At 34.8% G+C, this 288358-nt stretch overlaps 1 long non-coding RNA gene across 1 annotated transcript; it reads left to right on the forward strand.

Moving 5' to 3' along the window:
• Positions 1–9763: 9763 nt before the first annotated feature.
• On the forward strand, positions 9764–143036 carry LOC309610906. Its single transcript, XR_014234224.1, has 2 exons — positions 9764–12485; positions 138022–143036. It is a non-coding gene; the product is annotated as an uncharacterized lncRNA (long non-coding RNA).
• The last annotated feature ends 145322 nt before the right edge of the window (positions 143037–288358 follow it).

A 288358-nucleotide genomic window follows, 5' to 3' on the forward strand; every position in this document is an offset into this window, starting at 1 on the left:
AGCCTCTTGCTGATGCAACTTTGGGATGCCTCATAGCATTCACACTGAGGCCATGCTCTCCCCAGGATCCAGTCAATGACTGAGTATGACAGTGGTACCATGGCAGCGATACCAGAACCAGGCCATCGCTGCCCAACACAGGACTCCTATAATGGACAGGTGTTGCCCTGGAGCTCCCCCTTGGCTTGGGTGAGACATTCTTAGGACTGCACTATAGCCTGGGCCTCATCTTACCACCCTCTTTTCACAAATATCAGACCTGAATCATAAGGTGTAGGTTCAGATCTTTGGGCCATAAAAAAAAAAAAAAGAGCTGCTTGTTGTTGAGTTTTGAGAGTTTTAAAACATATTCTGGATACAAGTCCTTCATAAGATATATGTTTTGAAAATATTTTCCCCCAGTTTATGGCTTGACTTTTCATTCTCTTAACAGCAACTTTCAAAGAGCAGGTAGTTTTAATTTTAATGAAGTCCAATTTATCAATTTTTTCTTTCATGGATTGTGCTTTTTTGGTGTTGTATCTAAAAAGTCATCAGCAAACCCAAAGATACTTAGATTTTCTCCTATGTTATTTTCTAGAAGTTTTAAAGGTTTGCATTCTACATTTAGGTTTATGATCAATTTTGACCTATTTTTTTTGTGAAGGGTCTAAGATTGGTGTAGAAATTTTTTTTTTTTTGCTTGTGGATATCTAGTAGTTCCAGAACCATTTGTTGAAAAGACTATCTTTCTCCATTGAATTGCCTTTGCTCACTTGCAAAAGATTAATTGACTTTGTTTGGGTCTATGTCTGGGCTTTCTATTTTGTTCCATTGATTGGTTTGTGTATTCTTCCACTAAAACCACACTGCTTGATTACTGCAGTTTTATAGTAGTCTTGAAGTTACGTAGTATCAGTTTTCAATTTGTTGAATTTGTTTCTTTTTTTTAATCTTCCCCTTTGTTTCTGCCTTTTTGGGGGTTTTAATTGGGCATTTTGTATTATTCCACTCTCCTTTTTTATGATATCAAATATACTTCTTAAAGAATCTTTTTAGGGATTTCCATAGAGTTTGCAGTATACATTTACAACTAATCTAAGACTGCTTTCAACTAATTCTATATTGCTTCCTGGGCAGCGCACTGTGTAAATAGTGCCTTTATTAAGTTTTCCTCTGTGTCCTTACTTGAGTGTTCCATCTATTTCCTGACAGGATCCCAACTAAAGAAAACAGGTTCTTTTCTTTCTGACTCTCATTCTCATGTCGCTCTTGATTATCATGACTGTATTGTCTGGTTCACGTTTCACAGGAAATAAGAAGAGTAAACAATAATTAAACACCGATTTGGGGATGAGTTTTTATATTTTCCTGGAAAACAGGCTCTGTGAGTAGTGTGTTGTGAAGAGCACAGATTTTAGTCACAATTTTGTGTGAATATTACTCTACTAATTACTGGGCCAGTAATATTACTCTACTAATGACTGGTCTCTGGGCCAGTCACTTAACTTATTCCAAATGACAATTTCATTTAAAAAAAGGCGGGGGGGATGATATTTATCCAAGAGGTAGATCTGAGTATAGGAGAGCGCACAGGCTGGCATGTGCCGGTGTTCAATAAATAAATGATAGCATAAATATTACAATTTATTATTCAGAACTTTCTCAGGAAAGGCAAAACACAAATGAGTAAACTTAGAAATTATCAATGATCCTTCTCATTGATCATAGATATAGAGGCTTGAGCAAAGATGGGAAATTCTTTTTTTACCCTTTCACAAGTGTTTTTAGTGAAAGGTACTTAATGAGACCTGCTCGTGTTATGTATATATGTATGTATGTATTTATTTATCCAATTCACCTATATTTTTAAGTGACTTGCTTTGACGATGGAACAAAGTTTCCCACCAGAAGATTAGGACTCTACCCCTTGAAAGAGGAAAGGAAAAATCAAAAGAGGGAAAGATGATCAAATCTAAGATGGTGACTGCTACTAAAAGGACTGCTTTGCACAGGTACTTGAGATAGGGATTCTGGCATAGGTAACACGCCAAAACCACCAGAATAATTCCTCACTATACTGCTTAGGTTGGAGATGTGAGTACTATGTCTTTAGCAAACTGCAAGTCTGCTACTTTTCACTATCAAGATTAATTCTAAGGCACTAGATTTTGCTTTAGTCAATGCTGTCTTATAGGCAATATCTAAATGTGCTATGACAGTGTCATGGACCAGATGACATCATGACTGTCTTAGAATATAGCAACTTATTTTCCCCCAATAGTGCAGAAACTAATATTTATAGGTTATTGAATGATAGGAATTTCACAGGTTATATCTTTATTGAGCATTACTCTTCATAATCACTTTTGATTTATGTTTATATAAATCACTTTTTCTCACAACAAATGTAAGGTCCTATACAACAAAAATATATAATGAAAACAAATGCAATGTTAATTGCAATAGAAAATAAACACCAAAGGGCTAACACGGTTGCTAAAATTAAGCTTAGTGTCTGGCAGACAAGATAAAAGGATAAACTCAGATATCTATATAAATCTCATAATTTATACATGGTTTACACTGATTTCTTGAGTTAACTGCCTGTTTGATCTCACCTAATACTCAATCTCCTCAACTTCTCTCCTTCCCTCCCTCCCTCTCTCTCTCTCTCTCTCTCACACACACACACACACACACACACACACCCCAATTTCTTACACAGAATTTTGTACGGGTCCATTGAGTGATATGAAGGACACTATCATCCACCATTAATGTAGTGGTACATTTCATTTGTCTTTTTAATCAGAGGTCCCTTGGATAAAAGCTGAAAGAGTAACCTAACAGTAAAACTGATCCTATTATGTGGGAAGCTAATAATGTTCAAATAGGTATTTTGATGTTGGTTGCATCTGATTCAGGAAAAGAGCTTTAAGCATATAGAAAGGGCATACAACTTTACATCTTTAAAACAACAAATATTCTGCATATAGTGTCCTTTTAGGCAAGCTTTTGATAAAACAGCCCAGAGAGAATTTAAGGTTATCTACTCTGATGAAATACGGGATTGTAGTTATTTTATACGGCATATGGATTGAGAGTGGATCCATATGCTTTATGAAAAGCAGATGAGATGGATGTAACCTTAGGATGAAAACTCAGTGGCACTTGCTTGGATAAATGACTACAACTTACAGAAGGTGGCAACAGAGATATCTGTAAGAATGTGTAGTATTTAGGATCATTGAAAATTTAATTTAGCAAGCATAAATGGTCATCTTTAGCACATGAATAGGTATAAGATTGTCTCTGAATTCCATGGCATTGATGATAGAGCAAAATGGTTCTGATCTTGAAATATTTTGAATCATATACCATTAAGGAAAAACATCAGTAATGCTCTTTTTGAACGTCTTATTTTCTCCTTGTACATTAGTGTGAGTTACAACATAAAGATAAGCTAAGTTGCTATAAGAAGTATTATAATTTGATGTAAGAAAACTGAAATTTGGAGAATGTCTACCAAAGACAATAATTTTTAATTTAGAAAAATTTATATCAAGCCACTCTTCCAGATATAATTATATGCCAATTCCAACTGTCCACTGAGGATCCTTCTGGTCCATCTTAATAAAACATTATTATTAATAAATAGGAGTATTCAGCCAATTTTCTATGGCAGGTGTGGTATGCATTTAGTTAATCTAAAAGTGGCTCTAAGTAATTCCAGCATAAGTAAGAAAGGAGAGGCCCACAGCACTCTGTTGTTAAATCTAATTCTTGAAATAGTCTAGCACTGTCAGGAGATATATTACAACAGTTGCATGCATGTCTTAAGGACAAATTGGACAGGAGATAATTAAGAAGAGAAAGACAAGAACAACTAGAAGACAGGTGGATGGTCGACTGTTTTCATATAGGCAGATTGTTTAGATTTAACCACACATCTTTCCAATAGCTTTACTATTTTCATTCTTCCTAAAGTACATAGCTCAGTATAGCTCTGCCAATGGTAAACTTTGTTTTTGTTCCTTCAGAATATGGGGTTTTGTTGTTCTTCTTCTTCTTCTCATTCTTGAATGATAGTTTTGCAGGGAATGTATTTTTATTTGATCATTATTTTCTCTATGTACGGTTAATATTTCATTCTATCCTTTCACTTTAATTGTTGCTACAGAAAAATCAGCTATTTCTGTTCTATTTTTGTAGGAAATCTGTTTTTCTATTTGCTAATAAGATGACCTTATCCACTGTGTTCTTTATGACAATAGATCTAGTATTGATTTCATTTTGCAGTGTCTAAGTCTGGTCTATTTGAGTTTCACCTACAATCCTGCCCTGAGTTTCCTGAGATACCCCTGTATCTTTATTAAAAAATTGCTACTTTTGTTTATTTGAAGTAAGTTAAAAGGTATATTAGTTTTCTATTGCTACATAACAAATTGCCACAAATGTAGCAGCTTAAAACAACATCCATTTATTAGCTCACAGTTCTGTAGGTCAGAAATCCAGGTGACGTTGACTGGGTTGTCTGCTCAGGGTTCACAAGGCCAAAATCAAGGTGTTGGCAGGATGTACTTTCGTTTGGAGCAGAGTGTCCTCTTCTAAGCCCATTCAGATTGTTGGTAAAATTCGGTTCCTTGAAGGTTGCAGGACTGAGGTCCTCAATTCCCTTGCTGGTTGTCAGCTGGAGCCACTCTCAACTCCCAGAGACTGCCTGCATTTCTTGCTACATGGCTTCTCAATCTTCAAAGCTGACAATGAAGAATATCCCTTGTGTCAGATGCTTCTCTGAAGCTTCAAATCTCTGACTCCAGGAAGAGGCCAATCCCTTTTAATGGTTCACCCAATTAAGTCCAACTCACCCTGGATAATTTCCCTTTTTAAAGCCAATTGTATCATGTAACAAGCTAATCACCAGAATAAAATCCATCCTATTAATAGTCTGGAGGATTATGCAAGGCATGTATACCAGGGAGTTAGGGTCCTTGGGGGTTCACTTTAGAATTCTGCCTACCATAATAGGTGCATGTATAGCAATTATCAATCACTGAGTTCTAATTAACTAAGAGAAAAATTTCAAGAATGAAGTTTCTAGTAGGTAAAGTTTTGTTTTGGGAGACAAATCTAGGTATTGCTTTGTTTTAATATACTTACTTAGATGATTTGAACCCTCATGAATATATATTTACTGGTATGCAAATGATTCATTTGGTTTAAATTTAACATTGTATTGCTAACATGTCAAATTTAAATAATTAATGGAGGGAGATGGGAAACTGGAGAGTGCATTCTGGAATCTAATTTTTAATTACAAAAAAAGCTCTGCTTCTGCATATATGAATTTAAGATTAAGACCTCTCTCCAGGTTGCTTCTTATTGCTTCCTCTTTTACATCTTTGGCTGGAATGATCTTATTCCCGGTATGGCCCTGTGGGCTTCCCTCCATTAAAAACGATTACTAATTGAATTGTCTCTTAAGATAGTAGATTTTGCTTCCTTAACCTTGGCAGGCCTTTGCCTGTATCCACTGTTGCCTGGAAATATGATTTGTCTGCATGAAGATACTAATCTTTATCCTAATCCTATGTTTTTAACCATCTTCGGTTTATCATTTAGTGTTTGATTTCATCCAAGAAATACTGAAGGTAAGCATACTTTAATTAATGCACAAGACTCTTTCTTGGAAGACACTTCTGTTTCAGGTCACAGTATACATTCATTGAGGTGGAAACAAAGTTTTGGTATGTATTTTGTGGCATCTGATATTTTGTGAGATGAACCATGCTTCAAAAATTTGTTTTTATTAGAAGTAAACCGCTAGACGGCTTGAATTCATCATTTTCCCCACCTCAACCCACAGACGCAAAGTTTTCCTATCCTCTCCCATAGCTTGTTCAGATTTCTCAATACCAAAGTCACCTTAGAACCAACAATCAAAGCAAGCGGAGCTTATCACCTGTAGTCCTTGAATTCCTCTTAAGAGGTGATAATGAGGGTAGCATATCAGAAACCTCCCATTTGTGAGCGCAGAAACAAGTCCTACTGTCTTCACATGAAAGAAGTCTGATCCCGGTTCTAATCATAAGTACCGCAGTTCACTCGTCCCCACCCCTCCCTCTTCAGTAAGGAGGGAAAGGAGTTTGGCGGGGTTAAACTGGTTAGAAAGGAAATAAAAAAGAGCGGGGAGGTGACGGCACCGAGAAGGCCTAGCCCGCTCAGAGCCCCAGGAGCACCGGTCTGCAGCGGAAACGCGGGGCAGGCACAGGACCCGCCCGGGAGGCCCGGGGAGCGCGAGCCCGGGGTCCCAGGCGGCTGCCGCCGCGGTTGCCTGGACACCGAGTAACCGAACTGAGGGCCTCGGCCGCCGGCGCCGCGGAGCCGGCGGGGTGGGCAGGCGGAGCCGGTGAGTCTGGCGCGCCCACCCCTCCAGCCGCTTGCACGGCTCCCATGGGCAGCATACAGACCCGAGTACCCTGGGCCGCTTCCGCCTGGGTTAATATCCCATTTGGTCAATGCCTTAGTTATCAGTCCCTTCCTGGAGGCTGAGGCGAAGCTGTCACTCAGAGAGTATGAGAAAAATCCCCAGGGCCCAGGGAGGGGACGGGAGGTCTCCCTCCACCGGCCGCCCAGTTGTACTCCACGTCACGTTGTCTAAAATTGCATCCCTAGGGTCTTTTTCTTTTAAAATAATTATTTCTACCTTTTATTTTGCTTATAAGACCTCCTTGTGGGGGCCGAGTATTATTATTTTGAATTGTTATTTATATGTCTTCTTTTGATATTTCATCTTACAAGTGTCGGCCCAAATATTGCACGTCTTCTTAGGGAAGAGGCTGGGGATTCTGTATTTCTTTATTTGCTCTGCAAGACCCCAAATGAGATGGTCCACAACACCTCCCTTCTGCAGATAAGGAAAATGAGGCTCAGGCTGTTACATGACTTAACCAAGGTCAAGAATTTGCAAGCTTCAGACCGGGAAGACTAAGGGTCTCCTGACTCCCAATTCAAAGCATTTTCTATTGTTTCTTTCTTGACGTTCATTGGTTGTTCAATAAATGTGAGTTGACTTGGTAGCTTCGCAGGCCTACTTACTACTGCATGATCCGTCTGGGCATCCTGACCCAAATGTAGCATTCTTGAGATATTCTCCCCCCACCCCAATAATTTTTCTTGGTCCTACCATGTCAATAGCAAATTTACCAAAGTTAGGAGCTCAGAGACAAATGGATGGCTAATTGCCAGACACATCAAACAATCTGAAGGATTTTCAGCTGTTAGTTTATGTTGAACTATCACCTAGACATTTGTATGTGAGACTAGTGCATTTTTATCTCGAATATATAATACTTTTCATTTTACTGTTGTATTCTGAAGCCTTATTAACAATATCTGGCTAGTTTTCAGAATTATTAAAAATATGAGTTTGAAGTTAATCTGCCCCTTCTCCCTCGGTGAAGTCCCATCATGGTAGTAACTGCCATAGCTCTTATCCACGACCCTGCCTTCTCTCCTCTGCTCTTGTCCAAGATTCAGCATAATCTCAGACTTAACTAACCTGTAACTACATCCTCAGAGTTTGTTCTTCCTTCTGTATTCCCTAGAGAAGTGAATGATAATCTGCATACACTCTTTTTCCTTTTTCTTTTTAAATATGGACTTCATTCTCACACTGGCTTATTCCACCAGGCTAGAACCATGACTTCCAAGAGCTCTGGAAATCTCACAAATTGGAAATTGGTGAGCTCTGGACTAACAAATCCTCAGTCTTGTACCTAACAAGAAAAATCTAGAAATGCCCTAGTACGACTCTCCCTTACCCCAGCTGGTTCAATGTGCCTATACCTAGGGCAGTCATGTTGGGGATGGGGCTACTAGGATTGACAGCAATCTATCAAACCATGTGGATGGCGTGGGAAAACAGTATCGCAAAAGAAAGGAGCCCCCTTTCTGGGAAAAAAAGCAAACAGTATTTGTCTACCCAGACTTACCTAGGCATATGAGAATGTTGCTAAAATGCAACATTAGAGAATTGCTAAAACGCTAGACACCAGAGTCCAGACAAAACAGAAAAGGTAGGCCGTATGATCAGAAAGGAAAATCAGAGAGATTAAGCACCTGAAATACTCAAAGTAGTTGAATGTGTGTTGTAGTAATGATGTAGGGAGAAAACTGGATTGATCATAAGCATTTGTATTATGTACCTGGTGGAAAAGTAGTACATCCACAAGTAGATGGTTGCATGGATGAGCCTTAATGATCATGATGTCTGTTTTCTGCACAATAATAACACTAATAAAATATATATGGCATTTTAAAATTGGCATTGAACTGAGGTTAACCTCAGTTATAATGTTGTGGAAAAAAGACCACCCAAACGAAAAGAAACAGAGATGGCTTTTTATTTAGAGCTTGCTATAGCAAGGGAGTCAGACACCATCATTGCTTAGGGCAGAGACTCAAAGGCAGACAGGGGAGTGGGAAAGTTTTATAGTGGAAAAAATAAAGGTTTCAGGTATGCTCTGACTGGAGGCTGTTGACATGGGGAAACTGGAGGCAGGCTAACTAGAAGTGGGGCATCCTATGGGATTGGTTTTAGGGGCTTATTTGGCTTTCTCTGGTGGGGCCCAAGTTAGAAGTGCGGGCAAATATTAGGGGAGCTGGGTGTCACTGACAAAGCCCTGACTGTTCTGGGATGATTTATTACAGAGGCTGTGGTTTGGCTTCCTGTGCTGTTTGGTGATTCTATTTTTATATGTGATCTGGTCATTATCCATTTGTATATTCAGTCCCTCCATGCTCATAAAAATTTAGTTAGGTAAATTTAATTTTACTCTCCTATTAGGAAAAACTGAGATATGGAGAGATTTGGAAAGGTTAAGTATTATATTCATGAATATATAATTTGTTAATGAACCCTCATTCACTGAATTTAAATCATTACCATTTATTGAGCACTTATTATACACTGGTCAATGGACTAACCAGTTTGCATATATATATGTTATATTAATCCTCACAATAACACTGTGAAGCATTATTGTTTTCACCATTTTCCAGTGGAAAATGCTGATGCTCAAATACATTAAGTACCCTTCCCTTCTCAAGGTCATGTCTAGGAGCCCATCTGGAATTTAATCCCACATCTAACTGATTTAAAATCTATGTTCCTTGGTACTTTATTAAACTGTCTGATAATCTCCTACCTTCATCACTATATCACTCTATTTCACCTTAGTCTGTATCTATGTACATTACCATCTGAACTCCTTTCCTAGGTACTTATAGGATCTTTGTGTGAACAGAGATAATTAAAAGTCTTTTCTGTGTGAACTGAAGGGATTCAATCCACTGTTAAGGATGCTGGAAAAACTTTGGCTTTAATCACAAACCAAAGAAATGGATGAGATGCCTGGGCATGTAAAATTACATAGTGAAGGTGGAGGGGTGAAGAAATGGTTGAAAATACAGTGAAAGAATACAACCAAGAGGGTATGAGTACCTAAAAAGGATTGCTTCTCTTAATAAACTAATCAAATAGTTTGCATGGAAAATCAATTATTCAAATATCCCTTTGCTGATTGTTAGCAAGATGTTTCATGGTTAACTGGACAATTATTTTTCTTTCTTTTAAACTTGTTTTGTGGAAGTGAGACTATATTTCTATTTTTTGACTTTAGGAAAAAACTAGCCTCAGGAATTGTAATTGTTGAGCCCCAAAATTACACTTGTGACAAATTCCTTGAGAGACTTAAAAACTGAGGATTTTTGCTAGTGAAATTATGTTAGCCAGTGTTAATTATGTGTTAATCACCCTTGGTATCCCACTGCTTTATGGAGCTCAGTTTACTCAGTTTATGCTCTCAAAACAACTTTTTTACAGGCAAGGATATAGCACAGACACAACAGAAGAAGACATTCATGGGGAAAGGTCCAGAGATCTCAGGCATAGATTTCTTTATTCTCCCATCTCTGGGTCACACAGCTACTCTTGGTCTGTATAGGTCTGTAACCACTACATGTGCACATCTCAAGCACCTCCTTAGCAGGAAACCCAATCTGTTCATGATAGAGATCTCATAATGAACTCCTCATAACAGGCATATTCTAGGTATGTTGCCAGCCTTTAATTTGTAAGTCCCCTCCTGCAGGCTCTACTGAAATTAAGTACAATTATAAATCCAATTATTATTACTAAACAGTGCTGGCAGGCTGATACATCCTGTTCTGCAACAATTCACAGGCCCATGGTTTCAAAACATCTTTTATCTTTAGTTAATGCATTCCATAGCATTGGCCAAGGGTCAGTAGCTCTGTAGGTAAGCTTCAATTAATCCACACCAGCTAAGATGAACCCATTATATGCATGGCCTATGGACACAGCAACTTTTAAACTAAATGCTCAAGCCTTTTTCCATAATAGAAAGAGCAAATGAGTAAACATCCCCTCTTGCATCTACATATCACTTCATGTATAGCTCTTTCCATCTCAGATCTGTTCCATTTCTGGAAAAAATGGTCTAATTACACCTTTCCTTCTTCCCCACTCATTCACTCCTGGGTTTCTTGCTACCGAAATTCTGCTAGTGTCATTTAAGGTATATATGTTCATGTGAATTTCACTTATGACCTATTGGCATGGACATTTTTTTCTAGCTTTTATCTCATATAACTTCTTAAAGCTCTTTAGGTTGTTGGCTCCTTCTTGAAACTCCTTTCTCTTGGTTTCTATGATCCCATTCATTTCTGTTTTTCCTGCGATTTTTCTAGAAATTCTTAATGTTAATTTTCTTGGCTTTCATTGTCAACATTCCTTTATGTTGTTGTGTGATCTCATCCACTACCAGCTCCACAATGTTAATATCAAAGAAACTCTAGTTCCAGTCTCAAACTTTCTCATGGATTTTGGACAAACATACATTATAACCATTAAAAACCACCCATATATAAAATTAAAAGGCATCTCTCCTCTAAACCCTACTGGTTCTTCCTCACATAGACTCAATTTAGGATAATGGTGATAACATTCTTTCATTCCCTCATGCTAGAAACCTGGGAGTTATTCTAGACTCCACCTTCTCTGTTACTTACCACATCCAATTTCTCACCAAATCGTGCTATTTATGCCTCTTAGATACCTTTTGGTTCTTTCTTCTCCTCTCCATTTCTACTTCCTCTGCCTTAATTTAAAAAATATTTACCTTGATTACTTCAGTAATCAATCTTTAGTAATCTTCTCCATCATTTTTTGCCTTTCTTCCTATTAACCCTCCATGGCATGGCACTGGACTGTGGCTATCAGATCACTAATATCTTCCTACGAAAGATTCTAAATGGTTAAAAAGGGGTCTTGCTTATTTTTGTATCTTCAGTGCCTAATATATAAGGTATATTCAATCAATGAATATAGAGTTGAGAAAATATGTATAGAAAATGATGATCTGCTACTGACACGCTCTAGAACAATGTTGTTCAAAAGCCTTTTCAATGATAGAACTGTTCGATAATGCAGATGCCACTAGCTACCTGTGGCTATTGAGTACTTGAAGGTGGCTAGTGTAGTTAAGGAACTGAATTTTTAATTTTAAAGTTTTATATGGCTAGTGTCTATAGTATAGGACAGCACAGCTCTAGGAAATTGCTCTTTAAAAATTTTGTATTTAATTAACTCTTAAGTGGAATAAATTAAAAGCAGTTTTCTCTTTTGCTCCATTAATCATCACCACTTAAAACTAAAATTCTGGAGATGTTCTCTCACACAGTGTTCATTCAAGAAATATTTTTGAACACTTAAGATATGCCATACACTGTGGCTTCAAAGAGAAATAAAACACATAATCTCTTCATTCAAAGGTGCAGCAGGAAAACACCAACTGGTAATGGAATTTGATTTTGGAACTGTTGATATTTGGGGGTATTTTGAAGGCTTGATTTAGATAACAGTGGGGAAGAAGATTTTAAATTATTTTTTCTCTTCCTCCTCCCACATCTAGATTTTGAAGTAGCAAATGGGAGTGGACTTGTCAAAATTATACTTGTGATGATGACGGGACCCATTTTGGATCCCACTGTCTACTCCTCCTGAAGATGGTGATAAATTTTGCTGGTTTCTTTGACCTATGTAGTTTTCATTATGTCTCCTCTCTTTTCTACCCTCTATTTTATATTTGCTTGATATCTCAACTGCTTTTAGATTTATTAATTTCTTTGCATTCTATGATCTGATGTCAAAGATGACCCAATATCATCCCTCTGGCTCTAGACAATTCCATTAAACTGTGTCATTCATTACAACTGGCTGTTTGTGGTATGATAGCAAATTTTCAATCACTATGATAGCATTTATAGCCAAGATAATTTAGATTAGTTAGCAAATATTATGCCATGAGATCATGTACAAAATGATATCACTAGGGCCCAGATATGTAGTATATAATGTATTTCTTATTTATTTATTTAACATCTTTATTGGAGTATAATTGCTTTACAATGGTGTGTTAGTTTCTGCTTTATAACAAAGTGAATCAGCTCTACATATACATATATCCCCATATCTCCTCCCTCTATGTCTCCCTTCCACCCTCCCTATCTCCCCGCTCTAGGTGGTCACAAAGCACCGAGCTGATCTCCCTGTGCTATGCGGCTGCTTCCCACTAGCTATCTATTTTACATTTGGTAGTGTATATACGTCTATGCCACTCTCTCACTTCATCCCAGCTTACCCTTCCCCCTCCCCGTGTCCTCAAGTCCATTCTCCACGTCTGCGTCTTTATTCCAGTCCTGCCCCTAGGTTCTTAAGAACCATTATAATGTATTTCTTTACCCACTAATTTGAACACTTATTGCAGAAAACTGCAATAAGAAGCTCTTGGCATAATTTCTTTGTAATAAATTCCGAATGCTGCTTGTTATTTTTGATTTTCTTATTCTCCAGATGGCTACATATTTGCACTCTATTTTTCTGTTATTTCTCTGAGCACAGATTTCTTACTGGGTGCTATTATTTATTTATTTTTATTTATATCTTTGGTGTGTCTTGCAGCAAACAGAAACTGTTCCTCTTAACTGATAATTTAAGAATAGGAAATTAGTGGAAAGCTTAATTTTCCAGTGTGACTTAATATTTTTCAAGAGCTATACCACTGGATGAATCTTGATTTCTATACTGAACGTTAACAATTTAAATCATTTAGTAGTGGAAATTATATAATTCCTAGAAAATATACTAAGTATTGCTTGTATTGAGATCTTTCCTAAATCACAGTAATTAAAAAAATCCAAACATTTATATTTTAAAATCTTTCAAAAACAGAATTATTAATGAAAGCATTACTTACTTTCTTGCCCCCCCAGTGGCATAATGACAACCTCATAGTGACATCCACTTTGATTTTCTTTTTTAAAAGTATAGGAAGTATACCTTTCCATACAAAGAAATCACTCTTGTGGAATTATTGCCCAATCACAGAGTGGGAATCTGTTAAGGTGCATTACTGTTTAGAATGAAACATGTAATAGGAAACCTCAGCATATTATTAAATTTTTTCAACTAATGGCTTAAAGCTATAGTTAGAGGGAAATAAATCTTCATTGTCAAACTTCACCCTATTCTTCTTTATTTTCTTATTAGTTTTAGTCTCATATTTCCCTTCCCTTTAGATGACTTACTGGGCTCTGGTAAAGAAGGTAAGAAGAGGAACACTGAGTGAATAATGGGTGATGGGGTGTGAGTGGAGGCAGTACATTACCTGTTTTCAATTTAGTGTTTGAGGACCTCCAGGGGGATAAAATGACCTTTTGCCGAGGTCATATTCAAGGGAGAGTTAGTCTTTCCATTTTTATTAAATTTTAATTTGGTAGCTCATATGAACAAGAATTCTTTCTTATTTAGCAACATATGGTTTGTATTAATTCAGTAGCTTGCATTTGGGGGAAGATCATTTAGGGAATCTGGACGAATACAAATCAGCTATGCTCTGGAGGCTCCATGCCAAGGCACGGATATCCTTTAGCAAAAGCAGAAAAATCAGCACTAGGTAACAATTCTCAGTAGAATTTTATAAGCATCCCTTGTGGGAAAACTCAGGATTCCTCTCAGATTATCCAATCTTCAAACCTTTTGAAGAGTTTACATTAGAAGAATAAACAGCTTTTACTCAGTGTCATTAAATCTCTAAACTAATGTTAACAAACACTGAGTAGTTTCTTCATTATTCAAATATAACCTCAGAAAAGTTGATAATATTAGAGTCTTTCTTATAAAGGCAATAAATAAACCTCTGGAAAGGTCATAGTTTATGTATCTTAATACCATATTAATCAATGTAACTGAGTTGTCAACACTTAGTTCCTTAATAGATAATAGATTTGAAATTCTTTGTTGTCGAGGGGCCTAGACTGTATAAAATTAGCAGGAAGAACCCTTATTGGCTTGTACACCTAGGAGTACTGTATCGGTGTGTGTGTGTGTGTGTGTGTGTGTGTGTGTGTGTGTTTGTGTGTGCGTGCGCACGCACATGTTTGGGGAGAGGACATGAGGGGTTAATACTAATATCTGGGCTGGAGAAATATATTACTGCCATCCTGAAGTGAAACTTATAGTTCCCTTAGAAAAACTCTGCTAAAAGGTGGTTAGATTCTACTGGCAGAATGCTTTTATTGATGTAGAAAGCATAGCTCTTAGTCTACAAACTGAGCTGTGTAAAGAATATCACACTTAAAATTTTCCTCTAAATCAACTAGATTCCAGCTTGGTGGCCCCATCCCACCAGTTCAGCAGGAAATGTATTATTATTCAGTCTTAGTATCGTCTCTGTCCTGCTCCCCAAATGGAATCAAACCATTTGTGCCAAGTATCTGGGGTCTTTGGATGCACCAGAGCATCTGGAAATGTAACTATCCCACCCAGCAACCTCCTTGCATGTGTCCTCTGGTCCACTGGGAGTCCCAGGCTTTTCATGGGCCTGGTTGATTACACAGGTCTTCTGGCTAGATGTCCCCTAGGAGTGCGGAAGCTGAGTGCAACTGGAAGTCCTCATGCCTGTGATGCAGTCTCTCTGACTGCACCTAACAGTCATCCCCCCAACCCCCAGGTCTGGTCATCTCCTTGGCTGCTGCCACAGCCTTCTTGGACTCACAGACCTCCTCTATCACCAAGTCTTGGGGAATACTTCTATCTACCTTATTGATCCTACCTTCCTCTCCAGGACACCCCAAGAGCTAAAGATCAAAGTCACTCCAGGCTGCCTCTGCTTTTCTCCAGGCTAAAAACCTTACAACAAAGAACTACGAAGTCTTGGGCTTCCCTGGTGGCGCAGTGGTTGAGAATCTGCCTGCCAATGCAGGGGACACGGGTTCGAGCCCTGGTCTGGGAAGATCCCAAATGCCTCACTAGGCCCGTGAGCCACAATTACTGAGCCTGCGCGTCTGGAGCCTGTGCTCTGCAACAAGAGAGGCCACGATAGTGAGAGGCCCGCGCACTGTGATGAAGAGTGGCCCCCACTTGCCGCAACTAGAGAAAGCCATCGCACAGAAACGAAAACCCAACACAGCCATAAATAAATAAATAAATCTCATTTAAAAAAAAAAAAAAAAGAACTACGAAGTCTTGTTATGAGATTAAAATGGGAGAAGGGGGTGGGAGAGCATATGGGGAGAACAGATACAAGTTAATATTTCAATAGATTTATCTGATAGAGTAATATTTTTAACAAACATAGTGTTATTTGGGGGAAAGGTGGATGTGATTTGGTCACTTGGGAACCTAATCATCCTTTACTGTAAGAGCGGTTCCTAAGAGGGGTATTTATATCACTGGTGACAACAAGATTAATTTGTGACCATTCCTGACCATACTTATAGCTAAGTGATTATTTTAATATCTAGTAGAAAATATATATTAAAATGTAAATTGGTGTAAGTTACTTAAATTACAGCATAAGGAGTACATGAACCTAATAACAGAAAAACTGATGGTGGTATACAAATGATCAGATGTGAAATAATACAGTATGACCTTGTTTCTATGAAAAATTATGTTCCTAAATTCAAAATCAAAATTAAATTATGTTCATAATTGAGAATGTCTGTAATTCAGATATTCCAAGAAAAATGTGAAAATGCTTTACTACACAGGAAGTATTCTTAGCTTTCAACACACAGAACTTTATAAAATACAAGTGGTCTGTTTTGCATATTCTACCATGATATTGTTAAAGGAGTAATCACTTATAGTTCACTTATGTCAACTTGATTCTTTTAGTTTTGAAGACAGTGAATCATCATTTCAGCCATTTCCATTATTATTGCTCTCTTTCATTTTTAAACAATTATGGTTTTAAACTACTGATCAATATTTCAAATCACCTAATTGCTTTAATAATGCAACCCTCTATTAGAACAGCTTAGACTATGCTATGTAAAAATTCACAAACCATAGTGATTTAATGAAACAAAGGCCTCTTTTTTTTTTTTTAAGGCCTCTTTTTTAATGATGTCACAGTGATGTAGACAAGGGAGTTTTCCTGAGTGGGTGTTTTTTAAGAGATGGCCCAGGGACCCAGTTTCTATCACTGTAGCTCTAACATGCAGAACACGTGGCTTCCAAGGTTGCTGTGGAAAGGAAAAGAGGGCTGGAGGAGCAAATGGAATGTTTATAAGGTCAAGGACTACTCTAATTTAGTTTTCCTATGTGCCCAGGAAGAGAAAATTATGCAATGAACACATAGTGTTGACTCTACCACAATCCCCAAATATAATTCAGAATAGTTAAGATATAAAAGAATACTTAGTCAAAAGTGCTTCATTGTGCACTTAATATTTATTGCTGACAAAAAATGTTATTTAAGAATGAATAAAGTCCCACACTAGGCTTATCGTGGTTAGGTTTAGAAGCTATCAGAGGCCTGCTTTTTATTCAAGCAAGGCTGTTCTAGCATATTTCAATTTTGGAAAAACAAAGGCTAATCTTTTTGGGAGATAATTCTTTGTAGGTGCAGATATATCTGAAGTGATCAAAATAAATTCGATTTATGAACCAATACTTTTTCTTATAGTAGCTGTGCCTTATCATATCTCATAATTATCTATACATGTTCCAAAAGTGTTGAAAAATGAAAAGGTTACATTTTAGGTGGGAGAGAAATAATTTTATAAGCAGGTGCTTATCTTTTTACATGGAATGACTGGAAAACCTAGCACGTTAGAACCTAACTCTCACAGTGAAGCAATCTCAAGTTCAAGCTTACTTTTGTTAACAAACAGATTCTCTGGTTCCAGGGGTTGCAAATGTTCTATATCCTCTAGTTTGAATGATTAATGAAGATAAGTGATGTACAACGTGGGTACCTGAAAAAAAAGAATATCTAGGTGAAAGTGATTTTTCTTTTCATTTTCTAACTCATGAAGTATGGTTCCCTGAATTAAAAGACATCTGTTTAAAAAAATTTATGATTTCCTTTCTCAAAGAGAAATTATATTATTTATATTATATACTATTTTCTCTCCCCTACAGGATTTAGGTAATCCATTCAGAATGTAAATATGTCATCGCCTTAGGTGACATCCCTTTGCAGTTTGCATGTCTATTACTTTTTCCTACGTGATAACATGATTCTTCTATTATTTTACTGTATAATAACCTCTGCAAAAAATGTTTTTTTTTTATTAATGACTGATGGCTAAACACTTTTCCTATATTAATTTGCTCTCTCTCCCCCCAGTTTGTATGAGCATGAGCCTGTGTGTGTATAGGGATTGCCAGTTCCAGGTCCTTTGTTAATTTTTTCTGTTTGTATGTTTCATTTTTTAAACCAGTTTTTCTAACTATTTATATATTAAGCCAGAAACTACTTTGTTACCCACGTTTTAATAATCTCTTCCTGATTTGAGTGATATTTTTTATAGCAAGGTGGCTTTAAATTTTTGTGGAGCCATATCTTCTCTAGAACATTATGTGTTTTGCTGCTATGCTCAGAGGCCTTTCTCATCTTATTTTTACATAAACAGTTTCCTCTAGCTGTTGTTTTTCTTTTACCTTTAAGCTTTAAATCTATTTAATTTTGAGACTAATTCTGTAGTCTCAGAGACTTTGTAATCATTTCCCCTGATTCCAAAGTTCAACCAGGTTTACATTTTACAAATGACTGGAACGTAAAGTCAATAGCACATTAGAGGGTCCTGAGAACTCTTTTCTTACTTCTGTTTCACCCTAGGAACACTGGCCCTCTTTAGCAGGAGTACAGCATGGTGGTCGACTCCAGGGCTAAATCCGGTGCTGCACTGCCAGCTACAAGACACTGGCGAGTGCTTTCTCCTTTGCAAAATAGGGCCAGTAATGGTACCTAGCTCACAGGTTGTTGTGAAGAGTAAATGCATATGTGGTATGTTTTAAGTATAAGCTATCATTTTTGTTTTCCTTGGCTCAAGACCCCTCTATTTCATGAGTCAGTAATATCTCCAAATAAACTGAAACTTTGGGAGGGCAGTGGTTATTCTCGTACTTTTCTTGCATTCCACAAAATGTCTATCAGAAATAGGTAGAAGTGGTCTATAAATAGTTACGAAAATTCTAAAAAAGTAAAATCAAAAGGCACCTTTCTTCAGGAGCAAAAGCTATCTCATAGTAAAATGGAATAGTATTTTCTAATTAATAAAGAATTTCTTCCGTAAGAATTTTAAAAGTCAAATTTATAAGAATTTGTTATTTTACATTTGAGACAAAGTAGTTATTGAATATGAATGACAAGTACTTTATATTTTGTCAGCAAGTGTTTCTCAGTACACTCACTGTAAAATCATTTGATGTGACTCAGAGGTGAAATAATAATTTAATACATGATATTGACCTATGAAATAATTTAATGTCATAAAAACTGACTTGATTTGCTTGCCGTTCTTTATGTCTCAAGTAATTGCCAAAAGGTGAAAGCTCATTTCTCAGACAAATTCAGAATACAGTACGAGATATCTTTATGAATAGATATGTAGAAACTGGCTTTTTCAGTACTAATTTGATTTGTAGAAAAAGATGACATTTAATCTTTCTGAAGATGTGCTCAGTTTTAGTAAAACCATGAGATGTAATATTTAATGCATCTTAATCTCTTGAATGTAATACAGACATAAAGTCAATAGAACTCCATCAAAGAAAGAGAGAAGAGATTAGGAATCAGAGGAATAGAGTTTAAAGATTTATAAAAGAAACTATTATAGGTATGGATAGAAAAAAATGCCTTGTCTTTTTGCAATTTTCATTACTCTTTTGCAATAGCCTCAACATTGTCACAAAACAATCTATTGTATAACAAAAAATAAAAGGATTAAAAAAACTATGCTGTTTGAAAAAGCAACATTCAAGACAGAATTTATATAAGAAAGTACAGGGAGAAGGAGTAAGTAAATTTGTTTTGTGATGAGAAGTTACAGGAGACATTATATATATTACACTATATTACATAGAGACTTAAGGAAAGGAAGAGTAAAAAGAATGTGCAAGGGATGACAGCATGGAAGTGTAAGTAAGGCTCGTTTTTATGACTGGTGTGGCTGGAATATAAAACATGTGGTAAAGAGGCAAGGAATATTTTTATTCTCATGGACATGTAACTTCTAGGCCTTGTGTTAAAATTCCTTGGTATTACTAAAAATATACAAGATATAATCAAATTGATGAATACCTTGAGGGTACAGGATATGTACCCTAGAATATTCTTTTGTACCCTAAACAAGTAGCACTGTGATACAAACAAGATACAAGCTGAAAATTGAAATGAATCAATGAATGGATGAAATGAAATAAACTAAGAATTATTGAATATTAAAGTGAAGTGGATCTTAGAAGGTAATTCAGTCCAGTCTCTAGACATTTTCTAAGTTCTTCCTATACAATACTTAAATGATTTTGTAGCTTCTCCTTAATCACTTTTAGTGATATAATGCTTTCTACCTCACAACACAGCTTTGCTCACTGTTGGAAAAACTGGAATTATTAGAAACATCCCTGCATGATTAACAAAATATTCTTCCTCTTGGTGTAGAACCACCACCTATGAGTTTGCCTGCCATTTTTGGAATAGGGCCTCTAGGAGGGTCTGCTTGGTCTTCCCTATCTTCTCCCCAAACCCATCACCCCCCAAATTATAGTGAGGGCAGCTATGCAAATAGACAGCAATTTTACCCCAGCCATAACTGTGGCCAGGAATAGAAAGCAGGTTCAAACGAGTACAATAATAATATCCTGACTTCCTAGCAATAAGGAAGGCCAATATTTGATTGGGTCAAATATAGGCACTTGGTCCAATTAAAATCCTCCCGAGATAACTGGAATCAAATCTGAGAAAAAGTCAACACTTCATTGGTGGCTGAATCTCTACAATATAAAACTCAGGAGGTGTCAGCAGCCAAGATTTCTGAAACACAGAAAAAGTCAAGTTGTAGAAGGAAAACTAGAACAAGTATGAAAAGAATATCTGACGCTGAGGCACAGAGAATGCTGATGGCATTTGAGCCCCTGTATTCCTGCTTCTCTTACAGATGGACTGTTGATATGTTCCATTAATTAACCAGTGTCTTTTCCATAAATACTCCTTTTAATGTTGTAGTTTTTCCTTGTTTTTTTGTGTGTGTGTTTTTGTTTTCATTTCTGCTTATGCTGAATTTCTCTCATCTGCAACTAAAGAAGAACCAATGTAATTGGCAATCTGGTTTAGTCATTTTAGATCGTTAGTGTCAGTAGTGATTGGTCATCCTTCTGTTCAGTCGAGTTCCAAATCTCTGATTACTGGCCTTGGCCAGGATCCTGACTCTGATTCCCATTTGCTGCCTTGCTTGATGGTTTGCATTTATATTCTGTGCTCTTTACTGGCTATATTTAAACTGGTTTAGGGATTTAGAAGCTATATAGATAGAATATTTGACATAATTTTTGTTTGAACCGTAACTTTAAATGAGCTTAAAAATCTCAGCTTACGATAGGGTAAAAAGTTGGAAAAAAAAGTAATAACTTTTGAATATTATAACAGTTTATGAAGTACTTCCCATTGTCAGATCTTTTTAAAAAAAATCTTCTTTGTGAAAAGAATGTAGATTTTAACATTTAGATTAGAATAAAATAAACCAGCTGAATTATAGATAAAGCCAGTGAGAGTAAACAAATAAATATGGTGTTCATAATTAGTGGAAGAATATCAGTATATTTGCACTGTTTACTGCAAAGAATGCGTGAATGAATCATGGCTACTGAAATGATTTAAGGTAAAGTTGCTTAATATTTTTATGAGAATATGAAAGAACAGGAAAGTAGCACATTAACTTCATAGCCTTATCAAAGCCATTAAAATAACACGGATACAAACAAACAGCATCTTACAAAGATAAAATCTATAAATACAGACAACTTATTAGGTTTTAGAAGAGCAGATGGTACTTTCTGTCACTGACTTTAAGGCTTTAAATTTTGTAGGTGTTGGCTATGAGTCTCTAAGTTGTCTAAATGCTGACTTTTGATATTGTTTGTGGATTTGGGCAATGGGTGGCTGATTTACATGCCTAATTCCATTAAAATATTTTTCTTCAAATAAAAACACTGGATAAACTAGGAGAAGATCTTTGTAACACATATTAATAACAAAGGACTATATCTAGAACTGCTGAGATTAAAAAAAAAAAAAGCACAACCCAGCATGTATTTCCCCATGTTTATACCCTACAGATACTCTAGTATAATTCACAAAGAAAAGTATAAAGGAATCTTATAGAAGACTTAGTTACAATAGGGAAAATATTTGAAAAAAACTGAAATGGTCATCAACAGGAAACTGAACAGAATTCTATACAGCAGTGAAAAAGAATGAAATACAGCTATATGTAACAACAGATAAATCTCAGAAACGTACTAAACAAGTAAAAAAGTTGTAGAATGATTTGTAGGGTATAATATCATTCATAGAAGGATGTAAAGCTCTAAACCAGTATTATAGAGTATATTGTTTTGAGATACATATGTAATAAAAATGAACTGAAACCATGGGGATTATATATTTGATGGTTGCAATTTCTGGTGAGGGAAGAAGGGAACTGTGACCACTGAGGAATACACTGGAATTTGAATGTTACAGTTAACCACTTATTTCTTAGGCTGCATTGTAAGACGCAAAGTTTTTTTTTATATTGCTATGCAATATTTCACAATAAGAATATTTAAAACAAACAATTACAAATAAAATCGTGAGAGGAAATGGCTAGAATGAGAAGCTTTTCTGTCTAGAAAGATACGTAGCTCAGAAATTTTGTTTTTTAAACAAAATTTGAGGAATATAGTGATTTGCCAAGATGCCAGCCTAAGAGTGGTGAAACAAAAGGAATTCTACATGTCATATGCTATTCAGGTTTGGAAACAAGCAAAAATTCTAACCGAAAACTGAAACAAAGCCAATGACAAAAAGCATGACTAGGAGGGGAAGGTGACAGTCCCAAACCAAATCTGTAGGATTATACGCTGATTGCAGGTATTTCATTCTTTCATGCATTTTTTTTCATTCATGCATCCTTTCATTTTCAACAAGACCTTTTTGAACCCCTCCAATGTGCCAGGCATTGTGATAGATCTGTGCTGTCCAACGTAGTATCCACTAGCCATATATGGTGATTTAAATTGAAATTAATTAAAATGAAATACAATTAAAAATCTATTCAGCAGTTACATTAGCCACATTTCAAGTGAATAGTGATTCTAAGTGATCATGTGGCTTAGTATAATGCTTACCATTTTAGACAGCACAGATTTGGAACACTTTTATCATTGTAAAAAGTTCTATTTAATGGTACTGTTATAGATGCTAGGACGACAGCAGTGAAAAACACAGACTCTGAATTTTAATGAAAAAAGAGGAAATGAAGGAAACGATTATAAACTTGTAATATATGTTAAGTAATAATGAGTCATTAGAAGAAAATATAGTAGAGTAAGTGGATAGAGAGTGAAGGGGATGATCTGATGCAGGGATTTTCATAAGGAATCATAGCAATGGAAGGAAAGGCATTTCCATTTATTGGGAGGGAACTGAAAAGAAAAAAAATGTGTGGCTTCACAAATGCCAACAGAAACAACTGTTTTAAGAAAAGAGCACAAGAATTTTACAATTGTAATTAGAAGCAATAAATCAGGAGGGAGAATGTTGTGAGCTCCCTGGCACAAGTAGAGAGATAAGACAAACCAGTAGAGGGATACCCTGCATTGTCAGAACAGGAGGAGGCCGTGAAGGGCACAGATGTGTTTGGTGATATTAAATTAGAATATAAATCTGATTCCTTCTAATTCCTCTCTGAAGCAGGGGGTGATATTTTTCAAAAGAGACAAATTGGAAATAGAGAGTTTAAGAAGATGTAAGGTTTGAAACAACTGATGTCTAAACATTTTTACCCTAAAATTAACACTCTCCCTTATCTACCCTTCTTATGACTCTATTCCTCCTCATGACCCAATTTCTAGAACCAAATTATTCATTGTTTTCCAACTGAGTGGAACCCATTCCAGCTTTAATAACCTAGCCCAATTCAAATTCAATAATCATATCTGTAATTCTTTCATCCCCTCTTCCAGTAGCCTTATATTCTAATAATGTAGCTCATGTCCCGTCTTCTCAGGAATCTGTGTTTTTTGGTCGTAGTGCACTGATAAATATTCAACAACCACCTCTCAAGACAAAAACAAAAAAACAGAAATAAGACCTGATTTGTGGCATTTGCTGATTTTCATGGTGTAAATCTACTCACCATGGCTGATTTAAAACTACCACGTGGTCTCAACTGACTTGCAAAATTAATGAAAATTTAACAATCAGCTTTCTGGCAAGACCTGTGAAGGGCAAGTTAACGAGCTAGTCTGCCATGGTGAAAACAGCCTGAGGGTTTCTGGCAGCAGTGATCAGGCCCGGCTGATAGGATGCTTTGGATGAATGTCAGCTGGAATGCTCTAGACCTTTTTGTTGTTATTTTCTACTCTTGCATTAGGGCTGGTTCTAGAGTTAATTATTTACAATTACTCTTTCTGGACCATTCTTAGCTCATTCCTGCTTTAGGACTTTTGCATCTCAGCTCTTCCTGGATGACTCTTCCCTAGATCTTTTGGCACATTCTCTCAGTTCATTATAGTCAGCCATCAATTTCTCAAAGAGGACTTCTCCCTGACACCCTCTTTAAAATGGACTCCCTCCCACCTCCATGCTGTCTTCTCCAATCACTGCTCTGCTTTGTCCCACGTGTTATGGTATGTTTATATTCATGATCATTGTCCAAAATTTTTTCTAAGTTCTATTGTGACATGTTCTTCTATATAGTTTGTTCATAGTTTATTTCTTAATTTCCACAAGCACGAGGATTTTCTAGGTATCATTTTTTTCTTTTCTTTTATAGCTTTATATATTGTAAGCTTTTTATTTCAAGATAATTATAGACTCACAGGAAGTTGCAAAGATATATACAAGGAGGTTTTCTGTCTGCTTCACCCACCATCCCTCAATGTTAGCATCATAAGTTACTACAGTACAATATCAAACCACAAACCATAGAGCTTATGCAGATTTCGCCAGTAATACATGCACTTATTTGTGTGCATATATATAGCTCTATGAAATTTTATTACTCGTGTAGCTCTGTGTAAGCACCACCATGATCAAGATACTTAACTGTACATCATCATAACACTCCCTGATGTCACCTCTTTCCCACCTCTAGCCCTAGACAACCAATGATTTGGTCTCCATCTCTATAATTACGTTATTTCATGAATAAAATGGAATATGCAATACAAATCTTTTTGAGATTGGCTTTTTTTCACTCAGCATAATTAATTTGGGGTTCATCCAAGTTGTTGAGTGTATAGAGACTCTGTTCCTTTTTATTGTGGGGTAGTATTCCACATTACAGATGTACAAAATTTGTTTCACTATGCACCACAGAAGGTCATCTGGGTAGTGTGCAGGTTTTGGGTAGTATGAACAAAGCTCCTAAGACTATTCTTGCATAAGTTTCTGAGTGAAAATAAGTTTTCCTTTCTCTGGGATATATGTTTAAGAATGCAACTGCAGGGTCATATTGACAAGTCATTTTTAGTTTTAAAAGGAACTGCTAAACTATTTTCCATAGTAGCTATATCATCTCACACTCTAACCAGCAGTGTATGAGTGACCCAGTTTCTCCACATCCTTGCCAGCATTTGGTGTTGCAACTATTTTTGTTTTGTTTTGTTTTAGCCATTCTGATAGGTGCACAGATATCTCACTGAGGTTTTAATTTCTACTTCTTATTGCTGAGAATAGGTTGTGGGTTCTAGCTCCCCACTGGATCTTCACTGACAACTCCTTCACTGGGAGAGGTAGGAGTGCCTAGTCGCTGCTTCAGACACCCACGCCACTGACACCACAGAGAGGGTGTGGCCTCGTTACCGCTGGACTGCAGTAAAAGTTGCCACTCACTATTAAGCTTGCTCTCAGGCCACCCCAGTGGGGAAGAGAAGAGGTACTCATTAGTACTGTTGGGAGGTGTAGAAGTCCAGTCTCCCCACACAGTATCCATTGACGCTGAGATGGGGGAGGCTTGCATCCAACCAGTGGGTATGGAAGTCCTGGATTCCTATAGGACATCAGAGTCTTCTGACATTACCCCAGCAGGAAAATGGGGGTGCCTCGTTTCCACCTAGCAAGAGTGGAAATAATCTAGGCTCCTCACTCTGCCTTTGTGGGGTCAGTTTTTTCTGTGGTGTTTGGCTGGAGTAGAGAGGTTATTATCCAAATGTATTCTCTCTTGCTAAGCTGCCCCTTTCCTGGTCCCTTGGCTAAAGAGAGCAGGCTTTTGTCAGAGCGTTATTTGGTCTGCATACATTGGCATATCTGGGTTTCTGGTTTCTTTAGCTTCAAGTCTGGGATGTATAAGGCAAAAAGAAAATCTTGGAAACTCACCACCTCATTGTTCCTCTGATCTCAAGGTGCCTAGCCAGTCTGCCTTCTTCTCTCCACCTTTCAAAGTCTTATGATTGTTTTATATATAATGTCCAGGGTTTTTCGTTGTATGTAGAGGAAGGAATAGGGATAACTACATTCACTCCATCTTCCTGAAAGTGGAGGTTGAGCACACTGAATTTTATGCTTGCTTCTGTATTTTCTGTATTGTTATATTCAAGATAGTTTTTTTCCTGAACTTTTTCACTAATTCTTTCTTCAGTCTTGTCATACCTGCTTTTAAATTGAACCAGTGAGTTTAGAATTGCAGTTACATAGCCGTTTGCAGTTCATGGATTTCTAACTAGCTTCTTTTCAAATCTGCAATATCAATTTACATAATTTTTAGTTCTGAAATTTAAAATGTTGATGTTATATTTATAAACATGTTAAGCATAGTTGTTAGGTGGTTTATATCTGGTAATTTCACACTCTGGAGTAACTTTGGATCAGTTTCTGCTATCTTTCCTTTTCTGTTGACTTTTGTTATCTAGTCCTTTTGTGTGTTGGGTTCCCTTTGAGTTTGTGCTGGGTAAGAATCACCTTAATTCACTTTCGTCACGTGAGATCTTGAGGCCATTATTGCAATCAAATTACACTGGTAATTCTCTCTACCTCTGTATATATTTGACATCGTCCATAATAAAACATATTTTAAAAAAAGGAACTGAGGGAATGTAAAGAAGAGATGACAGCAAGGTTTAACTTTATCATATGAAATGAAACAATGTAGGTTCTAGAATTCCCAAAGGGCTTTGAGCCCACAGCTTCAATGATGAATACTAAATTATCTAATACTCAGGCCCAGTGTCTATTTAACCTAACAGCAGAGCAGGGGATCAAAGGTGCCTCTTTAATGAGAATTTTTATATTTGGTTTTCCTAAATAGGTTCATAGAAGTCCTCACAGGAAAAAGAGTATATTGTTGGTTTCCTTACATTTTAACATAATTTCGTATTGATTTTTACATATATAAATTGCATAATATTAGAAACCTATCCTGACATTACCAGTTCTTGAGTTGACAATTTTTAGTGTAATTAAAACTAATTTTGATTCATGATAGTTAAATGTTTTTCTTTTTAATTAGGTTTCAAAGGACTGTAAATAACCATGCCTGAAAATAAGATAATTTCCTATTCTTCCACTGGAGGAGAGCAAACAAAGAAAGGTAAGTTTATCCTTAAGTGATTTTCTTTGAAACTAGGTAATAGATAAATGTGACTCAGGTCACTCTCAGAAGAAGACAGTTGTAAGGACAGTAGTCTTCTCCAGGACCAGGGGGTCACAAAACCAAAATTTACTGGGATCAGGAAGGTGAGGTAAGCAAAAAGAGTAAATCAGTTTAAAGAAAACCCACTGTATGGATTATAATCAATTTCTTATATAATTACTACTGAACTACAGTATAAGCAGTACAATAGGTAGGTAGTACAATGGTCTGCTGGAGTCAGCTCTTACTAGCTCATGCGAGCTAACTGTATACATCTCTTCTCAATTCCACTCCATTGACTGGTTGAAATTGGTGGTATGGTGACAGGTGGTTATTAAAATTTTACCAGCACACCACTGAAGAGAAACATACAAAATTAAAAATGAAAAAAAATACTTGTGTAATTCTATTTTAAAAATTGTATTAGATTTTACCACATTACTTTGCAACTTGAGCCCCTTTTGCATCTTTTATTCTGCATCATGTTAGCAATATCATGTCTTTGCCTGATATAGAATAGAGGTCAGTAAATTACAGCCCATGGGCCAAATCTGGTCAGCAGCGCTTTTTGTACAGCCCAAAAGCTAAGAATAGTTTTTACATTTGTAAAGGGTTGTAAAAAGAAACAAAAGAAACAAAACAAACATGCAACAGAGACTGCATGTGATTCACTAAACCAAAAATTTTTACTATCTGGACCTTTATAAAAAAAAGTCTACCAATCCTTGGTATAGAATTTTGTCTCGAATACTTAACTGGGAACAATAGTCTTCATATGAGTTATCCATTGCTGCCCTAAGGCCATGTAACAACCAACCACAAAAAATGCAGGTACATAGAGCATCATAAACATTCATTTTAGCTCACTTGTACTGGGTGGTTCTCAAGTGGGCCCAGGAAGGCTCACTCACACATCTGCAGTAAGCCACAGGCCAGCTAAGCATCATTACAGATCTTGCTCATTTGAGCTGGGCCTTCACAGGCCTAGGGTGTTGGCTGGGAAAACCAGGCTGACTCAGCCCTGCACCATGTTGTCTCTCATACTCTTACAGCAGCCTGACCTCGTGGTCTACGAGGGAGAAGAGACGCTCACAAGGCCAAGGCTCAGAACTGGCACCCTATCATTTCTGCTACATTTTATCAGCCAAAGCAAGTCACGGGACCAGCCTAGAGTCAAGAGGCAAGGGATTAGACTCCACCTCTTAGTGGTAGATGCTGCAAAGTCACATTGCAAAAGAAGGTGAACACTGGAAGGAGAAAATTAGTGGGGCTATTACTGCAATCAAAGCACTACAGTCTTATTTGGGCTATAAAAGAAAGCAGTCATTTAGTAATTCAAAACATAGTTGAGGATATCGCACAATGGATTTCATGTAGGATTACGAATCTTGCATAGGATTTTTAGTGGTTTAGCACATTTACTTTCAGAATATTTCAGTAAGTTTGGTTTTTAGCTCTTTATTCATTCTATCAATATTATTTGACACAATTGATGTTATTTCATTTTCACAGATTTTGTGTAGTGAAGTTTAAGCAAAAAATTTTCATGTCTGGAAAATGACTTCAACCTCAGATTAGCAAAATGGACCAGGTTTCTCACATAAAACAATTTTCCCAAAGATACAATTTGGAAAGAGATAGGATAATCAAATTATACTTGTGCCTATCTCATGTTTAAATATTTGAAAAGAACTATTGAAAATTTTTGGATTAATTATAATGTTAATTAAAAACTAATAGTTTGTTCCAAGACTTCAGAGAGCTGAGCTGGTGATTTCCCTTTGAATAACCTGACAAAGACTCTTTATTTTGTACTGGAACATAAAGTGACCAGTCCACACTGGATTGCAAGCAAAAGCTCTTGTGTGTGGTACATTAGGAGAAAGTTAATCATGTTAAACACGACAGGACACCTACTTTCTGTCTATGCAATGGAGAAATATACAGTCAGATAAAACCACACATCACATTATACAATGGAATGTTAAGTGTTCTTTGATATAGGTTATTCCTGCAAATGCATACAAAATGGAAATACATCTGGCTGGCTAACTGTGTGGAAAATAATATGGTTAATAAATTGTCTTTTGAAATGTACTTAGTAAGTTCAGGATACTTGTATTTAAATGACATTAGGACCAGTATTTGGAACGCTGGCATAAACAGTGATTATCAGTTAAAATTAATTTCTATCTCTTTGGCATCATGCCATCATTAAGCTCCCTATCCTCTTTGTAAGACAACAACAAATACTATAAAGAACATTCAGCTTATCAAGCAAAGCACTGAGATGTCCATGTTCAAACTACAGAAACTTAGCAGTCTTAGCAAATTTTAAACTTTTAAGCCCAAAGCAATCTTTGCTGGATGATGTATTGAACCTAATGATGTACCAACCTTTGAAAAGGTTTGTCATTAACATCACAAGAACACAACCTCAGATCTTATTTATTAACTTCTACCAGATGATATTAAACATAATAATACTCTTCTTCACATCAAAAATGAATCCTTTCCTATATTGTGTAAATCACCCTGCAACTACTGTGGTTATATCAAAATTCTCATTATACTATAAATAAGCTTAGCAAACTGGATGATTATTCTGTGCTCTCAGTTGAAATAAAAAATAAAACAAATTATTAAACTTTCGAATTGTTCTGTAGAGTCACAGCCATATCTTAAACATGCTGACCAACAGTATTTTCACATGACTCCTGTTTACAAACAGTTAGCTCTGGGATACTAATTTCTATGACAATTAAAAGTACATTTTTACAAACTTACTGCCTGTAATATTTGGATTCTCAGGCAATATATTCACTAAATTGCATTTCATGGAAGCATCACTTATTTACTTGTATTAAGATACTGATATTGCCTTAGTTTTTCTATGTATTGTTTTTCATAATGTATCCTTTCCATATAAAAGGCAGAGACTGTATAATATTTTTTTAGAGAATAGCACCTTTCTATGTTGAAATAGGAAATATTTCATACATGTAAAAATATCTGTAACATATATGTAAAGGACAACAAACACTGATAAAATCAAGTATCTGTGCACTCATAATGCACATTAAGAAACAGTACACTGTGTTCTCTTATCTCTTACAAATTACATTTAGTTTTATATATGATATGTAAATATGCTAATATACATTTATTATATAGTTTTACATATTTAACCTCATAATATTAACTATCATTAATTCACTATTAGACAATCTGAAAATGAGTTAATATTTTTACTTTCTTCTATCGTTTAGTCTAGATCCTTTAGTACTCTGTTCAATGTAGGCAATAAAAATGTGCTCACTTATCTCCCTGTTCCTGCTTTTTAAGATGAGACTTTTAATGTTTCACCACTAAATATGATTTCTTTAGTTTTTTTTTATAGTTTACTATAAATTGTGAACATGTATTGAATTTTATTTATTTCATTTGGTTAAACTTTTCATGTATTGATACAATATTGTTAATGTTTTATTTTTATATCCTCTGTATGCAATATTTCTGCTTTACATTCATAAATTGTATTTGTTTCTTCTGTTTCTTCTCTTTTGTCTTGATCAATTTTGCCAGATGTATTCATTAGTGCTATATTTTTCGAAGTGGTAATTTCTCACCTTTTAAATTATCTCTAGGGATTTTTCTTGTTGTTGTTGGTTTGCTTTCTGTTAATTTCAGATATTATTGCCCCCTTATCTTCCTTCTACTTTCTTTGGGTTTGTTTTCCCATATATTCTTAATTTGGATGCTTAAATCACTAATTTTCAGCCTCTTTTCTTTTCTAATTACTTAAAGCTACAAATTTCCCTTGACATATCATAGAGATAATAAAAAGGACTGGATGTCAAATCAGACTCATATGAAAACTGACTCATCATGCAGAGATTCACTCAGCATGTAGCTTTATTCAGTGCTGATATCAATAATACTGTATTTAACTTTAAAAAATTGAATTATAATTATACACTACCATAAAATTCACTTCTTTCAATTGGGTATTTTCAGTATAATCACAAGGTTGTGCAACCATCACCATTATCTAATTCCAGTACACTTTCATAACCCCAAAAAGCAGCCCTATACCATTAGCTGCCACCCCCCATCCCAGCCCCTGGCAACCACAAAGCTACTTGCCTTTCGGTAACATCGTGGGCCTGGTGGGTGTCGACCAGTTCCTGGTGAAGACAGGCACCATAACGACCTTTGAGCACGCCCACTACACGCAGGTGATGAAGTTCAGTGTAAGCCTGGTCTTCAGGCTCGCTCTGGAAGCCAAGAACTCGGCTAACCTGCCCAAACTGGTCAGGTGGAGGGGCTGAAGCCGCAGGCCAAGTCGGATCCCAGGGAGCAGTGCATCATCAAGGAGTCGGGGAGCACATCACTGCAGGTGCCGTTGAGCTGCACCTGGTGATCTGCCTGAAGGACCACACTTGCATCCCCTATCAAGAAATCCAACCATGTCATCTGGCACCGTGAGACCGTCTCCGAAAAGTCGAATGTGCTTTGCCTGCCCAAGGCCTGCAACAAGCGCAATCCGTTGCACATGGAAGCGCGGCCCTTCCCCAATGGCCTGGCGGTGGACATCAGAAGCGCGGTGTCCGCCCACCAGGAGCTCAAGCATTGGCCTGGCCGACTACCTGGAAGAGAAGTACGAGTGGGATGTGGCCTAGGCCCGCAAGATCTCGTGCGCCGGCACCAGCCCTGATATCCCCACCGACATCACCAGGGGTGTGCAGTCCCTCAACGAGAGCAAGTACAGCGTCGTGGCCGGCCTCCAGTGGGGGCGCTGTGCCAGGAGAACACGCGGGGCGTGCGCTTCGAGGTCCTAGATGCGCCGCCGCCCAGGGATGCCACTCAGATCGCCCCCACCGTCCGCCCGGCGCCGCCTCTACGCCGCATGCTGACCGCCAGCGCGGGTTCCTGGAGCGCAGTACCTTGCGGAGAGCCGGGGTCAGGAACAAGTGCTTGGTGGTGTCCTGTACAGAAGCGGGGCCGCGTCTTCGAGGAGTCCCAGGTGGCCCGCACCCCCATGTCGTGAAGGCCTACCTGCCTGTCAGCGAGCCCTTTGGCATCACCGCCAACCTGCGGTCCCACACGCGCGGGCGGCCAGGCTTTCCCCGTGTGTGTGTGTGTGTGTGTGTGTGTGTGTGTGTGTGTGTGTGTGTGTCAGACCACTTTCAGTCCTGCCCAGTGGCCCCTTCGCCAACACCGGCGCCCCAGCCAGGTCGTGGCGGAGACGCGCAAGCCCAGAGGCCTGAAGCAAGGCAGTCCAGCTGCGCAACTTCCGGGACAACTCACGAAGCAGCACCTGCTGCGCCATGATTGACTGCAGCATTGAGCCGCGAATTCTCCTCGAGACACCGCGAGAACGTCCGGACGCAGTGACGCTCCGCCTACGGGATTTTAGGGTCCACTAGGTGCCACCTTTCAGCGTTAGAGCTTGATACCCTTTCTGCTGACATTTATATGAGAATTTCTGAGGTAACAGAATTGCCCTCACAGCAGGGATTTATTTGGCGAGTGGAGGGTGTGGGGAGCGGGAATGGGAGACCGTTTTGGACTTTTCATAGAAATGAATTGATAAAATAGTTGGCATTGTGTGTCTGCCTTCTTTTAAACTGGAGTTTTGTCGAGATTCTTTTTTTTGTGGCTGAGTAATACTCCATTGTATGTATATTCCACATATTGTTTTATAAATTCATCAGTAGATGGGTGTTTGGGTTGTTTCCACTTTTGGACCATTATGAATAATGTTGTTATGAATATTTAAGTACAAGTTCTTATGTGGACGTCTATTTTCATTTCTGTTGGGTCTACACTTTGGACTGGAATTGCTAGGTCATTTGGTAACTTGATATTTAACTTTCTAATTGCCAATTTTTTTCCAAAGCAGCTGCAGTGTTTTACGTTCCAAATGGCAATGTATGAGGATTGCAGTTTTTCTACCCCCTTGTCAACACTTATTAAATTTTGTTATCTTTTTAAACTTTATTATAGCCATTTTAGTGGGTGTGAAGTGGCATCTTATTGTGGTTTTGATTTGCATTTCCCTAATCACAAATGATGATCAGGATTTTTAAATATGTTTACTGTCACTTGTATGTCTTCTTTGGAGAAATGTCTCTTTAAATCTTTTGCCCATTTTTAAATTGGGTTATTAGTCTTTTTCTGTTCTTGAGTGATAATAATTCTTTATATGTTTTAGAAACTAGATCTTTATTAGATATGTGATTTATGAATGTTTTTGCTCATAGTAGGGGTTGTGTTTTCTCTTTTTTGGGGAGTTTTTTTGTGAGTTTTTAAAAACTGAGCTACAGTTGATGTACACTGTTTCAGGTGTACAGCAAAGTAATTCAGTTATTTCACTTTCTTGATAGTGTCCTTTGCAGCACAAAAATTTTTATTTTCATGAAGCCAATTTAATTTCTAAAATTGCTTGTTCCTTTGATGTCATATTTACCCCTTCATTTTCTTATAAGAGTTTTATAGTTTTAGCTCTTGCATTTAAGTTTATGATCCATTATGAGTTAATTTTTGTACATGGTTTGAGGTAGGAATCAAAATTCATTCTTTTACATTCATATATTCAGTACTATCTGTTGATAAAAAGACTATTCTTTTCTCATTGAATAGTCTTTGCACCCTTGTAAAATTCAACTGACCTAAATATGGGTTTATATCAGGAATCTCAATTCTATTTCATTGATCTACATGTTTGTCCTTATGCCAGTACCACACCGTCTTGATTATTTAGATTTGTAATAATTTTTGAAATCAGGAAGTGTGATTCCTCCAACTTTGCTCTTCTTTTTCAATATTGTTCCAGCTAATCTGGGTCCCTGGCATTTCCATGTTAATTTTAGGGTCAGTTTGAGAATTTCTGAAAAACAACAACGACAAAAAGCTGCTGGAATTTGATAGAAATTGCACTGAACCTATAGATCAATATGAAGAGTTTTGGTGTCTTAACAAAATTGTCTTAGAATCCACTAACACAGGATATTTTTCTATTTATTTAGGTATTTAATTTTTTCAACAGTTTTGTAGATTCTAGTGAAACTTGTTTAACCAAACAAGTCTTGCACTTCTTTTGTTAATTTTATTCCTAAATATTTTATTCTTTTTGATGCCTTTATTAAATTGTATTTTGGATGCCTTTTATTTAATTTTCTTGCCTAACGACTCTGGCTCCGATCTTCAGAACAATATTGAATAGAAGTGGCAAAGTGTAGCTATGATTATCTTTTTCCTGATCTTAGGGGGAAACCTTCATTCTTTCCTGTAATATCTGATGTTAGCTGTGGATTTTTCACCTTTGTGAAGGAAGTTTCCTACTATTCCTGTTTTGATGAGTGTTTTTATCATGAATGGGATTGAATTTTGTCAAACACTTTTTCTGCATCTATTGAAATGTGTGGTTAGTACTACATTGATTGATTTTCATATGTTGAAACATTTCTGGAATACATCTCACTTGGACATGATGTATAATTCTTTTTATATGCCACTAGATTTGGTTTGGTAGTATTTTTGAGGATCCATGTGCATAAGGAAATATTTTGTGTATAATTTTATTTTCTTATAATATTTTGTCTGGTTTTGCTGTCAGGATAATATGGGGCTCATAGAATGAGTTGGCAAGTGTTCTCTCCTCTTCTGTATAATTTTTGGGAAAGTTAAAGAAGCATCAGTGAGGCATTCTTTAAATATTTGGTGATATTCACCAGTGAAGCCATTTGGCCAAGGACTTTTCTTTGTGGGAGGATTTTTTATTACTGATTTAATTTCTTTACTTCTTATAGTTCTGTTCAGATTTTCTGTTTTTTCTTGAGTCAATTTTGATAGCTTGTGGCTTTCTAAGAATTTGTTCATTTCATCCAGGTTATCTAATTTATTGGTAGAATCTTGTTTATAGTATTCCCTTATAAACCACTCTGTAATATAGTAATACCCTTATTTCATTCTTGGTTTTAGTACTTGGGGTATTGTCTTTTGCTTTTTGTTCCCTTGGTTAGTACTCATGGGAGAAATGGCTACTCAGGTCCTTTGCCCATTTTATAATCAGATTATTTGTTTTACTGCTGTTGAATTGTATGAATTCCTTGTGTATTTTGGATATTAACCCCTTATCAGATAGATGGTGTGCAAATATTTTCTCCCATTCTATAGATTGCCTTTTCATTATGTGGATTGTTTCTTTTGTTGTACAGAAGCTTTTTAATTTATTTTAATTTATTTTAATTTTTTTAACTTTTTATTTATCATTTATTTTGGTTGCGTTGGGTCTTCATTGCTGTGTGCAGGCTTTCTCTAGTTGCGTTGAACGGGAGCTACTCTTTGTCGCGGTGTGCGGGCTTCTCATTGCGGTGGCTTCTCATTGTGGAGCACGGGCCCTAGGCGCGCGAACCTCAGTAGTTGTGGCCCGCGAGCTCAGTAGTTTGTCGTGCGGGCTTAGTTGCTCTGTGGCATGTGAGATCTTCTCAGACCAGGGATCGAACCCATGTCCCCAGCATTGGCAGGTGGATTCTTAAGCACTGCACCACCAGGGAAGTCCCTGTGCAGAAGCTTTTTAGTTTGATGTAGTCCCACTTGTTGATTTTTGTTTTAGTTGGTTGTGTTTTTAGTGTCATAGCCAAAAGGTCCTTAAAAGAACAATGTCAATGAGCTTTTTCCCTGTGTTTTCTTTTAGGAATTTTATGATTTCAGGTCTTACTTTTAAGTCTTTAATCCATTTCAAGTTAACTTCTGTGAGTGATGTAAGATAGGGGTCCAGTTTCATTCTTTTGTATGTGAATATCCAGTTTTCCTAGCAACATTTATTGAAGAGATTATCCTTTCCTCATTGAGTAGTTTTGGCTCCCTTGTCAAATATTAATTGATTGTATATGCATGGGTTTATTTCTGGATTCTCTATTTTGTTCCACTAATCTATGTCTGTTTTCATGCCAGTACCATATTGTTTTGAGTGTTATAGCTTTGTAACACAGTTTGAAATAAGGAAGTGTGATGCCTCTAGCGTTATTCTTCTTTGTCAAGATTACTTTGGCTATTAGGAGTCTTTTGATGTTCCAAATGAATTTTACGATTTTTAAAAAAATTTCTGTGAGAAATGCTATCGGAATTTTGATAAGAATTGAATTGAATGGACATTTTAACAATATTTACTCTTCTCATCCATGAAGAGTAACTCTTTCCATTTGTTTGCGTTCTTCAATCTCTTTCATCAATATCTTACAGTTTTTGGTGTATAGATGTTTCAATTCCTTGGTGAAATTTATTCCTAAGCATTTTGTTCTTTTCATGCTATTGTAAATGAGATTGTTTTGTCTGACGTAAGTATGTATGAGGTCGTAAGATATATATATATATATATGATCAACTACCTCTGATATCTTTTGGTTTCCATTTGCATGGAATATCTTTTTTCATCCCTTCACTTTGAGCCTCTATGTACCCTTAAAGCTGCAATGAGTCTCTTGTAATAGCATATATATATAGTTGAGTCTTGTTTTTTTTTTTTTTTAATTTGCTCAACTACTCTTTGCCTTTTGATTGGAGAGTTTAATTCATTTACAGTTAAATTGATTATTGATAGGTAAGGATTTCCTAATGGCATCTTATTGATTGTTTTCTGCCTGTTTTTTAGTTCCTTTGTTCATTTCTTCCTCTCTTGCTGTCTTCCTTATCGAATTGATGATTTTTCATAGTGGTATACTCTGACTCCCTTCTTTTTTTCTTTTGTGTATCTGTAATACTATAAGTTTTTGCTCTGTGGTTACCTTAAGGCTTAAATGAAGCATTTTATGGATATAACAGTCTTTTTGGAGCTGATAGCAACTACATTTCAATCACATACAAAATCTCTGCCTTTTTATACCCCACCCTCCACATTTTGTGTTTTTGATGTCACAATTTACATCTTTTATATTTGGTATCTATTAACAAATTATTGCAGTTATAGCTATTTTTGTACTTTTGTCCTTTAACTTTTATACTAGGATTAAGTGATTAATATACTGCCGTAGTACTGGAGTATTCTGTATTTGAATATATACTTACTTTTACTGATGTGTTTTATATTTTCATGTTTGTGTTTTGCTAATTAGTGTTCTTTTAACTTGAAGAACTCCTTTCAGCATTTCTTGTAAAGAAAGTCAAATGTTGATGAACTCCCTCAGCTCTTGTTTGGGAAACTCTTTCTCCTTCATTTCTGAAGGACAACTTTGCCAGCAAAGAAGGTGAGGTCCTCTGCAGAGCAGGCCACTGGAAAGCATGATCACTGCTGCTGCATGACTGATACTGGTAGCCTCTGCCATTCTTCCTTGTGCCAAGCCATCTTTATACTTCTCAGCTTTGCTGATCTCTGGGTGGGATGAAACCAAAGACGGTCCTTTGTGCAGTGCCCCAAAAGGGTGGGGAAGCTGGTTGCTCACCCTTTCCTAGTGAGAGGAGCTATTTCAGACCAGAGAGTTCCCTCTTGGCACTGAGCAGTGTGGACCTAGGGGGTGGGATAATGCAGACAAAATGAAGCTGTCTTCCTTTCCTTTTTGTGTGGTTATTCTCTGTTGTTGTTGTTGTTCCACTATGTTGCTGAAGTTTTTTAAGTGGACTCTTGAGCTCTCCCAGAGCTGTTTTTGTTTGTGGATAGCTGTCTAATTGTTGAAGTTTGTTGGATGGAGTCTAGGGTCTCCTACCCCACCATTTTGGTGATGTCACTCTGGATGATCTCTCTGCTTTTAATAGCTGCATGCTACTTTGAATACTTTCTTGTGAGAGTTAAGCCAAATGAAAAACATGGAAAACATCTAAAGATATTCTACTGTGGGTTTTGTTTAATATCGATATTTTAGTTGCTTTTTCAAGGACAGCACTTTCACAACATAGTTTTGTACATTATTTTGCTTATTTTAAAAATGAATATTAACTGTTCACTGAAATTTTTGTTTTCTTTTAAAAAGACAACGCCACATCACAAGCTTTGGTTTTATTTGGTGCCCCTAAGGAAGCTGTTGAGATTATTCATGAAAATAAAATGACAAATACTGAAGGTGAGGACTGAATCTAAATTGTATAGTAACCTATATAAGCTATATTTATATTCACTCATTAGTTTGTGATATCAGTGTTAAATTTTTATTAAGAAATACACTGTAAATATCTAATAGTTAACAGAGTAATGATATATAATATTAGAATACAGTATTTTAATAAATTTTATTAAGTATATTGTTAATTAAAATTTGGTTCATAAGAATTGTTTACAATTTCAGAAATGTATGAATTTTTAAAATAAACATTTTCTTTATCCTTCATGCCAGGACTGGCAAGTGCTAGAAGCTTTCTAGTTCATTGAGGATATGTTTCTTAGAAGAAAAAGAATAAGGACTAATGTTTTTGGTGTGTGAAATCCAGAATTAAAAATTGTTCATTGAAAATCCATGAAACATTAGCTCAGAAAGTGTTTCTGGTATCTTATGTTGTAAGAAGTAGAAAGAGATGATGAAATGTATACATTTTATATATAGAGTTTCATACTTGTTTCTTCTCAGATCATTCTGGTGGAGAACTCCATATTTATCAAAATATTTAATCTAAATTTTGGTAAATCTCTGCTCCGCAGGTTGTTAGTTTGACAGGATAAAATTGGGATAAGTTACGCTTCTGATTATCTATTTCTGTTCAATAGAAATCTTGAATAGAATTTTAATGTTCTGGCTTAGAGTTTATTGCCCGAAGTTAGTTATGGGCCATAGTTAGTTTTAGACAAATGTTTTAAAATATCAAATTATTGATTTATTAACCAATTAATTCAAGACACTGGAATATACATGTGCTATTAGGGTGCAGAGATATTTAAGAAATGATTCTTATATGGAATGTATAATCTTGCAAGCCAAATAAAATATACACCAATTAGTACAACACAATAGAAGTGGATGGTTGTATAGAGTAACAACAAAGATGACACAAAGTATTTAAAAGGTTCTGCAGCCAATTCCAGTGTGTGACCATGGGGTTTCCCCACCACTAAGCCATTCTTGGACACCAGCTGGGTGTCCTACAATTCAGCTCAATTCTAACATCAGCTATCCAGAGATAGTGTCAGATCCCATAGGTCAAGGGCTTAGTCCTATAAGTCTACCCCTTACCCCACTTCAGATGCCAGTCAAAAGCCCAGTTTGTCACCTGTGCTTCTGACCAACCAGTGTAGATTGGTGGTTCCATTTACACCCCTCCTTGCCTTGGTTTTGACTAATCTGCTAGAGTGGCTCACAGAACTCAGAGAAACATTTTACTTAGTAGATCACTGGTTTATTATAAAAGGATATAACTCAGCAACAGCAGATGGAAGAGATGCGTAAGGCGAGATATGGAGGAAGGGCACAGAGCTTACATGTCCTCTCTAAGTGTGCCAGTCTCCCCAAATCTTCATGTGTTCACCAGCCCAGAAGCTCTCCGATCCCTGTCCTTTTGAGTTTTTATGGAGTCTACGTTACATGGGCAAGATTGATTAAATCATTGGCCATTGGCTATTGATGCACCCTCCAGCCCCTCTCCCCTCCCCAGAGGACGGGGGCGGGACTGAAAGTTCCAACTCTGTAATCACAAGATTGGTTCTCCTGAGTCCCCATCCTTAGGTGGGGGTCCAAAAGTCATCTCAGTAGCATAACAAAGGACACTTTAATTGCTCTCATAAGTTAGTAAATTACAAAGGTTTTAGGAACTCTGTGCTAGAAACAGATGAAGACCAAATATATATTGCTTATTCTAAATCACAGTATCACAGTAGTGTATGACAAATGAATACTGTGGACAAGAATCTTTAGTGTTTCGAGTAACACCAGTTTGTATGGCCTCTAAGAATTAAGAGGATTGTTAATGGATAAGGACAGATTTGAACTGAATCTTGAAGGATGTATTTGTATATGAAAAGAAACGTGAGGAGGGAAATTAAGCAAGAACCACAGAATGAGTCAAATAATGTGATGAAATAACACAAAGTACGGAAAAAATAGATTACTTTGACTACAGCATAGGAAAGATTCAGAAATTTAAAGATAATTGGTTAAAATAAAGCTAGAAATGATTGAGGGGCAGTCAAGAAGCATTTTGAATTTCAGGCTCAAAAGTGTGAACTTCATTATTGCTCAGTCTCTGGTCCTATATAGATTCGATTGGAGATATTATGTTACCAAATTCTTTGCTTGAAAGTATGAGTCTGAGTGCACTATGCAGAATTATTTGGTTATAGAAGAAAATATAGAAACTATTCACCTAAACAAATAAGCTGCTGGATAGTTCTCCAGAAAAGATAGGTTTATTTGGGATCAGCAGATTTGGGGTGTGCAACCACAGTGAGCCATGTGCAAGTTCCCCCAAGACAAGAGAAGGAGAACTCTTTTATATAAGGGAAAAGGAAGTTGGGAGGGCTATAGTAAACAAAGAGCCCATGGCTTTTCATTGGCTGAGTCCTTGCCAGGAAGGAAGAGGAGTCCTTCTTCTTCTTGTTGGGCTCTATTATCATCGCAGGGTGTGAGAGCTCCCCCTGCTGGTCTCCTGACTCTAATTGAGGTTTCTGTTTATTAATTGTTATAAAAATGATTATCTTATTATGGTTTGTGCTTAAGGTAATAATGGTTTGATCTATGAATGATAAACGGATATGAAAGATAGGAATTAAAGAGATTACGAAAGAATTGTTAAGATTTGGTAAACCGACGGAGTATATTGTTACAGGAACTTGAAAAGGAGGATTCAACAATGGTTTAACTGTTGCAAACTTTGATAATGGGAACAGAGAAGTAAGAAAGGAAAGGAGGTTGAATGGAATGAAGATGAGTTTAGTTTTAGAAATACTGGCTTTGCGAATGGGTTTGGTCCTTTTAAGACTACCTCTGGCTTGCTGTCTTTGACAAAGTCCAAATGTTTAATACCAAATATATTGGAGATGGGCCTGAAACCGACATTTTTATCTTGGTATGTCTTTACTCTCTCATCATTCTTTTATTTGCCAAATAGTTCCTGTTTATTGACTCTGTGCCAGCCACCATGCTCACTGCTTGGAATGTATCAGATCTCTGCCACCCTGCCACCTCCCTCTGTACATCTCCCTAATCTTTTCTAGCTCTATATCTGATCATACAAATGTGCTCATTTTCCTCTGTAGCCTTTCTGACTTTGGCATTTTAGTTTACTGATGTCATGAGTTTACTTCCTTGTTTGTGGTATATCAGCTTCTCAAAGGGTACATTCTAATTTTAATTCTCTTCCTCCCATACTGCATAGGATCTAGCAAGTCCATCCTTCCCTTCCCTACATTCAGTGCTAGGCTTGGGCTCTAGGAAGGACAGGTTTTGGAATACATTTGGCAAGGAGTTCAGTGTAAAGTTAAGTCTAAAGATGTTTACTTAGGAGTCAAGCACTCAGAGGAGATGACTAAGGGAGAGAATATAAAGGGGAAAGATTATTTCTTACCAAGTAGTCATGATTAAGAAATACGAGGAGAAATAGTCAATGAGGAAGTAAAAGAAAGCTATTAAAGAAGAACATTTCAAAGAAGTGTTTTCTACTATATTCTGTATAATGAGTTAAAAGAGAAGGAGAGTGGTACAAGGTTATTGAATTCTGTCACTAGGGAATGGCTGGTGGTCTTTTTAATCAAACAAATTTGTTGAGGTAAAATTTAAGTATAATAAAATCTACTCATTTTAAGTATACAGGTCAATGACTTTTGACAAATGTATACATCCATTTAACCACCGTCTTAAACAGGATATAGATACTCTTTTCAGAAAGTTCATTCATGTTCTTTGTGGTCACTGTCTCTTCACTCCACCCCTCATATCCACTGATATGATTTTAGTTTTAACATTTTAAAATTTTAAATAAGTGGAATCATTCCGTTTGTGCTCTTTTGTGTCCAGTTTCTTTCAAAGACTCAGAAAGAGGTCTGTGAGATTCATCCATGTTGTTGAATATATTAGTAGTTTCAATGTTGCATATATTAGTAGTTGTTCATTTTATTACTCAGTAGTATTCCCTTGCATGAGTGCTGTATAGTTTATCTATTCAACCATTGATGGAAATTTGGGATTTTCTAATTTGGGGCTATTATAAATAAAGCTGTTATGAATATTTACACACAAGTCTTTTTATAGATGGATTTTTATTTATCTTGGGTAAATACATAGAAGTGGAATGCTGAGTCACATGATAAGTGCATGCTTAACTTTTATAAGAAATTGCCAAACTATTTTCCAGGAGTCATTTACAGTTCCACCAGCAATATATGAGTTATAGTTGTTCTATATCTTCACTAATATTGGCTTTGCCAGTCTTTTAAATTTTAGGCATTCTAGTGATTGTGAAGTTGTACTGTACTGTTAATTAAATTTGCATTTTTCTGATGATTAATGAAGCTGAGCATCTTTTTACATGCTTATTAGTCATTTGTGTATTGTCTTTTGGAAGATTCCAAGTCTTATGCCCATTTTTTATTGGGTTGTCTTCCTATATAGGAAGTTGTAAATTTTCTCCGCACATTCCAGATATAAGTCATTTGTTGGATATATACCTGTTTTCTCCCACTCTCTTGCTTGTCGCTTCATATTGTAATATCTTTTTGAGGCATGCTGAATGTTTTGACTTTGATGAAGTCAAATTAATTTTTTTAATGTTTCTCTTTTCTCTCCCTTCCTTCCTTCCTTCTTTCTTGCGTGTATTTTAAAGATATTTTTCTATTATGTCCTGGCCTATATTGTTTCTGATGGGAAATGTAGCAGTTATTCATATCCATGTCCCCTATATGTAATGTGTCCTTTTGTTATCCTCTTGAAGATTTCCTCTTCAATTGGTTTTCAGCAGTTTGGCTATGATGTTCCCAGACATAGTTCTCTTTATATTTTAATTGTATGAGATTTGTTGAGCTTCTTGGATGTGTGAAGTTCTCTTTATATTTTAATTGTATGAGATTTGTTGAGCTTCTCGGATGTGTGAATTGATGTTTTTCATCAAATTTTGAAATTTTTTTGGCTGTTATTCTGTTATTTTTCCCTCCAAATTTCACTCTCTTCTTCTTCCAGAACCTCAACTTCACATGTGTTGGACTGATTGATTTTTTTTTTTCCTACAATTCCTTGAGGATCTGTTCTTTTTTGTTCATTTTTCTTTCTCTTCTTCAGAATGGATACTTTTTTTAAAAATTTATTTTATTTGTTTATTTTTGGCTGCATTGGGTCTTCATTGCTGCACCTGGGCTTTCTCTAGTTGCGGCTAGCGGGGGCTTCTCTTGTTGTGGAACACAAGCTCTGGGCACGCAGGCTTCAGTAGTTGTGGCACATGGGCTCAGTAGTTGTGGTTCGTGGGCTCTAGAGCACAGGCTCAGTAGTTGTGGTGCACAGGCTTCGTTGCTCTGCGGTATGTGAGATCGTCCTGGAGCAGGGCTCAAACCTGTGTCCCCTGCACTGGCAGGCGGACCCTCAACCACTATGCCACAAGGGAAGTCTCTAGATTGGATAATTTTTATCAATTAATCGGCCCATTCATTCTTTACTCAGGGAAAGGTCTCCTCCTCCCTTCCCCCACCCCCAGTGTATAACAAAACTAAAAGGAACTTTGTTTTTCACAAAAGAAGTTAAAGGTACTTTCTGTTTATCACACAGAGGCTTTGCAAGGAGAAGAAATTATTTCTAAACTTAAGAGCACTAGCTTATTCTACATTTTGGGAAGAAAATCAAGATGTTGAAAGGGATAATCAAATGTGGAAAAGAAATCTGTGTTTAGATAAGTTTTTTACTCAGAGTGCTGAGGTCAGATAAAGGAATGATACAGTAACTCGGGTGATGGATGTAAAGGAATTACATATTAAAATCAGAAGAGAAGGAAGGATGGTAGTGATAAAATCTTAAATTATTGGGCCTGTGTGAGTAAATTATGTAAGGATCAAATTCACTGAGCAAGGAGAGTTGACAGTTAATGAACATAAACTGCCATTTGCCCACACAATCAGGCTGTCCGTATTTTTTCTCAAACGAAAGTTTCATGTTGCAGTCTCAACAAACCTCAGCTCTGGCCTAGGTCCAGGAGGGTCTTGCTCTTATGCATTGATTCTGAGCAAGGAAATTGGAGTTGGGCAGATTTTTAGAGAGAATGAGTGTCCTGCCTGAGCTTAATGCTTGAAATACTCACCCTGATCCTTTGTGCACAGGCTTCATGAGGAGGAGCTCTATCCATTTATGTTTAACTAAAACTGTGGCTTCATTGTATCATGGAATTTTAGGTGAAAATGATCTTATATGACACCCTGCCATCTAGTTCATTTATTCAGTGAGAAATCTGAGGTTAGCAACTGAGTAGTTTTAGCTTAAAAAAGCACAGTTACTTATCAGTCAAGCTGAAAAATGAGTGACCATGGACACCTAGTTTAGTGACCTAAGTGTATCTATAATGTGGGCAAAATTAAGAAGTGGAAAGGAAAGTTTTAGCTTACACTGTGCATGTATTAGAATAAAGCAGTAATAAGAACTCCTGAATTCTTGTTCTTTCTTGTGCTGCTTGTGATGCCATGTCTTCTATAGACTTTCAGTGCAAAATTTAACTTCACAGGATTTCATTTTCCCCACTTAACCGTACGTAAAATGTTAATCCTAAACCACGGAGTGTTGTGGAAATTAATTAATACTCACCTAGTAGGTTGAGAATGGCACACGTAGAAAAATGTTAAATGAGTCATTGCTATCTTTGCTTTCTCCACATTTAATGAAGCAAAACAATGTTTTTGAGTGTAAGGGCAACCTCCTGGTTGCTAAATGTACTGTATTGAAACCTTATTTCTTGGGGAAGGGCAACATGCCCTTATCAGGACGTTTGGATAAGAGATCAACATGTACTTTTTACCAGCTTGTTTTTTGGTCCTTTGACTGTTACAGAGATGAAAATATATATATCTATCTGTGTATGAACTAAAAGGGTAAAATGGAATATAACACAAAAAAATAGTCATACTGAGTATATGTGTTCACTATGGTCAAAGCATAGTAAAATACATTAGAATATCAGCATTGATATCTTGAAGGAACATTCGAATTTCAAAAACAAGGGATATGTGAAACTTCTGAGAGGTGCCCTGAAATATATTTTAAGAACTGCTTCTCTTTATTTTGCCACATTTTAAAAAATATAAAAACAACCTTCATGGTATTGCTTACACTCCAAAGCCAGAGAGATATAGTTCAAGTCCCAGCTCTCCCACATCCCAGCTCTGTGGAATAGGGCACTTTATATAACTTCTCTAAGCTTTGATTTCCTCATTTGAAATCAAGAGAATAATAAGATTCTCTTAAGATTGTTGTGAGGATTAAATAATATGTGGCATCAAAAGTACTTAGCACAGTTCCATGTTTGGCACATATTTTAGTGCTCAAAACTGTTTATATATATATTTTTTTCTATATGGGCTATTATTTTATATATGGGATACGAATATATATGAGATAGAGTAAACACTTATAAATGAAACACATGCCATTTTGACAGAGATTGCATTTTTGGAGGAGGATATTATGAGATATTTAAAAGATAAAGATATTTAAAAGATTGCAGTTTAAATGAAGCTATCTGAAATATTTACCATCTCTATGTGTTGACATTGAAACAAAAGGCACAGACTGGAGGCAACAGCATTACTTCTGTGTTCCTCAAGGTTAACTGCAATGAGGACATCAGACTGTTCTCATTGAGGCACCACACCTATTCTGTGTCTTGCATTTGAGATCAGTGATTGCAGCTGTAATCCAGACCAATAGAGTCTTCAGAGGCAAAAAGACTGCAAGTAAGCACTTTGGTGGAGTCTCACGGACAACTTTGCTGTGCTTCTGCAACCTTCAGTTGATTCGGAACATGCCAGGATTAGAATCACTGAGGCACATCAGACTGAGTGGATTTTATGATGAGTACAACTTGTATGCCATAGTGAGAACATCAGTCACACTTTGCATGAGACTTCAATTTTTAGAGATGGAAGGTAGAAAATGAGGTTATTATGAGGATGATAGGGACCCGCTTTTATTTTTTTTCAGCAAGAGAGACCATGCTGGATTTAAGGAAGAACTTCCTCAATGCCTGAGTGGTTAGATATTATTTACATTGGAACATGTGGGGTCTCTTTGAGGGGAGAATTTAAAATACATGTCAAAGTCATTTTTTAAGTCTTTCAGGATCTATTTAGAAACAAATGGATTAACTGGTTTCTACCTTTTTTCTTTTTTCATGATGCTATGGAACACTTAAACTTTTTAACTTTCTTGAAGTTTTATTCTTCTTAGATTTATTTTTATTTGTTACAGTTTAAGTTATAAATGATCATTTTATTTTAGCTTTCGGGTTTTTTGAAGGTTAATTCTATAATTCTCTGACATTTATCAATCTGTTGATTAAAGAAAGTTTGAGTGTTAGTACTGGTAAAGCAGAATACTTTTTGTATATTCTGAACTTCAGGGTTTACTATTCTGTATATGACTGTGAACTGATATCCTCTGTCTGCTTTATCTATAGGGGTGAACGAAGGCATTTACTTCAGCCACCCATGCCGACGTAAAAGCTGTGCTTTAGTAAACATCCCAGCACCATGTGTCAACAAAATGATTTCACACATTGAAGATGTAGAGTCTAAAATACAGGAGCATCTGAAACAGGTAAGTGATAATTAACATGCTAACATTTTTGTAAGCTCTATAGGGCCTATAAGCGTCTGTTACTTAAAGAACCCGGGGAATTATTATTTTTTTTAATGATTCTTGGACTACTTTATAGAATCTTGGCTCAGTTACATAATTTACTAATCTAGACATGTTTTTGATAGTGTCATTTTAGAAGGGTGAAATGACCTTATTAAATAGATTTTTTTTTTCCTACGTGTTTGTTCTTTATCCACAGGCAATCATGCTAAGTAGTAATTTCCATAGCCAACTTGACTAGTAAATTAAATAGCATTTACATCCTTTTTAGGGACACTAAACTGATTAGATGATTAGATGAGTAAATTGATGTATAAAAGGACAGAATGCCCTCTTTAATGAGTTATTTTGTTCTAAAGAAATACTCAACAGGTCTGTTAAAAGAGAATATAATGATTCTTCCTTTGTCTTTTTAAACTGATAAAGTTTGCCTTTATTAGTCTGAAGGGAGTTCAATCTTGAAATCACTGAAACTTTCAGTTATTTTCAAAGGATGATTTAGGAATGATTAAAAAACCTTCTCATACATTTTATTAATATTATGTTTCTAAGCAATTAATGCACAACTACGCTGCCCAGACAGGAAGATAAGTTTGTCAGAGATTTGTGCTGTTTCCCTTCCTTCACCACTGTTACTGGATCTGGCTCTGAGAGAGTTCTGATGGGCCCTCATCATGCTTGATCTAGGGTGTAGTTTCCTTCCAGAGGCATTAGAGTGCCGTCTTTAAGATCACAGCCCTTAGAGCCACATATTCTGTGAACTTAGATGGGAATGGTGATAATAATATTGTGTTAGTTAAGTGCTGGCATATGGTATTAGCTATGTGTATTGTTATTTCTACAATATTATTTATATCATTCTGTATTAGTATTATATTTATCTCTGTTGCTTTTTTGTTTCCCCAAACCAGAATACCCCTTCACAAAATGCTTCGCAGGTCACAGGTCTAATGGTGGCCTGGGCCTTGAAGAGTATATTAAATAGATAAAAGAGAATTAATATTAATTAATATGATATGCTGTACACGTCACAGGTGTTTTAATTAACAATTATGCGTGTTGTTAAAAATGAGGAAAATAGATTCATAGGTATTTTAATAAACAATTATAGTAACTGTACTATAATAGCTATTATAAACCATTGTAATAACTCAAAACTGTTGTTGAATTGTTAATGTTATGTCTAACTGATAGATGGGGAAATAATAATTTAAAGTAGTTGAGAATCTTGTTCAAGGTCACAAGACAGAATTGGGATTTGAACACACACCCTCTTTTATCAAAGCCCATGTTCATTACCCAATCCTGCTTGGGATTCTGAGCAGTTAATGAACTGTTAAACACTATGGATAATGCACCAGCTAAAATATTACCTTAGATAAAAGTAATTCACAAAATAAGCTAAGATATTTTGTAGCTTATCTTCAGGAAAACTGAAAAACCAGCCTTTTTGTGTAAATATATTATGTAAATGAGCCAGCTGCTGTAAGTTTGTCCATCCACTCATAGACGTTTAACTGCAATTCTGAATCTTGAAAAGAAAATTTTTCAGAGTAGAGTTACTGTGAACATTTTATCTATATTTGTTTTTGCAAAGAATGAGAAGACATGGAAAAATGATGGAAATAATCACCTGGATAACTTCCTATACAAATAAGAGTTTTTGTTTTATTTTTCTTCCACCTGATTCTCCCAGACTGCCTAGAATAGAGATAGTTTTATTTAATTTGGAATGATCTCTACTAAATTGAAAATTTCTTCTTCATTTAATCAATACAAGTCATTTAGATGCTACTATGATTTAAAAGAATGGCTTAGAGAGAAAGTATTTAGAAATCATTCTTTAAAATATAAAGAATATATTGTACAAAAATAATAACTTTATCATTAATAACAATGATAATAAAGCTTATGTTTATTAAGTGCTTACTGTATATCATAGGCTGTATTAAACACTTAATATGCATGATTTTATTGAATCTTTATGGCAACCTTGTGAGGTAGAAAGTGCCATTATCCCCAGTTATGGATGAGGAAGATGATTGCAAAGGTTGATTCCTCCTTTCTCCCAGAGCTAGCATCCAGACCAGGTGTGTCTGAGACCTATGACCACTCTGTTCACCACTGTACTGAGTCATCTCTATGCCTGAAAGTATGTCAGCTGTGAGGACCCAATAACATGAATGTTAAAATGCTTATACTTGGAAAACGTTGCTTTGCTTACACCATTTTGTATCCGTTTTTAATTCTGAAACCTAATGTTTGATCATCTGACCCTCTTGACCAAATACTTTGAGTTCTCTCATTCTGTTAATTCTATTTCATTTGAAACGTCAAACCTGACACATCCACCATTTCCCATTCTATCATACCCATTTTCTTTTACTTCCTTGCCTAACCAATTCATCTCTTAAAACACTCACCAATTGGTATATTTGGTCCTTTACTTCTTTATTCTGCAGTCCTTTTAGTCTGACAAAGTGCCAAATCTAATGAGCTCTTTCTGATGGTCCGCCATCTTCACTCCTACACCCAGGCTGCTGAATAGTGATGGAGAACATTACACAATAATCCAAATTTGAGATATTATGCATTCATGGTTTCCAACCTCAATGGGACCTTTCACAGTGCTCTGAAAGTATTCTATTTGTGAATCAGAACTTTCCCTCGTATTCTTTGGTGGCTACTCTAGTCCTCTCTTTTGTTCAGGTTTCCAAATCCTCCACCTCACTACTCAGTCATCTCTTACTTCCCAAAGAAAATAGGAGATAAAATAACAGAAATGCCTCAAACCCCTGTTATCTCACCTATGCACATCCTTGAATTCCACAAACATAATTCCCTTTGTCTTTCCATGGAAGATCCATCCCACCCACCAAATGGCTCTCCCTTTACCTGTGTGCCATCTTCTGCCTTTGCAAGGATCTTGTTCCATCAGGCGTTGTTCCAATCATCCTATGTTCCAAATCTCCTTTTTTATTAACTCACTCCTGTCAACGTTTAAAATATTGATGTTTCTCCTGTTTTCAAGAAATTTTTTCATCCCATACATCCCTTTAAATATATCCCCTTTTCACTTTCTCTTCTCATTCCATGTAACATCTGAAAAGAGTTGCCTAAATTTAGTATCTCTGATCCCACACCTCGCAGTTACCCATTTATTCATTGCAATCTGTATTTGGTCCTCATTCTAATGAAAATACCTTCAGAAAAATAACCACTGTTTTTTGTGTTATCTATTGCTACAAGCATGCGTGCGTGTACACACACACACAAACACACACACTCTAAAACTTTGTGGCTAGAACAAGCATTTATTTGGTTACCGTTGAGCAATTTGTTCTGGGCTCAGCTGGATAATTTTGTTGGTTCTTGCCTGGGGCCAATCATGTGGCTGCACATATCTGCTAAGTCAACTGGAAATAGTGATAATGATGGCCTCGCTCACATGCTTGGTGGTTGGGAGAGTATTTTAAGAGGGCAAATCTCAATGGGTAAGTGCTTAATAAAGCTTTGCTTGTGTTATGTTTGCTGAAGTCCCACTGGCCAAAGCAAAGCCTATAATCAGTCCCCCTGTTAATCCAGTAGAGTATTAGAGAAAACATGGATGCCAGGAGACATGATTCTTTGGAAACTACTTATGTAGCAATCTATTAGCTAGTCCATTGGCAACATGATGAACCATCCATCCAAATGCAAGCTATAATCACCAGCTCCCAAGAAGTTTTATTCTATAATGGTATCATGCAGACGTCCATGGTCACACATACTGCAAAAGATCTGATGCAGGCAATATTTCTTAGGTGCAGCTTCTTTTTGACCCAGAAATATGTGAATTAAAATGAGAAGTTAAATACTGTTTCTGCATACTTAACATATAATGGTGAAGCAGGTACAGAATCATCACAAAAAACATTCTCATTTCTATAAGGGGAGGAATGAAAGGCACATAGCTTTCACTAATGCATAAAATTTTGAAATTTATCAGAGCACATGATGTTAGGTCTACCACATCTGGGACCAAGGAATGTTTCTTGATTTAGGACTCAGTTCTGCTTCCTGGGAATAGTTTCTGAATTTGTTGTTCTCCTTGTCTCTTTAATCTACTCTCTGAGCTCTTTGCTCTTTGATTTTCATAATAGACCTGAATAGCTATCTCAGACTTTTTCCTGTATTAGTCTGCTCATGCTGCCATAACAAAATACCATAGACCTGGTGGCTTAAACAACAGAAATTTATTTTCTCACAGTTCTTCTAGAGGCTGGAAGTCCAAGGTCAAGGTGCTGTCAGGGTTGGTTTCTAGTGGGGAATCTCTTCCTGGTTTGTAAGCAGCCTCCTTCTCACTGTGTCCCCACATGGCCTTTCCTCTGTGCCCACATGTTGAGAGAGAGAGCTCTGGTGTCTCTTCCCCTTCTTATAAGAACACAGGTGTTATTGTATTAGGACCCCACCCTTATGACATCATTTAACTTTATCTGCTAATACAGTCACATTGGAGACTAAGGCTTCAACATACGAATTTTGGGGGCAGACAGCTCAGTCCACAACACTGCCATAATAAGCTGGAAGCTCAGAAGCTTTTTTGCATTTTGAACTCTCTCTTGTTTTTTAGTTCAAAATGTTTCAATTCTCCTAAGAACTTCAGGGTTTCATATTAATCTCATTGGGTTTAACCCCACAACTTAAAAGCTGTGGCCATATTCTTTTTTTTTTTCTTTAACATAATTTCTTTTACTTAGGTAATTTTTTATATTCTCCTAAATTGCATTGGTTTTTTAAAATAAACTTTATTTTAGAACAGATTGAGACTTCTAGAAAAATTGGGATGATGATACAGAGATTTCATATATACTTACATTACATAATATCTTACATTAGTGCAGTACATTTGTAGTATAGTACATTTGTTGTAATTAATGAACCAATATTTGTACATTATTACTAACTGTAGTTCATACTTTATTTTAATTTTCTTAGGCTTATTTGAGATGAAATTCATGTAACATAAAATTAACCGTTTTAAAGTGAACAACTTAGCAACATTTAGTACATTCGCAAAGTTGTGCTGTCACCACTTCTATCTAGTTCCAGGACATTTTCACCACTGCAAAATAAAGCCTCACACACATTAAAGATTTAATCCTCATTTAACTCTCTACTCTGGCCTGGCAACCACAATCTGCTTTCTATTTCTATGGATTTACCTTTTCTGGAGTTTTTGTATAAAGGAAATCATACAATATGTGATCTTTTGTGTCTGGCTTCTCTTACTTAGCATAACATTTTCAGGTCCATCTGCATTGCACCATGTATCAGTACTTCCTTTTTTATGGCTTAATAATATTCCACTGTATGTATATACGACAATTTGTTTAACTGTTCATCTGTTAATGGACATTTGGGTTGTTTCTACCTTTTGTCTATTGTAAATATGGCTGAAATGAACCTTCATATACAAGGATTTGTTTGAGCACCTGTTTTCAATTCTTTTGGGTATATACCTAGGGGTAAAATTACTTTGTCATATGGTAGTTGTATGTTTAACTTATTGAGAACAACCAAACTGTTTTTCATAGCTCAAATATTTTTGTTCTTGAGTTGTGAGAGTTCTTTATATATTTTGGATTACTAGACCCTAATCAAATATATGATTTGCAAACATTTTCTCCAGTCATGTAGGTTGTCTTTCACTTTCTTGATCACGTTACCTGATGTACAAAAGTTTTTTATTTTGACGAAGTTCAGTTTATCTTTTTTTTTCTTTTGTTGTTCATGCTTTTGTTGTCATATCTAAGAATTCATTGCCAAATCCCAGGTCATGAAGATTTACCTTTATGTTTTCTTCTTTGAGTTTTATGGTTTTAGCACTTATATTTAAATCTTTGATACATTTTACATATAGGAGACATGTATATCCTTGGAGTCAAAGGTAAGATAATGGTGGATTAAAAATGACTACCCTCCTCCTTTATACCTCCTTCCATTAACAGTCTATTCTCTCAACCTTTAAACATAGACTGGACTTGTGACTTGTTTTGAACAACAAATATGTCAGAAGAAATGTCATATAACTGCTAAGCAAAGTGTCAAGAAGCCTTGAAGCTTCTGCTTTCACTGTCTTGCTGCTGTAAGTTCCCCAGGTAAAGAAGCCTAATCTAACCTCTTTGAGGATGAATGACCAGGTAGAGAGACAGACCCAACCCACAGCAAGCACAAACCATCAGACTTGTGAGTGAAGTTGTTTTGAACTATCTATCCTAGTCAAGCTGCCAGATGACTGCATTAGTTTGAGGTCACATTAGTGACCAAAAAAACCACACAGCTGAGCCCATCTTACATGGTAACTCACAAAATTATGAGCAAATAAAACGGGGAATATTTATAGCCACTAAGTTTAAGAGTGGCTTATTATGCAGCAATAAATTATGCATTGTTGAATACGACACTGAAATATACAGGCACATGTGCGTATACACCACATTAAACTGAGTAAAATGGAAAATTTTATTCTGTGTGGTGTTGAAAATGAAACTGTTGACCACTTTCTCCTTCTGGAAAAATCCCATTTCTATTTTTTTTTAGTGTCTTTTGCTAACTTGACTCTAACAGGCTTTATTCCTACTTTGGTAGATATTCCTTCCAGTCTTTATGGCAGATCATTTTTCCTCTGACCATATTGGAAATACTGGTGCTCCCCAGACATGTCCTCTTCTCATTTTACTCTCCCTTTGGGTAATACCATTTGAATTTATGTTATTTATGTACTGTATGCTTATACCAACTTGAGATTCCCAGCTCAGATTTCACTTTTTTTATAAGACCTATATACCCAATGCCTACTGAACATCTTTTTATATATATCTTTGAATCACCTCAATTTCAAAACATACGAAACTAGTTATTTCTTTCTTCTGTGTTCCCAGGTGCAATTAAAGGAACATTATTCACCCAGTAACCTAAGCCAGAAAGTTGATTAATTATAATGACTGTTCACTTTTCCTTTATATACAATTACTAATTTTTTGGGTTTTTTTAATTTAATTTAATTTTTTATACAGCAGGCTCTTATTAGTTATCTATTTTATACATATTAGTATATATATGTCAATCGCAATCTCCCAATTCATCACACCACCACCACCACCCGCCCCGCTCTCCCCTCCTTCGTGTCCATACGTTTGTTCTCTACATCTGTGTCTCTATTTCTACCTTGCAAACCGGTTCATCTGTACCATTTTTCTAGATTCCACATATATGCGTGAATATATGATATTTGTTTTTCTCTTTCTGACTTACTTCACTCTGTATGACAGACTCTAGGTCCATCCACGTCTCTACAAAGGACCCAGTTTTGTTCCTTTTTATGGCTAAGTAATATTCCATTGTATATATGTACCACATCTTCTTTATCCATTTGTTTATCGATGGGCACTTAGGTTGCTTCCATGACCTAGCTATTGTAAATAGTACTGCAGTGAACATTGGGGTGCATGTGTCTTTTTGAATTATGGTTTTCTCTGGGTATATGCCCAGTAGTGGGATTCCTGGGTCATATGGTAGTTCTATTTTTAGTTTTTTAAGGAGCTTTCATACTATTCTCCATAGTGGCTGTATCAGTTTACATTCCCACCAACAGTGCAAGAGGGTTCCCTTTTCTCCACACCCTCTCCAGCATTTGTTGTTTGTAGATTTTCTGATGATGCCCATTCTGACTGGTGTGAGGTGATACCTCACTGTAGTTTTGATTTGCATTTCTCTAATAATTAGTGCTGTTGAGCAGCTTTTCATGTGCCTCTTGGCCATCTGAATGTCTTCTTTGGAGAAATGTCTATTTAGGTCTTCTGCCCATTTTTTGATTGGTTGTATGTTTTTTTTTAATGTTGAGCTGCATGGAGAATGTTTTGTAGTAAAAATCAACCAATTACAGCCCATGGGCCAACTTCGGCCCAAAGCCTGTATTTGTAATACCAATAAGCTTAGAATGGTGTTAACATTCTTAGGTTTGTAAAGAAAAACAGAAAAGAACATGTAACATGTTGATCTATAAAGAGTAAATATTATATGCTTTTGAAAAAAAAATATTGAGCTGCATGAACTGTTTATATATTTTGGAGATTAATCCTTTGTGCGTTGATTCATTTGCGAATATTTTCTCCCATTCGTAGGGTTGTCTTTTCGTCTTGTTTATGGTTTCCTTTGCAGTGCAAAAGCTTTTAAGTTTCATTAGGTCCCATTTGTTTATCTTTGTTTTTATTTCCATTACTCTAGTCTTTACTAGAGGAAGGTGGGTCAAAAAAGATCTTGCTGTGATTTATGTCAAAGAGTGTTCTTCCTATGTTTTCCCCTAAGAGTTTTATAGTGTCCCGTCTTACATTTAGGTCTTTAATCCATTTTGAGTTTATTTTTGTGTATGGTGTTAGGGAGTGTTCTAATTTCATTCTTTTATATGTAGCTGCCCAGTTTTCCCAGCAGCACTTACTGAAGAGGCTGTCTTTTCTCCACTGTATATCCTTGCCTCCTTTGTCATAGATTAGTTGACTATAGGTGCATGGGTTTATATCTGGGCTTTCTATTCTGTTCCGTTGATCTATATTTCTGTTTTTGTGCCAGTACCATATTGTCTTGATTATTGTAGCTTTGTATTATAGTCTGAAATCTGGGAGTCTGATTCCTCCAGCTCCATTTTTTTCCCTCAACATTGCTTTGGCTATTCAGGGTCTTTTGTGTGTCCATACAAATTTTAAGATTTTTTTGTTCTAGTTCTGTAAAAAATGCCATGGATAATTTGATAGGGATTGAGCTGAATATGTAGATTGCTTTGGATAGTATAGTCAGTTTCACAATATTGATTCTTCCAATCCAAAACATGGTATATCTCTCCATCTGTTGGTGTCATCTTTGATTTCTTTCATCAGTGTTTTATAGTTTTCTGAGTACAGGTCTTTTACCTCCTTAGGTAGGTTTATTCCTACGTATTTTATTCTTTTTTTTGCAGTGGTGAATGGGATTGTTTCCTTAATTTCTCTTTCTGATTTTTCATTGTTAGTGTATAGGACTGCAAGAGATTTCTGTGCATTAATTTTGTGTCCTGCAACTTTACCAAATTCATTGATTAGCTTTAGTAGTTTTCTGGTGGCATCTTTAGGATTTTCTATGTATAGTATCATGTCATCTGCAAACAGTGACATTTTTACTTCATCTTTTCCAATGTGTATTCCTTTTATTTCTTTTTCTTCTCTGATTGCCGTGGCTAGGACTTCCAAAACTATGTTGAATAATAGTGGTGAGAGTGGACATCCTTGTCTTGTTCCTGATCTTAGAGGAAATGCTTTCAGTATTTCACCATTAAGAATGATATTGGCTGTGGGTTTGTCATATATGGCCTTTATTATGTTGAGGTAGGTTCCCTCTATGCCCACTTTCTGGAGAGTTTTTATCATACATGGGTGTTGAATTTTGTCAAAAACTTTTTCTGCATCTATTGAGATGATCATATAGTTTTTATCCTTCAATTTGTTAATATGGTGTATCACATTGGTTGATTTGTGTATATTGAAAAATCCTTGCATCCCTGGGATAAATCCCACTTGATCATGGTGTGTGATCCTTTTAATGTATTGTTGGATTCTGTTTGCTAGTATTTTGTGGAGGATTTTTGCCTCCATATTCATCAATGATACTGGTCTGTAATTTTCTTTTTTTGTAGTATCTTTGTCTGGTTTTGGTTTCAGAGTGTTGGTGGCCTCGTAGAATGAGATTGGGAGTGTTCCTTCCTCTGCAATTTTTTGGAAGAGTTTGAGAAGGATGGGTGTTAGCTCTTCTCTAAATGTTTGATAGAATTCACCTGTGAAGCCATCTGGTCCTGGACTTTTGTTTGTTGGAAGATTTTTAATTACAGTTTCAATTTCATTACTTGTGATTGGTCTGTTCATATTTTCTAGTTCTTCCTGGTTCAGTCTTGGAAGGTGATACCTTTCTAAGAATGTGTCCATTTCTTCCAGGTTGTCCATTTTATTGGCATAGAGTTGCTTGTAGTAGTCTCTTATGATGCTGTGTTTTTCTGCGGTGTCCGTTGGAACTTCTTTTTCATTTCTAATTTTACTGATTTGATTCCTCTCTCCCTCTTTTTCTTGATGAGTCTGGCTAATGGTTTATCAATTTTGTTTATCTTCCCAAAGAACCAGCTTTTCGCTTTATTTATCTTTGCTACTGTTTTCTTTGTTTCTCTTTCATTTATTTCTGCTCTGATCTTTATGATTTCTTTCCTTCTACTAACTTTGGCTTTTGTTTGTTCTTCTTTCTCTAGTTCTTTTCAATGTAAGGTTAGATTGTTTATTTGAGTTTTTTTTTTTGACTCTTGAAGTAGGATTGTATTGCTATAAACTTCACTCTTAGAACTGCTTTTGCTGCATCCCATAGGTTTTGGGTCGTTGTGTTTTCATTGTCATTTGTCTCTAGGTATTTTTAGATTTCCTCTTTGAATTCTTCAGTGATCTCTTGGTTATTTACCAATGTATTGTTTAGCCTCCATGTGTTTGTGTTTTTTACGTTTTTTTCCCCTTGTAATTTATTTCCAATCTCATAGCATTGTTGTTGGAAAAGATGCTTGATATGATTTCAGTTTTCTTCAATTTACCGAGGCTTGATTTGTGACCTAATATGAGATCTATCCTGGAGAATGTTCCATGTGCACTTGAGAAGAAAGTGTAATCTGCTGTTTTCAGATGGAATTTCCTATAAATATCAATTAAATCTATCTGGTCTATTGTGTTATTTAAAGCTTCTGTTTCCTTATTAATTTTAAGTCTGGATGATCTGTCCATTGGTGTAAGTGAGGTGTTAAAGTCCCCCACTATTATTGTGTTACTGTCAATTTCCTCTTCTACAGCTGTTAGCATTTGCCTTATGTATTGAGGTGCTCCTATGTTGGGTGCATATATATTTATAATTGTTACATCTTCTTCTTGGATTGATCCCTTGATCATTATGTAGTGTCCTTCCTTGTCTCCTGTACCATTCTTTATTTTAAAATCTATTTTATCTGATACTAGTATTGCTACTCCAGCTTTCTTTTGATGTCCATTTGCATGGAATATCTTTTTCCATCCTCTCTTTTGCAGTCTGTATGTGTCCCTAGGTTTGAAGTGGCTCTCTTGTAGACAGCATATATATGGGTCTTGTTTTTGTATCCATTCAGCAAGCCTGTGTCTTTTGGTTGGAGCATTTAATCCATTCCCATTTAAGGTAATTATCAATATGTATGTTCCTATTACCAATTTCTTAATTGTTTGGGGTTTGTTTTTTGTAGGTCCTTTTCTTCTCTTGTGTTTCCCACTTAGAGAAGTTCCTTCAGCATTTGTTGTAGAGCCAATTTGGTGGTGCTGAATTCTCTTAGCTTTTGCTTGTCTGTAAAGCTTTTGATTTCTGTGTCAAATCTGAATGAGATCCTTGCCGGGTAGAGTAACCTTGGTTGTAGGTTCTTCCCTTTCATCACTTTAAATATATCATGCCACTCCCTTCTGGCTAATAGACTTTCTGCTTAGAAATCAGCTGTTAACCTTATGGGAGTTTCCTTGTATGTTATTTGTCATTTTTCCCTTGCTGCTTTCAATAATTTTTCTTTGTCTTTAATTTTTGTCAATGTCATTACTATGTGTCTTGGCACGTCTCTCCTTGGGTTTATCCTGCCTGGGACTCTCTGTGCTCCTGGACTTGGGTGGCTATTTCCTTTCCCATGTTAGGGAAATTTTCAACTATAGTCTCTTCAAATGTTTTCTTGGGTCCTTTCTCTCTCTCTTCTTCTGGGACCCCTATAATGCGAATGTTGGTGTGTTTAATGTTGTCCCAGAGGTCTCTTATGCTGTCTTCATTTCTTTTCATTCTTTTTTCTTTATTCTGTTCCGTGGCAGTGAATTCCACCATTTTGTCTTCCAGGTTACTTACCTGTTCTTCTGCCTCAGTTATTCTGCTATTGATTCCTTCTAGTGTATTTTTCATTTCAGTTATTGTATTGTTCATCTCTGTTTGTTCTTTAATTCGTCTAGGTGTTTGTTCTGTAATTCTTCTAGGTCTTTGTTAAACGTTTCTTGCAGCTTCTCGATCTTTGCCTCCATTCTTTTTCTGAGGCCCTGGATCATCTTCACTATCATTATTCTGAATTCTTTTTCTGGAAGGTTGCCTATCTCCACTTCATTTAGTTGGTGTTTTATCTTGTTCCTTCATCTGGTACTTAGTCCTCTACCTTTTCATTTTGTCTGTCTTTCTGTGAATGTGGTTTTTGTTCCACAGGCTGCAGGATTGTAGTTCTTCTTGCTTCTGCTGTCTGCCCTCTGGTGGATGAGGCTATCTAAGAGGCTTGTGCAAGCTTCCTGATGGGAGCGACTGGTGGTGGGTAGAGCTGACTGTTGCTCTGGTGGGCAGAGCTCAGTAAAACTTTAATCTGCTTGTCTGCTGATGGGTGGGGCTGAGTTCCCTCCCTGCTGGTTGTTTGGCCTGAGCCAACCCAGCACTGGAGCCTACCGGTCTCTTTGGTGGGGCTAATGGTGGACTCTGGGACAGCTCATGCCAAGCAGTACTTCCCAGAACTTCTGGTGCCAGTGTACTTGTCCCTGCTCTGAGCCACAGGTGCCCCCCCTTCTGCAGGAGACCCTCCAACACTAGCAGGTAGGTCTGGTTCAGTCTCCTATAGGGTCACTGCTCCTTCCCCCTGGGTCCTGATGTGCACACTACTTTGTGTGTGCCCTCCAAGAGTGGAGTCTCTGTTTCCCCGGTCCTGTCGAAGTCTTGCAAACAAATCCCTTTAGGCTTCAAAGTCTGATTCTCTGGGAATTCCTCCTCCCGTTGCCGGACCCCCAGGTTGGGAAGCCTGTTGTGGGGCTCAGACCCTTCACTCCAGTGGGTGGACTTTTGTGGTATAATTGTTCTCCAGTTTGTGAGACACCCACCCAATGGTTATGGGCTTTGATTTTATTGTGATTGTGCCCCTCCTACCATCTCATTGTGGCTTCTCCTTTGTCTTTGGATGTGGGGTATCTTTTTTGGTGAGTTCCAGTGTCTTCCTGTCAATGATTGTTCAGCAGTTAGTTGTGATTCCAGTGTTCTCGCAAGAGGGAGTGAGCGCACGTTCTTCTACTCCGCCATGTTGAACCAATCTCCTACTAATTTGTTTTGATTCCACCTCTAGAATGTGTCTCAGATGCAGACAGTTCTTCCCATCCATACTGTAGGATTTTCATTCAGGCCATTCTCATTTTTGCCAGTGTTACTGTAAGAGCCCTTCACTGGTACCTCTGCTTTAGTCATTTCTTTCTCCCTTCCTTCTTCCATATAATAGGCCATATGCCTTCTCTTTTCTAAATGTATTGTTGCCAGTAATCTGCCTAAAACCCTCCTCTGAATGTCTCATGTCACAGTGGTTATTTCATATTCCTTGGCATGACATAAAAGTCATTTATAAAATAATATTTATTCTTAAGCTTCATGTCCCTTCATATACTCTGTTTTAGCTTTGATTAACTCTCTTAACCCTGGACCTTAACCCATGCATCTTCTCTTATCTCTGTTTAACCCTCATTTTTTCCCACAAACTACCTTTGCCCTCCAAAGCTTTGGATAGCTATCTTCCCTTGAATCTCATATGACATTTTACTGACCAAATTAGCACAGTGTATTTTATTTGTTTCTTTATATCTCTGTCCTATGTGATTGTAAGATCTGGGAAGTTAAAGTCTATTTATAATTCACCATTAACCATAGTACCTACTAAAACCTGGCACATTATAGGCATTAAATACTTCTGAATGAATGGATTCAGGAATGATTTTTTTAAAAATTATGTCAGGTTTTGCACATGCTTTTAAATGCATGGGAAGGATGTACTTGTTCTTAAGTTTAAAAAAAAATTTTGGCATGTTGTTTGATAAATATTGCCTATGCTTTCAAGATGATTTGGACTTCTGAATAGGGTAGTTATAGGAAACCCCCTATTGACTGTGAGTTCAAAGTTATGAGTATTTTTTTCAGATGAAAGTAGGTCACAGTTGTGGGGATAGTATTCAGCGTTAGTACTCACATCTACAAATATTTTACAGTAAAAGGGAGATTCCCAACATGAAGTTAATTTTTTCGAGTAGAAAATATTTAGAAGGTTTTATGAATACTTTTTTTGTCTCAAGAACTTAAATAGCATTTAAATATTCAAAATATTTGGTAATAATTTCCAAAAAAAATATGGAGTTAAAAAATCAGGGTCAGTTAGAATGTTACATGTATCAAGCAGGAGTTTGTAGGCAGTGTGTTTTAGAGCTATAAGTAAATAAAGTATTTTATTTCAACCATAATTTGATGATTCTTAATATCATACATATTTAAAGTATGTCCAATTTGACATTTTTAGTCCCCCCCTTTTGTTTCTCTTTGCTCTTTTAAAGAGACAGAAATAGGAAATGCATAGGATTTTGTGGTTAGTTGGATAAAATTGATTATAAGTCATAATCAATATTTCTAAATATCTCAGATATTTATCATAATAAGTAATATTCTAAGCTTAATAATTACAGAAATTTTATTAAAAATAATTTAAAGTGACTTTGAGAGATTTCTAAGACTTGTCTAAATATTTCAGATAGGAAGCTATACATGGAAAACTCAAATTTTCCTCTGGTATTGTAGGCCTTCCCTATGTGAACCATTTAAGTATCCTGATAATTTGATTACTAGGTACCTGAAATTTTGCCTTCTACCATCAGATCAAAAACCGATTAAAATAATTTTTCTTTATTGCTTTATCACTTACCTCTACAAAAATGTTGTGAGGGTCCGGACTTCCCTGTGATCCAGTGGTTAAGACTCCCTTCCAATGCAGGGAGTGTGGGTTCGATCCCTGATCAGTGAACTAAGATCCCACATGCTTCATGGCCAAAAAACCAAAACATAGAACAGAAGCAATATTGTAACAAATTCAATAAAGACTTCAAAAAATGGACTATATAAAAAAAAAATCTTTAAAAAAAGTTGCGAGGGTAAGTTTTTCATCTTAAAATATTTCTCCGTACCAAATATAACTCTATTTCTAAAAATTTAGGTAGCATGTTTTTATCATTATAAAATACATCATTTTCTATGTCATAGAAAATGTGCTATAAAGAGAATCAAACAGAATATTAATTAAGCATTACTCAGTTAAGCATTATTCACTTTAAAATTTGGGACAATTATGTCACAGTACATTAAAATGTCTCTTAACCAATTTCCTTTCTTGTGATACTTCAGCTTCAAATGACTTCTTAGAACTAGTATCACATAAATTAGCCTGATTACAGGTATCTGCACTGTGTAGGACTCTTGAGTTTCCATAATCAAGTGATGTCATTTTTCCCAATTATTAATTAGTTTAACATCTATTAATATACTCATCAAATGTTCATTCTCGTCTCTGCCTATTTATCATTTGCCATTTTCTTTCTGGTTTATTTGTAATTTCTTGTTGACTTCTAGGAATAAATGATTATCTTTAGTTTGTTGTGTAGGTTTTAAACATATTCTCTCATTTGACTTGTCTTTTTATGTTATCTTTTTTTAAAAAAAGTTCTTAATTTTAATGTACTTAAATTTATCATTTTCCCTTTATTTTAAGTGTTTTGGAACTTGTTTAAGAAATCTTTTCACTATTTCATACAAAATTTTTCCTTTATTTTAAAATTTTGAAGTTTTTTACTTGAGATTTAATTGTTTAACAATGTGAATTTATTTTGTGTGTGAGAGAATGGAATAGGTAGGTATTTTCATTTGTAAAAATATGGAAAATTATTTTTATCAACATCAATTTTATTGCAAAATCCAGTCGTTTCTTAGAAATCAGCTATATCACATCAATCATATATCAAGTTTTTATATATGAGTATATTTATTTCTGGCTTCTTTGTTCCACTGGTTAATTTTATCTCTCTATGATAATACCTCATTTTACTAATTTACATGCTTTATAATATGTTTTCATACTTGATATGGTAGTTCCCTCTTTTTTTCCTTTTTTAAACTTTGACTATTCTTGGTACATATAAATTTTAGAATAAGCTTGTTATGTTACATGCAAACACCCATTGGGATTTCAAACAATTACATTCATCGGTTTTTTATTACGCAGGTGAATTTAGTTTCTCCAGGGTTTTTTTTAAGATTCCTTTGAGTCTCATACTATTGGCCCAAGAAAATTCCGGCAGTATAGCAAATACCAAAATCTGTTTAGAAGAGAGAACTGAGTAGGAGGTAATGGGGAAAATGGGCAAATTGACAAAATTTTCATGCTAAAATACTGGTTTTGTAACATATTTGTATATATAGTATTCATTTAATGTATATCTGTGAGTATATAACTGTGTATATAGATACAGATAAATATATGGATAGATCAATTGTCACATATAAGTAGAACATCTTATCCTTTCTGCCCATCTGCATTAATTTTCTGTTAATTGCTGTTCATGTAGTTTTCCCAATTTTTTTCTTGTGTTGTTATTTCTTACATATTTATAGAAATATTGATAGATATCTCTTATCTTTTGTGTTAGTTGTAAATTTTTATTCTGCTTGTACAATTCTTTTAACTTATTTATGGTAGCTTTTTCATAGCAATATTAGTGTGTAGACCAATCTGTTATCTGACAAATTCTGGGATTTTTGTAATGTTTAAAAAATTCTTCCTCATATTAAGATTATTAAGATTTTTAATTATTTCTAATACTTTTTTTTACATTAAGTTTCTTTAACCATCTGAAGTTTATTTTTTTTATTGCATGAGGCAGATGTGATACTTTATTCTTAGTTATTTGAATTATCCTAATATTATTCATTGATTGTCCATCTCCATTTTAATTTGAAATGGAAATTTTATAATAAACTAAACTCTCATATATATGGGTAATAAAATGATTACTTACTTTAGCCTATTTTATATTTGGATAATGACACTCATGCTAAATTTCATTTTTCTCTTTTTTAGTATTGTGGAGAAAAGATATATATGCCTGGAATTTATTATTACATTCAGTATAAATTTTCTTATCTTTCATGCTATAATCTCTCCTCAAATATTTGGATATTCTTTTTTGTCCTTGTATCTATAAATAGTGGACCAGACTGATTACTGGTTACTAGCATAAGTTTTTGTTGTTTTTTGTTGCAGTTATTATTTGTTTGCTTTTTAGAAGCTGTCAGGGTCTGCTTACATCGAGGGTTTTATCCAGTGTATAAAATTTTTACTCAAGCTCTTTGTAAATAGGAGGTAATATGCTTAGGCAAGGAAGTTGTGGGCCTTTTCTTTTGCCTTAATAAGCTTACTTTTGAGTTTGTAGCCCCTTAGAATCTTTTCCCTCATTGATAAATGTGCTTTTATTTTTCCTCACTCACCTGTTTGGGTCTATGTAAGATTCTGCTAGTTATGTAGGCCCTGTTTTGTTTCTCTCTAGAACCATAACTTCTATTCTTAGATAGCCTCTCCCTCTTAGGCAGATCTCCAATGTGGTTAGAGAATTCTTCTCATGGCAATGACTAGAAGGTAACTTCTCAGCCATGTATTCTGGATTCTTGGGATAGAAAGCAGTAAGACTGGACTGGCCCATCTCATCACAGGCAGCCCTTTAATTATTTACTTTGCCTATCACCTGGTTATTCTCACATACTGGGAATTTCTTGTGAGTTCCACACAGAAGCCTTTTACCTCCCCTGAAATGGTTTCCACTTGTCTCTTCTGAGTTATACTTTTCTTTGCTCTCTTTTCATTATCAGTCTCATCTGATTACTCTGTTTCGGGGAATTCTTCTCAAATATATGTTCCAATGATTTTATTGACATACCTATATATTTTTTCCCAGAAATTTTGGTATAATATAGGAATTGGGGAAAAGTAATCATGTATCTTCAATTTAAATTCTTGAATTGGAGATTGTCTATGAAACGCACAACATTCTGACTGTATATTCCTTGTGTTTTTGTTAATTTGTGCCCCTTAGAGCCCAAGGTAGTGTTAGAATATATCTGTAGAACATGACTCCTACCAAGGAGTTTATAGTCCAGAAGAGGGATATTACTCTGAAAAACTAAATATTTGTGAACTTACATGTAATTATGTATTTTCCACTCTTTGGTAATATATTAAATCTCATGCACTTACGATTGTGTGGAAAGTCTTTTAGGAATAAATGGCATTTGAAGTGACCCTTGATGTAAAGGTAAAATTTAGAAACAGATAAAAGATGCGAACAATTAGGTGGGAGTAATAATAAAAGGACTAGCTAGGATAAGTATATAGCTGTTGTGGAAACAACAGAGTATAAGTTGACAGAAATATAATGGGGAATGTGAAGTAGAGTATTTGTAATTTTGTCAGTGAGTTTAGGTGTGAGTTAAATTTACTATTGTCTTTTTTTTTTGAATTTTATTTTATTTATTTTTTTATACAGCAGGTTCTTATTAGTTGGGAGGTGGTGGTATGATGAATTGGGAGATTGGGACTGATATATATACACTAATATGTATAAAATGGATAACTAATAAGAACCTGCTGTGCTATCGTTTTTAAGATGTTAAAAATTTGATTTTTTATTGAGATCTTTTATTTTGACAGTTTGAAACGTCTTTGGAAGAATGGTAAGAACCTTTCATGCTTCTTTTTTATGCTCAAATTTTGATGATTAATCTGCTGTAGATGAGTTTATTTGAAAAGAAAAGGGAAATTGAAAGCAGAATTTTTATACTAGATATTAAAATTTATTTTTAAAAATATAAGAATTAGGATGTCTCTGGAAATGGCAGAATAGGGATTTCCAGGGTTGTGTCCTACCACAAAAACAACTGTAAAGTTGGCAAAACTTGATGAGAATCAACTTCTGCAGAAATGCGGAATCTAGTCCAAAACTTACAACAACAAGGGAACAAGTTAAGGAAGAAAGAGGTACTGCATTGCATGAAGGAAGGACTGTGGCTAAATTGCCCACTTGCCATCCTCCAGCCCTCAAATCAGTGGTGGCCATGAAGCAAATAGCCTGACTTGTGGTGCAGATTGCTAGTGCCAGAAGGAACAGTATGGACCTTATTCTTAAAGAATTATGGTTCAGTGTTTTGCTAAGTCTGATGACTCCCTGAAGGACCAGCACAAAGGATTGTCTTTGTTTTTTCCTGACTAAGAGCAATCACAGAGCTGGAACCACTTCCAGGCAGTGTTTGCTGAAAGTATTTAAAGTCATATATTTGCCACCAATGTCTGAGGCTGTGGATTAGTCAGGACAAGCATTAAAAAGATCAAAATGCCTGGGAATAAAGAATTTGGGAAAAGAGATACATGGGGGAATAGGGTTTTTCAATGCTCTTATATATACTACAGAATTAAAGAGTGCACACATATGAAGAGTGTTGGACACATGCTCAGGAAGGACCAAGAAAACTTAATCTTTTACCTCTGGCTAGCGTTTAGTATCTGCACAGGTAAGAATTGAAGGTAGAGGCAGAGTTGTAAACTGCCTGGATAAACATTAAAGGAGTACTCCAACTCGGAGCCAGTCTGCTAAGATTGGGAGTGTATATTTTTCCTTTTTTCCTTTTTTTTTTTGGGCCGCAGGTGTTTAAGGTAACTTGGACAAAACTCAAGTTCTCCAGTAAGCTAATGAAACACTTCAATGGCCACAAATGAAAAAAGAGTACAGATATTACAATAAGTGTTTAGAAGAATCACTAAGCAAATAAAAACCCACCACAAACAGCAAAAATAAACCCAGTAGAGGGAGGGTAATTTTATATCCATATCACGTTAAAATACTCAAAATTTCCAGGTTTTACAGAAATTATGAGGCAGGGAAAGAATAAAAGAAAATTTGCCCCATTAACAAGGGGAGAAAAGAAATGAAGGAAACTGTCTCTGAGGAAGCCTAGACATTGTGCTTATTGGACAAAGACTTTTAAGTCAACTGTCTTAAGTATCCTCAAAGAGTTAAAGTAAACTATGGACAAAAAAACCCAACAAAACCAGGAGAGTAATGTCTCAACAAATATAGAATATCAATAAAGAAATAGAAATTATGAGAAAGAATCAAATAAGACATTCTGGAGCTAAAAGGTACAATAACTGAAACGAAAAATTAGAGATGTTCATCAACAGATTTGAGCAGGCAGAAGAGAGAATCACTGAATTTGAATATAGATCAATTGAGATTATTCAGGCTGAGAAACAGAAAGACAAAACAATGAAGAAAAATGAACAGAGCTTGGTAGACCAAGGGACACCATCAAGAATACAAATATACACATAATGGGAGTCCAAGAGTGACAGGGGAGAGAAAAAGGGCGTGAAAGAATATTTAAAGAAACATTGGTTAAAAGCTCCCCAAGTTTGATGGAAGAAATGAATCTGTACTTCCACTAAATTCAGTGAACTCCAAGCAGGTTAAACTCAGAGATCCGCACTAAGACATATCATAGTAAAATTGTTGAAAGCCTGGGACGAAGGTAGTATCTTGAAAGCAGCAAGAGAGAAGTTGCTCATCATGTACAAGGGATTTTCAATAAAATTTTAAGTCATTTTCTCATCAGAAATTATGGAGGACAGAAGGCAGTGGATTGACGTATGTAAAATGCTGGAAGAAAACGACTTGTCAGACAAAACTCTGAATCCTGCAAAAGTGTCCTTCAAAAATAAAGGATAAATTAATATATTCCCAGATAAACAAAAACTGAGGGGCTCCACACATTATCAGACCTGTTCTATCAGAAATCCTATAGGTAGTCCCTTCAGGCAGGAGTGAAAGGACACTAGACAGTAACTTGCAGCCATATGAAGGAATACCAAAAGTAAAGGTAGCTATAAAGATAAATACAAAAATTAGTATAATTGCATTTTTATTATGTATCATTTTATTTTTCTATCTAATTAAAATTAAATAGATATAACAATAATGGTAAATCTACATTAACGGGTACACAATGTATAAATGTCTAATTTGTGAAAATGACAACATAAAGGGAAGAAGCAGATCTGTAAAGGAACAGAATTTTTAATACTATTGAAAATACGTTGATTTTAACTCAGACTTATTTTTTGTGAAGTTAAGATGTTAGTTGTAACATCTAATCTCCAAGGAACCACTAAGAAAAACTCTGATAAAACAAATAAATAAAAAACACAGAAATCCAATAAGAAGGAAACTAAAACAATAAAATCAACTAACCACAAAAGAAGGCAGTTATGGAGAAATTAAAGAATAAAAAGATAATATAGAAAACAAATAGTAGAATGCCAGAAGTAAGTCCTTTCTTATCAGTAATTACTTTTCATGAAAATGGATTAAACTCTCCTATCAAAAGGTAGAGAGTGGTAGAATAGATAAGAATACATTCTCCAACTACATGTTGTTTATAAGAGACTCATTTGATGTCCAAAGACACAAGTAGGTTGAAAATGAAAGGATGAAAAATATATTCCAGGAAAATGGTAACCAGAAGAGAGGTTGAGTGGCTATACTAATATAACACAAAATAGACTTTAAGTCAAAACATATTCAAGAGACAAAGAATACATGATATCTTGATAAAAGGGTCACACCATCAAGAAGATATAAAAATTACAAACCTATACATACCTAAAAACCTCAAAAGCATGCAGTAAACTGACAGAAGTGAAAGAAGTAGACAGTTCTATAATAAGTTTGAGAATTCAGTACCCCCACTTTCAATAATGGATAAAAGAACCAAAAAGATCAATAAGGAATTAGACTTGCACAGCACTAAAACCATCTAGGCCTAACTGACTTGTGTAGTACTCTCCACGCAGCAACAGTAGAAATCACATTTTTTCACATTCACATTGAACATTATTCAGGATAGATTGAACATTATTAAGCCACATTTAAAAATCTCAAAAATTTAAAAAGATTAAATTCATACAAAGTACCTTCTCTGACCCAATTCAATGAAACTAGAAATCAATAATGGGAGGAAACATGGAAAATTCACATATGTGTATAAATTAGACAGCATGCTCTAAAAAACCCAGTGAGTCAATTTGTAATCACAGAAGATATTAGAAAATAATTTGAGATGAATGAAAATGAAAACACGTGGTACCAAAACTTATGAGATGAAGTAAAAGAAGTTCCCAAAGGGGAATGTATAGCCATAAATGATTACATTAAAAAGAAGATTCCAAATCCAATAACCTAACTCTATAGCTTACAGAACTAGAAAAGAATGAGTGTGCTAAAATTAGCAAAAGAAAGGAAATAATAAAGACTAGAACACAGATAAATGAAATGCAGAGTAAAAAGAAAACAATAGTATAAATGAAAACAAAAGTTGTTTCTTTGAGAAGATCAAACAAATTAACAGACCTTTAGACTGACAAAAAAAGAGAACACTTGAATTAAAAAATTCTTTAAAAAATTGGGGACATTACTATAGATCTTGCATAAATAAAGATTATAAGATAATACAATGAACAGTTGATAATACTATGAACAACAAATTAGATAGCCAAGATGAAATAAACACATTCTTTAGAAACAAACTATCAAAGCTGACTCAGGAAGAAGTAGAAAATCTGAACAGGTCTGTAATGAGTAAAGAGATTGAGTCAGTAAAATCGCCCAACCAAAGAAAAGCCCGGGACCAGATGGCTTCACTGGTGAATTCTACTAAACTGTTGAAAGAAGAATCAATACCAATGCTTCTCAAACTCTTTCAAAAAATAGAAGAGAAGGAAAAACTTTGTAACCCATTCTATGAGGTCAGCAGTACCCTGATACCAAAGCCAGATAAAGAAATCACAAGAAAAGGAAATGTAGACCAATCACTTTGAATATAGATGCAAAAACTCTTAACAAAATATCAGCAACATGAGTCCAGCAACATATTAATAGAATTATATATCATGACCAAGTAAGATTTATCCCAGGAATGTGAGAGTGGTTCAGAATACAAAAGCCAATCAATGTAATGGATCACAGTAATAAAAGGAGGTGGGGGGAACTCATGTGAACATCTCAATTGATGCGGAAAGCATGTGGCAAAATCCAACAGCTTTTCATAATGAAAACACTCAAAAACTAGAATGGGAAGGGAATTTCCAAAACATGGTAAAGGACATTTATGAGTAACTCTTGACTGACATTACACTTAATGGTGTAGACAGAAAGTTTCCAACCTAAGATCAGGAATAAGACAAGGATGCCCATATCTTGCCACTTCTGTTGAACATTGGCACTCTCGTGTAGTGCTGGTGGGAATGTAAAATGGCTCAGCCACTATGAAAAACAGTTTGGTGGTTCCTCAAAAAGTTAAACCTAGAATTACTATATGACCCAGCAATTTCACTTTGATGTATTTAAACAAAAGATTTTAAAACAGGTGTTCAAAAAAAAAACTTGGGGCTTCCCTGGTGGCGCAGTGGCTGAGAATCTGCCTGCCAATGCAGGGGACACGGGTTCGAGCCCTGGTCTGGGAAGATCCCACATGCCGCGGAGCAACTAGGCCTGTGAGCCACAACTACTGAGCCTGCGCGCCTGGAGCCTGTGCTCCACAACAAGAGAGGCCACGACAGTGAGAGGCCCGCGCACCGCGATGAAGAGTGGCCCCCACTTGCCGCAACTAGAGAAAGCCCTCGCACAGAAACGAAGACCCAACACAGCCAAAAATAAATAAATAAATTAATTAAAAAAAAAAAAAAGCCCATCTCTTGGCCCATTTACAAAAAAAAAAAAAACAAACTTGTATACAAATATTTGTATCATTAGTATTTACAATAGCCAAAAGGTAGAAACAACCTGAAATCCTTCAGTGGACTCACAGATAAATGAAGAGTGGTATATCTGTACAGTGGAGTATTATTCAACCATAAAAAGTAAGGAGGTTCTGATACATGCTACAACATGGATAAAATGAAACTTCCTGAAACGTACTTCTTCTTCAGTACAGTGAAAACTAGTCTAGGATTCAAGAATTGGACCAGAAGAATACTGATAATGAGAAATATTTCATTATTGACTATATAGAACTTTAGCTAGAAAGATTTTTTAGAAAAAATACAACATTTTAATTTGGACATTTTTCTAAAACCTTAACATCAAATATGAAATAGTATTTTTACTCCTTGCATTTTATATTGTCTCCCCAGAAACTGCTAAACTGAAATTAGAGAAATAACTCTCAAATTATTTTCAGTAAACTCTTTTTTGATAGCAACACTCTCTAGAAAAGAGTGATATCATTAAAAACAGTACTGCTTTACTATCCCCTCAAAAAATTTCAAGTCATTTGTAACAAATTTTAAATTTCTCTTAATTTACCATGAAGTACCATTTCCTATTAGAATTTTGCTATGTTCATCTCTTATATAGTACCATTAATATGTATAGTAAGTTTCATCACACATTTAAAATTCAATATTAAAACATCACCTAAAATTTGTTTTACTAACTTTAAGTACAGCCTTCTTTTATTAATTGATTGCTTCTTTCCCGTTATAAAGGAGCAGAACTTCTTTCACAAAAGAGCTGAAAGAAGATCTGAGTGTTGCTACACCAGTGAAACAGGTCATACCAGAAGAATTGAGAGGTAAAGTTGTACCTCATACTAGAAAAGTATAATTATATTTAAAAGCTCATTGGCTTTTCATTTATACATTTCTCATTTTCACAAGAATCATGTATAAGAGTTTTGTAATCCTTATGAGTGACTAATAGAGGAAAGAGCCTCTGTACTGTTTGATTAAACATTTATTCAACAAATATTTATTCATTACTGTACTATACCATATACTGCTCTAGGTCCTGAGTATATAATTATCCCTGCCCACTTCTCAAGAATCTAACTGTTATTCAGTGCTGTCCAGTAGGACTTTCTGTGATAATAGAAGTGTTCTATGTCTCATTGTCCAATAGGGTAGCTACTAGCCACATACAACAGTTGAGCACTTAAAATATGGCTAGTGAGACTGAAAAATTTAATTTTTAAGTTTAACTTTAACTTACATTTAAATGTAAATTAGTTATGTTGGTTCAAGGCTACCATATTGGACATCACAGCTCTTCTATAAATTAAGACTAATATTCTTGTCAAAATTTCCAAATGTAAATGTATAATAATTTATATACTGGTATAAAATTTGTGTTAAAATTACTTCAACATATTTGACTATATCCTTGACATTAAACACTTCCTCCTACCTTTGCCACAAAAATTTGTTGACCACCTTCCTTTAGAGAAGGATAACCAATAAACTTAGGACTTTTTAGAAGCACGAATATTTTGTTATTTAATGCTGTCATTCATAGTGAGACTCTGTTTTTACTATTTTCCATTTATAATGAAAATGAAAACCTGATTTATTACTTCTTAATTTTTCAAATGACTAATTCTAGGAGAAGATATCAATCTATTAATGGTCACAATAACAGTTAAATAAACTACAATTATGTTTATTATAAACATGTATATTTGACTCTAAAACACAAGACAGTATCAGGATGAGGAAGATTTGTGGTATTTAAGTGTTTATGCTAATAAAAAATGCAGGTGGTTGCTCACTCCATATGAAACAGTAAAACTAATTGAGATGGTATTCTGGAAAAAAATTCAGAGAGATATTAAATAGAATGAATTGGAGACACCTTAAGTTATACACAAAACTTTCCATTTTCCAATGGAAAATTAATGTCTTTATTGTCCAAAAGTAAAACAAACCAAAATAAAACAAAGATCTGTCAGCCACCTTTCTTCTTGATCCAATTTCACTGTTTTACCTCCAGCCCCAGCTCTTTGGAGGCTTTGCCTTTCTTGACACTTTGTATTTGTTTATGTCTTCTTGTCATGTCACATTTTGGCAAAAGCCAATGTTCACAAGTATAAATCTCACCAGAATGGGACTCATATCCGTCTTTCTTACTGATCTACCTCCAGGGAGAGAGCATACTGCGTAGGACATAACAGGCTCTCTACCCATTTCTTGTATAAATAGATGAATGAATACCCATGTTAATCATTTTGTTAACATTAAACTATATCATTCCAGAGCTGTGAACCAAGAATCACAAATATCTCTCATAAGGGAGTTCATTTGTATTATAACTGACTAAATACAATTTGGAAATGACAATGAATTTCTGGCAAGGCTAACTAGGGATGTTGTTATCTGATAAGGTAAAGAACATAAAGTGTCTTGTTTCTAGGAAACTGTGAGGATTTTCAGTATTTATCTGATAAATATTAGATAAATATTAGATAAAGCATTATGGTTTGCTTTTCTCATAGAATGGGAGGAAACACAAGCATAATTTCAAAATAAAGCTCTATAATACAGCTTATGAATAGAACATGTGTTTTTCCCTCAGAAAAAAATGTGCGTGAAGATACTGGTTGAGACTTAGCTATTCTAATTATTTTATAAAATATTTATTTCAAAATCTGTCTTCATAGGTTATAATTAATGTTATGATTGTATTATAATAAAACTGTCTTTACAAGGCTAATTCACTTTTCTACAATTCTCATAGTAACTATATAAATATTAAAAAGATGGCAACACAGCTAGTACCCCTGTTCCCACCATCCAGCTTATTGGCTGATTCATTAACCAATGTGAATACATATTTCTCTTTTAAGATGAAAAGTGTCCAGAATTAAAGCAGGAAATGGAAACATTGCTATCAGAGGCCATCCAACTCATTAAAAGTCTAGAAACTGATCGTGCAGAAGCTGAAGAAGCTTTAAAACAACAAAAATCAAGAAAGAAAAGGATTAGCGTGCAAATTGATTCTTGGTCAGTCTGGAAACGTCAAGAAATCCCGTTAGCTGTGCAGAAAGGTAATAATAAGGATTTTTCATATTGCCATTTACTTTGTTGGAGAGGCGTGGATGATTAATTGAAGCTCTGAATTAAAAAAATTACCTCTGTTTAGAGTGACCATATTCTGCATGCAAACCAGTGCGTTTTTGAAAGATACTATTAATAATAATGCTGAGTTTACAGACATAAATTGGGGCTGCACTGAGCAAACCTGGACCTGCTGTCATTTGGTGTTTGTTGGAAATGCCATTGAACTTGTGGTACCCAAGGGTCATGCAAACATTTGGTACATATTTCCCATAATGACTACAATATTTCAGTTACTAGAAATTTAGAAATTTAAAGTGATTGCCAGTTGGTGGCATCAGCCACATCTTTAAATCTCGGAAAATGAGAGAATTCTAAGTGATATTTTAGGAACTTATTTGCATCTTCTTTTGAGAATTAAATAGTAAATTTGCTTTGGGAACTTCTAGCAGGCAAAGAAACAGGATGTTTCCAAGAGTCATGTAGGTAACACATGTTTAAAAAGGAAACTCTGTCTTTTAGATTACAGAATGAGGGACCTGTGGTCAAGTATTAAACAGTCTAAAGGTATTGGATTTTTCATTTCCAAATACTGTGTTCATCAAGCGTTCCAGACTACCTGATCCTACCTGAGGCTGGAAGGTTTTTATGTTATCATAGGGTAATAATTTTAATTCAGGATTCACATGCTTTAGAAAAGGGTTATCTTAGAGTTTCCATATAACACATGATTTAAGCCAAGACACCTTTGAGAGAAAAAAGGATGCTATTAATTATTATTCTGGGACAATAGCCATTAATTCAAATTATGTCAGACTCCACCCGTACACATACCTTTATTATAATGTTATAAATCTTCTAAAGCTGTAGTCTCCCAAGTATAGTGTACACATTTCAGGGAGCTGCAAGAAAAGATGAGATGGTTTCTCAATTATGCTCTTTTAATAAAAAAAATCAAATGTAGATTTAATGCCTATTTCCACCTTTTAAAGTAATATGAAGCTCACAGCTTAAACTCTCTGTTTGTTCACTCCCTTCTGGAGCTCAGAGCTCAAGAAGCAAGAAATGGGCTCAGAGCCTAGGCTGGGACTAAATTTAATCCAACCTTTGTCTATGCTCTCTGCCACCCTTTACTAAAGAGCTAACTATATAAAAATTATGCAAAACTCAGGTAACAGTAGACTTTTTTCTACCCACATTTAAAGTAATGTATTTTATAAAATATTTGGTGTCAACAGCTGTTTATAAAAATAAATAATTCATTCGGGCTTGGAGTGAGTTTGCTCTGATTCATAAGGTTTTTGAATAGGATTTGTGATGTGCATATGCTACTAATGTAATAGCATAGGTATATAATTTATAAGTGTGTACATACATACATATATATTGATGTTTTAGAGGCAGCTGAGGCTGCAGTAGGGTCAGAATAGTCATCGGGATCCCAGTAGATTGTTGAGTGGATTCATATTCACATCCACAGAGAGCCATCTGCCATTTTCCTAATTGTTTGAGTGGCCCTTCCTTGTCAATAGTAGTAGAAAAGTCGGGGGTAGGGAAGGGATAAATTAGAAGATTGGGATTGACATATACACTACTATATATAAAACAGGTAACTAATAGCACGGGGAACTCTACTCAATACCCTGTAATGGCCTATATGGGAAAAGAATCCAAAAAAGAATAGATATATGTATATGTATAACTGATTCACTTTGCTGTATACCTGAAACTAACTCAACATTGTAAATCAACTGTACTCCAATAAAAAATTATAAAAAAATAAAAATAAACATAAATTAACCCCCACCCCAAGAAAATGAAAGTCAATGTTGAGGGCTGATTTTCTTTAACTTTTTGCCAATCAATTTATATGTAATCTCATATACCCTTTATAAGAGTGCTTAGATATTATAGTTTGGGGTCTATATGGAGTTCTACTTAAGGATTTACCAAAATAAAATTAAATTGAGATACGTGCCTGCACATTCTAGGAGTCTAATAAATGCATTTTGAACGAAGACGTACATCCTTGCCGTTGCTTATAATTTATTGTTTGAGTTGCCTTTTATTCAGTATTAGTAATGATCTACTTAAAAAACTGAAATTTATGTTCATCTGCTTTATTTTATTTAAGTAGCTAACGTATGCAATGAAATTTAGCTTTATTATCACTGTGTATTTCTTAAGTGCCTTCTGTTTGTAACATTACTGAAAAGTTTATGTGCTTTCAGGAATGTGCTGCAATTATATTGATATATTTAAGATATAATCTCTAAATATTTTGAATTTGTTTACAAACTATAAATTTATATATTTTTACAGTCTGTTTAGATTCTCGAAGTCTCTAGCATATGGGACAGGAAAAACTTCTAATTTCCATAACAGCCTTACCATTAAGTACAATGTGTGTAAAAGTTTTGATAATTTGGGGGGGTAAATTTATGGAAATTTACTTCTTTCTAGGTGTCTTGTGGTTCCTCCTCCAGATCCATCCATCCCCCTAACCACCTCACCCATGCTTGTAACTTTTGTTTTGTGGCCCATGAGGCTGATTTATAATAGACTGCATAAAAGATATCTTTTGCACTCTGTCCTCCTTCTGGGTTCAGCCAATGGAAATCAGGGGCAAGAGACCATGGGAGATGACGGAGAAGAGTAAGGCTGAGGTATTGTACCTCTGACCACTTTCCTTTCTGCTTGGTCACTGCACCCCTTTCCCAAATGACAGCCCTTGGCACTCGATATGCAACTAATAATCGAGTAAATGCCTCTTCTTTTCCCTACCAAAAAAGATAACCAGAAATAAGTTTTTCGTCATGAATTGGGTGCTGTATGAACCTATAAATTATAAAATTGGATGTGCCTAGCAATGTTTCCTTATAAAATAAGAATACATATATTATATTATACCCAAGCAGCATCTGAAGGCACAAATAAACTAATGACTCAGATTCCCCTGGTACTCCCATTGTTCCTGCTTCTGTAAATTCCCTGTCTTTTCCTTAACTTACATTTATGGCTCCATGTACTTCCTTATGACCATCTAATGGGAGAGAAAAACAATCACAGCCCTGGTTTATGAAAGGATTTGAATGGTATGTTGATATAATTTGGGGAGCTACTGTATTACAATCTCAGTATGGAAAAGGTGGAGGCAAAATCACCTTGAAGAAGAAATAGCCTGAGGTATAGATGGGCAGTGGCAAAAGGGATTGCATAGTGGTCAGGGACTTAGAAAGAACATGAATGTAAGACCGGTGAAAGGAAGTCTATGAGAGAGTTTTGGGGATTAACCTTTCAGAAAGGATGGGATGTGAAGATAATTGTGTCCCATAGATATGCTCACAAGAGTGCCTCTGCTATGGAGGAAGATCTGAGTAATTAATAGAATGTTAAATATTCTGATTTTGGTTTTTTTGACATTGTTTTGTCATGTGAATTAATCAGCTATTACTACAACAATTCTTTGTAACAAGTCACTTTGGAACTCAGTTGCTTACAACAATAATCATTTTTTTTTTCCACTCATGGGTCTGTGTGTTGGCTAGGGAGGATTTCTTCAGGCTGCAGATCTAATGGGCTTGACTCAAGACTGTGTGTTGGGTTCAGGTGAGCTTCATGTTTCTCTCATCCTCACTGGCTAGCAGCTCCGAGGGCCATGGTTTTCATGTGGCAAGTGAGGAGAGTACAACATAGTGAGTAAAAAGATAGGATGCCCCTCAAGATGTTAGCTCAAAACTGGCATACTCTCACTGTTACTCACATCCTTTAGTCAAAATAAGTACCATGTCTGAATCACAAATGAATGTGACAAGAAACTATCTTTAATCCAAGGGGGAGGGTAGTGAACAACAGTTTGGTCTGTCATAGCTTGCTTCTGATGACTCTCCCTGATACTGAGTTGTTTTTACTGTGGTTTCTACATATTTTATAGTGAACTCATCTTCCTCTGTTTATATTATATTTTCTATGGAAGTCAGTAATCCTTTGACTGCTTTTTTGCCTCTGTTAGGATCCTAGAAGTTTTATTGGTTCTTGACTAGTAAATTAGACCATACTAATTTCTTAGCTTGAGTTTGATATCTAAATCTTCATAAGTTTCAAGTTTGGCTTTTTTATTTCTTTGAAGTCATTCTTTTTCTACCCAGGGCCCAGTTAATGAGTATTCTATTCATCTGCATCTAAGTCCAAAGTTGTCAACATATTTTTAATAGCTAATTCAATTTATTTAATGGTTTTGAGTCTCTTTTCTCTTTCTTCTTGAGTCAGTTTTGATAATTTGTGTCTTCTAAGGAATTTGCCCATTTCGTTTTAGTTGTCTTATTTGCTGGCCTAATCTTGTTCCTAAAGTTCTCTTATAATTTTAATTTCTATAATAGCAGTAGAGACGACATTTCTTTTGTTCTCAATTTTGGTAATTTGTACTTTCTCTCTGTATTTTTCTTGGTCTACCAAAAGTTACAGCAATTTTGTTGATCTTTTAAAAGAGTCAATTTTTGCTTTTCTTGATATCTCTATTGTTTTTCAGCTTTGATATAATTGATTTCTTCTCTGATTCCCTTTCTCATGCTTGCTTTGGGAATAATTTAACCTACTGTTTCTCTTTTCATGAAGTAGAAGCGTTGATTATTTTTTTGATACCTTCTTTTCTAGAATAGGTATTTAAGAACTGAATTTACTTTTAAGAACTGTGTTAGTTGCATTTCATAAATGTTCATATGCTGTGAGTTTATTTTTAATTAGGTAAAAAATATTTTAAAAATTCTTTTGTGATTTCTTTTTGGACCTATTATTTATTTAGAAGTTGCTATTTAATTTGCAGATATTTGGGGATTTTTTCAAATTTTTTCCCCAATTTTTTTTGTCGATTTCTAATTTAATTTTTTGTGTTTAGAAACATTTCAATCACATTAAAATTATTTAGAATAAAAATTGCCTAGCATTTTATCTATCTTAGAGAATATTCTGTGTGTGGTTGAAATTAATGTGCATTCTGCTTTTGTTAGGTTCAGTGTCTGTAAATGTGTTAGGTGAAATCCCTGAAACCCTAATATCCTTTGGTCCCCATTTTGATACATCTATTTGGTACAGGAGACTGGGGAGAAAGCCTAAGGCTCACCCAAATGACAAGTCCAATAAGAAGTCATTACATGAAGCTGAGAATCCAAAGGTTTCCATCCCCAATGTAAGTGTGAATCATGAATAAACCTATTGCTCAGATTGAATAGTAAAGAAAGTTGCTTGTTTCACTTAGTGGAGGAAAGCAAACAATATTCCAAGAATTCTTAATGTACTGACCCAAATGGATTTGTGACTGAAATTCCTGCTGTCTGTGTATCTGAAAATACACAGTGGAGAATGTCATTTAAATGTTCTGTGGGTTGGTAGTAAAGCTAGGCATCTTCAGGAGCAAAGACAGATTTTTTTTCTGGAAGATTGAAAATTCAATCTAGATATCAGGAAACTTTCTCAGATAGAGTTTCAAGATACGAAATAGCTCAATATCAAATATCATAAAACACAAAGATACAGATTCAATGAGTGTGAGTTGGTAAAAACAGACAGCAGAATCTTACTCAAAAAGTTTTCAGATATTGAACATGAGATTATAAAATGAGTATGTTTACTGTGTTTCAAGAAATAAAAAGAGAAGTTTGAAAATAAAAACAAGGACTAAGAGACTATTTTTAAAAGAAAGCAAAAGTGAAAATAAAAGACTTCCTAGAAATTAAAAATATATTATTCAAAATTAATAACCCAGTGGTTGGTTAAATGGTTTGTTAGACTAAGGAAGAGAAAAGTAATATCTGTAAACTTGGAAGAATTTGCATGGAATGCATCACAGGTACACAAGGAGAAGGAAAATATAAATAAAATATTTAAAAGCATAGAGTACAACATGAGAAAGTATGATGAATATCTAATAGAAGATCAGCATGGAGATAATGATGGTAATACTTAACAAGATGGTGACTGACTTTTTAAAACAAAAATACTACTGTCTAATTAGGGTAAACAAAGTAAAAGGGGATGGTGTCAAACATTGCACAAATTCAAGAAATTAGAAAACATTTAGAACTGTATCATTAAATCTTATTAAAATTATCTTCACGAGTGAAAAAAAGCTAAATTATTATTTGAAGGAAAATCAATAGCTTTTATAATATCAGAAAAGAAGATGGATTCATAGTTATTGAAATATATGACTTCAGAATTTAGAAAAATAAAAGTAAAATAAATACAAAGGAAAAAAACAGAAAACTAATTATAAAATTGTGAAATAATGAAATATATATAATTCCAAAGATATGCAGAACTACATGTTGATCAATAAAAAAAGAATAATAAAAAAAAAGGAAAACCAATGGCAAAATTAATCAGGAACATAGAGAAAATATATGAATAAATCCAATTAGAAATGAAAATAGTATCTAAAAATGTAGCCGTGATTAATAATAAGGAAGATATTCAGAACAAATCTCTTAGAATATTATTGAAATTTTGATGAACTGGATAAATTCACAGAAAAAATGGATTGATGAATAAATAGATAACCAAAATATACATATACACCATTGACTTAATAACTAAAAATCCTTCCCTGCAAAATATGTACATATATACATACATACTAGGGCAATAGAATTTTACATGCAATTTCAAACTTCCACAAGATCATAGAGGACAGAAATAAAAGAAACTACAACTGATATAAGAAGCTAGCATAAATTATAAAGCAAATTAGACAAAGACAGTACAAATATGGAAAATTATAAGCCCAAATCACGAGTATATATGCAAAGTATCTTTAGTGAATACAACAGCAAAACCCACCAGTAAGTTTATTTTTAAAAAGATGAAAAGAGCCCCAAGCTAGCCAATCTAATTTTATTCCAAGAGTTCAAGGTTAGGCTAACCTTAGAAATTTAACAGTATAATGAGGAAATCTTTTATATAGTTTCTCTAAACTTGTCCTAGTCTGTTAATTGACATTTAATTTAATTTATAATTTATATTTAATTTAATTTATTTTATTTGAGGGAAATTTCCATATTTATTACTTCAAATATTTTTGTACAGAACAGAAAATTTTTATCCATTTATTCAAATTCTCTTTTCTATTGTTTGATAGCATTTTGTCATTTTCTTCCTATAGGCCTTGCACAACTCATGTTAGGTTTATCACTAGATCTATGCATTTTAATTTGTTTTAATTTTACTCTTGTAAGATTTTTCTGTTTTCAACATAATCTTTATTTTGTGGATAAACTTTATTTCGTATATTAATTTTATATGAGTTATTTTTATAATTTTCAGGTGATTTTTGTATAGTTTAATCCCTTTGATGGTGAGTGAAGAAAGCAATATATTTTTAGTGCAATATTAAAATAACTTATTTTAGGGACTTACCTGGCAGTCCAGTGATTAAGACTCCGCGCTTCCACTGCAGTGGGCACAGGTTCCATCCCTGGTCAGGGAACTAGGATCCTGCATGCCACACGGCATGGCCAAAAAATAAAAAATAAAAATAACTTATTTTAGATTTAGTAAGATTCACAGAAAAGTAATTTCTGAAACTAAAATATTTCATATTTATTATCAAATAAAGATGTCCTTCTGGAGCTTTTGTTTTAAAATTTGATTTTCTTTTTTATCTTATCATCATATGTCTAGAACACGAGGCCTATTTGAGAGATATTGTAGAACTACGATGGCACCTTGAAGATAAAACTCATCGACTAAAACGTTTGGAGGAGGAAAAGGAGAAATTAGAAGAAGCTAATGCAAAGCTTCAAGCAGACATAGACTACATGATTAAACATCGCCCTCTACTGCTTGCAAAGCGAGACCAGGAACTTGTAGCTCTGAAGGAATATTATCAGAAAAAATTTGAGGTAAAGGAATAGATGAATGGATTTGCATTTTACAGATTGTTTCTTAGTTATAAAAATTTCAACTATAAGAAGTTAACATATCTTTCGAGGGTTCATTCTTATTGAAAATTGACCTGCTATTTATTTTCTAAAGGAATTATCAAGCTATACACAGTACAGTTAATTGATATTCATTTAAACTTTTCTCATACTTTTAAACTTAGGAATATTAATAATATTTAGTAGTCTACTAATACGATTTTGGAGATTTAACACAATATGGTATTATTTGAAGCCATAAATCAAACTGAGAAAGAATGTCATCAATTTCATTGTTGATGAAAATATGTAACTGACATGAAAAGTCTTGTTAATGATTAACATTTAACTCTCCTATTGTGGGATCATATTATAGAAAAATAAATTATTTTAACGGCCACTAAATGAACAAATTTAACTTTGTATCATGTTTGTTCTTGATCATTTAAAGTTAATAAATTAAGTCATTAAGTGTCTTCTATATTTGTTCCATTTTCCGCCCTCATTCTCCAAAGATAACCTCATCATGAACTTCTGTTTCTAGGCAAAATTTGAATAATTTTATACATACTGTATGTATGTATGCATACTGTATAGTATTGTTTTTAATATTATTAAACATTGTATAACTTTCTGTAACTTATTTTTTTATAAATTTATTTATCTTATTTATTTATTTATCTTATTTATCTTATTTATTTATTTATTTTTGGCTGTGTTGGGTCTTCATTGCTGCGCACGGGCTTTCTCTTGTTGCAGCGAGTGGGGGCTACTCTTGGTTGCGGTGCGTGGGCTTCTCATCGTGGTGGCTTCTCTTGTTGTGGAGCATGGGCTCTAGGTGCGTGGGCTTCAGTAGTTGTGGCACATAGGCTTCAGTAGTTGTGGCTCGTGGGCTCTAGAGCACAGGCTCAGTAGTTGTGGTGCACGGGCTTAGTTATGCCACGCATGTGGGATCTTCCCGGACCAGTGCTCAAACCTGTGCCCCCTGCATTGGCAGGTGGATTCTTAATCACTGCACCACCAGGGAAGCCCTGCAACTTATTTTTTAATCTGATGTTATTTTGGAGATCAAGCTACTGTTGATACATACAAATTTAGTTCATTCATTTTATTTGCCATCTTCCATCAGATAGATATCTCACAATTTATTATTTACCATTTTCTCTTGGTCATCTGCATTGTTTCCAGTATTTGGCTACAATGCTGATTTGACTGTAAACAATAAGCAGCCATGATCATGTTCCTGTCTATGTGCGTGTGAATTTTTCTTGGCTGTATATCTAATGGAGTATTTACTGAGTCATGGGTTATATACATTTTCAACTTCATTAGGTAAAATCACGTTACTCTGCAAAGTGTCTCTGACAGCTTATATTCCTAAAGTAGTAGCGGTGCTGGAGACGTCCCATTTCTCCACTGTGGACAAGAATTCTAGTAGTATCATTTTTTCTTAATAGTAGCCCCCTTATTTAGTTGGATGGCAATGTGTCAGGCTAAAAGTCGTCCCCCAATTTGCCTTTACTCATGGTATTTCTAATGAGATGCAGGTAGGAGTTATATAGGGTTTTTTTTAGGAAAGCTTCTTGAAATGGACTGACTCAGTCAGAAGTAGCACCCTTAGCCATTTCCTAAACTTACAGCAACTCAGATATGATAGCTGCAGCTCTGATTCGATTTTATAGCACAAAGCAACCTTGGGAATGGAACCCAGATCCAGGATGGCTGAATAGAAAGGCAGAAGATACCTTGTATCTATTTCTGGGAGAGAAAAATAAACTATAGTCTTGTTTATTTGACTTATTTCTGCTATAGCCAAACCCAGTCCTAACTGATCCACCTCACATTTTTGTCAACATTTTTATTGTCATACTTTAAAGTTTGTCAATAGGTGTGTGAATTGGTATCCTTTTATTATTTTAGTGTGTTTTTCCCTGATAGTGGACATAGGCATGTCTGAGTCAGGGGAAGCAGGGTTGTTGAGCAGCTGGAAGACCATGCTTGGTAATGGGAGGAAAATATGAAAATGCATTCTAGCAGATCAAGAAAATAGCAACCTTTGCGTAGAGCTTATCAGAGTCACTGCGATGATTAATTTTTTGCGTCAACTTGGCTGGGCCAGGATGCCCAGGTATTTCATCAGACATTATTATAGATGTTTCTGTGAAGCAGTTTTTTGGATGAGGTTAACATTTAAATCAATGGACTTTTAATAAAACAGATAGGCAAGAAAAATAAATAAAAGGCATCCAGATTGTAAAGGAAGAAGTAAAATTATCTCTATTTGCAGAGGACATGATCTTATATATAGAAAATCATGAAGAATTCACAAAACAAACTATTAGAGCTAATAAACAAGTTTAGTAAAGTTGCAGGATGCAAGCTCAACACACAAAACTCAGTTGTATTTTCATATACTAGTTTTGAACAATCCAAAAATGAAATTAAGAAAACAGTTCTACTTAATACCATTAAAAATGATAAAGTAGGAATAAATTTAACCAATAAAGTGCAAGACTTGTTCACTAAAAACTACAATATTTTGCTGAAATAAATTAAATTAGACCTAAATAAATAGAAAGATAATCCGTGTTCACGGATTTGACTTAATATTGTCAAGATGTTAGTGGTACCCAAAGCTATCTTCAGATTAAATGCAATATCTGACAAAGTCTCAAGATCTTTTTGCAGAAATTGAAAAGCCTGTTCTAATATTCATACGGAATTGCACAGGATCCCAAAAAGCCAAAACAGTCTTGGAAAGGAAGGACACTTTAGAGAACTCACACTTTCTGATTTTAAAACTTAGTACAAAGCTGTAGGAAGCAAAAAAGACCTGGCATTTGCATAAATACAGAAAAGTAGAGAGTAGAATTGAGATTGCAGAAATAAACCCATTTATCTATGGTTAATTGCTTTTGACAAGGATGCCAAGACCATTTGTGGGGAAAGAGTAGTCTCTTCAACAAATGGTGCTGGGACATTGGATATCCACATGCATTCAAAAGAGTAAAGTTAAGAGCCCTACTTCCCAGCACATACACAAATTAATTAAAAATGGATCATAATTCTACATGTCAGAGCTAAAGCTAAAAACTCTTAAAAGAAAACTTAGGGGTAAATCTTCATCACCTTGGATTTGGAAATGGTTTTTTTAGATATGACACTAAAAGCATAAGCGACATAAGAAAAAATAGAGAAATTGGACTTCATCAAAATTAAAACCTTTTGTGCATCACAGTACACTACCATAAAAGTAAAAAGACAACCTACAGAATGAGAGAAAATGTTGCAAATTATGTATTACAAAAGGTGTAGTATCCAGAATATATAAAGAACTTTTATAGTTCAACAACCAGAAAAGACAAACAACCCATTTAAAAATGGGCAAAAGACTTGAGTAGACGTATCTCCAAAAGACATGGAAATGGGCAGCAAACACATGAAAAGATGGATGCTTAAAATCATTGGTCGTTAGGAAAATGCAAACCAAAACCACAATGAGATACCACTCATACCCATTAGGATAAAGTTAAAAATAAAGTGTAAAATAACCAGTTTGGGTGAGGATGTGGAGAAACTTGAACCATTGTACTCTGCTGGTGGGAATGTAAAATGGTAGAGCCACTGTGGAAAACAGTTTGGTGTTTCCTCAAAAAGTAAAACAGAATTACTGTATGCTTTAGCAACTCCACTCCCAGGTATATACCCCCAAATAATTGAAAACTGATGTTAAAAAACAAACAAAAAAACCCTTGTACGTAAATGTTCATAGTAGCACTGTTCAGAACAGACAAAGGTGAAACAACCTAGTGCCCCTCAACTGATGAATGACTAAACAAAATGTAATATATCCACACCATGGAATATTATTCAGCCATAAAAAGAAATGAAGTACTGATGTATGTCACAACATGGGTAAACCTTGAAGCATTATGCTAAAAGAAGCCAGGTACAAAAGATCACATATTATATGATTTCATTTACCTGAAATATCCAGAATAGGTAAATCCATAAAGATAGATCATGATCGCTAGAGGGTTGGAGAAGTGTAAGATAGTGTTTTGATTGTAATATAGCTTTGTTTTGTTTTGTTTTATTCTGCTGTCTTGACTGAGGTCCTGGCTAAAGGCCTGCTGAAGCAACCCAACAGCTTAAATAATGCAAGACCTCTAGCCAATGTGCTTGAGCCTTAATACATTGCTACTTGCAAACTAAGCTCAAAGGCTCAACGTGACCTTCAAATTCTACAAGCAGCTCAGTCTCATAACACCGTGGAGCCACAAAAATATTATTAACATCAACCTAGGAGAGTATCCATGTGGGAAGGTTGTACCAGTCCCACACTGAGCCCGTCCAAGAGCTTTCCTTGGAGATGAATTTGCCTCATATGATATCACCAATGCCCCCAACACTGAGACCACCACCCCAGCATTACCTACGGGACAAATTGGACACAGGACATTATTTATTGCTTTTCTTCCTTTGATAGTAGGAATTCTATTATGTTTCCTGAGCTCTTTGTTTGCTTATCCCATCATCTTGGTATAATCCTGGCTCTCTGCCGAAGTCTCTACCCCTACGTTCCTGGGCTTAAAGGAAAATTTTGTAGAGGTTACTAGTATCTGTGCTATTCTAGAAATTAATGGGCACATAGGGACAGTTTTATGTCCTCCCCTTCCAAATCTGTATACATTTTACTGTATTATATTGCCTTTAGTAAGGCTAGGACCTTTACTGGCTGAGATCTCCACTACAATGCTGACTAGGAGGAGTAATATTTCGCATCATTGTCACATTCCCAGTTTCAAAGGGGAAGAATTAAAAATTTTTTTTCTATTAAGTAAGATGTTAACATGTTGCTAGATTTGATTTGCTAATTATTTGTTTAGGGTTTTAAATCTCAATTCATGAATAAGAAGGTCATATAATTATTTAATAATGTCCTTGTCAGGTTTTGGTTTTAAGGGTTTGCTAGATTTTTAAAGGTAACTTGGGAGTATTTCTTATTTTCCTATTATCTGGAAGAGTGCGAAAGACTAACATTATTAATTAGCATTTGCTATTGAAGCCATCTAGCTAAAGTTTTCCAGTTTCGTTTCTTGTTTGTTTGTTTTGGAAAGGTTTTTAATTACAAATTCAACTTCCTCAATAAGACTGTTCAATTATTCTGTTTCTTCCTGTGTCCATTTTGGTTAGTTGTAGTTTTCTAAGAATATGTCCATTTCATCAAAATTTCAAATTTTGTTGGAAGACTTTCTTAGTATCCTTTTATCTTTTCTATAGTCTATAGAATATGTAGTGCTTTCCTTTTTCATTCCTGATATTTACTTGTGCCTTCTCTTAGATGTTATATATTTATATAAGTTTATAACATGATATATCTTCTTCTGTATACACGATAACCATCCATCACCATACAGTTGACCCCCTTTACCCACTTCTCCCTCCCCTTCCCTTCTGGTAACCACTACTCTGTTTTCTGTATCTACATGTTTCTTTGGTTTGGTTTGGTTTGTTCACTTATTTTGGAGTTGTTTGTTTTTTATGTTCCACATATGAGTTAAATCACATGATGTTTGTCTTTCTTCATCTGTCTTATTTCACTTAGCATAATACCCTCAAGGACTGTCCATGTTGTCACAAATGGCAAGATTTCTTTCTTTTTTTACGGTTGAGTAGTATCCATTTTATATATATATATGTATATATATGTGTGTGTGTGTGTGTGTATATATACCACATCTCTTTATCTCTTCATCCATTCATCCCTTGATGGGCACTTAGGTTGTTCCATATCTTGGCTATTGTAAATAGTGATGCAGTGAACATTGGGGTGCATATATATTTTCAAATTAGTGTATTCATATTCTTTGGGTTGAGACCCAGAAGCGGAATAGCTGGATCATACGGTAGTTCTATTCTTAATTTTTCTGAGGAATCTCTACACTGTTTTCCATAGTGGCTGCATTCCCACTAACAGTTCACAAGGGTTCCCTTTTCTCCACATTCTCTCAACACTTGTTATTTCTTCCTTTTTTGATAATAACCATTCTAATTGGCATGAGGTAAAATCTCATTGTGGTTTTTATTTTCATTTCCATAATAATTAGTGATGTTGAATACCTTTTCATGTATGTGCCTGTTGGCCATCTGTATGTCTTCTTTGGAAAAAAGTCTATTGCTGTACACTTGAAACTAACACAACATTGTAAATTAATTATACCCCAATAAAAATTTTAAAAAAAGAAACAGTATGGCAGGACCCCCCATGCCCCAAAAAAGTCTATTCAGCCCCTTTGCCCATTTTTAAAAATTGAAGTATAGTTGATTTACAGTGTTGTGTTAATTTCTGCTGTACGGCAAAGTGATTCAGTTATACATACATATGCATTCTTTTTTATATTCTTTTCCATTACAGCTTATCACAGGATATTGAATATAGTTCCCTGTGCTATACAGTAGGACCTTGTTGTTTATCCCCTTTGCCCATTTTAAAATTGAGTTGTTTGTTTTTTTGTTGTTGTTGAGTTGTATGAGTTCTTTATATATTTTGGATATTAACCCCTTATTGGTTATATGATTTGCAAATATCTTCTATTCGGTAGGTTGTCTTTTTGTTTTGTTGATGGTTTCCTTTGCTGCACAGATTATGTAATTATGTACACATAAAATCTAGACAAGTCCACAGATTAATTACAGTTGCATACAAAGGTAAAATTTAAAAATCCATACATTACTATATACCAGCAACAAATCTGAAAATAAAATTTATTTTAAAATAGCATTTGATAGAGCATAAAATAAAATGTATCTAGGAATAAATGTAACAAATGATATGCAAAGCCCCTATTCAGAAAACTATGAATGTTACTGAGAGAAATTTAAAAATGCTACATAGATAAATATGTTAATGTATTAGAAGGCTAAATTTTGTAGCATTCGCTCCAAATTATTCTGTAAATTAAATACAGTCACAAAATCTCAACAGATTTCTTTGTGGACCTTGACAAGCTAATTCTAAAATGTATGTGGTATATGTATACAATGGAATATAATTCAGCCTTTAAAAAGAAGGAAGCCTTCCATATGTGACAACATGGAGGAACCTGGAGAACATTATTATGCTAAGTAAATAAGCAGGTCACAGACAAATACTGCATAATTCCACTTACATGAGATATCTATAATAGTCACACTCATAGAAGCACAGAGTAGAATGGTGGTTGGTAGGTTGGGGAGGGGAAATGGAGAGTTGTTTTTCAATGGATATAAAGATTTAGTTATGCAAGATGAGTAAGTTCTAGAGATCTGCTGTACAGCATAGTGTCTACAGTTTACTGTGTTGTACACTTAAAATTTTGTTAAAAGATAGATAATCATATTAAATGTTCTTATCACAATAAAATTAATACAATGAAATAAAATAAAATTTAATGAAAATTACTGCTTTTTTCGGGAGGCTACTGCTTCATATAGGTCCACCACTCGGCCCCTGGGTAAAGGACTGCTCCCTCCTTAGTACCTTGTTCTACTCCTCTCCCTCCAACTTTCCAACAGGACATCCTGAACTGTAGTTCCTTCCAACCGTGACCCCTACAGACACCTTTTCCCTTTAGTCTGACAGAGAAGAGAGACCTGGAGAGAGAAGGGAGTATGTTTATGATATCTAAAAATTAATGAAAACAATAAAAATGGAATATTTTGGACCCTTGCATTAAGGTAGTAATGGTTATTCATGGGTGAGAAGATTATAGGTAATTTATAAAATTTTCTTTTTTCATCTGTTTTCTGATTTTTCTACAATAAAGTATTTGAACAATAAAAAGTCATAGTTTTTGTAGGTAAAAAAATAATGATTTTATTTTGGTCGTGTTAACTCGGATATTAAAGTCATTTTCTTCAGTAACTTTTCTACATCTCAAGTATTGATGCCTCTCAGGGTAAAAGAAATCTGAAACTGCTGTGCTAAACAATAGACTAAATATGGAAAGAAAATTGATACAAAGAACATTTATAATCTAAATCAAAACTACTTTAACTTCCATCTCTGAACTTTCTGTTGTCTGATTATTTTAATTAGCCATTAAGTGCTTATATTAGCACACATATTTTTATTTCTAGGTAATGGAACTATACAAACAAGTTCATGGAGAATGTGAAGAAGCTGTAGAAAATCTTGAAAAAGTCAAATTCAAAGCTAAACAAAATAAAATAGACATGGAAAAGGATATTCGTGATGATGAAATAAGCATAGAAGCCTACAAGTAAGTATTTTTCACAAATGTTATTTATAGCATTTAGAAGTAAAATATTAATTAAAATGTAATGTATATTCCTGTATAAGAAATTCAGATAAAGAGAAAGGGAAGAATCTAAATTGCCACATCTATCTTGTTACCAAGTTTATGTATAAATTAAAATATGTCTTTTACATATGTAAAATAATTGTGTATAAATTCCTAAAGCAGTATTTTTCTGTGTCATTTTAAAGCTCTTGACACATGTTGCCAAATTGCCTGTGGCTATGCTATAACAGTATATATCCCTGCTAACTATGTGAAAAAGTGACTCTTTGAAAAAATATTCCAGCATGGGATATTATAAAAAACAAATTACATAGCCTTGTATTAATTATAAGCATAGCATCTAATTAATTAAACTCATATTTTTTTGATTTCTAATAAAGTATAATATTTTAAATATAGACTAATTATATTTTGCATATTATTAATTGACTTTTTATTACATTTCTGATGTATCTGTATTTTATGATATTCTTCTAGTTCCTCTTGTTGGTTTTAAATTCTTCATGTTTCTGTATGATATAAAATTTTTATTTATTCAAACTGATCAGTGATTTAGTACAGAAAAAGTCATACTCATTATGGAGCTAGAGTCAAGTAAATATAAGCAAACTGAAGAAAAAAAGTTTGTACATCATCCTGTGATCTTGATAACATGCACTTATTAAGATATTTATAGTTCCTCACATCTGATGTCTATTTCAACATGTGCTTAAACATTATTTTTTTAATTGAGATATAGTATAAGTACAATATTACACAAGTTATAGTTATACAACATAGTGGTTCACAATTTTAAAGGTTATACTGCATTTGTAGTTATAAAATATTGGTTACGTTCCCTGTGTTGTACAATATATCCTTGTACCTTATTTATTTTATACATAATAGTTTGTACCTTTAATCTCCTAAACCCTTTCTTGCCCTCCACACTTCCTTCTGCCCACTGGTAACCACTAGTTTGTTCTCTATATCTGTAAGTCTGTTTCATTTTTGTTGTATTCATCAGTTTGTTTTAGTTTTTAGATTCCACATAAAAGTTATATCATACAGTATTTGTCTTTCTCTGTCTGGCTTATTTCACTGAGCATAATACCCTCAAAGTCCATCCATGTTGTTGCAAATGACAAGATTTTATTCTTTTTTTTTTTTAATTTTTGAATTTCATTTATTTTTTTATACAGCAGGTTCTTATTAGTCATCCATTTTAAACACATCACTGTATACATGTCAATCCCAATCTCCCAATTCATCACACCCCCAACCCCACCCCCTGCCGCTTTCCCCCCTTGGTGTGCATACGTTTGTTCTCTACATCTGTGTCTCAATTTCTGCCCTGCAAACCAGTTCCTCTGTACCATTTTTCTAAGTTCCACATATATGCATTAATATATGATATTTGTTTTTCTCTTTCTGACTTACTTCACTCTGTATGATAGTCTCTAGATCCATCCACGTCTCTACAAATGACCCAATTTCATTCCTTTTTATGGCTGAGTAATATTCCATTGTATATATGTACCACATCTTCTTCATCCATTCGTCTGTCAATGGGCATTTAGGTTGCTTCCATGACATGGCTATGTAAATAGAGCTGCAATGAACATTTGGGTGCATGTGTTTTTTGAATTATGGTGTTCTCTGGGTATATGCCCAGTAGTGGGATTGCTGGGTCATATGGTAATTCTATTTCTAGTTTTTTAAGGAACCTCCATAGTGTTCTCCATAGTGGCTGTATCAATTTACTTTCCCACCAACAGTGCAGGAGGATTCCCTTTTCTCCACACCCTCTCCAGCATTTGTTGTTTGTAGATTTTCTGATGATGCCCATTCTAACTGGTGTGAGATGATGCCTCATTGTAGTTTTGATTTGCATTTCTCTAATAATTAGTGGTGTTGAGCAGCTTTTCATGTGCTTCTTGGCCATCTGTATGTCTTCTTTGGAGAAATGTCTATTTAGGTCTTCTGCCCATTTTTGGATTGGGTTGTTTGTTTTTTTAATATTGAGCTGCATGAGCTGTTTATATATTTTGGAGATTAATCCTTTGTCTGCTGATTCGTTTACAAATATTTTCTCCCATTCTGAGGGTTGTCTTTTCATCTTGTTTATGGTTTCCTTTGCTGTGCAAAAGCTTTTAAGTTTCATTAGATCCCATTTGTTTATTTTTGTTTTTATTTTCATTACTCTAGGAGGTGGATCAAAACAGATCTTGCTGTGATTTATGTCAAAGAGTGTTCTTCCTGTGTTTTCTTCTAAGAGTTTTATAGTGTCCGGTCTTACATTTAGGTCTCTAATCCATTTTGAGTTTATTTCTGTGTATGGTGTTAGGGAGTGTTCTAATTTCATTCTTTTACATACCGCTGTCCAGTTTTCCCAGCACTACTTATTGAAGAGACTGTCTTTTCTCCATTGTATATCCTTGCCTCTTTTGTCATAGATTAGTTGACCTTAGGTGCGTGGATTTATCTCTGGGCTTTCTGTCTTGTTCCATTGATCTATATTTCTGTTTTTGTGCCAGTACCATATTGTCTTGATTACTATAGCTTTGTAGTATAGTCTGAAATCAGGGAGTCTGATTCCTCCAGCTCCGTTTTTTTTACTTCAAGACTTCTTTGGCTATTCGGGGTCTTTTGTGTCTCCATACAAATTTTACGATTTTTTGTTCTATGACCATTTTCTTAATTGTTTTGGGTTTCTTTTTGTAGGTCTTTTTCTTCTCTTGTGTTTCCCACTTAGAGAAGTTCCTTTAGCATTTGTTGTAGAGCCGGTTTGGTGGTGCTGAATTCTCTTAGCTTTTGCTTGTCTGTAAAGCTTTTGATTTCTCCATCAAATCTGAATGAGACCCTTGCTGGTTAGAGTACTCTTGGTTGTAGGTTCTTCCCTTTCATCACTTTAAGTATATCATGCCACTCCCTTCTGGCTTGTAGAGTTTCTGCTGAGAAATCAGCTGTTAACCTTATGGGAGCTCCCTTGTATGTTATTTGTCGTTTTTCCCTTGCTGCTTTCAATAATTTTTCTTTGTCTTTAATTTTTGTCAGTTTGATTACTGTGTGTCTCAGCCTGTTTCTCCTTGGGTTTAACCTGTATGGAATCTCTGCGCTTCCTGGACTTGGGTCGCTGTTTCCTTTTCCATGTTAGGGAAGTTTTCGAGTATACTCTCTTCAAATATTTTCTCTGGTCCTTTCTTTCTCTTCTCCTTCTGGGACCCATATAATGCGAATGTTGTTGCGGTTAATGTTGCCCCAGAGGTGTCTTAGGCTGTTTTCATTCTTTTTTCTTTATTCTCTTCCACAGCAGTGAATTCCACCATTCTGTCATCCAGGTCACTTATCCGTTCTTCCGCCTCATATATTCTGCTATTGATTCCTTCTAGTGTATTTTTCATTTTAGTTATTGTATTGTTCATCTCTGTTTGTTTGCTCTTTAATTCTTCTAGATCTTTGTTAAACATTTCTTGCATCTTCTCAGTCTTTGCCTCCATTCTTTTTCTGAGGTCCTGGATCATCTTCACTATCATTATTCAGAAGTCTTTTTCTGGAAGGTTGCCTATCTTCACTTCATTTAGTTGTTTTTCTGGGGTTTTATCTTGTTTCTTTATCTGGTATATAGTCCTCTGTCTTTTCATCTTGTCTCTCTTTCTGTGAATGTGGTTTTTGTTCCACAGGCAGCAGGATTGTCGTTCTTCTTGCTTCTGCTCAAAATATTTTTCTTTTTTATGGCTGGGTGATATTCCATTTTACATATACATATATATATATATGTGTGTGTATATATGCAAGCCATATGTTCTTTATCCGTTCATTCTTCTGATGGAACTTAGGTTGCTTCCACATCTTGGCAATTGTAAATAATGCTGCTATGTACATTGGGATGCATGTATATTTTCCAATTAGAGTTTTTGTATTTTTCAGATATATAACCAGGAGTAGAATTGCTGGGTCATATGGTAATTCTATTTTTAGTTTTCTGGGAAACTGCCATATTGTTTTCCAAAGCGGCTGCACCAATTTACATTCCCTCCAACAGTGTAGGAGGGATCCGTTTTCTCCACATCCTCTCCAAAATTTGTTTTTTTTGTGTTCTTTTTGATGATAGCCATTCTGACAGGTGTAACGTGATAGCTCATTGTGGTTTTAATTTACATTTATATGATGATTAATGATGTTGAGCATTTTTTAATGTGCCTGTTGGCCTTTTGTACGTCTTCTTTGGAAAAATGTCTGTTCAGGTCTTCTGCCCATTTTATGATTGTGTTACTCTTTTTTTGATGTTGAGTTGTATGAGCTGTTTATATATTTTGGATATTAACCCCTTATCAATCATGTCATTAACAAATATTTTCTCCCATTCAGCAGGTTGTGTTTTTGTTTTGTTGATGGTTTCCTTTGCTGTGCAAAATTTAAGTTCCATTTGTTTGTTTTTGATTTTATTTCCTTTGCTTTAGGAGACAGATCCAAAAAAATATTGCTACGATTTGTGTCACAGAGTGTTCTGCCTATGTTTTCTCCTAGGAGTTTTATGATTTCTTGTCTTACATTTATGTCTTTAAACCATTTTGAGTTTACTTTTGTATATGGTGTGAGAAAATGTTCTAATATCATTCTTTTACATTTAACTCTCTAATTTTCCCAGCACCACTTGTTGAAGAGACTGTCTTTTCTCCATTGTACATCTTGCCTCCTTTGTCATAGATTAATTGACCGTAAGTGTGTCAGTTTACGTCTGGGCTCTCTGTTCTGTTTCATTGATCTATGTGCCAGTTCTTGTGCCAGTACCATACTGTTTTGATACTGTAGCTTTGCAGTATAGTCTTAAATGAAGGAGCGTGATTCCTCCAGCTTTGTTCTTCTTTCTCAAGATTGTTTTAATTATTTGCACTCTTTTGTGTTTCCCTAAAAATTATAAAATTATTTGTTCTAGTTCTGTGAAAAAAGCAATTGGTCTTTTGATAAGCATTTCATTGAATCTGTAGATTGCTTTTGGTAGTATGGTCATTTTTACAATATTAATTTTTCCAATCAAAGAACACAGTATATCTTACCATCTATTTGTGTAGTCTTCAATTTCTTTCATCAGCGTCTTATAGTTTTCTGAGTACCTGTCTTTTACCTCCTTAGGTAGGGGTATTCCTAGGTATTTTACTCTTTTTGATGAAATAGCAAATGGGACTGTTTCCTTAATTTTACTTTTTGATAGTTTGTTAGTGTAGAGAAATGCAACAGATTTCTACATATTAATTTTGTATCCTGCAACTTTACTGAATTCATTGATGAGCTCTAGTAGCTTTCTTGTGGTGTCTTTAGGATTTTCTATGATTACTATCATGTTATCTACAAACAGCGACAGTATTACTTCTTCCTTTCCAATTTGGATTTTTAAAAATTTCTTTTTCTTGTCTGATGCTGTGGTTAGGACTTCCAAGACTATGATGAATAAAAGTGACCAGAGTGGGCAACCTTGCTTTGTTCCTATCTTAGAGGAAGTGTTTTCAGCTTTTCACCAATCAGTATGATGTTATCTGTGGGTTTGTCATATATGGCCTTTATTATGTTGAGGTGTATTCCCTCTATTCCCACTTTAAGAGTTTTTATCAAAAATGGATGTTGAATTTTGTCAAAAGCTTTTTCTGCATCTATTGAGATGATCCTATGCATTTTATTCACATTAACTAATTTGTGGATATTGAAAAATCCTTGTATCCCTGGGATAAATAACACTTGATCATAGTGTATGATACTTTTAATGTATTGTTGGGTTCCGTTTGCTAATATTTTGTTGAGGATTTTTGGATCTGTGTCCATCAATTATATTGACCTGTAATTTTCTTTTTTTGTGATATTTCAGCCTGGTTTTGGTAACAGGGTGTTGCTGGCCTTGTGGAATGAATTCAGAAATGTTCCTTCCTCTGTGGTTTTTTGGAATAGTTTGAGAAGGATAGGTGTTAACTCTTCTCTAAATATTTGATAGATTTCACCTGTGAAGCCACCTGGTCCTGGACTTTTGTTCACTGGGTGTTTTTAAATTACTGATTCAATTTCATTACTGGTAATTGGTCTGTTCATATTTTGTATTTCTTCCTGGTTCAGTCTTGTGTGATTGTACATTTCTGAAGATTTGTCCGTTTCTTCTAGGTTGTCCATTTTATTGGAATATAGTTGTTCATAGTAGTCTCTTATGATCTTTTGTATTTCTGTGGGGTGTCAGTTGTAACTTCTTGTTTTTCATTTCTTTTTTTTTGGGGGGGGAGGGGGCCCGCTTTCTTTTTCTTGATGACAGAAGAGAATTTTTTCATTAATCTATTTGGCACAAACAGATGTTAGTCCATATTAATTACAAATATAACATTATCCATCTTGTAACATTTTCTAAAATTTTTCCTTCTCAATTTTGAATATAAGAATTAGCTGGTGATTTTTATAATTAATATTTAGATAGACCCAAAGGCATATTATTATTACTTCCTTTACTCATTATTATTTGTTACACCATATAACTTATTCGTTAATTTTCTTCTCTTTTAAGTATATTTTCCAAAAGTTCTTTTATAAGCATCAGTGGAGTCATAAATGCTTTATTAAATAAAATTTTAAAGATATGTTTAATTTTCCTTCACTATTTTTTTAGAATTAACAGATATATAGAAACATGATTATGTGTGCTATCAAATGTATAGATTGATGATTTTTTATTTATATGTATATACACTCATGTCACCATGCCCCAGGTTAATATATAAAAAGTTTCCAGCATACTAGAAGTTTTTTCTTGTTCTCCTTCTCAGTCCATACCATTCTCCTAAAAAGGTCATCTCCATTCTGACTTCTATCACCATGGTTAGTTTGGTCTGTTCTTGAATTCCACATAAATGGAAACACACAGCATATATTCTTTGGTGTCTTGATTGCTCTACTTTATAGTAATTCTTAACAGGTAAAATGATTCTTCCCATTTTATTCTTCTAAATTTATTCTGATTTAGCAGATACAAGAATGATGAAATCTCTAAAGTACCAGTGGGGGCAAACCTAGTAACAAACTTTTACACTGAAAAATTCTTAGAAGACTGAGGAATTGGTGGCAGCAGTTGATGCTTCAGGAAATAGGGATGAGGAGATAACTAAAATAATACTTAGTTCCTGCATTCCATGACACTGGGCAATTGCTCACTTCTTAGTCAAAATCTAGTTTATTATCTGAACTGGGGAAATGGATACCACTGAGAGAAGAAAAATTAACTTCATAAGAAGGAAATTTAACCAAACATGTACATTTTAAATGCTGAGGCTCCCAACCTCTCATTATTGATCTGGCTTCTAGAATTCTGATAGGAAGCCTGTACTCTCCAGATTTGGAAGGGTAAAGGAGAAGCTTCTTGCCTATTTGTTTGTTGCTTTAATTTTCATTTATATTGGGAGATTATATCTTTCAGTTTCAGTAATATCTTTCAGTTCCATTTGACTCTACTCCTAAAATCAGGCTTATGCATGATAGCATAGCCTGGGCCAATTCAGTAAACACATCATATATTTATTGGCCATCGGCATTTATTTTCTTGTGAATTCTTGTTTATCTTCTCTGCTCATTTGTCTCTTGGGTAAGTTTTCCATTCCATATTGCATTGTAGGATTTTATTACACACAAATGATTTAATCTTTGGTCTCTTATATGGGTTTCAGATAAATCTCCCACTCTATTATTTTGTTTATGGTGTCTTAAAAAAAAGTTGGGCTTATCTGTATTACTTGCTAATATTTTATGCAAATGATAATTTTGTCATTTTCTCACTGTACTTTTTTCATATATTAAACTCTAAGACCATGCTTTAAAGTGACTTTTATATTTGGAACGTGTTTTCTACCTACCAGATAAGATAAAGGATTATGTAGCTTTACAGATTAGCACTGGTCTTTTCTGTGACATGTCACATAGGAAAAAGATCTCCTTGGCAACTGCTTCTCTTAAATAGGCCCCTTGTTTTCCTAAGCTGCAGTTTACTGCTTTTTAGCTCTGTAACTATGAGGGAGATAAGACAGTAAACCAGAGCTTTAGTAATGTGTGATCTTTCCACTTCTACAGCTTCTTCTCTTTTATTTTTTTTCCTCTTTCTTTTTTTCTTTCCTTTCCATCCCTGTACTACCCAACCTCTGAATCAAAGGTGCTTAGGTCTCTCACCTGGAATCAAATCAGAAGGTGGTTTATTTTAAATAATTTACAAATCACTTTTCTCTCAGTTCCTTTCCATCAGAAACATAAATTGAAGTTTTTTTCACTACTTACTTTTTATATCTAAGTAGTACTTTTCAGGAATTTCTTTGGGATGGGAAAAATTTTTGGAATAGATAAATTGCATTGATCTACATAGTTAAGTCAGAAGCTAATTCAAGTATAAGTTAAAATATAATTTCCCCTTCAGTGCAGATAAAATCAACTGTTTTTTCTCTTAGGAAAGAGATAGATAAACTTAACAGTCTATTTAATTTCTACTGTACATCAATACAAGATGTTAATATTAATGTTGAGGAGAATGAAGAGGCAGTGACTGAAGTATTGAAGGAAACAAGGTCATCAAGAAATGAATTAGCTGCTTTATCAAAAACGGTGAGTTTTCATAATTAAAATTTTTAAAAATCCTGACATTAGCTTTGTGCCATGGCTATTTGAACTTATTCTCTGTTAATAATTAAATGACAGTTAGCCAGTTTCTGTCTATATTGGTTTTCTATTGCCTATTACCAGAATTTTAGCAGCTTAAAACAGTACCCAGTTATCATAAAGTTTCTCCGGGTCATAGCTCAGCTGGTTCCTCTGCTCCAGATCGTTCCTGATTGAAATCAAGGTGTCATCAGCCCTGCATTTCTTTCTAAAGACTCCAGGATGAGTCTGCTTTCAGGCTTATTCAGTTTTGGCAAAATTCACTTCCTGTGGTTTTAGAACTGAGGTCCTTGTTTCCTTGGTGGCTGTCAGCCTGGGAACATTCTCAGGTTTTAGAAGCTACCTGCATCCCCTGGCTGGTGGTTCCCTTCAGGAATGGTGAGCTGAGTCCTCTCACCCTTGTTGTCTCACCGATCTTCCCTTATGACTCATCTTTTCTGCCTTCCTCTCCTGTTGCATCTCATTCACTTTAGTAAAAGGAAACGCGAGTAAAAGGAAATAATAAAATGATGAAAAGAAATAATAGTTCAGTAAAAGGCAATAATATACACATTCCTGTACCAATTTGCATTCCTACCTAGAGTTAAGAATGGGTTTTTTGCCAGTTTCTATTATAAGGCTCTTGAATTATGTTTTCATTATGGCTTTTTAAATTAATCTATAATTAAGAGTGAGACTGAGCATATATTTAATGGCTTTTTTGGGGGAGGGTCATTTGTATTTCCTTTTCTGTGAAAAACCTGCTCATGGTTTTTACCCTATACATTGAGCGATGGTTTCTTTTAAATTGATTTGTAAGAATTTGTTTTATGTTACGGATACTAAATATTTTAAAGTTACATGTTAAAAATATTTTCACCCAATCTTCTTTCGTTTCTTTATGGTAACTTCTGATGAAGAGAAACTTCAGTTTTAATGTAGTAAAATTTATAAATATTTTCCTTTGAGCTATGTTTTTCTGAACTTTTAAAATAAATTTTTTATACCTTTGAGTCAAAAAATATTCTTTGGTATTTTATTCTAAATGGCTTGAAATTTTGCTTTTCATGTTTACATAATGCTTTTAGATTAAATATGTTTAAAATATTCAAAATTGAGTTTTTTCTCATTCTATCTTTTATTTACAAGTTTAGAAGAAATAAACTATCTGCAGAATTTAGGAATGCATATTTTACTTGCCAGATATGAAGCATAATCAATTTGAAATTCATATATTGGTATGGTGTGAAGTGAGGTTCCAACTACATTTTTTCTTATATAGAAAACAAATTGTTATAACTTACTGTATTTACTTATATTTAGAGTCATCTCTCACATATGGGGCTTCCTTATTTGTTTTGTGTGGATCTCTTTTTCCATTCTCTTTTTAATTTGTTTGGTCTACTTAACATGTTTATCTCCATACTTAATGTGTACATTAATAAACTTCTGTTATGAGTTTTGATTATCTATTATGATGAATCCCCCAGTCTTACATTTCCTTATGAGTTTTAGGCTATTCTTGACCTTTGTGCTTCCATATAAATTTCAGCATTTTCTTGTTCATTTCCTTCAGAAATTTTATTGGAATTACGATTGGAATCTCATTCATTTATGTATTATATGATGGAGAAATGAAATCTTTATGATGGAGTCCTTAAACATAAACATGATCTATCTCTCCATTTATTTGTGTAGTTTTACTTAATTGGACCTTAACCAATTTCTTGGAACTTCGTCAAAGGCAGACTGTCTCTGCAGTCAGCCTGTGATCAGTCAGACAAATTAACCCTTCTAACTGCACTAAATGTTACAGTTATTTATTTTGAATTGATTTTTAATATAATTCTGATTTGTTCATAAAGGTAGTATATATGGTAGATATTATTTATATTTTGTTAAGACAATTTATTTCATACTATATAGGTAAATTGTATAAATTTTTGATTTTGGAAAAATACTTTCTCTGATAGTGGAGTGCAGTTCTACATAGGTTCATTTTGTGAACTGTGATAATTGTGTTATTTAACTCTTTTATATTTCTGATTTATTTTCTGACTAATGCATCAATTGCTATGAAAGCTGTATTAAAATATATTTCAGTATGATAGTGTATTTCTTTATTATTTCATTTTTTTCTATCCAAATTTTTGCTTTATGTAATTTGAAGCCATATTTTTAGATGAAACTAAGTTTAGAATGTTTCTAATTGATTTTTTTCTTAAGATGTGTTTTATTTACATGTTTTAGGGCTATAAATTTTTAGAATTTTTGGAACGCATATTTCACTTACAGATGTGAAACATAGTCGACATCATTAAATTCTTTTTGAACAGTTTAAGGACCATATGATCCTTTCCTGACATATATTCTATTTTCCATCATGTTATGCCTATCTTATTTACTAATTCCTGTATTAAGATAATTTCTTATTAATTTATACAATAAATGTTTGATAATATTCATTCCCAGTTTAACACATGGCTCTATCTTTTTATCAGACATTTCTAATTGGCATGGTTTTTTTTCTTGTTACTAAAGTGTATCTTTTACAAGCTTCTTTAGCGAGCTAGATTGGAATTTCTCAAAATTTTCTTTCCCGGACAATTTTTGTGTTTTGTTTTTATTTATGCAATGTAGGGGATATGCACCTGAGTTAAGATGGGAGTGACTTACACCACTGCATAGGTAATGTAGAAGAATCCAGAAATAGGCAAGGCTGAAAAACGCTAAACTAAAACACACTGGGCTGAAGTGTCAGAGGGGATGAGTTGGGATGAGTAAGTTGGAAGAAACTGATCTTAAATAGGTAGTAATACAAGTCTCTCTGGAATCTGCCCTTGTTTTCAACCTCCAACTTCTCTCTTGCTGCCTCTTTCCCTCTAACTATTCTCTAGCTACCGGACAAACTGCAAGGCACCAGAATGTGCTGTGGGTTTCCTTCTTCCAGCTTTTCATAAATACTGTTCCCTCTGATTATGATGTCAGTGTTTAACTCAGCTCATCTTCTCAATCCTACTGTTGTCTGGCTGAATCCTCTCATTTTAGACTTCAACATGGAAAATTGAAGGAAAATTCTTGGAGAAACCATTTCTTCACTTTGTTCTGTCTGCTTTGAACTCTCATTGTACTCTGTGTTTACCTCCATACTTGTACTGGTACTGGCACTGGCACCAACAGTCTGTTGAAATCAATGATTACTTGTATACTTCTTTTTAGATTATAAGCTTTTTAAAGACAGGAGATGCATTGTGATTTTTGTTTTCTCTGTGTAACTTGCACAGTGCCTGTCCCATATTAGGCACTCAATAAAATGTCATAATAGACATTCAAAAAAAGCCATATTAGGCTTGTCGAATGAGTGAATTAACTAATGAATAAAGGAAGGAAGGGAGGGAGGGAGGGAGGAAGGAAAGAAGGAAGGAAGGAAGGGCAATGGGGGAAAATAACTTCACCTTGTGAGTCTGGAAAGGACCTGATGAGGTGGAATGTAGACTGTAGACATTGAAATAAAATATAATGTTAAATAGTTATGACCTCAATTTTCTAATCATGTTGAAATTTATCATTTATAAAAATATCACTGGTAATAAAATATTTTCAAAGAGGGAAAATTCATTCACTAAACCTAAAATCACTTTTTTATTTTTTTGATTATTTCTAAAATGGCAAGTCTGGCCCTCCATAACAAAATGTTATTTTTGATGAGATACTGTGAATGTATTTATGAAGTTAATAATATTTTTCAATTATGGAAATCATTTGTGGGCTATCATACTTTATAGAGAAGATGAGAACATGATGAAGTTTAGATATACTTTTTTTCTGTATCTTCCTCATTATAAAAACCTTTAAGCTAGATTTGCAAAGTGGGCATATTAAGCACTCAATTAAAAGCAATGATGTGCATCATTTCCGTGAATTATTTTTTGGTATGCAATCGGCACTTCTAGTTCAAGAGAAAAATAAAAGATTTGTGCTGCCTAATTGCACACACAACCTAACTGATCTTTTTAAATTTCAAGGCATATCGTGCTTTCAATTTAGAGTCTTTACCTCATTAATGTACACTTTTCTCTAACTAGTGTTGTCATTGTATCTATGAAAATACATTTTTCCTGTCTCATTTCTGCAAACAATGGATTTTGTAACCTAGAAAACATCTTGAAATTTGTTAAATACTTCAAAAATGTTGTCAAGATCAAATTTGTTTTAAATGTAGAAATAAAGCTGCTTTTCTATAATTTTTCCCCATGTTTTCTTTGAAGTCTACTTCTCCCATAGTTCAGGAATTTTTTTTTTAGAATATAATTTCATCATCTGCAACTCTTTGTTTCCTGTGATATTAAAGAAACAGCCATCTACGTTTCATTTTATCCAGTCATTTGATAAAATAATACAAATATGACATTTAAAGATATAGAAATCCTTTGTGATTTTCATATTTTATTAAACAATGACAGGCATACAAAATTTTTTTCATAATTTAGTTTACAGGTAAAGTTTGTAAATAAGTGAATTCCTCTTACGTATATGATATTTTCATATTTTTGGATGTTGTCTTTTTTAGTAGACATTTAATATTTATTGCTAACTTATTGCTCTAGGCACTGTAAGTATAAATCCAAACACCACAAAACACCTATTAAACTATACCTTTTGATTAATATTTTTATTTCAAAATCTTTCAAATTAAGCAGTTTATTTATTAAAAATAAATAAGCTAATAATTATTATTAATACTATTAATGTACCAAATAGGAAACTTCTAAAGAAGCAGAGTGATTTATCTCATGGACACAAAGTTATGAAGTGATACAGCCAAACTGCAATGCAATTTTTGTTATTGTTTTATCATACAATATGTGTTATATGGATAAAATCTGGTAACATATATAAAATTACAGATTGCTAATTTTTTTCACCATAAGGTTTTAATCTCTTATGTGTATATTTTATTGTGTGACATATGTATAAAATATTAAATAATGTCTATGAAATTGGCTTTCTTTATTTCAATTTTTATTTTAAAGAAGTTGTTAATGTTATCTAAATATTGATTTCAAACATATGCTCATTATCATTTTGAAGATTTTAAAAATATACTCAGGTTATAAAAACTATCAGGAATAGATGATTACTTTCACAGAATGTAAGCATCTGTAAAGATGATTTTAAATGGTTTCTCATTTGACCTATTGAAATGATGTATTATATTAAAATTAAATCATTTTTAAATTCTTAGGGTGAACTCTGCTTGGTTATGGTTTATTCTTTTAATTTACTGCTGAGTTTGATTTGCAATTATTTTATTTAAGATTTTGCATCCATATTCATAAGTTAGTCTGTATTTCAGTGTTCTTAATTTGTGCTATATTTGATAGATTTTCTTATCAGGATTATGCTGGTTTTGTAAATGAATCGTGAAGCTTTTCTCCCTTTCTGTTACCTGGAGAATTAAGGTAGATTTATATAACTTTTTCTTAAAATTTTCATAGAACATCTTGGTGAAAATATGACTATTGCTTTTATTTTTTTTAGATTGAATTACTGTTTTATTTTTCATGGACAGTTGTTTTATTTTATGATGATTAGTCTTATCAGGCTATATATTTATCCTTGATACTCATTTATAATTTTTAAGGGTCCTAGAAATAATCCAAATGGATTAAAAATTTCAAATGTAATATAATACAATATAGAATTCTCTTTTATACTTTTGCTTATCTCATTTCTAATCGTATGTGTATTTGTCACTTTTTAAATGAGATTTTTCAAATTTTTAAAAAGTGAATTAAAAAATAGAGATGGCTCTTGGACTTAGTAATTCTACAGTTTTCCAACTTCTGAAATGTTAATGTATGTTTCTATAGTTACAACTTTCATTTTGTTTCTTTAGATTTATTCTCTTTCCTTTTACTTTCCACTTTCCTGTTTTGAATGCTTCATGTTTTTGGTTTTAAATCTTTCCCTAAGGTAAATTGTATTTCTTGTTATACTTTGCAGCAAAACCCCTTGAAAGGATTTTCTGTGTTCATTGTTTCTATTTCTCTCCTTGCAATCCCACTTCAGATGATTTCCAGTCAGGCTTTCACCACTATACTACACTGCAGTTGCTACTAATGGATCCTATTTTCTTCCTTATGATCTTTATAAAATTGGTGGGATTCATTACACAAACTATTATCTAAAATTATTTTAGACACTTTTTGAATGGCACAAATACTTAATTTTATCCCTCAAAGTTTAGAATACGCTCACGTGAGTAGAAGAAATTACTGATCTATAATCTCACTATTTAAATATAGTCACTGTTAATATTTGTTTTATATAGACAGGCTTGTAGTATATTTTAAAAGGATATTATGTGCATACAGTAATGATGACATGTTTCTCTTTATATAAAAACTTATTGCAAAATCATCTTATATTTTACAATATAATTTTAATCATTGAGAGTCTCTTAGTCCCTTGTTACTGGACATTTAGTATGTTTTCAGTTTTTAAGTATTATAAACAAAGCTGTTATTAATGTCTCTAGAACTTAAAAATATTAACATAACTACTAATTTTAACAAAAAATATTGTGATGGAAAAATAATGAAAGTTGAATCGTGGTATAGTATTAGAAGTTCAAGTAAAAATCATATGCCTTATATTTCTGATAAGTCTTAAATGATTTGCCTGCATTTTCACATTTTCCAAAATTCTGAAAACTTTTAATTTTGCCCTTTTCTCAGCTCACTTTTTTAAAGACAATATTTCCATTAATTAAATTTCTTGGCTTTCATATCATTAATACTATAGAGGTATTATCTACTGGAGCTTGTATGGCAACTAGTTTGTGATTTAAGATGTGGGTTATACTATTTTACTCTTTACTTAACTTCAAATGTTGTTGACATTGGCATTGATTCATCACTTAAAACATAAACCAAAAGTACATAATGACTCTTGGTGTTCACATTGTTTTAAATCTAGGGGGTTTTCCCCTTGATATCATTTGTGATTTAAGTTACTTATTCTTTGGAATGAAAATTCCTTGATTTTGTCTTTATCGAACATTATCTGTATTATAAAGAGATAGATTTTGGAAATTTTATAATTGATGAGTGAAATAGCTAAGAAAAGTTACTGGTATTGCAGTAAATAGCACAGACTTAAAATCACTATTGTTTTCTATGCATTTGGTGCCTTATGATTAACTTTTAGATGAAACAGTCCATTGTGATTTTGTAAATATTATCTTCATTGTCCAATGGATTTCTTGTACTCCACTGTCTGCTCTTAGAGACAATTCCTGTGTATTAACTATTGTAAATATTGGTTGCTTCCAATAGTATTCTTTAAAGGATAACAGTGCTACAATCTTATAAATTCAGTTATTTTCTAATTGTTGTGTTGGTTTTGTATATGTTAGGAAAAAAGCCTATAGTCTATGTCACTGCTAAAATTTTAGTTAATATTTTTGGGTATAACAAAAATATTATTCAATTACTTTTTTATTAGAGTATAATTGCTTTACAATGTTGTGTTAGTTTCTGCTGTACAGGGAAGAGAATCGGCTATATGTATACATATATCACCTCCCTCTTGGACCACCCTCCCGCCCCCTGCATCCCACCCATCTAGGTCATCACAGAGCACAGAGCTGAGCTTCCTGTGCTTTATAACAGGTTCCCACTAGCTATCTATTTTACACCTGGTAGAATATATATGTCAGTGCTAATCTCCCAATTCGTCATCACACCCTCCCTTCCCCCACTGTGTACATGTCCATTCTCTACATCTGCGTCTCTATTCCTGCCCTGGAAATAGGTTCATCTGTACCATTTTTCTGGATTCCACATGTATGCGTTAATATACAATATTTGTTTTTCTCTTTTTGACTTACTTCACTCTGTATGACAGTCTCTAGATCCATCCACATCTCTACAAATGACCCAGTTTCATTCCTTTTCATGGCTAATATTCCATTGTATATATGTACCACATCCTCTTTATCCGTTCTTCTGTCGCTGGACATTTAGGTTGTTTCTATGTCCTGGCTATTGTAAATAGTGCTGCAATGAACATTGGGGTACATGTGTCCTTTTGAATTATGGTTTTTTCAGGGTATATACCCAGCAGTGGCATTGCTGGGTCACATGGTAGTTCTATTTTTAGTTTTTTAAGGAGCCTCCTTACTGTTTTCCACAGTGGCTGTATGAATTTACATTCCCACCAACAGTGCAAGATGGTTCCCTTTTCTTCACACCCTCTCCAGCATTTATTGTTTGTAGATTTTGTGATGATGGCCATTCTGACTGGTGTGAGGTGATACCTCATTGTGGTTTTGATTTACATTTCTCTAATAATTAGTGATGTTGAGCAGCTTTTCATGTGCCACTTGGCCATCTGTCTTCTTTGGAGAAATGTGTTTAGGTCTTCCACCCATTTTTTGATTGGGTTGTTTGTTTTTTTTCATATTGAGCTCCATGAGCTGTGTGTATGTTTTGGAGGTTAATACTTTGTCCGTTGCTTCATTTGCAAATATTTTCTCCCGTTCTGAGGGTTGTCTTTTCATCTTGTTTATGGTTTCCTTTGCTGTGCAAAAACTTTTAAGTTTCATTAGGTCTCATTTGTTTAATTTTGTTTTTATTTCCATTACTCTAGGAGGTGGATCAAAAAAGATCTTGCTGTCATTTATGTCAAAGAGTGTTCTTCCTATGTTTTCCACTAAGAGTTTTATAGTGTCCAGTCTTACATTTAGGTCTCTAATCCATTTTGAGTTTATTTTTGTGTATGGTGTTAGGGAGTGTTCTAAATTCATTCTTTTACATGTAGCTGTCCAGTTTTCCAAGCACCACTTATTGAAGAGGTTGTCTTTTCTCCATTGGATATTCTTGCCTCTTTTGTCATAGATTAAGTGACCATAGGTGCGTGGGTTTATCTCTGGGCTTTCTATCCTGTTCCATTGATCTATATTTCTGTTTTTGTGCCAGTACCATAGTGTCTTGATTACCGTAGCTTTGTAGTATAGTCTGAAGTTGGGGAGCATGATTCCTCCAGCTCTGTTTTTCTTTCTGAGGATTGCTTTGGCTATTCGCGGTCTTCTGTGTTTTCATACAAATTGTAATATTTTTTGTTCTAATTCTGTGAGAATACCATTGGTAATTTGTTAGGGATTGCTTTGAATCTGTAGATTACTTTGGGTAGTCTAGTCCTTTTCACAAGGTTGATTCTTCCAATCCAAGAACATTGTATATCTCTCGATCTGTTTGTGTCGTCTTTGATGTCTTTCATCAGTGTTTTATAGTTTTCTGCATACAGGTCTTTTACCTACTTAGGTAGGTTTATTCTTAGGTATTTTATACTTTTTGTTGCAATGGTAAATAGGATTGTTTCCTTAATTTCACTTTCTGATCTTTCATTGTTAGTGTATAGGAATGCAAGAGATTTCTGTGCATTAATTTTGTATCCTACAACTTTACCTAATTCATTGATTAGCTCTAGTAGTTTTTGGGTGGCATCTTTAGGATTTTCTATGTATAGTATCATGTCTTCTGCAAGCAGTGACAGCTTTATTTCTTCTTTTCCAATTCGTATTCCTTTTATTTCTTTTTCTTGTCTGATTGACCTGGGTAAGACTTCCAAAACTGTGTTGAATAAGAGTGGCAAGAGTGGACATCCTTGTCTTGTTCCTGATCTTAGAGGAAATGCTTTCAGTTTTTCACCACTGAGAATGATGTTTGCTGTGGGTTTGTCCTATATGACCTTTATTATGTTGAGTTAGGTTCCCTCTGTGTCCACTTTTTGGAGAGTTTTTATCATAAATGGGTGTTGAATTTTGTCAAAAGCTTTTTCTGCATCTATTGAGATGATCATATCGTTTTTATTCCTTAATTTGTTAATGTAGTGGATCACATTGATTGATTTGTGTATCTTGAAGGATCCTTGCTTTCCTGGGATAAATCGCACTTGATCATGGTGTATAATCCTTTCAATGTGTTATTGGATTCTGTTTACTAGTATTTTGTTGAGGATTTTTGCATCTATATTCATCAGTGATGTTGGCCTGTAATTTTCTTTTTTTGTAGTATCGTTGTCTGGTTTTGGTATTAGGGTGTTGGTGACCTCGTAGAATGAGTTTGGGAGTGTTCCTTCCTTTGCAATTTTTTGGAAGAGTTTGAAAATGATGGGTGTTAGCTCTTGTCTAAATGTTTGATAGAATTCACCTGTGAAGCCATCTGGTCCTGGACTTTTGTTTGTTGGAAGATTTTTAATTACAGTTTCAATTTCATTACTTGTGATTGGTCTGTTCATATTTTCTAATTCTTCCTGGTTCAGTATTGGAAAGTTGTACCTTTCCAACAATTTGTCCATTTCTTCCAGGTTGTCCATTTTATTGGCATAGAGTTGCTTGTAGTAGTCTTTTACGATCCTTTGTATTTCTGCCGTGTCAGTCGTAAGTTCTTCTTTTTCAATTCTAATTTTATTGATTTGAATCCTCCCTCTTTTTCTTGATGGGTTTCGCTAAAGGGTCATCAATTTTGTTTATCTTCTGAAAGAACCAACTTTTAGTTTTATTGATCTTTGCTGTTGTTTTTTTCATTTCTATTTCATTTATTTCTGCTCTAATCTTTATGATTTCTTTCATTCTACTGACTTTGGGTTCTCCTTGTTCTTCTTTCCCTAGTTGCTTTAGGCATAAGCTTAGATTGTTTATTTGAGATTTTTCTCGTTTCTTGAGGTGATGTTGTATTGCTATAAACTTCCCGCTTAGAACTGCTTTTGCTGCATCCCATAGGTTTTGTGTTGTCATATTTTCATTGTCAGATGTTTCTATGTATTTTTTTAAAAATTCCTCTTTGATTTCTTCAGTGATCTCTTGATTGTTTAGCAGTGCACTGTTTAACCTCCATATGTTTGTGTTTTTTACAGTTTTTTTTCCTGTTATTGATTTCCAGTCTCATAGCATTGTTGTTGGAAAAGATAATTGATATGATTTCAATTTTCTTAAATTTTCCAAGACTTGATTTGTGACCCAAGATGTGATCAATCCTGGAGAATGTTCCATGTGCACTTGAGAAGAAAGTGTATTCTGCCACTTTCTGGTGGAATGTCCTATAAATATCAATTAAATCTATCTGGTTTATTGTGTCATTTAAATCCTGTTTCCTTATTTATTTTCTGTCTGGGTGATCTGTCCATTGGTGTAAGTGGTGTGTTAAAGTCCCCCACTATTATTGTGTTACTGTTGATTTCCCCTTTTATGGCTATTAGCATTTGCCTTTTATATTGAAGTGCTACTATGTTGGGTTCATAAATATTTATAATTGTTATATCTTCTTCTTGGATTGATCCCTTTATCATTATGTAGTGTCCTTCCTTATCTCTTGTAACAGTCTGTATTTCAAAGTCTATTTTTCTGATATGAGTATTGCTACACCAGGTTTCTTTTGATTTCCATTTGCATGGAATATCTTTTTCCATCCCCTCACTTTCAGTCTGTATGTGTCCCTAGGTCTGAAGTGGGTCTCTTTTAGGCAGCAAATATATGGGTTTTGTTTTTGTATCCATTCAGCTAGTCTGTGCCTCAGGCCTAACAACCAGTAAGATAGGAACAGAGTCCCACCCATCAAAAAAAATGAGACGACAAAAAAATATGTTACTGATGAAGGAGCAAGGTAAAAACCTACAAGACCAAATAAATGAAGAGGAATAGGCAACCGACCTGAAAAAGAATTCAGAGTAATGATGGTAAAGATGTTCCAAAATCTCAGAAATAGAGTGAAGGCATGGATTGAGAAAATACAAGAAATGTTTAACAAAGACCTAGAAGAACTAAAGAACGAAGAAACAGAGATGAACAACACAATAACTGTAATGAAAAATACACTAGAAGGAATCAATAGCAGAATAACTGAGGCAGAACAATGAATAAGTGAGCTGGAATATAGAATGGTGGAAATAACTACCAAGGAGCAGAATAAAGAAAAAAGAATTAAAAATATTGAAGACAGTCCCAGAGACCTCTGGGACAACACTAAACACACCAACATTCAAATTATATGGGTCCCAGAAGAAGAAGAGAAAGAGAAAGGGTCTGAGAAAATATTTGAAGAGAGTGTAGTTGAAAACTTCCCTAACGTGGGAAAGAAAATAGCCACCCAAGTCCAGGAAGTGCAGAGAATCCCATACAGGATAAACCCTAGGAGAAACATACCAAGATACATATTAATCAAACTAACAAAAATTAAATTCAAGGAAAAAATATTAAAAGCAGCAAGGGAAAAGCAAAAAATAACAGATCATGCCAAATATTTTCCCAAAATTGTTATACATTTTTCTACTCAGGCCACCATGTATGAGAATTCCAGCCTCAGATTAATACCATCATCTAATATTATCTTTTATTTATTTTTAACTATTGTGCTTTTGTTGAATTTATCCTACTGTAGTTTTAAATTTGCATTTCTATGATGACTCATGAGGTTGAGAATTTTTAAAGCAATTCATTTAAAGCAATTCATTTAAAGCAACATTTAATGTTGTTTTAATCTATTGTAGAGTGTTGGACTCAGATTTCTCCACATTCTGGTTGTGACCTTCACTTTACACCTTTTAGATACTCAATTATCTCATCTGAACAACTAGATGTGTGTTAATTTAATATGTTAATAATCTACAAGAGAGATTAGGGTTTAAGGTGTTGATTAAAGGGGAAATACTTCATGAAGTTGTTAAAATTATTCACTGAATTAGTTCAAACCACCAAATACACATACGTGCTCTCAGATTTGTAAATGGGTGATCAACCATTAATCTTTAATGTGGACTTTTCTGAAAACTTCTCACTCCCTATTAATTCAATTAGAACTTCAAGTCTTCTTGGGTGAAAAATTCATGCTTCTACATGACTTTTATGATTGAGAACTGCATCAAAAATTAGGATATACCACAAAGATGTTTTCTCATTCAAAAACCTTAAATGTCCTAATACAAATTTAAAATAAGTATTGCACATTAGGGGAAAATAATAAATCCAACAAAACTGAAGCCATGGAATACACCCTTTAATCATGTCAAGTTAGATGTGTCTCATTTTCTCAATGACTTGGTTACAACTTTATCTGAGAAATGCATTCAAAATATGTTGCAGTATCTAAAAAGCTTGATTAATAGTTTTTTCATGATTATTTACCAAGCAATAGTAATAATGAGTGGGTATGAAAGCTTGAATATCACTTAGCTAAGTAATTTGTTAGTTTCTGAAGAACATTTTTGGAAAATATTTCAAAGGCTTCTTGAAACAAAAATTTATAAAAAGTCTATTTTCATTTGGTTTAGAAATTAAGTCTAATGTTCAATTACCTTGTTAATTTATATACAGGTAAATCATCTTATAATTTATTGAACTTCTCATCTTAAAGTTATAGCATCAGCCCAAATATTCCTTTAATTATGGATGGTAATTCTTCTAAAAATTATATTTAGTATTTCTTTTGGTAAATGGAATACATTTAGTACTACTTTAAAACATTTTTATATTAGCTGTTTATTTCATCAAATCGTTTTTAATTTTATTTTTAAAGTTACTCTTTATGGTATATAATATTGGATTTTAATTTACAATAACAGTAGTTTCTTTTTAAATAAATTAGTTGACTTAAGAAAATTGTGGGGCTTCCCTGGTGGCGCAGTGGTTGAGAATCTGCCTGCCAATGCGGGGGACACGGGTTCGAGCCCTGGTCTGGGAAGATCCCACATGCCGCGGAGCAACTGAGCCCGTGAACCACAATTACTGAGCCTGCGCGTCTGGAGCCTGTGCTCCGCAACAAGAGAGGCCGCGACAGTGAGAGGCCCGTGCACCGCGATGAAGAGTGGCCCCCGCTTGCCACAGCTGGAGAAAGCCCTGGCACAGAAACGAAGACCCAACACAGCCATAAATAAAATAAATAAATAAAATTTAAAAAAAAAAAAAAAAAAAAAAGAAAATTGTTAAATGTATAATAGTACAGGTGGTATGGTATGTAAATGTGAGTAAAATAAAGAGGATTCAGAAATGGTTTGGAAAACAATGTTCTTTTGAATTATTTGTCATTAATTTCAGGATTTTGTTGCCTCTTAGAAATATTGGCCTTGTATTTTAATTGTATAATTCAGTGGTTTTTAGTATATTCACAAGTTTATGGAACTATAACCACTATGTAATTTTAGAACATTTTAATTATGCCCAAAAGTGACCCTATACCCATTAGCAGTCATTCTCAATTCCTTCCTCCCCTCATCCCTTAGCAACCAACAAATTTACTTTCCGTCTCTGTGGATTTGCTGCTTCTGGACATTTCATAGCCATGTTGTAGAATCTATCAGTACTTCATTCTTTTTATGTCTGAATAGTATTCCATTGTATGTATATATCACATTTGGTTTATCCATTCATCAGTTGAAGGGTGTTTTGGCTGTTTCTACCTCTTGGCTATTATGAATAATGCTGCTATTAACATTGATGTACAAGTTTTTGTGTACATGTTGTCATTTCTCTTGGTTATATACCTAGAAGTGGAATTTCTGGGACATATAATTGTGTTTAACATTTTAAGGAACTGCCAATTATTTTCAAAGTGACTGCAACATTTTATATTCCCACCAGCAATCTATGAGGGTTCTAATTTCTTCATATCCTCAGCAATAATTGGTATTGTCTATCTTTATTATTAAAACCATCCTATTGGGTGTGAAGTGGTATCTTGTGGTTTCGATTTGCATTTCCCTAATCACTAATGATATAGAAAATTTCTTCATGTGCTTGTTTTCCATTTGTTTATCTCCTTTGGAGAAATGTCTTTTCAAATCTTTTGACCATTTTAAATTCAGTTGACATTTCATTATTGAGTTGTAAGTATTCTTTATGTAGCCTCGATATTAGACTCTCATCAGATAGATAGTTTGAAAATATTTTCTCCTACTCTGTAAAGTGTCTTTTCACTTTTGATAATTCTTGAAGCCCAAAAGTTTTTAACTTTGATGAAGTCTTATTTGTCTATTTTGTCTTTGGTTACCCATGCTTTAAGTGTCATATCTAAGAAACTGTTGCCTGAACCAAAGTCACAGGATTTATGTCTATCTTTTCTTCTGATATTTTTATCATTTTAATTCTTACATTTAGGTCTTTGATCCAATTTTAGTAATTTTTGTATGAAGTAGGGGGTCCAAACTCGTTCTTTGCATGAGGGTATCCAGTATTCCCAACAGCACTTTTTTAAAACACTATTTTTTCCCCATTGCATTATCTAGACACCTTTATTGAATTCAGTCAACCATTGATTTATTTAGGGACTCTGAACTCTATTGCATTGATTTGTATGTCTTTCCCTGTGCCAGTACTACCATGTTTTGATCACTGTAGCTTTGTAGAGTGTTTTAAAATCCAGAAGTGTGAGCCCTCCAGTTTTTTTCTTTCAAAGATTGTTTTTGCTATCCTGGGACCTTTGGGTTTTCAAATGTATTTTAGGATATGCTTGTCAATTTCTGAAAAGAAGTAAACTAGCATTTTGAAAGGGGATTGCATGGAATCAGTAGATCAATTAAAGGAGTATTATCATCTTCTAATCCATGAACAAAGGTGTCTTTCCATTTATTTAAGCCTCTTCAACTCTTTTCAACTATGTGTTAGTTTTCAGTATATAAATTTTGCGCTTTTTAGTAAAATTTATTCCTAATAATTTTATTAATTTTGATGCTACTGTAAATGAACTTTTTTCCTTAATTTCATTTTTGGATTGTTAATTGCTATTGTATGGAAATAAAACCAATTTTTCTGTGTTATACCCTGCAAGTTGCTAAACTTATACTAGACTCTAGTAGGGGTTTTTTTTGTAGATTCATTAGGATTTTCTATGTGTAAGATCTGAAAATCTGCAAATACAAATGCTTTTATTTCTTTCCTCCCAATATGGAAACCAGATTATTTATTTTTGTTGCATAAATACTCTGACTAGAACCTCAAGTACAATGTTTAAAATTAGTGGTGAGGGCAAACATGCTGTTCTTCCTGATCTCAGATGTTAGCATTCATTTTTCATCATTAAGTATAGTGTTTGTTTTTCATACACTTTTATATCAGGCTGAGGAAATTTCATAGTTTTTTTTTTGTTGTTGTTAGTTAAGTGGTTTCATCATGAAAGGGTGTAGAATTATGTAAAATAACTTTTCTATATCCATTGAGAGGATCAGGTGAATTTGATTCTGTATTATATTAATACAGTATATTACATTAAGTGATTTTTGCATGTTGAAACAATCTTGCATTCCCAACATGAATCCTACTTGGTTGTGGTGTATAATCCCTCACATATTACTGGATTGTTTGCTACTATTTTGTGGAGGATGTTTGTGTTTATATTCACAAGTGATATTGGTCTATAGTTTTATTTCTTGTGATGTCTTGGGCATGATTTGGTATTGGGTAATATAGCCTCGTAGAATACTTCTTTCCTAACTTTTAAGAGTTTTTGAAGAACTCTTGTTAATTCATCTTTTAACATTTAGTAGAATTCACCAGTGAAGCAGTCTACTCCTGGCCTTTTTTGTGTGGGAAGTTTTTTGATTATGAATCTCTTTACCTGTTATATAGGTATTCGGGTTTTCTATTTTTTCTTAGTCAGTTTTGGTAATTCATGTCGTTTTAGTAATTTGTCCATTTCATCTTGTTTATCTAATTTGTCAGCATCAAATGATTTATAGTATTCCATTATAATCATTCTTATTTTTGTGAGGTTAATAGTAATGTCCCCTCTTTAATTTCTGATTTTAGTAATTTGACCTTTTTTTCTTAGTGTATCTAGTTTTCTTAAATTTCTTGACTTTTTCAAAGTACTGTCTTTTGGTTTTATTAGGTTTTTGTTGTTGTTTATTTTTTTGTATACTCATTTGTTACCACTCTAAACTTTATTATTTTCTTTCTTCTACTTGCTTTGGGTTTCGTTTGCTCTACTTTTTCCATTTCCTTTAGATGTAAAATTAGATTATTGGCTTGAGATCTTCTTTATTACAGGCATTTACAGGTATACATGTGTTGCTCTAACTGCATCCAAAAAGTTTTACTATGTTGTTCTTTAATTCTCATTCATCTCAAAGTATTTTCTAATTCTTGAGATTTCTTCTTTGACCTGTTGGTTAATAGGAGTATACTGTTTAATTTCCACATATTTTTGTATTTCCAAATTTGATTCTGTTACTGATTTCTAATTTCGTTCCTGTATGGTTAGAGAAGATACTTTACATCATTTTAATCTTTTAAAATCTAATGTGACTTGTTTTATAGCCTAACGGTTAGTTTACCATTTGTCCCAATCATTGTCTACTGTCTCAGGTGGCCACAAAGTTAATCAATTGCCTGTTCTACTTAAAATTTTGACAATCATGGCTTGGGAGAAAATTTCCTGGTGAGATGTTTTGTACTGGGAGAGCTCTGTATCAAGAAAATACAGATGTCCTTGCAGATGGAGTCATGCAAAAAACCACCAGACAGGTCAAATAATGACAGTTCTGTGAGAATGAGGCTTTGAAAGTATTCCAGATCAGTTCTGCTCCCTCTGGTGGCTGCCCAACTGATGGGTTTCTCCACAAATGTGTGCTGTTCAAGGCTATCATGGACCTGGAGGGAAGGATTAGGACAAGTTAAAACACCGCAAAGATCATACCTCTTACTCAGATTAGACTGATTATCTTGAATAGGTGCTCCCTATTTGCTGCAAACCTTCACTTGATTTCCAAAGTTCTGAAAAAAGCTAATTTTGACTCTTTTTTTTGGCCAGTTTTCTCATTACCTTTATGGAGAAGAGTTTTCAGATATTCTTAATGGACCGTGTCCACTGATACCTTTCATAAGGACTATATCTCAGAAAATTGGGCTTTTATTTTACATTTTTCTCAGTCTTATTTTCCCTCCAGTCTTGTTTATGGTATGTTTTTCCACACAACTTTTGTAAAATATGCCATCAGACATGTCAACAAATCTTGGTTTACTTGACAAGGTGACATTATCCTTCAGCCCAAGATTATACAAATAAACTCATATTGATTACTCTAATAATTTGTACTTTTTTGTATTTACATTTAGGTTATTATTAATTATTATTAATCTGAAATGTATTTTTGTTATAATGTGAGTTAGATGTGAAGTAGAAAGATAACTTTGTCTTTCTTTTTTTTGTGTGTGTGTGTGTGTGTGTCTTTCTTTTTTAAACAGAGGTTCTACATTCTTCCAATCCATTAATTAAAGTAAATGATTTCTCTCTCACTGAATTCAAATACCATTAGATCTATTTCTGGGCTCTAGTGTTTCCTTCTGTTCTTTATTGCAATGCCAAAAATAAATACTCCTTAATATAGTGGTATTATAAGACGTTTTAATATCTGGTAGCAAGTTTCCAAGATTATTATTATTTTTCACATACCTCTTGGCTAGTCTCACATACCTTTTCTTCCATATGAATTTCATGAAGTTTCAAAGAGAATACTCCTTTTTATCATGTCTTATATTAATTTTGTGGTAACTGACAGTATATCTTATTAAACCTTTTTATGAAATATCATTTTTTGTTGATTTAAGCTTTTAAATAAGAATTTTTGTTTGCTGTATTATAGGTCCTCCCTTTTCTGTTGAATTTATTTCCAAATACTTTATATTTTTGACAAAAGTTTTTAAATATTGTCACAATATATTTAACAGATTATTACTCTTATAGATAAAAGCTATTAATTTCCTTATGACTTTTTTCCAAAAATCATTTATTGTAGTTTTAAATAGACTCTTCTGTCTTCTTGGGTATTCAATTATATCATCTAAAATTGAAGACATTATATTTTCATATTCTATATTATACTAGTAAAACTTAGTTTCATTATCCACTTGCATTTAGCTAAATTTCACAAAACAGGATTAATAACAATGGTGATGAAAGATAATCTGGTTTCATTTTTTGCATTCAGTGGGCATGGGTTCAGTATTTTATGATTTATTTTGATATTTTATGTTCATTCTTTATATTATATTTGGGTGTGTTTTCCTTGTGCTAGTTTAAAAATTATGGAAACTAGATAGTGAATTTATCAAATGGCTTTTTTGTGTAGTGTTGGCCATATTTATGTTATTTTCTTTTTTAATTTGTTGGTAAGAGCAAAGATTTGAATTTTCTAATTTTTATCAATTCTTATAACATAACTAAAATACATTCCATTTTATCTTTTTTTAAAGTAAAGACATTCTAAAGTAAATACATTCTATTTTATCATGATTATGCATTTGTATACTGTTAGACTTGATTTGCTATATTTTATTCAGACTCTTGCATCAATTTTCATAAGTGAAAACAGCCTATGGTGTTATTTTATAATATTTTTATCAATATTATGTTATAGTTGCATAATTTGAAAGATAATTTCTTACTTCACAGAAGAATGGAAAGCTCCACAATTTATTGTGTGTGTGTGTATGTATTTTTTCCTTAGCTAGAAGATTTGAAAAGAATTTATGATCAACTAGTCTGGAAGAAAAAAATTTATGAAAATGAATATTTGGAAGCACATAATAATTTTTATGCCACAGTAAGTTGATGTTTCCCTATTTCTCACTAGAGCTCCATTCTCTATTCCCAAGTATTAACTCATACAACTAAAAGTAATTTCATTATTACATATTTTTTTCTTTTTCTTTTTCACTCAAAAAGAAAAAACAATGTGTAATAATGAAATTACTTTTAGTAATTTTTATTTTAAATCATTTTTATGTAAACATGTATGAATGATTCTTTTATTCTTTTTTAAAAGAAAAGAACATGGGATATTGAGCTTTCTCATATCGCAAAAGATTCTTCAGATGTCTCAATAGCATATTCTCAATTGATGGAAGAAAATAGAAGACTTGAGATCGATATTGAAACTATACTAGGTTATATCAGTGACAGGTAATATTGCAAATATGATTTTCATTCTTATATAGCATATGTAATATGTTAAATATAATAAATCACTTCATTTTGTGTTCCTGGGGTGGTATGATGGTGTTTGTGTTTGTCTTTATCATTAGCTTAAGTTTTATTTCTATCCCAAATGTTGCTCTTTTATCATTCTGAATCCATTTAGAAAAATCAAAATAATGAAAAGTGATTCATATCACTTCCTTTGAACATATTCTCTTATACTCAAAGATACTTTAAAATGTGTCTAATCAAGCTAGTGATCTCCTTCAGTCAGTACTCAATTCTTCCCTGAAACTACTAAACTAGAGTTCTTAGCTCATAAACTTATGAGTTTTCTTGATTCCCCTTCCTGTTTCAACCCTCATATTCAACATGTTAACAAGAAATGTTCCACATACTAAATAATTTTTTAATCTATCTGCTTCACTACTGCACCAGCACTCTGGTACAAGCTATCATCATGTCTTGCATGAACTTGTGAACTGGTGATTTCCAAAGCTGGTTTTGTGCAGCATTGGTGGTATAGCGGTGAGCATAGCTGCCTTCCAAAGCTGGTTTACCTGCAATAACTATGCTCCTTTTCTAATCCATTATCTACATTGTGGTAGTTGCGTTCTTTTTTCTTTTAATTTTTTTAACACAAGTATGATCCGTTTCCCTCCATACTTGCATTAATTTTAGCAGGGGTGAGGGAACAAAAGCCCCTCTTTAACGTACCCCACAAGGTTCCTGAGTAGGCAGGAATGCGTGGCTCTGCAGTCTCCTGTCACACCTGGTTCAGTCTTATTATTTGGTTCAAACACAATGGCCCCTTACTTCAATTTCTCCTATTTGTCACGTTTTTTTTCCAGCCCTTAAGGTGTTTTTATGCTAATTCCTTTTCAATAAAGGTTTTTCCTCCACCTTCTACCTAATTAATTTCTACTTATCTTTAAGATTACAGCTGAGGAGTCAGTTCTGGGTAGCTTTCATTGACTGTCCAGTTATATCCAATTACTCTATTATGTGTGTATATGGTATACATTTTTTCCTTCATATCGCTTGTCATATTTGCAGCTTTGTGTGTAAATATTTGACTGGTGTCCATCTTCCTCAACAAATGGGAAGATCCATGAGGACAGACATAAGCCATGACCATATTTTCTTCATCATTGAATTCTCATCATCAAGCATAGTTCCTGACATGTACTATGCTATCCATCATTAATTATTGAAAGGAGGGAAAGAAGAAAGAATGGAGAGAAGTGATGATGATACTGGACAATTGTGTAGGAAGATTGCTAAGATTTCTTAGTGCTTATTTTACCTTTGGATGATAGAATGAAACCATTTGTAAAATTTATCTGTATGTTAAATATACTTTTTTAAAGAAAGCAAAAGGAACATTATTTTCTAAAGGATAACCTAAAATTGTAGTTGTAAACTGTATTTTATTTTATTAAGAAAGAGAACCAGAGAAGAAGAAAAATCTGAAGAGTGGGTAATCTGTAAGTGGGTAAGTGGGTAAGAGTGGGTAATGACGAGACAGCTCTGGAGAAAAGGAAGAGTGTGAGAGTTACATTTTATTACATTATCCAGCACCAATGAGCACCCGCCAAGTCTTAGTGGTATTCAAGTATAAAGGTTTATTTCTCAATTGTACTGCAGCCTAGGTGTGTCTGCTGTGTGTGTGATTCATGTAATTTCTGCTTCTCAGATGCAGGGTGAAGGATGGGATCCTTCTAGGGCATGTTGCTCTCGTAGCACAAGTGCATTAGTGAGATAACTCAGTGGCTCTGTAGCTTCTACAGGATGATAAATGTTACTCTTGCTCACACTCCATTGAACAAAGCAAGTCACATGGCCAGGCCCAATGTCTACTGGGTGGGAAGTCTAATCCTGTTAAGAAGAGAGATAATGAACAATTGGGAACACTAGTACAGTCTATCACATGCAACGGGAATGTAGCAGCCCTGGTTATAGAGGATTTCCATAGTATGCATTATGCTTGTTCAGATAACATCTTAAGATGTCACTTATTTTTTTCCTCAAATTTGTACTTGAAACTAAAAATTAAATGAGTGATTTTTGCAGCAGATTACACAGTGCTGAACAGAGAATTAGTGAAAAGTTTGTAACATGAAGGAGAGATTAAGAGATGTGCAGGCAAGAGTCACATCTGCCACATACCTATGTGGTGTTCCAAAGAAGGAGAAAACAAAGGACAGAGGCAATATGTGAGCACATAATCAGCCGTTCATCTTGTTTTTTCAAGTCTCTTACTAGGATGGATAGATAGATAGGAAGAAAATAGATAGATAGATGCAAAAATAATTACTCATTTCCAAATTTCATTTGCTTTTCTTCCAAATCTTCTAAGTCATTTTATGATTCCCTGTTTGATGCAAATACTTAAAGCTTATCTTTTACTTCTTAAACATAGTATGGACTTTGGACCCTTTTTGGTTCCATATGGTTCCATATGAATTAGGATTTTTTTTCCTGTATCTGTGAAAAATGTGATTAGAATTTTGATAGAGATTGCATTGAATCTGTAGATCACTTTGTGTAGTATGACCTTTTTAACATTATTAATTTTTCTAATCCATGAACACAGGATATCTTAACCATTTATTTTTCTTCCTTAATTTCTTTCAACAATGTCTTATAGTTGTCAATATACAGAATTTTCACCTCCTTGGTTAAATTTATTCTTGAGTACTTTATTATTGTTGATGCTATTATAAATTGGATTGTTTTCTTTATGTCTTTTGCAGGTAGTTCATTGTTAGTTTATAGAAATGCAACAGATTTTTATGTATTGATTTTGTATCTTGCAAGTTTACTGAATTCATTTAATTATACATTTTTTGGTAGAGTTTTAAGGATTTTCTATATAAGACCATGTCATCTGCCAACAGAAAATTTTAATTATTCCTTTCTTATTTGCATACTTCTTTTTCTTACCTAAATTCTCTGGCTAAAACTTCCAGTACTATGTTGAATAGAAGTGGTAAGAGTTGGCACACTTGTCTTGTTGCTGATCTTAGAGGAAAAGCCTTCAGCTTTTCACCATTGAGTATGATGTTAGCTGAGGGCTCGTCATATATGGCCTTGATTATGTTGAGGTAGATTCCCTCTGTACTCACTTTGTGGAGAGTTTTGATCATAAATGGATGTTGAATTTTGTCACATGCTTTTTCTGCACCTATTGAGATGATCATATGGTTTTTATCCTTAATTCTGTTAAAGTGGTGTATTGCATTTATTTATTTACATATGTGAACCATCTTAGCATCCCAGGAATGAATCCCACTTGATCATGGTATATGATCTTTTTAATGTGCTATTGAATTCTGATTGAAGATTTTTGCATCTGTGTTCATCAGAGATATTGGCCTGTAATTTTCTTTTCTTGTAGTGTGTTTTTCTGGCTTCAGTATCAAGGTAATGCTGGCCTCATTAAATAAGTTTGTAAGTGTTCTATCCTCTACAATTTGTGGAAAGAGTTTGAAAAAGGTTCATGTTAATTCTTCTTCAAATGTTTGTTAGAATTCATCAGTAAAGCCATCAGGTCATAGCTTTTTTTCATTGGAAGTTTTTAATTACTGATTCAATTTTCTTATTATTGGTCTGTTCATATTTTCTATTTCTTCATGATTCAGCAGGTTATACGTTTCTAGGAATGTATACGTTTCTTCTAGGTTACCCAAATTTTGGCATACAATTGTTCATAAGTCTCTTTGATTCTTTCTATATTTATGGTATAGGTTGTAATGTGACCCCTTTCATTTCTGATTTTGTTTGAGTTCTCTCTTTTTTACTTAGTGTAGCTAAAGATTTACCAATTTTTATATATTTTAAAAAACACACCTCTTTCTGTTGATGATCTCTTCTGTTGTTTTTGGCTTATTTCACTTGTTTTGCTCTGATTGTTGTTTTTTCTTTTCTTCTCCTAACATTAGGCTTAGTTTCTTCTTATTTTTCTAGTTCTTGAGGTATAAAGTTAGGTGGTTTATTTGAGATCTTTATTTCTTGATGTAAGCATTTATCATTATAAACTTCTACCTTAAAACTCTTTTTGCTGAATCCCGTAAGTTTTAGTATTTTGTGTTTTCATTTTTATTTGTTTCAAGATATTTTTTGATTTCCCTTCTGATTCCTTCTTTACCCATTGGTTGAGTTCTTGATCTTTGAGTCTTCTCTTCCCAATGCCCTAGCTCTCTATGAACCTATAGCCTCTGTAACTGAGTTGGTTCTTTCACAAACGAGTGCAACTCACACAAACCCCTGCTGTGATGTAGTGAACCTTGACCTGGTAACCCGTCTGGTGGAATACCTTCAGCTAGTTTCTTCCTGCTTCTCCTCAACTCCTGCTTTGCTTTCCAGTTCCATTTCTATTCTACAGGCATGGTTACCTCATTTGTGACTGTAGCTATGTCTTTTTAGTATTTTATTCTTATATCGTATGCCTCGATATGTATTTGGAACAAAGGTGTTACCCAATCTGGACAAGAAACAACTAATTTGCCATAGAGCCTAGTAAATATTTCTCTGTGTTTTTGAAAATTTTATAATGAAAATAATGCCTTACTTTTTTTCCTCTATTAACTCTTTTCCCTTAGCTATTGGTTCTCTTTTTGAGAGTTTTGTTTTAGTTATTAGTTTTCCTTTGTTGAGTTTTGTTTCTCTTTTTCATGGGCTGAGTGTTTCTTATATTTTATTTTTTATATATATATAAATATATATAAAATATATAAATATATTTATGTTTTCTTATATTTTATTATTCTTAGTAGCAATGTTATATAAGATTAGAAAGGATGGGTTGCTGTAGAAGGAAATGAGTGCTCTGAAATTTGAGCCTCTTGGCTCCCCAGGCCTTTCTTATTAATACGCTTATTCTCCTAAAATTGAACACAGCATAACGATTAGAGGTAGCCATCAGGAGAAGCAGAAAAATAAATGGAATTTTGGGATACATTTTCTCTATTCAAGTTTTGATTAAGTATCTGGTTATTTTGCATTTTTGACAACATAAAATATTACCTTGTTCCTTTTTTACTATTATTAAATGTATACTGTTTTGGAATAATCATATCAGTGTTTTTGCTTTATTTTTTTAACAGCATAAGGAAAAAATCAGAGCTCGAGTCTGAAATCCAATCTTCGTTGCACCTGAGGTCAAAAAATGAAGATGTTCTTAAACAACTATACAAGGAAGCTTATAACATTGGTGCCATTTTCCACCTAACCAGATTTAAAACAGAGGAATTAGAACAGAAAATAGCAGAAGTGAGAAGAAAATTCAAGGTTTGTATCTCTGTGTTCTTCTTAGTTATGAAAAGGGTAATGAGCCTGAATTTTATCGATTTAATATTGATAGAGTTTAATTTAAGCTATGTTAGTCTTTTCAAAAAAGTCACTCCTTCTGATAAACCAGAAGAAAATCACTTTTCTTCAGAGGTCCAGCCTGAATAGAAGAGAAATGGGGCTCAATGTAGCTAATTAACACTCGTGTCTACTTTTTTCTATCACCAACCTTAAACTACCTGGATCACCAGAAGAGAGAGCGGTGCTTGGTTCAGTCTCATCCTACATATCTAACGTATAATAGTTCTGTCTCTGGTAGGAAGAAGGGATGCTGGGAAGTGCCCTTGCACACTTACCAATGTAAGAAAAGGGAGTACCTACATTAGGCCTGCAAATTATTAGATTCCAGAGTACCAAGCAATTAGTAGACCACAGTGCTGCAAAAACAACTGCTCATATGCGTCTAATCCATTCCTACATGAGAGAGATGACAAATAGCCACTCCCAGCCACGTGGCATAGAGACTATCAAAGTCAACTCCGTTTTATGACACCCCGGGGGACCACTTTAACAGGCTACTTCTGTCCATCACACATCACATCCGCACCTCTTCCATCTTTGGCGTTTTTGTTATTAAAGACTTTTGGTCATACAAGTATCTGTAAAATACAGAGTCTGTATTCTCTGTCCAAGCCCTGTAGTAGCACTGTCTTCACTGAAGACTTTGTCTTGTGCTATTTAAATTTAGGACATGTAGATTGTCTGCCAGTAAATGTTTCTGTACTGAGAGACCAGGATTTTCTTCCCATACTGAGTCCAGCTCTCCGACTAACTTGGTATATTGTGCCTGTGTCCCTTCCCATGGGTTATTCAATGGGATGTTCATATCTTATATGTTTCAAAATCAGTATAATAAAAGTTATGTATAGTAAAAATTAACCTCAAAATTATTTTAGAAATATAAGGTATGTGATTATATACATGGTTTAGCATATATAACAATATTATAGATGTCATTAATAATTTGCTTTAATTTTTCATTAACATGTGTTTCTCTATGGCCATCAATTAACTTTTTTTCATTGAGACTATCAGTGAAGACATCATGCACTGATTTGGCCACTTAATGTTTTTATTTATTCAGTTGACAGGAAACCCTTGGTATCATTCATGTATTTGTCCCATAGCTGTCACAACCTACTTTAATTCTTCAGACATATTGCTTCACTAACCTGAGGCACTCGTTTATTAAGAAGGATATTGCATTGAACTGTTTATTCTAAATTTTCCTGATGTCATAAACTACAATATGTAGGTTAAGTGCAAATTTGATGTGACTCCACTATACTTGCTTTGCCAACCCAAATTGCCAACCCAAAGCGAAGTGTCTTTCTGGCTAGATCAAGCCAAATTGAAGAAATTGTTCATCAGGTCCTTTAACTGCTGTATGGTAGCTGAGAGATAGCTAGAAGGAAGCAACAGAAAGAAATTACTCCATCTAGGAAATATTCCCCTTTACTAAACACGTCTGCTAATCTCTGAGTTGAATATATAGGGCATTAAATTTCTAGATGTATACAGGTGTATCTGTGTCAGAGTGGTAATGAATTAAAAATAAATTTCTAGATAGTCCTTAGATAATGCAGGTTTGTAGTAATTCATGTTTGTAGTTTCTACCTTTGCAATGACCCACTGTCTTTCATTGTCTAATTAATGAAAATCTATATAATTTTCTCAGTCAGGGCATCATGTTTTTCTTGCAGAAAATTTTGTGTATTTGTTGATCCTGGCCTGAAATTAGTCCTTAATACATGTCTTCCAGAAATTAATTAGAGCCATACCACCTACGAGCTAGATCTGAAAAATAACTTTTTATAGCCTTAGAAGTAGACTTTCAGAATTATGTTTTTTTCAAATGCATCTGTAAAATGTCTGATAAGTTTTAGGCAGTCTTAAACTAGAAACAACACTGAACAATCAAAATATCTAGCAGTTTCTGGAATATTCCAGCTATTACAGATGATTTGCCCCAATATTTCCATACCTTCAATCCCAATAACTGTTCCATTCAGAAAAGACATGATTAGCCAAGTCTGAGGATAAAATTAGCTGATAGTGATGGGAGATAAATCAATAAAAGGGTAATATGTGTTCAGTTATGGTGTGAACAGAAAATCATCCAGTATTGTCTGGAGAATGTGATATTGTAACAAAAAAAAATCTTGAAAGCTTTCATCAGATGTTAAGTACTTCTTAACATTCAGTAGAAGATTTCTGTTCAAGCTGCAGGAATTTGGAGGATTTTTGCTTGAACATATTGGAATTTTGGTAGAAAAGTAAAATATCAAGCCACTCTGGTTCCAGGTTAAAATGATGGTATTAGAACTAAGTGGAAACTTACTAGAAAAGAAGGAAGGCAGTAGAAAGGAAGACAGAGTTTTCAGCAAGCCTATTATATGCTGGACTCTATACATGTTAATTGATTTAGTGTTTATGATTCTGTGTGGTTGTTATTAATACACTCATTTTGGGGTGAAGTGATTTGCCCAAAGCAGCCTAGCTTTTAGGTAGCTGTGTAGACTTCGGGGACAAGGTCTTCTGATGCTGGTCTTGGAATAAACTAGTCAGTCGGATACTAACTACACATATACTCTGACCAACAAAGATTGAGTCAGGTTCAAAAATTCAAAATAACCATATTAGGGATGATTTTTAAGACTTAGTTTTTTTAGGGCAGTATTAGGGTCACAGCAAAATTGAGTTGAAGGACAGAGATTTCCCATATCCCCATGCTTCCACACATGCATAGCCTCACCGATTATCAACATACCCCAGCAGAGTGGTACATTTGGTACAATCGATGAACGTACATTGCCACATCATAATCACTCAAGGTCTATAGTTTACATTATGGTTCACTCTTGATGTTGTGTACATGCCTTTATTTTGAACAAATGTATAATGGCATATGTCCATCATTATGGTATCATACAGAGTATTTTAACTTCCCTAAAAATCCTCTATACTCTGCCTATTCATTCCTCTCCCCACTCCCCAAACCATGGCAACCACTGATCTTTTACTCCATAGTTTTGCCTTTCCAGAATGTCATATAGTTGGAATCATACAATATGTAGCCTTTTCAGATTGGTTTTTCTTACTTACTAATATACATTTAAGATTCCACCATGTGTTTTCATGACTTGATAGCTCATTTCTTTTTAGCACTGAAAAATATTCTATTGTCTGGATGTACCACAGTTTATCCATTCACGTACTGATAAGTATCTTGATTGCTTCCAAATATTGGCAAGCCCTCCAGAAAGTACGCATAGAGAGAACTTACCTCCACATAATAAAGGCCATATATGCTGAACCCACAGCCAACATCGTTCTCAATGGTGAAAAACTGAAACCATTTCCACTAAGATCAGGAACAAGACAAGGTTGCCCACTCTCACCACTGTTATTCAACATAGTTTTGGAAGTTTTAGCCACAGCAATCAGAGAAGAAAAAGAAATAAAAGGAATCCAAATCGGAAAAGAAGAAGTAAAGCTGTCACTGTTTGCAGATGACATGATACTATGCATAGAGAATCCTAAAGACTCTACCAGAAAACTATTAGAGCTAATCAATGAATTTGGTAAACTTGCAGGATACAAAATTAATGCACAGAAATCTCTTGCATTCCTATACACCAATGATGAAAAATCTGAAAGAGAAAGTAAGGAAACACTCCCATTTACCATTGCAAAAAAAAGAATAAAATACCTAGGAATAAACCTACCTAGGGAGACAAAAGACCTGTATGCAGAAAATTATAAGACACTGATGAAAGAAATTAAAGATGATACCAACAGATGGAGAGATATACCATGTTCTTGGATTGGAAGAATCAACATTGTGAAAATGACTATACTACCCAAAGCAATCTACAGATTCAGTGCAATCCCTATCAAATTACCAATGGCATTTTTCACAGAACTAGAACAAAAAATTTCACAATTTGTATGGAAACACAAAAGACCCCGAATAGCCAAAGCAATCTTGAGAAAGAAAAATGGAGCTGATGAATCAGGCTCCCTGACTTCAGACTATAATACAAAGCTACAGTAATCAAGACAGTATGGTACTGGCACAAAAACAGAAATATAGATCAATGGAACAGGATAGAAAGCCCAGAGATAAACGCACACACATATGGTCACCTTATTTTTGATAAAGGAGGCAAGAATATACAATGGAGAAAAGACAGCCTCTTCAGTAAGTGGTCCTGGGAAAGCTGGACAGCTACATGTAAAAGAATGAAATTAGAACACTCCCTAACACCATACACAAAAATACACTCAAAATGGATTAAAGACCTAAATGTAAGGCCAGACACTATCAAACTCTTAGAGGAAAACATAGGCAGAACACTCTATGACATAAATCAATGCAAGATCTTTTTGACCCACCTCCTAGAGAAATGGAAATAAAAAATAAACAAATGGGACCTAATGAAACCTAAAAGCTTTTGCACAGCAAAGGAAACCATCAAAAAGACAGCCCTCGGAATGGGAGAAGATATTTGCAAATGAAGCTACTGACAAAGGATTAATCTCCAAAATTTACAAGCAGCTCATGCAGCTCAATATCAAAAAACAAACAACCCATGGGGCTTCCCTGGTGGCGCAGTGGTTGAGAATCAGCCTGCCAATGCAGGGGACACGGGTTCGAGCCCTGGTCTGGGAAGATCCCACATGCCACGGAGCAACTGGGCCCGTGAGCCACAATTACTGAGCCTGCGCGTCTGGAGCCTGTGCTCCACAACAAGAGAGGCCGTGATGGTGAGAGGCCCGCGCACTGCGATGAAGAGTGGTCCCCACTTGCCGCAACTAGAGAAAGCCCTCGCACAGAAACGAAGACTCAACACAGTCATAAATAAATAAAGAAAGAAAGAAAGAACGTGAATTTCTTAAAAAAAAAAAAAATTTTAAGTCTAGATTTAAAAAAACAAAAAAAAACAAAAAAAAAAACAAACAACCCAATCCAAAAATGGGCAGAAGACCTAAATAGACATTTCTCCAAAGAGTATATGCAGATTGCCAACAAACATGTGAAAGAATGCTCAACATCACTAATCATTAGAGAGATGCAGATCAAAACTACAATGAGGTATTACCTCACACCAGTCAGAATGGCCATCATGAAAAAATCTACAAACAGTAAATGCTGGAGAGTGTGTGGAGAAAAGGGAACCCTCTTGCACTGTTGGTGGGAATGTAAATTGATGCAGCCACTATGGAGAACAGTATGGAGGTTCCTTAAAAAACTAAAAATAGAACTGCCAGGCGACACAGCAATCCCACTACTGGACATATACCCTGAGAAAACCGTAATTCAAAAAGAGTCATGTACCACGATGTTCATCGCAGCTCTATTTACAATAACCAGGACATGGAAGCAACCTAAGTGTCCATCGACAGATGAATGGATAAAGAAGATGTGACACATATATACAATGGAATATTACTCAGTCATAAAAAGAAACGAAACTGAGTTATTTGTAGTGAGGTGGATGGACCTAGAGTCTGTCATACTGAGTGAAGTAAGTCAGAAAGAGAAAAACAAATACAGTATGGTAACACATATATATGGAATCTAAAAACAAAAAAAGGGTCTTGAAGAACCTAGGGGCAAGACAGGAATAAAGATGCAGACCTACTAGAGAATGGACTTGAGGATACGGGGAGGGGGAAGGGTAAGCTGGGCCGAAGTGAGAGAGTGGCATGGACTTATACATACTACCGCATGTAAAATAGATAGCTAGTGGGAAGCAGCCACATAGCATAGGGAGATCAGCTTGGAGCTTTGTGACCTCCTAGAGGGGTGGGATAGGGAGGGTGGGAGGGAGGGAGATGCAAGAGGTAGGAGGTACGAGGATATATGTATATGTACAGCTGATTCACTTTGTTATAAAGCAGAAACTAACACACCATTGTAAAGCAATTATACTCCAATAAAGATGTTAAAAATAAATAAATAAAAATAAAATAAAATAAAATAAAGCCACTATAAACATCCATGTGCAGGTTTTTGTGTGGATGTAAGTTATCAACTCCTTTGGGTAAATACCAAGGAATGTGATTGCTGGATCTTTTAATAAGAATATATTTTATTTTGTAAGAAACTACCAAACTGGATTCCAGAGTGGCTGTGCTGTTTTGCATTCCCACCAGCAATGCATGAGAGTTCCTGTTACTTCACATCCTCACGAATAGTTGGTGTTGTCAGTGGTCACGATTTTGGTCGTTGTAATAGGTTTGTAGAACTAGCTCACTGTTGTTTTAATTTACATTTCTCTGATGACAGGTGATGAGCATCTTTCATATGCTTATTTGCCATTGTATATCTTCTTTGGTGAGATGTCCATTAAGGTCTGTGATATATTTTAAATCAGGTTCATTTTCTTACTATTGAGTTTTCAGGTTTTTCCAATAGTATTTTGGATAACAGCCCTTGATCAGGTGTGTCTTTTGCAAAACTTTCTCCTGGTCTGTGTCTTGTCTTCTCACTTTTGACATTGTCTTTCACAGAGCAGAAGTTTTAATTCCATTAACATGGAATATCTCTACATTTATTTAGTTTTTTAATTTCATTCATCAGAGTTTTTTAGTTTTTTTGTATGGCTCTTGTACATATTTTGTTAGATTTATATCTAAGTATTTCATTATGGGGAATACTAATTTAAATTATGTGTTTTAAATTTACAATTGTACTTGTTTATTTTTATTGTATAGGAAAACAATTGATATTTGTGTATTAACCTTGTGTTAATTGCTATAATTGCTTATTTAGTTCCAGGAGTATTTTTGATAATTCTTTCAAATTTTTACATAGACAGTCATGTCCTTCACAAAGAGTTTTATTTCTTCCTTCCCAATCTGTATATCTTTAATTTGCTTTTCTTGTCAATGCATTTTCAAGGATTTCCAGTACAATACTGAAAAGGATTGTTGAGGTGGGACATCTTTGCTTGTTTGTACCTGACCCTAGTGGTAAATTTTGAGTTTTTCACCATTGACTGTAATGGTAGCTGTAGATTTTTTGTAGATATTCTTTATCAAGTAGAGGAAGTTCCTCTTTATTTTAACTTATTAAGAGTTTTTACCATGAATGAATGTTGGATATTGTCAAATACTTTTTCTGTATCTATTGTTATGAACATGTGATTTTTTTCCTCATTAGCCTGTTGATATAATTGATTACATTAATTGATTTTCAAATGTTGTACTAGCCTTGCATACCTGGGATAAATCCTGCATAGTTATGGTGTGTAATTCTTTTTACGCATTGTTGAATTTGATTTGCTAATATTTTGTTGAGGATTTTTACATCTATTTTCATGAGAAATATTGGTCTGTAGTTTTCTCTTGTAATGTCTTTGTCAGGTTTTGGTATTACAGTAATGCTGCCTTCATAGAGTGAGGTAGGAAGTAGTCCCTCTGCTTCTATCCTCCAAAGAAAATTGTAGAGAATTAGTATAATTTTTTCCTAAATGTTTGGTAGAATTCACTAATAAACCCCGCTGGGCTTGATGCCTTTGTTTTGGAAGGTTATTAAGTATTGATCCCATTTCTTTAACAGGCCTATTTAGATCATCTGTTTCTTCTTGTATGAGTTTTGGCAGATTGTGTCTTTCAAGGAATTGGTCCATTTCATCTCGGTTATCTAATTTTTCAGCAAAGAGTTTTTCACAGTGTTCCTTTATTATCCTTACAGTATCCATGGGATATGGATGTAATTATGTCTCCTCTTTCTTTTCTTCTGCTGACTTTGGATTTAATTTGCTCTTCTTTTTATAGTTTCCTAAGGTGGAAACTTAGATTTTTGATGTTAAATCTTTCTTCTTTTCTAATATATGCATTCAATGCTATGAATTTCCTTCTAAGCTCTGCTTTTGCTGCATATCACAATTTTGATAAATTATGTCCCCATTTTTAATTAGTCAAAAATATTTTAAAATTCTCTTGAGATTGATTCCTTGACCATGTATTATTTAAAAGTATGCTTTTTCAGTCTTTACATATTTAGGGATTTTCCAGTTATCTTTCTGTTACGGATTTCTAGTTTAATTCCCTTGTTGTCTGATCACAGACATTGTATGATTCCTTTTTTTTAACTTTTTATTTTATATTGGAGTATAGTTGATTAACAATGCTGTGTTAGTTTCAGGTGTACAACATAGTGATTCAGTTATACATATATGTGTATGATTCCTTTTTTAAAAGTTTGTTTAGATGTTTAAGGGTCATTTTTTTCTTTTTTTAAATTGAAGTATAGTTGATTTACAATGTTGTGCTAGTTTCTTGTACAGAAACATAGTTCATTTATACATAAATATATTTGTATTTTTTCATATTCTTTTCCATTATGGTTTATTACAGGATATTGACTGTATCAGTAGTTCCCTGTGCTATATAGTAGGACCTTGAGGTTTATCTATTTTATATAGAGTAGTTTGTATCTGCTAATCCCAAACTCCTAATTTATCCCTCCCCACCTCCTTTCCCCTTTGGTAACCATAAGTTTGTTTTCTATGTCTGTGAGTCTGTTTCTGTTTCATAAATAATTTCATTTGTGTCATGGCTTAGATTCCACATATAAGTGATATCATATGATATTTGCCTTTCTCTGTCTGACTTCACTTAGTATGATAATCTCTAGGTCCATCTGTGTTGCTGCAAATGGAATTATTTCATTCTTTTTTATGGCTGAGTAGTATTTTTAATGCTAGGAAAAGACAATGTGTTATGTCCTTAGAATGTTCTTGGCCACAGTAATATGGTCTATAATTTTACAGTTTAGAGGTTTGTGACTTTGCTTGAGTTCTTTTTCAAATATTTCAACCAGCCCTTAACTCCTTTTTAGAGAAAAATCTTGGCCCTTCCTTCAAATGCTATTTGTTCGTTTCTGAATCAAAGTTTATAGGGCCTTTATTTGAGCAAAGTAAAAATCAAAACCTTCTAAAAAGCTTTCTTGAAGAGCATAATTTCTGCCACTCCAGGCCTCCTTAGAGCAAGTCCATTTTGTTCAATGGACAGAACAAAACAAATTTAATAAGCCAAAATTTGATTTGTGCACTATGCAACTTCTATCACAATTCCAGGTGAAACTGGTGGTATTTTTAAAATGGTTATAAAATGGACATTCTGATAATTTATTCATTTTGATTCTTGAGAATTTATGCTTCCTAGTCAAATCTAGAGGATATTACTCTTAACCCATGTGCAAAATAGCCTTTATTGAGTTATGAGCTGATATTACATCCTTGGCTTTTAACAAAGGTTGGTAAAAGTAATGGTCAAAATTGACCATTGCTGCTTGGTTTTTCATACTAATGAGAGATATGGTCATACTGTTCAAGATGGTCAAAAATCTATGCACCTAGTTTACTTTAGATTTCAGAACTAAGAGAAAACTTTTCTTGATAAAATTGTATTCTTTCTCTTATTAATAATTAGGCATTCTCTAAAGTTTCATGTTTCCCTCTGGTTTAAGCAACCTAGAAGCTCAGAGTCATTTATGCTTTAAATTACTAGCATAATCACTCTTCTTTAGCCCTTTCTATGAAACATATTTACAACTTCGATCTTGTACTCTTTTACGTTTGTTCCATTTGATTTTAGTTTACTAAGATTCTTCCCTACTATATTCAGAGGCAGAATACTTTGTCAAAGTTGAGTGAAAGGAAGCCATTAACTGTAATATTGGGAGCATCCAATTAGTGGTACATGTTTGCTGGGAAAAAAGCGTTAAGGCACAGATAAAACAGAAGTAGTGTGAAGGTATATTAAGATGTAAGTCCTTCAAATGGCAGCTGGGTATCCCCTTAGTTAAGTATCAGAAAACTTTATTTTCCTGACACATGTATGAGGGAGTAAATAAACCTGAAAAATATGATAGGAATAAAGCATGTTGATGGTGCAGACATTTGAGGACAGAATAAAACTTTTATTTGACTTGGTGCAAAAACTACATGAAAACATAACTTCTATTTCCATTCTACTGGATTACAGATTTGTTTGCCAGAAAAGAGGTGATGAATTAGCTCTTTAGCATTTCCATTCCAATCTGAGAATTTTGTTTCTATTTTTTTTTCTCCCTTTTCAAAGGGAAAGGTGATTTTGTTGAAAGAGTATAGGTTTTGGAGTCAAATGTTTCATTAATTTAAATCCTGGTTCTGCTAATTATTTATTTTGAGAGTATTACTTAACCATATTGAGCCTAGGTTTCTCATCTCTTAAATGAGTTTAACAATACTTCTGTTGTACCTTTGTGTGATAAATAAATAATATTGTATATAAAACATTTAACTTGGAGCCTGACAGATAATATATTTTCAAAAGTATTAGGGATAAACAACATAAAGAATACTTCATAGAAGGAGGCTACCTTAACTTTTTTGGACAGTCTTTAATAACTGACACATTTAACTCATGTCTGTCTCCTGGTAAATGTGTAGATTCTGAAAAACACACTGAAAATAATAGTTATTTGTTGAATGCTTAAGGCGAATACTGCCTTGGGTCAACTCCTTTGTATGCATTATCTTCTACTCTCACAGTAATTTTGTAGAAAAGAATATGTTATCCCATTTTTACATCTATGAAAACTAATATTTGATAACGGAAAAGACATATTGGTATAGCGACTCTCATAAGCTGCTGGAGTTTCCAACTGTAAATTAGTGTTGATAGAACCTTTCTGGAAAGTAATTTATCAGTGTAAGTAAAGAATTTTAAGTACATTCATAATCTATAATTCATTAACATTATTTCTAAAAATATGACTTAAAGTCACCAGATGACGAAGATGGACAAAAACTGTAAAGATGCATATTTAAAGGTTTATAATTAATTACATAATAACTGCCAGAAAGTATGCTACAGGAAGACAAGAAGTATTGTCTGTTTTGTACACTGCTGCATCGCTAGGCCTAACAGTGCTTAGAACAAAGTAGGTACTCAATAAATGTTTATGGAAAGCATGAATACATAGTTAACATATAGTGGGAAAATTTAAATACACAGATTTCTAGGTAATAGAGTAGTAGTTAAATATATGAGTACAAGGGTAAATTGCAAATTCATTTAATTTAGAATTTAAAACATTAATGGAAGTTCTGTTTTTTTAGTGGCTGAAAAAGACCTTACTAGGCTGACTCTACCAAAGATAATATTTAATCCGTGGACCTAAAAAGGAATACACCAGAAAGTCAAAATGTGTATCTCTGGGTTTAGGGGTTCACTTTAGCTTTATTTTTAATTTAAAAATATTTCTACAAAAAAAGACACATATACCTTCATTTAAAAAAAAAAAGATAAAATAGCATCGTTGTGTTTACTTTTGGATAGAACCAGGTTGGGCTGCCACCTGGATTGTCTATTAGGGTCCTGACCACCAAAAACTGCCCTGGCATTGCCCAGCCAGAGCTGTCCTGCCCCGCTAATTCAGCCCAGCACACAGCTATTTGCACAAATCCCAAATTTTCCTTTATGATTTTAATTCTTAATTTTAAAGTCTGTTTCTCTCTGTTCGTGGTCTCATGCCTTATGTAATGAATTCTACAGTTTTTTTCTTAGTGCCCCTTCTGTCACTGGAAATCAAACTGATGCTACATCCATGATTCTGAGCTTAGATCTATTTATGTTTAGTGTCTCCTCCCATTTTCTCTTTAAACGTGGGTCTCTGGACACATAGCATTGACTGTTCCATGCTTTGCTCTTCAGCTGTCCTTTAGCACAGGAGTCTCTTCCACTAGAATAGCTCTCTGCTGCCACCTTCTGGTTTCTGGCTGCTAAAGCCAGGCAGCAGGTCAAAGGTGACTTTCAGTGTGGGCTTTTCCCAACCTCTTGAGATGCTGTCACCCCCTTTCCCTCGGCTTCTTTCAAACTCTTCAAAGTGATCTTTTTATACATTTTTATTCCTTTTCTCCAAAACCAGGATTGAGTAGTTGAGACAGAGACCTTACAGCCCCAAAGTCTAAATTATTTACTATCTAGCCCTTTACAGGGAAAGCTTGCAGACCCCTGCTCTAAAGAATGTAGGATAGCAGATGTAGGGAGCAGCCACAGCCTTCAGGGATGCGGGAAAGTATCCACATAAGGATCAATTGTGGCAGAAGCTGCCTCCTGCAAAGCAGAATAAGGCCTTATAGGAGAGGGCGTGGCAGTGTTCAGTGGATGGTCCGTAAGCAGAGAAACTTGGTGAAGCTTGACTGGAGTTTGAATGGAATTTCTGGGTGGAGCACCTGGCTGGAAGGCAAGCACTATTGGTTCCTCATAGACCAGCTGACAGCAGTTCTGCAAGAGGAAGGAGAAATCAATCGAAACCAAAACAAGGCTGGGAAGCCCCTTGCTGCTGCCTAGTAAGCCCCTCATAAGCCCCTCCACGCCCTCTACTGATAAAGCCTCATTACTCCAGCTGGCACAAGAAAACTGTTTACATACTAGATCCAGCTCCAGTATCTCAAATTAGAGTTAAAAATTTGAGCTAAGGATTTAGAACTGAGGCAATAATTAGGTAACTGGCACAAATATTTAGTCCACATGCAAACTTCTCTGATTCAGTTGGGTGCTATATGTAGTCGAGAACCGTGTAGTGCATTTATCTGTTATAACTTCGAGTCCCCTTTAATCTTACAGTGTCCCCTACATTTTTGTTAAATTTGTCTTTCATTACATAGACGTTTTTAAAAGAGTCTAGGCCAGTTACTTTGCAGAATTTCTCTCAGTGTGGACTTACCTTTCTGTTTACTCATGATTACATTCAGGTAAAACACTTTTGGCAGGAATGTTACATAAGTTATAATATTGTATCAATGAGACATATCACAAAACACACGGTATAAGTTTTTCTCATAACTAGTGATAGTAAGTTTGATCATTTGGTTAAAGTTGTGGTCAACAGATTTATCCATCTCCCTATTATGATTAATAAGTGCTCAATTGAGTGATATTGCAAGAATATGCAACTATCTTTGTTTCCAAAAAGTCTTCATCCAGTGGACTTAGCACTCATTGGTAATTCTTGCTTGAATCTATTATTGTAACAGGTGTGAAATGGTGATGTTTCTGGGCTTACATTCTCTTTACCATGCATTGGCAGTTTGAAAAACCGAAAAGCCTGGCACAGATTGGGCTGCAGGCTGTGTTCCTGAAAAAGGCACTCTTCTTGCAGTTCTTATTCAGTTACTTATCTCCCTGCCTTTCCTACCACCTCAGCTATTTCCCTAGGTCTCAGGGAAAACATCCTGTAGGCCTTGTTTTACTCTCCTCAAGAAGCTATTTATGAATGAGAATATGATTATGATATTTTAATGAATCCCAAGTTTCTCATATAAAAAGATTTTTAAAAAACATTTTTGAATTTGAAAAACCCTGAAATTTTAGCAATTTTTTGCTATTTGTTAATGCATTTGTTCAATAAATTGTTCATTCAACAAATATTGTGTACCAGACAGAGTACTGGAAACTGAGGGTAGAGGAGGGGGCTTACTTCAAAGTGCTATAGAGTGTGCCCAAGCCGTAGTATCAGCAGTCTTGAGTATTGACACGTGTTGAATGTTAGTCATGGGGCAAGTGCCATGACACCTATGATCTTAGTTTTCTCATCTTTGAATGTGGATTAACTGTAGCTAGGTCACTAAATGGACATGATTCACTTACATACAGATGCGTGCATGCGCAAGCACACACACACACACATACACACAGGCAGCCCTCACTTTGCACAGCATCAAGTTAGCTGAAACTTGTACATATCTGAGCCATGTTCCTATTTTGCACGGTCCCCACAGGCACAAGTTTCAATAAGCATGGCATCCTACAAGACGAGGGCTGCCTGTATATATAAAACATTCTAGGAAATTGCCTGGGATACAGCAAATTCTCAAAAGTGGTACTTATATGATTAAATCCAGAAATCTTTATACAACTACTGTAGCTCTTTGTCATTGTCCAGCCTCTCTTCTTGAACGTTTTCAATGATAGTGCAATCAGTGTTTGCCTAAGAAGACCACAGGTGTTTTTTTTTTAGCATCTTTATTGGAGTATAATTGCTTTACAATGGTGTGTTAGTTTCTGCTTTATAACAAAGTGAATCAGCTATACATATACATACATCCCCATATCTCCTCCCTCTTGCGTCTCCCTCCCACCCTCCCTATCTCACCCCACTAGGTGGTCACAAAGCACCGAGCTGATCTCCCTGTGCTATGTGGCTGCTTCCCACTAGCTATATATTTTACATTTGGTAGTGTATATATGTCCATGCCACTCTCTCACTTCATCCCAGCTTACCCTTCCCCCTACCCGTGTCATCAAGTCCATCCTCTACGTCTGCGTCTTTATTCCTGTCCTGCCCCTAGGTTCTTCATAACCATTTTTTTTTTTAGATTCCATATATATATGTTAGCATATGGTATTTGTTTTTCTCTTTCTGACTTCACTCTGTATGACAGACTCTAGGTCCATCCACATCACTACAAATAACTCAGTTTCGTTTCTTTTTATGGCTGAGTAATATTCCATTGTATATATGTGCAACATCTTCTTTATCCATTCATCTGTCGATGGACACTTAGGTTGCTTCCATGTCCTGGCTATTGTGAATAGAGCTGCGATGAACATTGTGGTACATGACTCTTTTTGAATTATGGTTTTCTCAGGGTATATGCCCAGTAGTGGGATTGCTGGGTCATATGGTAGTTCTATTTTTAGTTTTTTAAGGAACCTCCATACTGTTCTCCATAGTGGCTGTATCAATTTACATTCCCACCAACAGTGCAAGAAGGTTTCCTTTTCTCCACACCCTCTCCAGCATTTATTCTTTGTAGATTTTTTCATGATGGCCATTCTGACTGGTGTGAGGTGATATCTCATTGTAGTTTTGATTTGCATCTCTCTAATGATTAGTGATGTTGAGCATCCTTTCATGTGTTTGTTGGCAATCTGTATATCTTCTCTGGAGAAAAGTCTACTTAGGTCTTCTGTCCATTTTTGGATTGGGTTGTTTGTTTTTTTGATATTGAGCTGCATGAGCTGCTTGTTAATTTTGGAGATTAATCCTTTGTCTGTTGTTTCATTTGCAAATATTTTCTCCCATTCTGAGGGTTGTCTTTTTGTCTTGTTTATGGTTTCCTTTGCTGTGCAAAAGCTTTTAAGTTTCATTAGGTCCCCTTTGTTTATTTTTGTTTTTATTTCTATTTCTCTAGGAGGTGGGTCAAAAAGTATCTTGCTGTGATTTATGTCATAGAGTTGCAGAATTAAAAAAGCAGCATATCCCCAGTGTTCATAACCTTCTTAGCAGATTCTGTTTGAGAACCAGCTATGGCATCACTGGCAGATTGACACCTCTTGAACACAAAGTCTCGGTTCCATTCCTCTATCTGTGGAATAGGCGGCTGAGTTACAGAATCTGACAATCCTATTGCCTGGAAAGTCTCATGGAAAGGCAGGCTTTGCAAGGACATGAGAGTCAGAAGGCTCTACACTAAATATTCCACTCACGTTGAAGGGTCCTAGGTATCCAGGTGTCATTGAGATCCTAAGTCAATGAGATAAAGTCCCTGGGCTCTCAGTGTGGATTAGCATCCTGCTTCCAATGTGTGCTAGCTTTTTGCTTTTTGGCAATTTATATAATCTGTCCCAGTTTTCCCATTTGCAAAAGGGGACAATAATAGCGATTTCATGGATTTCATTATGAAGTTGAAAAAAGGTAACTCTACATAGTAGGCAGGTAATAATACTTCAGTCATGAGTCTTAGTAGCACTAATAGTAGTTTTATCAAGGGGATTCATGACGTATATATGTATTGTTCAGTGGACATAACTGCCCAGATTCTACTTCAGGAATCAGTTAAGTCACTTTGCTTAAGGTCATTCCCCTTCCTGGGACAGCTCATATCCAACGACTGATAAATAGAGGAGTAGCCTTGCCCCTTTGGTCTGACTTGGGGCAAAGCCGAAGGCCCGTTCTTGCTCCAGGACTCCCCATGGAGCTGACTGAGGTTGTTGCTGGGCTGCTTTGCAGCTCAGCCTGTGTTTCTGCCCAGTCCTTGATCCTCTCCCTATCTTCCCACTGTTCCCCGCTCCAGTCCAACAGGAGTTGATTCCAGGTGCACTCCTTAATAAGAATCCTGCATACCAAACCCCACCTCAGAGTCAGCTTTACAGAGAACGCTGCCTGTGACAACAGGGCGGGAAGACAAATAAGTCACCTCACTCAGATACTTCACTGTGTGGCCTGAGACCTGTGACCATCAGAGATCACCTTATATCAGTCTTTGGCGTGTTCTAGGATGTTTTGAAGGTCATGGTTAGTCAGTAGTTCTCCTAGGAACTGGTAAACTTCCCAGCAGTTTGCCAGTGCCCTGGTGCACCGATCAAACTTTCAGAAAGGCAGTAGTACTGAGGGAAGGCCTTGAGCATCTGGCTGGAAACACTCCCTGTGGCTGGTGGAAGTGGAAATTGGCAGCCCAAGCAGTAAGTAACAGCTATTTTCCGTTTTGGTGACCAGTCATTTGACCTTGCTCTCTGAATCACAGAGGTTTGGGGCATGGTAGAAAACAGAGCTTGAAAGAGTTCCCTGAGAGGAAAGAGTGAAACTCCAGATGTTTTTCTGATGGAGAGTGCAGATTTGTCCACTGGTAATAGGTTGAGTTGGTTTTGTATAGAAATACTGATTTCAAAATTTCAAGGGACTCTTTCCCTTCTTTTCAAAGAAATGCAATTGTTTTACTCTTGCACCTTCAGACTTCTGGTCTATTTTATTATAATGTCTCACATACTGCCTACAGTTTTTATTGGCCTTCTATTCACAAGTTCTTCTTGAACGATGTTAATTTATATACGTTCAAGGACTTGAATTCACTTAAACAATAGATTTCTCTTTTACTGACAATTAAAAAAAACAAAAAAACTTCAAAGGATGAATGAATGAATTTTAAGGAAACACAAACTAATCCCCATTGCAACCAGAGTGACCTTTCTGCAACAGACACCTTGCTTAACATTCTTCACTAATTTCCTTTCTATGCCTTTAAAGATTATGTATAAGCTGATAGTTTATCATTTCAGCTTCATGCCTTACTATTTCCCAACTCATCTCCTTGATACACACACACACACACATTTTTCAGTTACTTTCAGACAAAGTTCAAATGTAACACGCTATTCTGGAATACAGTATATTGGTTTCCAGTCTGTAGAGGCATTTTTAATTTGGCTCCATTATTAAATGTTTATTTGATAAAACCACTGTATCTGTTGTCATGTTAGAAGAGGCAACTACCAAAGCAATCTACAGATTCAATGCAGTCCCTATTCATCTACCAATGGCATTCATCACAGAATTAGAACAAAAAATTTTACAATTCATATGGAAACACAAAAGACCCCCAGTAGCCGAAGCAATCTTGAGAAAGAAAAATGGAGCTGGAGGAATCAGGCTCCCCGACTTCAAACTATACTACAAAGCAACAGTAATCAACACAGTGTGGTACTGGCACAAAAACAGAAATATAGATCAATGGAACAGGATAGAAAGCCCAGAGATAAACCCATGCACATATGGTTACCTAATTTACGACAAAGGAGGCAAGAACATACAATGGAGAAAAGACAGCCTCTTCAATAAGTGGTGCTTGGAAAACTGGACAGCTACATGTAAAAGAATGAAATTAGAACACTACCTAACACCATACACAGAAATAAACTCAAAATGGATTAGAGACCTAAATGTAAGTCCAGACACTATAAAACTCTTAGAGGGAAACATAGGAAAAGCACTCTGACATAAACCACAGCAAGATCTTTTTTGACCCGCCGCCTAGAGTAATGGAAATAAAAACAAAAATAAACAAATGGGACCTAATGAAACTTCAAAGCTTTTGCACAGCAAAGGAAACCATAAACAAGACGAAAAGACAACCCTCAGAATGGGAGAAAATATTTGCAAATGGAACAACAGACAAAGGATTAATCTCCAAAATATACAAACAGCTCATGCAGCTCAATCTCAAAAAAACCAACAACCCAATTAAAAAATGGGCAGAAGACCTAAATAGACATTTTACCAAAGAAGACATACAGATGGCCAAGAGGCACATGAAAAGATGCTCAACATCACTAATTATTAGAGAAATTCAAATCAAAGCTGCAATGAGGTATCACCTCACACCAGTCAGAATGGGCATTATCAAAAAATCTAGAAACAATAAATGCTGGAGAGGGTGTGGAGAACAGGGAACCCTCTTGCACTTTTGGTGGGAATGTAAATTGATACAGCCACTATGGAGAACAGTATGGAGGTTCCTTAAAAACCTAAAAATAGAACTACCATATGACCCAGCAATGCCACTACTGGGCATATATCCTGAGAAAACCGTAATTCAAAAAGAGACATGTACCCCAATGTTCACTGCAGCACTATTTACAGTAGCCAGGACAGGGAACCAACCTAAATGATCATCAACAGTTGAATGGATAAAGAAGATGTGGCACATATATACAGTGGAATATTACTCAGCCATAAAAAGCAAAATTGAGTTATTTATAGTGAGGTGGATGGACCTAGAGTCTGTCATACAGAATGAAGTAAGTCAGAAAGAGAAAAGCAAATACTGTATTCTAACACATATATATAGAATCTAAAAAAAAAAAAATTGGTACTGATGAACCTAGTGCCAGGGCAGGAATAAAGACATAGACCTAGAGAATGGACTTGAGGACACGGGATGGGAGGGGGAAGCTGAGGTGAAGTGAGAGTAGCATCGACATATATACACTACCGAATGTAAAATAGTTAGCTAGTGGGAAGCAGCAGCATAGCACAGGGAGATCAGCTCGGTGCTTTGCTTTGTATTTTTTTCTCTCATTTTTTGTAACATTAGGGAAGGTGGGAGGGAGGCTTGAGAGGGAGGGGACATGGGGATATATGTATGCATATGGCTGATTCACTTTTTTGTACAATGGAAACTAACACAGTATTGTGAAGCAATTATACTCCTTTAAAGATCTATTTTTAAAAAAAAGGCAACTAATTTCTTTTAAATTATCAAAATACATCATTGTATAAATTGGTTTTAGATATAGGTATATCCTTAGGTGAAGTAATATTTAAAGATAATACTTTCTTTATCTCCTCTTTCCTTCTTTGGAGTTACTTTTCTTTACTCTAGGAGAGCGTAATTTTGATGGGTTGCTATACTAAGAAAAGGAAGGGTTGTAGGAGAGACTTACTGACTTGTTTCTTTATAATGTCTGTGTAGACTCTGTGATATGATGAGGGGTTCAGTAATGAAGTAGGAATTTTAGAGACATTTCTGAACCTCCACTGTTCTTCTTTACAAAGCTATACATCTCTTTTGAATATGGAGGACAGCTTAAATCCAAGACCGCTCCTCCCTCAATAAGAGGTTCCAAGATGTAATTCTAAAAGCAGAAGGAAATTTTTGAGTTATTTCCATATCTGGTTGTGTGATAATATAAAGTACAACTATGAAGAATTTAAGACTCTCTATCCAAGTAGCAAAAGAGAAGATTTTTCCACATATTTTTTGCCCACTAACTTTCAAGAAATGATTTTTTAAAAATAAGAAAGAAAAAAAAAAAAGAAATTTTTCTAGCCAAATGGAGAATCTGATCATATTTTGCAAACTTTAAACTTGAATTTACCTTGCTTTCAAAATTGAATGTGTTCATTCTGGAAAATAGTATTAAATACAAACAGATAGTTTTTAAAAAGAGGGATCGAAGACTATCTAGGTTTTCCTTTTTGATTTTCCTACTTCAGTATTTTAGTTCAGGATTATAAAATACAAGCTGAATTGAACAGAAATTCTGTATTCTATTCCTGGTCTTGCAGCACTTACTAATTTTGCCTCAGACAACATCAGGTTTATTTATAAAAAATTATAACACTCAATTTCTAATGAGCAGTTTACTCTTCTTTTTAACCTAAGTAAAATGCATTTTATGTTAGCAGTTGTCTTAAAATGTTTTCTGATATTCTATAAATAAAACCTCCTTTTTAAAAAATTTGATAATATATAGGGCAGAGAAGAATTCTTGAAAAAACTCACTCGAGGTGAAGTGGCTCGTGGAATGATGATTCAGGTAATCCCAATTTGGTTTCAATATTTTATTCTTCCTTTAATTTGCATTTTAAATTTGCCTGTAATGAGGCATCTTTTCACTACTTGGTTTGCAAGCCAGCAGTTTTCTCTCCTTAGTTGATGACAGTTGCCCTCTGTGTACGACTTGCAGTGTCTGATCATGCATAAAGAAACTGACCTCTCATACACATATCGCATTTTGTGGTTTAATGGGAATTTCTGCCAGCCTAGTAAAAGGGCAGTGGGATCTTATTCCTAAGTGTCTCTTTAGTTTCCTTTGTGATGATGTTATGTTTTTTTTACATTTTTAATGTCTTTCAATTGGACTCTTTTATTTAAGACTGAAAAGAAAACATGCTATGATATTTCTATATAAAGATTTTGAAACTAAAACATTATAACTAGCAAAATCAATTTTACTTTTTAAAAAGTCTTTATCTACCACCTGCATATCCTTTGGGACCTAGATTGGGTGATCTGAACCCTGGCATGTTTGTAGACTGCCTCCCCTTCAGAAATACATAAGTATTTGAAACCATTACTATAAAAAGAATAAAATCAAGAGGCAAAACAGTACAAGACAGTGTTAATTTTAAAAATTATTTGAGATTATCTGCACCTCTGTTCCTCTTTGAAGCAAACACACATTTTGTGATTTTTTTTTCTATTGGGAACTTTGATACTTTCAAACATATAAAAGCAGTGTCTCTCTAATTCTATATGCTTGAAAATGCCAAATTACCTAATTTATTTCTCTCTGTAGATAAGCCCAATAATTCCGTAATCTTCCAGTCCTTTTTGCTTAATAGTTTGTTATTAACTTCTTGTTTATTGGTTTTATTTGGTCTTAGAATGCAGGAATTACATATATTTCAATATTTGTCATTAACGTGTCGTCTAACCTTATTATCCTCCAGTACTTACTTAAGGATATCTGATTTTTATTGTCTATTAAATTTTTTTCTCTCATTTTTTGTAATATTACCTCTGTTCTTTTTAAATATGCTATATTCGTACCTATTGCTTTTTTATGGTGGCATTTATTGTTTTGATTTGTAGACATTACTGACCAGCACAGGATAGAGTCTCAATAAATGTTTAGGTAATTAATAACGATGAATCATTTAAAAAATCTTTGCTTGCAGAAAAGACTGCTTTCCCTTCAAGAAGAACAGGCATTTGAGAAGCAGGATCTTATGAGAAAGAAAGCAATATATGCCTTAGCACTGGCAGAAATGGAGATACCACTGCTTAAACTAGAAGAAGAAGCTGTAAAAATCAGAACTTGCCACAAAGAACATACTGATGTAAGCATTTATAATTAATCCAGAAACTAATCTGCAGGAATATTCAGGTCAATAAATCATGTATGTGATTTTACATTATCATTTGGAAAATTATGATTTCACATAGGAAGACATAAAAGCATAGACAAAATAAGTAACTATTTTATGACCACACAACTGATCTACAGTGGAATTATATAGCAAGACTATTAACTCTATTACCTGGAACCCCACACTTTATCTTAGAGAGTACTTAGGAAAAGCAGTTTTCAAATGGGTGAGTAGTGATTTATCTGGTATGATTACCCACTGTAGTAAATTTAATTCAAAGTCTTCACTGCTTGTTAATAAAATTCCAAAACTACGTTTGCGCAAATATAGAATATAATGCATCTTGACATTTTCGTGGTAAATTTTTGATGTATGTAAATGAAGTTAAGACAGCTAGGATGAAAAATAAAGCAAATGTTGATAAAATATTTTCAAAACAACAGGTTTATGACAGTGACTGATATTACAAGCCCTTCCCAAAGAAAAATTTAGTAGAAAAATATGCATACATCATATCATTAGTCTTTTGGAGAAGTAGAAGGTGTGGTAGGAATTATACATTCTTGTCCTCGGCTACGGGGAGGACATACGTATATTCATTTGGGCCATTTTGGCAACAGCGTTTTTTTTTCTTTGCAAATGATGATGTAACTTTATATTCTTAGTCTTTAATAATTTTCAAAATTTCATTATTTTAAAAACTTTGTGATTTTCAAAGTTTTCCTATTATGAATGTTTATTTTGATCTTCAAAGCATCTCTCTGAAGTAGGCAAGAGAGAGTTTATCTGTAACATAGACATGAGAAAACTTGGGCCTACCTACATGAAGCCACTTGTACAATGCCATAAACCATGGAAACGAAACAGCAAATTCTGAGTGTACTTCTCGGGGCTTCTAAATGCTTATCCTAGAGCTCATGTAATGAATATATAACCAGTACTAACACCTAGTGAGATAAATGATTTTAATAATGGCTCCTCCTTACATTAATGATAGGAGTTTATTAATTGCATCAAAACCTTAGTGTAATCATCTGAGTATGATAATGAATTCCAGAAAAGATTAATGACTTTTATTTTTTCTTATTTTATAATAGCCAGTTTTATACCTTCTTGTAGTGCAGTAATCATTTTTGTTTTATTATTCTTTAATAGTGTATAAATCATAAGAACTATTAACTTAGCATAAACTCCTGGAAAGAGTAAGTTTTCATACACTTTCTATAATGATTGCTGAAAATTTGGAGTTTTAATTTTGGTTAAAATATTTTCAATATTGTGAGGAAAATTTATTATTTCTATGTGAATTAATTAGTTTTTGTTACTTAGCTAAAATTGATTAGACTTTTATTTTCTTGGGTAATTCAAATTGAATATTGGGATTATGGATATCCTAGTATGTTTTTGTGATTCATGTGTGGTGAATTCCTTTCCTGTTATACCAAAATATATGTTGTTGTTATTAAAATAGTTGCTTGGGAACTATCTGGTCTAAACCAAGATAATTGGATTGTAAATGTTGCACATCTTAATTTCTGAATGTCCTATAGTTACTAGGTGAAATAATTGAGAGGAAAGAATATGTTAAAAGAAATGTAGAGAAAACAAAGAAAAAGTTGCGAAGAAAGGGGAAGAAAACCCAGCATGCATTAATAAAAACTGAGGTAAGAAATTTAATGTCAAAAAATAATTTTGAATTTACAACCTTTTCATTTCAATGAAAACTATGCCAGCAAATTTAATTTTAGGTGGATGTCTCTCATTTCTAATTGGTTGCACTAAATTGATTCTGCATGCATGCATGCACATTGGCGCGCACGTGCGCACGTGCGCACACACACACACACACACACACACACACACAGTCTCTGTGTCTTCATTTTCTCTCTTATAGTGTCTTTCCCACTGGTCTAGTGTATCCTCCTGTTACCTTTCCTACAAAGTAGAGATAGGGATTTGTAGTGTCTGAGATAGTACCATGTTTCTAACATGAGACCAATGTACAGATTGAAACATTTGTTAATATCTGACATCTAAATGTTACCCTCAAGCTGGTATGTAGGCAGCATGAACAAATGGCTATATATCAAAGGACTTCAGGGCTTTTTCCAACTTAGAAATATTTGCTCCCTTAAAATCCTCACATGTAACATTCTAACTTTAGAGAATCATTGGATATGGGAAAGTAGAGATAGTCCTCTGGATATATTTTAAAGGTAGCACCAATATGATTTGTTAGGGGACAGCTTGTGGGCCATGAGATGGAGGTGTAATCATATCCTTTAAATAAAGTTAAAGGGCCACAAAAGAAATATTTTTTAAAATTACCAAGGAAAATAATATGTATAATAATAATAACAGATATTAATATTTTGCATGTTTTTTATGTCAGGCATTGTTCTAAGTGCTCAGACCTATTAACTAATTTCATCTTCATGATAACCCTATGAAGAGTGTACTATTATTATCTCCATTCTACAGTTGAAGAATCTGATGCATTGTTTTTTAATTAACTTGTTCAGTTTCACCCAGCTTGTTAATGGTGGTGTTGAGATTCAATGTATCTGGCACTAGAAGCTCTGCTCCTAACCATTACATTATACTGGTCAAATCATACAGGTTACTTTTATTGACCCCAGTGAAGTAAAATCAGAACTCAATAACAAAAAATATAGCAGAAAGAAAAAATTTGTAGACCACTGGAAATACTTTTTAAATCACATATTCTTTATTTACTTATGTGTTAAGGAATATTTAGAAATACAAATTACCATTTATTACAAGTGACTGATGATAAAGTATAAAGCAAAATTTATGGAATGGGCCAACATTATAATTTGGTATTACCAATAAATTATTTTGGTAAGAAGAACTGAAAATACTTGGCATATCTGTGAAAGGCAAAAAGAACGTGCCATGAGAAAAATTAAAAGAGACATAATTATATACGAAATTGCATAGCAATTTGTTTTAAAATATTGATGAAGTATATAATTTATTTTTAAAATACAAATGATGAAAACTGGGTGAAGACAAAAAAATAACAAAAATGGATCAATAACAATAAAACTGGTCTAAACTCTACCAATAATGGCAAGAACAAGCACAGATGCTTTATAGGCCTCCCCACAAAAACCAGGTAGAGAGCATAAGAAAACGTGGAAAGCTTCTAAATTTATTCTATAAAAATATAACCCTGAAACCATAACTGAAAAATATTAGCATAAGTAAAAAATCTGTAGGTGATCTCACTTATGAACATAGATGACAAAATCTTTTTTTTTTTTTTTTAAATCTTAAATATATCAGTGAATTGAATTTTACAATGTGCTAAAAATAATATACTTTACAAAATAAGATTCCTTTGAAGAATGTGAAGGTGATTCAGCATAAACAAGTGTACTAATATAATTCACTGCATTTACACAAGTGAAAGACAGCCTAAAATATTTGATAAAATTCGAAAGCCACTGATTTATTTAAAAAAACCTCTTAACTGTCTAGATATATAATGAAAACATCCATACCTTAATAACATGTGTTATAGTGTCTACCAGTATTTTCCAGCAAACATGATACTTAATTATGAAAAATTAAAAATAAATCCATTAAAATCAGGAACAAAACATTCAGGCCAGCTCTTACAACCCAGCACACTACTGTTATTGATGACAAATTACTTGTAACATGTGTCACAAAAGATAAAACGTGTTCAAGACTGCAGTGGAATGCCACCACAGTTCTTATATCCACATCTGAATATTTGCTAAAATATTAACTAAAAATTGCCAAAGGTTAACAAATATAAATAAATTCCAATGAAAAACATGGCTGAATACTTTGTGTGTATGCTCCGTATTATAGAAGTTACTAAGAGTTTGAGGGTTAGAGAAGAAGGGTTCTTTTTTTTTTGTTTGTCCTTCAAATTGATTTGTCTTTCCAATTACTACTGAGTACTTAAAATGTCTTAAACACTGTTGGAAGTTCCTGGAGTTGGAGAAGTAAAAGGAGAAGTTGGTTCACTCAAGAAACACATCATCTTGCTGGGGATCAGACAAGGAAACAGACAGCCTTAATACATTGTGAGCAGAGCCATGACAATGGTGTAATGGTGTGGGAAGAGTCAAGAAGGAGGAAACGCAGCTGAATCAAGGGCATCCAGGAAGATTTTTCAGAGGAGGTGATATCTAAGAATGATAATTACTAATGGAGAAATTGAAGGTTGAATATTTGCCTTGCCGTGATGTTTAGAGAACAGAGATGATATACACAAAAAGACTAAAAGAATAATTGGCACTGGAAGCATTCAACAAACGGTTTCCATTATTATTGTTAGCATTATTATTATTATTACTATATAAATTTTAACTGAAGAAATGAAGTAAGGGCTTTTTAGAAACAGACCTTGTGTTTGCAAAGCAAGGAGATCATGTGAGAATGCTATGTGTTTGTGGAATTGCAAGCACTTCGGTATGACCAGAGAGCAGGGCACCTATTATAAGAGTGCAAATATATGAAGCTAGTGAGACGGGCAATGCCTAGATGAAGAAATGCCTTGTGTGTCATGCTATGGAACCCCATCCCGAAGAAACTTGCAAACATCATTAATAGCATTTATTAAGTCCTCATTATGTTGACTGGTATATAAACAACACTACAGCAGCATTTCTACCTTCTAAGAACCTAAGTTAGACAAATAATTTTACCTTTTACTGTGTGTAAGCATTTCAATCATGGGCCAAGCTAAACAGTATTACTGAATTTTATGTTTAACCCCAAGTTAAATCTTAAGTGTGGAATCTGGACATATTGTATTTAGATAACATAAAAATATTTGTTAAATCTTAAATAAATATTAAAAATATCTGAAATTAATAATTTAGAATCTGAATATAATTTTTATTATCTAATATTTTTAAAATATGTGGTTTTCAAATTTTTGAGATAAGGAGATAATGAAAAATCTTGTATGGTAAAACGTTAATTAACTTCATTTTAGATTTCTAGACCCTCCCGGGTCTGGACATGAAACTGTCTTTGGGTGGAAAGCCTCACAATTGCTGAAACCTGTGTCACCAGGCTAGAGAAAAAAAATTAGCCAAAGAATTATAAATGTACTGTTTATGCCTCGATTCCCATTTGCTCTAGTGACACCTGAGCATTCATCAAGACTCACAAATGGTTCTTAGAGTCCCCAAGCTTTTGCTCACTCAAGATATGCAGATGTTGATATATACTCTTGATTGACATGTGGCATCTAACAATTTCTTTTCACACTGTGGGGACATCTCTAATATTTTTGATGCCTGGAAGGGGATATGGTGCTCACATTTACCAAAGACTCACTGATGGTACCTATGAAAGGTGTCAAAATACACTTTTTGCTTTTCACTGCTGTCTGCAGGAATTGCACTCTTTCTTTCCCTTAGTGTAAAATCCTCTGGCACCACCTTCAGCATCGCTGAATTGGCTGGAATGGTCTAAGTTGTTGACACCATTGCTTCTGAAATCTCAGTTTCCCATGAAAATCATCATTGAAGACTACGGCATGCGTTACGGAATCTGAACGAAAAGTCAGGTTTAGTGATAGCATGCTGTACCCATGATTGCCCATCCTCTCTGACTTGTTCCTACTTATTTTTACCCATACTTGTGCCTCCTCACACTTTTTGTTTGGTTGAATTTTTCTCCCAGAAATGACATAATATCCTAGTAGGCCTACTGAAGAATCTTTGTCAGCCATCTCAACTACCTTCTGGTACCAAACAAACAAACCAACCAAAAAAACCCCATTTATTAGTAGAAGAGTTCCAGAAGTTCCAGAAAAAAAAAAGAAAAGAAGGGATGATATGAAAATTCAATTACAGTACTCAATTTTCCAAATCTTGGACAAACAAGATTTTTATAGGAAAATAAGTATAAAAGATTAGCAATTCATTCTTCTTGAAATCTGTAAGAGTAGAGAAAGAATTAGAAAGTACATGGGGAAAACTGGAGGAAAACAGGAGCAACGGGAGCAGCTGAGACTGAAATCCATTGGGAGAGCCGCACCAGCTAGAAGCAGTGCGAGATGTGGGGAAAAACAACCTTCAGTAAGTCAGTCACCCAGTCAGTCAATCAGTCCGTCAACATCAACACCAACAGTTACAAAGGGATCATGAAAAAATCGATACAAAATCAAATCTCCAATCTGGAATTGGACTGGCCAGCCTTGGGGAATTGTGCTGGTATTAAACATTGACTTCTTTTTCTTAAACATCAGAACGATATATATTCTTGCCTGCCTTTAGTGTACATGTTTGATAACCCGTGACCACATGCTGGCATCTTAAAAGACATGCCTTTCAGTTGTGCATGTATGTGTGTGGGAGGGGAGACAAGTTAGTGCAGGGTAGAGAGGGAGGGAGAGGAAGGGCGGGGAGAGAGAATACATAGTTATAACCCATCTTTTAGAAAACCTCATCAGATGTAAGAGAAGAGAACACAAACCTAAGTTGTTACTTACATTGATAAGAGGTTACTCTTTGCTTTTAATTGTTCACATGGCCAAAAGTATTTGTGTTTCTAAATTGCAAGGATTTGAAAATCCTAGTACTTAAAATATTCCTGAATATTTTTTTCAGGATAAATGCTCAATAACTTTTAAAGAAATAGAGACCACTAAAAGAAAAATAATTATTTATCATGCAAAAATAAATCAATTGAACAAAGACTTAGAAGAAAAACAAAAGGAAAAGAATGTTTTTGACCACACACTTGACTGTTTAAAGTAAGTACTTAAAATTTATCAAAATATTAAATGCTTAATATATCATTTATAAAAGAGATGTGATCAAATTTCCATGTTTAAAATTTATTCTTAAAATGATCCATATTTTCTATCATGATTTGATGTGAAATATACATGTGATATTTCATAATTTTGGTTTAAAAACATAATCACAAATTGCTGTCATTTTTCATTGCTTCTCTGGGTTTATTCTTATTTAATTAACTGCGAATGTTTCTCCTTTTCCAAGCATAAGAACTTTTATTCATTATGAAATTCATAACCTCTCCCACTAATTTCAGCATTTTTCACTTATATGACGTGGTTAATAATATATATTTTTTCACACAACCTTTTTGATAACAGTTTTGAGGTAAGAGTTTAGAAATTCTATAAAACCTCATGTAATTTATTCACATTAATTGTCTTCAAAAGCCTCTTACACAGTCCCCTCATTAGTCTGGGGCATACCTGACAAAGGCCTTGCACTTTGAGAATGATCGTGCTTTAAGACTCTTACTGTATCCATAGACCCTCACTTAGAACTCACATACTCTTCCTTTACTCTTCTTGGTTCTTAATGAGTATTTCCTATTTTATAATACATTGAGAACAGGATTTGGAGGACTACTGGAGGAATATGCGTTGGTCACATTTAGCAATGATGGTCTGATTTAAATATAGAAGGCTAATACAGCATTAGCAAAATCATAACACTTGAGGGATAAAGTGTCAGAAAAATAGTTATGCACAATCTAATACCATGTATCTTAATGGAGTCAAGTCAATGAACTCAACAAGGATTTGTTTAGCTATTACAACAGGATTTTATTTTTTATTTAAGTTTATTACAAAACTTACTTTCAAAATGATCATACAGCTTTACCTGAAAATTACTAAATCATATATAGAATATCAGGTAAGAAAGCAAGGAAACATTGTTTACTTTGAAAGATATGTATCCATATTGTTTAATATCCGTAAGAATATTTGGAGGCTCAAAGGGATAAGCCTGAAATTATATAATTTACACTAAACTTATATTTTGTTCAGGAGCTGATGAAATTTTTTTTCCCAGGATTCTTACCATTTCAATTCTTGCATTTTCTTCCATCCTGTGCCTAGATTATATTGCCCTTCAGGCAAGAACAGTCACCGTGTCCCAGTGAATCAATTCCATCCCTAAACTTGACCAAACTCTGCCTTTGCCCTGGAAGAGGAGAAAAAGAATAGCTGACACTGTGTATCATTTACAAATCTGTTAATTAACAGTGATGATGGACAGTGTCAGGTAAGATTTAAAGCTAACATTGATTGACTTCCTAGTGTGCCAGGCATTTTGTGGGCAATCTAAGCACCTATCTCATCCAGTTCTCACAGTGAATTCTTAAATCCTGTCATAACATTCCACATGAATGCCAGAGAAACAGAGGCTCAGGGAAATTAAATGATTTAAGATTGCACTGCTAATTAGTGGTAGAGCTACTCCAGCTTAGGTTTGTCCTGTTCCAAAGTGTGTGCTCTTTTGACTGTGCATATTGACTCCCTAAACAGGACTGGAACGGAAGATTACTGAAGATTAATTGTACTAGGAATAATCTACTGATACTTTCACCTAGTGTCAATGTTGATATTAGTGAATACTTACATAGGACATCTCGTAAGAATAATGGATGTTTTTAGTACGAGTGATGAAGTGGAAAAAACAGAGGCAAGATAGATGAAAGGAAAGGACTTTATTCCATTTAAAAGGAGAGACACCCATCTAAAAAATGTGGCTAGAGTCATGTTTTCAAATTTCCTGATAACAGCCATAGAAGAGAGAGAGGAAAAAAATGAGTACTTTGTGTTGAGCTGCTGAATCAAATAGAGGTAGTCGGAACTGGATTTGAATTCTGGTTCTGTCATTTACTAGTTAGCTTACACAAGCTAATAATACCGAAGTTTAGGTTTTTCATCTGTTAGATTGCTGAAATAATCATTCTTTCATAGGGTGGTTGTTGTATTAAATGAGATATTATATTCAAAGCACTTTAACATTTTAGTCCCTCAAAATTTTTAGTCCTGCTGCCTTTATAACTAACTGCGCAAATGATTCAATTTTCCATACCAGTAGAGATGAAAACGAATGTGGGTAACATAAGACTGTGCTGAGCTTTTGCAGCTCTGCTTATTCTAGATTCTGGGTTACTGATCAAGTCTGGCAGTTATTTCTAAAGCGTATTTATTTTTGCAGTATTGTTTTAACCACTTTTTGATGCTTTTTCTACTAGTATAGTTCCTAACAGAACTACTGATTTCACCATAAAAATAATTTTACCTCTGTGTCAGGATGTACTTAGTTGCAAATGACAAAATACACAAGGGCACATATACACACACACACACACACTCTCAAACACCAGCTTAAACGATAGTGAAACTTATTATCTTATGTAACAGGAGGCCTCTAGGTAGGGTAGGCTGCAGGGTTTGTTGATTCAGCAGCTTAGCACATGGTACTCATTTTTTGTTTCTTTCTCTCCACTATGGCTGTTGTCAGCAAATTTGAAAACAGGACTCCTTGTTCACATTTAGTGAATTGAGCCCCTTCTACATGGATTTCGGCCCTTGCCTTCCATCTTATTGCACTGTCTTAATATATATGTTTAGTGGTGAATAATTAGCCTCTTGCTGGTTGGCTTAATCTAATCAGAATGTACCCTTGGAGTTATATGCTGCATGGAGGGGAAGTTCTTCTGGAATGACAACAAAACGGAGGCACACTGAGTAGGCAGCCAAGAGAATCCGCTAAATCTCCAGAGATTGTCTTCCACCTGGATCATTTAGATGTAGCTCATGGAGACAGGCCTTTGAAAAGGACTAGGGAATTTTTGCATAGCCATTCAGTTCTAAGATTTTTCAATATTGGGTATTTTAAAATGTATCATAAATGCACGTTAGAAAATTAAATGTGAATTGATTAATGGCAAATGCAATTCTTTCTTTTGTCATAGGGACCAGTTTATAGCCATGAGAGAGAAAAAGGAACATGCACAAGCTGTGTTTGATCATCTCATAAATGAGAAAAAAGCCTGTGAAGAGAGAATCTATGAGGAAGAAAAGAGATACAGAACACTCTTTACCATGAGGCAAAGAAATCTATCAAATATTAAGGTGAGTATTATTTTTGGACTGTTTTAGAATGAAGGAAATATAGTGATAGTCAAATTAACAGCTAGTTTGAGGCACTCATTTTTCATACTGAAGTAGCAAAGATGTTTAGATTTTTAAAATAAATATGTTAGCATAATAAACATGCAACTTTTCATTTTTTCTTTTATTTCCTATAAGTAATTATATTCATACAGCATATGAATGCTGTATGCATTCTTTTCAGTGCATTTTATGTGCACTCTCATTTTGTCACTGTACTTTTTTTTTTTTTTGTCACTGTACTTTTATTTCAAAGTCTACTGATGGCAGGTTATTCAGAGCCATTTTTATGTTTTTAACAGGAAATGTGAAAATAGTTAATTTTGTTTCTGAATAAACATAATTTGAATGTTTACCAGCCACTTCTTTTTAAAAAATGAGGATATTTTATACTTGCATATGTTTTAATTGAACAGTAACTAGTCAGAAACAAGGAGATCATATGATAAAATGTGTCTTTTTAGATCTGAAGTTTTATTAAGTTTTATAAAGCTATACATATTAAATTTTTGATATATGACTAAATGATATACATCTAGCTAAGTGATTCACATCCCATTTTACATTTCATAAGAGTTTTTGTTACATTTAATTGACATAATAAATACCATGGTTTTTAAAAATATATTTATAAATATTACTATTACTTGAGATGCAACAGAAATTACTTCTCAAAAATAAACAACCTCTAGGAATGATGGAAACAAATTAGCAAGAAAGTTATATGAAGTATAAAATTAATTAAAAATACTGCAGAATGTTGTTTTGATATGAAATTAAAAATTCTAAAGAGTATGGCATAGAAAACAAACTTATGGTTACCAAAGGGGAAAGGGGGGGAGATAAATTAGGAGTTTGAGATTAACATATACACACTACTATATATAAAATAGATAACCAACAAGGACCTACTGTATAGCACAGGGAACTATACTCAATATTTTGTAATAACCTGTAAGGAAAAAGAATCTGAATATATATATATATATATATATATATATATATATATATATATATATATACACACATAGATATATATATATATACACATAGATATATACATATATCTGAATCACTTTGCTATACTAACTAACTAACTAACTAACACAACATTGTAAATCAACTATACTTCAATAAAAAATTAAAATAAAGTAAAAATAATAAAAAATAAACAACTCTAATGTATTTTATTAAAACTATTTCCTGCAAAACTTTAAAAATTATATGTATTATCATAATATACTTTTATCAGATATTTTTGATCCTGATATTTATATATTCAATTATGATATATATTCAATAACTTCAATTCCTTTTTTTCCTTTTAACATTTCAAAGACATTGCTAATACATTTTCAAAAAGATTATTTGGAACAAATATACATCGAATAGACATGTATGTGAGTGAATGAACATACCGTTTATAATGCTATTGCTGTGATCCCTCCTATAAGAAACTTATTAATAAAAGAACAATACTTGATTAATAATAGTGCCAAGTAACAATTTTCCCTTTTAAATGTGGCTTTTACATAGAAAAAGGTATGTTGGGTTTTTGTGTTTTTTGTCTTAAAAATATGAAAATAACTGGTGCCATCTAGTGGCAACAAATGTTGCCTCCTCTTGGAGGAGTTCCTGGAGGTTTGATGGACTGGGGAAGCTTAAAGTCAAATGCAGCTCTCAAAACAAGAAGCTTTAAGTTACTTACTGACTTAAGCATCATTCCCCACCTCATATTTTATCACAGCAGTGGAATTGTTTGAAGTCTACCACATTTTCCAATTGTACTGGTGCTGAGGACACAGTGGGATTTCAGGAATCATTTACTGAGTGGCATTTCAACACTTTAATGGAACCATAATAATTAGTGAAATGACAAAATATGGTCATCAGGAGAGAGATGAGGGAAAAAATCCTGTATAACTAGCCTCTCAGTAATTGAGAGCTATATTTCTTTTCATCCCGAAGCTGTCTCTGCTTTCCCATCCCAAAGTGTACCTACACCCAGCCATTCGAACACATCACATAGTCTCAGGTTTTTTTCTTAGCACCAATCTCTATCTGAACTTGCTTTGTTCATTCGTTTTTACCTCTTTGCTGTCTGACTAATCCTGCTATGATGTATTCTTTACGAGGACAGGAAATTTTCTGCCACATTCCTCTCTGTATCCTAAAAGCTCAGAACTATGCCTGGCACAAGGGAGGGTCTCAATAAAAATTCATTGAATGACTGAATGAATGATTAAATGGATGAATGTATGCTTTTTTTGGGTGTAATTTTTCTGTCCACATGCATGATAGTGGCTAAAAGCAGTAACATTTCAGAGATTCTTTCCATACCGCATCAGACTGATACTTTAGCAAATATTCATGCTGTACGCAGAAGCTAAATCTCTCTCTCTCTCTCTCATCCTCTGTCCTTGATAATACATAAGAAATTTGCCATCTATTCTCTTCCGTCTAGGTGAAAATGGTTAAATTGTCTGTTGCTTTCCAACAATTAAGGATTCTGCTAAATATCTCAATAATGCTTTTCAAATAACCTTTTAATTTATATGAAATTGTCTTGGATAGGTCTTTGTTGTGCATTCACGTTATATGATCAGCAGAGTAGAGATTGAACATGAGAAGTTTAGAGATTGTTATAGCTCATCATTAGTGACACCATCTATGATTATGATCAGTTCTTGATGTGAAAGAGTGGAAAGACAATGAAATTCCTCATGGAAAACCTATTCTCATCCTTGTTTAGAAATTGGATGAGATAAAAAATTGTAAATATGTATATAATGTAAAGCATTCCCAGAAAGAAACAAGCATTATTGGGCATCATTATAAATGTGGTGTTATTAATCTGGGTTGTCCCTGCTGGACAAAAGAATCGATCACAATTATGGATCATCTAAAGAAATTGCTTGTTAAAAAACTTTATAAAAGCCACAATGGAATTAATTGAGGATGCGAGAAAACACACCATAGAATTAGAAATACGAACAGCTAATAAAATACTTTAAGAAAAATATACATAAACGTCAGAGAGCAGACAGTGTGGTGCTAGAGTTAATTTCAGTCTTTTTCAGTAAGCAATTCCATATGAGATAGCTTTAAATGATAGATTTCTTGAATGTCATTCAGTTTTTACTAACTGCCTATAATTTGCAAATGCAAATTGCTTAAGAATAAAATTTCTGTATCACATGTTCATTAGAGTACTATGGCTCTAGCTACTAATCTCCCTCTCTGCTTCTGGGAAGGTCCAAACAAAACTGGAGTTTAAAGCATTTTAATCTATCATGAGCCATCCTCAGAAGTCCCACTTGCCTTTTCTACATCAGTGCCTTCCTCTAGTGTTCTTTCGGTAGTCTTGCTCTCCTCCCTATAACTGAGGGCATGATATGAGAGGGGTACAGTGAACTACTGATACAGTGAATCTGTGGCAGACACAAGCAATTTCCAGATTGAGTTCTAGCAGAGACAGTCTCCCGATACTTTGTATTGTTTATTAGTTTTTATTTTGCTTCATATTTCCCACTCTCAGGAAATACCTCTTCCCTTGTCTATTGCTATTTCAAGTTTGGCTATTGAGTCATTTCTTGACTCTTTCATGTGATAAATTCTTAGCTTAATATAGAGGCAGTGATTCACTAATTTATTGGACAGCCAGATGCAGACATAGTAAAAATCAGAAACAAATTTAATCTGAGATCATTTTAAAGATTACACAACTTAAAAAATTATTCTCCTATTGGCCACTCATCATTTCTTCATTCATGTGACTAGTTCATGAGTACTACTGCTTTTGGGGCACTTAATATTGGATGACCAAAACCCTAGCCTCAATTTAAAAATGTAATCAGCAGGAAAATGGAAGATGTGAAAAACAGACTTGAATATGGTGACAACATTCAAATTACAAACAATAAATTGTGTTCCTGGCTCACTGACTTGCTATATTAGGTATAATTATAAATAAAAAACATGTATTCTTTGTTCTTAATAGTGGGAAATGAATGCATTTTCCTTGGAAACATTTAGAAGACCGACCAATGAATCTCCTAGGCAAGAATAATTTGCCTTGATGATTTTCTTACCACCAGAAGATTTTCATATAGCACGAAATTTTTAAAACTTAAGAATGTATTTTGCATAATTAATCATTCTTTTAAAAATAATTCTGATAGGATTAAACATCAATTAATCACATGCAGTAACATTCATTAGGTTCATCGCATTGCTTTTTTAAAGCAACTTGTTCAAATCTATTGCTCTTTGAGGAATGAACATTTTGATTTGAGGACTGGTAACAAAACAGTACTAATTTTGTCTCTGGGACCCTTCAAGTTTTTGCACAAACCCACCCAGTCCTGCAATGATCATAAGAAGTTAGAAATCAAGAGAGGGTAACACTAGAATATAAAGGAAAAATGTAGCATGGGTATGAGTCATTCCCAAATAAAAATTTAATATGTTTTGAATGTTTGCTTAGAGCATGATTCATTAAACAAGGAAGAAACTGCCCTTCTTTCTGCATCTCTAACATCATGTTACGTCTTACAGTTATGTTCATGAATTACTGCTAATACTGTGGGTTAAAGCACTGTATATAAAGTTTAAATAGAATTTTTACTGTTTGAACTGGCAGTCACCTACGTTTTCAGCTTTTTTCCCCAACCGTCTAGAGGCACCTGTTACAACTACGTGGTTATAGTCCAGTTCAGGTTTTCTGTATATTGGTATTTTTTTCTACATAGTTGTCATAATACTCTATGATCACACTTTGGAATTATGATTTTTCCAAGTAACCTTAATTTCCTAGTGGGTCGGCCACTTTTGAAATGCCTTCTCCTACTGCAGTGTAATATCATAAATATGTGATTTTCTCTTTTGATCAAGTAAAGTAATTATCTTTCCAAATATCAAATTTCATTGTTAAGTATACCTTAATTGATAATGCTTTATTAAAATTGTAATGCATTACTAGATTCAATTTCCAATCATTTAATGCTGAACATCTGTTGGTCTACAGTTCTTCTGTTTTGTACTTCATTCAAGATATTGGTATCAGAAATTTCTTGGAGTTTTAAAAATGAAATAATAAGCTTTTGTTCTTTTTTTCTATGCTAAATAGCATGAGGCATTTCAGTTCCTTGAAAGTTGGAGAAATTCTCCCATGATACTATCAAGATATGTGAAAAGTCAGAGATTTTACCTTACTTGCAAGCTAACAAGTTAGCTGCCACCGCTTTACAAGAGCTGACAGGAGACTTGAAACTCCTGGGTGAGAGACAGAGGACTATTACTCAGTACACATGGCTGTGTGAGCTTCATGTTTGTAGGTTCCCCTTGGCTCCAAGTCTCATGGGAGTAACGTGAACGTGGTCCAGGCAGATGCTACATACACAGGGGGTTTTTATCACAGCTAATGAACCTGGAATGTAGAAAAACCACCATTTTATAAGTGAGCTTCTAGCAAACTTGCCCAGCCTTTGCCCCAGAGGAAGACATTACATTGTCTATGCAATAAATTTTGAAAAGAGAGTTCCGGATAAAAGCTGTCACAGAAGTGTATAAACATCATGGTGAATTGCCTCCCAAAAGATATTATCTGAGCTTGGTTCTTTTCTGAAGAAAAACATTTCAAAATTTATTCTGTATCTTCTTTGGTTTTTACATAATTAATATCTTCTAGTTTTTGTGTCAGTATTTTAAATTTATTTTTTCTAGAAAAGGTCATTTTAATGAGATTTTCAAATTTATCATTAAGTTGTATGAAATAGCAATAGTTTCATCTTTTCTGCTTCTGTAGTTATAGTTTTCTCATGTATTAGCCTCTTATTTTTCCTTTTCCTTGATTAGTCTTAATTTTTTGCCTTCTGGTTGTTTTTTCCACAAACTCCAAATTTTCATTTATTTATAAAGATAAATTATTTTTGTTTTTAATTCATTAATTTCAGCTTTTTTCTTTATCATTCCATTTGATTGATTTTCATAATTTTATTTTCTATTTCTGTTTCTTTCTTTAGCAACTTGAGTTGAATACACTTTTGTTTTTCACTCATAATATTCATGTATTCTCTGAGTGCAATTTTAATATGTATCATTCTCATTTAATGTTTTTACTTGCACATTGACTTAGTCACAAATTAGGGAATTTAACTTCCTTGAGACTTTCTGAGGGGGAAAAAAGGGCAATAAATAAATAAATAAATAAATTAATTAATTATAAGATTTTTTTATTTCCACAGGTTGGGAGCAGAGGGTAGTGGGTATTGTTTAAATTTATGTTAAGGAGTGATGCCAGCAAGATAGTGTAATAGGAATTTTCTACTGTCTTTCCTCAAAGAAACCAATTTCGACAGTCACTAATGGGCAAGAGTACCTTTGTAGAAGTCCAGAGTCCAGGGGAGCATTTCTGGCACAACATCGAGCAAAAAATTCTGAGATAGGGTGAATTGGACAGGGTAAAGGAAGAGTTTCATTTTGCCTACATCACCTCTCCCGCAAGGTGGCGTAGCTCAGTGCCAAAGGAGACCCCTTTGGCCTGCAACTTCTGAGATTGCTCTCACTGGGGGAAAGTGAGGGCATATTAGTGAGTGCTTAGCTTCCCCAATGTGCTTAACTTCTTGGCTGTAGGATGCAGCCAAGAGGCCCACTTCTTTCTCACCCCATCCAGAATACTGATGTGAGCAGCATGACTGAGGGGCAGGGAGAGACAGGTACACAATAGGCAGTGCTTGTAACACGTCGCAGGGACGTGTATCCAACTATATAGATTCCATCATGGCTCCTGCCCATTAGACCTGTGGATGCTTTACCAGTGGACACTTCCTGCTGGTCTATGGGCATCCCTAATTCTCTGAGAACCTCACTCACAGACACTTCCCCCATGGGCAGTGAATGTGAACCTTTGCAGATGGCTATTGAGCATGCACAGAAAGCCAGCCCAACTCCGTGGGATTGAGAGAAAGCACACAAACTTGAGTATTTAGCATTGCCCTAGGAAAAGCAAATAGGAAGCTGTCAGCACTCAGCTGACTTTGCAGACTTAAAAGAAGGCATATAATCTTAAGAATTCCAGTACTCACTGCATACACATGAAGTGGGCTCAGGGCTGAGCATGCAAACAGGAGACCCCAGTCCATGCCTTTCAGATGCACTGAAAGAAAATAAAAGAATTCCACCCCAAGAGGAAATAAGAAGTGTGGAGCAGATATATCCATAGATAAGGTCTGAGAAAGTCACAGCATCCTTCGCTGGGCTAACAAATGAAGTTATCTCTCTCCCTAAGCAAGTCAGTAAAGACTAGAAGAGGTGACTATTTTTTCAAATGTAAATAGAACAACAAAAGCCTTCAAGGAATGTAAAAAATTAAGGAAACATGACACTAGTAAAGGGACACAATAATTTTCCAGTAACCTATCCCAAAGAAATGGAGATTTACAATTTGCCTGATACAGAATTTAATACAGTTGTTTTGAGGAGGTTCAGTGAGCTACAAGAAAGCACAGAAGGACAGTCCAATGAAATCAGGCAAATAATACACAAATGAAACAAGAAGTTTAACAGAGAGACAGCAATTGTTAAAAACAAAGACAGATAATCTGAAACTGAAGAATACAATGAGTGAAATGAAAAAAAAAACAACAGAGAGCATCAACAGCAGACCTGATTAAGCAAAAGAAAGAATCTGTGAAGTAGAAGACAGGTCATTTGAAATTATTCAGTCAGAGAAGAACAAAGAAAAAGAATGACGGGGAATAAAGAAAGCTTATGTGAAATACAAGGTACCATCAAGAGAAACAATCTATGCATTATTGGAGTCTGGCAGGAAAGGGAGAAAGGGGCAGAAAGTTTATTAAAAGAAAGGATAAAGAACAAGACCAAATTATATGCTGCCTACAAGAGATTCATTTCACATTTGAACACACACAGACTGAACGGGAAGAGAATTAAAAAAAATATATTCCATGCAAATGTAAACCAAAGAGAGAGCAGGGGTAGCTCTACTTGTATAAGACCAAGTAGACTTTAAGTAAAAACTGTAACAAGAATTTTACTTACCTGTAAACAGGTCATTACATAATAATAAAGGGGGCAATTCATTGAAAGGATATAACAATTGTAAATATATATATGCATCTAATATCAAAGCACCTAACTATATTGAGCAAATATACTAACAGACATAAAGGGAGAAATAGACAACAATACAATGATAGTAGGGGACTTTAATACCTCACTTTCAACAATGGATAAATTATTTAGACAGAAAATCAATAATGAAACATTAGACTTGAACTACACTTTAGGCCAAAACAGACATGTATAGAACATTACATCAAACAGCAACAGATGACACAGTCTTCTTAAGCAAACACAGCACATGCTCTGGAGTAGATCATAACTTAGGTCATAAAACAAGTCATAACAAATTTTAAAAGGCTGAAATTATACCGAGTATCTTTTCCAAACACAGTTGTATGAAGCTGGAAATTAACAACAAGAGGAAACTAGAAAATTCACAAATATGTAGAACTTAACATACTCCAAACCAAAGTCAAAGAATAAATCAAATGGGAAATAAAAAATATCTTGAAACAAAAATGGAAACACAATATACCAAATTTATGGGATGCAGCAAAAGCAGTTTTAAGAGGGAAGTTTATAGTAATAAATGTCTACAAGGTAAAAGAAAGATCTTTCCACCAGCCTAACTTCATACTTCAAGGAACCAGAAAAAGAAGAACAAACTGAACCCAAAATTAGCAGAAGGAAGAAAATAACAGACATAATAGCAGAAATAAATGAAATAGAGGCTGGAAAACAATAGAAAACATCAATGACACTAAAAACTGTTATTTTGAAAAGATAAACAAGAGTTTAGTTAGACTAAGAAAAACTAAATAAAAAATAAAAGGAACCATTACAACTGATACCACAGAAATACAAAGAATTATAAGAGATTACTATGAAATATTATGTGTCAACAAATTGGATAACCTAGAAGAATGAATACATTTCTAGAAATATATAACCTACCAAGACTGAATTGTGAAGAAATAGGAAATCTGAGCAGATCAATTACTAGTAAGGAGATTGAATTAATAATCAAAACCTCCCCAACAAAGAAAACCCTAGGACCTTTACTGGTGAGTCCTACCAAACATTTAAGAATTAATACCAATGCTTCTCAAACTTTTCCAAAAAAATTGAAGAAGAGGGAACACTTCCAAACTCATTTTATGAAGCCAGCATTACCCTGATACCAAAGCCAGACAAGGACACTACAAGAAAAAAACCTACAGGCCAATATCCTTAGTAAACATATATGCAAAAATCCGCAACAAAATGCTAGCAAACCCAATTTAACAACACATTTAAAGGACCAAACTCATAACCAAGTCGTAATTATCCTTGGGATGCAAGGCTAGTTCAACATACACAAATCAATAAATGAATAAATGCAATACAACACATTAAGAGAATGAAGGATAAATATTATATAATAATCTCAACAGATGTAGAAAAAGCATTTGACAAAATTCAACATCCATTCATAATTTTAAAAAAAGTTAAGTGTAGAAGGAATGTACCTCAACATAATAAAGACTGACGAGCCCACAGCTAACACCATTCTTCATCATCGAAAGCTTTCAGCTTTTCCTCTAAGGTCAAGAAGAAGGCAAGGATGTTCACATCACTTCTGTATATTTCTACTTTTAACTTTCTGAGGAATCTCCATGCTGTTTCCAATAATGGCTATGCCAATTTAGACTCCCACCAACAGTGTACAAAGGTTCCCTTTTTTCTACAACCTGGCCAAAACTTATCTATTGCATTTTTGATAAAAGCCATTCTGACAGATGTGAGGTGATATCCCAGCGTGGTTTTGATTTGCATTGCCCTGATTAGTGATGTTGAATACGTTTACCTTTTCATTTATCTATTGGCCATTTGTATGTCTTCTTTGGAAAAATGTCTTTTCAGGTCCTTCACCATTTTGAGGGGGTGTGAAGTAGAAAAGGACAGCTTTATTACTGTGCCAGGCAAAGGGGAACACAGTGGGCTCCTGCCTCGAAAAACTGTGTGTCCCACCCCCAGAGGATCTGATGAGGGTTTTCTAACAATCGCTCAAGGGTGGGGTCTCTGACAAGATTAGGGTGTGGGCGGGGCCTGCACTCCTTCAATCTTCTCTCAGATAGTGAGAAAAATTGTCCAAATATATATCAAGTTTTTGACTGACAACAGAATGGTTAGTGGTACCAACATCTTTAAAAAAAAATGTAGAGTATGGACTGAAGAATAAGTTTGAAACTGGATTCAATCAAATTTGAGATACATTTGGAGGAGCTACTTGGAGTCCAGTGCCCAAGTGCATGTAAGAATCTGGAACCAAAGGAACAAGAGTTTCATTGGCGATATTATTGTGAAAACTATGAGCATATATATTGCTTCAGAAACTTCAGGAAATCTTTAATAATACAGGGAAGATTGAGAAGAAAATGAATCTTGAGTCTTGGGTTGGGTGATTTTAGATATGGAAAAGGTGGCAAGAATAGAGGAAGCAAAAGGCTCAGAGACTGTAGTCAGAAAAGAAAGTATCAGAGTTTAAAACTCCAGCCATGGTACCATTCTACATGATGCAAAGTCAGAACGGTGTCCATGGGTATGAATTGTTAATGGGACATGGAATTGAAGTTAACTAGATTTGATTAAGTCCATAAACTCTAAGATTAAAATGTTGGATAGGTCATCCAGATAGATATCAATGTAAAACAGAATGATGGGAGAACAAGGGATAGACAGAAGAGAAGATGGAGTCCCATGGGCTGGAGTCTTCTCTTAGTGTGGGAAAATGACCAGCAAATCATTAAAAGACAGTGAAACAAGGTTAGAGAAGGTAGAGGATTATATTCTTTACTCAATATAAAATTGAAAACGAGTATTTTTACATAAGCATGGAGAAATAATGGTGTGGAAGTAATAATGGAGAGCTAGAATTATTCTAACTGCAACTAGACCCTCTAGTATGTGGGGCCTTGAGAAATTAACATTCTTTCATTCAGATCCAGATCTGGTTAATGTGAACACTTGTTTCCAGAATTGTGTAATGAGAATGAAATGTGATAGGAACTTGTGTGACAATGAATAGTACTTCCAAAGTTCACATTCTAAACGTTTAGACTGGAATAATGGTTTAGTTCAGTAGTCGGTAAATATTGAGTTCCTACTACATAAAATACACTATTCTAGAGTCTGAGGATTATTCAAATAAAGCACAGATCTTAACTCTGAGAAGCATACCAGCCTCATAAAGGAGAGAGAATCACGGCAGCATTTTAATAGGTTTTGTTAACCAGAGACAGAATCAAAGGAAGAGAGTCTTAATATACAACTTCTAAATATTGGCAACTTTCCTCTACTTATCAAAAAATGTTTCAAAAACAGAAAGTGAATTACTGAGAACACCAAGACTTTATATGGTTTTGCTTCACCTATACCATTAATAAAGGCATCAACAAAATTACATTGTATTTTATGTTATTATAAATACATACTTATATATCAGAATCTGTAATCAAAAATTTTAAAAAGTTATCACTTATAAAATAGCTAAGCAGTGCTGAATAGCATAACACGTTATTACTTTTATGTTGGTTATACATATAACTAAAAGAACCTCCAATTGTCCTGTCCATCTTCTTTTAAATTTTATGGATTTTATTTGAGTTGTTACCTTCAGGAACTTCACCTCATCCTGCTTTCAGAAAAAAAAATGAATTTAATGTTGCATAAATGAGATACCTACAGTATTATAATGGTCATAAGCATAGATCTTATCCTAAAGTGCTCCAGCACACCCAGGAAACTGTTTTCATTTACTAAGAGTTGTTTCTGTTTCTCTAAGCTTTTCAGGAGAGATGGAAAGATAGATGAGAGAGAAAGAAAGAGACAGAGACAGAGACAGAGAGAGAGGGAGGGAGACTAGCTATCACTTTGTAGTGAGTTTTCAGTGGCTTTTCTTAGTATCAACACCATGAACTCCCTTTTATACTTAGGATTTTTTAATCTGGCCCTGATGCTCTGACAAATATCACAGATGTGATGTGTACAGTGTCCTCTGGGGAGCATTGTTAACATTACCCAAATAGCCCTCCTACTGTCTGATTTATTTGCTTATAGAGAACATGTATACCTGGCCTCCTGAGGGAGCTGCATATCTCAAATTTGGGTGCCATGATAATAATAACAGTTTCAGAGAAAATGAAATAGGCTATAAAGAGAGAGGAAATGGAATATATAAACTATTGTACAGTGTCATGTTCATTTTCAGTACTATACAAAATAATGAAAATGTTTTTCAGTAACCTTTGTCAATTTTTATAAAGTGAAACACACTTTGTGCAAAAAGACAATGAATGAACAAAACAAAAAAAATTAGTAAAAATATTTTTAGCTTTTGACTCAAATTTCTACATTGTTTTCCATAAGTCTAGACTAGAGTTGAATTCTGAAAAAGAATAACTTTGTTATAAAGGATGTTAACTTCTACCTTTGGCAACTCTAAATTGCTCTTTCAGGGTTCAAGTACAAGGATTATCTCATTGATAAAGAATCCAGTGTGGTAGGCAGAAAAGGTTTTTGTTTTGTTTTTTTAATTGGAGTATAATTGCTTTACAATGTTTTGTTAGTTTCTGCCACACAGCGAAGTGAATCAGCCGTTCGCATACACACATCTGCTCCCTCTTGGACCTCCCCCCACCACAATCCCACCCAACTAGGCCATCACAGAGCACGGAGCTGAGCTCCTGTGCTATACAATAGGTTCCCACTAACTATGTATCTTCCGTGTGGTAGTGTGTTTATGTCAAACCTAATCTCCCAATTCATCCCACCCTCCCTTTCCCCCGTTGTGTCCACAGGTCCGTTCTCTATGTCTGCCTTTCTATTCCTGCCCTGCAAATAGGTTCATCTGTACCATTTTTCTAGATTCCACATATATGTGTTAATATACGATATTTGTGTTTCTCCTTCCGACTTCCTTCACTCTGTATGACAGACTCTAGATCCATCCACGTCTCTACAAATGACCCAATTTCATTTCTTTTTATGGCTGAGTAATATTCCATTATATGTATGTACCACATTTTCTTTATCCATTCATCTGTCGATGGACATTAAGGTTGTTTCCATGTCCTTGCAATGAACATTGGGGTAAATAGTGCTGCAGTGAACACTGGGGTACATGTGCCTTTTTGAATTACGGTTTTCTCAGGGTATATGCCCAGTAGTGGGACTGCTGGGTCATATGGTAGTTCGATTTTTAGTATTTTTTTTTAATTTATTTATTTATTTTATTTTATTTATTTATTTATGGCTGTGTTGGGTCTTCGTTGCTGTGCATGGGCTTTCTCTAGTTGTGGCAAGCGGGGGCCACTCCTCATCGCAGTGCGCAGGCCTCTCACTGTCGCAGCCTCTCTTCTTGCGGAGAACAGGCTCCAGACGCGCAGGCTCAGTAATTGTGGCTCACGGGCCTAGTTGCTCCGCGGCATGTGGGATCTTCCCAGACCAGGGCTCGAACCTGTGTGCCCTGCATTGGCAGGCAGATTCTCAACCACTGCGCCACCAGGGAAGTCCAGATTTTTGGTATTTTAAGGAACCTCCATACTGTTCTTCACAGTGGCTGTATCAATTTACATTCCCACCAACACTGCAAGAGGGTTCCCTTTTCTCCACACCCTCTCCAGCATTTGTTGCTTGTAGATTTTCTCATGATGGCCTTTCTGACTGGTGTGAGGTGATACCTCATCGTAGTTTTGATTTGCATTTCTCTAATTATAGTGCTGTTGAGCATCTTTTTATGTGTCTCTTGGCCATCTGTATGTCTTCTTTGCTGAAATGTCTACTTAAGTCTTCTACCCATTTTTTTATTGGGTTGCTTGTTTTTTTGATATTGAGCTGCATGAGCTGTTTGTATATTTTGGAGATTAATCAGTTCTCAGTTGCTTCATTTGAAAATATTTTCTCCCATTCTGTGGGTTGTCTTTTCATCTTGTTTATGGTTTCCTTTGCTGTGCAAAAGCTTTGAAGTTTAATTAAGTCCCATTCACTTATTTATTTTTTTTATTTTCATTACTCTAGATGGTGGGTCATAAAAGATCTTGCTGTGATTTATGTCAAAAAGTGTTTTTCCTATGTTTTCCTCTAAGAGTTTTATAGTGTCTGGTCTTACATTTAGGTCTTTAATCCATTTTGAGTTTGTTTTTGTGCATGGTGTTAGGAAGTGTTCCAATTTCATTCTTTTACATGTAGCTGTCCAGTTTTCCCAGCACCACTTATTGAAGAGGCTGTCTTTTCTCCACTCTATATGCTTGCCTCCTTTATCAAAGATAAGGTGACCATATGTGCGTGGGTTTATCTCTGGGCTTTCTATCCTGTACAATTGATCTATATTTCTGTTTTTGTGCCAGTACCATACTGTCTTGATTACTATATGTAGCTTTGTAGTATAGTCTGAAGTTGGGGAGCCTGATTCTTCCAGCTCCATTTTTCTTTCTCAAGATTGCTTTGGGTATTCGGGGGTCTTTTGTGTTTCCATACAAATTGTAAAATTTTTTGTTTGTATTCTGTGAAAAATGCCATTGGTAATTTGATAGGGATTGCATTGAACCTGTAGATTGCTTTGGGTTGTATAGTCACTGTTTGCAGATGACATGATACTATACATAGAAAATTTTTAAAATGCCACCAGAAAACTATTAGAACTAACCAATGAATTTGGTAAGGTTGCAGGATACAAAATTAATGCACAGAAATCTCTTGCATTCCTATACACTTACAACAAAAGATCAGAAAGAGAAATTAAAGAAGCAATCTCATTTAACATCGCAGCAAAAACAATAAAATACCTAGGAATAAACCTACCTAAGGAGGCTAAAGACCTGTACTCAGAAAACTATAAAACACTGATGAAAGAAATCAAAGATGGCATAAACAGAGGGAGAGGTATACCATGCTCCTGGATTGGAAGAATCAATATTGTGAAAATGACTATACTACCCAGAAAATGTTTTATTTTTCAAATTTCCTCCTTGCAGTTGGGGAACTTAAACTTAGAGACATTAAACCAAACTTTCCCATAGTCACTCAGCTTTTAAGTTGCACATCTGGGATTAAAATGGGTGCCCTTTCTGGGACCCCTCCCCAAGTATATTGAAAGCCCTCAGTAAATAGTAAAGCAGTTAGGATATCATTACTGCTTGTCACCAGTCCTGGTGGCCTTACAGTGGCCATTGTTCTTTGGGTACTAGGATCAGTCAAGGGAAATGAAAGCACAATTGGGTTTACAGTAACTTGATAATTAAGTATCCTTCTGAAGTTAAAAAGTAGACAGAATACTAACAGCGTATCTAGGCTTTCTAAAATGTCCATTAGTAAATGAGGCTTATGGTCACCAGGAACTCTTTACTCAGACATACAGAACAAGAGTATCTCCCAATTTCAGCTCATTTCTTGTTGCAACACCATACCCACCATCTGTGTGATGGGAGACAGGCAGGTTGTGTATATTGGGGAGGGGATATTATGAGGAGTGATGAGGTAAGTAAACGTAGTACCATAGTTGGCACTTCTAATGTTTGTATGCTCGGCTTTTGACATCTTGGCACGTGGTGGCATTTACCTTTAATACCAGGAGTTAGGAAAAAAACTGCACAGTCAGAGGGCACAGTCCCCACAGACTGCCCTCTCTTCATACATCAGCCACAAGTTTGAGGGTCCTCAGGACCACTCTTACTTCAAACCAGCTGGCTACAAATTCAGGGGATCCCCACAACCACCAACAGTTTCAGTGATTTGCTAGAAAGCTCACGGAACTCAGGAAAGCTCTTGTCTTAGTTCCTCCATGCTGCTATAACAAAATGCCATGGACTGAGTAGCTTTATAAAGAACAGAAATTTATTTCTCACAGTTCTGGAGGCTGGAAGTCCAAGATCAAGGTGAGACCTCTCTTCCGAGTCCCAGACTTCCTGTTTTTAACTTCACCTGGTAGAAGAGGACTCGGGGTCTCCCTGGAGCCTCTTTTTAGAAGGCACTAATCCCATTCCTGAGGATCTCACCCTCATTACTTAAGCTCCTCCCAAATGCCCCACATGGCCCACCAAGCAAATAGTTTTCTCCACGTGATCAAGCTAACACTTTGAATTCAAAACCTTTCCTTAGTGCAATCATATGAATAGATTTGGCCCAATCCAACCTTATTTTCTTCCAGTCTGATCAAACACCTTTAGAATACATTCACATGTATATAATTCATGTGTATAATATACATATATATGAATATATATTATATATATGTATTCCCCAGACTCTTGTTTATACAAATTGGTAAAATCTTGCAATTCTTTTGATGTATGTGGTGCATACTCACAGGTCACAAGGTCACACTTTGTGTCTGACCCCTGAGTCATCCCAGAGCTTGAGTCTGGTTGTAAGTCTAGAAGCAGTGAGGTGTGTTGGGGGTGGGACTTAGGAGGTCAGCGTTCCTGTGAAAGGCGTGGATATTAAGAGAGGTCATTGGGTTCTTCATACGAGAGGAGAGTAACCTTCTTCTGTTGACAGGGGAGGCTGCTAGTGAAGATAAACTGGATGTGGAACAGTGGAGAGTAATGACAAGCTGTGTCTGCCCATCGCTGTCTGTTCCCATCACTGTATCTGGCTGCAATAGCCTTCTAAAAGTTACAGCCAGGGCTTCACCTCCACCTTCCCAAATCTGTCACCCATTCTTCTTTTGGTCACTTCTAACATGAAGTTATGCAGGGAAAGGGGTTCTGGGAAACAGTTTCCAGTTTAACAAAGTTGAAAATAACATAGTCCAGCAGAAGTTTCAAATATTCAGCTTTAGCAATTTTCCTCCTTCATAGATGAAGTAGATTAACTTTCCCTCTTGAGAGTTTGTAAAAAAAAAATAATCTCAAAAGCCCAAAGTGAAGCTAAGCAAGGAAACTCAGAGAGAGGTTTTCTACTGATGAAGCAACATATGGACCAGTAGACTTTAATCTCCACTGTTATGTTTCTGTTTTATTTTTTAAGCAGAATTAGAACATTGCCATTAAAAATAAAATCTTCAACAATGTTTCAGTCACTACATGGGTGAGAAAATACTTCCTCAGATTGCTAACACACATGCTCTGGTCAGTGTGTTTATCTACATCTGGACTACCAACAGACGAGGTGGTCTAGGATTGGCTGTCACCATATATGACAACTAGGTTGAAATTAAGAGAAATTAAGTAAGTGAAAATAAGTTGCCGTTTAGGATTAAATAGCCTGCCAAAAATGTATGTCTACTCTTTCACTTTGTCTAAATCAACTCTTTGGATTGAAAATGAATATAATTTCCTTTTAGAAAGATATGGTGATATGTAATTCTAAACATTTTGAATGACAAACCAAGTTTTATTGTGTACATATGAACGTCATAGTACTAAGCAGTTGGAAACAGACCTTATCATCTACAACAGATGTACTTAACTTGAAATTAATATAGTGCTTGGCATATATTAGGCAATCAATAAATTCTTATTAGAGGCCTGACTGAATGGATGAAAGATGGAATCATTGTGGAAGGTCAAAGATGAACGCTATAAACCTGGATTTTTTTGTTGTTATTGTTATTATTTTTGTTGTTGGCTAGTGGTAATGGCTTTATTATTTTAGACTCTACTTACTTTCTCTGTCCAGGAATAGTTATTCTGGTGAACCATTAGTGAAGGAAAATAAAGTTGGGAACTACTGGTCCATAGGTATTTTAAGATGATAATTTCTATGTAATTTCTATAATTTCTTCCTTAAAATTCACAATATAAAGCCCTCTCACTTCTCTCTCTTCTTCTTGAGGGTATTTAAGATTTCCTTAAATTAAGTGGTTACCAATTTAGAGCTTATCCTTGTACTAAATGTATCTTAATTTCTCTTTGTTGGAAAAATTTATAATGAATCTTTCCTGTATTTGTTTACTGTGATCTCCCTTTGTGACAACTTTCCAGTTTTGGCTTTATTATTATTTTCAAAAGTTTTTTTTTTTTTTTTTTTTTCCTAAAGGAGGTGATTTATTTCCCCACAGACTGTGGTTTAATACTATAGCTAATATAAACCAGATAGTAGAAGAGATAACATATTCTGGAGTATAATATTTGCGGATGCTTTTTTTTTTAATGTTCGCAAAGATTCAAAGATTGCTTGAATTGTACTCACGATGTACTCTTATCCCTTTCACCCTTATCTCTTTTCTCCATTCCCCCATTTGTCATGGAAGGTTCTTTACTTATTTGTTCTTTTAAGCAAGACTTTTCCTGTCACACTCCTTACTCTGGAAGAGATTGGGGTTTTCTCTGCTTGCTCATCCTTGCAAATTTCCTCTTGTATTTCCCACTCTCCCCTTCCCTGCAGTAGTTGCGATGGAGATGAGCACATCACTTTTTCTCAGCCTCCTCTCCAATGATTTCTTCAAGCTGCAGTGCACCTTTCTAGCAAGGAGGGGGCTGGGGAGTCACACATCCTGCATATTTAGCCCAGGAGATTTGGTGGGTATCTTTACAAGGTTGCTGTTGTCTTACTTCAGGGAGTCAAGACTGTGTCCAGCTCTCTGCTTGGGTCTTTGCGATCTGGTATAGATGCAGATCAACCTTTCTATTCTGCCTCACCTGAGTGCAGCTAGTTACAAGAGGCAGTAACACCACAGCGACCTGATTTCATTAAGTAACTGTGAACAGGTTAAGTAAACCTGAATGATGACCACTCTGCTCCTTGAAAGAATATTTTTTTAGTTTGTAATACTTGATGTTAGTAACTGTATGTATTTTCCATCATTTGTTTAGTAAACTAGAAAATAATTCAGTAATACAGAATAAACTCTGCTTATATCTAATTCATCTCTACTGGAAACCTGACTGGAGGCCATTGATCATAAGACAGAATCCTATATGATCCTGAGTCTGTGAAATGCTCCCCGCCAAAAAAACTAGAGACTATTGTTTAGAGAAGGACACAATTGAACTCCTTTGGCTACAGCAACTTTCTTTTTAAAACTTACCAGGTTCTTCACTTTCTGATTAGTGTGTAACAATATTGATGAAGGTAATGCATATGTATTCAGCTGACTTCTTGTCCAGTCTTTTGTTCTGTCTTCACTGCTTGCATAGAATTGTTGATTTCATTGATAATGCTTCATATTTGAAATAGTCATAGCTTTTGGTTCCTTCTAAGTAGTTACTTTTGTTTGTGTTTTGAGTAATACTTTTCCTTTTCCTTTGTAAAACAACATTTTACTATATTTCATAGTTAGATGACAGTGATGTTCCAAAGTAAATATATCATTGGTACTCTTCAAATTGATATCTACTAATATTATCTACTATGAACAAAAAAGAATAAATAACTCTTGATATATTCCATGCTTGTGCACAAGTCATTGACATTTGTGACAGATGGAAAAAAATATATATGCTGAAAACAAATCTAAACATATTACCTTTTCTTCTTGTTTGAAATCCAAACCTACGAATCAAACTTAAGCTGAGAATAACTTACTTCTGCAAGTTATAATTCAAGCTATAGAAATATTAATAGGCAGAGTGGTTCTAGGTTAGAATAAAAATAGAGAACAGAAGTCTTTTAACATAAACGGGATCCCTTTAATAAAAAATTAAGTATCACATGTTAATCCCCCAAAAGTAATTTTTCATTGAAAGTTCATAAGTTCTGTTTCTTCCTAAGAGCTACCTGAACACATCATGGAAATTCTATAGATCAGAGTGAAATGAAGTAGGAGTGAGTAATAACCACTGACTAGAGAAACTTGTAGAATGTTTAATTGCATATTTAAGATGAGTTTCGCTCCTGTGTTGGGGGAGCAGAGCAGAATGCCCTATCACAAACCCAACAGTGCCAGTGTCAGTGAGCTGTGTGAGTTGTCTCTATGGGTTGTAAATTGGATCCCCTCAGTGACCAGTTAATGTTTTCTGTATTTACGGCAGTATTTCTGTTTTTCACAGCCACCAGGGCACTTTGGCAACATAAAAATTTAAAAATAATTTTTAGCAATCATACCGTGCCAATTTTTTATAGTTAAAGGGGCTCATTTAAATTGGAAAACCTGCTAGTCTGAAATTTTCATCTGAAGGATTACCACCAGCCAGAGCTACTTGTCTGATGAGGGTTTCACATGGCTTATCTAATGTGAAATCTCCATGTGGTATATAGTTTCATTAAACGGTGATCAAGAATACATTAGTTCAAAACAAGAAAAGGCAATGGAGCTTAATCCGCCAGGCATCTTGGCGTAACAACTTTAAAAGAGTTATTGAAGTGAAACAATTTGAGAATTAAAAGTCTTCCACTTATACAAGACTCCTGTCAAAAGCCTGAAAGTCAGCCTTTCCGTTTTCTGTTTTCTGTTTGTATACCGAAAAAAAATGCCCCTGAAACAACATTCTGAATGTTGTAGAGGCAATAAAATGCACATATCAGTGAAATAACCTAATCCATTACAAAATAGATTTATCAAGATAGAAAAAATAAAGTAACTGGTAGATAATGCAGAAATAACTGGAGAGATGAATTCTTTAGAGAAAAACCATGAGAAACAAGCGTCTATATGATGTAATGAAAACCGGGAATTACACGGTTTATATTTGAGTTTTAAAAACAATAGCATTAGCTCCTGCTATTTGAGACTTGATCATTAAACCAAATGCTCACATTGCAAATATACTATTTGAATAGATGTTAGTATATACTTGTGATTCATATATGTATCTGCCGTGAATGTTAATAATTTTACATTTTAATGTACAGAAATTAACAATCATATTAAATGATTTTAGAATTACACTCTTTCTATACACCATAGTAATATATAATAGAGCAATAACTATTTAAACAAATATTTATAAAATTAATTTGATATGTAGTGTTGACACAGATAGTGAGAGACCTTACACATACATTCCTGTGATCCAACTAGTGATTTTCATTAGCACTTGATGAAAAATGTATTAGCTTATGCCAGGAAATCTCAACTCCCAGCTTCAAAGACTTGAAAGATTTCTAGTGTGCTTCAGCACAAGGTATAAAGAGTGATATTTTGAAAGTGTTATTTCAAATATATTTATAATAAAGATTTTGAAATTTTTTATATTGGACTACAGTTAAAAGACAAGTTTATAATTTAATTTCTCAAAATTTAATTTTATCGTAGTACTTTAGAAATATTATAATAACTTGAATTTAAAAGATTGGCTTCTGGAAACATCTACCACTAAATACTTATTTTTCTACTTGTTATTCAGCTTGGATTTAAAGATACTATAAAGTGCGTACTTCCCTACATTTCTCCACCGGAGTATTTCAACCTTAATCTTGAAGGAACTGTGTCTAATGGTGTAAAGATATTTCAGGTTATGTGTTATTTAATCTGAGTTCTCTTGTGAAAAGTGATATATTCCATGATAAAACCAAGAGTTATAAACATTTTTAAAAATCTCAAACAGTATGTGTCAGCTGTTCTGCATTTTTGCTTTTTTTCTTGCAAGTCATAATGACACAAACCCCCAAATTTTGTGACTTCTTATGCTTCTTTTACAGGTAAGCTTCAAATTTTGAACAATTTTATTGTACTATAAGATGCTATAATAATAATGCTGTCTTCTCATCTGGTGTGGTATTTGCCACTAAAGAATATTATAGCTTAGGAATTTCATGAGCAGTCACGTCTTTTTCCTGATACATCATTTGCATTTTATGTTTTCCTATTTTGTTGTTGCATAGCTTTTCAAAGAAATTAATAAAGTTCATGTAGTTGGCAGCAAGTATAGCAACACAGAATTTAGGCACTCCCTAAATTCAATCAGAGTTTAGATAAAACACAGACTACATTAATGTATGGGCGCTGTTATAACCTCTATTAATATAGTTGAAAGCCGTCAAGCACCAGTGATTCTCAGAAACATAAAAAAGTTTGTATTAAAAATCACTGAACAGTACAAAAATGGGAACAATACATATAAATTAAATTTAGCACTCAACTTTATAAAACACCTTTCTTTATAAAAGATGGCATATGTTTGCATGCATTCCATGTTGCAGTAAATACAAGGTTTTTAACCGTGAGTATTCAGATGCTTAGTGCTTATTCAGTGATTTTTCTCCTTAGGTTAGAAGAATAAGAATTTTTATCCCAAGGACTAATCTACTTTTATTTTCATAGTGTTAGGGGGCCCTTTTAAAGGAAGTTAGTAATAAGAATGGCAATATTTACTGTTGTCTGCATTTGAGTGGTTCACAGCTGAGCACTCCTCTTATGTATTCAGTGACAAATGGCAATCACTTTATCATTTATCTTATGACAAATAGCAGATTCAGCCACAAACTGCTGGCCGTAGCAAACTTACAGGATGAAGTTCTTTATTGTTTATGGTTTGTGGGTTGATGTATTCATGCCTTGTTTATTTGTGAAATGAACAAAAATCAGTAAGCAGGCATGAACAGAAATTTGGCCACGCAATCAGTTGTACTTTTTTTCCTCCAGTCTTCCAAGGACCTTACAAGGAAATTCGCTGAACTAGGTCTAAGCTGTAAGCTGCCTTTAGAAGAAAAAAAAAAGTCATTAGAGGATGCACCAAATTGTGACATTATGCCCTTAAGCCAAAATAACACTGAATGGAGTTCCTACCTCACATTAACCTCCCAGAATAAGGGTCTTAAATTTGATAGTAAGCTATTGTCATAGACAAGAGGCATTGGCCAACAGTAGAAGGAAATTACCCCACTATACTCTCACAATTTAAGCAATACGTTAAAGTTTTTACTCTTTGTTTCATAGAGTTAAGGGAAATTTGCAAATTAACAATGTGCATTACTGTAAATTGTACCTGAATTGCATATACTGACTTTTGTGATTGCACATATGCTTAAGCGTGTTATTAATTTAACTCTTGTAATTGATATATAAGGAAATATTGAAGTAGGTCACATTCTGTGACATATGTTAGAGATTGAAATGCATGATAGTGGATAATGACGATAGTGCATTAAAAAATTCTAACAACACAATAGACAAAAGAAGATGTAATTTCTAATTTTAAATTTGCTTTTTTCCAAACTGTCTTTGAGAAACTTAATATGACTCTCAATGGATTATATTTTATTATTAACATACTTTTTGAGTCATTATGATTCATTATACTGGATCTAATTAAATGTATAAAAATTACTGATTTATTGAATTAGGGAAAAATCACTGATAATCATAATCCAGTTAATAGAAAAATATTAGTATAAGATTCTCTTCTTTCTTTTCTTTAAGGATAAAGGGAAATAAAGAAGGCCTTTGTATATATGAATATGAAAATTATGTACCTATGTATGATATGGAATACAGTTTTTATATCTAAACTGTTAATAGCAAATCAACAAAATAAAGTAGTACATAAAAGATTATACTAATTTTCAAAACTCAATAGGAAAAGGTAATGTTTTAAGGTAAAATAAATGGTGGACTCAATGAAATTTTAATGTAAATGTATTTTTCAAGTCATATTCTTAAATGTTTTGTATAAAGGTCATTTGATACATAGCCTAAAACAAAAAAATAACTGCCTACTTTAATTTGAATAGTCTCTAAGCAAATGTGTAAGTTCCATAATTTGCTGTTATAAAAAAACAGGTATTTGCATGTAATATATTTGTTATCATTTATATCCTGAAAAACTCTCTGCCAGAAAAACTAACCAAAAAACAAAAACAAAAACCCAACAAAACAAAACAAAATCTGGCCAGTTAATGTCCATGAAGTTTGTAGACTGGTGGTGTTAAAACTAATATTCTGAAAGGAAACCGAAGTTAGAGGTCCAGAAAAAGCTATTATGCAGCTCTGAGATTTGCATATGCTATCTGCTTGGCTCATCAGAGGTGAATGATAGTTTCCACTGCACTTAGTTACAAGCCAATCTAGATGCAGTTATTTGCATAAACAATTTGATTGGTAAACATCACTCTATACCTCTGTGTTGAAAACTTTTGGGGGAAAGGAGACTGTTTTTTTGGATTTTATAAATCCATACTTGGGGTATCTTTCCTTTGTGTTATGACAGAAAATAGAAAGAAGACAAAGAGGAATGATATACAGGTGAAATTTTATCAAGTAGATAATGCCAACCAGAAGACAAAGCATAGTTTGTTATTATTTGAATTAAGACTATTTAATAAAAGTATTTATTGAAATTACTCTGAAAAAAATGTCATCAGTGAACTCAGATCCATAGTTCAGCCACTAACAAGTGAATGAATTTTCATGTTCTTTTCCCACTACATCTAATATATTTTACAAAGCTGTAATGATTGTATACTTAGAATTTAATACATTTTTTTCACTTAGCAGAAGTACATTTTCCATGCTGCTATATATTTCTCAAAACAATCTTTTTCATTGAGTGCTTTAGTATTCCAGCAAGTAATATATTCATTAAACATCTCCTGAATGACTAACATGTGCCAGACTTTGTGCTGAAACATGGATGTAAAATTGTTACCACTATATCTCTGCCTTGAGCTACAGACTGGAAAGAAAAGTGGAACGAGGAAAATCAACAAGTACAAGGTGATAAATGAGGAGAGAATTGAACTGTTCAAGAAGAAGAGGCATCTATATCAAAATAGAGGCCATGGAGGGTTTCCTCAAGAAGATGACTTTGAGCTCAATTTTCACCTACGTTTCTAAGAATAGGTGGAAGCTACTTACGTAGAAACATTGTATGACAGAAAGTTGGATAGTATTTTTGGCAGAAAAGAAACAGCACTATTGAAAACATGATATATTCCTGAATAGATCCAGTTGGCAAAAGTGGCAGTGGGGAGGGCAGAGATGTAAACGGCACCCTGAACTGTGTTTGAACATTATCCTGAAAGGAAAGGGAAGCCAGTGAAAGGTTTTAAGGTGCAGTAGTTTTGGGTGCAGTAGTTTTGACTCTTTATAAAGGGGGTAACTTGGACAGCAGCTTGAAGACTGATTTGTGGCAGGAACAAGTTTAGAGGCAGAAATGCAAGGAAAGAGGTTCTTAAACGGATCCAAATCTAATCTTGAAGCGATACAGATTGCGAGGGAGGAACTGAAAATGGGCATGAATAAGAGAAGGAGAAATTTTGGATGAAAAATTAATGGGACGTGGTGAAACCTTAGTCACTAATTGAATGTAGGAACCAGTGGGAAAGAGGAGTTGAGAATAAATCTCAGGTTTCTGGCTTGTGAAACCGGTTAAGAGGCAGTGCGTTTTACTGAGAACAAAGAATAAGGAAAAGCAAGTATGGGGAAAGCTGGATCATGGTTCTGTTTTGAAAATACTGAGCTCGGGTTGCCTGTGCCATCCAGATGGAGATGGAAGATCTTGATACACATCTCTAGATTCTAGCAGCGAGAATTGTTCTGGAGTCTTGGGAAGCATCTATGAATGGGAAAATGCAGTGAGAGCTAAGAGCAGGTAGCTAAGGATATGGAGTAATTTGCGGAACACTCATATTTCATGAGAACAGGAGAATCATGAACATGAATATTTAGAGAATCATGAGGAGTCGCGATCAGACATAAGAAAAACTAAGAGTCGATAGAAAACTAAAGCGCTTCAACAAATGATTTCAACAGAAAAGAGGTAGTCGAACATGTCATATGTTGCATAGCTAGAGTAAATGAATAGATTACAGCTATTTTAATAAGTTCAGTGGAATGGAGGGGGAGGAAGCCATATTTTAGTGGGCTTAGAGTAAGTAGAAGTGAGAAAGTAGAAACATTCTGTACAGATTATTCTTTCAAAAGCACAGTATGTGTCAGAAAATGCTAAATTAGGTAATGGGCAAACAGAATAAAGGGAAGAATTTTTTTAAGCTGGGGGCTTTTGAACATGTTAATTTGCTGAGAAGAGAAATCCAGTAGAGGAAGAAATGTTAATGCTTTTCATTAGAGCAAAAGCAACGATTCACAAAGCCAAGGCTCCAAGGATGTGGAATGGACTTGGAACACAGAGCCCTGGGGGCAGCACTAGCCTTGGGTGGAAGGGCTGTCTTCCATGAGAGAGGAAGAGGGCTGCGAAAGCAGATAAGTTTTCGGATGGGTGAGTTTGATTCTTAAATAAACAAGAAAATATTGTAGTGAGGCCAGAGGTTTATGAAGAGGTTTGGAGTTGAAAAAGTTGAAGCAGAAATGTAGCTGGCTAAGGATATTGAGAAATTATTGAGAGACCAGATTCAAGTAGAGACCTTGCATTTGTAATGGTAGCAGCAGGTGACTTTCTTCTGTGTCACTTAACAGCTCAAATTTGAGGGGAAACTCTCTTATTTTATTTTAATTCAGAGCTGGAGTTTTGTAGGTTGCATGAGACCTAAACACACAAGAGAGACAAAACATATATTGAAGACAGAAAATAACTGAAATGATATCTTTGGAATAGAAGGAGGATAGAAAGGAAAAGAAAACAAAGTTTGCTAGTGAATGGAAAATGCAAGTGTAAAAAACATTAGAGATCTTGTAGTCAGAGGAGAGAGACACCTCCGCCAGTGGGAGAAAATGGAAAAGGGCTGTAAAAACAATAGTATGTAACTCATGGGCCCAAAACGTTAAGACAGTTCTCACCTTAAAGTTTTTATTTACACATCAAAGTATAGAAGGCAGTTGTCTTGATTGAGACCAGAGAGTAGATCACAAAATATAGTAAAAGAAAAAAATGGTAGTTACAAAATAGGATAATGTGGTTTAAAATTTTAGAAGTGGAACATTTTTGGGTGACAAGAGTTTAGGTGTGCCAAAGAGTTTGGATAATAACATGGCAATGGATATGATCTTCCAGGAACCTGGAGATGTCTAAGGTAAAATTTTGGATGGAACAACTCCATGGATGTTGAAGTCATGGAAGATAATTCCAGTATTTGAGTTGTAAGGAAGATGATGAGCCAGCTTCTGAAGTCTTCAGCAAAAATAAGAAAGTGACAAAAAGTAAGAGTAAGGAGAAAGGGGTAAAAGGTGTTATAGCTGGATGGCATGAACTTTAAATGCAGTGACTCATTGGAGGCTAGCTGAAGGATGGGGTGGAAAGGACAAGACAAGACCAGAAAAAATGCCCATCAGAAAGTGTAAGAGGTATGCATCCTTCACGAAAAACAAAGAAAAACCTCAACAATTTGGAAAGAACCAAGATATCCATGAGGAAGCAAAATGTGTTCTGTTAAATAGATTTCAAGATGGAAATAGCTTTGACCTCTCCCCCCGAGAAGCCATAGATCTTCTAGAAGGCAAAATCATAAACAAAATGCAGTTGACTATGAGGATAATAGAGTAAAAGACCACCTAAGAGCACCACAATTATATGAAATTCTCTTAGTAAAGAAAGGTCATGAGATTTGTTCAAGGAAGAATAGCCCTAGTAAGGTTTTAATGGTTAGGAAGTAGCATGCCTATATATTCAAAAATATATAAATATAATTATATATATATATTTATATATATATATGTATATAAACATGTAATTAATCATGATTATTCAGTTTTGACTCAAACCACATTTAAATGTTTTAATTTACATATTAATTTATTCATATTTATATTATATATTTAGTTATATATAATATAAATATATAATAAATATATTTTATGCAATTTGAATCAAAACTGAGTGATCATGAATTTTCCAGGGACAAGAAATTTTTGTTAGCTAATTTGAATAAACATGGACAGCTTGGAGGTCAAGGAGAGGCATATGTAGAAAAATATCAGTTGTATTAAAGAATTATGCTCTAATGCTTTAAGAGAGGATCATTTCATGGGTAACTAGAGGTAGTTTGAAAATCACAAATAAAATTGATAGTATAACAAATTCAATGCATTGCCAGCCATTATCCTAGGCACTAGGGATACAGGACCCTAAGGAAGACCTGAGCCCTCAGTTCCACTGTATTCAGACACAGGTCATTCTCTCAGCATTTTCCCCTGAGCCTGTCAGCTATAAGCCCAGCACAGCCACATGCTGAGGTATTTGGTGCCTCTGTCATTAGCAGCAGGCAATTGCAGATATTGTCAGGAACACAGACTCTCTATAGCAGCCAAACCTTGACTGAAAGAAATAGTCTTTAACCAGAATTACTATTCAGTAATCCACTCTTTTAGATATTATAAAATCTCTTTTTGAATTAAACCAGCAGAGAGCTGTTCCTGACCATGTATTACCTCTTCTCTATAGAATTACTACCTTGAGGGTCACTGTAAGAAATGGCTCCGATGAAACTCATTGTTGTGTTCACTATAAAAAGGATGTTGTCCATTGAATTCACAATATCTACTTTAAGACCAGAAATTTCTGTCAGGTGTAAGTATCAGGAATAGTGAACACTATTTATCCTACAGATTCTGTTTGTTTGATCTTCAGGGCATTGAATTGACCAGGTTTCCCTTTTAATAGTGTCTGTTAGAAAGCTTAGTGGACATATATATGTGACTTGCTTGCAGGAAGTATATAGGTTCTATTTTATGCACCACACTTGCTTATTCCTTTATGTTTTGTTTTGTTTTTTTTCTCAGCTAGTTTCATTATATTTTTTTCTGTGGTGATTGTGCTTGTAAATAGAGGGGAATCCTGTCTCAGGATGGAGTAGGAAACAGAAAGAAGGAGAGAAAGGGAGATCCTACTATATGCAAAATTCTGTAATACAGAGGTGAGTGAAAAAGGAACCTGCCTTCGGTTCACTTACAGTCTAGTATGGATAAGCGATTCATAGACAAACTATAATATAAAGGAGAAATAGTATTTTTTCTAGAAAATAATATACTATGATAAGATGAAGTTATAGTAAGAATGGTCAGAGTAATGCAGTGCTTTATAAATACACTGAAAATATTCATTTAATTGGTTCTCTTGCTAAGATATACAAATTACTTCCAAGATAGAAAAACCTGAGCTATATTAAGCACAGAATGTATATGACATAAATCGGTATCAATTTTGTAGCAATATGAATATTTTATCCATTTCCATCATTCTATATTTATATAGCTTAAAATTCTACTTGTAATTTTAACATGTAGTTATTTATCACAGTGCTTATTATTTTATGTTAACAACTATTTTGCACAGTCTGTATAGAGTGCTAGAATTTCTTCCATAGCTGATATCATTGTTTTTATGTTGTATATATGACCCAAATATTTCAAAAGCTGTAGTTATAAATTTTAAATTGTACTTTCAAGAGTCATTATTTCATCTTGTGATTATTAAAATGGTGTAACTAAAAAGAACCCTAAAAGAGCTATACTCCTCTGGAATCAGAACAAGAAACATTTATACTTGTATATTTCCCAGACTTTCTTGTTAGCCTTTTTCAATATTTTATAAGCAGGGGTTTAGCACAGGTGACCATGGGTTGAGGGAGCCCTCAAACTTCATGAAATCATGTTTCACATACATGGGTTGTGAGAGTTCCTGAAGCAGGGCACTTTCCTGAGGAAACGCTTCATGGCCTTCCTCACCACCTACAAAGTGGAGGAACCTCTTCAGGAAACAAATGCCTGGGATGCCCCCAAAACAAAACATCTTCGAACTCAACGAATCTTATAGCAGGGATTTTTTTGGGGGGGGGAAGAGAGATCAACTGGTATACATGGCTGCAGACTGAGGAAGGTCTTGACAGTTATTTAAAGGTGGTGATGAATACACAATAATGCATAGAGGTGGTGTTCCCTAAACTAGCCCCCAAAGGAAACTAGATAGTATTTAACAATTGAATTAAAGTGCTAATGTCGGCATTTTTCCCTCCACAAAGTAAAATGCTTATGTCATTATGCATTCCCATACTATGGGGACAAAGCATTGTTTAGCTGTTCTGAAGCTTAAAATCTGACATGTGTAGACAGGAAGCAGCACACTGCTATCCAGCCTCTCAAACAAATGTCATTTTTATAAGAATTTTAAGCTAATGGTTGGAATCTGACAGGAAGAATATAAAAGCTGGTTCTATTCAACCACCCCTCTGCATTATATTTCAGTGTAACCATGGATTTATTATTTCTGTCAACTTTCTAATTCTTGTGTTTGGGTAATAGACCGAGGATAGGTAGGTAAAGAATGACACTTGAAGTCAGTGACATGAGACTGCGACCTTTGCCTCCTGGTTATAGAAGCAGAATTCTTTCTAGTGACCCACCCGCATTCTGCACTTCCACAGTCTATAAGCATTTCCAACCAGCCAAATTTTTCTATTATCAAAAATCAGTTAACTGCATGATTTACTCAGGCTGATCTCACTAGCTTAAATCTCCCAGTAAAATGTATCCCTAAGAGGAATGAGTTCTTAAATTAGCTGAAATTGAACTTTTGAGAAACTGAAACAGGTGTGATTTGAATGAACATTTTACTTAGGTTTTAATACCTGATAGAAAAAGAAAGTTGAATAGCTTAAAAAGAGTGTATTCTCTTTGCAAATTTCTTAATTTACTGCACAGTTTTAGATATGCAGACCTAATAGTCTGACTGTTGTGATGCAGAGATTTAAATAAAAGCCTTGACAACGGCAATGGCCTCTGTCTTGTCTATCCAGACATAGGTAGCCAGTTTACCATTAACCTGTAAGATAACCATGTACTCTCTAAATACACCAGGAAACACTTGTCAAAAACTACAACTGCATGATGGGCTGAGAAATTTGATAAACACCCACTTAAATATTTGAATAACTGAATTTCATGCAGAATTTTTAACTGGGCTTATTTTATTTTCTGCATTCATCAAAATATTTTGGGTCCAAATAATTTAAAATAGGTTAACTGTTTGAACTTCATGTTTGTGGGGTTTTCTAATATTTATTTTTAATAACTATGTTTTATTAGATCTTATATAAACACATTCAGAAAACACTGGATTTGTTTCAGTTTTGAAAAAATATTTTTAACTTGTGAGCAAGTGTTTCCTCTACATGTTCAATGTCCTTCATTGTCTAGAACTGCAGTTATCAAAGTGTGGTCTGTGAGACTCTTGGGGAGTGAGGCAGGTTCTGTAAGAACAGAACTATTTTCAAATAATACTAAGAGATTTGTCTTTTGGACTGAGTGGGTAAAAGTGCTGGTGCTTGAGTGTGAATGAAGGTAATGGCACAGACAGTACTACTAATACTTGTTGTAGTCCTCACTGTCAGACACTTGCATGGCCAACTTTGATTAAGAAATTACTTGGTGATGTAGTAAATATTAATTGTATTAATCTCAACACTGGAGTACATGTCTTTTCAATAGTCTCTGATGAAATGTGAAGTACACATAAAACACTTCTGCTAAGGAAAGAAATCATAAAGATCAGATCAGAAATAAATGAAAAAGAAATGAAGGATACAATAGCAAAGATCAATAAAACTAAAAGCTGGTTCTTTGAGAAGATAAACAAAATTGATAAACCATTAGCCAGACTTATCAAGAAAAAAAGGGAGAAGACTCAAATCAATAGAATTAGAAATGAAAAAGAAGTAACAACTGACACGGCAGAAATACAAGGATCATGAGAGATTACTACAAGCAACTATATGCCAATAAAATGGACAACCTGGAAGAAATGGACAAATTCTTAGAAATGCACAACCTTCCAAGACTGAACTAGGAAGAAATAGAAAATATGAACAGACCAATCACAAGCACTGAAATTGAAACTGTGATTAAAAATCTTCCAACAAACAAAAGCCCAGGACCAGATGGCTTCACAGGTGAATTCTATCAAACATTTAGAGAAGAGCTAACACCTATCCTTCTCAAACTCTTCCAAAATATAGCAGAGGGAGGAACACTCCCAAACTCATTCTACGAGGCCAACATCACTCTGATACCAAAACCAGACAAAGATGTCACAAAGAAAGAAAACTACAGGCCAATATCACTGATGAACATAGATGCAAAAATCCTCAACAAAATACTAGCAAACAGAATCCAACAGCACATTAAAAGGATCATACATTATGATCAAGTGGGGTTTATCCTAGGAATGCAAGGATTCTTCAATATATGCAAATCAATCAACATGATACACCATATTAACAAATTGAAGGAGAAAAACCATATGATCATCTCAATAGATGCAGAGAAAGCTTTTGACAAAATTCAACACCCATTTATGATAGAAACCCTCCAGAAAGTAGGCATAGAGGGAACTTTCCTCCACATAATAAAGGCCATATATGACAGACCCACAGCCAACATTGTCCTCAATGGTGAAAAACTGAAACCATTTCCACTAAGATCAGGAACAAGACAAGGTTGCCCACTCTCACCACTATTATTCAACATAGTTTTGGAAGTGTTAGCCACAGCAATCAGAGAAGAAAAAGAAATAAAAGGAATCCAAATCGGAAAAGAAGAAGTAAAGCTGTCACTGTTTGCAGATGACATGATACTATGCATAGAGAATCCTACAGACTCTACCAGAAAACTACTAGAGCTAATCAATGAATTTGGTAAAGTAGCAGGATACAAAATTAATTCACAGAAATCTCTTGCATTCCTATACACTAATGATGAAAAATCTGAAAGAGAAATTAAGAAAACACTCCCATTTACCACTGCAACAAAAAGAATAAAATACCTAGGAATAAACCTACCTAAGGAGACAAAAGACCTGCATGCAGAAAACTATAAGAGACTTATGAAAGAAATTAAAGATGATACAAACAGATGGAGAGCTATAGCATGTTCTTGGATTGGAAGAATCAACGTTGTGAAAATGACTATACTACCCAAAGCAATCTACAGATTTATTGCAATCCCTATCAAACTACCAATGGCATTTTTCACAGAACTAGAAAAAAAAATTTCACAATTTGTATGGAAACACAAAAGACCCCGAATAGCCAAAGCAATCTTGAGAAAGAAAAATGGAGCTGGATGAATCAGGCTCCCTGACTTCAGACTATAATACAAAGCTACAGTAATCAAGACAGTATGGTACTGGGACAAAAACAGAAATGTAGATCAATGAAACAGGATAGAAAGCCCAGAGATAAACCCATGCACATATGGTCACCTTATCTTTGATAAAGGAGGCAAGCATATACAGTGGAGAAAAGACAGCCTCTTCAATAAGTGATGCTGGGAAAACTGGACAGGTACATGTAAAAGAATGAAATTAGAACACTCCCTAACACAATACACAAAAATACACTGAAAATGGATTAAAGACCTAAATGTAAGGCCAGACACCATCAAACTCTTAGAGGAAAACACAGGCAGAACACTCTATGACATAAATCACAGCAAGATCCTTTTTGACCCACCTCCTAGAGAAATGGAAATAAAAACAAAAATAAACAAGTGGGACCTAATGAAACTTAAAAGCTTTTGCACAGCAAAGGAAACCATAAACAAGACGAAAAGACAACCCTCAGAATGGAAGAAAATATATGCAAATGAAGGAACTGACAAAGGATTAATCTCCAAAACATACAAGCAACTCATGCAGCTCAATATCAAAAAAACAAACAACCCAATCCAGAAATGGGCACAAGACCTAAATAGACATTTCTCCAAAGAAGATATACAGATTGCCAACAAACACATGAAAGAATGCTCAACATCATTAATCGTTAGAGAGATGCAAATCAAAACTACAATGAGATATCATCTCACACCAGTCAGAATGGCCATCATCAAAAAATCTACAAACAATAAATGCTGGAGAGGGTGTGGAGAAAAGGGAACCCTCTTGCATTGTTGGTGGGAATGTAAATTGATGCAGCCACTATGGAGAACAGTATGGAGGTTCCTTAAAAAACTAAAAATAGAACTACCATACGTCCCAGCAATCCCACAACTGGGCATATACCCTGAGAAAACCATAATTCAAAAAGAGTCATGTACCAAAATGTTCATTGCAGCTCTATTTACAATAGCCAGGACATGGAAGCAACCTAAGTGTCCATCGACAGATGAATGGATAAAGAAGATGTGGCACATATATACAATGGAATATTACTCAGCCATAAAAAGGAACGAAACTGAGTTGTTTGTAGTGAGGTGGATGGACCTAGAGTCTGTCATACAGAGTGAAGTAAGTCAGAAAGAGAAAAACAAATACTCTACGCTAACACATATATATGGAATCTAAAAAAAAAAAAAGGAAATGGTCACAAGAACCTAGGGGCAAGATGGGAATAAAGATGCAGACCTACTAGAGAATGGACTTGAGGATACGGGGTGGGGGGAAGGGTAAGGTGGGACAAAGTGAGAGAGTGGCATGGACATATATACACTACCAAACGTAAAATAGATAGCTAGTGGGAAGCAGCCGCATAGCACAGGGAGATCAGCTCGGTGCTTTGTGACCACCTAGAGGGGTGGGATGGGGAGGGTGGGAGGGAGGGAGATGCAAGAGGGAAGAGATATGGGGACATATGTATATGTATAACTGATTCACTTTGTTATAAAGCAGAAACTGACACACCATTGTAAAGCAATTATACTCTAATAAAGATGTTTAAAAAAAATAAACTTCTGCTGAACACCAAAGTAGTGTGTCCAGGAAAAACACCTGTGTGATTTTGGAGTTGTGAGCTGAACTAGTCACATTTTTATGGAACATCATTTTCACTTAAAAGAACAATTGACAGGGAAACCGTGGTTATTCAGACTCAACTTCTTGGCGTACCTTTTCTTGTAAATGAACACGATGAGCCTGCCACTTCAAAGGAAACAAAGCATGGAATTTGTTGCCAATGAAAAAATTTGAGCTTTTAAATAAAACTTAGAGTTTTGGAAAGCTTATACATGCCACTGTGATCTTGAAAGCTTCCCAAAACTTAAGAGTTTTCTATTGGTATAAGTGGTGATATTAACAAAGAAGCTTTTCTGATATCGCACAAGGAACATGTCAATATGTGGAAGATGTGCGTAACTCAGTGAACTAATATTTTCAAAATGGCCAATGCATGATGTTACCAATGGATCTTAATTTAACAAAGTATGAAAAATTCCTTGATATAGCTTCAGAATTCAAATTGCAAATAATATTTAAGAATTGACCACTTGCTGAGTTTTAGTGTAGTATCAAAGGAAAATATTCACAATTATCTGAAAAGTCTATGAAAATACCCCTCCCATTTCCAACAACATATCTATACGAAGCTGGATTTTTCTGCAGTTACTATAACCAAAACAACATTTGGCAATGTACTCACTGTGGAACCAGATATGGAAATCCATATCTTTTTTTTATTAAGCCAGATATTAAAGAGGTTTGAAAAAAATGTAAAATAGCACCATCCTTGTCACCAATTTTATGTTATGGAAAGTAGTCATTTTTCATGAATATATTTATCATAGCTATTTTAATGGATTAATATATATTTTCTAATTTTTTGTTTTTATTCCCAAATGGTAAATATCCATAAATATAACCTACATAATCAAAGCCCTTTGGGTTTCTTAATAATTTTTAAGAGTACAAATGGATTTTGAGAACAATAAGTTTTGAGAATGGATGTTCTAGACAAATTTCACTCATGTAGGATCTTTCTATCAACTGATACAGACAAGGTTTTGATGGTGTGGGGCAATGATGAGATATGTATTCAGTTGCAGTTATACAAGAGCGTGTTCTGATATTCAGTTACTTCCTTATTATTTCTAAGAGATTCACACTTGACTCTCTACAGATGCAATTGGTTTCATGCAGTGAAACTGGGAAAATCACTGCTGCGTAGTAACATACTTTTAACCTGGACAAGACTCAGCTGACACTTGTTGAAACACAATTGTAAGACCAAAGAGATATTTTATTTATTTAGTACTGCTTAACTCAAGTGGTCAGTTTTGACAACCAAACTTCCAGGACTAGTCAATTTTATTATTTCCATATCAAATGCAAATTATTTTGTTATAGAATAACTATTAGCAAATCAAGCAAGTCAGAATTATTGAAAGAAGAGTGCTGAATAGATTCATAGCATCTGAAATTTTATCATCCAAAGCAGTTGACTCTTTTCTCCTTTTTATTAAGTACTTGACTTTTTAGGGATAACTGATAAGCAATCTTATAGATCATAATTTAATAAGAAAAGTAAATGCTGATTCCATCTTGTACACTAGGGTAGTGGTTCTCTACTTTCTATATTCTTGTTATCATATGGCTTTTAAGATAGTACAATCCATATATTGAAATGAAACCAGTATTCTAAGATTTGAGACTATATGTGTGGATCACATTGAGAACCCTTGACTGCTGAAAGTTTAACATTGAAAAGGTTTTATAAAAATTATGTTGATAATATTATTTGAACTATTTTCATAGTTCATACTGATTGATAGTTATTATGAATCAGGTTTGACAAATTCTTATATAGTAAATATCTAGAAAATCTGAAGGTAACTGTGAATAAAACCTTATTTTTTTGTAAGATCAAGAAATGATTTCTGCCAGCTCCTACCCACAGGAACATTTCAAGGCAATCCAAGGGCAGCTCAATGAGAACTCAATGTTATATTTACATCTTATGAGTAGGAAGGATATTACTAAAGGAGAGGTCATAAGCCTTGTAAAAAAGTTGGAAAATTATGACACAGGGAATAGACTTTTAGTTTATTGTGTAGAGTTCAGTCCTAATAGAATGTGTCACCAGTATTCTCTATGTCTCTGCACATGTAATTTTCAGTCTTCCCAGTGCCCATGTGATAGCTTAAGTATGAAGTGGAAGTTGGGAAAAGGAAATGGGTAGAATGTTTTGTATACTTTTAATAAATAGGCTTTCCATGTTCTAAGGACTTTCCTTAGGAGAACTTTGCTTCTCCGGGGTCTATATTTATTGGTTATTTAACTCCACTATTTTTTTCTGGAATTCCATTCTTCTTTACATTCCCTACTCTCATAAACCTCTCAGTAGCTTGTGGCTGAAAGACTGCTCTTCTAGATCATAAATCCAACCCAAACCAGAATAGTTGATAATTTTTTGGTTTTAGAAATAATTTTAGGGCGGTTACATGTGTCGGAAGTAAACTACTTTTTTCCCAAGTTATGTATCTTGGGGACACTGTGACTATTCTTTTTCCTTTGGGGCATGTGGCAATCCAGGAAAAAGTAGGATTACTCAGGGTGATTTTGTGGAAGGTATGATGATGAATCAAGGAAATGGGAATTTAGAAAGCATGAGGTATATGGAAAGGAAATATTATAGTTATTTTCAGAAGTCTGGGAAATAGCAGTCAAGTCCCTAAAACCCAGAATAATAACTGAGGACTTAAGTTCCTTATAAAAGAGAAATGATTGATCCAATATGCTTCTATAACTGGAACCACATCCAAGAAGAGGTAGTAAATCAAGATTTTGTTCTGTGAGCAAGTGATGCTGATTATCAACTAGGTAATGAATCCTGAGTCCAGAATCAAAGCATCTTACTTTCTTGATGGACAGGGAGCTGAGAGAAGTAATCTTGTTATTGATCAGAGTCCTATGATTAAAGGAGGCTATCAAGAAAGGATAATATTAACTAATGATTTAGACTATGAAAGTTCTACTTGTCTAAGGCAAGATTGAGTCAAACCATTTATATCTCATATATATGTGTCTATATAAATACTTATAATGGTTTGCAGTATATGCATTTTTTAATTGAATGGTATAGATTATCAACAAGGTGGCTGAGAAAACATATAGGTCATGAGAAATAATAAGGAACATCTATGAACACAAATCCAAGAATTTATTTCAATTCAAGAAAATATAATTCGGTATCTTATATGTGCCATGCACTGTGCTAGGGATGGGATATAAAGATGAGTAAGGAATTTTAATCTGATATAAGTGATATGTCAGGATTAGATTTTTGGAAGAGGATGTTTCCCTCCCCGTTATTTTGAGTCATTGAAGCAGAAACTCACTTGTACAGGAAAATAGGGATGGGTAGCTTTCCTGCAGACTGTATTCCAAGGCTTTCCTCTCTTGAATCATTTCTTTGGACTGTAACTCCCCTTTAAGGAACTCTAAATCCCGACAGCTTTCAAAAGAGAGAGTTAAAGGCATTTATTGTCATATAGCCGCTGTCATATTCTGATGATAGAAATGTTATCACTATTTCTAGTAGATTTCTTTCCTTAATCAAGGATCATCTGTTAGAAGTGTTTTAGATAGGTTAGAGTAAAAAAAAAAAAAACACCCCAAAATATAAGTATTTAAAAGCCTGCTTATTCTCACTCCCAGATAGATAATGTTTAAGTGAGACTGTGTCTTAAAATTAACATTAATTGTGAAAGGCTAAATAATGACCCCCCAAAGATAGTCACAACCTCATCACCAGAACCTGTGAATGTACTCTTACATGGTAAAAAGGGCTTTGCAGATATGATTAAATTAAGGACTTTGAGATGGAAAGATTATTCTGGATTATCTGGGTGGGCCCTAAATGTATTCACAGGTGTTCTTATAAGAAAGAGGCAGAGGGAGAATCAACAATAGAAAGAAAAAGGTGATGTGACAACAGAAGCAGAGGGAGAAAATGTGGTGTGATGCTGGGCCACGAACCAAGGAATGCAGGTAGCCTCTAGGAGCTAGAAAAGGCAAAGAAAGGAATTCTTTTCCATCTAGAAGGAACCACTTCTGCCAACATCTTGATTTTAGCCACATATGACTCATTTCTGATTTCTGACCTTTAGAACTATAAAACATTAAATTTGTATTGTTTTGAAGCACTGGGTTGTTATAACTAATTGTTATAGCAGCTTTAACAAACTAATACAATAATTTCCAATAAAATGCATTGGACAGTGCTGAAGATTTTATATTTTTCCTCCCAGCAATTTTCTAAACAGAGGAATTACATGACACCATCTTCTACAACACAAATGCACACACCTGGCAAATTATTTATTATAACCATCAGTTTCTATACTTTTGCCCTTCATTACACAGACCAGAGAGTGCTTGTGGCTCACAGATGTATAACTGTGACCCATCACTAATCAGTCATCTGACCTCTGTCATTTCATGTTGCAGAATCTATTGTTTGTTCAGAAGAACTTTGTACTTATGAAAAGATGAGTTACTTTTATTATGCATACTGATTATTAAACATTATCATATGATAATTAGCTGTCATCTTCCAGTTACAAAAAGGGAAATACTGTCAGGTTGCCAGTCCATAAACCTACTGCATTTGAATAATGCACTTTCAGTAACTAAACTAGCTTTTAAATTGGAGGTAAGCCTGGGGCTTCCATAAATACGTTTTATATTAGAACTTTTCTTCCAATGTTTGGGTTTTTCTTTTTTAGTTTTATTGAGATATAATTGACTTATAACATTGTATAAATTTAAGGTGTACAACATAATGATCTGATATATGTTTATTTGGGGAAATGATTACCATAATAAGTTTGGTTAATATCCATCACCCCACATAGTCTCAAAAATTTTTCCCTTGTGATGAGAACTTTTCAGATCTGTTCTTTTTAGCAACTTTCAAATATACAATACAGTGTTATTAACTGTAGTCATCTCCAATTTCTTGCCTTTATTCTGACAATGATTTGGAAAAAATTCTGGCACAGACACTTTAGTACAGAGTAAATTCACTAGTCTTCGAATAAGAAAAATAGTATTCAAGTTCTTACTCCTTTCACTAAATAACTTGACCTTAAAAAAATCAATGTCTGTCTTTTAAATAAATAGTTTGAACTAGATGATCTTGAAAGGCCCTTCAGATCCCACATTGTGTAGTTCTGTGAAATGCCCTTTAATTTATGGGAATAATAATATTTGGTACTAAAATATCATTAGGTTCAATATTTTTCTTTCCTTAAGTTGTAATGCTTACCATTTATGAAAATATTAGTCCTTTTAAAGATCCCTAAATTAAAACTCATTTTAAAATGCCATTAACTCTCCACATGCAGAAGGTTCTGTGTACGTGCATTTCTTTTTTGTGCACTCTGTTAGTCTGGTTGTGGCTAAAATCAGCTTAACTTTCTATATTAGATTATTTCACCAAATGCTACAGTCAAAATGATCAAACTTGTGCGCCATAGAAAATTATTCACATTTTATTTTTCTACTGACATTTCTAATTCTGTTATAAATGTTTATCAATAAAGAATTACTTTCAAAAAATTTTTTAAAATCAAATGTTATTTAGAATACATGAAGTTTAAATTTCAATTTTCTTAGGTCCTTTTATGGAACTAAAGTACAAAATATCAAATTCACAATTAACAACCAGTTTTGTACCACTGTGGATTGAAGGCGATTCTGGGGCTACCAACATTTTCGTAGTTTTCTTAGGGAAGAAGTAAAACATACCATTATTTGTAAGTCAGACTGCATCATGAAAATATAGTCACCCACTTTGGAAAATGTACACAAATAGTATTAGAAAAGTCTTGAGATCAGTGATGAGAAAGTAATTTAAGCAGCTGTTGAATTATATAAAATGTGTCTGCTTATCTGACATACTTTTAGGGAAGGGAAGTAGATAAAAGCAGCACTATTATCAAAAGGCAAATACAACCAGTGTTTACAAAGCCTTCTCTAGAATCATTTCAGTTAGACTAAGAACAAACCCTCAGATAAGTGAGCATTTCAAATCCAGTGGTAAAAATGTTACACCTATGTTTTATAAAGCTGTAAGACGCTCAGAATTACTTACTTCAAGAAGTAGCAATTTGTGTTGGCAAGATGCATGAAAAGTGTTATCCTCTTGGAAATGACAACAGAGCAGAAAGCAGCCCCTGCTCTGACAATAAAAAGAGTGACAGATAATATAGGAGTAATCAATCTGAAAGGTATAGAATATTTAAACCATGAAATGCCTAAAACGCCATAAGCGAGATCTTAAAATCAATATAGGATGCTACAGAAAGTCAGAGTAAAGACTCAAGAATAGGAATACTATACTGGTCCCATAAAGGTTTTATAAAATAACTATGTGTATTTTTAAAAGGAAACATGATTGCTAGGTTGTTTTTATAAAAAGAAAAGGAATTATGCTAATATTTTATAATATTGAAAGTGATTTAAAAGACTCAATATTTTTTTTAGCATTTTAGTCTGTATTTAAGATCATTCTAAGCTACTTTGATGAGAACAAAACCATATTAGTCCTTAAAAAAGTAAGGTTGCAGAAAGCATACAACCTAATAACTGCTTAGGCCTGGGGAGATTTAATTGGTTTATCAGTACTTCACTTAAAATATTCCTAGATGCAAGGAATGTAATTGCATTAAATTACGGTATTACAGAGGCAGTAAATCACATGTGTCAGTGTGTCTGACTTGAAGTCAAAGGCAGAAATATTTTTTGGCTTGAATTAGAAGATCAACCACAGAAATTAAAAATATATCTGAGGGGAAAGAAAGAATGCTGTATTCTGGTACTCTTAGAACATCTTTTTTTTTTTTTTTTTTCAGTAAAGAAAGGAGCATTTCTAGATGTGTTTAAAACCAAGGCAGGTACCTGACCATCATACTGATTTCTCAAACCAACCTTTTTTTTTTAAGGCTATGTAGACTGCTGTGAATCCAATGTATTTTGGATAGAAAGTTGTAATCCATCTTCCTCATTTCTAGGATAAATATAGGGATAAGATGTTTACAGTTTTTTCCTGGAATTAGATTTTATGAGCTAAGAGTAGATAATTTTGTTGCCAGCTTGGTTCCCAGGTATTACGGTAGGAGCAGGGATTCTGGGAAATCTTTTCCAGTCTCTTCCTGTCTCTAGTACTTCTTTTAGAAAACAAGGTCACAAAGTCCTATCGTGGAGACCTTCACCTCTGCCCACAACTCCAGCTCCTGCCAGAATCTTTCAACTCTAATTATACCATTCTAAACAATTCACTACTTTGAGTTGTTTGTTTGTTTGTTTGTTTGGTGGGGGTGGAAGGGGAAAAAACTTATAGGAAAATTAAGGAAATAAGAGATCTTGTTTAAAAAAAAAAAGAACTGCCTTTAGGAACGCTTTGGAACAGCCCAGAAATGGTGAAGAAGAATAAAAATCACAAACAGGAGAGTCAACACTACTTCTTTTCCTTTACATGCCCGGTAATTTTGCTACCTGAGATTATTTTCCCTTTATGGGTGATATCTCCACATATATTACAGGTTATTTAAAAGAAAGAAGTTCTCTAGATGACCAAACATCACCAATATTTCCAGGAGCTCTGTATCCTAATGATAACCATTGTCACTTGCTTCTTTTACTAAAGACTTCTTTTGAAATATAGAGCATTCTAAAGTAAAACTTCCCCATCTTACATAGAAATAGTCCCTGAGAAAATGTATTTTAAATGCCTCATTGTATCCACAACTAACTTCTCCAATCAGTTAACCGCATGAAATCCCCCCCAGTGCTTGGGGAACTTTATGCTTCTACATCCTTCCAGGTCTGGGTCTGCTGGTCTCTGCTCTTGGCCTTCATGCAAACACTACTCTGTCCACAGGCCCTATCTTTTCATTTTTAATCCAGGATACAGACTATCCTCTTGTCTCTGGCTCTCATAAGAGAAGTCAACCATCAAGTATCTCCCAGGAAGTATTTGACAAAACCTTGCTTGAGAGAATCAGTTTAAAGAACACTAGATATTTGTTACTCTGCTTTTATTAATGTATATATATATATGTTCATTTTAAATTAGACCACCAGAAAGCAATGCCCTTGGATTACTGTTTTCAATTTGATTGATTTCTGCTCTTATTATATCCTTCCTTCTACTTTCATTGGGTTAAATTTCTCTGCATTACTCTAGCTTCCTAAAATGAAAACTTAGATCATTAATTTTAAACCTTTCTCTTTTTTTTCTGATACAAGTATACAGTGCTTTAAGGTTTATATCTAAGCATAGCTTTAGTTAGGTTCATCGCACAAATTTTGATATTTTATCGTTTTATTTTTATTCTTACCTAAATATTTTCAAATTTCTCACATGATTTTTTTTTTTTTTTTTTTTGGTCCAGAGGATAGGCCAAAAAGTGTTGGAAGTGTGTTGTTTAATTTACAAATGTTTGAGGATTTTCTAGATATCTTAGTGTTGTTGGTTTATATTTAAGTCTATGATGATCAGAACATATTCTGTACCAATTCATTTTTTTAAAAATTACTGAGACACATTATGCTATAGCACATTTTCTGTTTTGGTGGAAGTTTCTTATGCATTTGAAGATAATGGCTGTTCTGCAGTGGTTAGAGGTAGCATTTTATAAATCTCAATTCTGGTGTTCAAAACTTCTATAAACAGTAAACTTTTTGTCTAGTTATTCTATCAATTACTGATAGAAGGGTGTTAAAATCTTCAACTGTGACTAGATTTTTCTGTTTCTTTTTAGTTCTGTCAGCTTTTGTTTCATGTACTTTAAAGCTCTAATAGAGATTCATACACATTTATGATGGTTATATCTTCCTAATGAATTGACCATTTTATCTTTATGAAATGTCCTTCTTTGTCACTGATAATTCCATATCTCAGTCTACACTTTGTCTGATATTAGTATAGCCATACTGACTTACATCTGCATGGTATATTTTCTTCTGTTCTTTTACTTTGTCTCTCTGTATCTTTGTATGTAAAGTTCATCTCATGCACACAATGTGTAGCTGAGTGTAACAAAATCTACTTCTTAATTAAAGTATTTACTTCATTTAGGTTATTCATATTTTTCATATTCCCATATTTTATTGTTCTCTTCTACTGAAGTTTCCCATTTATTTTACTTATTATTTCCATCTTTCCCTTAATTCCTTGAATACATTGATAACAGCTGCCTTGAAGTCTTTTTCTGAAATTTCATCACCCAGCTCATCTTAGGGTCTATTTCTATAGGCTAACTTTTGTCTTCTTGATCAGACACAATTTTTGATTGTTTGTTGGACTTTGTACAGACTCTGGATACTCCTACCTTTTAAGTGTGTTAATTTTTGTTTCACCTGACTGCACAGTGTCCTCCAAGAAAAACCTGTGTCAACAAGAATCTCTTTTAATCTCCTCTAGTTTCTGCCTACATTTGGTCACCCTTTACTACCTTCAAATATTTGATTTTCATATTGTGTCTACAGATTATAATCGCTATCTACAGGAAGCTATTCTACCATTACCAGGAACAGAAAACCTATATTTTTAGGTTTTTCCATGGAATGGTATTAGAGTTTCATTATGACACAAGTTTTTTTAAATGTTTATTTATAAGTTGAATGTTAAATATTACATATTTACTCATCATATATGGTGATGCAAATATCATTGCAGATCATTTGGACAGTATAGACAAATAAAAGAACAATAAAACCATCTTTCCATCTAATGTTTTATATACACACATCACACATATATTATTTATATATAATGCACAATACAGGATATTATTCTCAATTTTGCACTTTTGTGGTTTAAACTCACCTATCCTTATGTCATTAATCTTCAAAAGTATGGTTTTTTTAATTGCATAAATATATATATAATTTCCTCTTTCCTCATTCTTGGATTTTTATGTGACTTCCAAACTGTTTTGTTCTTACAAAAATACCATGATAAAAGTTTTATCTATTTTGCTTCTATTTATTTCCTCATTTTTTATTACTAGCAAGTGAATTATAGGTTCAAAATATTTAAATCTTTACAATTTATTGATAAACACTTGGCCAGAATTTTTTAAAGAAATAAGTATAGGCATAATATATAAGATTCATAGACATAAGATATGAGACACAGAAGAGATAAGTTTAGTTAGAGGTTTTTCCTTAGTATATATTTCTTTGACTCTTAACCTGTTTTTAAATGTAATTTTCTTTTTCTAAAGTAATATATTTACAGAAGTCAAAATTTTTAATTGTACTCCAGGAGCAAAGGTCTCCTTCCCCACTCTTCCATACACTTCATTGTCCCCCCCAGAGGCAGGTAATTAAAGGTCTTTTCTAGTACTTACTGTCATATCTCTAAATAAGAGCCATCCACTGTACTTTCTTATTTTTGTTTCTGTATTAAACTACCGTGCCTATGTAATTATTGCCCACACCTGGTTCAAAGTATTTAGCATGAAAACTTTCCCTTTCTTGTATAACTTTCTCTTTTCCTTGGAGTTACTAATTGCCTTTTTTTTTTTTTTTGCCTACCTTTTTATACACCTAAAACAAATTTTTTCTTTGACAGTGCCTTCCTGCAGCTCCTCTCCAGCACGTATGACTTGCCCCCTGTTTTTGCTTCTTACCTATTGTCCTGTGTCTGCTTTTCAAAGTCATTCTGGAATTCTCTTTGCCACTCTTTTGTGTTGGATCTACTACTTCCTGGAACCAACTATATCTGCTTTTTAAAATTTTGTTTAGTAGTGTACATTCTCTAGAGGCTTCCTGAGAAAATGTGAGGGTATATTCATTAGCTTTGTTGTGTAATAATCCACCCCAAAACTTAGTGGCTTAAAACAACAATTGTTTGTTAGTTCGGTTCTTTGGAGTCAGCTGTCTTGGTTCTTCAGGTCTGCTAGCTTGGCTGGGGCCAGAGAGTTCAAGATGGCCTCACTCCCATATTTGGAACTTCAGCTGGGATGGCTGAGATGGCTGGGGCCTCATTCCACTCAAGTGATCTCTCATCCTTGGAGGCCAGCCTTGGCTTCTTCATGGTGATCTCTGGGTTTGCAGTGACATGAGAGAGCAAGCCCTAGCCTGCAGCGACTTTCTGAGCCTCTGGTGGTGTGGTGTTTCCTTCTGTCCCATTATACAAGCTAGTCACATGTCCAAACCCAGATTCAAGGGGTGGAGGAAGAGATGCCGTATCTTGATTGGAGAAACTGCAAAATATTGTTACCATTTTTAAAATAAATTTATTTATTTATTTATTTATTTATTTATTGGCTGCATTGGGTCTTTGTTGCTGTATGCAGGCTTTCTCTAATTACAGCGAGTGGGGGCTACTCTTCGTTGTGATGCGCGGGCTTCTCATTGCGGTGGCTTCTATGTGTTGCAGAGCACAGGCTCTAGGCACGTGGGCTTCAGTAGTTGTGGCACGCAGGCTCAGTTGTTGTGGCTCATGGGCTCTAGAGTGCAGGCTCACTAGTTGTGGCACACGGGCTTAGTTGCTCCGCGGCATGTGTGATCTTCCCCTGTGTCCCCTGCATTAGCGTCAGATTCTTAACCACTGCACCACCAGGGAAGCCCCCAATTTTTTTTAAAGCTACCCACTTTGCATATTTGAAAATATCTTAGTTTATCCTCCATCTTGATTGATAATTCCCTGCGTATGGAGTTCTAGATCAGTAAGCATTTCCTGTCATAACTTTGAGCCATTATTTTCTGGCTTCTGTTGTCTTCTGGCCACTAAGAATTCTGATACCATTCCAGTTACTGATCCTTTGTATGTCCTTATTACTTCCCTCCTTCACTCCTCGTCTCTGGAAACATTTAGATTTCCTCTTTACTCCTAGTGTAGTGAAATTTCACAATGATCTGTTTTGGCATAGGTCTGTTTTCATTATTTGTGTCAAATACCAGGTGGGCATTTTAGGTCTCAGACACATGCCCTTAGTTTGGAGACATTTTCTCGTATTTTTATAGATAATTTCCTTTTACCCTGTACCCCCATCCCTTTTACTTTTTCTCTTGTTTTAGAAACACATATTTTTTACCTTAATGGTAATATAGCTATTGATAATAATTGTGATATTTATCGAGTGCTTACTTTGTGCCAGGCATGGTTCTAAGTGTCTGTACCAACTCATTTAACTAATTTCCTTACTATAACCACGTGAGCTGGGTAATGACTGTAGGGTGTTTAATGGGGCATTATTATTATTATTATTACTATTATTATCCAAATCTTACAGTTGTGGAAATTTAAAAAAAGGTTTTTTAGGATGTTAACTTTCCTTGATTGATTATTTTCTTTGCTATTTTCTACAAACTTTTTGTTCTTTTTGAGTGATGCCTTCAACTTTGTCTTTAAACTCTTTTTTTAACTGAAAGAAATGTTCTCATTTAAATTTCTAGAAGAACTGTCTTTTTTAAGAACTTCTCTTATCTCTCTGAGAATATTAACTATAAATTTGTTTGCTTCTTTCTGTTTTGTGCAAAATCTTTTATATTTATAGGGTCTTTTTTCCCCTATTTGTTTTAGTTCTCTCTTTTGTGTTAGAAGTATTTCTCAAGTATCTGGTAATCTCAAACAGTCTGTTGGTGAGAGATACTAAAAAAAATGTTTAAAGGCTGTAGGTGTGGCTTGTTGATTGGTAGTCCTTAGTGTACAGTTTTTAATGTGGGCCCTTTCATTGTGGGAATGTTCAAATATGAAGTCTCTTTTCTTGGTCAGTTTCTTCAGATAATTCAGTCTCCTGCATGTTTGTGGGGAGTAGGGAGGAGGGAGAGCTGTATAATCTGTATAATTGGAGTATGCTGAGTCGGGGAGGAAAGGGAGATGGAGACTGCATTATACAGAATATAGCCCTTCATTATTTCTCTATTTTTAGTGTGGCCCTCTGGTATGCCTGGTGTCTATTCCCAAGACCAAAGCCTCTCTGATAGTCTCTATAGATGACAGGTTTCCAAACTTGTGTTAGAGAGAAATAGCCTTCTGAAAACATGGATGAGGAAAGCACACTGGGGTCTTCGGAGCTTATTTTGAAGACTTCAAATTAATACTCTTGTTTTTTTCTTTACATCTCCTTCCATTCTGAGGTTTGTGGTACCTCCAATTTTTGAACATTTCTGGAATTTTGGGTACAACCTGACTGTTCATGTCAATCTTCTCACTGCTAAAGGTGCCTAGCTTCCAACTTTCTAAGAACCCTAAATCTGTTAATATTTAACCATTTGCTTTCTGGCTTGTGATATGCATTGATATTTTTCATAGGGTATTGTTGTAATGTCCACTGCAGATCCAGATTACTCTCCTGGGCAGATTTCCTCCATGTGAAGATCCAGGTTGCTTCCATCTTGGGAGTCCTCCATCTCAGCATTAGGTCTATGTAACTACCTTACCAAGGAGGAGAGCAGAATGATATACTCTGGCTCTTACCCATTTTAGCCTAGAAGTTATAAGCATCATTTCCATTTGCAGCACATTTGCCAGAACTAGATGTGTGGCTTCCAGCAAAAGGGCTTGGAAATAGCATGTATGGGGGTTGGGGAGAGGGGATCACACGTGGCTATTCAGTGAGCACAGTTGTCACTGTCACAGTTAACCCTTCTGGTTACAAAATGCCCCTCTGCTCCATTACTGTGACATGTCCCAATGAAAACAAACTGAAGTCCCACCTAGTCCCTGCATCAAGCTCAGAGTCAAAGATTTCTGAATATTATGGCATCGTCTCTAAATTCAAGTTAAATAAAAAGACAAGTTGTCTGCATCTCCTCAGCACCATGACACTCTGTTGTGGTAATGGGATAGAATACAAGCAGTAAACAGATTCCAGAAATGGAATGAAAGGGAGCTATCCAGTAGTCTGGATTCACAGCAATTCTGAATAATGAACCATTGCTGGGCAGACATTGTGAAAACCCTCCAAGCCCTGGGTGGCAGTCTGCTACTTAATAAGACCTGATGTGCTCTCTGGGAGGAGTGTCTTGTTCACTGTTCTTTGAGGCTCTAAGAGTTTCCTCTATGTTTTTTAAGCTGTTTCTTAGCCATGTCTTAAGTGGCTGTTGTATAATATGCCCTCTTCAGGGCTGTACAGCTTTCTTTCTTTCTTTCTTTTTTTAATTAATTAATTAATTAATTAATTAATTAATTAAATTTAATTTGACTGTGCTGGGTCTTAGCTGCAGCATGCAAGATCTAGTTCCCTGACCAGGTGTCGAACCCAGGACCCCTGCCTTGGGAGTGTGGAGTCTTAACCACTGGACCACCAGGGAAGTCTGCACAGCTTTCTTAATTAAAGTCTTGCCTTAATTAAGGGTGGAATTCCAAGGAGTGGTAAGGCTCATACATTACATACTTGGTCAGTATTTATTTTCCGTGTGACTCTCAAAAGCCCAATAGGCTTTCTGTCTATTGCTCCTGGTCAGATCCATTGCCAGGAATCACACCCATGGTTCGGTTTGAGCCATTCTCGAATATTTATTTCTTTGTTTTCACATCTCATGCCCCTTTAGATTTAAGGACGGCTATCTTGAGGCGGTCACATTCAGGACAGAAAATTTCATTCTTAGTTTCACTTTCTCCCTGAGATGCTTAATCTGATTTTTGCACCCAAGGCTAAATTTTAACAGACCTTTGTCTCTCAAGGGCTTTTTCCATTCTATCTCTTACTGTTTGGGGTCTAAGATCCCAAGACTTTTCCCAAATTTCTGCTTTCAGACAGAGATATTCTCTGCTAAATCATCTCTTTCTTGTATTCCTTGCCAACTGCAGCCGGTAGCAACCAGCACACACTCCTGAGGTTCCATTTTCCAATGTTTAGAGCCCCCTGCAGCGCATGGCCCACAAGGTCAGCACCGCAAGTTATCAGAGGCAACAGCACCACCACATAGTGTGCCACTTCCTAAGTCAAGATCTTTGCAGCCTCCACCAGCCTACTTATCAAATGTCACATACTTTGCTTTAGTTTAGTTTTTTGGTTTTTCGGTTTGCTTTAACAGCACTCACCTACTGCTTATATCCCAGTATTGATCAGGATAGATTAAACTATCCTCCAGTAACAGTTTCCAAATCTCACTGGTTTATGACTACAAATGTTGATTTCTAACTCACAGAAGTTCATTGAGGCTCTGTGACTCTCCAGGGTAGTTCACTTCCACAGAGTAACAAAGGGCTCCAGTTCATTTCCATCTTCTGGCTCCACCATCTCAACCGAAGGCCTCTGTGGTCTCCTTGCAGAAGAGAAAACTGGAGGGTCGCATGCCAGCTGTTAAATGTCTTGGCCTCAAACTGATTCCTGTTTCTTCTATTTATGGTCAGAACTAGACTCATTCCAAATTGCAGTAGGACTGAGAAATGTGAGGCAGCCCACAGATAGTTGGTAAGCAGTCAGTATCTCCTACAGATATTATTAAAATTCTAAAAAGTATCTAGAGTGCTAGGTCAACATTATGCTTTTTGATAGACAAAGTGAGATTTCAAATGTGTTATAAACAGTAAATCATACTGAAAATTGAAGAGGACAGGGGGCTTCCCTGGTGGCACAGTGGTTGAGAATCTGCCTGCTAATGCAGGGGACACGGGTTCGAGCCCTGGTCTGGGAAGATCCCACATGCCGCGGAGCAACTAGGCCCGTGAGCCACAACTACTGAGCCTGCGCGTCTGGAGCCTGTGCTCCGCAACAAGAGAGGCCACGATAGTGAGAGGCCCGCGCACCGCGATGAAGAGTGGCCCCCGCTTGCCGCAACTAGAGAAAGCCCTCACAGAAACGAAGACCCAACACAGAGAAAAATTAGTTAATTAATTAATTTTTTAAAAAAAATTGAAGAGGATAGGCATATTCTCGGCAAGAGGACTATATCACAATAAGGCACAAAATGGGTCTCAGCAGAGATATTGTGTAATCATGAAGTTTCTTGTTCAAGCCTGTGAGACAGTATGAGGTCAAACTCTTTTAAAGACATACTTTAAAAAAACAGGTATTTGAGGAATAATGAGTAACGCCAATTTGGAAATAATAGATTTATGAACGGAGCCTCAAGAAATATTTTTGGGTTGGTAGAAAAGAGCCAGATGGCAGAGACTATGAAACTGACTAATTCAAACTAATCCTTGAAACAATTGGTTCAGACCTTCATAAAAATAATTCATATCAAGAATAGTTAGACACCTGGAAGTTAGGTGCAAGATTGTCAAAGATTAAATGTAATCTGGGCATCAAAATAAGGAGATTCTTTGAACAGCTAAGCTGAAGAGTATGGATGCTATTCAAAGAGAAAATAATGACAGGCAGTAGTTTGGTGTGTGACTTTTGATGTCAGACTGATTCCGCTCCGATTTGGATTTAACTTCTGCTGGTTATTTAACATCCTTTCCTTCAAAAATGGAGATAAAAATAGTATTTAACTCAAGGGGCTGCTGTGAGTATATGTAAAATAATGCATGCACAGTGCCTGACACCTAACATCTCAATAAATTATTAATAGCCTTTGAAGGAAATTTAGTAAGAAGTGATAAGAACATGGTGGTCTTGGTCAGCAGGCCAGCAGGCTGTTCATGGCAATGTTATTCTAGGAGAAAGTACCCCTCCTTCATTGGGTTCTAATTTTTGTCCTTGAGTCTTTTCGTTACATTTCTTCAGGCATTACTTTTACTCTGCTGACTTTCTGTTATTTATACATCTTAAAACCTGATAAGATTTTAGATTTGATTTTGTACTAAAATAACTCTACGATTACTTCCCCCAACCTTTTCAACATTAGAAATTTGACAATATGAGTGAAAGTAGGGCATAAAGAACTGAGATTATGGAGGAAATAAAGCATATAGTTTTGGGGCTTTAGCTATGCACTTAGTTATGCCTTTTCGGACATAACGACAACAGCCTTGAAAAAGTAGCCAGTGACCTGTTCATTAAATCAAACTACTTCTACTAGCTTCATAGTATTATAATATTTTTCTTACTTGTTTTGTAATTTGTAAATAGCTTAATATTAATTTAAGTGTGACCCATTAGAATGTCACTGACTTCCAATATTAAAATATCGTGCCATTTAAGGATAAATCTTGAAAGAGCAGGCATGTAAAATAGGACAAATTTAAGGAAAGCAAAATAAAATCACAAATGACATCTACTGAAAAAACCTTGAAAGGGAATTGTCTTTAATTAGTTCACAGTTGGAGATTGCTCATACTGCTTATTTTAGTTAAGTCTTTCATTTGGAGAGAAACAAGCTATTTAACTTTCAGCATGCTTGCGGGTAGTTGGGGAACAACTTGAATCCCCTTGAATCCCCTATTTTACAGAATAAAACTCTGTAAAAATATTATCTATAAAATGTTGGAATCTGTTACCCATCAGCAACAGCAACGAGAAAACAGCGGTAATTTAGTAAACTCTAAACTCACTAATATTTATGTTAGTCAACAAAATTGCCTCAGGAACATTCCTAAGTGGACACCCTTTATGCTGGGCTTTAATATAAGACCTAAGCTTGTGCATTTTGGGAAAGAATCCCCTGGTTAAAAATACGTGGTACCTTTTCCTTTGTGTAGAATGTACAGAATGAGAGAAATTCTGATAAACAGGTTAAGTACTTTTGATTTATAAAGTTTTATGAACAAATATGGCACATTCAGAAAAGAACGAAACTTTCACAACAATAGTTCATAAGGCTGCTACTTTTTGTAATACGGTTTTGTAATATGCTTATAACCATCACCTTTTCTGTAGTTCACATACGGTATACACATTTCAGGTGTCTCTATATAATAATATTGGGGAGTACTATTTAATTAAGGACTTCATGAAAACAAAGGAATTTTATCAGAGTTGACTGGAGCATGTCTGAATCTGCACTATGCATTATAGCTTTATGTATTTTTCTTAATATTTATTTAAACCATAATCTATTTACAATAAAAATATATAGATAGAGGGTATTCAGTGAGTACATTTATAAACTTCCGTTTCCTCTTGGCTAAAGATGTAGTGAGAATACATAGCCAAGTATAACCATGAAAATAGTCTTTGGTTTTCATTTATTTTCTTCTGCCTTTCAGTTCTGTGATGCTTGTGTGTGTGTTCAGGACAATTCTTGTTTCATACTCATCTGCACTGCAAAGATACTTTCTCAAGTGTAAGTTCATAGTCTCAAGCTCTGTATTTATCCTCATCCTCAAAATTCAATTAAAACATATTGTGAGGACTGTTTTGCCCTATAATCTGCACAATGCTAGCTATCAGCTTTGCGTCTTAACTTAGGAAACGGGTTTCTATATCCCTACTTGATTCTTTCAGTACCTCTGCTTGTCCCTTTCCATCCTCAATGATGTGTCCTTTTCTCTGGGCTAGGTTTTCTGTAACCTGGAAGAATATAGTGATTCTTGAATAGGGAGAATAACTTTACGGCTTCAAGTTAAGCCTTATTAGGCTTTAAGTAGAAAATGTATCACACCTGCGTTCAAAACATGGCTGCCTTGATACTTCATGTGTAATGCTACCACTTCCAACGTGCTCAGGGGACAAGGGGAAAAGAAGGTCTTTTATTTGGATCTTTTGCTCTCACTGTTTCAGGAGGGCTGCATGTTTACAAAAGTTAAAATAAAATAAACGGTTAAACATTCAATTTTTCCATAGAAATGTTCAATATTACGCTACGAGTCCAATACCCACTTGAAATATTTGCTTCCAGTACCCACTTGAAACATTTGCTTCAGCTCTCTGTTACACATTTCTGTTGTTCTGTCACCAAACTCCTCTTTCCTAATCAGTCAAGAGTTTGCTCGTTCCTATTTCTCCACCACCAACACCCAGGTTCTAGTAACCAGTCTCTTATCTGGGCTTCTGACCTTCTTTTCCCAGTAACCCCAGGTTACTCTTTCCTCTCCCCATTTTATTCATGTTACTCTCTTGTTCAAGACCCTGCAGTGGCAAATGATTATCTATAAAGAGGTACCTACACCTTTCAGTGCCACAGAGGAGCTTTCCCTGTTCTAGCACAGAGTGTCTCAACCTCAGCACTATTGATGTTTGGACTGAGTAATCCTTTGTTGTGGCCGGCTATCCGGTGCATGGAAGGCCTCTACCCATTAGATACCAGTAACATCCTCCACTTGAGACCACCAAAAATGTCTCCAGACACGTGGGAACAGTACGGCTGGTACAAACTCAGGTATCACAGCCTCTCTCACACAAAAGAAGGGGCTTAGGGAAATGGAGAAGAAACACTCATGACACTTGCATTTACATCTCATCGATCGGAATGGTGTCTCATGTTCCGCATTAACTCCGAGGGAACCTGGATCTGTAGTAGATTCAGGAAAAGGAGGAGAACATTGGAAACAGATGTTGGACAAGTCACTCTACAGAGTCTAATGTGCCCCAGCTTCACATCTTCACCAGATAAACTTTCCACTATGTATTATTTGGTATACATAATTCTAGAGGTTAAAACAAAATGCCACAATGCTTAGTAGCTTAATCTAAGAAATATTTATTTCTTGCTTAAAACATCTGACATGAATAACCTTGATCAGTGAGCAACCTTGTGGAGGATTTTTCAGAGACCCAGGCTGCTTTAAGCCTTATGGATTTGCCATTCCCGGAGCGGGGGTGGGGGTGGGGGGGGGTGGGTCCCAGACCCCCTGCCGGCTCCTCTGCCTCTGACCCGAAGATGGAAGAAGAAAGGGAATGTAAAGCATTTTGCCTTACAGGGGTGTTGTGGGCCAGGCTGGGAATTTACTTAATTTTTTAAAATTTTTATTGGAGTATAGTTGCTTTACAGTGTTGTTAGTTTCTACTGCACAGCAGAATGAATCAGCTATATGTATACATATATCCCCTCTTTTTTGGATTTCCTTCCCATTTAAGTCATCACAGAGCATTGAGTAGAGTTCTCTGTGCTATACAGTAGGTTCTCATTAGTTATCTATTTTATACATAGTATCAATAGTGTATGTATGTCAATCCCATGGGATTGACTTATACCATTTCCACTAACATCTTAATGGCCAGAACATAGCTAAAATGGTAATACCTAATTGCAGGTAGCCAGTCTCTCCCACTTGCCCTGAAGAAAATATTTTTTCCATGCCTGCCCCTTGATGTGCTTTCATATCTTTCTATCACTCATACCTTTCTCTTTTTGGAAATGCCTTGCTTTTGTTTTCTTGTCTCTGAATTCATAACTCTTCACTGTCCCTAGTGAAGCCTTCTTTACTATAAAACCTCAAAGCAACTACTCCTACCTTTAAAAACTGATGTAATAAAGTGACTGAAAGAGGGCCTTTGGGTTCAGACACAACTGGGTTTGAATCACGACACTCACTAGATTTGTAAACTTGCCCAAGTTATTTAACTTCTGTGAATCTTAGGTTTCTCATGTTTCAGATTGGGGCAATATTAAGAGGTAAATCCAATGAAATAATGACCTTAACACAGTACTTAACATATAATAAACACTAAATAAAGATTATTTTTATAATTTTCTAGTGCAGTTACAGCTTGTGCTGCTCATTGGGTACCTCGTTGCACAGCTCATTTTTCATTTGCGCTTAATTCACCGTTTCCCTAAGCAGCCAAAGCACCCCTTCAGGCAGCGCATCTGTCTTACTGGTATTGTTGAAGGGGGCACTGAGGAAAGGACTGGGAAGCTAGGCCTCTCTGTCCCCTCCTCCCTGGGTGCAGGCTGATGACCATCTGGGCGATCCCCATGCCTCAGGAGGCTGAGATGCCCTTCTCTAACTCAGAAGTGGAAAAGCTCTAACATGAGAATGTCTGCATTTTTATTCCTATTGATTAAAGTAAAAACCACAAAAGGACAGAGTTATTAAAACTCTATGCGTTTTAAGGAAATTAACATTTTCCGAATCACAATAGGTGTCCACTACCACATTTCATTCATCAAAGCAGCCCTCCTCTACCGCCACTCTAGACCCTGTTTTCATTGGTACCTGCTCTGTAATCAGTTCTCCACAGAGCTCTTTAAAAATGTAAATCAGGTCATGCCTCTGCTTTCACCCTCTAATGGCTTCTGTGACCCTCAAAATAAAATCCAAATGTATTGCCTTGGCATGCAGAGTCACACTTGATCTTTTCTAACCTCTCTGATTTGATCCCACACCGTCTACCACTTACCCACCTTGCTCAGCCACATCGCCCTTCTCTCTGTGTGGTGAACTCTTCAATTTCCAAGTTGTCTAACAGTCTTCACTTTTTTAAGTTGAAGCATAGTTGATGTACAATATTATGTTAGTTTCAGGTGTTTAACATAGTGATTCAACATTTAAATGTATTGCAAAATGATCACCATGGTATGTGTGGTAACCATCTGCCCCAACGTTATCACAGTATTATTGACCCTGTTCCTTAGGCTGTACATTATTACATCCCCGTGACTTATGTATTTAGGTTTTTAGAAGAGACCAAACCCAATGTTATTTCTTGCTTTATCTATAGCATAGAAATGATAATTCTCAGAAAATGAACGTTTTATCTTTATCCTCTTCTGAATACTATTAATTATATGAATAGAAAATAGAAAATACTCTATGAGTTTGGGTTTTGCTTAAGCAATTTGTCATTTTGCAGATGGTTAATTAAAAGCAATTAATTTGCATGGTTTTGACGTTCATAAATAAGTCAAAAACGGGTTTTTGTTATCTTTCATGGAACTTTACAAATTCCATCTATAAATATTTGATGATTTCTCTTTTTTATGTTGCTTTATTTAAAATACAATAATTTGAAACTTTCTACTATAAGATGTTATTAAATACTAAAAGAACCATTAACCATTATTACTAGGATGATTTTTTTATAAAACCTCAGAGCTGAAATTTATTTTTATACATACCGTATAAATTCCAGGATGTTCTCTAGAGTTCCCTTTTCTTAGACTTATACGTATTTACCAATTTTAACTTTTATTTGACATATTTTACATTTTTATGTAATTTCAGTAATATTTTGAAAAATAATTGAAGTCACCATGTATTGATGTTATTTTCTTTAAATTCGCCATTAAATATCTCTATATATGTATATATTACATGAAGTCCAGTGAGAGAAAACAATTTATTACAAATGAGTTTGTGAATATTAAATGTGAAAATTTTGTTTTATCAGGAAAATAGTGACACTTGTTTCTGAAACATGAGTCATTCATATATATGGGTGATCAGACAGGTAATTAGCTGTAAAGAGAGTATCTCCAGAGTCATGTGATGTTTAATAAATCAATTATTTGGTTTGTAAACAAATCATATAATTCTGTATAAACCTTTTGGAAAGTTTGCATAAAACATGCCATTTTTAATTTAATTTTTTTCTGTATTTTGGAGTTATAATGAAAGAAGTGAGTTGAGACTAGACTAAATGGCTTCATCCAAAGCTTTGATCTTCTTTCAATATAATAACTAAATACTGAATACTTCATATACATATGTACACATATACATATACATATATAGACACATACACATAAATATACTTACACACCTTTATGTACATATATACATATATATGAATACCATTTTCAGTAAGTTACCTTTGAGGCTTTTTATGTTGCTTTACTGCTAGTATGGTAAGGACACCTCTGTCAAACTTTTCATATAATACTCTTATTAAGTGTAAAATAAATCCCCAAGTCTTTCAATGCAGAGCAAACATGGATGCTGTTTGTACTTTGCAAAGCAAATAAGAATTTTTTGCTTTATTTTCTCATGTAGATGGAAAAAACATTCATAAGTAGTTGATACCCAAAGAACTGAATAACTGATCTTTAGTAACCGGGTGTCTCCTGAAAGTGTAGAATGTTAGCGTAGCATGACACTCATACAGCCAGATTTCATAATAATGTTTTGTTGATATACATGACGATACCTTTATACTTTTTACATAAATTTCCCCATTTGAACTCATGTGAGATCAGGCTAGGTATTATTATTTCCATGTAGGTGTTAAACTACAAATACCTTAAGATTAACTGACTTGTTCAAAAAAGCAAATGGCTGAAGAATAGATTCTAAGTGTACACCTAGTCCACTTTCCATTACTCTATTGAATTACAGAGCTGTTGGGCTGTAGCCTTCTGTAAGGGGAAGAGCCTTGGAGCGAAATGCTCTGGACACGGCTTCCACTAATTGCCCATGTGATTGTGACTCCCAAGTTTTATACCTTCTATTTGGCCAGTAGCTACATTTATGATGACAACATTCTTAATTTAGCTTATGTATAAACAGGGATGCAGAAACTAAATCACCTGATTTGCTATGGAAATTGGTTGTCTAAAGTAGAAACCACATATCCATTGAGAAGGAAGTCTCTAGTAAATTAGTTGATGCCTGGAAATAATTGCTTTTCCAGATGGGCTTATAATGGATTTATGAAGTATAAATAGACATAAAACAAAGTTACCTAGTCAAAAGGAAAGGTTTTGAATATTTGTATACATAGAACAAGCATCAGTTCAAATACTGTAGATGAGGTTCTCTTCAAGAAATAGAATTAATAGTAGGAATTTATAATGATGTGGATTATACAAATGCTTAAATAACAAAGTTTACATTAGTATTAGTATTAACCCACTTAAGGGTAGTTTTTTTTTTTACTTAATTCCTTATAAAATCATTTGTTTTACCTAAGACTGTATTTAATGAAAACACTGAAGTTGCAGAAACTTGATATGTTATTTGCTTTTTTAAAAAAGGGCTGTGCATGATAATGGCACTGCGTAATAAGACACTCGGTGAATGCTCCTGTGTGAACTGAATGAGTGCAAAAAAATTTTAATAACTCTATCTTCAAGTTTATTGAGGGTAGATTATTTTTAGAAAAGTAAGATAGCACTAAAGTAAAAACACAAAATAAAATTTTACTGAACTTTGAATTTTACAATTGAATTAAACAATGTGTCTTGTTTCCAAAGTGAGGTTTTATTTCTTTTAACAGTCAAATTCAGTGACCCACCCCCCCCCACCAGCCTGGATCCTGTAAGCCACACATATATTATTTTTCTGTCCCTAATGTCCTTCTTACTCCATTGCTAAATCCACTACTGACCACCCTCAGCTCCCAACCACGGGCTTATTCCTCAGGCTAAGGTATGAACTCTAGTTATTCTTATCCTGGAGAGAGAATATAAGAAATCTGCTGGTTCTCTTGGAGAACTTTTCTGTGCTTCTGCTGTCTCATATTGTCATTATGGACAAGAAGTGCCCCTGAAGCCAGGATAGACATTTTCCACCTCTGTATTGATCAAGGCAGTCATCATTACTCCTGGTCAGATGCTCTGCTAGTCTTGTCGTAGTTTACCAAGGTGTATGGGGAGAAAGAGGACATGTCTCTTCACAGTATTAATCCCAGTTACATTTGTCCCATACCACAGGAGGCAGGGGCGGCCAGTGGCTCAGTTCTCTGGCCTCAGTTCTTTTAGTTTAAGCTCCACACAGTCATCCCCCCTCTGCCTGCTCAGTGGCCTGTGGAGGCTGAGACAGGCTCTGCCCTAAACTTGTTCTCCAGCATGACAGACAAGAGTCAGGCTTTCTCCTTCCTCATGGTGAGTTTTCTGAATGTGTATGGGTCCTGTTTGCTAGATATTTTTTCGATCATTTGTACGGACTGATAAGGTCTTTCAAAATTCATTTTTAATTTTTCTATAAAATAGGCAACTGAAATCAGTTGCATTTGGTCACAAATCTACCTCTTGACAAGAGTCAAGGTCTATTACTGGAAGAGGGGTGTCGGAAAGCTATTAGGGCAAGTCAAAAGCCAATCTGTCTTAGAAGATATACAGATTGCCAACAAACACATGAAAGAATGCTCAACATCATTAATCATTAGAGAAATGCAAATCAAAGCTACAATGAGATATCATCTCACACCGGTCAGAATGGCCATCATCAAAAAATCTACAAACAATAAATGCTGGAGAGGGTGTGGAGAAAAGGGAACCCTCTTGCACTGTTGGTGGGAATGTAAATTGATACAGCCACTATGGAGAACAGTATGGAGATTCCTTAAAAAACTAAAAATAGAACTACCATACGACCCCGCAATCCCACTACTGGGCATATACCCTGAGAAAACCATAATTCAAAAAGAGTCATATACCAAAATGTTCATTGCAGCTCTATTTACAATAGCCAGGACATGGAAGCAACCTAAGTGTCCATAGACAGAAGAATGGATAAAGAAGTTGTGGCACATATATACAATGGAATATTACTCAGCCATAAAAAGAAACGAAATGGAGGTATTTGTAGTGAGGTGGATGGAGTTAGAGTCTGTCATACAGAGTGAAGTAAGTCAGAAAGAGAAAAACAAATACCGTATGCTAACACATATATATGGAATCTAAAAAAAAAAAAAAAAAAAAAAAGGTCATGAAGAACCTAGGGGCAAGACAGGAATAAAGATACAGTCCTACTAGAGAATGGACTTGAGGATACAGGGAGGGGGAAGGGTAAGCTGGGACAAAGTGAGAGAGTGACATGGACATATGTACACTACCAAATGTAAAATAGATAGCTAGTGGGAAGCAGCTGCATAGCACAGGGAGATCAGCTCTGTGCTTTGTGACCACCGAGAGGGGTGGGATAGGGAAGGTGGGAGGGAGGGAGACGCAAGAGGGAAGAGGTATGGGGACATATGTATATATATAACTGATTCACTTTGTTATAAAGCAGAAACTAACACACCATTGTAAAGCAATTATACTCTAATAAAGATGTTAAAAAAAAAAAGAAGCCAATTTGTCACATGAGGTAAATGTTACGATCAGTGCTCTACTCCTCCCTAGCTAGATGAAATCTTCAAATATGGTCAGAACTAGACAGATTCAAAAAGTGATCATGCAAAGTTCAAAACAGGTTCATTTGGTAACATTGGTGAGATTGCCCAGACCATCAAAGAAATGCACATCCAAAAAGATAACCACATATCTGAAAGATGAATGGTATCCCATTAAAGAAATAGGCTAGGTCATGTACAGAGTGTTGTCACTTTGTGATTTCTTTTTTAAACTGTATATATCTCTATGTAATTATGTATAATTCTAGGATGAAAATTATTTCTCTATCAGCAAAATTTAGGATAGATTTTTTTAAAATGTACTACTAGAACAGATAGATTTTTTTAAAATTTAACCATTTTTTAAATTGAAGTATAGTTAATTTACAATGTTGTTAGTTTCAGGTGTACAGCAAAGTGATTCAGTTATACATACATACACACACACATATATGTGTATATATATATATTCATTTTCAGATTTTTTTCCCTTATAGGTTATTACAAGATATTTAATATAGTTCCCTGTGCTATACAGTAGGTTCTTGTTCTTTATCTATTTTATATATAGTAGTGTGTATCTGTTAATCCCAAACTCCTAATTTATCCTTCCCCCCTTTCCCCTTTGGTAACTGTAAATTTGTTTTCCATGTCCATGAGTCTGTTTTTGTTTTGTAAATAAGTTCATTTGTATCGTTTTTTTAGATTCTATATATAAGTGATATCATATGATATTTGTCTTTCTCTGACTGATTTACTTCACTTAATACGATAATCTCTAGGTCCATCCGTGCTGCTGCAAATGGCATTATTTCTTTCTTTTTAATGGCTGAGTAATATATATATATATATATATATATATATATATATCTCACATCTTCTTTATCCATTCATCTGTTGATGGGCACTTAGGTTGTTTCCATGCCTTGAGTATTGTAAATAGTGCTGCTATGAACATTGGGGTGCATACATCTCTTTGAATTGGAGTTTTCTCTTGGTATATGGCCCAGGAGTGGGATTGTAAGATCATGTGGTAGTTCTATTTTTAGTTTTTTAAGGAACCTCCGTACTGTTCTCCATAGTGGCTGCACCAATTTACATTCCCACCAACAGTGTACAAGGTTCCTTCTCCTCCACACCCTCTCCAACATTTATTTGTAGACTTTTAATGATGGCCATTCTGACAGATGTAAGGTGATACCTCATAGTAGTTTTGATTTGCATTTCTCTAATAATTAGCAATGCTGATCATCTTTTCATGTGCTTGTTGGTCATCTGTATGTCTTCTTTGGAGAAGTTTCTGTTTGTTTTCTGCCCATTTTTTAATTGGCTGTTTGGTTGGGTTTTTTTTTTTTTGATATTAAGCTGTATGAGCTGTGTATATATTTTGGAGATTAATCCCTTGTCGGTAGCATCATTTGCAAATATTTTCTCCCAGTCCGTGGGTTGTCTTTTCATTTTGTTTATGGTTTCCTTTGCTGTGCAAAAGCTTTTAAGTTTAATTAGGTCCCATTTGTTTATTTTTGTTTTTATTTCCATTACTCTGGGAGACAGATCAAAAAAAAATATTGCTACAATTTGTGTCAAAGAGTGTTCTGCCTATGTTTTCCCCTAGGAGTTTTATGGCATCCAGTCTTACCTTTAGATCTTTAATGCATTTTGAGTTTATTCTTGTATATGGTGTTAGAGAATGTTCTAATATCATTCTTTTACATGTAGCTGTCCAGTTTTCCCAGCACCACTTATTGAAGAGACTGTCTTTTCTCCATTTTGTATTCTTGCCTCCTTTGTCATAGATCAATGAACTGTAAGTGCGTGGGTTTATTTGCAGGCTTTTATCCTGTTCCATTCATCTATATGCTGTTTTTGTGACAGTACCATACTGTTTTGATGACTGTAGCTTTGTAGTATAGTCTGAAGTCAGGGAGTGTGATACCTCGAGCTTTGTTCTTCTTCCCAAGAATGCTTTGGCAATTTGGGGTCTTTTGTGGTTCCATATAAATTTTAGGATTATTTGTTCTAGTTCTGTGAAGAACGTCATGCATATTTTGATAGGGATTGCATTATATATGTAGGTCGCTTTGGGTAGTATGGACATTTTAACAATGTTAATTTTTCCAGTCCAAGAACATGGATCTCTCATTTCTTTGTATCATTTTCAAATTCCCTCATCCATGTTTTACAGTTTTCAGAGTATAGGTCTTTCACCTCCTTGGTTTTTGCCTGAAATATCACTCCATTTTTTAATATTCCATTTTAATGGAATGACAATTCAGTTTTGGATCTTATGAAATGCTGGGTTTGAAATCTAGAAATTATGAACTGCAAAAGTGTATAATATCTTTTGTTCATTTTTGAAAATTAGCAGTTGCTCTTTGGCTTGACACCAAAAAGATTTCACTGATCTGACCATGCTAGTATCTTCTCTCTTCCAACGAAAGAGAACAGGTGTGAAAACTCACTGTTTCACATGTATACTATATTAGAAGAAAGTTTTTATCCTGAGTATTAGCATAGAATCTGACACTTATTAGCTGCTTAATAAATATAGGAAGAAGGGAATAAGAAAGGAAGGAAGGAAGGGAGAAAAGGAGGGAGGGAGGGAGGGGAGACAAGGAGGGAGGGAGGAAGGGAAGAAAAGAGTGGGGGAGGGGAAAAGAAGGGATGTGTTGGTTCTATCTAATATTGTGTTCAAAAACATAAATCTTGTTTAAAGTCAGTGGCCATTTTCTTAAAATCCAGCTATGAAAATGTAACCCTTATATGTGGAAGAATAAATCACATGTTTCAGTAGCTAGTAGCTAATGTTTTGTAGCTGCCATTAATATTTCTCAATTGCATTAAAATTTTCTGATCATTATTAGAAAATTTCTCAAAACATTTGAGATAATTAAGCATGAAGGCTTGTAATCACTGTTTTAAAAACTGCCAGTTGTCAATAGGCACATGCTGCAACAGGCCTGAGATCTAAGCAGATGTTGGACACAATCTCTTGGTAAAGACTTTTTTCAAGTATCGTAACTGTGGACTATGAACTTTTATAAAATGTACAAAAGGCACTCCCGAAGTGTATTAGGAATATTTTCCTAAAACCAAAAATTTATGTAGAATGTGAATAAATTTAAAAAGTAGATTTACGTGTTCTAAAAAGACTATTCCTAGAGACCTAAAATTATTATAAAATCTTTCAGATACAAACGTCTAATCATGAGTTTCTAGCACTTTGTACATATTCTTTAATTTTTTTTCTTTTGCAATTGCATGAAGAGTTGGTTGACTCATATCTAACAAGCTTCTAATAGAGGCAAAATCATCACCATTTCAGCACACTTAATGATTTTCATCTTTGCCTGCATCACATGAAGTACTCTTTTTCTGAAGTATATCTCAGAATTTTGAAGCTGTTTATGTATTTCATTATATATCTACTTATTTTTAATTCAAATAGTATTGAATTAATATCTTCTGATCATTATAAAAACTTCTCAAAAATATGAGATAGCTAAGGATGTAGACTTTTAATCACTGTTTTTTAAATTGTCATTCATAAATAGGCACATATTGAAATAGACTGTATACGAAGGACCCTATGAAGCGTGACTTCTCATACCCTAGGATTAAGGATCCAGAGACTTAGAGAGAGGCATCTGCAGAGCTCACATGAGCAATCTGGGCATGTTATCCATAGACTCTCCAATCACTAAATATTTAAAATTTGTAAAATAATAACAGATACCTTGCCTGCTTACTGTGGAAATTGGTTAAAAAAGATTTTCCATTTATAAAAAAGTTAAAGCATATACCACAATGGGCTCTAAGAAAGGGGCATGTTTACAGTAGTCAGAAAAGTTACTTCCTTTCTGCATAACCTAGAGGGCACTAAAAGTTTGGGGTAATCAAATTTACATATTTTCTCTTAAACCTAGCCTCATTCCTCAATTCAAACTAGAATCAGAAAAAATATATGAACTTTAAAAATTCTATTAAAAGGTTGATAGTTTTCCATATATTTAATTCTATAATGACATACAAATTCATTGTATCAAAATTTAAAATATTTTTCTGCCTATTGACCAATTTGCACAGATGTTTTCAATGACATTTCAACAATCTGCAGGAAATCACATCTAGGCTTTCTCTGAATTCTCTATAATAGCAAAACTCCTTTCTTCTCAATACTTTTGAGATTTATTCATGTATCTCCCATTAGAGTTAATTGGAGTTACTAACATAAATTCCACTTGCTCCAAATGGAGAATAGGTTTCTTTAATGTTGTTTTTATTTTTTAATAAGGTTAGACTTAAAATAGAATCTTGTATACAATTGTCTCTTTTGCTTTGGGAAATTAAAATGCCTTTAACAACTTTTAGGGTTAGGGAATTGAAATCTGTTGCAAACTTCTTTCTTATTTTAATTCTGCTGCATTACTATATAATCATTACAAATTACAATTGGTAATGAAAGAAATAGGACAGTAAACTATAAAAGCATTTTTTCCAGCAAGCCACCACTGTTTACATAGTATTTGTAGTTTTATTTGTGGAATTACTCTGTTAATGGTATATTGTTAACACTAGAAATATTCTGTTTGCTGTTCTTAACAACAAAGAGAAAGAAATAGATATTTGTTGAGAGGAAAGTACAGTTTTCAAAATGGAAGAAAAGCTCACACTTCTTTTTTCATTAATACTGCTTTTAAATAAATAAATTACATATCTTTTGTTATCTTTTTAGATTTGATAATAAATTATAGTCATTTTAACAATGGATAATTATATATGTGCAATAATCTTGAATTGTTTCAAATATTTGAAACCAGTCATTTTTAAAATACCCGATACATGTTTAATTTGCCAAAAGACACCTTAAGAAATAGATGCTTTTCAATTTTAAAAAAAAGACTAATTAATAACCAATAAACTTGCTTTCAACAGTGCATCCTCTACCCCATTTTATAGGAAGACATTTGTCGAACACAAAGCTTGAAAAGCTGCCTATAATTTGGACATTTGAAATAGGATGTATAGCAAATTAATTTCACCTTAAATTTTTTTCTTTTTTAGTTTTGGAGATGTTTCCACAGAAAACAACTTAGAATAATTCAATAAATATCACACCTGATTTACTTGTTTATAACCACCACCAACATTTTCATTAACCCATCTGAGACAATTTACACAATTAAAGCATAGATGAGATCTAGGCAGTTAAAATAGTCTTTCAAAAAGTGAGATCAGAAGCAAATCCAAAAAGGAGAAAAATGTCCTAGTTAACATAAGTAGCGCAAAAAAACAAATTGAGTTTTGGATTTTGTGGCAACCTGAACAAAAAAGGAAAAATGAAGAATTGTATCATTTTCTTTTGCTCAAAAAAGGAAGCACGGAATATATCTAGAAATACAGAGAGAGAAAGGTAGTATTTGTAAAGGGCCTGACTTGAGCCACACACTATATTTAGTGGTTTGTCATGGCTAAATCACTCAATCCAACATGGTTTTAATTTATATTCTCATTTACAGTTAAGGAAACTGAAGCTCAGTGAAGTAATTCCTCCAAGTTTATAAAACTAGTATAAGTCTACCAAGTTCATATTCATTTCTGTAAAATAATCATCCAATGCAACAAATATTTTCCTAATGTTTAAATTCCATAAGAAATACATCATGTGGGTGAATTAGTATATCATTTAAGGTAAAGAACCATGCCTTTAATTATTATTTGGAAATTATGATGTTTATAATTCTAAGATATTTATATTAGTCTATATGATAGTCAAGGCTATACTTCTAATAAATTTTTTCCCACAAAAGAATAATACCCCCACTTTAATTCTGAAATTGCTTTCATTGCTCTGAATTTTGTTACTTTTCTTTGGACATGAATTTTTTCTCGTATTGTTTCTTTTGATGGCTTCAAAACTAACAAGTCTTCAAATATTTTTAAATAGACCTTTTTTCTAGTTAGTGAAGTTATGTTTCAAGAAATTATGTTAATATAATTTAACTGTGCTGCATTACAGAACAATGATTTAATATAGGAACAAAGTTGAGAGAACCTACAGTAATCGATAGTTTAAAGGACCTTTATAACTTTCTCTTGAATATTTTCAGATAGAAAATTAATCATCATGAATTCAATCATTAAAATGCCATTCAATATAACATCAATGGAATAATTTGGAAATATGGCTCCCATTAGCTCAGAGCTCCATATTCAACTCCTAACGTAAAAGGCAAATTTTAATTTCGTCTATCAAAGGATATAGCATGCTGAAGTGGAAGTAAAACAACCTGCCCTCCTGCCGATGCATTCTTCATCCCACCTAAATCAATGGTGAATAAATACTTAAATAAATTTAGCTTCAAATTTGCCGGCAGCCAGCATAAGGGAAAATTTTGATGAATTATATAATTCCTTTTCGTCCAATGAAAAAAAGCACATGATTCATCTAGAAAATGGATTGAAAGGGAACAAAATAGTAACCTGCTTAAAGCACCCATCTGTCCAATGTGAAGACCCTAAGAGGAAGTTAATATATTTCTTGCAAGTAGAATTTTTCAGAAATGATCCAGCTAAAATATTTGCATTAATCTCTGCCACGGTTATTAATTAACATGTTTATTTTTATTAGTCTTAATTTCTTTTTGTTCTGTGCAAAGAGAATACTTTTTGCGGCCATACAACGCAGTGGGTATAAACATGAGCTTTGTAACCAGACACTCCTGTTTTTTAATCCTGAGAATTTAATCCTGGGAATTTGATTTACCTCTCTAAGGCTCAGTTTCCTCATCTGTGAAATGGTTATAACAATACTACATATTCATGGATTTTTGTGAGGATTAAATGAAACTGTATTTATAATGATTTAGCACAGTGCCTAGCACATAATAAGGTTGCAATAAAATGGTGGCAGATTTCTTTTAATGTTTCCTTGTAACAATCATCTGAAAAGCTTCATTTTGTAGTATTCTAAGAAAACTAAAATATTACAATGGTTAAATGATATAGTATATTCCAAAAATTACTGTCTGTTATATTTTTACAGAAATTTTAATTTATTTAGTTTCATAAACCTCACCAAAACTAGTTTAACTTTTTCTTTTAATTCACCAATCCTCATTCTTCAATAATAACTATACATTTCAGTTTACAACTGTCTTAACATTAATTCTGAAAAGAAATTTGGCTGTACTATAGACTTAACTATGACATTGCCAAGAGAGTATTAAATGTGAAAGCATTCCTCTGTCAGTTGTAAAGTCTCTATTTAATCCAGAATTGAAATTCTTCATGTACATGCAAATAGATGAAACATTGAAAAAGGACATTGCTATGAATTTTATATTGTGATTTATTTTATAAAATTATTTATATTATCATGTTTCCTGTGAAAATAATCTCTAATGCAACGTAAGGAATGAAATAATGAGCAGAAATTGGCTAAAATTTCTGAAATTCATGGAGAAAGACTTTAAAATTTATTATTGCATTTCAGTTTTGGTTTCACCTGTTAAGATCATAGCAACTACCCATAAGAAAAAAGCATCAAATAGATCACATAATGGTATATTTGCAGAAAATCAGCGTATAAGTCTATAGACAAAATTGGTAAAATGAAATCTAAATTCTTCACTATTTTATGCTGGAACATTATTATATGGAATTTTTCTAATGGGACCATATCCAAGTTGTAGCATTAACAGATGGGATCCTGTTGGGGTTGCACATTTTTAGTTATTTAGGACTTTAGTAAACAGTGATTTTATCCAGTATGTGATTGGAACAGATGTGATCTTATCAGGGTTCCACTTTTTTTCAAGGGCATAAAATTGCCATGATTTGCTGTACAGTGCTGGAGTTTACTTTCTGTGGTTTTAGAACCAGTCCATTTTAGCCAGAATTTGCCCTTGGGTTCTAAAACATCATAATAGGGAGTTAATGTTTTATTCTCTATTAATCCCATTAAATCCTTTTAATATTAGAGCATGTGTTGCTTTATAGCATTAACTAGTGTCTTGCACTCAACAGTATTTTCACAGTTTATGACACTGCTTAGGGCATTAGCAAACAGCTGTTTGAATTAAATGAGCAGTTAAGGACCCTGTTCATTAACCCAAAAGTTTCATGTATTTTTAATTCCTTAAATCTAATGGTATCATCACCCTCCAAGAAATCTATCTTTGATTATACTTTGCTCTGGCCACTATTGGTTATGGGGGGAAGTATTATTGTTTTTGAATATGAATCATATCAGGTTGGGTATCTCTAATGAATCTTGACTATCTCATAACGGTTTCATGCTTATGGGATATAAAACTTTAAAAGTTGTTTACGGCAGTTGTGTTAAGATTTTCTCCAATTTTGGTTACTGATGACTTCATTTAGCTAATGTAAAGAGGCAGTTGGAACAGAATTATTTGCATTTGAAATGGCGCAATCAGAGGTTTGTGACTGACTCATTTACAAAAAAAGAAAATTGTATTTGGACAGTAACAGATTATGTGATGCAGCCTGTGGTGCAGAGCAAAACATTAGTCACTGATTTTCTCCATGTAGAGAGGTCATGGCTTCCAAGGCTTCATTCGGGACTTTACTTTCTTTGCGATTACGGTCAGGAACATCTTGATTCAATAGTTTGAAGTGAAGTAATTAAATAAGAGGGAAATTTAAAATTAATATGTCTAGTAGTCTAAATAAGCTAGACTACTAGACATATTAAGGATGGGATTCTTGATTCATTTCTACACCTTGATGCCCTAGTGACACCCCACTTAGTTCAGGGCCTTAGCAGGAGCTCAGTGTTTGGGGGAGAATTATTGGATGTTTCATTAAGAAATTTTTACCTGTTGGGTAAAACTCTTCTAGGTTTCCCACAAATCATCATATAAATTGACCTTCAATTCCTTAAGTTTTCTCTATGGGGTCTGTGGATCTTTGATAAAGGAATTCAGTTCACAGGTGTTTACTAATTAATTAGAAAGCATTATAAAAATTATATAGTGGGACATGATTTTACTATTTTAATAATCATATTTATTTTTTTCTCATTTCAAATGCCAAGGATCAACAGTTTCAAAGTCTAGATGAGATGCTATTTATGTAAGAACTGAAAGGAATGGAGTAAAGGAATGAGTGGTTTGTTAAGAGAAATAGAAACGCTTTTCCTATTAATCACCAGCCACTGAATCCACATTCCTCTCACAGTAAGTGTGGGACAGACTTAACAAGGAGCTGGTTTCCAGGCCTGGAAGTTTTTTCTAAATTAGTCTGTATAGGCTTGGAATTCATAACTGCCCTATTTTCATCCATGTTGGACGCTGTAGGGCACCTTTTAAAAACGCCCTGTAGCTCCTCCGCTTTGCCTCAGGATATCTCTGTGGGCCTCAGCCCCTCTCCTCCAAGCCCTTCCTCCAGAGCCCATGGCTGAGGGTAGTTCAGATAACATTCGAAGCAGATAGGGTGGTTTGAGGTGTCCTCCACAACCTTGACTGCTCAATTTGTAGACTGCATCAGAGATTTCATTTTTCTCTCTACTGTGAAAAATGCAAAGTAATCAGTTAAAAAAGATCATGCTGTTGTGGGGATTTGGTCTTTAAGAATAAAATCTAGAAATGCTTCTGAACTCTAACAGGCAGGATAATTTTAACTAAACCAGAATCTCTAACACTGCTTAGATATGCTGCCACCTGTAGTGTCACTATGAGAGGGATGTCCACTAATATTTAAGGAGTTCACAGAGAATCCATCATTTCAGATCAATGAATGCTGGAAAAATTATTTTTTAAATAACTGAAAAGGACGATTTCAACATGTAGAGGTAAAGAAGTTTAAAATAAAAACAACTTTACTATATACATATAGTAAATGTATTATATATTTTATAAATATTAGTATATGTTAAATTAAATATGTATTTAGTGTATGTATAGTAAACATTTTATGCATCATATATATTATATATATATACATATGTATATGATAAACAGTGCTTAGAAGGAGCATTTATTAGTCGATATTCTGGTTTCCTGTCAGCACTATCGGGGCTCCGTCCATCTCTACAGCCATCATCCAAACCAAGCCACCATTAGCATTTGCTTGAACTATTGCATTAGCCTCCAGTTGGTTGCTGCATTCATGTTTGTCCCCTGTTGACCTGGAGCTGTTTCTTATAAAGCAGTCTGCATGAACTTAAGCCAAAAAAAAACCCCAAAACAAAAAAAATTCCTCTCTCATCTTTCAGTGCTAAATTTATTTCATTGGCTTTCTTGGGCTTTTAGTAACATTTTAAGAGTTTTAATCTAAAATTCGTTTTTTTTCTTTTAATTTTCTTTTCTTTCTTTTTTTCTTTCTTTTTCTTTCTTTTATATATACAGCAGGTTCTTATTAGTTATCTATTTTATACATATTGGTGTATATATGTCAATTGGGAGATTGGGATTAACATAATCTAAAACTGGCCTTTCTGAACCAGCCACCATCCACCTCCCCATCCATATCATAGGCCGTTAACCATGTAGCTCAGTGGAATCCAGGCACGTTAAGCTTCTTTTAGCTATTCACTTGTGTCAGGCTGTCACCTCAGAGCGTTTACACAGGCTTGCTGCTTCCTCTCCTGGGGACCTCCTCGCAGCCTCAGGTCTCTGCTTTAATGTCACGTGCTCAGAGCAGCTTTCCCAGACTCGGTCTAAAGCAGGTGCCTCTTTTCAGATTTCTGTTCCTCCTTTTACCTTTCCTCCATAGTGCTCATTGCAATACCGACCACACAGTTATTTGAGTAATTTATTTTTATATTTTTCCCCACTGGAGGTAAGATCTTATTTTCTTCACCACTGGATAACCAGCACCTAGCAGCCAGAGGAGGCACTCAATAAATAGTTTCAAATAAATGGATGAACTCTGCAGTTTTTAACTTAAGGACATAAAATGACATTTTTAAGGAAAGATTTTGCACCACGTAATTTTCTGATAAACGATCAAGCATATGTGGGGTAATTTAGGTATTTGCTAAGATTATAGTCAGTATTCTATTATTATTGTTGCGCTATCCTTTAAAACCAATTAAGTAGTAATGATTGTGCTGCCTCTTGCTAGAAATGTAGTATTCATTAAAAAATTTTGCTTGATTGGTGTCAGCTGTGGTTTTATCATTTAAGTATCCCTTATATGTTGTAACAGCTAGTTTTATTCTGGTCTGAAGTACATTATATTATGCAAGATCTAGGACAAAATGAGAGATTGCAGTGATTCTGTAGATCACACATACAGGATGAAAAATGGAGGCCTGCCAGCTTGGGAGTGTAAACTGAGAAATAGATGTCGATTGCTGTGCTAGGCATTGCCAAGAACAGGAAAAATATCCTGACAACAGGTGTTGAACGTCGACACCAGCATCAAGCAAATATGTGCAGTTGGAGGCAAGAGGGCCCAGCTGACTATAAGTTATGAACCCAGGTAACCACGAGGATTTACATCAGACTTTGGCAGATCCTGAACCCAATGCAGATGCTCACTGATATCCTATTTTATTGTTTTACCTGTATGCGTGAAGCTTTGAATACATAAACATTTAGTACACTGTGTCGACGTTTTGATGATAAAATAGCAAATTCTGACACAGCCTTTGTGGAGAAAAGCAAGTAATAGGTTGATTGGGTAACTGCCCACTTAAGGGAAATGTTCTTTTGCAAGTATTAGTATCAATTGTTTCAGAAATATCATTCACTAAATCACTACTTGCAAAAAGTTGAATTAAGTTGAATGAAAAAAGGTACAATTTGTGTATCTGAAAAGAGAGAGGGAAAAGGGAAAAGCTAGAAAGTAATTAACCTAGAGTTAGGTATAATTACTCACAAACGTTCTTGAAAAACTAATATTGGAAACCAGAAACGATAATGTAAAAGCCCTTTGGGAAAGATTGTGCAGTACTGGCTATTTATTGGCACCATCATAATGAGCAGTGTAAAAACTCATCTTTCCGTTCCCTTATACATCAGGACCTGCGGGAAGAGATCCCCATGGCCCGAGAGTCAGGACTTGCAGGTCCTGGGCTGTAGGGTTCACCGGCAGCCATCAGACTGACATTTGTTATCAATGAGATGCTGCTGTAAAACCATAGTGCACTGTAGTTTGTTGGAGGTTAGTAGCACTTGTTAATTTGATCAAGGCTGAAGTTTACGGAGGATAAAGTAAACAATGCAAACTGCAGACACCATCAGTTTCCTATGGGCAGTGAAGTGTAGTCTGTTCCATTTACACTTCACAACAACATCTGATGGGCTTTGTCAGTGCTGCACAGAGTAATTAAACCTGAAATCAATGGCAGGCATTTGTCATGTTTACAGCCGCTCTTTCTGCTGGGTTAAACTCATCAGTTTAGTGCCGTTCTGTTTTACTGCAGAGACACGCTCCATTATTTCTTCAGGTACAGTTGAGATATTCAGTTACATGCCCAATAGTTTGAATACGACATTAAGATTAAAAGGGACAGGCAAATGGACAGTTTTTGTAATTTATTTCCTGATTTTCTTAACCAGTGTTGGATTTCCATTTCCTTCAACATTTTTATGAAACCCTTTTGTGGCCCAAGATAATATATTCCCTTAGCTCCCAAACTGGCAAAGTCTCATCTCAAATTTGATAGAATTTGACACCAGCTATAACTATCCACAAGGATTGCTGACAGGTTCTTATTTGAAAAGAGTGAAGAACATCTAAGATTCAAAGTTGTTGCCTTATTGGAAGTAAATTGTTCTTTTCCATTTTTAATGAAGGATTCTTCAGAAATTTTCTTTTAGGTCAGTTTTTGAAGTCTTCATCCTTCATATTTTTGTCACTTTTGCTGGGTTTTTTTTTTTCTATTTCTTAATCTTTCAAATAATGTAGTTAGAGCATGCTGGTTTTTACAGTAAGAGAATTTGCAGTTAAATGGTAAACTTGAATTCGACACGTATATTTGAAGGAAGCTGAAAAGCATGCCTTGTTTAGAGTGTTTCAGTCACTTACTGAAGATGCTTATAACCCACATTTTATGCAAATAAATTTAAGTATCTTACCTCTTCATAGAATATTACTGTCTTGGTACATCCAAGCAAATAAGATTATTGTAAGAATGAATCTTACTGTCAATTAGTTGTATATGAAACCATTGTACTTTTATGCTTTTTACATTAATTTTTAAAAAATATTTCAATACACCACTTTCCCTCTCAAATGTATTTATTGAAATTATATCCAAGTGGACTGATTACATATTTTATGCTAACTTTAAAAAAAAATCATGGAACTAATTTGACTAAGCTCATCTTGATCTCTAGACAGGATAAGTGTAACTAATTGATATTTGGATTGTAAGTGACTTAAATATGGTAATTCGTTTCTATATGCCAAATTGTCATTTGAATTCTAGTCATTTAATTTAAGTGGCACTCCAAATCCTTATAGGAATCCACATTTTTTGGTAAACATAATAACTAAAAACAGTGAATGTATCACTCACAGAAGTATAACATTTAGAGAGTTTTTACATAAATTATTTTCAAACAAAATTGTTAAAATGGGATGTTGTGGCTTTCTGCAAGCTGTATAGCAGTCATTCAAGGGTTGTGTACCTGGGGCAGAATTTAGAGAGTCTATATTTTTTTGTCTTTTAGGTAGGACATAGAATGTCCTCAAGACCCTGTTAATCTCCTTTTGAGCGAGGTCTTGGCTTTTTTTATCATATATGTGAGAAATCAGAAATATCATGGGCATCACCCTCTATCTCCCACATAGGCTCCTATAGTGTGTCATAACTCAACAATTTCAAAATCATTTACACACCTCAAAAGAGGGAATGAACTTGCTAAGATCTCATCCTGGTCAGTGATTTCCTAATACCTTTAAGAAATTAATGTACTTTTTCTCAGCATATTAGTTCAAATTTTTGAAAAACACATTATTTTTCCTGAGAATTCTGTTCCCAAAGATTTTGAGTGAGAATTGAATTAAAATTCCACAACGATGAAGTAATTAAAAGGATAATAATTCTCGGACATAATTCTGATAATTATTTGGAAAGTTTTGTTCTAGTAATCAAAATAAAATTTTAATGTAGATTACAGTAAATTTGCTTAGTTAAGCCTTCTAAGTGTCAACTATGATGAAAGTGAAACTTAAGAACTATACTCAAAATAATGCTTAAAATCCAAAATAATACTCTGTGCTACCCTGTGCATTTACAGCTAAGTTTTTAGAGACTGGGATACTTATTTTAGCTCACAGAGCATCTGGTTTTGCTGAACTCCAACTTTAACGGGATTTTAGTTCTCTGTGTTCCGATAAACCTAAAATGGAAGTCATTCCCACAATGTCTATGAGATTTCTAATTAAGAATGTGATAGATTGTTTGAAGGACTGTTTCATAGTACATTGAAACTCAACTGAAAGAAGACAGTAAAGTCACCTAAAAACCGCCTCAGAATAGTAACATAATTAGGCTTGTTGAAGAGCTAAGCATATGCCATTCATTAGCTGTAGTCACTCAGAGGGGGTCCATTCAACTTCTCTAGCTCAATAACAGACTCTAGAAATGAGTTAAGTCTAAAAAATAGAATTCAACACCAGCTGCATTGTTGCTCACTTATTGTCCATGGCTGTTAGTTTTTAATTCCTCAGAAAAATATTATCTCACATATGAAAGAATGAAAGGTTGTCTTTGTGTAGCTTCTCTGGACAGTGGGATTACCTTTACATAAATCATCTCATTTTGCTAACACAGCATTTTTCATGTTATGAAGGCAAAATAAATATGAAATGTAATGAGAATCCTGCACCAATAATTTCAAGTGTGTCGTACCTTTTGTCTTCCCCCAAGATCAGATATCAGTGTTTCTGGTCTTATATTCCAAACCCCAGGGCAGCAGTTAATCAATAAAATATTTTTGAGAAGCCCACGTCCATGCCACAGACTTCCTCCAAATTCAGGTCAACTTCCGTTTCAGTCATCCCCCGGGAGCAGAGTAACATGAATAATTCTTAGGCATTCTTAGCCAAAATAGCAAAATCTGTACTGTCATACCTCTTATACAAGGGGGATTGGTTCCAGGACCCGCCACATATACCAAAATCCAGGGATGCTCAAGTCCCGTCATAGGTCCTCTGCATCTGCAGGTTCCACATCTGCATATTCAACCCACCATGCATCTTGTAGTACTATAGTATTTATTGAAAAAAATCTGCATATAAGTGGACCTGAGCACTTCAAACCCCTGTTGTTCAAGAGTCCACTGTATAGTACTTTAAAGTATACAAGATACTTTCGTATTTATTTCTCTCATCTGATGCTCACAGCTCTGCAATGTAGGTTCCTGAACTATAGAAGAGATGAGATAAGTGGTGCTTAGAGAGGTTAAGTGATTTTCCCAGGAATATGATGCTTCTAGTGGGAGCACCTAGTCTCAAGCTTGGGTCTTCCAGTTCTGATTCTGGTGATCGCTGCAGTATCTTGCTACATTCCAAAACAGCCTATGGTAGGCAGAATTCTAAGATGGCCCCTATATTAGTTGGGGATCAACCAGAAAAGCAGAACCAGTAGGATATCTGTATGTATGTCTGTGTCTGTGTCTGAATCTATCTATCTATATCTATATCTATATCATCTATCTATGTATATGTATTTATTTATTCATTTATTACAAGGAACTGGCTTTTGCTTTTATGGGGACTAGCTAAGTAAATCCAAAATCTGTAGGGTGGTAATCAGGAAAGACAAATTGTGGGCCAGCTGGAACCCTAGGGCACAAGCTGAAGCTGTCGCACACAGGGGGGCTTTCTTCTCTCTGTCTCTCTGTCTCTGTATGTCTCTCTGCCTTCTGCCAGTCACTTCCCACCCCCTCCCTGCCGTTTCCAAGTCCTTTCAAATGAATAAATCAAACTCACCCAGATTATCTAGGATTACTGCCTTACTCAAGGTCAACTGATTAAAGGATTTAATCGCATTTGCAAAATCCCGTCATAGCAACACCTAGATTAGTGTCTGATTGAATAACTGGAGAATGAAGCCTAGCCAAGTTGACAAATCAAAAAAGCTATCACAGTCCACACTTTGTCAGTTAGGCACCCAACATATCTCTCTATACTGTACTTAATCTCCAAAGAAAAAAACAAATCATATTCCCACCTATAATGATACAACTATCCTGCCTATATCTGAAGATATGCCCTTTCCCCAGAAGAGGATACAAAGGGTTATATTTACTCTTCTTTGAGACCCTGTAACTGAAATCCTGGGATAATACAGTTATCTATCATGTTAAATGCTTAGAGGATAAGAGAGAAAAGAAACCAAAAATATTTGGGCAATATATATGCAAACATAATTTGCATCCAGATAAGGAGGACATGCTCATAGCTATTGAAGTCTTCATTTCTGCAACTGGTCACTTGGTCATAGATGGGGTTTATAGCTATCTTCTTTCACTATTCATTTCATATTCCTTTGTTCTTAGCAAGCACCTCGGCAAGTCATGGTTCTTTGCCTGGTGGGTTGACCCAAACCTTCGTTTCTAAAGAGTTTGGGCCATTGCAGTCCTGCCTGAATTGAGTTGTGATAATTTTCAATTGACTTTAGTCATAGGACCTGGGAGTAATAAGAGATGCCTCCAGCTTCTAGCCAGCAATGAAGAGTCTCTTGTCAAAACCCATCTTACACTTCAAATCTCCCAGGAAAAGCCCAGTGTCTTTTAAGGAATCACTTAATAAGGTCAGATTCACCCAGGATACTACTGCCCTAGTCTCGAGATGAGAACTCAGTCCAACCACACCTTGAATGTGGAACACTGAGCAGAGAACCCAGCTAGGCCATGCCTGGACTTCTGGCCTACAGAACTGTGAGATGATAAATGCGTGTGGTTTTAAGCTGCTAAATTTGTGGCAGTTTGTTGTGCAGCAATACAAAACTAATCCAGAGCTACTCTCTTAACCACCCACAATGTACTTCTATAAGATTAATGGAGATCAGATCTACCTTAGACTTTTCAACTAGGCTTTGGATTCTTGATTTTTCCTTCCAAAGCAGAGGATCTTGACAGCATTGGATTGGAGTATGTTTGGCCACCAGAGTTATGACCCGAATCTCCCAAATTTCCCAGGAGCCCCTAGAGGGAATTGGAGGTTTATTTATTTATTTATTTATTTATGGCTGTGTTGGGTCTTCATTTCTGTGCGAGGGCTTTCTCTAGTTGTGGCAAGTCGGGGCCACTCTTCATCCCAGTGCGCGGGCCTCTCATTATCGCGGCCTCTCTTGTTGCAGAACACAGGCTCCAGATGCGCAGGCTCAGTAATTGTAGCTCACGGGCCTAGTTGCTCCGCGGCATGTGGGATCTTCCCAGACCAGGGCTCGAACCCGTGTCCCCTGCATTAGCAGGCAGATTCTCAACCACTGCGCCACCAGGGAAGCCCGGAATTGGAGGTTTAAAAAGGTAAAGCCACCTCTGAGGTAGCTTAGCTTTGCAGACACCCCCCCTGGCTCTGGAACCTGCCTGGCAGAGCCTAGTGTAATGATTCACAAATCCTAAGAGTCACAGTGATGACTAACTTAAATGTGAAAATTCTTTGAATAGTAACTATGAGAAAATATTAGGAAAATTGTGTGGCAACATTTTCTATTTAAAAACTTTTGAGCTGAAAACTATCTCAGATTTCATTTGGCATTAATTTAATCAAACTAAACTAAGAGTTTTAGAATTCATCTCATTTGCAATAATGCCATCATTTATGCTGTGGCTACTTAGAATGCACTTATCCTAAAGGATAGCTATTAGCAGAAGTCGAAAGGATTTTCTCTGGAAGGAAATGTACCTGGACCCGTGTGGAACCACTGATCCCTTGAAAGTATATAAAAGTGCAGCAGGAACCCATCTGGGGTCTATAATGAACTGTGAACTGATCGTCAGCAATGGGGTGCTGTTGTAGAAAAAAAAAGTACACAAATGTAGCCTTATAGAGATATGCGTAGAGAGAAATACAGTCTCTGTCCAGTGACTACTAAAATTTTAGTCAGAATTCTATTGTAGGCTCCACAGCTGAAGACAAATTCAAGATTTTGGAAGTTTTTCACAGATTATGGTGATCAGAGTTTGAGAAATAGGAGCTTTAAAACTTGGTATTAGTATTGTTTCTAATGGAAAAAAAAGGATGTTGAAAACTGACTTTTTCATAGGCTTCTCTTGCAATAAAGCTGTAATAAATTCTGGATATAGTACATTGCAATAAAGCAAATTATAAAAATAGTTAGGACTATATTGAAACATGAGACTTTTACTAGTATTTGTAAACATTAACGCTTTTGCATTTTCCAGATATGAAGACACTGGGACTAAGTCATTCAGTAGTATCAGGGACTAGGATGAATTGAAAAGATACTATCCTAAAGGCATTTAAATTAAATTTAAATATTTTAAACAGTAACTGCATCTCTATTACATTTAGTCCACATATTGCCAAGTTTGTGATTCAGGAATTTGACAAAAGATAGTTGAACGTGATAAAGAGCTATTTGCCTCAGATTCTGCTTTTGGATTTTCTGAGCACTCCTTTAATTTAGGGACACATTAGTAAGTATAGTTATGAACCATGAATTAGTAACTGATTAATAACCATTGACTGGTTATTAACCATTAGTAACCATTTCCAGATTCACAGCATCTAATCTCCATCGCATATTCTCCTTCTCACTTACTGGACTCTCTTCTTTCCAGTCCCCAGACTACCTTTTTCTGTATTCTTGGGCTTCTGTTTGGTGGGTTGGATCACCAGGGTCCTTCCTGGACAGCATTCCCAGGACAGAGGCAGAACACTGTGCTGCAGACATTCTCTGACATTTGGACTTTTCCTCCCTCTTCCTCCTTCTCACCTCACCTATAAAAGAGAGAAGGGATCCTCCAGTCCTTTCCTCATGCAGGTTTACATCTTTTTTGTCTGAAAGTAAACCAGCCTCTCCTTCATTTGAGTAGCAAAGACGAGGGTGGGAGGGGAGCTGTCATAGAGCAGTTGCTGCACTCATTTCTCTTCTGTGTCAATCTCCCATGATAGTTCAAAGTCCACGGCCATTCTATTTCCTCCACCACACCTGCCCTGCGGAAACTACTAAATATTGCCTGTAATGATCTTGGCTCAGTTTTATGACAAAGGGACTAACGCCAAAATTTGGACCCTTCTGAATTTTTCATGTTCTACCTGACATCGCTAATGACCTTTAATCACCCAGCCTGGGAAGAATTTGAATCAGTGACATTAACATGAAGAATTCAGCATTCCTTTAGCGAGGCCTTGAATTCTAACTTTTATATATATGTATGTATATGGAATCATGCAATTTCTGTAACTTAGTCAAGTAGTATCCCTGTGTTCAGTCCAAAAGGCTCTCAAATAGTAGCCTGTGCCAGATGTTTCTGAGGGAGTAAAACATATAAATGTACCTAATTTTGCACAACTACTCAATAGGTAGACATTTCTTTCTCACCCCAGCTGGTGATCACTTTATGCCCTGAAGCTTGGAGATTTATAGCCCTTGTAATTTTATCCTAAACAGAGTAATTGCAGATGCTCTTCCATTGCTATTATTTTAATTAGTGATGAAGACTTTACCAAGATGTTGAATTTCAAGGTAATGAATTTCATCTGAGTAAGATCTAGTAGGTAGTTGTGACCATTTTAAGATCGCTAGTATCCTCACAAATTATTTTCTTATTAATTTCAGAGTTTTTATTTATTGGGGGTTATTATTCTCTCAGCTTATTCTAAATTTATTTAAGGAATATCATGCCACTGACAAGTCACTAAGCCTCTTTCCAACAACATCAAAGTCCCACAAAAGAAATATACACATTATTACTTCAAAAATAAATGCTTTTAACATATGAAGGATTATTGATTTTTAACAGATAGTTTGCACAAAATAACCCAGTGTACACAAGTGTATAAAATAATTTTCTTAAAGTTTTAGCATTCAGGGAAGATAAATTATAATTTCATTGTGGTTTCCTTTCAGCAGACTTTTAATCTTGTTGAATGTGGGATTTCTTTTGTTATTTGATATTCCATGGGGAATTAAAAAGAAATGCTTAGGTAGAGTTGGGTTTTAAGGGATTTTCGTACAAAGAGAAGTCTCATCAAAGAGCATGACCTTATTTTTGTAAAAGAAAAAAAAATTTTTTAATACCCTTGGTTTTTATAAATAAAAATCGTGTTTATTTATCTCAGTCAATTAACACCATGAGTCATTTCATTTATAGGTGTGCCTTTTAATCACTATGGGTTTCCTTTGATGTTCATGTTTTCCCTCTGTGGAAAATGCAGGAATCCCTCCACCATCTTCTGTTTGTCCTGGCCATAAGTACGCGTGGAGGGTATAGAATAATCACCAAAACAAATGGAGCGATAATAATAGGGAAGATGTTGGGAGCCCAAGTGCTGATCTTGTTCCCCCAATTCATATGATGAGCCCGGCATTAAAGCTAACTGGCTACGAAAGCTAACAAAGTGAAACTTGCAGTAGATAGCCAGTGCCGCTCTGCTGCTGTGTACTCTTCTACTGCTGAGTGCTTCACTTCCTCTTTCAGGAAAACATAATCTATCCCAGAGTTCCATCACCATGCTACTTAATAAATGAATAAGGAGTTATATAGCTGGAAAATAAAGGAGAAAGAAAACTCCAAAAGGAAATTAATTTTTTCAGACGAAATCTGACTTATGAATATAATTAGCAGGCTTAAATTGGACACCATCATCTAACTTCTATTCTGAATTGTATTTCACTCATTCTTTCTTCTTTGGTAGCATAAAGGTTGAAAATAAGAAATTTAACATACAACATTATCTAACAAAGTTGGGCAGAGAATCTGGTTAGCAGTCCATTTTCCCTCTTTGGAAAACTGGAAAGAGACCAACTGTGCTTGTATTGATCTGAGTGTGTTTAGGCCAGAGAGTTCACTATAGGAAGCTATATTTAGATGAAACCCATATAAAAATTGTGATTCTTTTTCTTATCAAAACATTGATATAAGGAGGACCAGGCTTATTAAATTTTGATATATAATTTATGAATTTATGAATGCAGAATAATTTGTTATATTTAACACAACAGTTTGATAAAGACTCATTGACTTGTAACTTTCTCATTTGTCAGTTTTGGTAAATTTGGATAGCTTTGGGGAAGAAAATCAGTAGACAAAGCTTGCTTTAATATTCAAGAAAAATAAAAGTACTAGGGAAGAAGATTGTTACGTATCTCATTATTACTTTATTAAGTAGAATTATAGTGAACTGTATAATAGTAATTGACCATTTGCCCTTTATATTAATAGTCCTTCTTTGTAGTTTACCATGCATTTTCACTTCTACCAGTTATTTAATCTTTATAGCCACCATGTTAGGCAGGCAGAGCAAATTTTATTATTCTCATAAATGAAGGGTAATAGTAATACACAGTACACAATAGATTCTGACCTGTTATTCCCATTATATCTTACTGCTGTTCTCTTATTAATTGTGTTTAAATAAATGGTTATTTTTAAAAATAATCCATGGAGGAAAATAGAATGTGAAAAGATAATTAATAACATGCAAAATTGGGTAGGGGAATATTTGACCTACCCAAAATCAAAATAAACTATTTCCAGCCTTAGAAAAATTAATATACTTTATCACATTAACAATAAAAGGAAGAAATGGATCAAATAATAATATCAATAGATACAGAAAAAGCCTTTTGTGAAATTCAAAAACCGTTCATGATACCTTTCAGAAAACTAGAAATAGAAAATAACTTTCTTAACATGATAAAAGATGGCTTTAGAAGCTGCAATCATTGGAAAACATTATTTGTTCATAGAAAGTTCAAATGACTCTACAGATAAACTGCTAAATTTTTGAATTTGAGGGAGTCAGTGGATATAGAATAAATAAAAATTCATTGTGTTTCTATAAACTGGCCCCAAATAACTAGAAAATAAAATCTTAAAATGGATACTATTTATAATTGAACAACTAAACATCAGATGCCTAGGTATATATCCACCATAAGAAGTATAAGCATTCTCCATAGAAAACTACAAAACATTTTTGAGAAAAATCAAAGAAATTCTAAATATATGGAGTGATCTACTAAGTTTAAAAAAATTCAAAAAAAAAATTCAATATTTTGAAGAATGTGAATTCTCTCCAAGCCGACTTACACATGTAATGGAATCAGAATTAAAAACTTAAATGGAATTTCTGGAAGCTGATGCATGAGAATTCTAAAATGTATTAGGAAATGCAAAGAGTCAAGTATAGTGAATACAGACTTGAAGAGGGCCAAAGTTGGGAAATCATCCTACCTGGTATCCAGATTTACAGTAAGTTCACGGTATAAGAAAGTGTGCTATTAGTAGATATATAAGTGAACAACAAGACAGAATAGAGGTTCCAGAAACAGACTTAGAATGTAAACATGGCCTCTTGATTTATAAGAAGCTGCCACCAAAACAGTGTAAAAAAGAATGTATTGGGATATAATTGGTGCTGAATCAAAATTAAATGATGCGTGATTGATTCGATATCTATACTTAAAAGAAGAACCTTGACCTTTTTTTTTTTTTCTTTTCTTTTTTTGGTTTTATTTTACCTTGTTGCAGTTGTTTCAATTATACTTTTATTTTTCCTAATATATTTTTTATTTTTTGTCTTTCTAATTTTATTTTGTTTTTTATTCTTTGATATTGTACTCCTTTTTTTCTTTCTTCCTTTTTTTTTTTAATCTTTTACTTTTTCTTTTTTTGAACATCTGTATTGAAGTATAATTGCTTTACAATGGTGTGTTAGTTTCTGCTTTATAACAAAGTGAATCAGTTATACATATACATATGTTCCCATATCTCTTCCCTCTTGCGTCTCCCTCCCTCCCACCCTCCCCATCCCACCCCTCTAGGTGGTCACAAAGCACCAAGCTGATCTCCCTGTGCTATGCGGCTGCTTCCCACTAGCCATCTGTTTTACATTTGGTAGTGTATATATGTCCATGACACTCTCTCACCCTGTCACATCTCACCCCTCCCCCTCCCCATATCCTCAAGTCCATTCTCTAGTAGGTCTGTGTCTTTATTCCCGTCTTGCCACTAGGTTCTTCATGGCCTTTTTTTTTTTTTTCTTAGATTCCATATATATGTGTTAGCATACTGTATTTATTTTTCTCTTTCTGACTTACTTCACTCTGTATGACAGACTTTAACTCCATCCACCTCATTACAAATACCTCCATTTCATTTCTTTTTATGGCTGAGTAATATTCCATTGTATATATGTGCCACATCTTCTTTATCCATTCATCCGATGATGGACACTTAGGTTGCTTCCGTGTCCTGGCTATTGTAGATAGAGCTGCAATGAACATTTTGGTACATGACTCTTTTTGAACTATGGTTTTCTCGGGGTATATGCCCAGTAGTGGGATTGCTGGGTCGTATGGTAGTTCTATTTGTAGTTTTTTAAGGAACCTCCATACTGTTCTCCATAGTGGCTGTATCAATTTACATTCCCACCAACAGTGCAAGAGTGTTCCCTTTCCTCCACACCCTCTCCAGCATTTATTGTTTCTAGATTTTTTGATGATGGCCATTCTGACCGGTGTGAGATGATATCTCATTGTAGTTTTGATTTGCATTTCTCTAATGATTAATGATGTTGAGCATTCTTTCATGTGTCTGTTGGCCATCTGTATATCTTCTTTGGAGAAATGTCTATTTAGGTCTTCTGCCCATTTTTGGATTGGGTTGTTCGTTTTTTTGTTATTGAGCTGCATGAGCTGCTTGTAAATCTTGGAGATTAATCCTTTGTCAGTTGCTTCATTTGCAAATATTTTCTCCCATTCTGATGGTTGTCTTTTGGTCTTGTTTATGGTTTCCTTTGCTGTGCAAAAGCTTTTAAGTTTCATTAGGTCCCATTTGTTTATTTGTGTTCTTATTTCCATTTCTCTGGGAGCTGGGTCAAAAAGAATCTTGCTGTGATGTATGTCATAGAGTGTTCTGCCTATGTTTTCCTCTAAGAGTTTGATAGTGTCTGGCCTTACACTTAGGTCTTTAATCCATTTGGAGTTTATTTTTGTGCATGGTGTCAGGGAGTGTTCTAATTTCATACTTTTACATGTATCTGTCCAATTTTCCCAGCACCACTTATTGAAGAGGCTGTCTTTTCTCCACTGTATATGCTTGCCTCCTTTATCAAAGATAAGGTGACCATATGTGAGTGGGTTTATCTCTGGGCTTTCTATCCTGTTCCATTGATCTATAGTTCTGTTTTTGTGCCAGTACCAAACTGTCTTGATTACTGTAGCTTTGTAGTATAGTCTGAAGTCAGGGAGCCTGATTGAACCTTGACTTTTTATTTCACAACATATACACAAATCAATTCCACCTATACTACAGATGTAAATGTGGAAGTTATATAAAGCTTTTAGAGAAAAACATATGAGAACATCTGAGTTATTCTAGTATTGCCAGAGATGCTTTAAATAGGACACAAGAACAAATCATGAAAGAAAAAGTTCATAAACTCTTTTAAAATTAAGAACTTCCATTCATCAAAGGACACCATTAAAGAATGAAAAGACAAGCCACAGCTTAGAAAAAAATACTTAACGATACATATATCCACCAAAGTACTCTCATCCGCAATAAATGAGGAACCCCTAACAAAACAATAAACTCAGGCAACCTAATTGAGAAAAACTGGCGAAAGACTTGAAAATCACTTCACAAAAGGGACTATACAAGTGGGCAATAAATACGAAAAGACATTCAATAGAATAATCATAGAAATGCAAATTAAAAACCACCATGACTTGTCTCTACACACTTTTCTATAGGGCTAAAATTTAAAAGTATAGATAAAAATGTAGCCCAATAGGAACTCTCATATCTCAGGTGGGAAGGTAAATTTGTAAAGGTAAATTTTAAAAGTAAATATTTTTAAAATATTGATACTATCAACTAGAGTCGGACATATGCATATATGATTCCACTTCTAGATGTCACGAATTAGTGTACATGTGCACCAAAATATGTTAATATTTTGTAAAATATGTTAATAACAGCTTTATTCATAGTAGTTTCCCCACAGAAATTCATCAACAGTAGAATGGATAAATTGCAGCTTATTCATAGAATGGAGTAATATATAGCAATATAGCAAAATGAAGTGTTGCCACACAAAAAATATGAATAAATCCAACAAAATTAATATTAAACAAAATATGACAGACTGAGGAGAATATGTAGCTTGGAATTATAATTATATGAAGATCAAAACAAGCAAAACTTGTATGTTGGGAGTGTTTGTTATTGACTGGGAATGGATGTGAGAGAATCTTCTGGTGTGAGGGTATTTTTTTCTAAATTTTCATCTAGGTGGTGGTTATGTAGAGGTATTCATGTATAAAAATTTATCAATTCTTATATAATTATGTATGTTGTACCTCAAATAAAAAGTGTAAAGCAAACCAATGGAATTAATATAGACCTTAATGAACAGACGACACACTTACCACAACCATTTTATAAAGGATATATACCAATTGCAAAAATTTTGCATTTTTTTAACAAAATTCGATTAAGGTGAATATTGAATATATATTCTGGATTTAAAAGAGTACAGTAAAATGTCTTTAGACATTTTATCATTCAGATGTTTCAGCAATTTTGAAAAGTTTATTCTTCTTGTATCATGTATGTAGGTATAAAATTGTACATTTATCTCAGAAACCCAGCAATCTTTATATTTGCAATAGTTGGTTAATATTCCTGAAAGTTTAAAAAATTATTCACCCAACAATGTCTCAGCCTATCAAAAGTTATAATGTGGGTGTTATATCAATTGTCGTATTTGAATCATTTGTAACTACATCTGACACGGAAAGAGGGGACAGACTGGACCTGGCTGCCACTGTAATGAAGAACAAACCCATGACTGTGCCATTACCACACTGACTTACAACTCAGAAATTAACGTGCAGAAGTAGCCCAGAACAGCTTCTGTTGTTCAACACAAGTCCTTGATAACAGACAGGGATGTCTTTTTTATATGCTGTGTTTTGTTCTTGTTTTTTATAATTTTCCTAGCACAAATAATGTCTCTTAACAGAAGGGTTTTATATATATATATATACACACACACACACATATACACACACACACACACATATATATGTATATATATATATATATATATATAATTCTTAATAATTCAACCAGAGTTTTTCAAAACATACAAACATTTTTTCAAAACCATTCGCATGATCAGCTATCAGCAGATAAGTTAATCATTTAACAATGATTAACTAGAGAGACTTTTGTACTTAACAGAATAAGACTTTCATAATATAATCAAGTTTATATTTAATCATGAGGAAGAAACAAAGAACTATCAAAATTTTCTTACTAATATAATAATAGACCTTTAAAATATAATCAAAAAATGATCAAGTGAATTAATAAACTTGTTTCAAAATAGAGATGATAGTTTATCTGTTACAGTTAACATATGCAGAAATTTAGTTGGGAGCTCATGGCATAGTCTATGTAATGTTTAGAATTAATTTTTCAGTTGTTATTGACATGCTATGTTACTTTACATAATGATAGAAAGCAAATGTTTTATACAAAATACATGATTTATTTAATAGTTTCTAAGATTTATATGTTAATGAACTTGTTGCAAAGAAACTGCAGTGTTTGATTTCCCATCATTAAACTGTTAGTTTTTATGCAACATATTATTAATTTTGATAAACCTAACATAATACTTGTCACCATATTAGTTTTATGTTGCTGCCATAATAAATAACTGCAAACTTAGAAGCCTGAAAGAACACTACGTTATCATCTTACAGTTCTGTATGTCAGAAGTCTTTCGTGAGTCTCACCTGATTAAAATCCAGCTGTTGGCAGGACTGCGTTCTCTTCTGGAGGCTGGAAAGAGGCACCTGTTTTAGATTGTCGGCAGAACTCAGTTCCTTGTGGCTGTGGGAACTAGGCCCTACTTGCTTTCTGGCCGTGGGCAGAGGGCCATTTCTGCCTTCTTGAGGCTGTCTGCATTTCTTGGCTTGTAGCCTCCTTCTACCATCTTCAAAGAGGAAAAGGAAATGGGTCTCAAGTCTGTCTCACTTCAAATTTCTCCTGCTTCTTCCTTCACATCCTCTGAACTTCAGTCAGAAAAAGATTCTCCACTTTGAAGAATTCATGTGATTAGAGAGTCACACCTATATAATTCAAAATAATCTTTTCATCTCAAGATCTGTATCTTTACTCACATCTGCAAAGTCCCCTCTGCTACGAGGAGTAGCATATTCGTAAGTTCCCGGGATTGGAGCTGTAATAGTTACCCATGAACCCCCAAGGAGACACCTTCTGAAGGGCTGATTTGATCACAGATGCCTGGAAGAATGGAGGCCTGCATGGACTTCAGATAGCTTCCATGAGTATCATTTTATTCAAACTCACGTTCATGAGTTTCTCCATTTGAGTGGTTCTAAATTTCAATACCTAACTGAATATGAACAGGTTTCCACATAAGGGCTATCCTCAGGTCAGTCATTACTCTGAGATCAAAGAAAGGTAACAACTGAAGATTTTACCACTGAAGATTTCTGGAGTGGATGTAGCATCTGATTCCAGGAGGCTTGCTCTTCCTTCCTTCTTTCCTTCCTTCCGTTTTTCCTTTTCTTCTTTTTGGAAAAAAAAAATTGAAAGAAAGAAACTTTCATGAGGAAGAAAAGTTGATCTGACATTGGCAAGTGTATAGGGTTAGGGAATGGCACTTGTTATGACCTGGGACAAAGTAAGGATGAATCCTACGAAACTGAGTAGCCTTGCCTATCTCATCTGAAGAGAGTGAGGTATATAAAGTGTTGTATCGATTTAAAACATGTATCACTCTTTCATATTTAAGTAATTGAAATACACAGGAAATTTATTATTGCTTTGTTCAAAATGGTTTGGGGTAAGGTAATGTGAATGCTGCTTTTGTTCTTTTTCAGTTCTTGTAAATTGCTCATATCAGTCTGCAGCCGTGAAGATCCTCTGTAATTTAAAAAAATCAACTATAGTTATTTCGTGTGAAACTGTTTTACTACTTTTTTTATTTTAATCTCCTGAGTTGTGAGAACACAGCTTAGCAAAGTGTATAAAGGCAGCAAAGCAGGTAGTTCAGATTTCTGTTAGTCTTCCAAGAAAACCTACAAGTAAACTGGAATACAACACTGAGAGATTATACAGTGAAATGCTTTTGCAAACTAGGATTAAAAGAACTGGAAATATTATTTTTCTTAGTCAGTATGTAAACGGATAAATTCTTTTATTTTTATGTTGCAAAAATTAATTGTGAATGTTCATCTACAGAATAAAAAACGCATAAAATGCCATCCATGTATAATACTCTGAAAAGTCCACTCATATAAGAATAGTTGGCAGAAGTAAATACTTTAGTGAAAATAAAAGCCATCAATGTTCAGTCCACCCATTTTTTTCTGTGTCGGTACCTCTGTGTTCAACAAGACATGAATATTATGCAGTTTCACTCATTTATTCGTTCATTCAATGTTGACTGAGAGACTACTATGTACCAAGCACTGTGGCAAAAATTAGTAAGGCATTGGGACTTCTCTGGCAGTCCAGTGGTTAAGACTCCGAGCTTCCACTGAAGGAGGCACCGGTTCCGTCCCTGGCTGGGGAACTAAAATCCCACAAGCTGTGCGGCGCAGCCAAAAAAAAAATTAATAAGGCATAGAAAGTTCATAGAAGTGATGAAATTAATACAGATATAATAACTATAATAAAACATGGTGATTGCAGTGACAGAGATATACATGGTGTATAATATACTATATAGTACTGACTGTGCCTTACCAGTGCCAGTTTTCCAAGAAAAGTTGCAAATGCTAATCTTCACACATTTCACCACATAACAGTACATATATACAGTAATTACTATTAATGAACTAGGAATTACTTCCCAATAACAAATACTTTATTACAAATGCCAGGTTTATTGTTTCTGTGTCCTGCATCACTTCTAAAGAGTTTTCAGCTTGTTCTACCTTTTTTTCATTCTCTGGCTTTTTCATATCTGTCCAAAGATTAAAACTATAAAACTATGTGTATCTCTTTGTGTGTATAAGTATATAATTGTATTTGTCACATACTTTACTTACTTATGCAAAATTATCACATTGATGCTCTTGTACCTTCCTGCTAGCCTGACATGGCATATTGACACAAAAACCTAAAATATCTCTAATCAACCTTTCCAGGTAGACCAACAGTTTTAAGTTTCATTCACTTTTTCACCACCACTATCCACTAACTGATGTTATCTAGACAACATCAAAGAAAAAAAGGCAGCCATAAAATGAATTACACATATACATCTCACTCTCTTCTATTGTATTGGATTTTCATAAAGTATCTTATTTTGTGGGGAAAAAATAAGTAAGTCACTCAGAATTTCCCAAACGTTTTTCTTCTTTGCGACACTTCTATTTCCATACCATAATGCAGAAAGAAAGAAGTGGCTTTGAAGGAATAGTAAGTTGAGGAAAGGATGGGAAGGGAAGATGGTGTCTTCAGGAGGGAAGTGTGATAACAAGAAGACCCTAGACAGTTGCTTTGGCCATGACTAGATGATGTACAGAATAAATCTTAGGGTTGTGGCCCCTGGGGAACCTATTGTTGCAGAGATGTATTTCCAGAGTTGTTTGATGTTTGATTTATCTTATTTTAAGGGTTTTTCATTAAACCCCTGGAAAAACCTGGAAGATCTAAGAACCCAACCGCTTAATCATTTTAAGAGTGTCATTGCTGACTATATAGAATTTACATATCCTCAAGGTGTTAACTCTTAACTTATTTTGTCCCTCCACCCTTAATTCCTAATTCCTATTTCTCTCTGACTCCCATTGGTACTTTCCCTCATGAGCTGAGTTATGCAATATTTATCATTCTATGTCTTCTCCACTGAGCACCATATTTTAAAGATCACTGTGTTGCTATGTCGCGTATCTAGTGTATTTCTTTTAATCACTACAGTCTTTCATGGTAGGTGACTACCACATTTTACTTAGCTGTTCTGCAAAAGAATGTCCCCTACAAAATTAAACTTCCGCTTGGCAACATAAAGTTAATCCCAGACCCCCAAAACAGAAGTTTCAGGAGTGGAAAAATTAACAGACCTCTAGCTTCGTATAATGCAAGAGCTGCATGAACCACATTTAATTAAAGAAAGTATAGGGTAAATAAATCTGGGCATTATTTATGGTGTCTTAATAGATCTGACAACTCTGTGCAAAGTTACTCTGTTTTGGGAGTACTTAAAAAGCTTATAAGCATCTCATTTTTTTAAGGACTTGGAGACATATTTGAACTATTAATTGGCTGTCTCCTTAGTGCGTGCCTCTGCTGGAAAAATAAAGAAAATGCTTTCCAGCAGTCTTTCTTTATGCGGGATCATAAGTACAGCCCAAGTAGATCTTAAATGAGAGGTCTAAATTGGAACTTTGTTTTGCATGATACTTATATATTAATTTAGGGTCTAAAGCAGGGGCCAGCAAACATTTTGTGTAAAGGCAAAGACAATAAATAGTTTAGGCTTTGGGGTCCACTTAGCCTGTATTGCAGCTATTTAACTCTGCCACTGCAGTGCAGAAACAGCCATAGACAGTGTATAAATGAATGGGTGTGACGGTACTCCAGTAACTTTCATTTACAAAAGCAGGTAGTGGGCTGGATTCGGCTGGACAGCCATAGTTTCATGATCCCTGTTCTAGAATATGATTTTTCCCATACTGGGATGTAGTTATCTGGGGAAGTAGACATGTCTAAAGATGAGCCTCTATAGAAAATTGCCTTAGGTATTTTAAATCCTATTTCTACTTGAGAATCTTTACAAGGTTTGGACAGCGCCCCAGTGTGGACCACATCAGGTGGTTAGAGATGCTCATGATCTTTTATTTCCCAGTAAGAGGAATATCTGAGAGGAACAAAAGAGAACAAAACATTGGTGATAATTCTATCCATAGGATATTTTATCAGACTGCAAATTATTTGCTGTACGTTTCATATTTGGCACCTCTGGGTCAATGGGTCTAATGTTTTCTGACCCTGTATTACCGAGGAAAAGACACTGAGGTGCATTTTTTTATTTTAAAGGACACTTTTTCTATGAGCATCCAGTTTCTTTTGAAAGACTGATGTAATTCTATACAGTATTCAGAAATGAGAGCATTTACACATATCAATCTGGAATCTTAAGGGCCCTGTAATTCACATTCAAGATTAGGAAGTGATGTAGTCCCAAGACGGGAGTTAGGCTGAAATCAGATTGGACCCTCACCTAATTGCTGCTTTCTTCTTAAGCAGCCTTGGACAAGAAATTGACTTTCCTGGCCTCCATTTTCTCATTGTCAATGTAAGAATTTTTTTTAATTTTCTATTCCTTAAGGACTTGCACCAAATTGTTAATACTGTCTCTGGGGTATAAAACTGACTGTGGTTATTGCAACAAGGGGCTTTAATTTTCTACTTCATGTACCTCTCTTTTATTTGTGTGTACTATAATCAGCATGCATCATTTTATAACAAATAGATTTTTAAAAGAAATATTTAAATTCTACCAGAATGTATACCATAGCATGGATGTGGCAAAGAAATTGACATTAAATATTAAAAGGATTTTCAAGATTAAACATTTTCTACAAATATCAGGTGAGATCAGGTTTACCTGACTACATCAATAGGAAATTATGAAATAGCATGTATTTTAATTTCTCAATGAGTTTACTCAATTTATGCCATAATATACATCCTGCAACCTCTTAGATCAGTCTTCCTCTCATTTGTAATAAAGTTTCAAGGTACTGTTCTTAGAGTTTCTGCATTTATGTAGTACATTATCACTTTATGATAAAGTTAGTTGATAATTCCTTGACTCTTTTTGCTGATGACCTTTTAAAGCTGCATAATTAGAATAAGTTGTGGTTATTGTATTGGAATCTCTATCCCATGGGCCAACAAGGCAGCACATTAATTCTCTGCATCACCCACTCCACGGGCAGTGCCCTCAGCACAAAGATATTATTCTTTGTAATTACATAAAGAAAGGGTCTATTTAGTGTTAACTGACCTTTCTGTGACTGATCAGCCTTTTCCACCAGTGAAGTAGAAATGTATATCATTAAAATGTGAGTAAATAGGGAACCTTTCTAAATCTTAAACCATTCACATCAGGAGGTGCCCATGTAGAGGAGGTTGTTCAGTCTTTCGTATGAAATGGTGAAAAGAGTAGCAGATGTTAAAAATATATTTTAAAATATTGACTATTGAAATAGAATTAAATTATAATAATGTGTACAGATGTTTAAAAAGGAAATAGTATGCAAATATGTTTCTGTTTAACAATCTTAAACAATATTAGAAGACACATTATTAAATTCATATATATTCAGGATTAAATTTTTAAAGTTTATTTAATAAAGTAAAAAAAAAGTTTAGGGTAATTATTAGTACTGTGACTGTCACTTACTGAGGACATACATGTATTTGTTGAAATCGTGTATTTTAACTCGGAAAAATATATTGGGGATATAGATTACATTACACTGATTTTTACTCTCTTTTTCTCATTATATAATTTGTTTCTCTAATCACTTATACCAGATACTCTGAGGGGACTTAGAATTATATTGAAGAAAATTGGATCAAATAAAACTTTAATAGCTAATGCAAGTGGCATCTGTATTTAGCGATCCCTAAAGCCATTGAATAGTTATAGGAGAAAAGCTACAGGCAACATGGAGGTAAATCTTCCTTTAAAAAAACAAAACAAAAAAAAAAAAAACACAAACCCATATTAATCAGGTGCTTTTTAATATTTAACAAGCATCTATGTTTCCAAGCCAGATTTTTCCCTGCCAAGAACATATACAACACTTTGTGTATGAAATATCTTTAGAATCTATTCAGAAACTGACTCTTCCTTGAAGCTTTGCTCCTCACTTTCACTGGGCTGCTCTCTCATGGAACTAGTCTCATAGTTTGGATATATCTCCCATCCTTCTTCATGTTTAATGTAATCTAATGTAGTTAGCTTTGGGAATGCCTCAATTCCCCTATCTGATTGCAAGCTCCTTTGGCCCTGAAATTGTGTATATTTTCATGCTGATGTCAGTAATTCCTGGTCAAATATATACACTGGACAGAGTCAAAACATAATAAGGAAAAGCAGGGCTAATACCAAGTACTCATAAATTCCCAATGGATGTTTTCTGAGTTCTGAGAGGCAATGTTGTAGCGTCCATTAGTAAACTGTTGAGTAAACCAGCCGTAGCCAAATGTGTAAGCCCATCAGGGAGCTCAGACAAGGAGTCCTGTGTGTGGTCACTTACTTGGGTGCTGGGGTGGAGGAGCTAAGCAAAGCATCCGCTGGTGTCTAGCAGTGGCAAGTTTGACTGTCTAGCAGTGACGAGGTGGCAGGCTTTTATCAAACAATGTCCTGAAGGGGCTCTTTGAACTCTCACAGTGTCCCCCATAGTGCTTTGTGTATACCAGTTGCTAATAAATTAGTGAATAGAGAGCATTTTGTCAAACATGATAATATGTAGAGTTTGAGGCATGTTACAGCCTTGATGCAGAGGACTGATTTGTGCATTTAAAAATCAAGAATGTTCAAGACTAATTATCGGAGAACTCGAGTTGGACAAGAGACTGGTTTCCATGGCAGCACAGACAAGGAAGTGGGTCCTGGGAGAGTTAAAACAGTTATGTGCTCCTTTGAGACTTCAGGGTATCGACACATATCATTCTCACAGACTTACTCCTTGGAAACACTGGGGAGAGCTCTCGTTTTCTGTAGTAATTGGTGTATAGATTTTAAGGGAGCAGCAATACAATAATGCCTCCATGCACACAGTAGGTGATGCATCTGAAAAGTATGCGTTTTCTCCGTGTCTGTTATATTGTTAGAGAATTAGCATGTATTTTAAGCATTTGTGTTCACCACGCTAATTCCCACAAATCAAAGAGAAAGCTTTTGAAGCAATAGTGTTCACAAAGAGACTTGGAACCTCCATGTCTCATTTATTCTAAAGTCTGTCCCCTGCACATTCTGTGAATCAGTCTCAGTACTGATGCCTGCTTTAATAACATCAAAACATCACCGCATGCAAAACTACCAATCCAGTGCCCTAAACTGGCAGAGATGCACCAAAAGCAAATGTGGGGACTGTGGAGATTGGGTGGTATGATATCAGTGGTGTAAGGCATGAGCATCTGTACGGGATCACATGCGACTGAAACATTGGTGCTCGGAGTGTTATGTATGGCACTGTGCATCAGTGAGAGACTAAATATATGGGCACATTTCAGTATTTACATCGTAACATTTTAAAGTCAAGAGATAACAGAACATTGAACATGACCTATGGAAGTCCAATTCACAAGTCATAGGAAACAGTAATCTAATAGTCCTAAAGGGGCCAAGAAAACATTGTTCTCAATGTTTTCTCAAATATATGCTGACCCAAATGGCAGGACAGCTTATATCACCAGCCAAATAAAATGGTTCTTCTAAGATTCAGGTCACCGTTTATTTCTTCTATGAAGCCTTTTCTGACCCCGCTTTCCCCACCTGGTAGAATCAATTCAGGGTACTTCAAGAAATACCTCGAATGGACTTGGTTCCACTCTGCCTCCTTCCAGTCTAGCCTGTCATCCCTGGTAAAAAGGGGTCACATCCAGCCTTCTCTTTAATCCCTGGGGTAACTATAGAGTTGGACCTATAAGGTAAAGCTACCAGCGGTTTGCTAAACAAATGATTGAGCAAATGAATAAATGAATGAAAGCTAGAAGTGAGGATGCTCTAGAGTAACATTGATCAATAAATATCAGCAATACAACTTTTGCTTTTCCGTGGTTCTGGCAGCAAGTCAATTCTTTCGAACCATGGGACTAGAGTGAGTGTGGTGCAGTCGGTGTAAGGACACAGACACGGCAGCAACAGCCAGCAGAGCCCTGGCAAGATGCAAGAAAGCAAGGAGCTGTCTGCAGAAAACTATTAACAACCAAGAATCAGGAGATGACAGACAGATCATCAGAAAAGATCATCTGAGACTGCCACACATAATCACATTAGGATCAGACAGTTAGAACTGGGTCAGAAGATGACAACTTTCTTACAATGAATGCATAATTGAGAGAAGGACCTAGCCATCTGCCCGGTGAACTGGATCCAAATGCCTGTATTAAGAGTAACTGAGGGTATAGATGACATTATAAATTTAGTCATAGGCACTAGGACTATTTTAATAACACTAAAACATTTGTAAATAGCTATGTAGGTTTTCTACACCTACATGTACCATGCAAATATTTTGATCATAACCATCTCTCTAGAATGTTTAGATCAAGTTTTTTTCTTGTACTCTCCTTTGCCATTAGTCCATCTTAAATTAAAAACAAATGATCCCCTCCACCTTTCGCTCAAAAAAAAAAAAAAAAAAAAAAGTTCAAATGGATTTAGGCTTTCTCCAGAGTAAGTGTATCTGGCTGGACCTCCAGAGGTCTCAACATGTAGCATTACTCTGTTGCAATCAACTGTAGTCCAGAGTTGTGAAGGCCTCAGCTGTAAAGGTCTATGCACTTGACACATGGTCTTGCCAGTGAATACATCAGGCCTAATCAAATCATGGAATATGGAATTATGTAGATCAAAAAACACAAGACTGGTTATAGGTAACCAGCATACCCATATTGACTTACAATGAAAAGTAGCTACCAAGGGGACCAAGTTCTAATTTCCTTCAGCAGCCCAATTTATCTATGTCAACAAGCTATGTGTTAGCCAGATTTATGAAAAGAGGTTGGTGGAAATAGGCTCAGAACAAGGTAATTGTGTTATTTGATCTGATTGTTTAAAGTCGTTAGGTTTTATAAAGACGGCATTGTGTAGAGTTAGAGAATGCTGGCTTATGTTTATGAAGGAGGTATAGTGGATGGTGCAGAGTATGGGATCTGGAGCCAGTCGGCCTGGGTACAAAGCCAGGTCCTCCACTTAATATGTAACCTTGCACAAGATGCCTGGTGTTTCGGTTGCTATGGGTGCATAACAAATACCCCAAAACTTCATGGCACAGGATTCTATGTGTCAGAAATTTGGACAGGACATAGCGGGGCCAGCTTGTCTCTCCTCACACATTCTAAACCATCATCTGGATGACTTGAAGACTAAGCATTGGAATCATCTTCAGATGACTCATTTACTCACAGTTGATGCTGTTATCTGAGACCTGAGCTAGGGTTGTTTACTGGAACACCTACAACACCAATAACCTCTCCATGTGGCCTGGATTCCTCACAACATAGTGGCTGGTCCAAGTGTAAATGTCCCCAAAGAGAGAGCCAGGCAGAAACTGTATGCTTTTTTTTTTTTTTAATAGCTTTTTAAATAAACTAGCTCTTTTAAATAAACTAGCCTGGGAAATCACACAGCATCATTTCCACCATACTCTGTTGGCTGGAGAAGCCACAGGTCTCCCCAGATTCAAGGGAAGGAGATACAGACTGTGCTTCTTGATAGGGAGTGACAGGTTCTGGAAGAACATGTGTGAATGAAAATATTTCTGTGGCCATTTTTGGAAAATACAAGTTGCCTCACCTGACTTCTCATTGGCTTTCCTTCCCTGTCTGTAATTATAATAACTAGGACAGTAGCCATTCCATTATGTGTGGAATGCATAAGTTAATATTCAAATTCAGCCTTATTTCTAAGTTCTTGTATATGTATCACAAGGTGAAACATAAATAGATGATATATGCTCTATATTTGTCCAAAAAGAACTCATTTCTCATTATAATTCCCTATTCCCCACTTACCCAGTGGGAGAGGGAAAGGAGAAGGGGAAGAGTGAGAAAAAGAAGCTGTAAATGGAGAAAGTGGAGGGAAAATCCTAGATGAAATATATGGCTTAAAGAATGATAAAGGTCAAGTGGAAAAAAAAGGGAAAACTACTATTTTGATATCTTGGGGTCGCAATCTGCCTTCATTTTCCAGCATTTTTGGTGACAGAAGAGGCCAGGTCTTGCTTTAGCAATGGTTTCTCATTACTTTTAGGATCATAGGCTAATTAGGTAATTCGAAAAAAAACCCACTGTGTACAGTTTCAAGGGGTTCACATGCCTTGTGAAAATCAACGATGCACCGAGAGAAAGCGCTCTTGCTCAGTCTGGACGGTGCGGTATATCCTTAGAATAATGTTCAAATACTCAATTTAAAAACATATTGTGTGAATTCTTTTTATATACATCCTTAAAATCTTCACCTCTGAAGTAGTATAGTATCAAATAATACAAATAAATGTGCATCATTGTAATATCATCAATAAGTTATTCCATGGAAGTGGGCCAATAAAATGTGTAGTTCTAAAGTGATAAATGCATGCATTTCCTAACTGTTTATTCTGTGTATTCATTCATTCATTTACTAAAAACTTGTGTACCCACTAATGTCAGCTCTGCTTTACCTGCTTACAGGTAAACAAAATGATGGTGTCAGCCCTCATGGAATTTATAAGTAATTTTTGTTCACCCTTTATAAACATAATCTTTATTTCCTAATAAAATGTTGGCGTAATAAGCTGAATATACCCCCAGACATCAAAGTTTAACAAATAATTTGAGATAACAGAGAACAAACCCTCCTCAAGCTAAGTATTTTCCTTACTAAATTCTAGGCAACATGGAAACTATTAACAGACATTCAACCTCTCTTCTCTTTATCAGTCCATACTCCCAATGTTTCATCATCTTAATAATCATTAATAATGGGAATTGAATACATACCAATAAATCTGGCTTTGAGAAAGTGTTTATTCAGACCTTTGGGGTGAGTTTAATGCATATGGAAAACACAAAAAAATGCAAAAGATTATAAATGCTATACTCTAATTATATATTTCTATGATTTTTAAATATAAATCTTTCCCATAAGACCACAAATTCTTGAGGTTCACCATTACATCTTAAATCTTGGCATACAGTAGTTACTAAATTGAAAGTTTTGAATAAGCAAAAGGATGAAAATGAGAATGAATGAATGAATAAAATAATATTGTAAATCAACTCAGAGTGCAGTTATTTTAACCTATAGAGATTACAATCAAATTTTTCTTTAATGGTTTTAGAAACAAACTTTTTGTTTAAGTTTGCGTTTAGTCAAGACCTTAAGTAGAAAGACTCTACTGATAAGATTTAGCTGGATTGAATTTAAAAACATGTAAAAGCCATCTACTTCTGTTATTAGTTCCTTCTTTCTTCTCACCCTTTTATTATATTGCCAACTCCAACTTTTGTGCCTTTATTTAATATCTTCTACTGCTTGCTGTTCAACTCCAGTAGTGGTAGCATTATTTCACCTGGACACATATCCACCAATAATTATCATTCACTCTTTGTTTCATTTTGTATGTTATAATACCATTGGTTAAAATTAAACCAGTCAGAATTGTGAGGTGGAACCACAGTTAAACATAAAAAAAATCAGCAGAATACATTATTTAAAATTAAAAAACTTAAACTTCGTTGCACATCTGAAGGTCACTGACTTTCAGGAATAGGTAGTGAATTGGTAAGTCCTTCTATACATTCATTACTGAGAAATGATAATGTAAAGTATCATGACTGATGTAACAATGTTTTGAAGATTCATTGGCCTAAATACACAGTTCAGTTTCTTGGTATCTACTCTAATCATGGCATATAAAACAGTAACAACTGGTGTCATACAGAAATTGAAAATATAGGTATTTGGAAATAAAACTGTACGTTACACAATGAGCGAAGCATAAAGTACCAAATATATCCCCAATTAAGTTCCATTAGATAAGTTTAAAACAAATTCCACAACTTTTGTAGCACTCCTCTCAAATTCAACATTTAAATAGCCATCTGGGTCTTGAAAGAAATGTAATTGAGAAGTAGAATATCTCAGGTATCAGAATGTGCTTAAGTCAAACAACAAACAAAAAAACTCAAAATGATTTCTTCTCATGCCATCTTTAGAACATGTATCAAAGTTCAAGTTAATCACTTGAGGATTAGATTTTTGTATTAGTGTTAAGATATCAAAAAGAATTGTAACCATCTTTTCAAAGGTATCTCCACCAAAGAAAAATATTCATAGACACTTTGTCCTCCTACCAAAAGATAATTCTGTGATTTTAAGCAAGTTTATTAGATAGAAGTTTCTAAAGTTTTAAATTATTGTGCCAGAATTAGGACAAGGACACCTAAAATGGTTCTCAGTTCATCATTTTGACTTTTTGAAGAACACCTGTGACATAGTATTAATCATTAGGGATCAATATGGATACCAGGCTTTCATGAGAAATATGTTTGTTGACCTTAATAAATCTTCTTCAAGTGTGTAAATAGAGAAATATTTGTACAGGCAATTTTCTGCTGAATTACATTTCCTCCGTGCGCATTCTCATACTGTGATATAGTTTTTAACAACTTATACTAAAGGTTTGATGTGATAGCAGTTTTCCCAAAGAGACATTTTTAACTGCTTCACAATGGTTATTTTTATATCTAGTTATTTAATCATCATTATCATTGTCATGATTAATCTGCATTTATATGTTTTGAAAACTTTCTGCTACTATAAATAATGTTGTAACAAATAAAGCTTTTTGATTAGGATAAATTTCCATAAGATGAATTACTAGATTAACAGGTTTGAAAATATTTAAGGCTGTTGATAAATTCCATATTTTTTGAAGCAGCCAAAGAAAATTTTCTGTGCTAGAAATGTAAAAAGAATCAGCAACTAAACTGAATCACACCTCTAACTTAAAATGAAAGGCATCCCTTAATTTGCAAGTGGGTAATGTTGGCAAAAGTTACATTCTGAGGGGTTTGTATTAGATTTGACATATATATATATTTAGTCATGGGGAGTGTTGTAAAGTTCTCAGCTGCTCACAGAGTAGATTTAGCTTTGAATATAGCTAAAGTATACTAGTAACAAATAATGGCTTCTCTGGGTGCTTCTAAACGTTGAGTTCCTTGCTCCTCGTCTTTTTTACTCTTTACTTCTCTGTGTTTTGAATGTTTTCTGTGAGTGCCACCACTCTGAACCTCTTGGAAATAGGATTCTAAGCTTCCAAATGTCTTCTGTCTACTTGAGCACTGGGGCTTGAGAAAACGAAAAGGGGTGGGAAATTAGAGGAAGCCTTCTGGGATGCTGAGTGAAGCCTCCAGGACTGGGTGCTTCCCAAGGCATTGTGGAGGGAGGCCTGGGAAAGAAGGAGAACAAAAGTCAGACAGACTCTGATGAATCAATGTTCAAAAATAAAAATAAAAAATAAAAAGACCACTTGCATCAAGAAAGAAAATTATTAAATCCAAGGAGGATATTAGTGTCAAGGGAAGCATCTTTTTTTAATTTTTCTACAATATATAATGTAATGCTTTTAGATAATTCAAATGTAAAAATTCAAACATAAATTAAAATGATTTAATTAACTACATGTATATATTTATCTTCTAGAAAATACAAGATGATTCACTAGAAGAAAATCTACATTTAGCTCAAGAGTATCAGAAATTACAGAATGCATTCTTAACAGTAAAGGACAACTATTTCAACCAATATGAAAAACAGCTATCACTAGATGGTTCGATTCGAGATAAGAAACAGGTAGGTTTTTCATATTTTTCTAAAATAATGATTTACTTGACATATGTACCACAAAAAGTAACAAGTAGTCAGTCACGGGGTCTCCAGTCTTATGGTGGTGTTTTATATGCCACCAAATGGCATGTTTTCGTTTTGTAAAGTTTTGTTTTATATTTTTATCAACATTCTGAAGTTGAATTTTGAAAGAATATTTGCGAAATGGAAAAGCATACTTTCTAATCCACAATTTTATACTAATTTGCTTTTAATTATTGTGACCTGAACTACCAAATATTTGTAATGCATAGATTTAAATATATTATCATATATTTCAAATTTCAGTTCCATATGTAGGTAACTTTCCATGATATACCTTTAATTCTTCCTCATGATGTGTGGGCTCCATATTTTGGTTCCTATTTTCTTATTAAATATGAGGCTTAATTAGAAACTTGGAGAAACTTGACCTCTCTGGTTTCTGGAAATCACCAGAAATTCTAAAATATTTTGTAAAATCTTCTATAATACTAAAAGTGGAAAAGGAAAACACACAATATGCCCACAAATCCAAAAGCAAAGAGAAAGGTCCATTCTTAGAGTGTTAAGATACAGCCACTTCCTCTATATTCTTCTCCAGTTACTCATTGACAAGAAAAGTTATTTTCCTTTGAATCTTTGTTTCTTCCCAGAATTTACATTTCAAAAACTAGAGGCACGATTAATTTTTAACAATTCACCTAGCTGTAAAAACCAGTAGATTGCTAATGAATCCTTTCTCCTGTTGTCACCGAGATTACTACACTATCAATTAGTAGCTTAAAACTTCAGTACTATATTTACTATTATGGAATATTGGGAAGACAGAAGGCCAGGATTTGAGTGTAAGCTCTACCAATTACTAGCTCAGTGATCTTGGCAAGTTATTTACCCTTTACGACCTCAGTTTTCTCATCGGTAAAGTGAAATTTACCTCAGAGGAAAATTTTGATTAAGAATAAAAAAGAGACCAGCTGCCATAGTTACTTTGAAAATAAAATTACTATGCAACTGTGAGTAACTATTACATTACATTCATCTACTATGCTGCTTATAAACACCCTTTGTTTCCCATCCATCTACTCTCACGCAAGTTAAAGCTTCCAAATGTATTGGGAGAGAGAGTGTGTATTTTTCTCTTAAAAATTTGTATTGAAGTAGTAGCAAGATGAAGGTAGATCAAGAAATAAGTGTGTTTGGGAAAGAATTAAGAATACAACTATATGCCAAAATTTTAGTGTCCTCAAACCATTGTGCAGGATTCGAAGAAAGGATATCAGTGTATCCATGGAGGTTTTGCCAATCACTTCACGCATTTGACATTGTTATTGAGTTTAAACATATTTCATTTGTTGCTGATAATTGAGGAGGATAAAAGAATCAATGGCTATACTGTATTCCCTTTTCTAACCAGGAGGGAAACAAAAATAAGTTTTTATCTATAGTTGTTATCAGTTTGTATAGAATCCTTTGGTGGCAAATGACAAATAAATTAGATACCTGCCTAACTAGTGAAGAATTCATGCCTTTAAGAAAGATCCCTAAACATAGTATTTCCATAGTAAGAACCAAGTTGTCTTGATGTCATTTTTGGAATTAAAGCACATCCTGATTCAAGATCCAAGGAGTGAGACCCTGGTATGAACAGACAGTAGAGCATGCTAAGAGACTGGGTTTATGTTTGTGATGATCCCTCAAACGAATCACTTTTAGCACACCTGTTTCAGGGAAACTTTCAAAGATTTATTTGTACTTCCAATCATTTTTCATTTCCATTCTTCAGCGATGGAGGTCATTAAGTGCAGGCTGCCCTTGTCGGTGTCATGTAGGATCAATTTGCTGCAGTGGACAGAGAGGCCTTATTGATGCTGTTAAATCTGTCAGTGAGAAATCATATGTCATTAGCGTCTAATGCACTGCTTACAGGATGGAATTCAGCCATCAAAACCGAGAAAACCCTTTAATATTTTAGTCCATTCTTTTGATAGTGCAGCATTTCCCTTGACCAGTTTAGTTTAGGGTACACGGAAGCGCTGCTCAACCTCTGATTCCCTTGTTGAATTTTCTTATCAGATAAAATGGAATTTTTTGTATCTCTTTCCTGGTTTAGAATAATTTCATTGACTCTGAACATACGTTCCGTTTGGCAGGGTAAATAATTATATTTTACTTACCATGCTTCTTAGGGAGTATTATTCTTTTTATGCAAATTATGCACTTTTCTACTTCTCAGTATTTTCAGACCGAGAGTAGCAAAGAAAGCTTAATGGAAGAGTAAAACAAATTAAGTACAAAAAATAATGTCCCCTTCCTTACCACAAATTTATATACAGGTGGCTCAAATTTTAGAATGTTATAGTATTACTTTTGGTGATAGAATTGTGTCTGCTTCTTTTGCACATGTTTCTTGACACTTTCTTGTATGTTTTCTTTTTTTAATTTTACCCTTTAAAAATCAGAAACAAACAAAAACAATTATGCAAAATTCTTATTAGCCATGTTCATGGGTTATGATAGAACAGAATTTAGTCTAAAGCTTCTCAGATCTCTAAATTTAAAATCACACTAAAGAGGAATGAAGGAAAAATAACCAAAAAACAGGTTGTATTTCTATGTGAAAATGGACATTTTCGTCATTTTCGTTGAAAGAGTTCAGATATATTTTTCATATATTCTTTTTTTAAAAAAAACATGAATATGTCAATAAAATTACCATGTGTTTGTTTTAATTGCTATCTCAAGTTCTTCAGGCCTGCAAAGAAAGGTAAGCTAAGCAAGCGTGCAAATATTGATGGTTCTGTTGGCTGAAAACAAGATCTGTTCCAAAACTGGTTAAAATATATTTTAGTTCTTTTATAAACCACTTATAAAGCTTAACCTTTGCCCTACTCCAATTCTCAGTGCTTTCACACTAAGGGAATACCGATTATGATAGAATCAGTCAGTGCTTAACAAGCACTTACGTGGACAGGTATCTGTGCCATGCAATTTGCAAACATTATCTTTGAACTATCCCTCAGTAATCCTAGAAATTTTTCTATTATTATCATTATTATCATCATCTCCTATATAAGATATAGAACTGAGATTGAGTGTGTCACATGATAACCTGAGTAGAGGAAGACTTACTGAGATGGAAATAAAACTCAGAATTTTCCTACATCCAACCATTTCATAACCATGACACTACCTCTCTACGATAACATTACTGAACAATTCTATACATGTCTCATTGGGTTTAAAAGCATGTAAAAGCCACGTAAAGTATGCATTATGTCTCTAGTGTCCAACTGAAACAGATTATTTGATTCACTAATTGCTTTTGTAATTTCATCACATTGAAGCCACTTTTTCAATGATGATTTTCCAATGAGGAAAGGACTGCCTGCTTAATTAGAAGCTATTTAATTTCCATAAGTATTATAGATAGGTTTCACAACTCTTAAATTGTAAAACCTTTGGACTAGGAGTGCCTTTAGAAATTTTACCCATCTCTTTAGAAGACTGTGTTACAGATGAGGAACCTTAGGGCCTGAGTGGCTCAGGGATTTAATACATATACAGTTAATTAGAAGAAAAGTTGGCCTAGGACACAGTGCCTTAACTTAGGTTCAAATGTTGTCTCCAAGAGACTATAGATGAGCATGTGCTGTGATATTTTTCCATGGTTTGAAGGGACCAGTAGCTGAGAAGTAATGAGTAACTGCCATGGATATGCTCAGATTGGAGCATCACCTTTTAGTGACCTGATCTTGTGAAGGAGTCATGTAGGGACATGAATCGGAGGACTACGCTGGAGCTCTAAGGGGTGATTCTGGACCTCACAGAATTCAAACACTTCATTCATTCAATTATTCAAAATAAATGATTAATCATCCACTGTACTGACAAAGGTACAATAAAGGGCACAGGAATATACCACCTCATCTCAGCTTCCATGCTGACTGCTGTAATCCCCAGAGTCCAAGGGATTCTTTCCTAGAATAGACCATAGAATCAAAGCCCAACAACATCCTGTCTTCACCCAGCCAAAGGACAAATCATGAATCTTTGCTCTTTAATCTATATCACCTCAGCCTCAATGGACAGTTTCCATCATAAATTCTCAAAAATATTGTATCATTCAGAGATCTCATTAGCACATTTTCTCTTTCCTCTTTCAGTTTTCAAACGTGGGTTTCCTCTAAAACTCACTTTACATTGATTGGGTGAGAAGTCAAAGTCAATTCTAGCAGTGAAAAATATTATTTTCCTAAAGAAAATGTGAAAGCTGTTTTAGTTCTCATTTTTATAAGTATTTCATATTGCTTATTATCTTGCATGTATTAAAAACAGGCTTTGAGTGGTGATTTTTATGTGCTTGTTTCAAAGTCGATAGAAATTCATTTCTTTGAAAGGAAAACCGTAATTTTAAAATAATTTTTGCCTGCAACAGGTATGTAATGACTTTGTCAGTATTTCTTCCTCCCTCTCTTAGGACACAGGTATATGAGCATGTGTGCACACACATAAACACACACACTTGTTCTAAAGGAGTTACCACACTTCATAGACTAATGAGCTTGAATTACATTCCTACTGTCCCTTTCTCTAAAGAACTCTCAAGAGACCTCTGATCCCTGAGAATGGAATAGACCACTCGTCATTTTTGTTTTATCCTAATGAATCTCCCTTTTGCTGTCCAAACCCCATGATAAAAACACCAAAAACTAACTATATATTTCCGGATAATACTTTAGAAAAGTCAGCTTGGCTTAAATCAATCTAATTCTTCAGTCTAATGCCAATTTTCAGTGAATTGTAGATTTATGTATCTTTTATGCAATTTTGAGAAAATGATCTTCTGGTAGAGTTATATGACAATAAATAGCTTTTTAATGATAGCAACACCTTGAACGTGATTTATTGAGTGTGATGGGATCCCTGATATACCAAAGACACTCAAGGTAAAATTTTGTATACATATATATATATATATATATATGAGATGCCTCCCCTTGGAACACCGACAGGTTTTGGCACACCGTCAACAGTGAGGACCTATTAAGAATAAATCAGGCTGCTTAGAAAATCACAAAAGTTTGAGAGACAACCAGGAGCCTAGGGCAAGTTTTAATGACAAGGTTCAACTACACAAGGCCACTCCTTCAAGACCGGGAGAGGTAATACATAGAAAGTGTTTTGCCTAATACATAGGAAAAAACACAGAGAGTCAAGCACAGTGAGAAAGGAAAGGAATATGTTCCAAATCAAAAAACAAGATAAAGCCTTGGGAAAGACCTTAATGAAACAGAAGTAATTTTCTTTTCCTGACAAAGAATTCAACATAATGGTCATAAAGGTGCTCACCAAACTCATGAGAAGAATGGATGAACACAGTGAGAACTGCAACAAGAGAAAATATAAGAAAGTACTGAAGAGAAGTCACAGAGCTGTAGAATATGATAAATGAACTGAAAAATACTCTAAAGGGGTTTAACAGCAGACCAGAAGAAGCAGCAGAAAAGATCAGGATCTGAAAGACAGGGCACTGGACCTCACCCAAACAGAGCAGCAAAAAGAAAAGAGTTTTAAAAAGTGAGACTAGTTGAAGGGACCTATGGGACAACATCAAGCACAATAACATTCACATTAGAAAGTTTCCAGAAGGAGAAAAAAGAGAAAGGGGCAGACAATATATTTGAAGCAATAGTGGCTGAAAACTTTTCTAACCTGCAAAAGGAAATAGACATCCAGGTCCAGGAATCCCAGAGAGTTCAAAATAAGATGAACTCAAAGAGACCAAGACACATTATAATTAAAATGGCAAATGTTAAAGAGAGAATTTTAAAAGCAATGAGAGAAAAACAACTTGTTGCCTACAAAGAAAAAACCCCCTAAGACTATCAGCACATTTTTCAGCAGAAACTTTGCAGGCCAGAAGGGAGTGAAACAATATATTAAAAGTACTGAAACGAAAAAACTTCCAAAGAAGAATACACAACCCCAGCAAAACTATCATGAAGGAGAGATAAAGAGGTTTCCAGACAAGTAAAAGCTAAAGGAGTGCATCACCACTAAATCAGCCTTACAAGAAATGTTAAAAGGTACTTCATAAGCTGAAAATAAATGGCACTAATTAATAACAAGAAAACATGAAAGCAAAAATCTCACTGGTAAAGGTAAATATATAGTAAAGGTAGTGAATTAATCATTAATAAAACTAGCATAAAGGCTTAAAGACAAAAATAGTAAAGTTAACTAAGACTACAATAATTAGTTAAGGGATATATAAAATAAAAGTTGTAAAATGTGTCATCAAAACCATAAAACTGGGGGGAGTAAAAATGTAGAGTTTTGGAATGAATTCAGTTTTAACTTGCTACCAGCTTAGAATAGACTATTATATACGTAGTATGTTATATGTGAACTCATGGTAACCACGAAGTGTAAACCCATAGCAGATACCCAAAAGAAAATGAGAAAGGAATCTAAACATAAGACTAAAGCAAGTCATTAACCACCAGGAAACAGAGCAGCAGAAGAAAAACAGAACAGAGAGGAACTACAAAAACAGCCAGAAAACAGTTAACAAAATGGCAAAGTGCAAACCTATCAATAATTGCTCTAAATGTAAATGGACTAAATTCTCCAATCAAAAGACATAGAGTGGCTAAATGGTTACAAAATAAAAACAAGACTCATCTTTATGCTACCTAGAAGAAACTCACTTCAGATATAAGGACACACACAGACTGAAAGTGAAGAGATGGAGAAAGATTTTCTGTGCAAAATAGAAATGAAAGGAAAGCTGGTGTAGTTATACTCATATCAGACAAAATAAACTTTAAAACAAAGACTGTAATAAAAGGCAAAAAAGGGCATTACATGATGATAAAAGGGTCAACCCAACAAGAAGATGTAACATTTGTAAATACATATGCACCCAACATAGGAGGACCAAAATATATAAAGCAAATATTAACAGACCTAAAGGGAGAAGTGGACAGCAATACAATAATCATAGAAGACTTTAACACCACACTTACATCAATGGACAGATCATCAGACAGAAAATCTGTTAAGAAAACATCAGACTTAAATGATACATTAGACAAGATAGATTTAATGGATATATAAAGAACATTCCATCCAAAAGTACCAGAATACACATTCTTCTCAAGTGCACATGTAACATTCTCTAGGATAGATCATATGTTAGGCCACAAAATAAGTCTCAATAAATTTAAGGCTGAAATCATATGAAGCATCTCTTCCAACCACAATGGTATAAAACTAGAAATCAATTACTAGAAATCAATAAAAAAGTGGAAAACACCAATATGCTATTGAACAACTTTTGGGTCAACAAAGAAATAAAAGGAAAAAATTTAAAAATACCTAGAGACAAATGAAAATGGAAATATAACATACCAAAATATGGGATGTAGCAAAAGTGGTTGTAAGAGGGAAAATTCATAGCAATACAAGCCTACCTCAAGAAATAAGAAAAATTTCAAGTAAACAGTCTAACTTTACACTTAAAGGAATAGAAAAAGAAGAACAAATGAAGCCCAAAGTTAGTAGAAGGAAGGAAATAATAAAGATTGGAGTGGAAATAAATAAAATAGGGACTAAAATGACAGTAGAAAAGATCAATGAAACTAAGAGCTGGTTCTTTGAAAAGGTTAAATAAATTGACAAACCTTTAGCTAGACTCATGAAATAAAAAAGAGAGAGGCTCAAATAAATAAAATCAGAAATAAAACAGTACAAGTTACAACTGATACTGCAGAAATATAAAGGATCACAAGAGACTGCTATGAACAATTATACACCAACAAATTGGACAACATAGAAGAAATGGGTAAATTCTTAGAATCATAAAATTTTCCAAGACTGAATCAGGAAGAAATAGAAAAATCTAAATAGACCAATTATGAGTAAGGAGATTGAATCAGTAATCAAAACCCTCCCAACAACAACAACAAAAAATCCAGGACCAGACAGCTTCACTAGTGAATTCTACCAAACATTCAAAGAAGATTTAATACCTATTCTCAAACTCTTCCCAAACGAGGGAATGCTGCCATACTCATTTTATGAGGCTAGGCACCCCAATACCAAAATCACACAAAAAAGAAAATTACAGGCCAATATCGCTGATGATCATAGATGCAAAAATCCTCAACAAAATATTAGCAAACTGAATTCAGTAATACAGTAAAAGGATTATACACCATGTTCACGTGTGATTTGTTCCAGGGATGCAGGATAGTTCAGCATCCAAAATCAATCAACATGATACACCACATTAACAAAATGAAGGACAAAAATTATATATCATCTCAATAGATGCAAAAAAAGCATTTGACAAAATTCAACATACATTTATGATAAAAAAAATTCAACAAAGTGGGCAGAGAAAGAATGTATCTCAACATAATAAAAGCCATGCTTGGCAGTCTCACAGCTAACATTATACTCAATAGTGAAAAGCTGAAAACTTTCCCTCTAAGATTGGCAACAAGACAAGGATGCCCACTCTCACCACTTTTATTCAACATAGTTTTGGAAGTCCATGCCAGAACAATTAGGCAAGAATGAATGAGTGAATGAATACATGAATGAATAGATAGATAGATAGCATCAAATTGGAAAGGTAGATGTAAAACTGTCATTATTTATGGGTGACATGTTTTTGTATATAGAAATCCCTCACAACTCCACCAAAAAATATGTTAAAACTAGTAAACAAATTCAGTAAAGTGGCAGAGTATAAAATAAGAAAGAGAAATTAAGAAAATCCCATTTACAGTTGTATCAAAAAGAATAAAATATCTAGGAATAAATTTAATCAAGGAGATGAAAGACCTATACACTGAAAACTATGTCATTGATGAAAGAAATTGAGGAAGATGCAAAGAAATGAAAAGATATTCCATGCTCATGGATTGGAAGAATTAATATTGTTAAAATGTTCATATTACCCAAAGCAATATACAGATTCAAAGCAATCCCTATCAAAATTCTAATGGCATTTTTCACAGAAATAAAACAAGCAATCCTAAAATTTGTATGGAAACACAAAAGACACTGTGTAGCCACAACAATCTTGAGTAAGGAAAACAAATTTGGAGGCATCATGTTCTGTGATTTCAAACTTTATTACAAAGCTATATTAATCAAAACAGTATGGCATTTGCATAAAATAGACACATTGGTCAACGGAACAGAATAGAGAGCCCAGAAATTAACCCACTCACATATATTCAAGGAGCCAAGAATGTACAATGGGGGAAGGATGGTATTTTAAATAAGTAGTGTTGGGAAAACTGGACAGCCACATGCCAAAGAATGAAACTAGACCACTGTCCTACATTTACACAAAAATTAACTCGGAGTGAGTTAGACTTGAATGTATGACCTGACACCATAATACGCCTACAAGAAAACATTGGCAGTAAGCTATGTGACATTGGTCTTGGTGATGAAGTTTTGGCTTTGACTCCAAAAGCAAAGTCAACAAAAGCAAAAATAAGCAATGGGGTTACATCAGACTAAAACTCTTCTGCACAACAAAGGAAACCATCAACAAAATGAAAAGACAACCTACTGAATGAGAGAAAATATTTGCACATATATCCTGTAAGGGATTAATATCTAAAATATATAAAGAATTCATAAAACTCAATAGCAAAAAAGACAATTTGATTTAAAAATGGGCAGAGGATCTGAATGAACATTTTTCCAAAGAAGACATACCGATGCCCAACAGGCACATGAAACGATGCTTATCATCACTAATATCAGGAAAATGCATATCAAAACCACAATGAGATATCACCTCACACCTGTTAGACTGACTTTTATTGAAAAGATAAGAAGTAACAAGTGTTGGCAAAGATGTGGAGAAAAGGGAACCCTCATGCACTGTTGATAGGAATGTAAATTGGTGCATCCACTATGGAAGACAGTATGGAGGTTTCTCAAAAAATTAAAAATAGAGCTGCTGTATGATCCAGAAATTCCACTTCTGGGTATTTATGCAAAGAAAACGAAAACACTAATTTGAAAAGATACATGCACCCCTATCTGCATAGCAGCATTATTTACAATAGCCAACATATGGAAACAACCTAAGTGTCCATTGATGGATGAATGGATAAAGAAAATATGGTATACACACACAATTAAATACTACTCAGCCATAGAAGAGAATGAAATCTTGCCATTTGTAACAACATGTATGGACCTTGAGGGAATTACTCTTAAGTGAAAGAAGTCAGACAGAGAAATATAAATACCACATGATTTCACTTATATTTGAAACCTAAAAAACAAAACAAACTAAACAAAACCAAAATCATAGATACAGAGAACAGAATGTTTGTTGCCAGAGGGGAGGGGATTTGGTGAGTTGGTGAAACAGGTGAAAGACGTCAAGAGGTACAAACATCCAGTTACAAATAAGTCATGGGGCATGTAATTTGCAGCATAGTGACTATAATCAATAATATTGTAGAGCATATTTGAAAGTTGCATGAGAGTAAATCCTAAAAGCTAACTTTGTATGGTGCTAGACAGCAACTAGACTTACTGTGCTGATCATTTTGCAATGTATGCAAATATCAAATTTTGTACACCTGAAGTGAATATGATATTATACGTCAGTTATACCTCAAATTTTTAAAAAGAGTAACTATTGAAAAATATTGTGGACAGATAGACATTAAAAATATTTCCCTTTGTCAGCTGAAGGGTAACCCTCACAGCTTTTCTATAAAAGTTATCCTGAATATGACAGATGTCCCTTTTTAAATTTTGTACTATTCCATCATAGTAGATCACTGATTAAAAAAAAAAACTATAACCACAGCTAACACATTATCTGAGAAAAGGAAAGATAATACCACAGTGAATAATATAGCTTTAGAATTTTTGAAGTTGAGTCAGATATAAAATCATTCTCAAATTATTTCCTTTCGTGCTGGTAATCAGAATTGTGTTGTCTTTCAAGGAAAAATCCTCATTTTAAAGAAATATATGCAATGTACTCATAGGTTATTGAGAAAAGTATATAAAACAAAGCTACTATCTGCATGATGTACATAGAAAAAGAGCAAAAATGTTATCTGTAAAAGCAGAAAAGAATTTGGCTTGCTTGACTTTTTGTATCAAGCATGCTACAGCAATCTTTTGATTCTAATATGAAACTATAGTAAGGATCATTGCACTAATGCATGAGGATTTGTGATAATGTTGCAGAAATTTTACTGTCAAAACTGAACTGCAGTGTAATGACTTTTGTTATCATGGTTTCTAATAACTATTCAGCATGAATTGACCCTACATATGTTTTGCTGCAATAATGTGTCAGTAACTCAAAAAGCTAAAAAGGAAATTTTAAAAAGTCAGTACAATACTATGTATGACTTCATGATAACCTTTCTCCATTCTTAATATTGTTAAAACCATTACAACACAGATACTATGTAAACTATAGGATCACATGGAAATAAAAGCTTAGACACATTGTGACAGTTCTAACTAAATATACCTAAAAAGTACTCTGCAAGACAACATGTTCTCCTGTGTTCACCCTGAGAACTAGTTACTGATTGGTCCCTTGCCACTGAGGAGTCTTTTACTCTCTGGTGTAGGGAAACTTTGATATGTTTCTCTTCTCCCCACAATGTGTTAGTTTCTTCTTCTTTTTATGAGATATCTCTCTTTTCTTTCTTCCTTTATCTTTGCATCTTTCCTTCTTCATTGCAGTATATTTTCACTTCAGTATCTCTTTATTGTATTAAATAAGAGAAAATAAACAGTGTCTGTTACACACCTCCAGTGTGGCAGTCACCAAGCTATGCATTTACAACCTGTGTGAAGCATTGAATGCTGCACCTACCCTATCATAAATAGTCAGTTACAGATAACATTATCATTAGTATTCTATTCTTATTATTTAATTTATAAAAACTCTATGAAACAACTGGACATATTCTCATTTTTCCTCAGGAAACTAAAGTCTGCTGTAACAAAGTACCACAGACTGGGTAGCAGAAACAACAGAAATATATTTTCTCAGTTCTAGAGGCTAGAAGTCCAAGACCATGGTGTCAGCAGGGTTGGTTCCCTGAGGGCTATGAAGGAAGGATCTCTTCCAGGGCTCTGTCCCTGGCTTGTAGATGACTGTCTTCTCCCTTTGTATTTACACTGTCTTCCCTCTTTACACGTCTGTCTAAATTTCTTCTTCTGATAGTGACACCAGTAACATTGAATTAGGGACCACCCTTATGACCCCATTTTAACTTAATTATCTCTTTAAAGAGCTTATTTCCAATTACAGTCACATTCTGAGATCCCGGGGGTTAGGATTTCAACATATGAATTTAGGGGAGGGGATACAATAAAACCCATAACATGTGTTTTCTTGTAACTTAAGGCCACACTGCGTTTAAGTGGGAAGCAGTGCTGGAATTCAAACCGAGGCCAATTGGACTCAAGCCCACAGAGTTTCTGCTACCCCACAGCTTCTCTTATAGTTTTTTTCTCTGCCCTGCTCAGCCTATTATTCATATACCATATATCATTGCCTCTCTTCAAATGAAAAAGTATTTCAATTATAAATACTTTGTAACACCATTGTACTGGGCAAGAGTATGACTAAGCAGTGCCTAGTAATGAAATACTTTTTGATGGAGAGATTTTATGCTTTTACACAGGAAGTGGCAGTTCACTTATGTTTCTGAACAATGGTCAGAGATCCAAGCAAAAAAGTTCCTTTCTCACTAAAGAAACTTTAAAATGCCCTTCCCATTGCCTCAGACTGGAGAACATGTATTTGCCAAAATGGATGATCCTAATCCCATAGGAACTGCAACAGAAATTAAGATGAAGACATAGGATACACATGTTAAAAAAAGAGAAAGAGAGGGCAGCTCCAAGCAGCTGCTAGTATTTGCAAAGAATACAGAGGGAAGCAAAGCCTTCTGTGGAAACTTGATGGTAGAGCACCAAGCTTGGGAAACATGGCAGCATGACTAGAGTTAGACACACACACACACACACACACACGCACACGCACGCACACACGCACCCTAAAGTGCAAGGAAATAATATCATAAAGAACATTATAATAATTCTGAAAAGACAGACTGATAACAAATATATCGTACAAATAGAATTTCTGCCAAACACAACAGAGATTTGGGGAAAAAATAAGAAAGGTACTGAGGGCTGATAAGTAGAAACTCCCATCCCTAAAAGAGCATTGGAATGTGACAACACAGAAAGGGAGAAATTGTGGTAACCCTCCTCCCTAAATCCCCAAATATCCTGCTATATTGGAAGTATGTGGGCTGAGGTAAGGGCTACCACAGTGAATCCCCTCTCAGACTTGAAGATCCAGCTTCTTAAGAGCAATATTCGCTAACTTGGATGGGATCTTTCTTTCGTGGGGATTCGAGGACTGAAGGTACCCGTCCTGGGCACCTGTGGACAGTCCATCTGAAGTCGCTGTAGCGACTGTGCACTGGTAGCAGTCCCAAATGCCTGTGTGAGAGAAAGGCCTGGGCTGCCCCAAATAAAGAACCAACTGCTCTTGGACTTGTCTCTAGTGATGCCTCAGCCAGTTTTCAGTTTCAAGGATACAGAAATAATTCCAGAATGGATCCATTTAAAAGAAATATAGTGCCTACAAAGGAAAATAATATCACACTAACTTCAGACTTAATATCCTCAGTGTTTTATGACAGAAGACAGAAAAATATCTACATAAATTTATAGAACAAATTAAGGCACTCAACAGTGCTGAATCTGGGCAAATTATTGTTTATGTGATGGAAACAGAAAGATATTTTTGAATGAGCAAACAAACAACAAATACAGCAAGTTTTAAAAATCCAGATGGCCAATAAACATAGGAAAAATGTTTCTACCTCTCTAAAAATTGTATACATACAAATTAAAATGACATACACGTTTTCAACTCTTCTTTTAAACAGAACATCAGTGAGATTGATTATACACAATGATGGTAGGGGAGAGTGTGGGAAAAGAGACATTCATAAAAGATGAGATTGTTTGTCCATAACCAAATTCACCATCTTACCTGCATCTACTCCATAGTTGCAGTCATTCTTCCTATTAAAATGGTAGTACTTCAGCTCCTAACACAGATAAAGCCCTTCACGTGTGCTCTGAATTCCATTCCCTTTCACCTTCTCACAGCCTTCATTCATATAATTTTCCATCCTCTCTGTATCCTCAGATTTTTCCTCTTCACTGGTTTATTCCCATCATCGTACAAACATGATCTAGTATTTACCATCTCTAAAACCCTCTTTTGATTCCACATTCCGTAGAACCCTTCATTTTTTAATAAAACTTTTGGAATAAATTATCTGCATTTACAGTCTTTACATTCTCTTTGCCTTTGAAGTACCGCCTCAATGACTTCGATGATGTCAAATCCAGTAGTATATATCTGACCTCATCTTACTCAATCGCTCACCAATATTCAGTCACTTTTAGTCATTCGCCTTCTTGAAGCATCTTTTGCTGTGGTCAGGACACCATGGTCTCCTCATTTTCCTCCCAGCTCCCTGGACACTCTGTATCTCTTGTATTAGCAACTCTTACTTTGCTCAGCCTCCAAATATTGGGGTACTCCAGTGCTCAGCGGTAGGATCCATTGACTTTTTTATTGACATCCTTACTTTAGGTGGATGCCTAAATACGGATGAAGTGCACAAACATAATTTTGAGCAAAAGAAGCCAAAGAGAGCACAAACTGTATGGTTTTTTGTTTTTGTTTTGTTTTACTCTGTTTTGTCTATATAAACAGACCAAATTAAGCTTTCTGTTAGAAGCCAGGAGAGTAGTTACCCTGGTGGTAAGTAGGGACAGGAAAAGGGCATAAAGGGGGTTTGGGGGATGCTGGTAATGTTTTCTTTCCTGATCTGAGAGATCTGTTCAACTTGTGAATTATTCGTTGAGCTATATACTTACGGTGTATATGCTTTAATGTAAGTGTACCATAATTAAATTAAAACTTAAAATCATCCAGTGACTTACCACCATATTCAGAGTCAAATGCAACTTCTTGCCCTGGCCTCCTAGGCTGCATAATGTACTCTCTCCCTCCCTCACATCACTCTCTCACTCACCCCACTCTGCACTAGCCACAGGCTATTTTTTGATCCTTGACCCCCAGATTCATTCTCAGTATAAGGTCCTTGAAATTTCAGATCCTTCCAGATGTACATTTCTCCCCACATTTCCTATACTTGTCTCCTTCTTACCATTTAGCTATCACATTAAATGTCCCCTCTGAAAGCAGCTCTCACAGAGCCCCCTAAAGTTGTCCCTCGCCTGCCCACTCTCATGTCACCTTATTTTATTTTCTTCATAACACTCAACACGCTACTATTTTATTTTATATTCATTTGTTCATGGTCTGTTTCTGCCAACTGAATGTAAGCTCAATAAGGGCGAGAAACTTATTATCTTATTCATGGCCATAACTCTAGCACCTAGAAAAGTGCCTGGCAAATATTTTTTCAATTACTGGATGATCATTCCCAGTGGGTTGTCTAACAAGATATTTATGCATACCCACTGAGACAGCATTTCTACTTCTGGGGCTTTATAAGAAATAATCTGCAAAAGTCTGCAAAGATATGTATAATGATGTTGATTATAACACTGTTTCTAAAAAGGAAAAATGTCAGCATATTCAATGCACGGCCATATAGAATTGTCTAAGTATATAATAGAAATGGTATACAATGGAGTATTATACAGTCTTTAAAAGGAGTAAATAGCCATGGTACATATTTAATTAAAAAACCAAGCTATAATTCAACATGTACTGTATGATTCCTGCTTTGTATTCCCATATGTATTAGATTTTACTACATTTATTTCTAATGGTCTATCTAGAAAGCTATCTCCCAAAAGTTAGCAGTACTGAGGCTGTGGAAGAATTTCACTCTCTTCCTAATTTCTTTATTTGTTTATTTTGTTTATATAATGAGCATTTATTATTTTATGACATAAAAATGTAAAGCAATTTTATGCTATAAAATAAAAGATAAAAATTAATAAGGGCCTTGAAACAAGAAGTGGGCATTCCAGAGTAAATATCATGGAACTTTGAAAAATGTAGGACAGCCAGAGAAAATCTAGAAAAATCCAGACCAGCTAAAATCCCAAATATCCCCAGCTCCCACTGTAAATTCTTTTTACTATACTTCATTTGCTTTGCTTATTTAAAATAAGTATAATTCTCATTAGAGAATATGGGTTCAGTTATTGTCGGAGGGTTTGTAATCTTTACAGTCTGAAGTAATTACACCTTTTATAGGAATTATTCTATCTTTATACAAGGATAAGGTGTATCCTACATGACAGTTGGAACCAATGTTGAAAGAAAGAATAGGAAGAACCCTACTGCATCCCTTAAAATATATATTTATAAATTTAAAATCATTTTATTTTTCTGTGGTGATGCCACACATACACTTAAGAAATAAGGAAACATTTTAATCTTCTTTCAGTTAGAAACACCTGAAGTCAATACAAACTTGAGTGTGATTCTGTCTCTGATAAAAGCTTGGGAAAGTCACCCAGCCAGTCTATTTCCTCCAATTCTCTTTCCTTTTTCACTGTATAGAGATTACTGTGGAGATTATGCATGAAGATGTATGTGATAGCCTAGCATAAGGGTTTCCGAATAGTATATCCTCCTCAATATTTGTTGACCGTGGGCTAGCCTCCTCATTTCGTGATTGCCTTATGGGCACCACCTTCAATTTCTTTTACTGCCTGAAACACTTTCAAGGGAGCTGTCCTCATATTTTCTCTGTATTACTTGTGTTTGCTGGCTTTTAACCATGTTTTTAAATGTAGCTTGAATCCTCTAATTACAAAAGTAATAAATACACAAGGCAGAATGTTTGAAAAACACAAAAATGATCAAACTTTCTCTTTGAATTCATTAAAAAGTATGGTATCAGTGACTAAAACTGGAAACAAGTATCTTGATGGTGACTACCTAAGACGAAAAAAAGGCAAAAGGATTTTTTTTTTTAAGTCCTTGCATGTCTTACTCCTTTTAAGACTTTCCTGTGGAGTGCTGGTGATTTTTATAGTAGCACCACATTGTTGATTAATATTCTAATAAGACAGATTTCTTCAAAGTATCTGTTTTTTGTGTTTATATTATTCCATCTTTTCAATTTTTATCTCCTATTTATACTGACTAAGTCAATTTATAATTATCTAGAGATTGGTAAGAACACTCTAAATTACTTAATTCAGGTCATGTAATAGCAGTTGACAAGATGGTCCCCAGGACCAGTTCCTGGGAGCTGCATCAAAATATTAGTGCAACTTGAAATTGAAATTTCAATTATCCTTTAATTGAACATTCAAGCATGTTGTACATCCACCCACCTAAAAATAATGTGGTTAAAGTCATATTTTCTCAAGTTTGTCAATGCAAATGTGACAAAGAGCAGATCCCAGGACCTCCAGAAAATAAAATGGATTGTCACTATCATTTTTCCTTGTCTCTGCGGCCTGTAATGCTATCACAGAACAAGATTAAATGGGTCTGGCATGATTTGCTATTCAGAAAACCATGTTGGTGTTTCATGGAACCCATCCTTTTCCAGGTGATTAGTATTTGATTGATTACTTCTTCTGGTGTCTTCCCAGGTAACCTGGTAACCAAGTTCAAGTCTTTTACCTCTTTAATAAGACATAAATATTTTGTCTTTTCCAAATTATTTTAATTAAAAATTTTAAAAGCCCTTAAGATATTGCAAAGATTTCTATTATCCTGATTTTCATACAGACAGCTGATTTTCCTATTGTGATTTTTATAGACAGCTCTTTTTGCTTTTCTGTTAAATGTCTACATGGCTAACTTATTCTCCTCAGGTGTCCATCCTTTCATCATGGCTATTTCACTCTGATCAACAGTTTACAACTAAATACTTTCTCCTAAAAGGCAGTGGTGAACAAGTCATTTAATGCCAGCCTGTTTGCTGCTCACTGTATAAACCTCTTCATTCAATAATTCACTATAATTAAACAAATACTGATGGAGCACATACTATTTTCCTTCTCCATCTTTCAGTATAGCAGTTTATTTTCTAATGCTCTTCCCTAATTGATTTGAATTTATTTCCATATTTATGGTTCTTTGTTGATAATAACTCCTGTTCCATCTTTGTAATGTGTCTCTAAGAATCTGTGCCATATTTTCTTTAGCATTTGTCTTTATTAATCAGAATTAATTTAAATTTGAAGCACTTTCCCTTTGTCTTTAATGCCATATAGATTTCTGAGTTTAACCAATTTTGTCTATTGCTGTTTTCATTGCCCTTCCAGTACATAGCCAGATTACATTTCTTACGTGGTTTCTTGCCAGTATCCTAACCTAGCTAATATGTACATTCCTAAAGGCCTTTGTTTTAATCTTCTTTACTTCATTTTAGAGCATCTGCTGTGCTAGATGGAGGGATAAGACAGATGGAAGATATGCATGGTGTCCACAAATAAGGGACTGGCTAGTAGACTTCTTTTTAATCTTCCTTTACCTTTGAATGTATTTCATTAAGTCATTATCATATGATTCAAGATTTACGTCTACAGTCATTTCCTCAACTATTTCATAGAACAAACACTAAAAATGTTTCCAAAGTGATAATGTCTCTGAATTACTTTTCCAGAGATCTGGGTAAAATCCTCCACTGCTATGATTTGAATCAGAAATTTCCACTAAACCAAGGTGTAATATTCTGATATAGTCACCTGTAGATGTCCACCTTGGCAAATCTTGAATATCTGTAAAGAAACACATCAGCAGTATCGATGATCTACAATTTATAGATTATCTAAAATATCACACTTATCTGGTTATGCATTTGAACAGCTATGTGTATTGTATAGGAATTTACTTTAAAAAAAAATAACACCACTTTGTGAAGACCTGGCTGAGCTCCGTTTTCTCATTCTAATCCCCACTTGCCTCATCTCCAGTGTAATCCATACCAAGATTTGGTATTTAAAATTTTCCACTTAGAGGGTTTCTCTACAGAAGTAAAATGAATGGTTAAATAGAGAGTATATGCCAGCATGAAGCCTTCTGAAATTATTTAAGAAAATACCAGAAATAGATTTTCAGATACTCTCCTTTCTGTCCAATATCAAAATAAGTGATCAAGCAGAGAATTTAGACCTATTGGTAAATTTAAAGTAAAATTTGTAGATTATATATTATTCAGAAAAAAAACTTGGCAGTGTATTTACTTTCATTTACTATTTCTATTTGCATTTCGTTGAGGGGAGAATATTATATTATTTTAAGATAATGAGTTAAACAAGTAATCACTAAATTGATCCACTTACATATTTTCTTAATGTCAATGTTTTAGCAATTAAAAAATTACAATTCCAGAATCTATCTAGTTTGGGGTTGAAAAGGAAATGGGTAAGATATTAGAAGTAGTGTCATAAAACTTAATTATAAAAATGTAGATTAAAAAGGTAACCATGTCATTCAAATTGAAGTAAGCCTGATAACATAGCTGAAATATTTCCATGTTTTAACGGACTGGAAAACATGTTAAATAAACATGTAACTGTTCTAGATTTTAGGACATATAATTTTCTAAATGTAAGCAAAGTATAAGGTTTTTCTTTAGCATAAAAATCAAAAATATGCAAAAATGTGGATATGTAATAGAATAGGCCATTTTTTTATATCACTTGGTTATGGTTTTAATAAATGTTTGCTTTTTATTACTTGTTGATTTTTGCTTTGGTTTTGGTGGCATTGCCATTAAATTTTCTGCATTTTTCCAGTTTGTGTAAAAATCAGAGTAAACCCATATTGAGGGAAATATTCTATTTTTATAAAACTTCCCGTACATGTGCATCCACCACATATTTTCTCAAAGAGACTTCAAATTAACAAGCTTTGTACAGTGAGAAAGTTTGGAGTCCACTTCAACATAACTGTTTTTCCTTAAGCATCAGGTTCAATGTCTCCACCAATGGTGGGAAAGTTATGGCTGAGCCCAGATTTCAAAACTCAGCAAGAATGTGCTGCTTCAGAAAACTAAAAGGAAAAAAAAGAAAAAAGAAAAGAATTGCAAACCTTTTGTGGGGTAGGTAGAGGACATACAATTGCTTATTCATTTATTCCAAAATCATGTTTGAGGAAACTCAAACTCTGCTGGCAGTGAAATTCAAAGACAAGACAATGCCTGTATCTTGGAGGAAATTGCCTAGCACCATTAGCAATGGAGTTTCCTCAAAAGATGTTATAAAATCTCTGTGGTGAGTATTTTTAATATAGTATTAAATGGAAATTCAATAATGGTTAAATTTATTTGATACAGTAAAATAAATCTCCATAAAATGTCATTTATCAATCAGAAACTCACATTAGTTGGCTCCTTTTGAGTGATGCTATAAAGACTTATGTTGATAAATAATTTACGAAGTTGTTTAAGAAACTAAAATAAACTTGAGACTCCTTATCACTCATCCCAGACTTCACAGAGAAGTAAAGACCCGTACTGGGTGAACATGGTAGAAGAGGCACATACTTCAGAGAAAGGTATGCATGGGCTTAGACCAAAATATGGGGGACACTGAATCGACAGGGAGCTTCAAATAATTATTAGGTAGAAGGGGTGCAGATGGCATCCTAGAGAGCTGGACAATGGGGAAAGGTGGATCAAAGACCTGGAGAGTTAAATGAGGCAAATCAGGAAGAATCTTATAAGCTGGGTCTGATAGCTTTGGAACTTATCCCTCAGGCAGTGGAAAGCCATTGAAACATTTTAAGCCTGGCCTGGGCATGGCATGACCAAATTTATGTTTGAGAAAAATCACCCTTGAAATAATATGTAGATAGACCTGCAAGATTTGAACTGGAGGCAGGAAAGTCTACTTAGGAAGCCGTAAAATATTCCAGGTAAAAGGTAGTGACAGACTGTACTGACACAATGGCAACGTGAGGAAAGTGAACGATACAAATTGGGAAAATTTTTAGGAGGTAACAGCAGAAAGACTGAGGGTGAGAAGAGAGTAAAATGAGTCTGACGTTCATTAAGCAAATTTGTATGACTTCTTTCTGTATTTAAGGCATTGTGCCAGTCACCAGAAGCATAAAAATATCTTTGGTTTGGGTGATTGTGTAAATCCCGGGGCAAATTACTGGGATGGCTCATATAGTTGAGGAGTAGGTTTCAGATAGAAAAGAATGTATTCCTGTCTGCATGTGTTGAGTTTGAGAAATTGATGATGCAGAGTAAGCAGCTGTCAATACCAAATTACAATACAAGTAAAATACTGAAGGTAGAGGATAAATCTCGGAGTCTGGAATTGAAATTGTTTGAGTCTGCCTTTGTATTATTTTTATCAGAATTTATAAATATCATATTTATGATAAAAATTTTAACACTTATATATCAAGTCTTTTTAAGTGTTGTACATGTGTTTTCACAGTTAATCTCCAAAACTGTGTGTTATAGGAATTATTATACCCATTATACAAATAACTGTGCCAAGCTCAGGATCACCCTGGGCTATGAATATATATTTTATCTGTATATCCTTTTCATTGAATATTATACCAAATCCTTGTTTAAGGATTGTTTAATCCTTATTTCCTTCCTTAATAAACATTCAAATTCTTAGTGCTTACAGTTTTAATGTGTTCACTTTCTTCCTAATCTTTCCCTTTCCCTTTCCTCTCCACCCTCTTCGACTTCGCCTCCCTCCCAGTCCCCCTCCCTCCTTCCTTTCCTCTCTCCCTCTTTTCCTTCTTCCTTTTCTTATCTCCATGATAGATATTTAATAGGTTTTTACTATCCAAATTGTACAATGATACTAAAAAGTCAACTTTCTTTTTGGTGTCACACAATATCCTGATTAATATTTTCTTTGTCTTCCCATATCTTTTTTGAAGCCTGTGCTAAGATTTGGGCATGATCTCAGTAGCTCCCCCTTTCAAATAATGGTATCTAGGAACTCAGGCACACTGAACAATGTTAACCAGTTACTGTTCTAAAACAAACTAACAAACAACAACAAAAATCCCTAAATTATCAGGTAATATTCAAAAGTCTAGTATTTTCTCTTGGAAAAAATGTAAAACAAAAGGATAGTAACCAGGAATGAGAACAATCACATGTTGGTGAAGAAGTTGTAAGTTGGTAATTGCTTTCAAAAAATGGTAGTTAGAACATATTTTATTCAGTTTTTTAATAATTTTTCCAGTTTTATAAAAGAAAAAGAAAATTTGTTCTTTTTTTTTTTTTTTTTTTTTGTTAGACCAAGTCTATAGCTAAATAACACAATTTTCTAGGGGAAAAAAAAGTTCTTTTATAAAATAACAGGATGCACTGGACATATGTATACCTGACTGGAACAAAGTCTCACAAAATAATTCTTTTGTTTTTAATAATAGCTTTATGAAGGTATGATTCACATATCCTAAAATTTATCCTTTTGAAGTATATTCAGTGGGTTTTTGTATATTCACAGAGTTGTGTAACCATCACCACTATCTAATTTTAAATCATTTTTATCACCCACCAAACAAACCCTGTACTCATTGGCAGTATTCCCCATTCCCCATTTATTTAAATGGAATCATATAATATATGATCTTTTGCAACTAGCTTATTTGACTTAGCATAATGTTTTCAAGGATCATCCGAATCATATTTCTCTACTTCATTCCTTTTTATTGCTGAATTATATTTCATTGTACGGATAGATCACATTTTGTTTATCCAGCCATCAGTTGATGGACATTTGGGCTGTTTCCACTTTTCAGCTCTTCTGAATAATGATTTTATCAACATTCGTGGTTTTGTGTAGACATATGTTTTCATTTCTGTGGGATATATAGCTAAGAGTGGAAATTTACAAAAATTATTTACAATACTCTGTATAGCTCACAATTTTTGGTGTTCAGGTACAGCATACCATTTTCTATTCTCCCTCTTCTTTACCATTTCATTTTTAAATGCTAGTTAGGTCCCTCTAAACTGATATAACTTTAAATGAGTTACAACCCACAATTTGAAAAACCCTGGGCTGGATGATTCATGAGGGTTTTTCCAGATTTAACATGACAGCACTTTATATGGCCTTATTGTTCTAGGTGCTTCATAAACAGTTTCCATTTAGTATTTGTAACAACCCTTAGAAGCAAGTGTAATTAGCCCCATTTTATGTAGGTGTAAACTGAGAATCAAATAAATAAAATAACTTTGCCTCTAAGGCCCATGCTATTGTGTGCTTTATTGAAACATCCAGCTACGTTCAATTGGTCCTTTCAATCTTACTGAGTCGTCTCATGGTCCTCCCAGGTTGGTCATTTGAATGTCCTTGGATCTTACCATTTATTACCTGGCTGAATGAGAAATGTCTTTTAGCCTACTTGCTTAATTATTTGTTTGTTTATTTATTTACTATAAAGTTTACATTTTTCTTTTTCCGTCTGTACTGTTAATATATATTTATTACACAAAATATGAAAAATAGTGAAATTAAAAAATCAAAAACAATCTTTCTAAACACCTGCAATCCCAACATGAAAACATTTTTAGCTTCATGGTATATATACTTACAATCTCTCTTTTAACAAACTGGACTCATCCTGCACATAATGTTCTACAAATTGGAAAAGTATTCATAATACATGATTGAGTATATTTGCTTTTTACTTTATACTAGAGTCTATCCTTCGTCAATAATGTACTTCCCTTGACTACTGAGTTTACAGCCTCTTATGCCTGACTCTCTTTTGTTTCCTTCCCCAAATTAGCATGAAATTAGATTTTCCAACTTTTAAACATTGGGAGTTTCTGGATCTCTGCCAGTGTCCTCTCAGGAACAACTCCCAAGATTCCCTAATCTTCTCACTTTTAGCTAATTTATTACTTCTCCCACAATCTATTCTGATTATTTCCAACTTTGCCCCACTTTCCAGGCTTCTCTTTTTCTTCAGAGAGGGATTGTGAATATCACTTTTAACAAGGACAATTTAATGCCTCTGCCCATTTTGTGATATTTTTTTTTACCAGTGCCAGTTGGTAACTTTCTAGATAATTTGCCAACCCCAATTCATAAGTTTGAAACCACATTTGAGGACCACCTCAGTGACAAACTGATTAAAACTTTAATTATTGGGTCGGGGGAGGCAGAATCAAAGGATAGCTTGTAGTAATTCTTAAAAGCTAAGAAAGTCCCTGCATGCATTTTGGATTATAAATTCTTGAGAACAGGAATGACTTTTAACTCAGCCTCTTTCCTGGGACGCAGGTGGTGTTCTGTAGATCTTTGCTTGATGATTGTAAGTGAACTGACCCCATCTCATCCCTTCTCCCTCCACCGAGATAAAGGCAGAAGCCAGATGGTGGTAGTATTCACATTTCAATCACAGGTAGTGAGTAGCATGGCCATATGTACCCAAGGAGGCAATTTCTTTTTTCTCTTTATTTAACAAGCATTCTTGAGTTCTTGTGGTAAACCTGTCTCCATAGTAGGTGCTCATAAATTGCTGGTAGGAGGAGTTCAAGATGATTAGAAGTCTGTGTCCTTCCCTCATTGCACGTATAACCTCACTGTGTTAAGCAGAACCTTTCCACAGTAAGCAGTAGAGAACACTCACAAGGAATAGGAAGTGAAAAATAAGATTGGGGTTTTTTTCACATGAAAAATATTCAGTGATTTGTCATATTTATTTGATTTGAAGACATAGGTCATGGGAATATTCAGTGCAAAGTGGATTCAGCTCAAGATGACTCATCTAAATGCAAAGGGCAGAAATAAGTAATAATCATAGAAAGGACTGTATTTTCTCTGGGATAGAGAATGTGAATAATTACACATAGAGGTCGAGAAAAAGCATCAGATGCCTTGCTCTGATGATCTGGCTTTAAAGGAGACATTCTGGTAAGATATTTTAAGTTGTAGAACATAAATAGCATATTAAAATCAGTATTTTAATTTAAAATCATATTTTCATGAAGACAGCTCAAAGATTTCATGTATTAGTTATTTTATAAACCAGTGGACAAAGTATTTTCCTAAAGAAACGAATACAATTTTAAAACTAAAGGTTGTTGGGACTTCCCTGGAGGCGCAGTGGTTAAGAATCCGCCTGCCAATGCAGGGGACACGGGTTCGAGCCCTGGTCCAGGAAGATCCCACATGCCACGGAGCAACTAAGCCCGTGCGCCACAACTACTGAGCCTGTGCTCTAGAGTCCTCAAGCCACAACTGCTGAGCCCGTGTGCCACAACTACTGAAGCCCACGCACCTAGAACCCATGCTCCTCAACAAGAGAAGCCACCGCAGTGAGAAGCCCGCGCACTGCAACGAAGAGTAGCCCCCGCTCGCTGCAACTAGAGAAAGCCCGCGTGCAGCAACAAAGACCCAACACAGCCAAAAATAAATAAATAAATAAATTTATTTTAAAAACCCAAAAACTAAAGTTTGTTATAAAATGTTATCCAAATAAGTTAAAAAACTAAATTGTATTTTAAATTATTACATAATTTGAAGTACAAATACTTTTTAGAACAGTAAGCATTATTTTAGTTTTTATGGCACTGCTTTGACTGTATACACAGATTGTTTCACTTGTGTGTTTTTTCTCTCTTTTTGACTCTTTAATCTCTGAAGGCAGAGATCCTATAACCTATTTTTGTATCTACTTACATCTTAGATATTCTCATTAAATGTTGATTGAATTGAAATCCCCCTCGAATGTTACTTTAATCCCTGAATGTTTAATTTTATCATTTTGGAGTTATTTACCTTTCTTACACGGCATAGACTGAGTATATTCTTAATTTGTTTTTGGTTTTTCATAAAAAAGAAAGTACGGTTTTAATCACAAAATGTCACCTACTTTAGTCTATCATTTCAGTCTGTTCCATTCTCAGAGAATGGAGCCCTCAACCATTTGAATCAGCGTAATAAATGTGCCCCATAAATGAAACAAAAAGTGTTTCTTTACTATTATCTAGGTGACATTAGACCTTTCCACAGGTTACAGGGACTGATTTGGGATAATGGAACAAATCTGTGGGGAAAACCATCTCAGTATGTGGACTATGTGAATGGATTATCTTATGGATCGAAGCCTGTGATTTTCAGGCTGATGTCCAGACACCAGATGGCTTTAAAATCCTTTCATCCAGAACACTAGCAGCCTGCTTTAGTCACATTGCTCTTGCTAATATTTGTAGAGCATCTATTTGGTCCCCAGTGCATGCACTTATTATTCTATTAGGCAGACATTATTCCTTTTGAAGTTAGATCACATGGCTCCTGGGCTATGTTGCAATCATTGACATTAATCACTATTTGTCCAGCCTGAGGCTGTAAAGTTCCTATATATGATATATGCATCTTCTAGGAAAGGACTTTTCAACAGCCAATTCATAAAAATGAAAAAAAGAAATGACTTAGCACTATCAGGAATTTCAAAATTAAGTGGTACATCTTCCTACCCAAATACGTGTTAATAATAGGCAGTTAAGGTTGCTAAGAAGTCAAAAGATCCTGCATCGTAAAGATGGATGAAAAAACTAGTTTATGAGGGGCTAGCACAAAAACTTCCTTGTCATTTTCAAAAACACACAGGCTAATTTTGGATAGTAAGAAAAGGTTTTATGAGAGCTATTCATCTCAAGAGTTCCAAATATTTCTTAAACACTACATGTGTGTTTTTATCCTCTTCTCAGCTTTTGTCTCCTCTTGATCAATAGGAATAGGAATTTCCCATCTGTATAACAGTGTGGTTGGACTCTGAATACTTCTCTTTTGAATACCTATCCATATAAGGTGTAGGCATAATAAAAAAGGGCCTCCTTGCTTTGGTTGCAAACTTTCTGCAGTAAAAATCATTATCCTGTAACTTAAATTTGTAATTTTGTTACCCTCTTATGTACTAGAGTTCTGAATTTACCTAAGTTGACAAAGAAATGAAATTTTGCAGCTTTTGTCTGACATGCATACTGTTTATGATTTTAGGGATTATATTCATTTTCAGCATTACATTCCCAGACTAAGCAAAATGTCAAACTTTGTTTACTAATTTTATACTTATCTGTTCTTTTAATATCCTGTCTTGGTTCTCTAGTTATAACATAGATGAACCTAAAGTTTACTAGAAACATTTGCCATTAGCTTCTTCTAAAAAAAAAAAAAATTAAATTTGAGGATAATCCTACCTCTAGAGCTTATTCTGTTCCTGGCCATTGACTGTGACAGTGGAAGGCTCATCTGAAAGCACCGGAGCATCCCATCTAAAAGCATAAAACATATTACATTTCATGAAAAAGCTAATTCAGATTGTTTAATTCTGGTAATATTGCCTCTGTCACCTTCAAAATCAAAATGTTCTTTCCTGTTATTATAAGGAAAACAACCAAATTGCTAAAAAACCCATTTGAATACACAGCTGCCTTATGTTGCATACTAATTTGATTAAAAACGCTCGCGCCTCACCAGCATTTTTACATAAAGCACAGTGGTGAATTCAACAAAGACTATTTTTAAAAGATATCTGTGGCAGCTTCGATGACCACTGTCTGCAGTAGTTGACCACTGCCCCCCCCCCCCCCGGACTGAGCAAAAATCTTTCTGGCGGTCTTGGAAGGCATGAAACAATTGTCGAGCTATATTTGTTTGCTCACTGCTTTGGGCACTGAGCCAACCTCATTGAAATAACTGCATTAGTCAAGTGTATCCAAATTATTACAACACAGCGTCCATCCCAGTTATTGCTGTTGAAGCATTTTCTGAAGCTTCATGTCACTAGAAAACATTTATTTGAAGGGTGAGCATCCCATAAATTCAGGTCCACTTGGATTTATAGAAAAGAAGCAAAACTCCTTTCACAAGTGGCTTTGTATTTTCCTCTCTACAAGAAGGAGCCTTTGAAGGGCTTGTTGTTAGGATCTTATTAAGTCAGAAGAGCTTCCAACCCTCATCAGGATATTTTCCATCCTGTATTTTTTCTTTCATTTCTTCATTTCTTTCTTGGGGTGATTTTTATTTAGTGTTAATATTTATCTGCATTTTAACTGACCAAGTTTGTTTCCAATAATGAATGTGAGGGGTAAAATCATTGGTAGTCAGTAAAAGCCAAGCTACCAAAGTCTATGCAATTAAATACATTGAGATTTTAGAAATCTTATCCCATATCTTATAGGTGAGCCACAAATTAGGTCTGCATACAGAAAAAGAAATTCCACGTCTCTCTTGATGACCATTCTGGTGAATTCATACATCAATGAGCATATTCTCCAAAAGCCTCATAAAGCCAACAATAAGCCAACAATAAGATATGTTGTTTTAGAAGACACATTCGCTCCTTCATCCACAAGGTTGTTAATTAGGTAGCATAAAAATTTATCTGACATAACCCAAGTTGACTATTTAGTCTTCCAAGTTAACTCTGCATTGAATAACGTTTGGGTTTGTTTTCTATTTTGGTTTTGGTTTTGGTTTTGGTTTTGGTTTTTTGAGTTGCCTGCCCTACTTTCCTACTCATTCCCTTTATCTTATCTAGAGACCTTTTTACTCATATATAGTCCAGGCTGCTGGGAGCCTCAAGTTGCTTCTTAAAGTCTTGGATTAATCATTTCATTGTCTGTTATATGAAAATAATGACATCTGCCATTTGTCTTTCAAGACTATTCAGAAGACTAATGAAAAAATATATATAAGCTATTTCAAATTCAAGAAAATTTCTATCGTAAACTTAATGTTCAGTATCATTTTGCCATTTGACCTCCAAAATTAAACACACCCTGGAAAAATATTTTAAAACTTATGGGAAAATAAGCCTAGCTAAATTTCTCTGAAAAATTATAATGAATGAAATAGTTATGTTTCCATACAGATTTATTTCATTAAAAGCTATGTGGTAAGAAGTATGAATTAAACACAAAATGTAATCTTAGTTTTATTCTTATAATATATAAAAAATCCTCCAGGAAAATAATTATGCCAAGAATTAATAGAATTAGGAGTTCTATGATTCTTCCTTCTGTTACTGTCCTGTGGTAAAAAGTGTGCTGCACCTATATTTAAGTTAAAAATAATAAGTTTATATCTCAGCAGTATTTATCAAGCACTCACCCTGTCAATTACTCTGAGACTTCCAGAGTTTTTAAGAATAAATGCCCAAACAATTGGAAGGTGGTTAAGTAAAACATAAGGCAACTATGACCTCAAATATAAAAACAATGAATTTAAACTATAAATACTAAGTTAACAAAAACCATGGAAATTACCTTGATATAATGTAAAGTGATAAAAGTTTATATGTGACAATGTAAAAGTATGATAGTAATGGGGTTAAATTATGTGCGTATATAGTTATACACTAGTTTTAAATTATACTAAATCACATATATATGTTTGATATGTATGTGTATTTGATAGGAAATTTTAAGTTAAGTTTATCATTGAGTTGTAGAGTATTGATGATTTTATTTATGTCTTTATAATTTCTTTTATTTTTTAAATATTGTTTCAAAACTTTGCATTTCTTAAGTTTAACACAATGTTAATATTTTAATAATGTTATTATAAAGTTATAAAAGAAGTTAATACACTATCTTTGAAGCAGGTGATTTATCCTGTGATAAATCTTGCATTTAATTAGTCCCCAACGCTTTTTGGTCTGTTTTATAGTAAATTACTATTAAGTTTGTGGTAAGGTGTACTTCCTCAAATAGTTGTCTTATTGTCACTTTATTGGAAACCAATGTGATTAAAATTTTAAATTTAATCTCTGAAGATTACATTATGGTTACTAAATTTACCTGGACATCATTATGGTGGTAGTGTAGAGATAGGGTAGGAGTCATTTTCTATGTGAAGTTTAGAAATTCTTACAATGTTTTAGAAAATGCCTCTGGTGTTAGAGAGTTATACTAGAGACCATATAAAAGATAGAAAGAACATTCCTGAAACTGCAATATATTATTTTTAGGCCTCATTCTTTTTCATTACCTATATTTACTCCTTTCTCCTTGACAAAAATGAAGGTATCCTTAAATCTTTATTTGATGATTTCACCTAGGATACAAAGAGACAAAAGTAACAATTCACAGTTAAGATACAGGATAGACATTTTCTCAGCTCTGTTATCACCTGTAAATAAAAGCACAGTTGTGAAACAAATAAGCTGGAAAATTGCTATTTGCATTATAAATATTTTTATATCATGGTTCATTTCATAATTATGTAAAAACTTTTTTCAAGAATGGCCCTATTTCATAATGCAAAGAAATTATTCTAGTGCTAGAGCCTCTGTTTCTAGAAACTTCTAGAATATTCTACTGTTGCAATATAGTTACCACAAGTGACTACTACAAAACTGAGTCCAGATGTTTGAAGCATAGTATTTTAGTTTCCTAGGGCTCCCATAACAAAGTACCACAAACTTGGTGGCTTAGAAAAACAAAAATTGATTGTTTTACAGTTCTGGAGAAAAGAAATCCAATAGTAAAGTGTCAGCAGAGCCACGTTCTCTCTAAAGCCTTTAGAGAAGGATCTGTCTCAGGCCTCTCTCCTAGCTTCTGGTAACTTCAAGCATTTCCTGACTTGTAGATGGACATCTTCACATCATCTTCCCTCTGTGTATGTCTGTGTCTGTGTCCAAATTTCCCCTTTTTGAAAGATCACCGATTCTATTGGATTAGGGCCCACACTAATGACCTAATTTTAACTTGATTACATCTGTAAAGACCCTGCTTCCAAACAGGCCACATTCTGAGGTACTGAGGATAGTACTCTAGTATATATGTTTAGGGGGACAGAATTCAGCTGTGAACACCTGTGATCTATCATTCTTACAAACTCTAAGCTTCGATGTTGATCTTTTATATTTAGAAGGGTTAAAGTTACTTTTCAATAAAAAGCAAATTGATATCTAGTATTTAAGAAAGTGCTTTTCTTGAGGACAAATCCCTTGACTTAGCACACCCTTGAAGATTTATAAATGCTGAAAAACAGCAAAACCCAGCTCATCATTAGGCCTGCACTGCAGAGAGTTAAAGAAGGCTAAGTGTGCATCCAGAGTGCTGTGTTCTTTGCTGCTTAGTCTATAGTCTGTAGAAAGATTTTTGAACTTACAAGGGGACATGAAGATCAAGCCATTTTAGGTTGGAAGTACCTCTTTTCATTTCACAGATGAAGAAACACTTGAAGGCCCTGAGCAATATTTGGCCAGAAAAAAAGAACTTGCTGGCAGATGGATTAAGCAGACAAAGTTTCATCCATAAAGAATATTTTATGCCCTAAAATACACAAAATTAGAGACATCAATCGGGAAGCTGATATTTTCATACATAACAAACATGGCCAGTAACATGCATACATATCACAGAAATGAAACTCCCAAAATGTAGGCTAATACTTTGTAACATATTGGTTAAATGATAAGATGCAGAAACTATGGAAGGAAAGGAAGGAACTTAGAGAAAGAGCAACCATTAATATCTGCCCTGTGACATGATAAACCTGAGGTTTGAATTCACTTTTTCCTTATTGTGCTGTTTGTATTTTTTCTCCTAATTCTGCTCTGATTATTTAGCTGACCAAAGCAATTAAAGTAGGATAAGTTGTGACATCTTTGCTTTTTCATTTGATTTTTTTTTAAGTAACATAAAGACAGAAGACAGTTGCATGTGCCTTCATGCAGTGCTAACAGAATTTATGTAGTTCTTGAAATTGCCAAAAGTATCTACATACAGAAGATAGCACAGTCCCATTTCTAATACAATGTTTTTAC

Source organism: Balaenoptera borealis (genome assembly GCF_965194805.1).
Source record: "Balaenoptera borealis genome assembly, chromosome: 14".
Taxonomy (NCBI): domain Eukaryota; kingdom Metazoa; phylum Chordata; class Mammalia; order Artiodactyla; family Balaenopteridae; genus Balaenoptera; species Balaenoptera borealis.